This window comes from Pipra filicauda, unplaced genomic scaffold (genome assembly GCF_003945595.2).
Source record: "Pipra filicauda isolate LSUMZ 115617 unplaced genomic scaffold, ASM394559v2 scaffold313_size859762_pilon, whole genome shotgun sequence".
Taxonomy (NCBI): Eukaryota; Metazoa; Chordata; class Aves; order Passeriformes; family Pipridae; genus Pipra; species Pipra filicauda.
In genome coordinates, this window is record NW_024104436.1 from 35,761 (window position 1) to 324,118 (window position 288,358).

A 288,358-nucleotide genomic window follows, 5' to 3' on the forward strand; every position below is an offset into this window, starting at 1 on the left:
TTGGTTTATGTAGCTAATTCTGTGATGTCCTATGGAAACATCCTCTCCAGGTTTACCAGTTCTTTCCAGCTATAGCAACCCCTGCTCTGTGCCCCAGTTAGGAGCTGGAGGAAGCCTATTTTCAGGCAACTGCTGAGTAACTTTGCTGCCTGACAAAGGCAGCAGCGGAACAAACTTCTTTCGAGATTAAGGATAAATTTTAAGAAGCACCTTTTCTTCCTAACGAAAATGAGTTTACACTTGAGAAAGCAGAGTGTGCCAGTTGTTGGAGGAGAGACTTACTGACCTCACGCTAAGCTGCGTGGTCACTGTGAAGCATTTCCTCCTGTTTTGGGGTAATCACGATCTGTTTTGCAACCTGAGTTTGGCCAGATAATTCTTTATCTGTCACGTGCTATATCCCTGGGCAACATTTTATGAAAACATGGCTCTGAACCTACCTGAGACACCAGTCATACTTGCCAAGCCACAAATGCGTGACAGATGAACGATGAAATAAAAGCCTGAGCAACACCATCTGAGAGGCAGAACTGAAGGAATCAGGTGTGCACATATGGGAATGCTTTGTTATCTGGGGGCTGCTCTGCCAGGGCAGCAATAGCTGGTGAGGAAGGAGCAAAGATAGGTTATTTATTTCTGAGGAAAAGAGTGTTACATATCTGTCTTCTGTGCAGCACAAGCATGCCATCATTCAACATCATACTATGACATGATGTGGTAGATGATGTTGAAGGAGGCTTTCTTGCTTTGGGGAAAGTGGCATCCACGATCTGTTAACCACATTTTCCTGACACCCTCTGTGCAAGGCATTCAAAAGCTCAGCTGAAGAATAACTTCCTTCTTTTTTTTTTTTTTTTTTTTTTTTTAAAATCAACTAGCAATTACCATCTTCACAGATTGAAGTTTTTTATAACTGCCCTGATCTGTCATAAGATGACCCTCTCCCCCAAAACAAACAGTAAGAGTAAACAATTGGCCAGCGTGCCAGATGTGTTCCCTGATATGCCTGCACTGGGCAGAAAGCAGACTGCCTTGGGCTGTCTGTTACAAGGCAGAACGTAAATCATTTTTCTCAGATTAACAGTGTCTGAAATGCCGAAGCTCCAAATACATTCACTTGCTTTGAGAGCAGGTGAGAAAGAGTAATTGCAAAGGCACTGCAAATTCCCTGACTTGGTTAGTATGTCTTAAAATTTACTTTTTTTGGTAATGCTGCCTCTCAGGGACAATGTGCATCAATAGGGATGTGCAGGAAAAGTTACCAGGCACTTTGTTAGAAAGTACCTTCAGATAACTGCTGCAAATGGAGACTGTAGCCCTACAATATATACATAGTTTAGTAAGGCAAAGTAGTTTAGTTATAGAAAACCAACAAGACTTCTGCTTTTTCTAACTAACTGTTTCAGGAAATCTTGTTTTATGCCCCATCTTTCACCTCCAACAAGTAGTTTAGCCAAGGGAAAAGAAAAATCCCATTTTTCTTTTATTTGAACTATCTTGAGTTATTGACACTTAAGATTTTATTCATCCAGTATCAAACCACAGTAAAAAGCCAGAACAAAGTGACTTTGGTATTCCAGCCCTCATGTTGTAGCAAAAATATCAAAGTCAGAGGAAGGAGAGTATTCTAGTTATTCCTGTGATGTCCTCATATCCCCCAAACCTCTGTTGCAGCACTTCACAGCTGCAAAGAGCTGTGTTTGGAAAGTTTGGAAATTGACAATTTTTGCAGAGAAGTAACAATTCCCTCAAGTAAAAGTATGTTCAACCTCCTTTCTAAGTGATGTTTTCAAAATCATCATAATTCATCTAATTAACTAGCATATTCTTTTTGTGTCAGCAAGTGCAGTATCCAAATTGGCAGGCATGTGGGAATAAAGTCAATTTTAATATTTCACCCAGAGGATAAAGTCAGCCTCAAAGCCTCATTGGAAAAGGTTGCTGAGACTGACTCTATTTCATGGACCACACAGCAATTTATTTCCTTACACTTTTCCTTATGCCCCTCCCCAAATTAAAATCTCTACTGCAGAAACACAGCAAACCCAGTAAACAATAATGACTCTTGCTTCTTTTCACCCCAAAAGTAAGGTTAACAGAGCCTGGGAAATTGCTTGAATCAGATGGCAAAGGTTAAATTACAGAAGCATGTACAAAGTGATGAGAAAAATCTTTTCTGAGAAATTAAACCCTTTCTGTGTAATACCTTCCCTTTCCGTGAGCAGACAGTGGCTGTGTGTCCTGCAGTTGTATTTTCAACACACAGACATAGTCTGGTCTTAACCATTTCCCCAAAACTGGAGTATCCCTCACTTTAAAACCAAACAAAATGGGCAATAAATGTAGTTGAGTGTGCACATGTTAACATTTGTGTTATTCTTCCCATTTAGCACACCCTTGGTGCTGCTTTGGATCTTTGAGAAAAGAAACCCACACACCAAAGCAACCTAAAAAAGTGATTAGTCTGGCTTTACTTGGCATTTGATTACTTCTGTAATAAATATTTATATTCTTCTCTAATACACACATATCATCTTTACATTGTATTAAGTGGCAAGACAATCAATATTTCATTTTATGCAAGCCCTAAGCAAAACATGAAGTTAATGAAGTTTACATTCTTGCCGGATAGCCGTTAGGGATTAGTGCTTGTATTTTAGCCAGTGTAATGAACTGGCATCTTATAGAACTGATTAATTTCTAACAATTTGCTGGAGTTTAAGCAGCCCTTTAAGACAGAGGGACATGGTTTATGGTCCTTTAATTACATAAGCAAAAGAAATCTAATAGAAGTTTACATTTGTTATTATTTATCGTTGGAGGATATATAGTTTTTTGAAATTGCTGCAATGTGTGTTCTTCTGAAAATAGTGAAATTCCAGAGGATGTACACTGTCTCCCCTCCTCTTTCCCCCAGTGTGGAAAGGTTGATGGACATTTCAAACAGGTCTACCCAAATACATAATAGAAGCAGAACAGAGAGGCTAAACCTTGGTGGTCTTCAGGACAGGGTTTAATCTGTTAGTAGACTCCACCTAATCCACCTTGCCATAATTCCAGCAGGTAAGATGACCCTCAGTGTTTACCTTTCCCTCTTCTGATGCAAGCATCCTGCTGACCACCTATGGAGATCATGCCTGGTGCAGCAGACACCCTTTCCCAGCGAGGTTTGTCAGAGCCACCTGTTCTCTGCACTGACTGGCCAGAGGATGCAGGGGGGAGGAAAAGGGGTCCTATCATAGGTGTAGGTCCCCTGTAGGGTGAAAGGCCTCCAGATCTGGGATTTCTGCTTTTAGGCCAACAAACTCCCTGCATGTGCGAAGAGCGTTCCTGAAAACCAGGGGGCAATGCGGAGATGCTGAACCACACCATTTGGAGATGGTTTGGTGTTTGTACAGAAGCCCTTTGCCTCCCTTCCTTGTGTTATTCATGTTGGATGATGAAGAAGTCAGTGTTGGAAAGGTCAGAAGTATAAAAGAGCTTGATATAAGCATTGGAGGAAGATAAAAAGATGGAGAGAACTGAACTAATGTACCATCTATGGGAGCAGTAAAGGAAAGACAGTTAAGCTTCTGAGGTGTGCTGAGGGAGGGGATTGAAAACCTGGTTTTGCTCTTCTTTTCTTATGAAAAGTACATCAGAAATGGTCTGGACTTGGCATAATTCTGGGTGTGCCTAGATGGTATTTATTATTAAAAATCTGCATCTATAATTGTTGACAATTGAGGGAGAGAAAACAGGAGTTTTTACTGTAGTTCTACCATCGAGACTGGAAAAGCAAGCTCCATTTTAGTGAGAGTCCAAGCATGAAACTGTTTCCTTAATTACCATGTTATTTCTCAAAGGTAAAATATTGTAGTATTTTTTAATTTAGGTTTCTCTGAGCATGCTGGTCAGAGTTGGGCTGCAGCCCTGCCATGTGCCAGTGCCTGAAGGGGTATGAGCTATGCTGCGCAGCTGGGTTCTGGAAGGGTTCCTTTCATCTGCAAAGAAGAATCTGAAAAAGTTAATGTAACTGTAAATAAAGCTGACCTGGAGGCTGTAACTGATTTGGATTTTCAAAATTGAAGTCTCCTTTGAAAGAAGCTGTTTTGGAAAATAAATAGCCACAGAAGAAGGAGGCAGTTTAGCTGGGAACTAGGAATTAGTTTTGTGATAAGCAGAGTAGAGAGTCAATCTGAGCATAGAGTAAGTTGTCGAGTTGTTGAGTAACATTATTGGAGGTGAGTAATCCAGAACCAAAGCTAGCATAGTCTGATTTGAAAAAGAACTGGACAGATCTCTCAGCAAGAGACGTGAATATATGAACAAGAGCGTGTAGATACGTGAATATATGAGCAAGAGCGTGTAAGGAATTAGTGTGTGCAGGGTGTTTTTATCCTAGAAGTAGAAGAGAAGAGAGATCCTTATTAAAAAGAGGAAAAAAAAATCCATTCTTCAGTCTGACCAGGTGTAGTCTTCCTTCTATTAAAGTGAAATTAAAGTGTTGTATAAAAGAAATTGTTTGAATTCCAAAGTGTAGGAGAGATAGTCTGGTATTATTCCTCACAGTGAGTTCCCTGGTCAAATATGTAAGACTTAGGTTGATTGTGGTAATGATACCATCACCACTGATCGTATCATTGGTGGGTGTTAGGAGGTAATTTTTTCTTTTGTGTTCAGCTCAGCACCAGAAGTTTAATTGGATACTTTCACTTTCTGTAGAAACATAGATGGGGCCACAGCGAGCTGCAAGATACTCAGGTGGCTTAATTATCCTCTACAGCAAATTTTATATTCCTATTCAAAGTTTTACACTTGCATATTCTAGTGTAGGTGTCCTGCCCTGCTTATGGTATGGAGATGACGTGAGTCCACCATCTTCCACTTGATTTTTTAACTTCTCAGAAAGCTTTTTTTCCAAAGGTCATTTAGATCACTAAAGCTTTCTCCTTTATTTCTCCTCTTTAGCCTCTGCCCTTCTACGTGCTATCGGGTTTCCCAGACCACTTCTGTCTCTGTACTCTGGCAGCATCACTCTGCGTGTATCCACTGCCTGTCTTCTTTTCACTGGTGAATCCAGCCTGTGCTTCCTTCAGTGTTTTGTCCCAACACGTCTTGTCATTCCTCCTTAATCACAGCTGCTTTTTTTTATGTTTCTTTTAGCTTCTGGCTTCATTCAGCGCTTATGATCCAGCCAGTCTGAAAGCACTTGCCCTTTCTTTGATCCCTGTGTGTTCCCTGGAAGTGTCCTTGCCTACCTTTACTGCATGGGATCTCAACTCATGTCCTTCATTTTGCTACCTAAAAGGCTTGTTCACCAGTTACAAAAGTCCTGGCTCACAGCTCTAGCTGTAGCTCCATGCATTAGCTGGCTGGTTTTCCTCTCTCCTGTTTTCCCTGCCTGCCCTTGACTTTCCTTGGTTCTGGCAGTGTAAGTCAAGAAAGGGTTCTCTTGTCATGTCTCCTCTGTCTTTATCACAGGCTCCTGTGTAGTAGTTGAAGTTAAAAAGTCTGGATTTGCAAACTGCAGTATTTTAAGTGTTGTAATTGTTGGTTTTCTTAAATAAAGACCACTGTAGAGACTGTTTCTTTTGTTAGTGTTTCACATCTTTTGTGATCCAGTTCTTGGTGTTACTTTTGGTTCTTTAGTTCAGTTCACGTGTTAAAGGCAGAATGCTGTATCTTTCCATTTCACAGCTTGTGCTATTCCAGTGGCAGGTCTTAACAAGGCAAATTAAATTAGAAAAATCAAGTGTTTTAATCAGGGTGGTTTTTTTGGTTTAGGTTTAGAAGATTGGTAAATAATTTAAAAATCCCAGATTTACACTTAGCTTTTTGTGCTGTTATTTGTTTTATTGGTATTATGTAGATAAAGAAATGTCAGTAGTTTTCCAGTTATGCCCTGAATCAGGAGAGGAGAGAGAACTCCACCCATTGAACATGTTTTTAAATGTATCCTCATTTAAAGCTGCAGTCAGTTCCAGTTTAGACCTTGTGAGTGTCCCTAAGTGGGTTGCATAGGCTGCAGGAGAATGTGCTGCTAAAAAATGAAATTAATATTTCTCACCCCTTTTTTTGCATAGGTTTGGGAGGAATTAGTCCAAGACTCAGGTTTTCTGTATATGCTTTTGAATTTTAAGGATCTCTTTAATCATATCTACATAAATGTGATTGTTTGTGTGGCCTCTACTCAGCTTGTTTTTGACAGTATCTGTGGTTGATGTGGCCCATATTAAATACAGCCCCAGTGACCTTGCTCTCATTTTCTTTGAGTCTTGGATCAAGACTCCAGCTGGGAACAAGCCAAAACCCTTCCCTGCTGTGATAGAAGTGCAGCTACCTTGTGGCTCAGTCTCCAGTTGGATGGCAGGAGCGGGCTGTGATGTGGGGTGCTGACTCCAGGCTCGGATCTGCAGCCCAGATCCTTCTCTACTCTCTCCAAAAGCCCAAGTCAGGGTGTTTCTGCAGGGGTTTCTGTGCTGGCAGCTTCCCTGTGCTGTCCAAATAACATCCCACCACACTTTGCCTCCTTGCTCCATGGTTTTGCTCGCTCCAGTAATTGCCTTGAGCAGCTGTGAGGTCTGTCTCAGCACAGAGGGTTTTGCTCTAACGCGTTTAGCATTCACTTGTACATGTGCAGCCTTATCGATTTACACTTGCTCGTGATGCTCTGTCCTGTTAAAAATATGATTTATATCATCCATGTGTGGCTGAGTTATCTAGGGGAGCTGTAGCTAGACATTTTACAACACATCTCCGTGAGGCTTTCCTTCTGTCAGGTTTTTGGTGCTATTTTGGGGTCCTTGTGCTATTTTCGGTGGCTTTTCATTTACTATGGGAATCCTATTTTGCAAATAACTAGACATTTCAGCAGTTTGTGGGATTTTTTAAAAAAAATTGTAATATCTTTTTTTTGGTATCGTATGCCTTCCCTGCAATCGTGGTTTCATAGTCTTTCAAATTATATATGGACTTTATTTAAGGTATGTTTTTAGAGAAGTGACATATTTTGTCTGCTGTCTGTAGTACATTGTTATCCTATGTTAGTAGTAATGAGTCAGTAACAATTTGAGGGAGTCTGTGTGACTAATATTTAACTTAAAAAGCTTAATATTTTTTGTTTTGTTTTAAATATTTTGTTCTTATATGACCATTGTTTCTTTTTGTCTGTTATGGCTTTGTCCAGGAAACATGAGCACAATGACTGCTTGCTTCCAGTGATGGAAGGTAACTGTAGGAGTGGAGGCAGCAGCCAGTGGTTGCTGTTATTTTAAGCAGCATGTAGTTCTTTCTGTTAGATTTGAGAAAAAGCACATTTTTGTTTTTGCCTGGGCGAGTAGAAAGCTAAGTCAGTATTTTCAGTTTTATCAGGGGCAGTCAGTGGTTTTTTAAATAGGAACCAAAATTTAGGGTGTTACTGTTTTATTTGTAACTGGTAAGGCTTTGGGACCAAAGTCTCAGTTGCTTAAGATTCATGTAATGTTGTCAAAGTCAGTGGATTTGCTGAGATTTGTACCAGCTGTAGTTGTGGCTCTGTGTCTTTTGATAGCACTGGAAATCATTAAAAAGAACAAGGGAAAAGGCTTGTCCTTTTTTTTTCTTTTTCTCACAGACACCAGTACTTCTCTTTTCTCAACTGGAAAGAAAACTGTTTGCTCTGAGTGCTCTCATGTGTGCACATTGAGCCATCTCAGACGATTCCTCGCTCCCTTTTGCAAAGATTTTATTCATCCTGCCAGTGTGATACTTTGTTTCTCTGTTTAATGAGTTGGTCAGGAGAGACTTAGCAAAGCAGCTAGGGAGGAGCTGGACACATGCACAGGTTAGTCGGTTAAGCTCTGTTTGATAAGGAGCTGATTAAATAAACCTTTATTATTCATCAGCTTGCTGACCCCACACTGTCTTTTGCTCTTCAGCTCGTGGGGCAATGCATAACTTAGAATGAAATGCAGTGAGAAGGGCAAAGGAGTGAAAACTCACCAGGATTTACTACTTGTTCTAAGCTCTTGGGCTGGTTAGGGTTGGAGAAGGCTTGAGTTAGGGCAATTTTAGGTTTCCATGGAGGGCTTATGCAGTGTGGCTACTGCATAAGCTCTACACTACTATGGTAAATATGGCTCCTTGTGGTAAGGCTTTGATATCTGTGTTTTATCAATGTGACATCAATCTCTGCATCTGTATCCTTAATTTATGACTTGTAGGGTGGACAAGAGGATTAAAAATTAGTACATGTTTAAATGCAAGATTAAAACTCTTGAAAAAAGAGTTGTTTTACCCAGGCTTGTTGTCCTGCAACTGGTCCTCTGAGAGGTTCTATTGGTGTGGCTAAGGGTTTATCACCCTGCAAATGCAGTGGATGTTGTCTTAGTGGGCAGCAGGGAGTTGGGGGAGGGCATTTGGAGAATTCATGAGAACCCAGCAGGGAGAACTGCTAGGAAGTGTGTCTGTGGCATTAAGGAGAGAGGGATGGGGCAGGGTAATGTGTGCTCACTGCCTGTGTTTTGTGGATGCACAGGGAGGGCTGCATCTGGCTCATTCTCATGTGTTTCTCACCCAAACTGAAATGGTTCAGGAAGACCAAAATAGTGGGTCCCTCATGTTGAAAAGGAACCTGGTGTTGCTGTTCATGCTTCCTTGATGATGATGTGTCCCATAGCTCTGCTTGATTCTCGTCACACATTACTGATGTGTAGTGGGCATGGCCAGAGTACTTGCAGCATTTTGATATCTGAGATTTCAATGAAGTTTGGTTTTAAAAATACCCCAAACACAACTCTCTCTTTAGATCTCACAATGTAGTAGTTGTCATCCTGTGGCAGTGCTTTTCACCTTGCCCATCTCTTTTTACAGCAAGCCCACTGACCCATGGAGTCATTGTGTAGGTATTGCTGGCAGTAATTTTTCCTGTCACACATGCAGTGAGGAATTCATCATCAGAAATGCGGACTCTTACATATTTGTGAAGTGTCAGTTTGACAGAATTACTGACAGCTGGCATCCTTCCAACAGACCAGTAATTGCTTAACTGTGAAAAATGACAGAAGATGGACAAATGTATTGGAAAATCTCTACAACATAGAAGGGGTGCTAATGTGATATAATCCATAACTGGTTACTGTTACAAAGAGTCACCTTCAAGCATTCAAGTCTATTCTTTCTTCTCTGGCAGGTGATTTACTTTATGATGGGTAGCTCAGCAAACCTATCTGAATGAAATCAGATGGTTTCTTATCTTATCTGGTCTTTGTCCACCTTCTTTTGCCCATATTTTGAGAGCAGGAAGAAGCTGACCAGGCTAAATGCATTTTACAAATACTTCTGTCAGGTTACAGAAGAGCAGCTATTAAACATTAATTTCTAGTGAGGCTGAAGTGGGATTTTAAATATTTAAAGGAGTAATTTATGTAAAGGGAATTCCTACCGCTTCCTAAAACGATGATTTCTTATAATTAAGTTTAGATATCCATATTCCATTAATCTAAAATTTTTATTGCTTTCGTCTTGCTCCCTTCGCGTTAGCTCTTTATATTAAAATGTGTTCTCAATACATGCCAACAGGCCTGTATTTTAAGCTAATTATGATTGTCATCCTTATCATACTTGATTACTTTTTCCCAAGGACAGAAATTGTTGGGCAAGTGGCATGGGGGTGGAAATTGGAGCTCAGAGCCAGCAAATGTAACGATGACAGAACTGGGACACATTACCTGATCACTAAAATGACTCATACCACTTGCAGATGAATTGTTTCCCTTGTTAATTCATGCAAACGTGACCTCGAGGTTAAAGGACTTGATCTTGAGATCAGGAGGTCTCTGCTTTATTTCCAGCTCTGTCACCAGTTTGCTTTCTGACCTTCAGCAAGTCATGACTGCATCAAATACTTGCATTGATTTTGAACTCATATGCATGATGTGAGGTGAGTGCTTCAGTATACTGCTGAATTTGGGCTGAAGTGATACCCCCAAGGTTACAGAAGACTGTGAGGCAACCAAAAGTAGAGCCCAGAAGTAAGCTCCAGTGGGAGGTATCAGCTGTGGGACACCTTTGCATCCTGGGCAAGAATTTTGCCTCAAGATTTGAGTCTTACCCATGAACTTCGAGAAGTGCATATTCAGGTTTAAGAACAGGGCACAAGGCATATGATGATGATCTGGAGGAAAACTGTAATGGGATTAGGCACTTCTCAAGTTGGATTGGTTAGCTCTTGCTAAACAAATAAGAGCTGTGCTTTAGGAATGTTAAATGGAGACAAATAATAATCACAGAATCATAGAATATCCTGAGTTAGTATGCAGAGCCTTTGTTTTCCAGTAGAGAATCTAAAGTTTGAATATTTTTTGTTGAAGCTGTTCTCAAATGCTCTGTCTCAGACATGGTACGTTTTATCATCAGCTGTGTTCTTTTGTTTTTCAATACCTGCTATTTTGCTGTTTAGTAACTGAGAAATTCTTTGGACCAAGAGTAAGAGTTGTTGAAGTCACTCGCAGTGAAGGGAGGGAAGGTGAGAGGTAACCCGTGCTGAGTAATGTGAGTAGTTGTTCAGTGTATAAATTTGAGAAAGACAATAGATTTGCTGCTCTTGCTGCTTTTTTCTCTTTGCTTCAGAGTGGAATTTAGATTTTACACATTGAAAATTAATCCTGTCTACCAATGACTAGTTTACTTCTATCTTCCATATGGATCTAATCCTTAGTTGCATCTTTTGCCCCAGTGACATTGTTAACTCTGTTCTGGATCTTCTCCAATGTTTTTTTGGCCCAGCCCCAGACCTTGGCTGTAATGAGGGTATTTTTCTCTGCGGCTGAGAGCAGACTGGTTGAAGTTGGCTTGTGGCTGTGCTCACATTGCCTCAGACCCCTCCATCACTCTCTGCTTTCCCCTGCAAGGGCTCTGCAGTGTGCATGGTGGTGGTGGGAGCCAACTGGGTGTCTGTATGACCCATGTCTGTGCTCCTGCTGGCCCGGGGCTGAGGTTGGGACTCCTCTACCGAGCCACAGAGGTTCTCTGTGTGCCTCCCTTCAGCTGGGTGGTGCTTCTCACTGTGGAGCATGGCCATCAGGATGGGCAGGTGATTTGTGAAGTACTGTGCTTTTATTTTTACCCAGTGTAGTCAAGGCATTGGTTGTATAACTCAAAAGAACAACCTAATAATAAACCCCTGCTTGCATTCCAAATCCGGGCTGAGTGTCCCTGTTTGGCAGTCGCTTCTTGCTGCTGCTCTCTCTTTTGAAGCAGTTTGGATAGACATGAGTTGGTCATGCATTTGGCTGCAGTTGGCAGCATGGCACCAGCTCATATTTTAGGAAGCAGCTATAATTCAGGAAAGCTGTTGTGTTCAGCACTGGATTATGCAATTTGTATTTTTAATAACCTTCTGGGTGTGATTTTATGTAAATTCAGTACCACTGGTGCCTGTGTAGTGACAGCAGTGAAATTATAGAATTGGGCAAGAAAGTATACAAATCTTTCCTATAATGCTGTCATTGAGAAGAGAAAGGTAGTAGTAGAATTTGGTCAGGGCTTTTTAATAAACTTTTTTTTTTCAAAGCTTTTTTTATTTCTTTTTATTTGTGCCAGATAGACACAACTTTTTATAAGTCTTAATTTTGCTTTGTTGCTTTCTTCGTGTTTTTTCAGGAGAAAGGCCATGGGAAGATGAAAGGGGTGATTCAGGGAGGAAGAAGTGTTTGCTCTTGCTGTGTTGTACACTTCTCAAGTCAAACAGCAATGCTGGCTGCTGTGATGCCATATCTTTTAGAAAGAAATTGCATTATTAGTGACCATTGGGGGTGGCCTGTAGTTCATCCTGCTTGTCTCCTCTCAGTGTGATTTGGGGAGCAAGATGTCTGTAAGTGCTTCCTTGAGGTATTAGCCTGGAGACAGTGATTTCAGCAAGTGGCAAGTGGTGGGGCTGGCTGTCATCCTGTGTGTTGTTAGCTTGGCACCTGGCCTTCATGACTGCTTTTAATGGGTACTTTTTGCTGGGAAGCTGAAAGTCTTCCTTTGGCTTTTATCATTTCCTTCTCACATATTGTACTTGATGTGGCCAGTAAAAGACCTTTTGTATTTCAGACGTTCCCTCACCTCTTTAATCCTGACCCAAGGTTTGCTGTGAGGAGGAGAAATGGCATTGCTGGGAGGGAGCTTCTGGGAAGGAGATTGCAGAGCCCGTGTGGCTCGTGTGACCATGTTGTGTCTGGATGGTGGGGTAGAAAAATGCTGTTTGGGTTTGGAAGAACCATTTTGGTCACTTGTTTCTCAGTATTAAGGACTATCTGAGTTTCTTAATCTCTAGTTTAAAGGGAGGGAAGAAGCCTGTGTTTTGTTTTGTCTGTGGTGAGCAAAGAGATGCTGTTTGAGAAACATGGGAGAAAGGAAATGAAGTCTTGTGGTTTCTTCCTTCAGTGTTATCCTAGCAATAAAAATCCATGAGGGAGCTTGTTGACTTTTTGATTAGACAAATAGCATTGAGAAACCCCTGGTGCTGGAAGCCTTTAGTCATGTGCAGAGCTCTGTCTTTTGGCTGTACGAAGGGCTAGCAGATGAAGGAGAGAAACCCTTACATTTGATTGGAACTTGCTGTGCTTTTGTTTTATTTCCCCTTTTCTTTCCCTGCACTGTGTGTTTTATTTGGGATTGACTTAAGGATAGGGATGACTTTACGGCCAGCTATTTTTTTTGGCGAGTAAATTGTGATGAGCTTCAACCTGCTCCCAGCCCAGAGCACCATCCAAAGGATGTCCTGAAGATTCAGCTTCCACGTGGCAATAAGGAAGCTTCTCTGAGGCTTCTTTGTGTGGAAAACAGTGGGAATGTAACCAGAGCATTCCCACCCTTTGCTGCATAAAGAAGCATTGATGGGAAGCACTAGCTCAAACAGGGAGTTTCTGAAGCAAAACAGATGGCTGATGTTGCATTGTCCAGCTGGAGACTGGTGATTAGCTGTAGCTGTGGTGAGGGTGATATTTGGAGAATTGGATGCTGCCATCAGGTGTTTTGAAGAAAGCCACAAGTGGAAGCTTATGGAAGAGTTCACACCAAATCCCCAAGCACATAATATTTCTAAGAGCTTGAACTTCAGCCTAAGACAGTTCATTTGAATTTCAGTACTTACTAGCATTACTTTTTATAAGGGATTGGAGTGACACAACAAGAGGTAGTGGCTTCAAACTGAAAGTGGGTAGATTCAGGTTAGATATAAGGAAGAAATTGTTTACTGGGAGGGTAGTGAGGCACTGGAACAGATTGCCCAGAGTAGTGGTGGATGTCCCATCCCTGAAGTGTTCAGGGCCAGGTTGGATGGAGCTTTGAGAAACCTGGTCTAGTGGAAGGTGTCCCTGCCCATGGTAGCGGGATTGGAACTAGTTAATCTTTAAGTCCCTTGCAACCCAAACATTCTATGGTTACTAGTATGGCCAGATGACATAGTTAAGGAGAGCATCCTGCTTAAAAGGACATTCCTCAGTAAGGCAGGAATTAAATGAGATCCTCAGTGCTGGGCCTGTGGCGGGCTGATGGAGGGTATAGGCTTTAGGGCTGTTGTCCTCTGTTAGAAGTGAAGTAGCATAGCTGCAAGAGAAACAGTTAAAGTGTCTTACCATGGTAAGCAAAGTATACAGCAAACCACTTTGTATTTTAATTTCCCCATAGGATAAATAGGACACAAATGAACATCTGCAGAGCATGGAATTAATCCTGTTCGTGGGAGGATCTAGATGAAATCACTCATTACCTTCACCCTGCAGTCTTTACTTATATTGCAATTACCTCAGGGTGATCAGAAACTCTGATTTTTCAGGTTCACTTATATCCTCATCTACAGCCTTTGTATGCCTCGTTATTTTGTGGGCAATGTGAAACAGCAACACAAAAAGAATATAACTAAGTTCTTGAGCGCAAAATTAGTCAGTGCTAGTGGTTTGGATTTGATTTTTTAAATATGCATATTCAGCTCTCCTTTGAAATTAGCACACATTTGGTGGTAGCCACAAATGCAGCACTGCAAATGCAGTTTCCACAAGGTTAGTTGACAATGGGGTTATCAACTTGTGGTGTTCTCGTTTTCTTTTCTGTTCAGGGTTCCCATTACAAGAAAACATTCATAGCTGAGGTAGAGGTAAAAGGCAGTCTTAATTTACCTGAAATTTTTGTTTCTCCAATGCTGATTTTAGCTGGAGCATAGCCTTGGTGGGAAGAGTAAAATTCTTGTGCACCTTGTCATAAAGTAGTATGTAAATGTTGGACTATTTTCCATACTCACAGCCTTTGTTTGAGGGGATGACTGCTCTTTGTTTAAACATTTGGGGTAGAGAACTGAAAGCAAGTATGTAAAATGGAAAGGAAAAGCTACTGTTTACTGAGAAACAGGGAAGCACTCGGCAACATCGCTGCTGAATATCTTGTCTGATCATGCCTTTGTGTGCCTGTGACAATGCTCCCGACCTCGAACTCTGTCATCTTTCTTAACTGCTTTAACTACAGAAAAAACAAAGCCCCGAGTAAAAGCTATAAATAAGACCAGCCGTGCCTCCTGGCCTGCCTGCGCTGTGGCTCTTGGCCTTGTAATTTGCCTGCCTCTCAAACCTCTTGTTCATTATTTTGCACTTCAGCTGCTGCAGGGCCCCCGGGTAGATGGGGTCTCCTGGGAATGGAGAAGGGGAAGCATAGACAGTGCTGAACTGGGAGTGGGGCACTGAGGTAGTGTAAGAGGGCTGCCGTGCTCAGGGGTGGTATTAAAACCTAGGGGGACACATGGGGGATGGCTTTTTTCTACTTCCTCTTGAGTGACTGAGGCCAAGTCCCCAAGCCTTCAACACCTCTCTGCCACCCTTTGCCACCCCTTGCTCTGGGTTGAGTGGGACCCAGGTTCCTGGTGTGGTGGCCAGGTTAGGGAGCAAGCTGTGATTTTTCTTGGCTTGTTGGAAGACTAGAAGAGGTGAGGCAAGAGAAATGGTTAGCAGAGATTGAGCCTAAGGGATTGGTAGAGGTGTGTAGGGGCAGCAGCAGCAGAGTGCCCAAGAGAATAGCTTAGTGAAGGGGAAAAAAAAAGGGTCAGAGAGGAATAAAGAGAGGATAAAGGTTTCAGAAAAATAGAATAGGTTTTGACAGGAAAATATTATGTCAAAAGTAAATAGATTAAATAGAATAGTTGAAAAGCAGTGTGTTCTGGAAAAAAAAAGGTTATTAAATAAGAGACTACTATTAGATGAAAAATTCACATTGCCATTTTCTCTGACTATTACTTAAACTTTCAACCTGGGAGCCCCCTAACGAAATAGATAGAAGCAAAACATAAAAAATGGAAAGGAGAAACCAAAATAAACTGCTATTTAATTGTTGGATTTGGACAGGTGAACATGATGTAACATGTTACAACTCTTGAAAATTAAGTAATTACAAAATAAAAAAAATAGCATCTGGTGGTGGGTAAAACACTGGTGTGCTGTGTCAACATCAATAATGCAAGTATATATTCAGTCATGTATGGGTGTAATATAGTCACTCATATCATACCTGCATGAATAGCTCCATGTAAGCACGCAAATGGTGTCCTTCCCAGCTGAATAAAATGATTTCACTGCTTTGCCTGCTGAGGACTCAAGCAGTCAATCTCAGTAAATCTTCCTTTCACTGTACAAAGTTCAGGTGCAATTCCCAGCCGTGCAGAAGGACAGAGATCTGTTTGAGTCCATGGAGCTGAGATGATTTATCTCAGCTTGGAAAGGGGTAATATGTGACAACCCCTTATTGTAAATTTGAAATCAAATCAGGGTTTTTTTCATTTGTTGTGTTCTGTTATTTAACAACATTTTTAAATGTACTCCTTGGTAATGGCCGATCAATATTCAATGAAGACAAATGAAGTTTTCAGAATAAAATACAAGGATTGTCCCAAAAGCAGCAGCTGTCTGAGATCGTTCCCTCCAGATCACTCCTATCTGCCATTCAACTCTGTGGCTTGAGAAAGCATCACTTAAACTGCAATTTTTATTCTGCTCTATATTTTTAAGCTAAAAGTGTAAAATATTTTCAATTAAAATGCAGTTTTGATGTTTCAGCTTTCAAGCAGTTGTGATAAAATTAACCTATGCAGAATTGAGAGCAAAGCAAGACTGGAATACATCATTGAAGCCTTCTCTGAAACCTTGGAAGGTTAAAGACAGACAGCTAACCTAAACATTTTTCACAAATAAATGTTTTAAAATTAATTCTCCAAGCTGATGCCCCTCTTTGTTTTAATGATACAATATTTGAATGCCAGAATTACTTCTATACAGGTGCATATGGGATTGAACAATCCGAAAGTTAAATTGGCAAGTGAATGCATATCAACCTGGCACACATAATGCTGATTTAAAAAATGTTTGACAGTTTGTAGAAATAGCAGTAACTGGGAAATCATCACTAAGCAGATACATTTCCCATGGGATCCCTGAGGGACCAGATTTTGGGTTGATGCTTGTTAAATGTTCTAATTTATTATCCAGAACGAAACACAGTCATTTATTGATCAGGTTTATAGAGGATGCAAAAGTTAGGGCAATGGTAAATGGAGAGGAAGAGGACTGCAAGTCATTAATACAGAATTGTGAATACCCAGTGACTTGGGTGGCAGCCAAGTTTTAGTCATTCTATTAGGGCTGAATGCATAGAGGAATAAAATCTTGGTGATGCTTACTTAGTAGAGAGCTGCCTTTTGTTGAAAGAGAGGTCTGAAGAGGGTTTGAGGGTGATGGTTCACCAGCTGGCCTGCCTGGCCCACAGGAGAGCTAATGCCACCCGGGCATGGGAAAGGGTGGAGGACAGGACCGGAGAGGGGAGGTGGCACTTGCTCATCATAAGGGTCCTGCCACAGCCTTTGCTGTGGTGCTGTGTGATGCAGGACACCCTGGTTTCGGCAAGTTTAGTGTTAGCTTTGGGTGGGTTCAGAAGAAAGGAAAAAGAGTACCACAAGATTCTGGCTGGAAGGTATGCATAGGTCACATCAGCTTAGCAAAAAGCTATGTCTGGGGAGGAGAGTTTGACATGAAATCAGTTTTTCAAGGTGGATTTTCTGCTCCTGGCAAATTTAAAACCAAGATGAGTTGTCTTTCTGGCAGATGAACTATAACTTAATTGGGAATTATTTTAGGAAGTCTTCTGGAAAGGGTGCTTTCCTTTTTTTCCTCTCCTGTTTTTTCTATCCCTCTTTACATGAGACCTCACAAGTACAAGAGCAGCATTTGTTCCCTATGGAAGAACTTTTTAAGTTCATGACTCTGTCAACCAGTTTTGTTGCCCGTCTCCTCCAGAATGGTACTGTTAGAGATATCCTGGATTTTAGATACTTACTGGTCACCAGCTGCAACATTAATAGAAATTCCACCATGCAGTTGGCAGGCTATTAGTGACTCAAACTAAAGTCTATTATTTTGCATGCTAATTATGAAATACTGTTATTACCAGTAGAGGTCACATAGGTATCCAGTATTCTGGTGCCTGAGAAACTACATGTTGAAGTACTGTGTGGTTCCTTCATTCCCATTTGCTGCAGAAGAAAGCTACTTGCATAGTACCTCATGCTATATGTGCTTATTGCGTATATATGCATATAGCATATCCATACTAGTTGAAGGAAGAGTCCCAGTCAATTCAAAATTTTTAGTCTATCCAGCATTATATTTGTTAGTGATACCAGAATATGTGTCTTTTGCCACTCCTGCCTGTTTTGGTTCCCCTTTAAATGCTCTCATTGGAAGTAAAGTCACAGGAGGATCATTCCTCGGTCACTCCTTTTTCCTCTGGGGCATGACTTCAGGAGGTGGAAGTGGTGTGCTTGGCCCATCCACTCTGGTATGTGTGGGACATGGCTGCATTTCCTCACTGCAGACAAAGTGCATCAAAAGGTTTTAATTAAACTCATTGAGATGATGGAAGCAATGGAAGGAGACAGATGAGAGGAGCAGAACTGCTGAAAGATAAGCGGGCACTGAAAACTCATGCATTCACCATTCTGAATAGTTTTCTTGTGTTTTGAGAATTCCTCCTTAGAAAAAGACAGATCCAGAGTGCTCAGTGTCTCACCCGAGGTTGGCTGTAAAGCTGGGCTCTATAATGGAAATACAGATTATGCTAATTGAGATGAAGTTTTATAGTGCTAATGTGTATTTTACTCTTCTGTGTGGTGAAGTGCAGTCTGGGTCTGAGGGAGCTGACAATGTCCTATTCATATGTAAAATGTTGTGAAGGATCTGTGGTTTCGGATATTTCAAAACTGCCGCATGAGGGGATTCATCTGAAAGCAATATTAGTGTGCAACTCATTGCTAACGGAGAGAGCAGCGTGTGAAAGCAGCTTCCCAGCCTCTGTGTACGGATGTGTAGATCCTGCTGGAAGAAGGAGGGAGTGGTGGAGAACTCCTGAGGTCCGATGGGGCTGGAGATGGGGCCAGCAGCCCTCTACAGACCTGGACCTGTCCTGATCCTGGTCAGCTGAGGCAATAAAGAGCTGCTGGAAAAGTAAAAGATCTTGCAAAGAAACCGATTGTGTCTCTGTGCTTTGGGATTACTTGGAGTTTAGAAGTATTAAACAGAATAAACTCGTGGAATAAGACAGTAAGCCCAGCTGTGTATTAATTATTAGTCCGGAGAGCTTGCAAATCACAGAATCAGGCCTGTACTGTCTGTGATGCTGTTTTCCTTTCAATATCAGTATTTGGCCTTCACATTGCCAAGGAAGTAGCATCCTTAATTTGTAAGAGCTCATCTGCTTATCCAACAAGCTGCAGTCGTAATCCTCTTTGCCATAATGAATGACTGCTCTGGAAGCGATTACTGCAGGATTTCATACTTTCTTTTCCGCTTATCAAATTCTTGTAAAGAAAATTGTTGTTCATAAATCACAGTAAAGTATCAGGAGGATGTGATTGCACTAAAAATACCAGGGGCACTGCTTCGGAGGTGGTAAATCTTGGTCCATCTGGACATGTCACTAGAACAAAAATGACCCGAGTCCCTTGATTTCTGTTTGTGTCAGGTCAGGTGTGCATATGTGTGTGTGTGGACTGCTTCTGCCTCAAGTTCAGAGACCAAAAGTTTAAACCTTTCATTGCTCCAGGTTAAAATGACTGCTGCAGCTCTATTTTCTATTCTGCTTGGCCTGTGAGAAGACTTGCTGTGCGTTTCAGTAGATCCATTGCAAATATGATTTTGTGTTTCATCTTCAATGCACATCTGTTGAAGAACAGCAAAGAAACAGTAGCTTAAATAGACTGCAGCTGCAGCAGCCATCGTTTTCATTTTGACTGTGATTCAAGATAAATGCTTTTAAAATTACAGCTTTCTAAAGAAACCTTCCTCCTTTAAAGGTTTTTCTCTCACTCCCTCTTTTTTTTTTGTAAGCTCATAAATCATTTTTGTTAAGTAGACTGGTACGAACAGTGTGATGGAAGTAGTGGGAAATACTGAAAAAGAAATCCAGCTTCTTATACTTTTAGGACAATGCAAATGTAGCTTTTTTTCCCCTGGACCTACATTTACACAGTTTTCGTTTGAACTTACATCAGAGAGATGGGATATAGCCAACTATCTACAACCTTGAAAACTGGGCTGATAAGAAGAACAGAGTAGAGCATTCAGCTCTTTGCTGTAAAGACAACCCAGCAGCAGATGTGCCTGCTGATGTTGCTACACTGCGTGTCTAGAAATTGGAGGGAGGCGTGTTTAGAAGCCTGTAAGCTTCCCTAGAAATTTTCCAACCTTCCTAGATTATTGCAATCTCATTTTGCAAAACACATGGCTAACTTGTAGTGGAAAAGTAGGAAAAAGTAGAATGTCCACAAAGTTCTTCTTGCATTTGATATACTGGATCCACAATGTCCCTTCATGCAAAATCATAATGCATGTTTGTTTGTGAAATACATATAGTTAAAATCACAATTCCTAAATGTCTAACTTCCTTTGTAGAATGTTGCATTTGAGATGGGAAAAAAGAAAACAAAGAAGTTCTTAAGTTGATGCGAATGGTAAAAATTTTGTTTATTTATTTACGAAGACTTAGAAGTAGTTTGGCGGAAAAAAGAAATAGACCATTTTGATCAATATTTTGGGACATCTGGTTTTGCTAATGGATGGCATAAACCAAGACATCAACAGAGTGAGCAGACAGCTGAGGTGGTCAGTGATCCGTTCAGAATGGACCTGTGAAATATTGTGATGCCCCCAAATCTGCATTTCTTGCAGGAGAAAACAAGGTTCTATCAGAAAAGTTCTGACTAAGTCTAACATAGTTTATAGTTTGCACCCACAAAAATGTGCTGCATTAAAAGCAGCCTGTGTGTTCCAGAGATAAACAAAATAGAGCTCTCCTCGTGGGAGAAGTAAAGCCTGTGGAAAAGTCTCTTGACTTTGTGGATAATTTCTCGAGACTTCTAAAGAAATGCCGTATGGATTAACATTTTAAAAAAATTACTGGAAAAAAGTTTCTCATTGTTCATTAACAGGAAAGATGTTGTGCTAATTTATGCCACATGCAATGTGTGTAGGGTGGCCAAGGATCTAAGTCTCTGCATAATTTCACCCAAGGATATTAACTTCCCCACTGTGCCCAATTAAATCCATTCCCATGCTAATCTGAGAACAAACAGGATAAAATACAAATTTATTTCTGGAAATCTGTCTAAAGCAAAAAGGAATTAAATATCTCCCTATTCTTTGGAGGGCACTTACAACCTTTGTAATTAGTGATTAGAGCTACAAAACAAATGTTGAGATTCATTTCTTTACTGTGCCAGGGTTTATTTCATGTAACTTCAACCATCTAGGATTGCTGGTCAGTGGAAAGGAGAGGAACCACCTCTAGAGCTGCATGGGGTGACCCATCTTTGCAGCTGTGGCTCTCTGTTAATTGTAGCAGCTTAAATGAGTAGCTTATAATAGAAATCTCACTGCCTAGCATGAATTCAGTCTGTAGCAACTGAGTGATTTGTGGAAGTTTTTACGCTCTTTGCATCTGCTTTTCTGACCTGTGAACTGAGGACTCTGGTCCCTGGCCCTATAACTTGCAGCTTTCCTGCCCTTCTCAGCCATAATCGTTTCAGTGAGGTATGATCTCTTCTTTATTTTTCATCCTTCACTTTTGTTTTATCCATTTTTTTGTTTGTTTCTCAAGCTAAGGAAACCCTTGTTTTTGTACTTACTGTCTGGTGTAAGGTAAAATCTGGTTCTCCATTAATGTAGAGAATAAGAATTATCTCATTCTCTGCATTTAAGACTTTGACGTGCTTATATAAAATACCTAATCTGATTTTTACTTTCTAAAAATACATCTCTCAAGCTCCAGCGAAGAAAGCTGCACTTTTGCCTTATGAAATCGAAAGAGGCCAGACAACAGTTTAGTCATAAATCCTTGTACCTGTGGTCTCCAGATGAAAGACCAATAATTTAGTCTAAAATCCTTAGCTGAATGCAGCAAAGCACAAGGCCCCACATGTCACAAGATGTTGCTATCAATCCGTCGATCTTTGTGAACCCCTGCTGAAGGATTAGTGTTCATAAATCATTGCCTGGAGAGCTATCTCAAAGTCCCCTTACTCAGGCTCTGGAACCAGTGCTGGGTGACAGCATTTGCATTCACTCTTCCGTGCTCCTGGTTGCTGACTAAAAATTAACCCCTTCACACTATTTGGTGCCCTTGTCCCGATTACTCTGTAGAAGGGAGCATAGGAATTTTAATGACATTTGAAATTTTTTGTCACTGAGTTTCCAGCTTTGCCTGTGGTTTGGACTTGGCTGAAGTCTTGCAGAGCAAATAGTTGTAAATTTTCCTGAAGCAGAACGAGCTGGTTACTTATGACAGGCTTGTTCAGCATGATTTGAGCTAACTGTCTGAAAGATATGTAGACAGGGTGCTCAAAATTGCAAAAAAACCTCTGTCCAAAACCTCTGACAAACTCTGGGAAAGAGCTGCTTCCTCGGATCACTTACTTCAACTTTGCCCTGAGTGTTATGATGCTTAAAGAATGTTGCATGTGCAAAATATTGTTGGATTGAGCCTTGCTTGGTTTGTATTCAGATGTAACCTGTTTGCTCTAAGCATAATTCTTGCCAGAGCAGTAGTTTTATAATATCATTTATGGATGTATGCTTACGATTGAGCTATGGATGTCTCTGTGTTTAGTGTAGTATTTGAATGTGTATTTCAATGCTTCATCCTGTGTACCAAATAGAAGCAATTTTCTGTCCTGCTCTGGAGTCATAGCAGAAGTGTGTGCAAGAAAAACCATTTCAAAATCTTAAGCTGAAGAGAATCTCTGAACCTTCAGTATGGGTATAATTAATTATCCCTGCTTTTCTTTAAAAATTCAGGAAGTTTGAAGGCAGTAGCTTATGTAAATATGGCTAGAGATACCAAAGATTTAAGTAGCTGTTTTGATGCTGCTATGTTGCCTCAGCCCAGTGGCACTGGTTTTTCTGTCTAGCTTGGGCAGGGGATTTAGGTGAATGGTCAGCCTTAAGCTGGTTGTTTACATCTCAAGGAGAATGCTACCAGGTTATGTACCTGCTCTTTGCTATCAGGATGCTCCATGGAAAGCATTAACTCTGTCCTGAAATTAGGGGCAATTGGACAGCAGGAGAGCAGTGGATTAGCTGGAGAGCAATGTACTTCAGCTGAAAGAAGCAAGCAGAATGCTGTCTATTTTCAGCCTCTCATACAGAAATCGGACCAAAATGAAGAGCAAAGAGACCAAAACGAGGAATATATTTGACTTTTTTTTCTTTAAAACAAGAACAGGATCCTATCTTCAACCAGAGTCTTACCATACTGCTGCCAAAGCATACTTTTCCCTCCTCAGTGAGGTAACTTGTATTCCAATAGGTGGAGTGAATGATGTATATAAGCTTTAAGCGATGCTGTATTAGGGAATTTTGTCTTTGCACTTTAGACCAGTGCAATGAAAAGTTAAATATTAATATGTCCTCAGAACTTTTCTCAAATATTTGTAATCTGAGACTGTTAATTTAAGAGGCAACGAACAGAGGTAAAGTTTTTATATTCGGCTTTTGTTATCGTGCCAATAATTAGAATAGTCCAAGCAATGTAAATTAAATGTGACCAAGTAGGGAAGCAGTTGCTAGATAGCAATTGGGGAACTTTTATTATATGGAAGTGTTGGAAATTGGAGCCTCTGACATTTACAAGATTGTAGGATGGTAGTGATAGAGCTGGCTGTTGAATGCATGCACCCAACATTTGAAATGTCACTTGTTTGTCTCTGTAAGTCCAGTGGAAGAAGTGGCAATTATTTTGTGTGTTTCTTCCAGCAGTCTCCTCTGTGACTTGAACCCACACAGGTTTGTGAGAAGGTGACCTTTATGATTTTAAATCTCCAAAAATCTTGATTCCCATTCCTCACCCCCCCCACTTCCTTTTCACTGTCACCTAGGTAGTCCCAGTGTTTGACATACCTTTTTAGGCCAGTAGTCTCCCAACAGAAGTGCTACCATGTCCCCTCTCTCAGTTTCTCTGCAACTCCTCATAGGGAGAGGCAGAAATTGCATTGATGTGGCTTCTTATTTTCGGTATTTTCTCCAGAGGTCTCCTGTTCTGGGACAGGGTCTTTGTAGGTTACCGGATGCATTATAAATGCTTTCTGCCGAGTAGAGGTGACAACTTAAGCCTGGTTCACATGTTAATGATCGTCGGTTTCTGAAATGTCATGCTAGAAAATGAAGGCTTTGTACCACGCCTTCCTGCATGTGCCCCTTTCCCACCTGTGCCCATTATTCTAAGCTAGATGCAACCTGGAGGTGACATGTCCTATTGTAGGTGCCAAGATCTTGCAGGTGCTTTGTCATGTGCATTTGCTCTGTCACTTGTAACCCTACCCTTGCCATCATGGGCTTAGCACCTGAAGGACCTGGGGAGGAGATATTTGTAAACACATTCCATGGCAAGAAGTTCAAAGGATACCCTGTTTGGTGGCAAAACCTTTGGACTTCTTTTCTGCACAGACACTAGAAAAAGGTTTGACTGAGGAATGTTGTGTTCTTGTGTTCAGTGCACTGTAATTCACAGGTCAAATTCCTGCTCTTGGTACTAGTGGGTCTAAATGGAATTTTCTGGAAGTTGTGCATGGTGCTTCTGTTCTGAGACGATTTAAAGCCTACACATGTAGTTTCCTTCTCTCTGTGCATATATACACAGCTGATTACTGTGTTTATAAGCAAGGACATTTATCTTTCTCTTTTGAGAAATTGAAATTTGGTGCCTAGATAACATCCTCTCCAAACTTCCTATTAGATTAATAACTAGTGATTCCACAGATTTTAGCACGATGGCCCACGATTGCATTTTGGAGAAATCATTCCTAGGGATGGAAGAACAGTCATTTTCTTACAGCTCTTGTATTTCAGTAACAAACTAGCAGTTCATCCAGTTACTCACTGGCTAAGTTCAGGGGATTCATGTTTTTGCTGCACTTACAGTAGTAGTACTAGTCTTGAATCATTAAAGGCATCTAATGCTGCTAATCTTAAAGTCTTTTCCAACCCCAAGAATTCTAAGATTCTTTGTCAGCTGCTTCACACTATTAGTGTGCATGAACGTGATCTTTTGATCAGTTCTTGGAGCCGTGCATATGCAATACTTATCATTAGATTATAATTAACTGTAATTATGTATGCAGATCAGCCCTAGCCATAAAATGTAAATTTAGATATTTACTATGCTAATAAGAAGATTTGATGAGGATAAAGGGCTTGATTTTTTTAATTTTCACTACCACAATAGTGTGATGGATTCTTAGCGAAAGTGTTGTTAAAATTAGTATAGCTGCAGTTACCATCCAGGTTAGTTTTCTTACTGCAGATTGCTATGGATGAAATTCAGGCCCAAAATGTTGTGTCATTTGCATGACAAAGCACTGCCTCAGAGAAGCTAAGATGGTAGAAAACAGGTTGCAGGAGCTCTGACAGGTGAGTTTGTCCTCAGACATGCCAGCAAGGCTGAACTATATGAAAACATTCCATACAGTTATTCACCTAAGGACAATTCTACAGTGCAAGTAGGATTGCAAGTGCAAGTGGGATTTTTGCTGAGGAAAGGGGATTATGCACCTTTATTTTGATGCTGTTGTTAAATTCCAGGCACAAATATTTTCCAGGTGTGCACAGAGGTGCTGTGTACAGCTGCATCGAGGCATGATGTTCCTGACAGCAGTAAACAGGGAAACAAGTGCTGTGTTGCTATGCTAACCCTGCAGTCTGCTTCTAAAGGCTTAATGAAAAAAACCAAACCAATTATGTAATATTGGGTTTGATAAAATAGATTGAATCGCCTCCATGACTAAGGCTCTACACTAGCATTTAGCTTTTGCTGGGGGAATAGTTGCTTTTCTTATTGTTGTCTGTTTACATCTGGAAACAAATCTTGCATGTTGTGTAAATAATTTAATCTTTATTGCTGTTACTGCTGCATATAAAGTGTTTCTGTGTTCGTACCTGCTGGCTAAGTGAACCAGGAAGGGATACATTTACGCACATTACTGTTTACTATATTTAATGGAAAGGAAAAGTGAAATAATAAATTAAAGAATGCCACACTAGAATTATTATTCTTCTTCATTTTGAAACAAAGCATCAGTGTTGCAGGATCTTAGTTAATCACAGTCTGGATACACCGAAATGTTCCCCTTTCTCTTTCCCCCTACAGTGGTGTTTTAAATGGAAACTGGGTGGTCTGCTGTTGAGTGGAAGACTTCATTTTGGAAGGATTGCTTTAACGAGGAGGGGGCTACAAAATGATTTTGAAAGCACCTCTGGACACAATTCCTGGTAGAAGAGTATGGAGGGGGATGACATACAGGGATGAGATGGACAGGAGCTCTGTAGTTAAAATGGCTGCTGGGTGTCTCACATCCTCACTTCAATGTTTTCCTCCTAGAACCACTTCCAGGCTTTGAAAGCTGACATTAGTCTTGTGAAATATTTTTAAAGTTTTAACTTTTTAAAACACATTCTAAGTTATCTTTTAAAAGGGCACATTATCACAGAAATGGAGGAATTGCAATACTTGTCTGCAATGCTCAGAATTTAATCAGGTGTTTAAATGTGTCAATTAAAATTATAGCCTCTAGTAACATTGATATGTTACTTTTTTGAAAAATAGATATGAAGTGAGTGAAGGAATCAATTATGTTTCCAGATTGGACTGTATGCAGTTTTCTGTGGTTTATACTACCTGATATATCAATTATGATTACATATTAACCCTCAGTATTAAAACATGACTGGGTTGTATTCTCTGACTTGACTTGAAGCCCGCTACATCATGACTGCAAGTGGTGCAGCTCATTGCTCTGAGACACTTCAATAGTTTCTGTTTACAAAACATGGCAAGAGGTGGTAAAAGCATGCGTGACTCTGCTTGACGTGATGCTCCCAGCAGGAACACCTCTTTTTTCCCTTTTTTTTTTTTTTGTTATGTTGTAATTAAACCTTGATGAGACAAACCTCCCCTCGGTGCAATGCCTGATGTCTGACAGCTTGATGCTCCTTCTGTAGTTCTCAGGGCAAGCTGGGTGCTGAAGTGTTAGCAGAGCATCATGTGGGCCACAAGAGGTTAGAAGCACAGGCATGCTCTTGTTTTCCTCCGGCGTGTAGGAGGCGGTTGGAGCCAAATGGCTTCCTATGCAGAGTTTTATGGCCACAGAGGTCTAACTTGAAGCTGATGATCTCTGTGCCTGCTGGGGCTCAGGTCAACATCTCTCCTGAAAAATGTTTTGTCATCCGAAATGCTCCTTGATCAGACCTTTGTCAAAGCCTTTGGTTTGAAAACCTGCTGGTCTCCAGTGGGGATAACAGAGCGTATCTTGGCTCGCAGATCAGTCAAATTTCCAGTTGAAATTTATAGAGTAAAATAGTTTGGGGCAAGGAGTGCAGAATGATTGACTGTATGTGTGTTTTGTACTGATGAGTATCTGTTCTAGGGGAAACTGAAGAATTAGGCCAGAAGCTTTAAAATCAATGTCTTATTATTAGATTCCTGTGTATATCTGTATTGAGGCTGAGAGAGGCTCAAACGGTGCCTCTCAGAGATGCTGATTATAGGAATCCATCTGACTCCTCCTTGATGGTCAGAGAAGCAGGTACCTAGCACTGCTGAAAACTGTGTTGTTTTGGTCCCTATGCTTGAATTTTTGTGGACCTAAGCTGGGAGTTGTTGCATAACAGCTTTTATAAGAGAGCTTTTATATTTACTAACTTCCACAATAGATAAAGGATTTAGCTCTTGGACAATTTCTAGGGAAAGTAAAATTAGGAGTTAAGGGACAACACTGTCTGGAATCCCATGATCTGTCAGAAAATCTTTTCTTGCTGTAGGTATTGCAATTGATTAGAGCTAACCAGTGTTGCTAACCTGTATTAATTTCAATTTCCCCTTGCAGTAATGCGAAGAAATCCATTTGGGATGGACATTTGCTGTCGGAAAGGATCCAGAAGCCCACTCCAGGAACTATATAATCCAACCCAGGTGAGTGTCTCATGGCTATGATCAAGCTTCTCAGCCCAGCATACAAATACAGTCTCTTCTGAAGATATTTTGGTCTGCTTTTTTCTCATTTACATGCAATAGCTGCTTTCAGTATGGAGAGCTGATCCTGGGAACTGCAGAGATGAGCCATAAAGTTATACAATTTGAGCTAAGGGTCTGATTTTTAAAAGTTTTTAGTTGTCTAATGATGTGGATTCCTCCAAAATTTTTTCTCAGGTACCCAAAAGCCTTAAATGATCTAGCTAGAAGCTGAGGTGTCATATTGACACAGAGTGGCAGGGTGGAGTGAATGTGTCATGATCTACATGAAACAAGGAGTGTGGTGAGACTATAGATTGCATAATAATATGTGAATATCATTTAAATGACTTTCAGGTAGCCAACTGCCTTTCCTGTTCTAGTTCATTGTTTGTATGGAGTCTAGACAAACACTGTAGCTCATGCTCTTCCTTACACTGTGCTATTCAACACCTGACTGTCTCCATGGGAGCTTAGAGTAACCTCAGTTATTGCTCATCTTGTGACAAGCAGCATAGGAAAGCTACCTGAAATTCATGCTCCCATTTGCTCCTCTAGATCAATTTATTCCCTACATGTGGGCTGAATTGGCATATTCAGGAGCAGCATTTCCTGTTGGCAGCCAAGAGGAAGTGCTGCCATTGAGAGAAAATGCCAGCTGACTATTAAACATATTTATTAAAGTTTAACAACCGCCCATTATATATTTATTCATCAATGAATACATTGAGTTTTACTAAATTGGCTATTAAGGCAAGTGACTATCCTAGTAAATCTAACTTGTTAGATTTAACAAGGCAGTAAATGTTTTAAATACTATTTGATTATGAAGAGACTCACTATATAGTGTGAAAAATGAAGTCTAAGGGATTTAGAGTATTTACATAAAGAATTGACAGCAATCCAAAGATATGTGATATCTGTTATGTAGCACAGTAAAGCTCCATTTGCTCATTAGTGTTGTTTTTATGAACACAGGCTGACTTTCTAATTCAATTCAAATTCTGTGCATGACTGAGAACATAAGTTTGTCATACTAATATACTGGCCTTTGTTGACCATTATGGGAGTTAGCATTGCGTAAATGGAAAGTGCATGTAAAAGCCCTGAAGAGGAACAATCCAGTGCTACAAAGGAAAATTATTAGCATTTGCTCGTCAAATTTAAAGTCTTTGCAGATGCTCAAGAAGAGTGGGAAGGGGAAAAGAGACTGTCTGAGTAATTAGTCTCTCTGGGGTCTGCTGTGTGTCAGTCAAAACCTCCTTGCCCTTTAACATCATTAAAGGCCGAACCATAAGAAAGAAACATCCCCATCCACTGAAGGGCCGTAATCCCAGAGCCCTTGCAAGCTTTCTTGAAAAAAAAGATTTCTTGAGCTTCCTGAAGCAGGGAACACAGCTGGCAGCTCCTTCACTGGTTCTCCTTCCTTTCTATGTGCACTGACCAAGCAAACCATTAACATCCCTTTCCAGGCTTGCCTGCAAGCCAACCAGAAAGTCGATGTTCAAGGGAGCACAGCAGTTCTTGTAGCTGATGTTGAACTAAGGAGATGACTTTTTTTATGCAGAAGTGTTTCCATCATCTGCTGACATCTGTTTTTATCAAGCTTTTAATTTTTGTTTCTTTCTCTGTTCTTAATTGGTGTTGAGTTTTTTTGGAAGGGGCTTTGCATGCTGCACTCAGCACTCAGTACTAAAGAGACTGGCAGTGGCAGATGAATGAGTGCATGCAAGCAAGGAAAACAGCGACAAGAAAATGCAGTGAGTAGAGGCTGCCAGACAAGACAACAGACTGGAGATGACCCCTAGAATATTTCACCAAATACATGGTTCATCTTTCTTTTTCTATTTTGCCCAAAGAGATATCTGTCTCACCTTTTTTAGGGTGCAGATTAGAGACTGGTCTGTATTCTGCCAGTAGGGTGCTTGTTCCTCAAGAATTCACCAGGACTTGTAAGGGTGGGGAGATGGAAATCAAATCTCTAATCTTTCCTTGCTGAAACAGTCACAATCAGCCATTTGTAAAGTCAGCTCAATATATAATAAATATGCAAGATGGCAGGGCCAGGTTGAGACTTTGAGCAACCTGGTCTAGTGGAGGGTGTCCTTGCTCATGGCATTTGGAACTAGATGATCTTTAAGGTCCCTTCCAACCCAAATCATTCTTTGATTCTATGAAGACATTTTTGGCCAAAATATCTCTCTTGGTGATCTAGACAGTGAAAACACCAGTTAGATATTTAACCTTTGACTATCAGAACCTGTTGGACTCCTGGTGTTGTGAATCTGTGTTTCTCTCCTGGGTGCTAATGGCTGTGTGTGCCATCACAGAAACTCCCTGGCACTCAGTTTTGCTCCCTCAGAACAACAGCAGAGCTGATCGAGCAGATATTTGTAGTTCTCTTTATAGTGCAAAGTAATATGTGAAATTCAAACACCAGACATAGGCCACTGAAAGATGCCCTGCAGATATGGTTTTGTATTACTACAAGCTAGGTGTAGCTGTGATTTTTTAAGGGTAGGAAGCTTTAAATGTGAGATGATATTAAGGGCCCATACCCCCCAGCATACAGTGTGCTCCAGGCTGTTCCCTGTCCAGGGAGATGAGAGTTTGGCCATCGATTGAAATAGGTGTCAGATAGGGTCAATACTCCCTGAGATTTAAAATGCTGTAGTTTAACATGAATAAAATTTTTCTACTGTGTGTTTAACATCAAGTTGCACTGGCTTATAATACCAGATGGAGACAGGTTGATTTACACCAGCTGAGAATTTGACTGTGAATATTTATTGTGTTGATATATAACAGCCTCTCTGATCCTGGCCTGTTTTGTTTCCTTCTATGGAGTTGTTTGAGTTGTTTGCAGATGCCATCATTTGTCTCTTGAATCTCTTTTTGACCTGCTGAACGGTTCTGTAAAGGAAAGAGAAAGGAAGAAGGAAGAGAAGGAAAAGCAAAAAAAACCAAAACCAAACCAACCAACCAACCAAAAAAACCCTCAAACCAAAACAACAGCAAACCAAACAAAAAAACCCAGGAAGATTTGGCTTAAGGAAGTTCACATGTAGCAGTGATCTGAAGGTGACTGAAAGGGTGGTCTGGTGGCTTGTAGGAGCTGAATGTTAGAATTGCAGTCAGGTTTTCAGAGGACTCATCATAATTGTTTATATGTTTGATGGAGTAAGAGAGGACAAACAGGTGGAGATAGCACTTGAATTAGGGCTCGAGAAAGTGTCCATGACAAAGCCCATGAGGTATTTATGTCTGAGTTGGGTGTCTGGCCTTGTGATTATTGTAAAAGTAGGAACAACAGGTTTGCTCTTTTGCCTGTTGTAAAGGAGCGGAATGTGGGAAGTGCATTTGCTGTGGACAAAAGCTTTCTTCTCTAAGGCTTTCACTGCAAGATTTTTCACGAGCACTAATGTACCATGAGGGAAAGACAAGTCAATATAACCAAACTGGATTTACACTGAGTAAGTGGTTTTCCAGGCTGGGGTCTCCATATACATGGCAGGCAATGTGCAACATGTGAGACATTATCTTTCTTTTTCCTTTAATTTTCAGGTGGAGGTTTACTAATAAACTTCAGAGGTGCCAGTGGCAAATTTTGAGGGCCAAAATGGAGCATTTATTGAACGAGTTTATAAAAAAAACACATAATTATAAACAGAAGGAGAAAGAGGATTCAAACACACAAGTAGCAAAGGAGAGAATCTAGATGTAACTGAATACAGATGAAGAGCCCTGCAGGAATGTGACATAAGCTTGCATTTTATGTTGGGTGGATTTGGTGGTTTTTTTTGTATATGAAACCCCAAGCATTTAAGAATGTGGGTAAAAAAATACTTGCAAGACATATTCTTAGAAGACAACATACACAACTGTGTCTTGTAATTTGCATGGCTGTGTACAGCCCCACTGCTCCAAAAATAACTGATAATTGTGGATCAGCCCATGAGCTGGAGTCACCAGAAGTTCAGAATTGGGTAACAGTATGCACACTTTAGTGGTTAACATAGATCTATTTGCTGCAATGAATGTGCTACTGAATTACAAGAAGTTGCAAACCAAAATAGATCACATGTTAAAGGAATGGGAAATAATTTTATCTTTGAGGTTAGATTTTGTCTTACAGTTGTCAAGATTAGCATTTAATGCTCATTAAATACAACCAGCATAATTGTTTGGTCTAATAGTTTAGGCTTCTGAGAGGAACACAGAAGAGATACAGTCCTGTATCCATCAGGATCCAAATCCAGGGATGAGTTTACTTCAGTTTCTAATTTGACATTGCCTAACATTAATTCATGGATTCACGTGACTATTTTCCTAAAGGTCATGCTATTTACCATTTTTTACTTGCCTTTTCAAACACATTTCTCTTTGTTGAGAAGAGGTATTTCTAGGTGTCTGCTTTTGGTGTAGCTGGAGCCAGAATGTCTAGTGATTTGCTAAAACTGGTGAGTCAGAGCTGTTGACCTTGTGTTGCCTATGCGTTATGACATTGTATTGGACTGGTTTGAAGTAGTCATTCCAAAATGACCCACTTCTTTTATTACTTCTGCTTTTTCTTTTTCTCTCCTCCTTCCCACCAAGTAAAAGGAAGGAAGTGAACTGTTGCCTTGCAGGCAGTGTTTATACATCCTCAGTCACCTCAGGCCACAAATGCTGCTTTTGGGGAGCTGCCCTGTGATTATCTGTGGCTTAGATTGCCTGAATGGCATCAGCAAACATCAACCTAGTTCAGCCTGCATCACTCAACTTTCACCTGGGTCAGTAGTTTCCTATCTTCCTTTGATTTCCACTCGCTGGAGTGACTCTGTGGGCAGCTCTACTGGTTCCTGGACAGAGGTTTGTGGTGGGCTTTGTGGTCTGAGCTCTGTGTACACATCATCCACAGCACATTGGATCAAAGATTTCGATGCTTAAGACCTGATATTTCTGTCCTTGGTAAACCTGAGGTGCTGAGCTTTGTGCAGTTTGTTTCAGTGTGCTTCAGCTTCTCTTTCTCAGAAACACAAGAACCAAAGGTCATTGAGTAGGATTTAAGCTCCAGTTCATCTGTGTTTGCCTTCAGCAGCAGGTGACCAGACTACAAGAACTCACGATACTCATGAGCTTCCTGAGCCGTACTATCAGCCACATCATGCAAAAAAAAACGATGACTGCATCAGTCATAAAGGGGGGGGAAAAGTAGATTTCCAAGGTTACTTACCAATTCCAGTAAGACAAGAAGATTATACCGGCACTGCACACCAGTGCTATAAATTAAATTTTCTCTGGTTTTCACATATATACATTCTGGGTTCCAAATTTCCTCCTTGGGACAGCCATATAGCTATTCTATGAAATGAAATTTAGAGTACGAGACGATAGTGCAGTTTATCTAAAGAACAACATATTAGAATTTATTGATACTTTGCAACTGAGATGAATAGCTATGAATATGTATGTGTCCTTCTCGAGGGCAAGAAGTGGCCCAAAAGTTTTACAAGTACTGAAAACATATTGTGTGATTGATGCTGGTCTTTGTAGGCAAATCTGTGCAGATAATAACAGCATGGTAAGTGTGGCTCATAATCACAGTATTTGATTGATTAAAGATTGAAAACTCCTTAATGAAAAAAAAGCAGAATGGAGATGTAAGGAGAAGAGTCAACGTGCAATGCCAAACTTTGTGTACCTACTTGTGTTGCTAAACAACAACTTTATATGTAATTAGCCTCACTTGCTGCAGCAAAATGCCTGCTGATGAAAGAGGAGCTAATTGATTTACTCCATGGATGACTTCTTATGCAAAACATTACTTACTGTCGTGCTTGGAAGTCATAAAACAGCAGCTGGCCTGGGATGAATTATTACATTAACCTTAGCAGAAAAATTGCACTAGTGAGAATGCTTTGTTATTAATTACTGATTACAAATGATAAGAGCTGGGTTTAGATGCTGAGGAAATGGCTTGGGGAGGGGAGGGTTTCAGGTACTGGTGTGCTTCATAGATCATTAGTTGTGATATGATGGATACCTTTGTAAGTCTAGAGGAATTAATCAGACAAGTATGCACAGTAACTTCCAGCACTCAAAGGCCAGAATTATCCCCAGGACATGTTCATTCAAGTTACTGTAGTGCATTGGGATGAATTTTTGGGCACCTGTGTTTAATAAAAGACTTGTTACCTGCATGAAATGAAAAAAAATACAGTCTCACTCAGAGTAGCTCAGATTTCCCAGACAGAAAAAGAAGCAGCAGACACACATCTTTTTAATTTCTCTAGTCCTTGACTTATATTTTATCATTTTGAGAGCATATGAGTTTTAATATAAAAGATTTCTGAGGCATAAAAGTATGAGAGGAAAGATTTAATAATATAAGAGACATGATCAACAACAAAAAGTTTGTATGTGTTGGAGGTGAAGGAGGATGAAAGAGGATAAAGATATCCAGTTTTCAAAACTGGATATCTGTATGCAAAGTATGGGCTCCCTGTTAGACAAACACTTGGGCAGCTGGGTGGAGAGAAAATCTGGGCTCCAGCACTCTGACCTGGTGCTGTTCAGTGGCTTTTTGTGTTTAATTGTCAGACTTCTGGAGACCTGAACCATGTTGGTTCAGTCAAATACTTGCTCCAAAGTCAGTAATGTTCAAATGGAGCACCTCCCCTGCCTCTTTCTCTGCATGAAGTTCCTCATTTTTCCTCCCCATTTTCAAGTTATATACCAGAAAAGCTGGATAATCGTACTTCAAAATGCAGCATATGGCAGTTTGGAGGATTAGGAAGCAAAGGGCAGTAGAAGAATACTGGTGTTTGCAAATAGGTGTAATGAGCACAGATTTCCACCCCGAGCCCGTGCAGAGCAGAATGTGTCCTTTCTGTCTGTGCTCCCAGCATCAGCAGTGATGCACTCCAGCATCACTGGCTAAGTTGCTGTATCCCAGGATTTTCAAACCTCAGATGCTGTAAGTAGTTTTGGGGAAGCTCTTTTCATTGTGTGAAGGAAAAGCAGCTGTGTCAGTTCAAACATCTACCTTCTTTTTCCTGTATTCTTTTTTTTTTAATCAAAGAGGTTTCTTAACTGCAGCAGAGTTGTAGCCCACTTGTGACAGGGCCAGATGATCTCTTTAAATGCTGAGAGCCCAGCTGTAACTTCTCCCTCCCTGAGGGATTGTAATGTATCCCAATAGCTGTAACTGTGAAAATTAGAGAATACAGACATACAATCTATCTACTGGTACTTGTAATTCTTATTTACTGTCTGACTTTAATTTTAAGGAAGGGCAGAAGAAGTTGTTAAATTTGCAATTAGTTTCAAGAGATTAGATACTTCAAGTCCCATTTTTACAGCCCCAACTGTATATGATGCAGCACCTCAAGTCCTACAAAATGGCCTGTAATATCCATTGATGCTGTATGTAATGCCAGTATGTATTATTCAGTCATTTTTTAGCTTTGTACAATATAAATTAACCTCAATAATGTAATGAACTGCACCTTACTAAAACTTTCTTTGGTAAAAGTGCAATAATCTTCTTATCTCTTTTATGCAGAGAGATTCAGGAATGTTTCTCTGTGAATGCACAGACATAGTGAGATTAAAATACTTCCCTTTAAAAGAAGTGTCTGCAGAAGCCAATGTGCCTTTTGGGACTCCTGTACTAAGGAAATCATGGTACTATGAGGAGATGGGCTGTAGAATTTTTGTACAAGAGTGTAAATCATTAAATCAAGCACAGATTATTTAAGGATGCTTTCTAAGTAAGTTTTCTTTTTACTAAAGTCTGTGGGGAAGTGTAAGGTGGGTCAAGCTGGGTGCTGCAGTCTAATCCATACTGCTTGCTTAGAATGCTGGAAAGACAGGCTTTACCTCCAATGGGGCTGCTCTTCCTGGCTATGGACAGGGCTGAGCAAAGAGGTCAACTGGAAAATAGGCAGTTTGGGGATGGCTGAAAGCAGTTGTGAATTCAGGCTGAGTTATTCCAGTTGTAGTAGCTGGGAAACACTTGTGTTAACTTGAGGTTAATCTGACAAGTGTGTGTGTGTGGGTAATGATGAATTTGAGATGATTCAACTGTGCATCCCAGACTGGGCAGTGGGGTGCTCAGATCATGTACACAGGTGATACAGTGTCTTCAGTCTCTCCTGTTCATGCTGTCACGCATTCTGAAACTAATCAGAAGAAATTAGCAGGATTTCAGGTTGATAGGCTCTTTATTAAGCCTCTTGTCATGGTGATCTGAGGCTATAATAGATAAAGAGCCATGGTTGTTTTAAGACCTCATGTGCTTGTCTGTTGATCTAGTAAAACAAGGAGAAAATTCTGCCTTGCCTTGTCTATCTTGTTTGGTAACATCAAACCCTTGTGATGGCAGTAATTCAGTTCACTCAATCTGGATTGCAAACTACAGGGGCCCAAACTGTTCCTGCTGGTGGTCAGGGTGCTCTCCCAGAACCTGAGAACCAGGAGCTGAATCCCTGCAAACAGAGGATGGTTGCCTCATGCATGGGAAATACCCTAACTGCTGGTTGTTGCAGTTGTCCTTACATTTATTTAATTGTCAAAGTGAAAGATTGGTTGTTTCAGTAATCATCACCTGGTCCAGCCACATTTAAAACTGCTTTTATTCACTAGTTTTCAGACCTTGCTTCTTACTCATATGGAAGAGGTGTGGAAAGAAAAGGAAAAAAAAATTTACAAGGTAATACCTATACAGCATTTGAACACAGCAAAAACAGTGTTTATATTGTGTATGCCTTTTTTCCCTCTGTAAACAACATAGTACCTGTCACACTGGAGCCACTCAAGTAGATCTTTTTTGATCTGTCAGCCTGTTGCAGTTGTATATTCTGGTTTATGGATGGGGTCTTGTGTTTGAACCATCCCTAAATTCATGAGGCAACAGCAAAATGAGGAGGGTGGAAGGAAAACAAAGTTTTATTTCCTTCACAGTGATGCTTTTGTGTAGTTGCGTTGGAGGAGGAGACTGGCTTTGTATTCTAGGTTTTCCAGCATGCTGTCAGTGTAGATGTTTCTATTTATTCATAACCTTGGGAGAAAAGTGAAACTTGATCTATTGAAAATTGATGGCAAAACTCGTAAGCTCTAAAGAGGCCAAACTTCAAGTTAAAAAGTCTGATCCAGGGGACCAGAAGGGAGCTATATTTGTGACCGTTTTTTTATGTTTTCTCACCATTCCACACACTCTATTGCATTATAAAATGCTGAAGAGTGTAAGTCTAATGCTGAAAAGATTTCCCTTTTTCTTTTTCTCCTGGTAGTGACATAATAAATATAGCCAAACCAAAGAGAGTTGGCAAATTTACAGTGCACTGAACTTGATGTGTATTTCTGGTGGCTGGAAATCCAGGAAGGAGTGTTCCTTTCTTTTCAGTCTTAAATCACATCTGAGCAGTATTCTTACTGTGGTCCAGCATGGAGCTAAAAGCAAAACATTGCACCCCAAGTTTCAGAGGAACAGTAAAAAATCACAGCATTCCTGCAGTCAGCTTGCCTGGCTGCACAGCAAATTAGCAACCTTTGTAGCTATCAAATTGCTGCCCTAATATAAATCTTTTGTCCCTGTAAACGTGGGCTGTGTCTTAGATAATTTCAGGCAAGCATCTGGGGATTAGTAAGAGGAAGTGAATATTAATTCAATTAGAGGACAGAAGATGAACGTACAAGCTGGTGCGGGGGATTGACATCAGAAGCCGAAGTAACAAAGACATCTCTATACCTGGGAGAGGACAGTTTCATCTGTTCAAGTCAGACTTGGCTTTTACCTTGCATACATTTTACTTATGAAATAGTAGTTGAAGGAGTTGTATTTACATAGCAGTATAGTTAATGTTGTATTTTTGAACTAAGCCTTGATGTCAATAGATGGATGGAAAATCTGGATAGCAGATGCATAATGGTAGCTTTCAGTTCATTTTGATGCATTAAATATTCCTAATAAGCTCAGCTGAAGGAGAAAATAAATGTTTAGTTGAACCAGTAAGAAGAAGCTGAGATCACTGGTACTTCTCCAGAAGTGTAATGTCTTACTTAATGTAAACTGAATGAAGGTTCCTGGTTAAGGTGAGATATACAATATTAGGCACTTCCACAAATGCTGTTTTACTTCTGTAAAAGATTGTTGTGCCAGTGACATCACTCTATAAAGTAATAGCCAAAAATCAGTATTCTGAGCACAGGAGAAGCTTTTCCTTTTTTTTTTCCCTATAGCTTTGGATCTACAAAAGCATGTGTAGGCACTTTCTTACCCTTAAATGCCATATATTTACAGCCTGCAAATGGATCCTTCCATACTGCACTTCCCAGGCATGAGCACACTGTCACTGTGGGGGTAAATCCTGTATCTGTAGGCTTGTCTCACCCCCACTATGCACACTCCCATTTGTGCATGATTCTCTGCTAATCTGAGTCTTCAGCAGAACAACGTGGGCACTCTACTCAGTACTCAGCTCCCTGCCTGATGCACAGCTGTGAGTCTGCAGAGATGCTTTTGCCTCTGTTTCTGTGCAGTTTATAGCCCAGGTAGAGCTTGGACTCTGGCAAGAACTCGGGGGCTCTGGGGTAATGCTAAAAACTAATGCAGTGTGCTTATACAAATCTGTGGCTGTATATGTTTGGTAAGAAATTTTACACCATGGACAGCTTTGCATTAACAGTGTGATGGTCGAGCACGATGCACGCAGCTGAGTCAGTCCAGCTCCCAAACAGCCTCATGGGGCTCAGTTACACTGCACACAGGGTATCTCACTGTAGCAACCCCCTGCTGCTTTCTCTGCAGCTGTTTATTTCTTCTTTACTTCATGTAAACTTGGGTTAATAAACTGTTGCTGAATTTGCAGCTGTGTGCAGGGGGGATAGGGCTGTCTCCTTGCCAGGACCTACTTCTCTGTTCTTTCCACTCCTCTCCTCCATTTCCTCCAGCCCTGAATTCTCCTTCTCAGCCTCAGTCCTTCTCAGACTTCAGCTCTTCTCAGTCTCCCTCTCCCATTCCTACCTTTTATCTTACAAAAACAAGTATATTTTTACATGAGTTACTGTGCAGGTTTACGGTCCTGGCTTTATTGGAAAGTGGTGGAGCTAAATAGTGAAAGAACAAGTAGAAGACAGACTTCTCGCTCTGAAAATTACACTCTCGTTTATTCATTTATTTTTAGGCAACTAGTGCAAAACCAAACCAAATAAAAGAAAAAAAAATCTGTTTACTGGTAAAGCAAGTGTGCCAAGAAAGCAATGGCAGGCCAGGTCTTGTGTTTATTAAAAAGGGAGAGAGCTAGAAAACAGGCAGCGCAAGACCTGCAGTTTCACCTCCAAGAACCTCTGAAGAAGTCATGGGTTAATGTAAATTAACCCATGAGATGTAAATACATTGAAAAACTTTTCTTTTGAAAGGGACATAAGAGATTGCTCCCTGCATCCTGCTTGCGATCCCTGAATCACAAAGCCTCTGATATGTCACAGGAAGATTGGTTGAGTCTTCAAGCATCACCTTCATACCTTGCACAGAGTATCATGTTCTGGTCCTCTTTGAGAGACGCACTTCAGTTTTCACTTGGGCTGTTAAGTGAGTTACTGTATAAAATATTGACACCGAAGGAAGAAAACTGCCTTTTTACCCAAGTGTAAATGATCTTGAAACAAAATACATGGGATAAAAGAATGATTTCTTAGGCAGGCTTAATGAATAATTGATTTCTCCTTCTCATGACATTATCAGTGTAATTAAATCTGTGGCTGAAGAAGTAAGACAAGAAGGTATCATCTGCTAAGACACTGAATCTATTTATCCCACCCTTGGTGAAGTACTCTCGTCTGTTATTAAAGGCTCTCCTGCAGTCATGCCACCTTCAAGATCTGTCTTGTCACTAACAAGTCAGTCTTGTGTTTTGTCCAACAGGACAAAAATGTGTACATTCAATTCATTATCTGCATCCAAAAATAATGTAAATAAGCTTCCTTCCCCGCCAAACCTGCTCCTGTCTTTGGAAGCTGGAATGATTCTTGCTTTGTGCAGATTGGCTTTTTGCAGTGTATGTAGATGTTGGTGTGTGTGCACAGTTAATCCTTTACAGAACTCCTGGTGGTCACTAACTTGGGTCACTCACCCAGCCCTACCAAATGATTGCTGTTGTGACTCTTTTTGCACTGTTAAAAGTATGTTGAAAAATCAGAGAGGCCTGAGGAATAAGAACAGGAGATAAAAAAGCAGTCTGGATGCCACTGGGCTTGGCAATGTTTAGAAAACATTCAGGACTATGGTTTCTTCACATGGGTTCTGCCTTGGAGAAATAGGGCATTGAGGGTAATTGCAGAGACCAAGCAAGGATAAAACTAAAGGGGAGAGCTCAGCCTGCAGCTGCAGGCACTGTAAAGTAAACCACTGATTTAGAAATTAAGAGTTACAGATCTATTACAATTGTCAGCTACTGTTGCTTTATTTTGAAAATTAATTCTGAGAATCAGCTTTTGACTTAGTCTTCTAAGTAACATCTCCTGGACACCGCAGTGATCTCCTGGAATAACTTGCTCCTTTTGTGCATCCTCGCTGTCACGCACGTCAGCCTTGGATCCCTTAAACAGTGAAATATTAGAGTGCTTTTCACTGCAAAGCTACAAGTCTACATGGAATAGGAAATCTAAATACTGTACTGTGTGATAGGTCAGTGTGTAGGTGATGAAATGATCTGATGTATTTTGAAAGTCAACAGAGATCTTTTTGGTGGCTCTTGCAGATGTCAGAGCAGCCCCTTGTATCACACATAAGAGGAGTCTCACTCAGTGGCTACTGAAGGCAGCAGAAAGACTCCCCCGTTGCTGTCTTTGCCTTGGGGACAGTTCCTTAGCTGCAGAGACTTAAGGAAATTCTCCACTCACATTGTTAGCAGCTCTGATTGTGTTATAAATACTACATTGAACAACATTGGAGAGCTGCTGTCTGTTCAGTGATACTCAGTCGTGCTTACTGTAGTCTGCGTCTGCAAGTGTGGCAACACTAATGCTTTTCTTCAATCACCATATAAATGATAATACAGTGATCATCATCACGTCAAAGTTGCGAAGTGGTGGCCTGGGAAGGCGTAGTTCTTGCATCCTGCTGTGCTGCAGGATGTTCAGCCAGTGCCCTTGGCTGAGCTAGCTTCCACGTTGAGCACACCATGCATTTTAATGCTGGTTTTGGCATTAGTATTTTTTGTCATCAGATTGTTATGCCCCTGATTCCACACTTGCAATGCCTGTGGCAGTTATGCCTGTTTATCTGTTTCTCAGGGGCAGATTGGTGGTATAATTGTTGTCTGTATAGTGTTTTGATCATAAAAGATGACAAGTATAATTACTGGTTACAAGTTAAATTGTGCATCTACCGAAACTACACAGCTACCATGTGATGTATGTCTTAAATTCCTCACTTACTTGAAGGCAAGCCAAGTATTTGCTCCTGTCTATAATTATCTAAAGCAAAATGTACCCGTTTGATTTTTCTGACATACAACTTTGTCACTGCAGCATCCACCAATATATACTGAGTTGGAAGTGTTCATCTAAATGACTTCAGGGAGAACCAGTGTTGGTGTGGAGGCCTTTACAGACCAAGGGCAAACTGCTTTCTCGTGCAGAAGTATGAACATGCATGTGTGCATGCCCCAGCTGCTGCTGAAATCTATGAATTAGAGATGTGCTCAGTTCTGCCAACAGATTTTGTACCAGTCTTGAAAAGGGATGGGTTTGTATGCCCAGTGCTTCATTATGCATACAAAATACATATTAGTAAACCTGAATTTTGATTCCACAAGATGTACTTGCACGACTGATTATGGAGGGCTTTTCTGTACTCCAGCTGCCGAGCTTTGAGCTGAAACAAGTATTTCTCAATGGGAAGAGTAATTGTTTCAGCTCAGAATTAAGTGGCTAATCATTAGGAATTCAATTGGCATGAAATGCACAACATTAATCATGATGCACTAATGTGCCATCAATGTGGATGTAGGGTGTGTGCTCCAGTGAAATTCACTAATTAATATATCTGGGTTTTATTGGAAAGGTTTAATATGGGCTCTGTTGATAAGCAGGATATGGGAGTGTCAGACCTGGAGGGGTTTTAAAGAGACAGGGCACACATTAGTGAAGGCTGAAACCCTCGGAAAGGTACCTTTGCTTTTTTTCCCTGAAATCTGATGCTAAAATAAACACCAAAGATGTAGCTTCAATAAAGTACTCTACATGCCCTGAATGTCCCTTATGCCATGACAAGGGAGTCCCAGCTTGCACCATGAGTGCAGCTGGAATGTCTCAAGTAGGGGACAGAGGGGGTCATGCTTTTGTGGATCTGGTCCACTGTGGAGGGAGGGACATTGCCACCTGCCTGACAGCTGTAACCAGCAACCTCAGGCCCAAAAGACATGGACCAGCTGTGATCTGCATCCCAACAGGCTGCAGTGGACCTCTGCATCTAAGCCCCAGTGCTAGAGAGCCAGAGTCCTGCACCTGGGGCTGTTTCTGCACATTCTTGCTATCGCCTGTGTTATCCTGAAATGACTTTGATCTCTATTCTTAAGCTACTGAAAATATGATACTGTAACATAACAAATTATGATGAATACTAAAATGGATAGCATCTGCCCTATTCTAAATAACTTCAAATAAAGTGTTGCTATTTCCCAGTACTATGGAAAATTCCCTTCTTGCTAACCAACAGTTACTGCATGTCTCTGGAACAAAATTATTCATTGTGTTCATTTGCTTTGCAGGCATGTGAACTCCCGTGTTGAGAATTAAAAAAGTCTCCTATGTTTAACGCCTGAGGGCACAAATGTAACCTGTTCAAATATCATTCTTCAATTATCCTTTGAATCATCTGCCTTCCAGCTTTTCCCAGATTCTGCAAAATACCCTTCTGACTACCTGTCAAAAAAATAGTACATCTGTTCTTTCAGTTCATTTCCCTAAACTGTAATCAAGCACTGTCTGTGTAATAAAAATGAAAAGAAATGTCTTGCTGGAACAGCATTCTTCACTTTTATTATTGGAAAATGCATTAATGTTCCTTTATCAAATATATCTATTCAACAAATCATTCCATTTCCTTCCATCTTCGGGGTTTTTTAAAAAAAATAAAATGCATAGAGAGCCATTCTTTCCTGATCATAAAGGCCAAGCTTGATTTGTTTCTTACGCTGTACTTTCATGAAACCTAAAAATAGATTATGGTAAATAGTCTGTTGACTTCTCTTTTGTTTAAACATAGCTGAAAGATTATAGGTCCTTACTATATCTGGTCTAAGTTGCCATTTATATTAAGGCAATGTAGCGCAGACTGTTAGTGGGAATTATATTTAGGCATAGGGTAAAGGCTTGTGTGTCTTAGGTTGAACTCTATTTCCAGCCTGGCTTCTGCAATTAGAAAAAGGTGTGATTCATTCAGGTTTCTGGTATGTAAGTCTTGGGGACAGGCAGTCAAGCACTTTTGAAAGTGCTTCCTTTTCTCTCTCAATTCAGAGGAAAAGAAACAGAGGGAGCACTTCAACTGCTCAACTTGAGGGCTTTTTTTTTTTTTCTTTTCGTTTTATTTAGAGACTTTACGAAATTCCTTGAGTAGGGAAGGGCTGCAGACCAGGTGTCTTAGTCTACCAGATCCAACCAGCATCATTCTGCAACCACTCCGATCCCTTTCCACTGGCATAAAGGCAGCGGAGGGTTGGCCTGAAGCAACCACGGCCACGTACATTCTTGTAGGTCCTCGCAAGGCAGCAGCAATATCTAGATACATGTGACTGAAGTTTGTTTTGGGACAGATTCCAGCCACAACTTTTCAGGCAGGATCTGTCCAGCTGCATGAAGTACTGTATGAAGAGAAATGGTGACCACTGAAATTCCCCAGCAGCAAAACACAGGCTCCCCAGTGCACTGTCCCGACAGCTGGGTGAGCTGGCACTCGGGAACTGCTGGTGTGCTACACCAAAGGGAGCTGAACATCCCAGGAGACCAGAGGATCTCTTCAGTGATGGCCAATCACCATTAAGAAGCTATGTATCATGCCTGAGGTCTGTTTAGCTCAGGAAGAGGGGAAAAATATATTGGTTTTAAGATAATTAGATAGTTAGAGATAGTAGCTTGGTGGTGTTTTCCCAAAAGACTGAGATAACATGGGTTTTCTGAGATTCCCAAGTGCCTAGGGTGTAGGCACTTGAAAATCTCACTCAGGGACTCTAGAATTCATATAAATCATTCATTAACATCAGTTTTGGTGGGCCTCCAGCAATGTTAAAAGCTAGGACAGGGATTTAGGGCAATCAGCAGCTTCCAGGGTGGAAAAGGCCTGTAAGCAGCAGAGTTGTTGCATTAGCATCTGAGATTCTTCATCAGATCAGTGCAGAAGCAGAGAACTTGGCTCCTCCTCAGTGACACAGTATAAATACTTTCAATTAAGTGAAGACAACTGTATGTTCGTATTGAAGGCAGTATTAAATGTCATGCAGTATTTGGGCCTGTTAATTATCAGCATTTGAGTGTTCTTACAAGTGCTGAAATCCTGGGAAGGACATGAGGTTCATTAAGACTCACTGCTTCCCCAGGCATACAGATAGCACACAGTGTGCAAGCACTAGGATTCTCAAGCTGTTTTTTTAATCTTGAAACATCACATGTGTACTTATTTTAATATTTCTGTAAAAAAACCCACACAAAAATACAACAGTTGTAGGAAAAAGAGTACTATGGTGAAATTAATAGGTTTTTTGACCTTCTAATAAAATATAAAATCTCTGATTATTCAGTAGCTAAGGAAAATAGAGACGTGGCAGGAAAAAAAAGTTCTGCTGATATGCTCTTTTAGAACAGAGCTAACATCAATAATTCTTGCTCTGTGCATTAAGTTTTAATGTGTAGACAAGCACTCTGTGCATAGCAGGGTGTCTGTGGAGTCATCAGTGAGAGCTAATAAATGCCTGTCATATGAAGAATACATTACAGAGAGAGCCAAGTTAAGCGAATCATTTAGTTACCATTAGTCGCTTTTCATTAATATTTTTAACTGTAGTATTATCCACTGCGCATTAGGTAGGATAGAGAGGATAATGCCTGTGATGTGCTTTATCCTAAAAACAGAGATTTCTTCCAAAAGGTGGGGATTGGGATGGATGTTTCAGCTGTGATCTCACCAGTATCCTTTTTTATTTATTTAAGACTACAGAAACCCAGATGGGAGAGGAAATAATTTCATCACATGGCTTGGCATTAACCAGCACCCACCATTACATTAATGGCAATTGAAAAGCAATAACTGTGCTGGAAATGGAATATCCATAAGCATGTTTAATACTGGGTATTAAAAATAGCATCTAGAAAGGAATTTCCACAATAGCAAATGCGTTATTCCAATCCAGTGTGTTCCATTTTGGTATATGCATCTGCTCCTGCAATCCTGTTCAGCTGTAACCTTTGAAGAACAACCATATTGGGACCAGTGGGGACAGAGGTGGGAGAGCACCAAGGAACTGTCCTTGACCCTTCAGGTTCTGCTCTGGACTTGAGTCACTGCTGGGCAGGACTCCCTTTTCTGACACATCGCTCACTTGAGGGCTGGATGAGCCGGGGTTCCTGACTGTGTTAGCATGGAAGAGTTAGGAGAATAAATATATGTGATCTTACTTATGCTCATAAATTATTCTCTAGGATAATATGCTTCTGCCAGCTTACACTTTTTCCTTTTAATCTGTTATTTTTCATTAATTTCTGTTCTAAGCTCCCAGATTTTGAATTCTAAATGTATTACTGGTGTGGTTGGGCATATGTGTGAAAAGGTATCCTTCCCGAGATGCTGAGGAGTTAACAGATAGAGTAAGAGGTACACACATTGTGTGATATAAAGGCTTGTTAGCATAGATTTAGGATTACTCTCAACTTTGCATCATTCTTGACTTACATTCTTGACTGTTCCACTTGTAAAACCACTTTCCAGTAGTCACAGAGGCTCCAAGAAGACAGGAAAGAAATTTAAAAAAAAAAATTAGGAACTCCTACAAATTACTTTACACAGCTTTTTCTCAACTGTAAAAAAATTGAAAGTACAGTTTGATGATTCAGTATCTCTGGAAGTTAGAAAGCGACGTTGTAATTCTCTTTGGAAAAACAAGACATTACCTTTTAAAGCATCAAAAGCTTTAGTCTCTGCTTTTGATGAGTTGTAAAATATCAGCTCCAAACCATGTAATTGTCTTGGAACTGAAATTTGCACGTATTCCAAGTCAGGCTAATATTATCCAGTGGGAAATGAATTCACACTGTAGAAGGGAACACATACAATGTTTTTTTCTTTGTGGAGCAAATTACCCTTGCTACTATCACCTGTGTAAGCTTTCCCTAATTATTATATTATTCTATATGTTCAGAAAGTAATTTGCTTATATGTATGGACTCAATTTTTTTTATTTTCTGAAGGATGTAGAACTATCAGCTGTGGATTTAACCACAAATCAGATATGTTGCAGTGTATGTTGCTGTTCTCTGGGGACAGTCACACAGGCAAAAAGAACAGTATCCAGCCATCAGTTCCTTGCAGCATTTTCTGCGACTGCCAACTAATGCTGTGCCTGGGAGATCAGAATGTGTGTCCGTGGTGAGTGGGACTGCAACCATGATATTTGTTTCTATACACCACTGACTCTTGAATTTTAACAGTATATCTGGGGCAGAAATATCCTTTGATTGATTTTAGAGTAAGGTTCATGGGGTAGCCCCAGAGAGCCCCAGTCAGATACTGTCTATGAGCACTTTGGCTCTGTGGTACAGAGCAGTGATTAGGACATGGGCTATAAATCTGTGGGGGAATTAAATTTAAGGAATGCTATCAAGCTGTAGACAATTTGCATACCAGATGAATCTCAGGAAAAATGATTTGGTCATATAAATATTCCACCTTTCTGAGCTATGTCTGTATGCTGACTATCAGCACCAATAGCTTCTTTAATGAGTAGAAATATTTCACTGTTTCGTATTCTCCAGGGCTTAATTTTTGAAAGTGAACTGCTGATTCAGTTCTACCTCACAAAACAACTGTCTGGCAATAATTCAAGGCTAAAAATGTGAGCTGTAACTGCCTGCTTTTTGTCAAACAAGCAATAACACAGAACAGTGCATCATTCCATCGAACAATGTTTAAATTCTTCTAATTGTGTTTTATAAAGTAATGTCTTCTGATTTTGCTTTTCTTACTCAGTGGCTCCCAGTACCCTGGCTGTAGGCTCATCAGAAACTTCCCACTGCAACAGCTCTTTGTGGTAGTGTTTCCTCCTGGCCTCTGCAGGTTTTGAAGGGTCAGGGTTGGTGAGGAAATGCTGATATGTTTTTCTTGCTGCTGAGCTTATCGATCCTGTAACCAGACTGAATCATCCTACTGGGTCTTGATCTGCTTTCTGTGTCATCTCCCTCACTCAGCAGCCACTTGGCACCAAGGTTTTTACAGGAGTATTACTAGCACAAGGTCCTTTGTATATCATATTCGTACATCATCTGTGTATCACCCATACTTCTTCAGATCCTATCTAGAAAGCTGCAGGGGTTTACACCACATCTAGATATTTGACCTTAGGATTTGGATGGAGCACTTAATCATCAAAGACCCCTTTAAGATCTGTACACCTTAAATTCAAAAGGCAGCATATGTGTTGATTCAGCCCCATCTTTTGGTGGTGCTGATGTTGTTCACTGTATTCATATAGCCAAGCCAACCCTCTACTTGCCTCTGATAAGGGAAGTGGGCCATTGAGTTAAATGGTGTTTGGGTGGGATCATCATACTCTGGAGGTGGTGAGAGGAGCCTGTCCTTCCCTTGTGTGCTCATTTCTGAAGCTGTGCTGCCAGGGCAGAGGTGAAGGTGTGTTTTCTAGGATTGCTGTAAATAGTGGTTCAGGCAGCCAGCACCATGAAGAATTTGAAAGTAAAAGTCTGATATAAACTTCCAGATGTACAAAAACTTTAAATATGTGGGTCATGTGCTCTCAGCTGATGCTGGGAAGGGCTTCTTGAGTTTCTCCTTTTGAAACTCCATTTGGACTCTGAAAATTGGAAAAAAATTTCTGTCTTCTTTCCCCCCCCACACCCGCTCCCAGAGAGTGTAATCAGAAAAAAAAAGGTTCAGCAGCACAATTAACATCCACAGGGAGTCTCCTGCAAGCACTATTGTTTCCAGTTTGGTCTCTTTTTGCCCTTGTTGCCAGTGTCTCAGAGATGGAGTGCAGTAACTTGGCTCAACTCCTTGTCTTTGCTGCGTCCGTAATTTTCTGAGGCTGAAATACTCTCAACAGGATTGTTCAATGGTGAAAAAGGAGAAATAGGATGTAAGCTGGGTGGTTTTTATCAGGATTGATTCTGAAGGGTTGTGAACAGTAAAATCCTGCAGAAGTTCAGGTGCTGGGGCATAGACTTTGTTTTTAATCACTTGGCATTGTGTATAAATAAGCAAGTTTGTGGAGTATAGTGGCACTATATTTGCATTAATACTTTTCAGAATTAAGGCATGGTTTGAAGGAAAGAAAATTCTCCTAATTTTTAGCTTCTGTAAATGCCTCGTGTTGGTTTCATGATTTGGGTGGATATACAGTGATCACTATTAAAAAAATTGAACATTTACTACCAGTTTAAGGCTAAACCTGGAACAATACAGGATTTCCTTGATTTTGGAATATGTAATGCTTCTGCCAGTTGAAACACTGTGATCTGATAAGCAATGATCTCTGTAGATAGCCATATAAATTAATATCTAAGATGATATGGAAAACATGTCCTTCATAGATAATTCTGTATCATTTGATAAAGCCTTGAAGAACACTAGCAGAATACCATTTCTTGCTTGGTTGTTTTTCCTTGGCATTGCAGACTTTCTAGCGAACCCAAAATTGAAGTCCTAAAAATTGCATTATGCTGTCAAGCCTTGTCACAAGAGTACAATAGTTGTTTTATCATTGGCAGCTGCTACTGTAAGTAATGACTTCTAAGCTATACCCCTAAATTTGAGCACTGTGCAGTAAGTCATGTATTCTAAATCAGTTTAAAATGGAACAGAGATGAGATTCCTGCCTGTTAACATGGGACTAGAAAGGGATTAATAAAACCTAAAAAAAGAAGTCCATTATAGCCGCTGCAGTCATAAATGCGGTTTATAGTTCTGTCTCTCCACCAAATGGCAAGAAACCTCTGGTACTGCAGTGTAGTAATTTTTAGTCTTGTTCCATCGCTTTGTAGGATAGAATTGCATTTGCCAGGTGTTGTTCCGGCTGTCTGCTTCCTGAACTCTCTCTTTTGACCCTTTTTTCATGAGTTGACTGCTTGTGAGACACCTATCAATTACTGCTCTTTAAAAATCCTGGGCTCGTGTTACCAGGTTAGGAGCCTTGGTGGCATGTCATGAGCTGATTAGGTGCATGCACTAGATAAGTATTGTGATATAAGGAAGGCTCAAGCGAAAACCAACAGAGAAAGCCCCTCTACCTTCTAGCAACGCAGAGCACATTTGAATGTGTTCTTCAATACATGAAAGGGCTGAGCTTATCACCAGGGTGCTGTTCAGCTGCGAAACTCTTCAAGCTGTATTGTTTAAGGCTCTTGGTCAGGGCTTTAAGGATTTTTATTGCACCCCTCACCATAATTTCTGGGTGTTCTGCATTCCCGTGGCTTCATGCACTGCTGGATGCTGGGACCTTCATTCTTAGTCAAGTGCCGAGCTTCAAGAGTGAGACTGAACAAATTGCCAAATTGAGGCTTTTATGAGGAATGCTGTGTTAGTGAATCTCCATCCTTTTTACGTCAGACATTAGCTGCAGTTGCCGACTGCCAATATGATAGAGTGGGTGAATGCTGAAGAGGCAGTGATAATGGAAACTGAACTATGTGGTTGTTCTTCCTTTGCTTTCTTCATTATTCATAAATTCACAGTTAGTGTCCCTGTAGTTAATAATTCCCTATACTTATGCACAGCCTTCAATCAGAGGATCTCTAATACTGTATGAACATCAATGAATTAGCATCCTCTCACTTTTCTGTGGGCTCTTCTAATCCTGGTGCAGTGTCTTGCCCAGTGTGCAAATGTGCCCTGTGCTGGCCCTGGAGCACTCAGCTTTTATTTTTTAAGGTCATTACTCCAATGAACTAAAAGCAGCCATCTAACCTTCACAGAATCAAAGAATGGTTTGAGTTGGAAGGAACCTGAAGATCATCTAGTTCGAACCCTCCTGCCACAGACAGGGACAACTTCCACTAGACCAGTTTGCTCAAAGGCCCATCCAGTCTGGCCTTGAACACTTCAGGGATTAGGCATCCACAGTTTCTCTTGGCAACCTCTTACAGTGTCTCATCACTGTAGCAAAGTGATGAGCAAAGAATTTATTCCTTAAAGTCAAACCCATGAGTTAGAGTATAATTTATATTTTTTTTCTTGCTCCTTCCTGGGTCCATTTAGTAATCAAGTCCAAAGAAATATATATATTTATGTATTTGACAAATCTTTGGTTCAAGAGGGGAACAGCAGAAAAAGTGATTAACTCTCAAGTCTTCGGCAATGGCAAAAAAATTGAAAAAGGAAATTTGAGTTAAATATTTAATGTACACACTCTCTCTCTACTGCTCAGTGTCTAAATTACACCAATTTGAATCCTCTTTGGTCTGCATGGCCCAGCAGAGGTCATCAGAGATGATTTATTAGAAGAGATGCTCACTTTTTCTTGTGGGAAGCTGTTTGAGACTTGTACAGACTCTGCTTTTTGTTGTCCCTTGTTTTTCTCCAGTCCTGCTGGCAGAAGGGATTATGTGAGTATTTGCTCAGGCATCATTAGCTGGAGTATAGCTTAACATGGTGATGAAGGTAGGAGGGGAATACTGTCTTACCTTGCCTGAAATACCTTGGAGAGACCAACCCACCAGGGCTGCCAGAGCTTCTGGCTGCTGCAGATGGGAGTAAATGAAGGGTGCTGTTTGCTGTGTCTGTGCTTTGGAACTGAAACCCAGCAACTTTTTGTTCTGTATAACACATGGTACATTTACCAACAAAACTTATTTTTCAGTGTTAGATTCACAGCACTGGCAGAAGGAGAGTTACTGGTGGGTTCTCTTACCTATTAGTTTGGTGATTGTAGCTCATGTTTCTCAATATGAAGGACATAACATCAGCTCTATGACTTAGAATCATACAATGGTTTGGGTTAGAAGGGACATTTAAAGGTCACATAGTCAAGCCCCCCTCCCAAGGGCAGGGACATCTTCAACTAGATCAGATTGCTCAGAGCCCTGTCCAGCCTGGCCTTGAACACTTCCAGAGATGAGGCATCTACAGCCTCTCTGGGCAAACTGTTCCAGTGTTTCACTATCCTCATTGCAAAAAAATTCTTCCTTATATCTAGTCTAGATTTACCCTCATTCAGTTTAAGCCATTCTCCCCTTGCCCAATCACTACATGCCCTTGTCTAAAGTCCTTCTCCAGCATTAAGACACTAGTTTTTGGAGTTAAGGCATCTTAGATCTATATTCCACTTGAATAGGTGTTAATTAGTTGTACAAAATTATACCACAGAGACTAAAGAGGCTGCAACCACATTTCCTGATAGCTAAGCAGTGAGTGTGAGAGAGACAGTACCGTGGATCATCCCACATATTGCTCACTGCCCTTTGGAGTGAAATGGCAACATTCATTTTTCTCTGTTTTGATTTTCTTTGCACATGAAAAAAAAATTGTTCAAACTTAGTGCTTGGGGAAAAAAAAAATCTGCTGTGGTTGAAAATGTCACATTTTGCACTGGGTAATAATTTGCTTGTTTCTGTAGATGTGTTTCAACAGCTCTGGGTGTTTGCTATTAATGTAGTGTTATAAATAAAACAAAGGGTGTTTGTAACACATAGAGCGGAAAGGTTTTGATCTAGGAGACTGAAATAAATGAAGTCCTACTTAAGAGAGAATGAACAAATTAGGCCAACTGAGTGTCCTTAAATTCATGGGAACCTTCATCTGGATTTGCCTCCGGTCTCCTGATTTGATTAGTATGCTAGCAGCCTTCCTAATGAAGTTATGTCTTATCTAATAAGCTTTCTAGGCTTATTAAGCAATGCCTAAGTTTTAAGATAAGATTTGCAGCTAAGAAGAAGAAAACTCTAACCGTTAGAAATTGCTCCAACAAAGTGGGTTTCTGTAGCACAGAGCAAACTCCGTTGGCAGGATTTGAAGCAATCACAGTATTAAACACTGAAAAGTGTAGTTTGCAAATGAGGATCATTGCTTAGAGAGGAGTTACATTGACAGTTTTGGCAGTAAAAAGGTTTAATTTCCATCTTCATCTTTAGAGGACTTTCACTTCTCTCTTACATTTGATTTTCTTCATCAGCCTTTGCATGGTGCCCTTTAGTGGGATTGTTTCAATGCTGCTCTGACATGAACCTACGCATGCTTTCATCAAGTCAGGTGTTTCTGATGACACGCTCATTGAAATCTATCCCCATTTGCCTGATCTTGATTGCATTCAGTTCACAAGGTGATGTGTTGTGTGATTCATTAAATGCCTGATACACACTAGGCCTTTTCAAGATTGACAAAATAGGCATGGTGAAAATGTCAGTAATCTTCCCCAGAAATGCCAGTCATTTTCTTATCAGCACGCTTCCATACAGCTATTGTGTTTCATTTTTTTTCACTTTCTTCCTACTCAGCTTTCATAACATAAAAAAGTTGCAGTGGTAGCCAGAGGTAAGTCTGCTGTTTCCACTGTGGAAATTACAGCGTCACAGGATCTTTTATCTCTCCTCTGCTTCTCGCTCCCTCTTTCCTCTCCCTCTCCATGCAGCAGAGCTTGATGCTGCTGGGTCAACAGGGTTTTGTATACAACAAGATGGAAGGATGGGGCTGTTGAGGTCAAAATCTCTTTTTTACTAAAACATGGAAGTTTACCAAGGGCCTCAGCTGGTACCCTCTGCCTCAAGACCATATGTTTACCACTGAGAGTCAAATTTTGCAGGCAGTTTCAGTGCAGAAGCCACAAGTGCATAAACTGCACATCATACTTTGCTGTCTCCTAGGCAGTTCTTTGTATAAAAGGAAAACTGATTTATCAGCACAACAGCTGAACCAGAATGTATTTGTAACCTGTACAGGGTTCTGAAGAAAACAGCAATAACATTTAATGGCAAACCTTAATGTAAATTGTACTGTTCACCAGAGTCCTCCTTTCAAATCATCAGCTTAACATAAATCTGTTACTAAGAAAAACATGCAGGTGGAATAACACGACTATCAATAAAAGCTCCAAAGGTAGCATGTAGATTTTTACAGCAAAAGCAGATAGTGCCTGGAAGGATATAATTGGTCCTTTTGTACATACACATTGTTTCTCTTTAAGCACTTTCCATTCTAATGGAAACAGAGCTAGTCCTCCTTTGCATGGGCTCTATAGGTTTCTTAAAGTCAGTGGAAGCATTTCTGGGAAAGCAGAAATGGACCTCTTGTGCTTTGTGCTTCTGTAGCAACTAGACTAATGTGTATTTGTCCAGAGGTAAGTATTAAGGGCACCAATTTTTCCAGAAATGGAATAATAAATATAGAGCGTATTGGTGACACTTACAGACTTTAATGTTGTATTATCTGTCATCAGTACATGGCAACTTGGAAGTTTAAGGAGGTGGAAATGTTTGACTACAAAGTAAACTTCTTGCTACTGTATTTGTGTCCTGTTCACCCTGTTAATCCCTCCAGCAGTTCTGACAGCAACGAGGAGAGACAGGGCTGCCAGGGTGGGGAGGTACAGGCACTTCTTCCACACTCCCCTTTGGCATCTTTTACAACCTGCCATATTTTCCTGGTGTTTTTAGGTTGGTGAGGGAAAAAAAAAAAAGGCTGCTAGGAAAGGATCCAGAAATATGTTTTGAGACTGGATTTATTCAAAGGATGGTAATGTTTTCAGTTATTAGCCTAGGCATAGCTTTGGAGCAGGCATGTTGTGTGGAAGGGACGTTGGAGCTGAAGGCTCCTCACTCAGCTGAAAACAGTGAGGCTGCACTGGTTGAAGATAGGCAGAGTAAGTTGGTATTATTCAGGCTTGAAGTGTAGGGGGAAAAAAAGACAGCTCAAGGAAGAAAAAAATCCCATCTTATTAGGCAAGGTTCAGTGTAGCAGCTCATTATGGCTGGAGTGTTTTACCTGCCACAGATACAGTCTCGGGGTTGCTCCAGGGGACTCCTCGTTCCCCATTTGTCAGGATTATGGACATCCTGCTTGGAAACACCATTACTGAGCGTACTTCCCCTTTGGCTTATTAGGAGCTGCAAAAGCTCTTCCAAATGTGCTCTCCACATAGTCTGTAATTTGTTTGGTCTTTGTGCTGTCCAGATAGCATACTACATGGTTACATTTGCCAAATTGTTTTTAAAATGATAAAAATACCAGTATTGTGCTAGGGAAAGAATTTTTTTTCTTTTTCCTTTTGTATCTTTTTTTCCAGAAAAAAAACATCGTTTTAAAGTCAGGACCCCACTTTGTAGGGTTTCACTTAGTCTACCTCTTATTAAAGCTTAGAATAATATATAAATCTCTAGACAGCATTTTGCCTGTACAGTGTCACTGTTCTCTTTTGCCTCATCCTATTTCAATTTCTACTTTCTATCAGCAGTAATCTTCGTCTCTTCTATACCTGAAGAGAGAATAGAGAAATTAAGACCTCCCAGCCTAGCCTGTATGCTTTAATGCTTCTTTAGCATGATCAATCCCTGTAAAATAAAGAAAATTATATTAGGCAAATATTGCCAACCTATTCAAATGGATGATAAAAGTGTTAAGAACAAGAGGTCAAATACTTAGCTGACTAAATAGCCATAATAGTACTGAATGCTTCTACACATGATAGTTGATATAGAATTTGACCTCTGATTTTATGTTAATATTAACCTATCTCCTGCTGCTTCTGAGAAGATAAGTTACTTTCTTCTAGCTCTATAATTGAATAGCATTATCTTTCTAGCCAATTATAATAATAATTATTATTATTATTGTTAGCGTTGTGCACTTACAACAGGCTTAAAAGGTGCAAATTGGATAAAAATTGCGCTTATTCAAGAAAAACTGTGTTGCTCTAATGGATCAGAGATAAAATTCTACTCAACTGATGCAAGCAGTGTTGGCGGCAGCTTTGATATTTCAACTTTAACTGTTCCTCCAAACTTTATATTTGCGTGAAATATTTAATCCAAGTCTACATGAATTTTGGCTTCAAATGACAGCTGTTTCCTTTTAATTTGCACAAAGATACTGCAAAATCCAGAGCAATTTCTGTAATGTTAAGTCCCTCTTTCCCTCCCCCCTGCCCCTCCTCCCCGGGATCTCCCAGTGAGGATAACAGTTATAGCCCTTCAGTGTTACTGTGTTACGTGACAGCCATCGAAGTCCGCTTAGGGACTACAGTGGGACCAAAATGCAAAAGGCTTGGGTTTGTCCTATGTCTTTGTCAAACCACACATATATTACAGGAGCACTCAGGAGTCAGTTGAAACCACTGTCGGTTGTACAAGGATCTCATAAGTAGGTGACGCAGATGAGAGGTTCCCATCCCTGTTTTACAGGTGGGGAAATGAAGCATAGAGAGATTACATTGCTTGGTGGAGATCACAGAGGGAGCCAAGGGGAGAATAACAATTGGATCAAGGTCTCAGGAAGGCTGTTCTTCGCCTTTAATTAGTCTGTCAAAAACATGCCGTAGTTTCTTATACAGTGTATCAGTAATTACAAAAGCATACACAGCAGCCTGTGTTTGGAGAGATGCCCAGACAGGAAAACAAAACTGTTTGTTGAGCAAGTAATGGGATTTGTATAAAGGCATAATAAATGAAATTTATTTTAAGGTAGCTTAATAGATAGATGGTGCGGAGAGGCAAGGCCTGCTCCAGTGAGAAAATACACTAGTTATCTTTTTATTAAATTACCTTATGAACATCCCTACTAATTTATTAACAAGTCTTTTAGTGGTTTTCTATGCCTGGAAACATAATCAGAGTTGCTGGCAGCAAATGCCACATCTGGCAGTGGGGAAGAATGTAGCACCTCTTATTACTGTGTTCAAGCAGAACTGGAGCTCGGTGCCTGTGGCTTTGTTGCACAGTGCTGTGCAGAGTAGTAGGTGGTGTCTGTCCCCAGGAACTTGCTCATCTCACCCTTTTGAGGCAGAAAAAGTTAAAAAGCAAAGAACCTTTATAGAACCTGCAGCTTCTGGTAAGGAGAGTGATAAAAACTTGGACTGCTTCTCTTGGTGCCTTAGGTACCTGAGTAGAGTCTCTTTCTTCTAACCCTCTCAAGGGGATTGCCTAATTGCAGCTCTCTGATTTGGCAGCATTGTTTTGAACCCTGAATTTTATAAAGATGATCCCTTAAAAGACAAGAAACAAGTTGATGGCTTTTTGATGTGTCTGTATGGCAAACAGTAATGATTTCAGTAGATTCAGTAGCTTAGCATTTTCTTTACTAATGCTGACTGAAGCCATTATAGTAGTGACATACCTGTCCAGGTAATTTGAAGGCCACACTGGGGCATGAGTGAGTTGGAGCTAGTCCCTTTAATCTGTCCATTGCCATGTCCCTGATAAATCTGACCGCAAGGACCATACCACAGTAACAGTGCTGAGCTCAGTACCTGCCATGGCTGGCCTTGGCTCTTCCGTCTTTCAGCAGCGCTGTGTGGTAGCTCTGCTCAGTGAAATCTGAAAAAACAGTCTTGCCAGATCTCTACACAGAACTCAACCCTCTCTTAGCAGCAGGTAGAAGTTGGCTTTGGTGCAATCTGCTGAGGGTTTTCAATAGAAATTTCCCGAGAGTTCTCTGAAAGCCATTTTTCCATTGTGTCATTTCCCTACATGACAGCAGCCTTTTCTGAAGAAACACCCTAAATTACTAGGAATGTTGACTCATCTGTTGCCTTACTGAAGAATAATCTTTAATTCATGATCTGTTCGCTGTGGGCTGGGTGCTACTTAGCTGTGGATTCGAGAGGGAGTTTGGCTTGTTTAAAGGCTTCAGTATTAAGCCCACCGGGTTTAGTTGAATGTTTCTTGTAACATAAAAACTTGGGAGGCCGATAAGGCACACGAGTTCTGCTGTTAATGAATTATTTCCTTTAAGACGTACTTTAGTATGTGATGCAGTTGTTAAAGAATAAAAAGACATGCTATGAGCTGCAGTGCACCTCTCTGGAGATTGCTGGCATTTTGCAAAGTCAGGATTAAGCAGTTAATATACAGCTGATGATAAGAAGCAGGGCTTGATTTAAAACCCCATTAATGTCAATCGAAGTAATTCATGTTAACTTCAGGGGTGGACTTCAGATCCAGCTGTACTCTCCTAATGCAAGATAGTGTATGTGTTTGAAGTAACCAGGCTGGACAGTCCTACACATGGATTGTTTGCTGCTGACAGCGAAAGTGCTGAAGGTCCACTTGGAGAATATCTCGTTTGCTTGGGAGAATGATGGGTGCAAGCCGAAGGTCTGGAGGTGAAATGTTATTTTCTCTAATAAATACTCTCAAAGTGTTCAAAACTGTCTCTCTAGTTTGTACTGTCTAACTTCCTGGACTGTTTGTTTTTCAGAAAATAATGTTGGGGAACTTCTCGTATGTGTTGTTTGGAGGTGTTTTTTCCTTGCTAGACCTAGAGGAAGTTGTTATTGATAATGTGTTCCAGCAGCTAGGGAGACTGCACTGCAATAGGCTTATGAGAACTGTTCATGTCATTAAATCTCCATGAAAAATGACAAATTGGATTTAAAAAATCCAGTTTATTCAAGTGCTTACATTGTTGAAAAAATCTTTTTTTAAAAAAACTCTGTTGTAGTATGTCATAGTTAAGAATCTCCTAAGTGAATAAAAATGAACTTTACATGAATTGAAACAAAAATATTTTAATTATTTTCCTTCCTACTTCGGCATCTGATTAGAACTCTGCAAAGGATAAGGACAACTCTCATGATCTCATCCTCTGTGGGATGCCTCAGGAAGCAAAGGGAAAGGACAAGGGTGTCTGCAAATCAGCCTACGTTGGAGTCTGTGCCCTGTAACCATATCTCGTATGTCTGGCTTGTGTAACTTCAGGGTGAATACCTGCATACAAAGCATCTGGGAAGTTCAGCCTTCAGTCCTAAATCTAGATTCTCCTTCTACTGTATGTCAGGGAATTACCTAAAGTACACTGGGACCCACCAAAGCCAAAGTTAGGGTTTTTATGATCACTGCAAGACCACCCCATGCCACACGTGACAGCACTGAAATGCATGGCTGCTTGTTCATCCCACAGCCTAAAGAAGGAGAAAACAAAGTCTCCTGGATGAAACCCCAAATCCCTCTTCAGCCTGAACAGCCTAACAGAGGTGGAAAAATATCGTTTTTCATTACATCTGAGCTGAAATGTGCTGTTAAAACCAATTTCCCTGGAACCAACACAGTTTAATGGTGATTTATGCACTGAAGCAGGTCTGGCATTTAGATCCCTACTTGGTTCTTTATTATACTGTTATCACTCAGGCCACCTCTAAACTCAGGGAAAAATGGCTTTTTGACTAGAAGTAAATTTTTTGCAAAGGTGTTGCAGTTTCCATGAGTAATGTTTAGGGTTTTGTTAAGAATGAAGAGCCAACTAAAAATCCTCAGCCCAACACAGCAGTCAGACAACAAAAGACAGAGCTGCATGTTTGCAAGCCTTCATGTTTTCAGCCCTGGGAGGGAAAGTGTATACAGCAAATAAAGCATAGCACAGTGATCCGTGCAGCAACTTCACATTTGGGTGATGATTATAGTCTAATGATGGCAACATCAATCTCAGAGCCGCTCAATTTATTCTGGCCAGCAGCAGGGAATGTGTTGTAGATATACCCATGCCTGAAATGATTCAGAACAGCTGGAATGTATGTGAGAAAGAGAAAACTATGTACTGACAAAACAAATTTCAACAGGGTATGCCAGGCACCTTCTAAAATGGATTGCTGGGTGTCCAAATTGGTCATGCAAGGCCTTGAAAGTTGTCCCCTTGACATGTGAAAAAGGATCTGTTAAATGAAATGGAAAAGACTATGGAGACAGTGTGTAGTTAAGCAGCTGGATGCTGTGGAAATTAGTAGCATTAGTCCATTCAAGTCCTACTGTCCTTGGCAATTTTCAGTCACCCAGTGCAGGACAAAGTGAAACACTGGTATAAATGTGTTAACAGGGAGAGCTGAGCATAATAGCAGCCATTGTATTCTCATCATGCATTCAGCAACACACTGTAAAAATTATCGGAGGAATATGTCAGCAGGATGTAAGCATTTGTTAGTCATCTGTCTTTTGGGATTTCAGCCTGGCAAAGGCACTCTGTGACATATCTTCTTACCTCCCAGTATCAATACAACAAGTATTTGAATATTTCCGTATAATTTGTTCCAAGGGGAATATAAAGGATTTCAGAGAGCAAAAAGAGACTGAAATTTCTCTTTCACTCAGAACATGTTTCCCCCCCCTCTTCATTAGTAAATTCAAAAACACCGTCAGCTGGGGGGAATGTTTGATATGAAACAGTACTGGAGGTGTCATTACAGCATTTTTATTCTTCAGAGCTCTGCCCACCAGGGCCCAGAATCCCAGAACGGGGGGGACGCTGGTTTCTTTGCTTTGCTATCTTATGTCAACTACTTTTTTAGGGAATTTTTGGCAATGGTTTCAGCACCTGCTTCACAACACGCTGCAGAAGAATAGAGGTGAGATCCAGTTATATCCCAAAACACCACCTGAAAATGTGTCCCTGTCATCTTCTACTGAGAGGGATCTAATATCAGTGAACATGGGGCACAGCTGCTGGCACAGACAGTGTATTGTGCGCTCTCAGGGAATGAACTCCATAATCAGGAAGTCTGTCTCCATCTTGCGCTGCAATGAACAGTTTTAAAGGCCCCATTCAGTGATCCAGCACAACTTTGTTGCTGTAGCTCGCAGCACATGCCACGCTCCTTGGGACAGTAGTGGCCAGTGATAAACACAGAGCTGATAAGGAGGTATCTCATGAAGGTCCATAGAGATCACCAGATGGAGGAGAGCTGTCCCCGGCACTTTTAAATAAAGAGTAGTTTTTTGTTACACAGGACCTCTCAGGGAGACAAGGAATAGAAGTGTTTGGGATCAGATGTTCTCTTGACCTGGTATTGTTTACTCAAGTTTGGAAACTTGGCAGCCTCGAGCTTTCATTAAATTTTCATTTTTGTGTATTTAGAAAAGGCTACAGGAAGAGGTACAGCAGTTTTGGCATAGCTTTCATGCTGTTTATTGACTGTAAATTTTAATATGTACTTTATGTTTTTTGTAAGGTAGGAAAACTTAGTAGCTCTTCTTTGCCTTCAAGTCTTTTGCTTTCCATATCCTTTCCAGCTGCTGTCAAGGTTGTTCCCACTGAAGTGGTTTTTGCCTCGAAGGACACATGCCGCAGCACTGGAAATGGGCAGAGGGTTCAAACTCTCATTGCTATTTTGGGGAACAGATAAACGTTTTAGGTTAGACTCATAAAATCATACAATGGCTGGGTTGGAAGAGACTTTAAACATCTTCTGATTCCAACCCCCTGGTCTAGACAGGGACTGTCACAGTGATCCTTAACTGATTGGCCTTTGTGTCAGTCCTTGTGTGGAAAGGAAGCCTTTGCAACTTTGAGCTTTGTAAGCCATAAGCAATTTAGCAGCTGCTCTGCTCCAGTACTCTAATTTTAAATGCATACACCTTCATCTCTCTTCCTACCATTTGTCACCTTGCAAAGCATCTTTTAGACTTTTCCTGGTCTCAGAGTGCCAGATTGTTGATCACCTGTTGTATACCTTTGCATTTTCCCTGACTGCCAATGAATTCCCATCTTACTGTGAGTCATCTCCTGGAAAGCTGTCTGCCGTCTTCACCTTGCTAGGCAGGCTTCGCAAGCAAGAAACAGAGAGGAATTGAAGTGAGGTCACTGAGCTTTGCCTTCTCATTCATTCCTCTGGTTCCCTCACACTTTAATAGTCACAAGTGGTAACCTATTTTTGTTGAGCCCAATTATAATGAGATTTTTTTAGAAATCCCTGCAGCTGCATGTTTATATTGGCACCAAGGTATGCTTAATGCATATTTTACAGACCAAAGAGCTAATTTTGAGAATCTGCTAGCAGCATTTGAATGCCCCATTATAATGCCAGCATTTGTAAATTGAGGCTTTGAATAGGTTTGGTTTAAAAGCTGAGGGAATGAGGTGGTCTTTAGACCTGCCTGCAAATTTAGTCTCTAATACAAAGTCAGTGGAAAATCAATTCATCTTTCCATTTGCCTTAATGGACTTTTGGATCAAACCCATATTCTTAAAAGCATTTGAGTGCATGAATAGTGTCAGGTTTTTAGACAGGTTTTTAATTTGCAAGCCTGAGTGGTTGTTAGTGGAACCCTAGGTATGTAGACATCTGCAGATAGAGACTTCTGCTTCTGATTGACTGCACGAGAGCCTGTGTATGTTTGTATCTGAAAAAGGGGAAACCCTGTTCAGGCCAGTCTAAAAATCAGGTGCTTTTCTTTTATAAGCAGTTTATTAAAGAAATGATACTTCAGAAATATTAGTCTAAAAAGACAGTCCGCCCACCTCCTTCCTTAAGGAATGCTACAAGTTTGGGGAAAAAAGGTCTTGCTCTGAGCCAACCGCTGCAAACATACAGCAACTGCCTTCATCTAAATGCCACAGAGGCCTAAAGAATATGAGCAAAGCCCTATAAAAGACAACAGTAAGTTTCCCTGTGTTAAAAAAATATATAAAGAAATAAATCAACAGAAGCACTACTAATCTACATCATTGTGCTATAGATCCTTCAAATGCAAATGGTTTATTACTTTGCCCATACAATAAATTCACTGCAAAAACAACTCTTCACATTCCTTATGTTTTTAACCTTGGCCTTGACTGCTGAAAATGTTCTTTATTTAATGCTTCAGTGTTCCTACTGCTTGGCAAGCTTATGGTTCAGCACATAAGGGAAATTTGATTGAAAGGCTGTGCTACATTTAGGATCAAATCCTTAGTGGCCAATTCACTAAGGGTACAGCACAGCTCAGGGAAGGAACTGCTAAGGTTTATGGAAGCTGAGGTTCGCTCTACCAAAAAGAAGTTGCTTTTTTAGTTAATGCAAATTGGGAGAAGCCTTCTCCAGCAGGTGCCTTGTTGATATTGCCCTTCATTTGTGAAACCGTCTCCAACTGTGATGGTACCACCTGGATGTGCTGTGAAGCCTCTCGGAGCTGGGATCTGCCATAAGATGGGGAGACCAGCTTTGCACGCTGCATCTTGCACCTCTCATATATGAATCTGGGCAAATATGAGATAATACAGTTCTGCAGAAATGTCATAGAAATTTTAGTGTCCTCCATGGTGCATGTGTGCGTGCCCAGGACATAAGCATATCCCAATAAAATACTTTGTAAAGGTTCGTCTTAGTTGGGGTCTCAGATGAATTTGATTCTTTTAGGTCCAGTCTGACTACTCCTAGATACCTGATGGTGTTCTTTTTCTCCATTTCTCACCCTCATTCGACATTTCTTTATGTCAGAAATCAGAAGTGATAAAACAAAGAGAAAATAGAGATAGTTGCATGAAGAAAGCCAAGGCCAAGCTTCTTGTTGTTGCGTTTGATTGTTTGCCTTGAGACAGGAAAGGGAGGTAGGAAATTTGCATGAAGGTGGAATTACTTCTGCTCTTTCCTCTTTGAATTTTCATGGGCTACTCAATTTTTTACTGGGGCCTAAGGGATAATTTCGTCAAGGTCCGCAGCACATGAGATCAGCCTTCCTGATGCTGCATGTGGCTTTGATGCTGCACTAGGCAAGAAAAAAATACCCATGCTTCCTTGCATGAATGCAAGAGGAGTTGTTTGTCTGGGACTTGGATGAGATTCTGACAAACTGCACTAGCATTCTGGCTAATGAAGAGGGCCTACCCTATGTGTAGTCCTTTGATAGTCCAAAGGAAGCCTGAGGAGGTCTTGGGAGTCTTCTCAGTTCTGATATCATTGGCCCCCATCCTGGAGTGCTTATATGCTTTTCCAAATTTGAGCTATAAGCAAATAACGAACTTTATCACGAGCATAGTCCTCATCTTTAATCATTATTGTGTATAAAGATCTTTGGTATTATTTGGATGGAAAGTTCCAGCTGTATCTTATCAACAAAGTGTTTGCAAATCCTGTCAAACTTTTGGTTTAGGGTAGTTTAAAACTACCTCATTGTCCTTGTTTGCAATCCAAAGAAACAGCACTTTTGAAAACGCATTGCTGGACGCAGAAATACTTATGAACTTCCAGCTGGCTGCCCAAGTCCCTGCAAAACACTAACAGCAGAATAAGGAATTTCACCAGGTTTTCCCCCTTCCCATATTATGTCCACAGAGCTGCATTACTCCTTCTGTAACTGTACAGCCACAGGGGAGGAAAGCGGAGGCCTTGTGTAAACTGTTATTTTAAAAGCAGCTTGTAACCTTTCACAATTACTCAGTTACTTCTTTTCAAGTTAGTAAAAATCTAACTTTCAAGATAAACAAGGATAAACAAGGGCTCAAGGAGAGGTGCACAAGGGAGCTCCATGGCCAAATTACCTTGAAATTCTGTAGAAATTCGGTACTTGAACTCCTTCTGTTTCTTCTGAAAATCTCAGCATTAGTCCCTCCATTGCAGTGGGGTTTTCTGCAGTTTGGTGAAAAATTATTCCCTTTCAGAGCTAAGTAAATCGTAATGATTTAAATCCTATCTTTTACATGTGTTTGAGGGCAGGGAGGATATTTGTTTATTTATTATAGGATACACTAGCTGGCTGTCTGGCTTCCACTTCCACAGAGAAGTGCAGTGAGAGACCCTATTGAAAACCAGTACTAGCGGTGGATGGAGGCTGTGGGGAGCAGCCTGCAAAGGGAAGGTTGCCCAAATTACCCTGCCGTACTCTATTTTTTGCATATCTCTTCAATGAAATTTTGGACAATTACATAAATTTTTGGTTTGATTTTATTAGTTTTCTTTTTTTTCCTGCAAGGCACTGAGTTTGCTTCAGAGTGGAGATTATGAACTTTGCTGATGAGTGAACACTGAGACTAAATGCAGGTATTATGGAGCCACTTTGCCTTTCATTTTGTCTTGTCCCTGCGTCAAACTGTATCTGGATCATTCAGAAAAAAACCCTGAATGATCACCATCAGCATCAGTGTTAAGTTCACTTGATTTTTGCACATTTCACTTTGCAGCCCAGCTTACTTTCTCTAAAGGCTTTCTGTGAAGGGTTGTGTGGCCACCCTGTCATACAGTCTGTGATTAGCTTGCATACCTTCATACGGTTTCTTTGGAAAAGCCATGTTTTGGTTAGAGGTTTTCCCCCATTTTTTAGTTAACAGCTATTTAATCTTGCAGAAAGCTTTGGTTGTAGCTGCTGACAGTTAAGACAGTGAGTTAAAAATCACTTCTGGAGCGGGTTTTGGCTTACTGTGGGTATTATGTCTCCACGGGGAAAGTGGGAGCAGATCCTGCTGGGCACAGCACTTGATCCCTTGGGCAGTGTGGTGCCGGGCTGTGCCATCTCAGTGCCTTGGGGGCAGAGGGTGGCTCAGGTGGCAGAGTGATGTGCCGCTGAATCCGAGCCTTCAGAATGAGGCCCAGAATTCAGACGAGTGTTCCAAAAACCCGTCTCTTTGCCACCTGCATGGTCCTGCATGCAAGTACAATGTGCCCCTACAGTCTTAAGGCCATTTGACTTAGTGCGGGGGATTTCATTTGTTTGAGTTTCTTGGACTGGAAGTAAACTCTGCTTCACTGTTGCTAGAAATTTTTTTCCTTCCTGAAATTACAAGTAACTCATGACCACTTTTTTCTTACCTCCAGCAAAAATCAGGGGACATCCCCTTTGGTAGAGGAAGCAGCTCTGAGGTTGGAGAAGCCTGAGGCAGTGCTTCATGCCACCTCAAGCCTTTGAGGCTGGCTCACCTCCCTCCTGCCCTCTGGTCCCCAGAGAGGGAACCTTTCCTCTTTTGAAATTCCCACCAAAGTTTCTTTGCTTCTGCTTCCTTTTTAATCATTTATTTACAGAAATTTTCTTTTCAGAAAAATCTGCAGGATGTGCCCTGAGCGCATCTATGTATTTTTAAAGAGCTTTTAGCTGATTCCCCTGGTGTGAATGATGAGATTCATTAGGGGAATAAAGACCTGTTAAAACAGAGAAGTAAGAGATCATTCATTACCCTATACCACCGCATACTACTTGGTTTCCAGTTATTAAGAATACATGAGATACAGGGCTGTTGGAAGTGGACACACAATCCTTACTTTTATACCAATGTAGACTCTAGCCCGTGTAATTTAACAGTGTCCTAAAAGTCCGGCTTATATTTTACAGGCTCACGCTTTGAAGTGTGATACTGTTAGCACTCAAGATATGACAGGCATTAAGTTTCAGCACTTGTTAAATTACGAATAATTGTCTCCATACTGCTCAGTTTTGTATAAGGAAAGAACCAAGCAAGATTTCCACATTAACCATCTGAGCTCGGTTGTGCCATGCCTGTCAAGTAGTGGAACTCGCTCAAGTTCCCCATTACATTTCCACTGCCTTTTTGGATTTGTAGATATTTATTCCTGGCTAAGGAAGTTTGAGGACTTCAGGGTAACCTGTTGGAAATGTGTGGGAATGTCTCTCAATAAGCAATCTGTGACTGCTTTGGCTTAAGGTAAAATTTAGCATCCAAGTGAGCCTGTAGAGGAATAAAGACATGCTTTCTTTCCCCCTGTGGTGTACGGAGCTGGGGCTGGGAGGTGAACGTGGAACAACACCGACAGTGTTCCTGGACACCCAGCTGCCTCCCCTGCCGTAGTTTTCCACAGTGGCAGAGGGAGTCAAGCAATCTGCAAAGGCAAGGAAAATTATGTGCATAGAGAGAAAGAAAATAAGGCAGGGTAGTGACTCCCAAGCCAGCATCTTTGCTGTGTGCCTTCACTCAGTCTCCAAGCAACCAGCAACGTAAGGACACAATGAGTCAGACTCAAAACAGTGCCGTTTATGCACCTTCATGTAAAGTTTTGTACATATTCGGTTTCTGTGAGCCCAATCTTAGCTTCCTTATCCATGCTAATTTATTAAATGTGATGAGCTGGCATGCAGCTGGCCACCCTGCATGCTCGGTGTAGGCTCCTTAGCCAGATCTCCAGCTGGAGTGGCTGGGTGGCAGGTCATCATCCCCGCTTCTGCCAGGCCTCCTTGCAGCCATCTTTAAAGCCTACAGCTTATTTCCCAAATACTCCTTTAACTTTGCAGCTTTTCCAAAGCTTTGTGCTGAGTCTGTCAGTCTTCCTCCTGTAGATGTTCAGCTTGCCTGGGCTTTGAAAGACGAAGGTGCCTGGAGATGGGTAATGACTCACCTGGGAAAAGAGGTCCCTGAGCTTTTGAATGCCCATGGATAAGTGTAGTACAGTATAGATAAGAGATGTGCAGCATGGATTTATTGGCCCTGTCTTGGTGGCGACATTGGCAGTGCCTGTGCTTGGCACAGGTAAGAGCTTTGCTGAATGCCTGGTCTTGATGCCAGCGTGGCTGCTGCAGACAGCACAGCTCGCTGTTCGGCCACAGGAAAACACACTGGGGTAGTTTCATCTATTTTAGGTGCGTCATTGGAACAGGCTCAACACAGATATAATAAAAGCACACTTTATAGCAGAGAGGAAACTACTGAAAGAGAATACTGTTGCAAAAAAAAGCATGAAGGAAATTTCCACTGGTCGCAGAAGCCCAGCTGAGTACAGCCCCCAGACCAAACCTTCTTCAGTCCCCACTAATATTCTTTCAGACAAGATCAATATTTATGATTTTTTTTTCAATTAGCACACTTTGAAGGTCATTGATAAAAGTAAGAAACCATAAGCAGACTGCTTTGGGCCTGAAAAGTGTTTAACAGACGCATCTGGAAGTGTTCAGGGCCAGGTTGGATGGGGCTTTGAGCAACCTGGTCTACTGGAAGGTGTCCCTGCCCATGGCAGGGGGTTTTGAACTGGATAATCATTAAGGTTCCTTCCAACCCTAACCATTCTATGATTCCATGATCTGCATTCTGTGATTCCATCACAGCCCCAAGCTGAGGTCCATTAGGGAGACTACCAGATGGGGCTTTGGTCTGGCTGTTGGTGCAGCCACTGCTAGCTCTTTTAGCCCTAGTGTAGAGGCCTAGAAAAGAGGGGGCCCCCCTTAAGGCTGGGACATAACACCTGGTCCCATCCAAAAAGTTCCAGCAAAACAGAGCAGGGGAAAAGAAGAAAATTTAAAAGCATTTATTGTTTGGTTCAATGCATTAGCCCTTTTCTGTTGGCAGTAGTCGTGGTGGGCTAGTAATGAATGCCAACCCAAACCAACAGCACTGTGGGACTGGTAATTTTTAATAAAGATGTCAATCTGAGCACTTGGGTTCTCTGCAGTATTTTTACTATTAAAATAAGCTCTTCAAAATAAATGTTGGCCCTCAGCTAATGCACGGAACGCAGGAGTCCAGGGAGAGCCCTGCCCTGACAGCAATGCAAGCCAATTCATGGCACACTCCCAAGAGTTTCCTAGTGCAAAAAAAAGTGTATAGTTGCAGGCTCTCATCCCCTTGAGAGAGGAGGTGGGCATACCTTGACAAAACCTCAGAATTTTGGCATGAGTAAAACCCAAGCCTGGACTCTCTGTGGGACACACCAGTGCTGCTGTGTAGCTTTTAGTGGAAATTAATGGTCAGGCTCTCCCGGTAAGTGCAGTGCTAGACTGTCATGGCAGTTACAGCACCTCACCCCTTCTGAAGAGAAATGCCCCCTTCTCGTCAGGGGTTTGAGCATCCAAGACACCAATCCTTATTTAGGCAAACTCTAGGTCTGTTCATCTACATGATTGTGTTTTCACCGATCTGACCAAGATTTGTTATTTTCCTTTCTTGATTGATGCAAACCTTTTTTTCCTCATCTTGGGTGGCAGTGGAAAAAAAGGCTTTTCTGAAAAATAAAAAGTCCTTTTGAGGAAAACAACAAAAAGAAGTTTATGTATTAAAATAGAAAACTTTAAAAGACACAGCTGTGAGGTTGACTCAAAATAGATTTGTTAACCATACAGTCTTGATCCAAACCAAAAAGATTACGCTTCATGGACAAAGATTCACGTTTATTTTGTAAATTCTGGTACATGTTCTTTTAGTCTTCTGGAAGAAAAAAAATCACTAATTTCTTTTACCTTTTCATTACTTCTTTCCCCCATCCCCATTTTTTACATTTTAGTCTCTATGATCTATAAAAGTAAACCCTAATTCTCCTCTACTCTGAAAAAACCCATTGCTATTATAAACTAGAAGAAAAAGCCCCTTTCATATTGTTGATATTGGATGTTTGTTTAATTTCAGTGAGGCTTTCTAAAGGTGTAATGCAAGTAGAGTTTATTACTATTTGAGTCTTTAATTGCTGTAGTAATATTTTTTTACAGCTCCTTATTTTTACGTTTAAGGGTCCCCAGACCCTTTAATTTATTGGCATTGGTAAATGATTGATAAATGATTGAGGTTACACAGAAAAACTGAAGGCATTGTGTGAAATAGAAATGGTGCCAGAATGACCATGAAGGACCCGCCAGTATATTTAGTGTGATGCATACTACACAGCTGCCACAAGCTGCAGCCAAAGCTACCACAAATATCAACTGTTCCCTGGGAAGAGAGTAAAAAATGTAATAACAATAAGAGTGTGGTGTTTTCCTGCTAATCAGGAGAAGTGTGGTTTGTTCTGTTTCAATCTAGCTTTTCATTTCAGTGTCTCAGGATGTTTATTTCTGGAATATCATAACCACCAAAAAAAAAATAAAAAGGCTATGGGCAGGGTTTTCAGAGATGCCCAAAGCAGTTAGACACCTAATTTCTCTGATTTTTCGATGGGAGTTGGTTATTTTTCTCTCTTAAAAAATAATAATATTTCAAATCCTTTGTAATAGCAAACAAGGGTTTCTGTTTAAGGCTTGTTGAGCTTCCTCACAGCTTCCACTGCTGTTGGTTGTTATTCGACTTACAGACAGACTTTGGGGGCTCAGGTGCCTGGCAGAACCTGTATTTTTATATTATTCATATTTTGAACCTAAGTTCCAAACAGTTTACACTTAGCAGAGTAAGAAGTAATGTGTATTTATTCCTGGGTGAATGCAGAAGACACTTTAATAAAATGCTTCTGTTGGTAGCACTCTCTGTACACAAGATGGCACATGTTAAGTCACTTCAAGTTGCTTTTTTTTCTTGATGTCTTAAAATATTTTGAAAAGTTAATTCTTTAGGAGAAGAATAAGCACAGGATGCCTGTGTTGGAGATGGAATGGTCAAACACCACAAAAGCTGAACAATGAGCATTGATTGTTGACTTTTCACCTGCTCTTGGCTCGTTACTTAATTCCTAACGTTTAAAGCTCCTGATATTCTTCCCTCTGGAGCACATTTAGGTAGGCAATAGGTCATGGGGTGGGTGGTAGGTGCTCCTGCAGGGTCAAGTCCCCTGCACAGTGCAGAGTGAGCCCTGATAGCTTTGAGTTTGTGGCAGTGTTTCGTGGAGCCATGAGGGTAACTGGCCACAGGTTGTCCCCACCAGGGCTTGTGTCCCATCTATGAGCAGATCTGATTCAGGCAGTGCCAGACAGGGCAAGGAAACCAGGACTACCTGCCTCAGCAGGAGTCCCCCACTGAACTGAATGAAGCGTGACACAGAGCTGCACCCTGACAGGCGCCAGCTGACTTCAGCTGGGATCTGGAGCAAGCCCAGCTACGGCATATGTTCGCAATCAAAAAGTCATTAAAAATTCACATTGACAAGTTACTCGGTTTGGAGCCTGTCTGTGAAACTGTGCACTCCAGCCGATGCAGTAGCTCAGGCTCAATGTTCCTAGTAATCTTCCCTAATCCTATGAATCTGCAGGATATGGGAGAAAGATACTTGCTCTGGTTGGATTTTCATTTTCTTAATCTTTAGGGAATGATTTCCCTTCCATCGGGCTTGGCACAGATGTCCTCTGAAAGGCTTAGCTCTGAACATCATCTTTCTTGGCATGAATTCTGGTGAAACTTAGTGTGGGGGAAAAAAAAAAAGGAGTAATTAATTTTGTCCCTACATTAGTTGCATGGGCTAATGCAATCCTCTGGTTTGGACTCTGATTTTGGTTGATAAACATAAAAGTCATTAAAAGGGTTAGTGTGTGAGCCCCCCACATAAGGATACTGAGATAGGAAATTCATAGGAAACAGGTCATCCATAGGCACCTTAGAAATGGAGTGAGGTGCACAGGAACATGCAGTGAGTTAGATCAAAGCAAGTCTATTATGGGTTTATACAGCACTCTGGCAATGAAAAATAATTTGATCCCGAAAAAGCAACAAATTAGAAGCCGCGGTAATTTGCTGTTGGCAACCACACTGGTAGTTGGGTGCGGCGTGATTGACAGGTACTGTGGGCTTTCCGTGAGCGTCAGTGCCACTTGAAAGTGCGGTGGGCTTCACCCTGCTCTGTGGGGAGCTTGACATTTCCCATTAAATATTTCTCTTGGTCCTGTCCTTCTCTTACAGAGCCTGTCACAGGTGCCTGTCACAGGACTCTCTCTGGTGGTCTCCCCTAACAAATCAGTAGAGATTCCCTTCCAGTTTCCTACACGGCAGCTTTCACTGAGGGTGGAGATGTAACTCAAGTTTGTACCATCCTACTTACCGAAAGTTCATTGCCACCCTTCTTTCTGTTGCTGCTCTGTCAAAGGTGCAGACAACCCTTGAAGGAAGCAGAGGAGAGAAGTGGGAGAAGATGATCAAGAAGCCCACTTTTATTGTGTCTCAGGGAGAAATCCAGCCCTGGAGCCATTGCTTAAGAAACCAAATTCTCAGCAGCTTCATTGTGGTATGACAGTCTTTGGAAAAATGAAAATCATTAAGTAATCAATCCTTGCTCAGAGTTGAGCTTTGGATAAATTAGCAACTCTTCAAGGCACAATTTTGTTAATCGCCAACAATTACATATTTTGTTTTTACATTAGACCAGCTGTGCTGAAAGTTCCTGTGCTTCTAGTGCATTTTCCATTTTTAATGGGTTTGGTATTAAACCTCAACAATCAGGAGCTTGTTTTTATGTTGGAAAATGTTCTCTGTGTGATCTGTAAAATTAGCTGGGTAATTTTAGCTCTTTAGTATTATTTGTGGAGTCTTGTTTGTTTGTTTATGGATCCTTTCTTCCCTCATTTTGGTTATTTAAGTAGAGCTTTTTTGACTTTGAGGTTATTTTTACATGACAAACACTTACTTGATCCCAGAGAGAGATGCTTCTAGTTTGGACTAATGCAAGTCTGAAAAACTTGGCTGCATACTTTTGGAATATTAAACAGCTCGATAAGGTGTGAAAATATGTTTTTTATGTTTATTTGCAGATAGTTAAATGCAGTGTAAACCAATTCTGAGTTTATTTGCTTTTATGCATTCACTCTGGCGTGCAGACTAACCTCACTTTTGGGATGTGACAAGGACAAACAGGACTGTGTAGATGAATTGGGTGTGTTTGCCACAGCTGCAGTTCCCAAAGTTTAGGACATGTAAAAATATGGAGTAAAAACACTGATGGCTTGTGCCAGGCAGACAGTGCCTCTGAAGGGTGGGGCTCTGAAATGCCTGTATGGCATTTCCTTCCTTTCTTTTCGCTTTTTGGAAAAGGGAATTGGCACAAAAAGAAAACTTTCCTCTCCCCTGAATAAAAGAGAAGGCGTGCAGCAGCTGAGGGCACCGTGGCTGTAAGATGCAAGTTGCTTTTGGAGTATTGTGTAATACCAACTCAAAACATCAATACTGGCCTCTGCAGGGCTAAGATGGGCAGAGAGGTTCTCAGCACGAGCTAATGTCAAGTCCGTAAGGACCAAGCAATGACTTGTGGTGTCCACGTCAGAAGTGGGGGACTGAGGTCCGCATGTGCCAGACCCTGGATGGGAATGGGGTGAGCAGATGTCCCAGTACATCCCAGCTGTATTGGGCTGTTTCTTGGACCACAACAAACCTCGCTTGACTGTGGTCAGTGTGTCTGTGTTTCAGGACATGTGAAAAGTGTGGGTAATTCCTCAAAGTATCAGAGTAAGCAGGTCCAGCAAAGGGCATCCAGGGGCTCTCCCAGCAGAGCTTGGTGATGGGAAGTTGACCAAGGCCAGTGGTGGTTGGACTGACTCATTCTGTGGAGCTGTCACCAGCAGAGATGTGGTGACGTTCATGAAATGACTTTGGATGCTGGTTTTTATCACAACCACGTTAGGTGCTAGCTGGCACCTTTGCCAGCTTGGTGAGGACAGAGCTTGCTGGGGTTAGTATTTTCTGGAAGGGGTGGGAGAGAACATGGAGGCACATTGCCATGCTTTCTGTCCCTGCCTTCTTACCCTAGCAGCTCTCAGAAAAACCAAATACAAGCAGGAGTTAAGTTTCCTATTGAGTAGGAGACTGACTCTTGCAACAGTGGTGCTTTGCTCCTTTACCAGAATAACTCTTCTTTCTTTTTAATACCCATTGCAGGAAGTTGGTGCTCTTATATCTGAGTAATAAATTTATGGTTTTCTGAGACCTTCCATAAAATAAAACCTGCTGTGGATTTGGTCCAAAGCCCATTTGAGTGAATCACATGGACTCCCATGGATTTCTCAGAGTTTATGAATCAAGCCCTATAGCTTTCAGTATATTACAAACAGAAAACTCTGTGTTACTATTTTTGGTGAGTCACTTGCTCCTAGATAGCTTTTAATGGGGGAGCAGCGCCTTCAGTCAGTGCTTTTTGCCCCAGGGAATTACTTCTCTGCCTCTTCAGAAAAGCAACTTCTGTTCTTTGAGGCGGATTTTAATTTTTGTAATTTCCGTAGTTAACCATTTAGTGGCGACATACATTAACCTCGTTCTTCTTTCCTATTATAGGGTCAGCCCCTATTTATCCAAATAGTCAAGCAACTCCACCCTGGAGACCTGGACTGTGGCAACCCCTTCCCAAACCCATGCTACTGCAACCCCTTTGCTGCCAGCTGCTGCGCAGGGTTGTTTTGCCCATATGTGCTGGAGGGTCACCTCTCCTCTCCATTGAGGGAATCTGAATGTTGAGATCATCTCCTGTTTTTCCAGAGCAAACTGTTGGCAGATGTGGCTTCTGTCTCTACTGCCATCCAGAGGCAAGGAAACAGGGAAGGACCTTCCACCCCCAAATTCATCCTCAGTCTAGCCCCATCCTCAGGTGCCAACTGGTGGGATGAAGAGTGGGATGGATTCTCACTTTATCCAGTGTCGTGTCTTGTGTGCTGGGTACAGTCTTTCAATGAGCGGTAACAGGAAAGTGATTTTGCCATTGTTGAGGCTCTCTGATGTTATTATTGAAAATAGTTATTGAAAATACCTAGGTTGGCACTTGCTCTCTTAAACTCTTAGTACAGTCCCCAAGGGCCACATTTCCCAGCCATCACTGACTCCCAAATAATTAAAAAAAAATTATTGAGTTGCAGGATTTTAAAACAAAATACCTTAAGATGTGTTTGCTTTTATTTCCTCTTAAGTTTTTAAGTATGAGGGTGTGCTTTACATATCTATGTGACTGCAAGCATCAGGGAATTGTCCTGCTTTTCCCCACCTCATGGGTCTCTGGTAGGTATGTCATCTAGAAAGGTATGTCATCTAGGTAGCCTACTCCCTTCTCCCAGAACATACTGGTTTTATGAAGTTTACTATATAATTGAAGCAGTTGACAGCAAAGCATTCTCAGATCCTGGGTTTCCAAAATGCAATCTGTGTTAGAAAAAACCAAATTAATTCAAAACAAAATTTTCTTGAACTTCGAGAGCACTTGAATGAGCTCTTGACAGAACAATCAACCCTTTGTAAATTGAATTCTTGGAAGTTCATCTAGTTCTAGAGGCTTATTGATAACTAGTATATGTCTGACACACAATCTAACTTTGACAAACCAGTACATTCTTAAAGGCTAGGGCTAGGTTAGGCTTTGGGTTTTTTGCTTCTGCTCTTATTTTTGTCTGGATTTGCTGCAGGAAAGAGTGACCATTTTGAAATGGATGAATGGATCTACAAACATCGATTAAAGTAGCACAAGTTATGCCCAATGCACAGGAGAGTCTACAAGAGGTTTGTGCGTCCAGACTTCCATCATACAATTTTAGCAGTGCAAACAGAAACCTCCACAGACTTAGGATGGCACAGACTGGGTAGCTCTATCAGCCCCTTTGCAGGCTAGAAACTCTTTTGCAGCGAGACATTGGAGCGTGACTGTTCTGCAACAGGGCTTAGGGCCAAACTCCCCAGAGCAGCGTTTGGCTGGTCATTTGGATTGAAACAAATGACACATTGAGATTACCCCTTCCCACTCCTGCAAGATTTCGGGCAGTGCTGCTTTTATTTTTGTTTATTTGTTTATTGATGTATTTAAAAGAGGAAGGTATTTCAGTGCTCATGGAAAGCCAGCACCCAGCAGGACTGAGAACAGCCTGAAGCGTTGCTGGCAAGCGCCAAGGCGTTTCCCTCACCCTGCTAAAGTACCTTAGGCTTTCCTGACAATAGCCCTATTCCCTCCTGTGCCCCTTCAGAGCAAGGACTGAAAATTGCACCTCTGTGTTGATTTCTTGTTGGGGTTTTTTTAGATATATAGCATATATGTGTTTTAGTCTTTATTAGCCACCATTAAAAAGTAAATGAAACAAGCAACAACAAATGAAGCTTTTATTTCAAGCAGAGCTAGGTTAAACAAATGATCAGTCCTTCAACTGAAGGAGTGAATATAGTGGTTACAGAAAGCAGACCAGAAAACACACAGAACTGCTTTAGAAAAAAGAAAAAAAACCACCCCGAGACAGTGGGAAACAAAGAGTTATTCAACTGATCAAGTGATAGACGCCCATGAAGGGGTCAAGGGGTGGAAGACCTTGTGAAGAACAGCATTTCATTTTAAATACCGCAGCTTAAGCCTGTTCATTGGAAGGGAATTTATATTGGGAAAGGCAGGATATATTGCTGTGCCTATCAGCAGTGACAGGGCATAAAGAGCAGCAGTGTTTGATCAGACTTTCACAGGTAATGTAATGTTTCCACGAGGAATTAAGCATAAAACTTTTTTAGGTTTTATAATGCAGAAGCGGGTGGACTTGTAACAAACAATAGTTTAGTGGATGTTTGCAGCCCAAAACAGCACACTAAAAAGATACATAATAGTGCTATTGCTTTATAGAGGTAAGGCAAACCCACTATCTGCACGCAGATCTGTATGATCTGTGCCCATGTGGAGCAGCCCAGGACACAGAGCTGTAGAAATTGTTAAAGTTTAAAAGACAGCTTCAAATGTTTATATGAAAACCATGGCAATTATATTATTAATATGACTCTTTAGTTTGTATTAGTGTGCTCAGGTGAAGGTGAGGGCATACACTGTGCACGTTCAGGATGAGGAGCCATCTCTCCTCTGAATTGTATCTGCCAGAGGCTGCTCAGAGTCAGAGCACCCTGATGGAGGTGCAGGACTGAAAAAGGAGCAATTCTCAGGTCCCCAGCATGGCCCAGGGTGACACACTACTGTCTGACTCCTGCACTCTGTGCTGTAGCTGAACTAAGCAGTGGCTGTGGGAAGGCTGAAGATTTGCAGAACCCAGCCTTTCTGTCTTGATGTGCCCTCCTCTGTAAATGCAGGACAAAATCCAAGCACCTGGAAAGCATTTTTTTTCACATCTCTGAATGATTTAAGACTTGCAAAATGAAACTGCAGGCTTTCCAGGATGATGTGCAGCAAAAGTATGGTATGAATTTTCTTTAATTAAAATATTGTTTACATAGTCCATATCAAGTCAATGACAGGTTGGTTTCAATGTTTCACAGATTTTAGGGTTGGTAGATGCCCTTTAAACCAAAATAGGGTTGCAGTGGGGATTGCATGATAGCAAACTGAGCTGAGTGACAAGCAAGAAAGGAGGAACCCTGAGTCCATCCCTACCATTGATTCCTTCCTTTCCTGCAGATTAGCAAATATCCAAAGCACGTGGCTTAGCCTCTCTCAAGATTTTGCTAAGCAGCAGGGTGCAGGGATCTTGAGACACCCAGGAGAGCTCTGAAAAGTCTAAACGAAGTCTGGAAGTCGTGTTATGACATGCAACATAATTGGGATAAGCTTTTTGCACAGGTATCATTGTTTCTAGTGTGCAGGTTGCCAGCACAGGCATCTCTACCTGGTACTGCGTCATATTATGGAGATCCTGGAGACTGAGACATGCTATGGGATATGGCCTTTCTAAGACTGGGTTTGGATATCCACAATTGTCCCTCCCTGCACTGGGAATCTTAACCCTGCCTGGTTCCCGTGGAAGTTTCTGCTTGAGAACAGGAGGATGCACAGAGCATCTTCTCCTTCTGCCCTCATCACCACAACTCACACACTACATCCTGGTCTTAGATCTATACAGGAAGAGCAGAAGCCAAAAGCGTGGTAACAATGAAGTAGCCTCCCCCTCAAACATGGACGGTAACATCCAGCTGTAGTAGCTCAGAGAAGAGATGTGAGGGAGGACCAAGGAAGAAATGCCAGGAGAACGTCTGCTTTAGGATTTGTTTTTTCCACAGTTGCTAAGCTGGCTACTGGATCACCAGGAGTGTTTTCTGGCACTCGTGTTAAAATTTTTAAGCTTAATGATGAATTATTTGAACCAGCATTTGACTTCCCACTGGAGTGTTTTTAAATAAGTTCTTTAGCTAATCAAAATCATATGCTAAAAAAAAAGAAAAAAGAAAAACCTAAAATGCACAAGTGAGGGCTGGAGGATGGAACAGCAGACCAAAATAGAGTGAAATCCGGCAAACTGCATTTAACCTTGGGTTTAGGCCTGTAAAGAGTAATACTGACTTCAGCTGAGCTGTTGTCATGATGGCATCCAGGTTGCACTGGGGCTTAACAGGTTTGTCATCCAGATAGAGACAGAAGAGATCCCAAAGGTTGCCTGGTGCCAGTAAAGAAGTTTACAAAGTTCTCTGCTCCAAAATGGATTCAGAACTGTGCAATAGGCATATATAAAAATTAGGGCAAAATTCTGACCCCAAAAAAAGTCTTTAGCAACCCCTATAATTATGAGGTACAAGCTATGATTGTTTGGAAGTTTCAACTTACATTCCTCTTTGCCTTTTAAATAAGTCTAAAAAAGATCAGTGTATTTCCTTAGGTATGTCCCTACTTTCCTCTCTGAAGATTTACAGTTATAGTTTTTGAAATACTGGCAAGTATGCAGAAGATGTAGGCTGTGCTATTGCAAAACCCAGCACATGTCAGCACCAAGCAATTGCCATACAGGGACCTTAAATTAGAATTATAACAGGCTTGATAGTAGTTGAGCTGAATACTTGATTTCTTCAGCTGGTTGGTGAGTCCAACAAAATAACAGAAAATGTATCTGAGGTGAACAAAAGAAAGGGATTTCCCAATTAAAATGAAATCCAAAATGAAGGCAGTTCAATAATTTTTTTTTGGTCAGCCCAAACTGATTGATGTTTTTTTTCCAGAATAGAAAAATAATTTTTGCATATTAGTTTTCTTTCTCCCACCAGTGACTTTAAAAATTTTTTATTTATTAAACATTTCAAATTCTTACCCACCAAAAATATGCCCGTTTTGAATAGTTTGTGGAATTTGTGGCCAGATTTGTTTGGCCTGAGGTATATTTTGAAGGAAAAAGAATTGCTGAAGGAAATTTGCCTTACTAGCTAGCATTTCTATGGTCCTTTCTGCTTCCCTGGACACTAGTTACTTATTTCTGGTTTACTTTGTTTTCTTTAGGGAGAAGATGGAGTGATTCAAGTCTTTTTAAATACAATAGTTATAGTTTTACAGAATGAGCAAAATGATTTGGTGTGTCACTTTGTTCAGGTGCTTATACTCATGTGTATGGCTGGACTGGCTGGGTCCTGGCATTAGCTTTTGAACTCCCTGTCTATAAAATCAGACCAAGTTTTGCTCAAATTGTCTTAGGACTGTTAAGATTTCCAACCTGTGCCCTCATATGATGAACCTACAATATTTTAGGCACTCCTTTATTTAGATTAGAAATTTTAGCATGGAAGCACATACCCATCACCAACACAAACAGGTGATAAGCTGATGTTTCAAGGAGTTGTTCTCATCTCTGCAGGCTACAAATGAAGAAGGTGACAGTATGTGCAGGTACATAATAGCAACTCTCAGAAAAGGTAATTTCCAGAAATGATTATTTGTTACTGCTTCCACGAGTTGAGGGCAGAATGAGGGTATTCAATTTGATATGAAAATAAAACCTAACAGGAGGTGCTCTAAGTGTGAAAGTGTGGCAGGCGAGAGACCTGTTTGGGAACAGTGACATTATCCTAATTTCTTGCTTTACTGCAGTTTGCCTAGACATAATTAAGGTTGAAAAGTGCTTGCTTTTGTTCTTCTAGGGGATAAAATGTCTAACAGAAGTGTAAGGCAGAATTTTTGTGGCAAGTGTCCTGTTTTCATCTCTGTTCCTATGTAGATCTTTTGTTACATGTCAGACAGAGAAGGGTTATATTATGAGCTGTTTGGTCAATAAATACAGTTTTGGTGTGAAGAATGTGTGATATTATATAGCATACATTTCATAGAAACGTTTTAGCTGTGCAGGAAGCAGCAGATACTTTATTCCTTGACTTTTTAATAGTGCTCCATAATCTGTTTAAGTTCTTCTTACTGACTTGTGACTATAGTTATTTAAGAAAAAGAAGCTTTAAGCAGTTTCATATCAAACCTGTGCCAGAGTAATAGGTGGATAATTCACTGGTGTTTTAAATTAGAGAGAAAAACTAGTATTTTCTAAACTCTCATTTGCATGAGTTAGGTGTCTGGTATCTTGAGACCACAGCTCTGAGCAAAGGATGACGTGATTACAGAGGATTTGATGAGTGCTATGGGGCTGGGACAGGGTGAGAGGCTCAGGAGTGCTCCCAAATCCCGCTTTAGAATGGCTGGTGCAAAATGACATCGTTTATGCCAAGAGATTGCACTTACCACAGCTCAGAGGGATGGAACGTGAGAGAGAGTTAAGGAAACTATAGGACTCTGGAACTGTTTTCAGACCCTGAAAGCAGACCGTGGTTTCAGACAATAATATTATTCAGCAATGTGAATAGGAAATTGTTCCTGCCTTTTTACACAGATCCGTGCCCTCACTGCACGTGGTGTGCACAACTAATGTTTGGCCAGATACTTAACCTGTTTGCTGCTGGCTTCATTTCATGACAGCTCTGCAGTGCTGCAGAGATATTATGGTTCAGAGGCTGAAGCTTCGTTTGGATGTAAAAAACCTTGTTAAGAGCCCTCAGCATGCCACCAGCAGACTGCAAGCATGGGGCTTGCACTGTGCCTTCTCAGAGGTTCTAGCAGTGCTAAGCACACTGTCTGTGCCTGGCCTAGAGTCACACATTTGCCTCAGCAGCCCCGACTGCATGTGGGCAGGTGTGCCTTGTGTGCTGGGTATCTCTATTCACTTGTCTTATGGCATTGCTTTTGGGGCTGTCACCTTGGCTGTGTGATCACATGCTCAGAAACCTGAGAATTTGTGTAATGTAGAGATTTTATCTGCGTTTCATGTGGGAACATAGGATTACACTGAAATAGTTGTACTAATTTGACATCTTGTGTGATTGTGGTTACACACAGTAGGTGCAGGATCTGTTTAACTTTAGAACAGTAGGAGCAGAGGGCTCACTTGGATCTCATAACTGCATGTGCGTAACCAGCTCCTGCTCGTAGGCTACCTGATTAGGCAAGTTCTTGAGTCATTACTGTGTCCATTTAGTGCTTCTGAATTGAAGCTCTGTGGACATGTGCGGCAGTCTCAGTCCTGTCTATACACTATATAAATATATATTTAACCTCTCCAGATGTAGAATGTGGTGTGTTGGGGACACTCAGTGGCACTTGATCTAGAGATAGTCTTTCCAGGGTTTCTCTCCATCCACAGCAGCACAAAGTAGCTGCTGGGACAGGCTGGTTGTCATGTGGTTGCACTGATGGGACAACCTAAGCAGAAGCATCCTGATGAGGGGGATAATGCCACTGGGTGGCAGCTGCCCTACTGGCATGCTGTGATGGGAGGAAGGCTGAGATTAGGGAAGCTGCCAGGGATGGATGAGGCCCAGGCAAAGGAGACTGCTGCAACCATCAGCTCCAGTCTTAGAGAAGGCTGGGTCTTTGGGCTCCTTCCAGCTGTTCTCATTTCTCACCCTTTCCTATCCCCAACCCATTTTTTCACGTGCTGAAAATGTATTTGTTCTTCCTTTTGTCTTTAGCAATCGTTTTAGGGGGAGAGAAAGAGGCTGGTATTTTGTTTTTAATTCCTCCAGGAACTCAGTCCTCCCTGATACTTGCCAGGTCTGAACTGTTAAAGCAAAGACTGAGTGCAGAAATGTCTGCCGGGGAAAAACCAGAGCTGGGTGGTTTTGCTTTAAAAATAAAATTAAGGTCCCACTAAAATTCATCCGTGGGCCAAGGAACAAACATGATAAATTGCAGCCCAGAGGGTAATTCTTCTAGAAAGGTAAAATCATCTAAAAATAGCACCTTAGAATGAAAGTGCTTCATTGACAATAACTACAGTGTTGCTACGGTGATGCTGGAAAAAAATGATCGTTGATACTTAGACTGCCACAGAACTGCTCCCCCACCCTCCCATGGCATGAATCAACTGCTAGTATTAAAATTACAGACAAATTTTGTGTTATATTTCAATTTTTTTCCTTGTCTGAATGCCTCTCTGTTCTAGTGCACGTTCCGCAGACAAATGAAACACCATCAGGGGAAGGCATTGAAATAAAATTTATTGGTCAGCTCAGTGTGATCTATCTGTTTTATCTCAATTGCAACTCATGCTCCTTTTATCAGAACAACTTACTTCAAGAGCAGGGAGACAACAGTCAGAATAAGACCCAAAGGTAATAGCTTGATGGGGCTGCTCATAGGTTATTTTTTTTAGCCTGCAGCAAGTAAAAGACATAACACTGGTGAAATCCAGAGCCTTTTGTTTCAACAAGTTTCAAGTTAAACACCTCCCAGGGTACATGCTATCCTGCTTTGTGAGGATTATGAGAGATGAGAAAGTTGAAACTCCAAATTTCTTTTAAGAAAACATAGTTTGGCAATAACAAGTTTTGCTTTAAGCATTCATACCAACAACTGAAAAGCTGGGTAATACCCTTTTGATATACTCAGCCCATTCAGGCCCAATTTGGGGGATTTGAAATGCAACACGACTTCAAAACCTTTATGGCTCTGCAGAGACTATATTTGCAGGCAAGTAAAGCTTCACAATCTTTTGTGTGGCAGCTGAAACCTACTTAACCGTCTGCCTTAGGTGAAACTGGTAAATGGCTCTGTTTATACAGCAGCTGCATCTCAAATGCAATCCATACAGCTGGCGGCAGACCAGTTGCAATGTAGATGATATTTTAATTTCCCCATCAAATGCTGTCTGTAATTTGTGGGGCTTTCCTTAGACAAATGAAGCAATATTAAAACACACAGCGGGTACTGTATGATACTTCCTGCCTTCCTTGAAGAGCCTGGAGTATGCCAGTTACACTGTAGACAATGTTGTATAAATGTGAAAGAAAAATAGATCAATGTGTTCTTAAAATTACGTTTAATTTCTTGCTGCATATAGAGTCTCTGACTTTCTCCATGTTGATGTTGGGCTAGAGCCATTAGTATGCAGACAATCACTTCTATATAGCACCTACCCTTACCTAGAGAAGATACAGTGTCAAAGTCAGCCTCATGGGCTCAAGAAATTATATAATTAGACTTCTAGGGGATTTGTAGCCCTCTAAAGCTAGGAATTAAATTTTATAAAGGGTAATTTTAAGAGTGGTTGACTGGCAGTGTGGGAGGATGGAGCATTAGATGGCAAAGAAGGAGGGGTTTATTAACTGTATTTCTCTGGTTTTGCTTCAGGGTAATTATTGGGCCAAACTACATTGAGTTCAGAGGAAATGGAGGCATCTGAGGCTTTGTCATGTTACATAATCTTTTTAAACAGTGACTCAAGCTCTGGCTTTGCTAGCTGGAAGGTTTATCACTCTCCTTTGTAGCTGGTATTCCAGCAGTGAGAAAGAATAAGAAAGTACAGGAAAGTGAGGCTGGGTTTAGTTTTTCATGCTGCATGCGGGAAGGTAATAATGGGCTCTTATCACGATGAGGCACCGAGTGAAAGGATTCAATTCACCAGAGCATTACAGGAAACATAAAGAATTTCATAATGCTTTCCTCCACATGTTTATATATAGCATATTGCTTTTGTTCAGCTTTGCACAGTGTTCGGGTATGAAAGGCTGTGTTTAGAAGATGTGCTTCGGGTTTAAAGAGGTGCTGATCCACACTTGCTGAAAATAATGGAAGACTTCCTCTGACTTCAGCAAGCTTCAGATTGGGCTTACAAGGCAGGGAGTTCAGACACGAGGCCTCCTCCACACATGCTAGTGCTCCAATATAGATTGCTTCAGCTGATAGTGCTGATAATGGAGAGCAAAATTTGCACTTTTGAATGTCATTCAGTGCAGATCTGCCTCTGCTGCCTGCGAATACACACAGGGAAATAGGTATGCCAGGGGAAAGCAAAATTTGGCACAGCTGCCAAAATGGGATGCAGAAGCTCGGAGTCATGCTGTCCCATCCAAGGAAGTGGTCTCCTTTTGTGACAGGGTCTGAAATTCAGTGAGAGCCTTGCACAGAGGCAGCATACTGCCAGGCAGCTGCCAGTGCCTCTTAGAGAGGCAGCTTCTCCCAGGTTCTGCTGGTTGGTGCAGCCCCTGATTTGGGAAAGGGGAAAGCATGTTCATTGTTCTGCTGTGCTGCACCTGCTTGGATTACAGCCTTCTTTGTAGCTCTGAAATGGAATTGGATCAATAGCTTTGAGAACTGAAAAACAGCATTTCAAAGTGCTGTTAATTCTTGAAGAGCTGATCACTTGCACAAAGACATACAGTTGTCTGCCATGATGGACCAAATTATGTCCTCCATGTCGGAACTGGACAGATTATGAAATTGCAGGTTTGCTGACTCTATATCAAAAGAAAGGTGACAGTGGAAACTTTTTTCCTGACTGGAAGCTTAGTTACTATTAGAGGTCTTGCTGGTGGGAGGTAGCATTTACATGCTCGTAGAGTCAGATTCCTGAACCAGCTTTAGGTGGGGTTAAACCAATCCAGCTCATTGTTTGCAAGTCGTTTTACAGAGTCTGTCTTTTTAGGGTACAGGTAATATAAGATGGTCTGTCATTTTACACAGAGGCCACTGTTATTGTCTCCTGGAATCATCTTGATGTGGGTTACAGTTCCTGAATACTTTGTGTTAGTGTGAAAAAAGAAAGAGATTCTACAAATAAATCATCCAGCCTTTCTGTTCTGGAGAAAGCACAGGCTTAATGAAGAGTAGTTATCTAGGATGTGCTTTTTTTACCTCTGGCAGAGCAGTTGATCTGAATATACACTGTGTAGTGTTAGATCCCTTAGGGTTCCCTTCGAAGTATGTTAAACTATGTATTTCTCCTCCTTTCCATAAAGGCTTACTGACTTTTTTCAATGTATATTGTTCCTTTCTCTTCTCCTTTGATGATAAGTGAGTTTGCTTAGCAAATGACTGTCCTATGATGGCCTCTTAGGTCTTCTTTATAGGCTTTGAAATGAAACATTTGCTCAAAAATTTGTAAAAGGTACTGTGGTGTTAGCTTGAAGCTTGAAAAGCTTCACCTATCCTTGGATGAATGTGTGTGAAGAAAAAGTAACTCAGAGGGCACAGTCTGTCATTGCCTTCAGGAAATGGGCAACAAAGACCCTTTGTGAATACAAACCACCAAAGAGTTAACTCTGGGTTTCCACAAGAGTACAGGCAGAGTATTTTCCTAAATAGAGATGGAGACTAAAAACAGAATCAGATAGTTGAAGAGAAGATAGGAAATGGCATGTGAAATTTATTTCTCCGTGGAAGGCTAGCACATAATCCATGTCCTTTTTTAAGATCCAGAAAAGTCCTCTTTCCTAATAGGCTGCCTCTTCTGAGAGCTTTTCTGTCTTCTGTAGAGGGTGATTGAAGACTTTAGAAAAGTATCTGCATATACTTATAAAACATGTGCCTGACACAGAGCTGTGTGCTCACCCCGAAATCCCAGTGTGGAGTCATGTTTTTAGAACAGACGCCAAAGACCCCATTGCTGCAGTGAGCTGTGTCAGTACATGCTCCACCAAAACACCTCCACAGTCTGGCTTGAGAGGCACCCTGAGTTCTTCCATCCACTTCTAGGGAGCGCTTGTGTGTGGGACAGCCCTGGTGTGGACAGGGCAACAGAGGCAAAGCAAGTGGAAGTGGAGCACCTTAAACAATGAATCTCAGCCTTAGCAAACATGCCTACCTGCATTTACATCATCCTCCACCCTCTTTAGCTATTTCAAATAATAGGTTGAGGGCAAGTGAGAGGCAAAAAGGCATGACCTAGCCCCCCTTCACCCTGAGGTTGATGGATTTCTTCCCTTGAAAGACCCTCACAGGCCCCGTGTTTCTGATTCATTTCCTACAGTAATTACAATGGCTGATGTTAAGGGCCTGTAATACCCCGTGCATAAATTGCTGTGGTGGAATCATTGCATTTTATATCCACTGGGATTAAACTAATCTGTTGTGTTATGCTGAGAACTGAAAAAGTAAGAAGAACCCTTTCATACATTACAGCCTCATTTAGTAGAGGTTATCTAAAACTTGTTTCTGCATCTTGCTGTGTGCTCTTATAAAACAGTGACCATGAAGCGTTGATCAGTGATACATTCATGTGACGTGCGGTGCTTACACTGCGGTTAGTGGAGATTGAGGAATGTGTAAACAGATGTCCTTGAGGATGATCTCAGCCTTGGCCTGAAAAACAGTGACCTCTCATAGAGTGAGATGCAGATATGTTAATTGCTGATCTTTTAACAGCTCCAGCCGCTGCACTAGATAATTCCCAGGTGTGTGAAATATCATCCTTGTGTATTGTGTTTCAGCAAGTGAATTCGTGTAACAAGGAGCTTTGAGTAGGCTACAGACTGAGATTCGATCTTCTCTGCAGCATCAACTCAGCTGATTTTTGAGTCCTTGACCATACACAAAACCTGCCCTTCTGGATGTAGTGTAGGAGGTGGGGCAGCAGGCCCAACTTGAAATATATTCAGGTACTCCTTTGCTTCCAGACGCTTACTGACTCCCTCTGCAGCAAGGGTCCTGCAAGGACCGTCTGCTCCTCAAGCAACGATATTCTTCTTGTATTGCCTCAGGATCTTCTGCTATTCATAGAGTTCCAAGAAAGACAAACAGGACCTCACTCTGTTGACTGCTAAAGAGCTGCTTGGGGAAGCCTAAGAGATTAGGTCATTTTCCCCTACAAGTCTTTGCTGTGTCTGGTGCTCTGTATGATGTATCCATGAGGATGTACTATCTCTAGTAAAATTTCGCAGAATATCCACTCAAAACCAGCTTCAGCTGAGTGAGGAATCTGAGCCAGTCATCTGTGCTAACTCAGCAACAGAGGCTTATCTCTAGTGATCATAGCATAGACAGACTGTTTTGTTGGCCTGAATGTGTTTTTTGCTTAATAAGAACACTCAGTAGGAATACAGCTATTGCTCAGGCTTTCAGTTGTAGCTTTGTAATTCTGTGTATAGCTCTGTAAGTCTCATGCTATGGCTGAGATCCTGACAGTTCCATAAACCTACAAGCACTTACCTCATGGGCAAGAGAGAATAGTTTTGCTCTGATACTTCTTTGGTGTGTATATGTCCTTTTCTAGCTGATTGCCCCAACAGCAGAGGCCATCTGCCCTCGTGAGTTAGCCTTTAGCTCTGAGTTTGGTGTCATCCTAATGTCACTGCTTTTAGCCTTGTCTATTCCACTGGAGGCAGCTATTCTAAACATAATCATCTTAGCTACTTCCCAGAGTAAAAACAGCTTTTCACAGAGCCTTTTTTATTTTATTTTATTCTAGCATGGTTAAACTGACCTTGTTTGAGGTTTTGAAGACCACAGATCCACAATTTAGAGCCCCAGGGCAGAAGCAGTATAGTTAAATACCTGATTGTTGAGCAGAACTGACAGTGAATAAACCTTGATCACTCAAGACACTGGTTGGTCTTGAGTTGGCTTCATATACCTCCTTGAAGTTCCAGGAGATATAAAGGTCTCCTGGTGTTGGCCTGCCAGAGGTGAACTTCTTCTGAAAAGGGTCTCCATTGAGCAGTATCTTATTTCCTACAGCTAAACTATATCTGGGAACATGCTGGTCTTGATTCAACTGACAGGTCTGTGAGTCAGTTTTGTGAGTTCAGCTTTGGAAATAACTGTGTTTAGTTCCAAGAATAAGACCTCTATTGTTGCTCGTGACCTGCTGTTGCCATTCCAGTAATTGACTAAAATAGTCAGCATCCTGAAGATCATGCATTTTTGAACCTCCATTATTGGTGTTGCAGAGAGAAAACCTCTTTGTATTCTGTAAGAATTTAGTGTATTTGCATGTGTTCAAATTGTAGAGTGCTTATGGGGATTAGCAAAGGAGCTTTTATCATGGGTAGTTGGCTAAAGGAAATAGTTCTCCTTAATCTTTGTAATTTTCCCTATATTGACACTTCTTAATTTTTTTCACAAATAATTTAATTTATAACAATTTTCTTAGCATGTCTGAGGACGTCTGTTTTCTCTTTGGAGCCTCTCCTGTTGCCTTAACACAAATGCTCCCTTGACTCTCCTTTGTTCCATTGCTATTAAAAGTCACGGTCATCACTAACTTTAAGTTAAACAGGGCTGCATGCAAGAATGCATGAAAAAAAAGTCAGCCTCTCAGAACTTAGGAAAGAGTAGGATTAAAGATGCCTGGTAACCTTAACACAGTCCCTCTGGGTGTTATAAAACAGACTTTGATTGTGTAGTTATATGTGGCCCAGGGGCTTGTCTTACTTGAGCCAAACTAATGCGTAGCTCAGGACAGCAGCCAGTGTGGCATGTGCTTCAGCTTTCCTTCTCTGTTGCTCCCAACAACAAGAGGTTTACGCAAGAGGTGTGAGGTCTGTTTGGCTTCTGTTCTACACACAGGAGCATTTGCTGCCGTGCCCGAGGCGTTCCCAGTAGGTTATAAGGGGAGGTTTCCTCTCGGGGGGCACTTTCACAGACATTGGACAGCAAACTGATGACTGGACTTGGTGATCTTAGAGGTCTTTTCCAACCTAAATGATTCTGTGACTCTGTGAAGTACGGAACGCAAGCACATAGCATTATAATTCCTTTCCTGTCTACCATGGAGGCAATACAACTTTTAATTAAATCACAGTGCAAACCTAACATTTCAGGAGAGCTGTAGCTTACTGTTCCAGTAACTGAAGGACAACTCATCCCTAACATTATTTTTCAGGGCCTAGAAATAGGTTTTCCTTGAAGCAAAAGTTTAAGGAGGCGAACTGTCTAGCTTTAAATCCCTCTGAAATGTCGATTTGTTGGATTCTAGTGCTTATGTATTAAGGATGCAGATGCTTCGTCTGCACAAGTTACGAGAAGACATGATTTTGCTGTCACAACATGCTGATGTGGGGTGGACCTCGTGTGAGGAAGATGTGGGCAGTGAGACCGCTCCCAGTTGTGCCTTGCAGCAGAGCTGCTGCAGGAGACAGGCAGTGTTGGTGGCTAGCAGGACATTTGGCACAGGAAAATGACTGGTTAAATGGTGCTGAGTCTTCTTATTCTCATATCTGGCTGTCAAAAAACAGTTGGTAATATGTCTGGACTACTGCCCAAGTATGTGATTGCTGCAGTATCAGAGGATGCTGTTCTCTGCTTATGGGAGCGAATTCAGTTGTACGTATCAGTGTAGGAAAAGCTGGTCCCCTGCATCTGGAAGCTGGAGCTAAAGCTATGATAAACCTGACCAAACTAGAATATTTGTTGTTGTCCTGATCTTTGGTTGACTTAAGTGATCAATTCCACTGACTTTTATCACCTCAAGCAAGCTCTTCTCAAACACATCAGCAACCAGTTTCAAGAGAACTTCGTCACGGAAGGTGCATGCTTCGCAGATGTGTAATTCTCCATTCCCACTGACTAGTTTGGGAATATGGGAGCTGTGAATTTGTATCTAGTGCAGCACTATTTTTTGGTTTCCGTCTCCAGTTTGTGGTGACACTTTGGATCACAAAACTTTCCTTGATCACTTCTTAAGCTTTTAAAGGGAGCAGCGGTATAGGATGATGGTAGTCTGTGTGCTAATACTTTTTAGGAGATATCAAGTGGCACATACCACATGACAAGATTCTCTGGAATCACACATTTGCCCTCAAAATGTGAGGATAATTTCACTCTCATTTGATGAGAAACTACAGCAGTCATGGAAAGAGATAATGATGGTGATGATTTTGTAAGGGCCTCCAAGATTCTTAGCACATTATGGGGGATTAAGTAACTTTTTCTATTACTTTTTGTATCTATTTCGTAAAAAAGCAGAAGGCACAGTTTCTTCAAAGTGACAGAACAGCTGCTTGATTTTCACAACAACTAAGCATAGGCTTAATGTTAAATGCACACTTCAGTGCATAGCTGTGTCGAGATCATGAGCTAAGATGGAGTCTGATATTTTCTCAAAAATGTGTGTAAATAAGAAGATCTGTAATACATGATCTCTTCAGGCCACTAACTAAATCAGCTGAATGTCACTTCATGGATGTGTGCTCTGAAGTAGACAGTGCCTGTAATGTCCATCCATACAAACAGCTCCCTTCTCTCTCCTGAATGAAAGGCAAAGCTTATTCCAACTTACGGAGTGATGCCAGTTGAAGTGCTGAATGTTTGAAATGGGTCTGTGTTACTAGCTGTGTCTCTAATTTGCTTTTAAATCAGTTGTGATGAAAAGAATTTACCTTTATGAAAAAAACTAAATGAAAATATGCAGTTGTACTTTGTGAGAGAGATTGAAAACTAAGCCCAGAATAACCAAGGACTCCGTGTAATGCTCGGATAAAATGAGTGTTTAGTATTTAATTTGGGAGCATATGCTGGTACCAGTGAAAGAGCTGTATGTTTAGACTTGGTTTAATCTGCTAAATGGTAATTTCCCAGCAAAGAAAAACCATAACTAAGCAAAATTTGGCAGGATTTTTTTGTTGTTGTTTCTGTGATAGTTTTTGTTGCCAAAAGTCCAGTTTGATCAGGAACTTTACACACACACTAATGTACCAGACTTAGGGTATGGTTATATACATGTTTTTTTTTAAGCTTTACCCAGTGGATTTGTAATTCTCATGTTATCTAAAGTGAGAAGGATTTCTTTGAAGCTGCAGAGCTACTTTAGTGCAGAGGAAATTCTGCTTCTTCCTCTGTAGGAAGAGGAGGACCCCATGCAGGCGTAACATGGTGATGGGCCAGGGAAGCTCAGATGGTGGAGTAGGAGGCTTGCACCATCTGATACAGAGCTCGGCTCCTTGGGGCTCCTATCAGGAGGTTTTGAAGGGGTGGAGGAATGCTGGCCACATCCTGAGCTGCTCTGGAGCCTGGCAGAAGGGACTGCTTACACTCCACGTGTCTCCGCCAACCACCCATAGTGCTGACAGAGGCTGCTGGCATTGCAGCCGGCAGGATTGGCCGTGCCAGCCTGGCAATCTTGTGGCTGGAGGTGGAGGCTTCTTGGCAGGGCTCAGTAAGATGGCTCTTCACAGGATCCAGAGTTCCACCCTTCCCAAATCCCATGATGCTCTTCAGTGGAAGGATGAATGATCCATCCTCAGGGAACCCACCAAACCCACAAACTATGAACAAACCACTATAGTAAAGCACAGAGAAGCAGCAGGTAAGGTTCTTTTTAGCTTTCTGTAAGGAAATTAAAAGCTGTGCTCCAGCATTTAGCAGGTTCTGGTGATATTCACTGAATTTGCTGTGCTTTGGATGCTGTACACTTTAGCTTCTGAAACATATTGTGCCAGCACCCTGCATTTCCTTCTGCCCCATAATGGACTATGTGGTGTAGAGGGCAGTGATAACGCCCAGCTGTAAGGAGCATTCACAAAGCAGTCAGCAGATGCTGCATTGCGGTCATGAACTGCTGGAGAGGAGCCTGCGAGCCTTTGGACAGTTGTTAAAAAAAGGAGAGATGACAGAAAAGCACAAGTCAGATCGGTGGCTCCTGTGGAGCCGTAGTCTGTGCATTGGCTGTCTGACACTTCCTCCCCAGCAAAAGGGGTTGGGTGACAAGGAAGGTGCTGTTCACATCCCATCTGGATGGGTATGCGAGGGAGGTCATGCGGGTTGCATGAGATGTCTAGTTCAGACAAGGTATCAGAAGGCTGTGATAGCTTATCTGAAACAGGCTCTCGACCACCACGAAACAGGATTCTTTGTAAAGTTTAGTATCTAAAGCCCAGCATTGCAATGGCATCCACGTGAGTAAATGTAGGACTGTATCTAGAATGAAGGCTTACCTGCACTGAACTAACTATAGGATCAATATTAAAACGTGAATCACAGTTTTGTGTGATTTGTATCAAGAGTAACAGAAATAAATCAAGCACAGTGGTGTTTTTAATCTTCTAAATGCTGGGAAAATGCATACTATTCTCCATGTCAAGCAGCAGTAGGAATTGCCAACCTTTTGTAGGAGGGAAAAACTGTGACTAAGGGTTAATGCTCCTTACCCAGAGCTGGAAAAGGACTTGGTTAAAGAGGCATTATTCCCAAGTGCTTTTCTTAAAAAAATGGAAATCCTACTTTTCTTCTGAAATGTATGTACCATCTGTCCATTCTGAGCTTGGTAGGAGGCAGCCAGGATGGGAGACTTTCCCTTTCTGCCAACACTGTTGGGGTGCACTCCATCTTGGTGCATCTCTCTTATAAACAGAGAGTGTTCCTCTAGGTTGTCAGTTCTGCTCATTTGTTTTCTTCGTCTTTGTACTCGCGTGGCTTCCATTACTTTTCTTTCTTTTATTTACTTGCCTTTAACTGTCCATAGTATGGTGTCTTCTGCCACCTAGTCCTTGGCACCGTCCTATGTGGCAACTCCTGCTGGCAAACCCTATCCTGGGAGTTCTTCCTACATAGGTTTTCCAAAAACTGGTGGGAAGGTAAAAAACAATAGCTGATTTCACCTGTGTAACTTCTCACTGAGTCATGCACTCCAGGCACCTTCAGCCTGAAGGATAGACATGCCTTCCAGGCAGTGTTTCTTAAGGAACTCTTTCAAGAAGCTTCATGAGAATTTCTGAAGTTCACCATGTCAGACAATGCAGAGGGCTTAACACTGACTCTCAAAACTAACCCTGGTGTACTGGGCTCTTGCTGTCCTGCAGTGTCTGATCCCAACCTCATTCTCACAAAAAATCAGGATTACATTTACATTGTTGTTGGAAGCACCCCCAGAATGAGTATGCTTCCTTGTGAGACTAAAAGCTTTGTGCTCAGAGCATCTGAGGGGGATATTAGGTAACAGAGGATGGCAGTTAGAGAAATAGGATTATTGGATAATATTAATGATATTATTGGGGTCTCAGTTATCTGGTCTCCTTTGAGCACAGCTGCTTGTTGGAAGGGTTTTGCACATGTATTTTTGGATTTCTGTGCTTGTATCAAGTAGCTTTTAATTGCATAAACAAGAATTATGCCATGGCAGTTACTGGCACTACTGGCTAAATGAGAGTTAATTAAAAGGGATGTAAGGTACTAATTTTTCAGGCTGAAAAGGAAATATTGGGATGGAGAGATGTCCTTAAAGCAATGCTGTTTTATTTAATGCCAGCTATGTATCCCAAAAGCATTGATTTTTCCATTGGAGATTGTGCTTCATTCTCCTCATTTACCTAATTATTCTTAAAGATAAAGACTTGATAAATTGACTTTGAATAATAAACCCCTGGGATTTGCCATCTGTGGTATGCCAGTGTTTACTGGTTGGAACTGGGGAAGTATGTCTATCCTGTTTCTGTGATTCCTTTGTCATCATTCATAGTGTGATTGGCACTGACTTGGAACCTGGTTTGCTCACATGGGTCTGTAAATTGTGCTGTTCCTATCCTCAGTTCCTTACTAGTCTTCCAAGAATATCTCCCAAACTCCTCCTCCACCCACTTCCACAGCTGCTGAAATACCTGGGCACAGCAGTGGAAACCACTCATGCATTCCTGCCACTGGAAGTTCCTCTCAGGACTGCTGGGAAGACTTGCTAGGTGGAGAGAGGTTATTACAGCCTAAAGGCAGCCTACAGCTTGAGTTATTGTGGGACTAAATTAGTATTTTTTTGTATGTGAGGAAGGTTTATGTGTAGCCAGCTAAAGTTTTCAACCTCTTTCTCTGCAGGGTCCTTGGGCCTGCCACACTGCAAATTGTTTCATCACTAATCCTAATGACTTGCCAACATCACTGGCTGCATTATGTTTTGTGAGTGTTGCTTTGAGCAAGTAACTCCACCATACTGGAAAATCTAGTGCATTGGAATGCATTAGATTGATAAAGGTTTTGATGAAAAGATTAAAATGATGGGCAACATTAAGTATTTTTCTTAGTGAAAACCAGAAGAACAAAAAGGCCTTTAAACACAAAAGCATATCAGAGTATGAACCAAAGCATTTCGCTTTTTAGAGCAGAGAGAACAAAAAGCTTGGGATTTAACAGCAGGCAAAGAGAGTCAGTCTCTGCTCTCTGGCCCCGAGATGAGCTGCCATGGCACAGATTGCTTCCCTGCAGCTCACCCGCCTCACCTCCCAACCAAGACTGCTGTGCCCAAACCATCCAGATGGCCCAGCTTGGAGCAAAACCCTTGAACCATGCCCAGGGACTGTCTGGGAGAGGGCTACATGGCACTGGCCATGAGGTTGGACATTGCAGACCAGTGCTCAGGTGCAGGGATGAATTTGTTCAGCCTGATCAGCATATAGAGTGACTTTGGACTTGGAACACTTTCAGCTGGAAGAGGCTGCATATTAATGCACCGAATTAGGTAACTTCATCAAGTGGTCTCAGTATTTAACCCATTTTATTATGACTGTACTGTATATGACATATTAGTGGCAAGCTAACACTTCCACCTCTACCTTGGAAGAAAGATCAGGGCAGGACGAACCTTTTCAATTACTCCAAATCTTGCTATGCTGTTGGATCATTTTAATCTGAGAAACTCCATCCTGTCAGCTGGCTGAGAGCATAGGGGTAATGACAAGCAGTTCGTGAAGGGGTGTTTGACGTAGCTGCTAAATATATGAAACCTGTGGAGTCGCAATTACAAGAGGTAAAGCACGGTGAAGGTCTGTTTTAATTACAGCACTCAAATATGGTGGTAATGGACAACCTTATAAATCTCTGTTAGAGTTAGGGTTTTCATTATGTTTTTAATGAAATACTGATTAGCCTGTGCTAATTGACATGAACCCTGAGCAGACAGCAGCAAATGAAAACAATCTGGCAACTGACTGCTACCATGCATTGGTTATGTCCAGCCTTTCCTCACTGCTCACTGAATGCAGGCTGGTGGGGTGCCAGGGAGGAAGTGAGATGGTGGCAGTATTATAGGGTGTGTTCAATGGATTTCACTGTTTAAGGTGTCTGTTATCTTTTTCCTTTCTCTTCTATTTCCAAATTAATTGAGTTCATTTTTAATACCTGCTTCACTTACATTTTTGTTTGCTGACTTCTCTGGGCAAGCAATGGCTTTAGGCAGCCAAGTAAAACAGACTTGTCCTCAAGTCAACCATTGGTAAATAGATTTTGTATGTGGCTTGGTGGGTTTTCATGAGATCTTTTCAAGCTCAGTTCCTGTTTGCTCTCTGCTTGCTTCCAGGAACAGGATTTTGTACAAGCTTACATTTTTGTTTATAATCAGTATATTGTATTTATGGTATGTCTGTAGCTGAAATGCAAACTGTATGAAATATTTCTATCTGAGGGTAAGTGCCTGACAGCTTTAGCAAGATTGATCTTTCAAGTAGACTTCTAGTCCTTAGGATTGACTGGCAATTAAGTAGTTGCTTTGATTTTAAATGAAGATTTTCATCCTAGTAACATAAGCTCAAGTTTCATCTTGAATCATCCTAACCTGACTTTCAGAAAGTCAGGTTAAAAGCCTAGTGCTTGCTGGAAATTAAGCTACTTTAATTTATCTGAAGTTGATTTTTGATGGTTTGTTACCCACTTTAAAATATATAGACCATTATCTCTTGCAGTGTAAATACTGTGGAAAATGTCACATTTAATAAAAACTATGACCTCATTCTCAGCTTCATTTTAAATGAGTTTCATTATTTTACTCAATATATTATTTATTCATGTATTCAAATATATTTATTCAGTGAAGGCACAGATATTTTGATTAATTCAAAGACTAAATGCTCTGTAGTTCTCATGCAAATTGGCCATTAAAAAAAAAGAAAAAAAAGGGTAAAACTCTCTTTGTACTCTGAGGCCTAAATGCATCATCAGAATGTAATGAATGTTGCTTGTGTGCAGTCAAGTGAGCAGTCATGTTATCATGAATCTCTCTCCATGGCTTTTATTATTACAGCAAAAATAAAATTCAGCACATTGGTTATTTATCTGTTCAATGGTTATTTATAGACCCTATTTAAATGGTGAGTAAGAGGCTTGCTGGTTACTCAGGTATTGCAGGATCATGCCAGTATTTCTTTGCTATTATTTCTATAATTCTATCAGCTTTGCCTTTCTTAACTGAAATTTAATAATTAAAAAAAAAAAAACAAACCAAATAAACAACCTGCAGAGCAAGAGAAGTGGGATTTTCAAAAAGCACTTGCCATTATATTAATTAGTTTCCCACTGAAGTGGTGAGTTAATCTCAATGACATGACTTTGGTGGGAGCAGAGCTCAGGCCGATGCTCAGCACTATTAACATGCAGAGCAGTGATCTGTGGTAAAGTTTGCACAGTTTGACAGTATGTCCAGGCTCTGGGAATTTGAGCAGGCTAGGACCTTAAAGGGGCTTTGGACCAGGTCTGTTATTTTCAACTAAAATCACTCTGGGAATTTTCATAGATTTAATTTAACTTAGGAAAAAAGCCTGGTGAATTTTGTTTCTTTTGGTTTTAATACTTGTTTAGGGCAATATGTGAGCTTTCTAGAGCACGAGTCCTATGAGAAGCAGCTGAGGAAGTTGGATGCTCAGTGGTCAGGAAAGCTTATTTTGCAACACCCCGATCCTACTGCTTCCCCTGTCCACCCTGTGGTTCTCAACTGAAAGGGAAATGCTGGAATTGCATTGCAGAGTAATTTTGTTACATGATTCCCCATCTGGCGGGCCTGACAAACAAACATGTCACGTCTGTGAGATGTACATGGAATACTTCCATATGGCCTGCTGTAATCCAGGTTGCTGTTTATAGAATCACAGGATGGTTTGGGTTGGAAGAGACCTTACAGATCATCCAGTTCCAACATCCCTGCCATGGTTAGGGACACCTTTCACTAGACCAGGTTGCCCAAAGCTTCATCCAACCTCAGCTTGAACACTTAAGGGATGGGGCAGAATCATGTCTCCAGTGCAAGCCCCAGTTGTATACCAGGCTGCTTGCCTGAAAAGCTGGCAATTTTGATCTGATCCTCTTCACAGATATGGCTGGAAAAGGGTCCAAAGTAGTGGAAACCCGGTGCCTCTTTGGTATGCAGTGACAGACAGCGGCGTGGGCCAGGTGTTTTCCTCAGCGCCATCCAGAAAACAGCCTTTCCAAGTGCAGGGTGAGAATTTCACTCTCAGATCTCTGTACCCATTTTTCTCTCTCACATTGTATTTGGTCCCCAAGAGGGATTTTCATTGACATTAACTGATCCTCTGTGGGTTACGGATCTGAAAGCAGAAATTTTGTGCTCAGATTGCCAGTCTACGAGACAAAAAAATGACAGCCTGCTGCTGCCTTGTACAAATCACTGGTAGAAACAAGGAGGTTTTTGCTCTGATTACCCACAGATCGGCCCTTAAACACCAGGCTGAGGGTTCCTGCATCCTAGCATGCATCACCAGACAATATTCTATCTTGTAGAAATTGTGTACCATATGGAAATTGATTGATTATGTAATATGGAAATTTCCAGCAGAAGTGCCTGTTCCCCTTACCTATGATAAGGCCTCTCTACTCATTTTTTGCGTAAATAACTTCAGAAAGTGTTTTCTTGTGGTGCCAGTGAACTTTTTGACCAAGGTCTAAATTAGAATATTGAAATAAGAGCTTTTCTCATTCACTTAAAATATCGACATTTCTGTATTGCATTAGCAAGATCCTGCATTACTAAGTAGTTTTTAACATATGAAGTGCAACAAGGCAGTTGCTGTTTGTGTATCTAATAATAGATATGCTTTATCAATAAGTTGAAAGTATCCATCTGTCTACTGAGGCATGTTCTTCACATGGGATTTGCCCAAAGAACTTTCTGTTCCAAAAATCTGGTTTCAGAAATTGGATTGTTGCTGAAAGCATGAAATACTGACTTGGCATGAACCTCCTCTTGGCTCCTGGTGACTGGAGAGGCAGAAAAAAATGACCTGCAAGGTTGGGAAAATGTCTTCAGGTCAGAACTGACCAACCCTCAATGTCTCTGTTATGTTTGTCAAAGCGAGAGAGCTTAAAACAGACACCAGCAACACGCGAGGCACCTGCAGGGAACTGTCAGTCTGTTGATCTAGACATCAAATTCTTCTCATCTGTTTGCAGTCTGCAGTCACATCACAGTGTAAACTTTCAGGACTGGACTCATGCTTAGGATATCAAAATCATTGCCTTTGACATTTTTTTAATTTCTCCTGTGTGAAAACTTAATAATAAAAGCTGTGGGCAGCTCTCCTAATAATCTAAATCTCCCTCGTGTTAGCGGGTCATCTGCTGAGCCCTCAGCAGGGTGTGTTGCATCCTGCAAAAATTCCCATCATTTTCTCAGGTAGATATTTTCATGGCTACTAGACAAATTCCATCATTTGAGACTGATGAAACAGAGCGGCCTTGTGGAGGCATAGGGTTTGGAAAAATTTGTACATTTTTTGCTTTGTGAGGTTTCTTTACAAAAGACTTCTGTGCATTCCCTCATTCTAAAAAGTGGTTCTTTTCTCTGAAACTGCTGTTGATGCAGTAGTCGTAAGGCATTTGAAAGAAAACCTCTCATAACTGGCTTTGAAAAAGACAAAACATGTTCATTTTACTTGTCTATATTCTCACTGTTTCTCATTTTCTTCACCTTTTAATTTGAGTCTGCTTAGTTTCTCTGTTATTTTTATTAATTGTTGGAACAGCACTTACTGGTCTCAACTAGCATTCAGCCTTTCATGGTTCTGGACATTGCACAAACACAGTGGAGGTAATTCTGAATTCCTCAAAGTCACTGACAAGCTCGACATTAATTTTCATAAGGCCCATGATCCAAACCACAGCCTTCTTGCGGTGAAATGTGGACATGTTAAAAAATTGTGCTGTGCTTAATTCTGGCCTGGTCAATGGCAAGCACGTTTTTCATTGAGCACTGAACTCAGTAAGAAAATTGAAAAGTGTGATGCAAAAAGAGAAACGTTGGTGAGAAACTGGGAAACCTTTACTTGGATTGCCTGGGTACTTTGGTAGATTTACTGCTTGCAGAAGCTGACGTTAATGACAGGAGACCAGGACACCGTTGGATGCCAACCTTGGCTCTGCCACAGACTCACCATGTCAGCGTGACCAAGTTTCACGTTTATGGAGCAGTGATAACATTTGTGTGCTTCACAGCAGGACTGAGAATTTGCAATTCTGGGGACTGCCTATGCTCCTACACAGACATAAGCTGTCTGCCTCTTCACAAGTATCCCCAGTGAAATGCTGCTGCTTTATGATTGGGTGATAGATGGGTTTGGTGTAATCATGTTTTGTTGGTGTTCACCTATTCAGTGTACCGAAGTGAGAGCATTGCTGGGTGCTCTTCTTTAATCTCCAAGTAAGACATGTTTCCTTTATCTGCAGGTCTTGGTAGATTAAACATAAAAAATAGGTTAGTGTGAGTAATCGTAGTGTAAATTACCATTGTCTGTCTAGACTTATAACCGAGCCTGGGAATAGTCTGTGATTTCTCAACTTTGTTGAGCCGCAGAGGGAGCAATGCCTGATGACCACAACCAAAACTAGTTGAGTGGTTTCTTTGATATAATTAGAACTTGTTTTTAGTTTTAATCACTTGCCATTTAAAGGTCCTGGAGAGGAACTGATTTACAAGTCCTTTCAAACTTCATGCAAGGTTTAGGAAGGCCATGAATGCACAGAAGGCAGGGCCATAAGAAGAAGCAAAATGAGGGTATCAGCATGTGCATTTTAAAAACACACCTATAAATTTCCCATCCAAAATTGTATTTGTTGTTCTTCACCGTAGCTATATAGCTGTGAGCTGCCTATTGAATGACTCTAGCATCCTTGAACATAAATTTTTTTTGCATAAATAACTTCAGAAAGTGTTTTCTTGTGGTGCCAGTGAACCTTTTTAATTATCTCGCCTCTACCCACCCTGTCTGACATCAGATGCAGAGCTTTTTAAATCTCCATGATGTGATATGTTACATCCCTGACTGTATTCCCATGCTTTCACATATCCACACATTTTGTTAATTTTGTTAATTTGGCAGCAGACCTGTCAGACTGGCCAGTTCTGGGAAGCCAGATGGTTAGAAATGCTCAAGGGTCCATCAGTCACAAAGCACCAGGCCTGGTTTTCCACAGATACATTCATGAGTTTGGCTCTTCCAGTGTGGCTGAGCTCCAAGGATGGGTCACTGCCACTGCCTCCCCCAGCTTTGGTCACCTGCGGACTGTCCAGGTGGTTGAGGTGACCTTGGGCAGACGAAGAGACCCAACACTGCTCCTTTGCAATGGCACAACAGGGAGAATCAGGCTACTCTATGGGCTTCTTGTCTGCCTCGACTCCTGGTAAGGAGTAGTCCAGAACCCTTCTCCAGCTGTACATCCTGCTCCCACGGATAGCAGTGCTGGACAAGAGCATTCATAAGCCAACACTACAAAAAATTGTCAGGAGTTGAGCATAGTTTGTGGATTTTCTATAAAAAAGTAATTATAGACTTTATTGCTGAGTGCCAAATCCATTTTCTCTTCTTCTGGGAGCCATTCAATAAACTTTATGTTCTGAGGTAGAGCAAAACTGCTATAGTTTAATGCAGTGTTTTATGAGTCTTCCCTGCACTCTAACACCTGATTTTTGCTAATAGCCCGGTGTGGATTATCTTTTTCTTTCTAAATGATATTAATAAGTCTTAAATGCCCTGTGACTTGGCACTTCCCTCTAGATGATCACCCTTTCTTCCCCAGGAAGAAGCCAATATTTCTAGGAACCAGTACAGATTTGTCACACAGACAGACATGGGCTTGGGGTGGGATCAGCTCAGGTGGCATCCCTGCTGCACTGTCATGCCCACACAAACCAAAGAGGGGATGAAAGTGGGTTATCATCACTCGCTCCACTGCCCCTGTGGGACACTGTGTCACTTCCCCTGACCGCCCCAGGTGCAAAGAAGAACCCTGTGGGACCCCACATACTCTTGATCCAATGTTGCGTTCGCTCAGGGTAAGCATCCCTCTTGGGCTGCTCCCATGAAGAGAGTCTGAGCAAAGGGCCTACACAGTTCGTCTCTCTGTGCACCTTGAGTGCCCAGGGGTGAGGACATGCTCAATCCTTGGCAGAGCAAAGGATCTTTCAAACATGATTGCTTGTAACTGAGCCTGAGAACCTGCACTGCAGTTATACCATCTGAAGGCCTCTATCTGGGAAGCACTGTTTAAGAAAAGAAATAGTGCAGATGGTAGGACTTTTCAGATGATTAGCATCTATGTTTATACTCCTTTCACAGAACCCAACCATCGGACTTTGAGAGTTCTTGGGCATAAACCAGAACAAACCGTGCCTGGAAATGAAAAACAACACTACCAAAAATGAAAACCCCGTCCAAGAAACACACATACAGAGCAACAAACTCAGAACTGAAGTTGTCACAGTGGTTTTCATTCAGCCTTTTTTAACTGACCCATTTCCACATTCATGATCTTCTGGCCATGGGAATATTTAATGGGAAAAAAAAGAAGGAAACAAACTTTAGCAGAATATCGGAAGAAATGTTTCTGAACAGAGAAACAACAGGATTATAAAAAAACTTTCCTTCCCCAAAGCAATTGCTCTTCAAAACCAAGACTAGACAGGACATTGAATGTGACAACTGATATTCCACAGCAGGAAGTGAAAACATCTTTTCTAGCTGAAAACTGTCATGGGAGAAGATTTTCAAAGACTTTAAGAAACCACTGTGCAGTAACTCCCATATGCAGTTTCAAAAATAATCATCTCCCTAACACTGCAGGTAACACTCCCTAACACCCCACACCAGGATTTGGGATGAACTGTCATCCTCTACTGAGCAAAGAAGCTGGGCAACTTCTGGCAGTAACCCTTCAGTTCTATAGCAACTCTCTGTACCATTGTGTGAGCTATAGGATTTTTTTGGGGGGTGATAGTGGTGGTATGCATCTCTTAACAACATCAAAAATTCTCAGAGTCAAATTTTCAAAGCATTTGGAAGTGAAGAGAAAATTTTTATTGACTTCAATAACTTTTAAATCAGGCCTGTATGTGGGGTTTTTTGTTTTGACATTGTCTGAGACAGAGGGGAATTGTTTTTTTGATAGTACAGCACCAGACTGCAGGCTCTGCATCTTGTTTTTTTTAAAATTCAGAACAACTCTGCTTTTATTAGATTTGTGTTATCTCTTATTTTACTACAATCTTTTTTTGCATTTCATAAATATTAATTCCCCAGACAGTCTCTTTTGTTTAGTAGTTTTAATCTATCACAGGCTTTTCTGTTTTCCTTTCCTTTCTCATCCCAGAGAGATGTCATCCTCTGCCATCAAAAGCGAGAGCTTCTCAAAGGAAGCTCTTCAGCCCAGAGATGTAGGAGCAACATTTGTGCTACATATCATTTTTGTTTTCTTCTCTGTGTTCCTTCCCCTTCACTTTCTAGCACCAGAGCCAGACTCTGATTTCACTTGCTTCCTTGGAGGGGACTATAATGCTTTAGAAACTTGTTTACCAACGTTGTATTTTCTCTTGTCATCCATGGACAGACATTTTAGACAATTCATTCATCTTTGTACTGATGGCTGCTTTACCAGGTGCCATTCAAACTCAGTGAGTTGTTTCCAGGCAGCCTGTGGTTTTGTTACTGTTTGGTTTCTTTTACATGGAATTGCCCCAACTACTTCTTCTCCTTCTCTACTGTGTTTCTAGTTATTTTTAATGCAGATGAGTAAGATATGGTAAGCTGAAGCAGGTAGTCAGAGTTGTTGTACTTTGTTTAAGCTGTACCCACTAACCAGCTTCTTAATGCTACTTTTCCAAATTGGACTGCTTTGGCTTAATGTTGTCCAGCCTATTCCAGATAAAATGTTTGCTTCTCACCTTCCTTTTTTTTGCAGTAAACTGATACTTTTTCCAGAAAAACATCTAATGCTGCATTTTACTTTTTGCCATGAGCTTTATAGATCTGTGAACTTTATGGGGTTTTTTTCAGTAACATGCAGATTAATATTCAGGGCTGTGGCAAACTCACATTATCAAATTAAAAGCCAGACCAACACATGTAACCCTGCATTTTTGTACTTTACGTGGTTTCTTTAAATCCCAGTACATCTTGGAGTGGTCTAACTGTACATAACTGATGACTTTCCATTTGATCTCAGTGGCATTTAAGATAGTTGTTTTGATAAACAGAAAACTATATGTGTTGCTGCAGAACATGCTATACATTCTCACAACAGGCAGTGCCAAATGTCTGTTACTAATTTCTCAAAGACACCAACTTGATGTGGAAGTTACACCCAATGGTGAATCTCACAAGTATTGGTCAGGGAAGAAATAACAAAGGGGGAAAGGTGTAAGTCTAAAACAAATGCTCTGAATATCTATAATCTGATGATTCCAGCATTCTTTGCTGCCACAATTTCTCAACCTGAATCTTGAGACTCTTTATATAGCTGGGAAGACTAGAAACCTCAGGGAGGACAAATATTTGGAGAGATAATTTGTTATGAAATTCTCCCAGAGAAGTACCAGGAGCCAGGGCTGAAAAATAAAACCCATTTCCCCATCTTAAGAGATGAGCAGAATGACAGAAAATTGAAAAGTGATGGTAACATTGTGTTGCCTTGTCTTGAACCTGTCAGTTGTACTTGAACAGGGAAGAAAGGTTGGGAGAGGACAAGGTTCAGCTTGTGAAGATGGTAGAAGAATGCAGCAACACTGAGCTGGTTCTTTGTGGCTTGTTTCTCATATCTGGAAAGTGGGGATGATGCATTATGCTTCAAAGTTTAGAGACCAGATAAGTACTGAGTGTTATTTTTATCCCAGACCTCAGTCTGCAATAGCGGCTCCAGATGCAGCTTCAGGAGGAGTTATCCATCCTGCCAGCACCTGCAGATCCCTCTGCAGTTTATCTGAGGTTTATTTAGGAATAAGCATTTATTCCCTTTGAATTTGTACATCTGTTTCCTTCAGTCCCTAACAAGGTCGGTCATAGCTAAAATATACCCATATTTTAGTGGACTCAGGTCTGCTCCACTACCTCACTGTAGGGAGCTGAGAGATCTCATAGTATTTCTAACAAGCTGCAGTTTTAGGCTACAATTGAGCTCCTGAGATTTACTGATCTCAGTTGATCCACAAAAACTAAGTGGAGAGCGGAGGATGAGAGGGGCCTGATCCTGTCTGCAGTGGGTGAAGATGGAACAAAAAATATTGTTAGGCTGATGTGTAGGCTTTGCATAGCTTAGCTGGCTGTTCAGCAGTTCATGTTTTCTCAGTTAGTCTTGGCAAGTGTTTTCTTCTCCCGGGAACAGTATAAGTGAACCTGAGGTTTATCTCTGCTCAGGTGGTCCTTCTCTCTGCAGACAAGAGAACATGAATCATTAAAAGCCAAACAGGAGCAGATGTTCTGCATCAGGTTTAAAGTAGTAGTGTATGGTAGCTGCTTTATCTCAGTCTCCTAAGTATATGTGTGTTTTGGAGCAGCCTCTTACTCATCCTGTTTAACATTTGTGTCTTCCTTTGCAAATGTTTGCATTTCCCCCACTCTTCTCCCAGCCCTCCCATGGGTTTGAAAGTTCAACTTGGGTTCCAGTGGTATTGAGTGAAGATTGCAAAAGGGGTGCTGGGGGGCTTAAATGAAGAGCAGTCAAGGAGAGAGAGGAAAGAGCAGTGAGAGGCAAAAGTGGAAAAGAAGCTCAGGCAGAATGAAAAGTTCAGGCTAACCTTAAAATAACTGGGATTACCTTGGACCATGCATCGCATTAACCAGGGGTTGAGAGAACACAGTGGTGTTAATAAGGTGAGTTAAGGGGCCGTAACCACTTCTGAAGGGCACTGGGAAGGGGTACTGAAGTTGTGGGCTTGAACTTGGATGTGCATAAAGAGACATGATGGTAAGCTGGAGTAAAAGAGTGCCCAGAAGGACAGAAGAAATGGAATGAAATTACAGTTTGTTCCTGGCAGCAGTGAATCCCACATACTGATTTCCCCTGTGAACAAAGCTTATTTTTAAACAAACAAAGTCAGAGATAAAGTTAGGTCATAGAGCAGGAAGAGGAGGTCTCTAAAAACAGTAGGAGAAGTTGGGAAGAGGCTTTGTGAGACTTCCCTGCTCATGGTAGCTGGGATACACAGCAGTTGGAAGATACCCATGGGGATGTATTGCAGGAATGGATATTCGGTTGCAGATACCAGATCAAAAGTGTTTAAATATTGTCCTTACAAATGGCCCTTCATGTGGTGATCTGCTCCAGCTAATATTAACCACCAGAAGGGATTTAGAAACAACAAGATAAGCAGACTCTCATCAGTTTAATATTTGAAATGCAGAACTAAAAGGGTTGAGAGCAGTTGGATGCCATTGTTGATCTCAAGGTCAGCTGTGCTGATGCATCTCATAAAAGGCAGGATATGTTCAAAGAGCAAAATCCACTGTTAATTATCAGCATGTTTGTGGGAGGCATTTGTGCTATGGAAGCCCCCCCATGGGGTGAAGGGCATGGAGCACTTTGCAGCTCTCCCTGCTTTGAAAGGACAGGTACTGCAGGTTGGAGGAGGAGGAGGAACCTTTAACTCTTCATTCATGGATCCAGTGGGTGGAAGTTCCTGCACAGAGAATCTAAAATGACAGCTCTCTTAGCAAGAAATGGTAATTTAGTTTACTTCTCCTGTCAGGAATATCAGCTCTTCTTGCACTGTGTGAACTTGTCGTTTTTCCCTGCTCCTATGTCCATGTCACCTGGCAGCCCTGGAGGAAAAGGCCAGAACATCATCAGCTCCCAGCGTTTCTTAGGCATCACTGCTGTCTTGACTGAAATCATCAGAGAGGTGGCAGCAGTTCAGGTACTGACTGGCTGTGGGCACCATGGATGCTGCTCAGACCACCCTAGTAAGCAAGATCAGGAGCAGTGTGTGTTTTCCTTCCATTGTGCTACTAAATTTTTCTAGTCTCACCTACTTACACATCAGAATGTGTTTCAGTGCTTCAGTATTGCCTGGGAGCACCTGTGTGCCCTGGTCAGTGTGCCATCAGGGTACTTACTACTGGGGTGCGTGTAGGGATGTACATACATGTCTATGTGTATGTACAGAGGGTGATGTATGCATTCCTGCCCAGCTTACTAGCATCATTTGTTAATCAAAGAGAAAATAAGCAGCTTATAAAAATAAGAAGTCCTGGGAACAGAAACAGAGTAGTAAGGATGGGCAAGCAGAAGCCAGTGGTAGCTGAGATATTGCTAGCCAAGCAATCGGTTCTCCCATAAGTACATTTCCAAGGCTGCAATAACAAAAAGCAGCACATTGAGTGTAAACTGCCGGGCTCTACCTTTCACCTTATCTGAGGGGAAGTTGCCCATGTGAGCAGCTTAGGGCAAAGCGCACCCTCTGCCACCGAGGAGCCCTGTGGGAGGTGGAACAGCGCTGGCCCTGTGTGCGGGACAGAGCCTGCCTGTTCCCCGCGGCGCAGGAGAGGGCACGTTTCCATCCAGCACACGCTCTTGGCTCCCCTCGCCTGTGCAGCTGAATGCCTCGACTCACTCCTGGCTGTCAGACTATGTCCCCTCGGGCTGCGGGTTGGCACCTCTCTGATTGCTCCACTGCTGGGGAGGATGGGATATCTTCCCGATCTTTCCATGCCCTCCACACTCACGAATGCCATGAGTGCCTGCCCAGCGCTGCAGTCAGCTCAGGGACAGCAGGGACCCACTCCAGGGGGTATTGCATGCAGAGCGAGAGCTGGCTGAACACTTGGTCTTGGAAGTCTTTTTTCTTTGCTGGCATGCTCTAGCTGCAGGTGGGATAAGGCGGATGACAAGGGTACAAGAGCAATGCAGAGGGAGCCAGTCCTTTCAGCAGATAGAGAGGGAACTGATGAGAGGCTAGCGTGCATTCAGTGTCTGTGAAAGGAGCAGAGAGCAAGGAGACAGCTCTTGGCTGCAGCCAGAGAAGGATTCTGAAAGCATGAGCTCAGAGGAGCCTTTTCTGCTTATTTTCTTAGGGAAGTTTGAAAAAGAATGAGCATTAAAAAAAAAAGGGAAAAGAAGATGATGTGCAATTTCTTTCAGGGTGTAGTTAAGGGAACAGTTTGAAAAAAATAGCTGCCATTTAAAGAAATACTAAGAATTTGTTCTTCTATTGTGAAGTAACATTTAGTATGCAGTCCCTAAATGGATCTGTTATTAGATGAGACAGAGAACCCTTAGAAATCACAGTAAACACAGCTGTAGAGATGAGGAAAATGAACAAGACATCATGCTAATATTTTTACCTTCCACTTGTCTTGAATGGCTGATGAAAGTTACTTTTAACGTTGTCCTCATAAAGAAGGCTTAATGTAGCAAGTCAGGTGCTTTAAAATGCAACCAAGTCATGCTAGGTTTGCAAGAATTTAAAGAGGATTGCCTAGGAGTGTTTTCTATTCTTTTATTACTGTGCTGAGTCTCCCTGCTGCAATGTAGAGGGACCTTGGGGGATTGGAAGTTTCCAGCAAGGGCCTGGTGGTCTGATCCACAGAGTGTTGGATGTTGTCTGTGTGGAGCTGGCACAGTGGCTGGAGCACGCTGGAATTTGGGAAGAGATGTTGGTGGCCAACAGAGAGAGTAGCCTTATGCAGATGCTCTTTGCTTCCCAGAGAAGCCTGTGGTGGAGTCATTTGTGGTTGGCTACTGGCAGTGAATTTCTTTTGGTGCACAAAGAATGAAACATCTGAGTTTTTTAACTAAAACAGAAGATATCGGAAAAGCAAACAACTTCACCTCCTGTGTCATGGTTCATCTTCAGTCTTTTGCCTTGGTCCCTCTTTGGACTCAATCTTGACAGCATTACAATTGAGCTAAAGGATTACTGCTGGCTTGTTTGGGAGTGAGCATCCCTCAGGATTGGAGTCACTGGTATTTATCTCAAGGTAGAAGAAATCAGACCTAGGAAGGTATTGATGAAACAGGCTTTTGATTTTAACCCAGAGTCTTATTTTTGTACTACTTTATTCTGCAGCAGGAAGGTTTCCTGGGAAGCCTGTTGTAATTAAGATTATAAATGAATGCTAGCATTTTAATATAAGAGGCCTTTTGTCTTTTCAAGCAGGGGGTCATCTAATTCTTTTTGTACAGCAGCAGAAAGGTGAAAAGTTTCCGGTTAACTGTAATTAAGGCTGTGGAGAATGAGCAACCCTGGTTAGTCACCTTCTGTGAGCATTAGTGAGCAGCATGGCCAAATGTACCAGGAAAAGCTACCTTAGAATAGCAAGGTTTAGTCTGAGCAAAATATAACCTCACAAGGGGAAGTAAAATAAATTCAATGTTAATTTGTAATAGTTTAGTCAAGGATTTAGGTATTTTGCCAGTCTGTGTCAGGATGAATTCATTCAGATCATTACAAGAAAAAAGAGCCATATTAAGATAGGAGATGAAATCTGTTCTTGTTTCTGACACTGACCTGCTGGGAGGGCGAGATGAGCTCTCTGTTCCCCATCTCCTGCGGACCTTTGCACCATCCAGTTAGATGGAAGCGAGCCTCATGGGGGAGAGCTTACACCAGGGTTATACACTGCCAGGCATGATCACTCCTACTTTCAGCATCTTACCTCAAAAATAACAGCGTGGCATTTCTTGGTGTAGGCCTGAAGTTGTTTCCCTGGCTCACAGGATCAGTGTTCACCTGAACTGCTCAGAGATATTGGAAGAGGACATCCCACAGCGTCCCATGCAAAGTGCCTGCCCTGGTCATGGGGAACAGGAACTCAACATGCTCAACACGTAATTGTGGGGTTCCCCTCTCCTCAAACAGGTTGCTAAAACCCATGAATTACATGTAAAGAAACCAGCTATGCAGCAACTCTCTCCTGGTTTTCCTATTTGGGTTTCAAAAGCTCTGGAGTAATAATCGTGTGTTGCACACTGAGTTAAAAATTGGAAACATATTACCTTGATTTAGCATGGGACTGAGTAAATTGTATTCACTTAAAATAGCAGATATCCCGCTGAGAAGAAAATAAGTATTTCTGCCTGACTGTGTGACACCTAAGCTGCAAGCCGGAGGTACAGGAGGAGGATTTGTGTTACCGAGAAACCCATTAACATCGGCTGGCAGGTCAGAGCTGCTGGGGGGAGCAGGGCACACGTGTCCCAGGCAACTCCAGGCATTCAGGACTCCTTCGCCTCCTCCCCATATCCTGTGCAGGGTTTCACATGGCTTCTGTCCGGGTGGTGTCTGAGCTCCTGTCTGGTCTCTGCCCACCTCGTAGTTTGATGATGTTGCCTTTTCCTAAGGGAGGTTTCATTCACAGCACTAACTGCCCTTCCTGCCTGTGTGGCTCCACAACATTTGCCGAAAGCCTTGCTCCTGAAATGTGTAAAATACTGAGGTTTATGACAGCGAGCTTAGCTTACAGAACCCACTATCCCAGATTTGTGAAGTTTGAAGGACCCAGAAGACGACACCTGCCTGCATGGTAGGATCATTTGGGTGCCTCTGACACCTTCTTCGGCAGGTGGAGGTTCCCAATGCTGGGGACTCCTCACTCTGTTTCAGCACATGCATATATGCATATCCCTTCTATTGGGATTTATGCTGTATCTAAATGGAGTCTCTCATGTTTAGCTTCCTTACTACTTCTCCTAACCAGATTGAATCCAGACAGAAGATTATTCCCTTCCTCCTTGTGGAATTTCTTATGTATTTTTGTATTTATGTATCTACTCCATCCTGTTTCCCCACTCCACCCAGTTTATCTCACCCCTACTACCACAACTCCTTGCAACAGAGAAACAAATGTCAATTTTTCCATTGTCTCCTAGGTGCCAGCTATGTTAAAATGCAGTTTCTTATTCTGTTTTTTAAGGGCTACTCCCAGCTCCACCCTGGCTGACTCCATGCATCCCCAGCCCAGTGCTCCTCCTGGTGCATCATTTGCAGACATCCGTGGCATGCCTTTTCCTGACCAGTTCTCAAGCCTCTCCTTGAAATCATATCTACATGTCCCACAGTAAAGATGTAATAGCAGAGTACAGCAGCTACAGGTCCCTTGGCTTTAAGCTTCCCAAAGCCACGTTCTTGTTCTCAGACTTGCATTGTCCCAGTGTTTCATCTATGTCCTGATTGTAACCTGGCAGTTGAGAGATGAAAGGTGGAAGTCTCTTTTACCCCGTCTACAGTCCCTAGTGACTTGGAGACAGTTCTGCAAGCCTGGCCCTTTCCCAAGCAGCTGCGGGCAGCAGTAGTGTGTCCTTGGGAAGGGTCTTTCCCAGGTGAGGTCAAGTGCAGTTGTGTCCCTCTCAGCAGAGAAGATCGAGTGCAGCCTCTTGTCCTCTCCGATGCTGCAGCTCTTGCCCCACCATCAGTCTCCACTTCCTGTCCTCCACCCACATGAAAGCAAACTCACTCTTCTGCTGTGTGTCTGTCCATCACCCGTTAGTGCAATTAAGTCCATTGAAGGTGGTGATGGTAGGGGCACCTAAGGGCTACTTGAGGCAGCTTTGAGTGGCCAGTGGTCACAGTGTAGCAGTGAAACACCCATGCCTGAGACCAAGAAGTGTTAGGAAGGCAGTGGTTTGTCCCTGTGTGTTACAGGTTACATGCACAGGTCCGGAGAGCGTGAGCTCAGCTCCAGCCACCACATGTGCGCGCGGCTGTGTGCGTGTCTTGGAGGGAAAAGGACAGAAAGTTTTCATTTTAAAATTAAATTCATGAGATAGCCAGACCTTTCAGCTTTTTAATACAAACAGTGATTTATTGATGCATTTAGGAAATAAGCCAGGAGTGAACAAATTCATCACACGCTGTCCTTTTCCGAGCTGCTGTGGCAGCGGTGCAGGGAGCTCGGAGTCCCGGCAGCAGAGCCTCCACTGTGGGAAGGCAGCACAGCTCTGTCGCTCTCACCCCACCACAGCTGCTGAGGGTCCTCACCTGGGGTTTCATTAGCTTCTTTTTGCTGTGAGAAAAAAATAAAAGGATTGGCCATTTACCAAATTCCCCTTTTCCCCATTCCTTCCTTTGGCTGCTGGAAGGAGGATGCTAAGTGCACTTTGTACACGCAACAAGAAGCTCCAAGCTCATCTTCTATAAATTAAATCCCAATAAACCCTCCAACATGAAGCTTGTTTAAAGTGTTCCCAGGTCGAGGCTTCTCCGGCCTTCCTGATGATTTCTTACCTCTCTCGTGTTTGCACTTGAACTCGGTCACCTCAATTTTGCTTGCCCTGTGTTTGTAATATTCCCCCAGAGCTTCAGAACAGCAACATGCACAGCAGCACATCCTTCAGCCACCGTGTGGCCAGGCCATAGGTCTTTCTGCCTGGTTTTCCTGGGGACTTCCAACTTTTCCCTCTCCTTGTTCAGAGGAGATGTTTTACAAAATGTGTGCATTCATCTCATTAGCCCCAAACCCTATGTATGGTATGAGTCCTGACCTAATAGTTCCCAGCAGGGAGAATGAGAATGGACAGGCTTCTGAAAATGTTTGGATTTATATACAGGAGGAGGTAGCATTGGAAGTGAGCTGGTTCTTTTCTTCCTTAATCCATACCTTATTGTGTGACAGAGTTTTAGCCTGATTAAAAAGCTGGTTTTAATATACAGCTGGTGCCATTTGGTGTCAGTCTGTGATTTTTCAAGATTTTTGCATCATTTAGACTCCCTGTGGTACTTTACTTTCTCCCCAAGATGAAAAGGCCAATATTTAATGACCTAGTTGTGAAGTTTTCCCAGGAAAGTATCCGCATACGTGGCTGCATGTGTGACTGTTGCCAGATTTTGACTGGTTTAGTGTTTTCTTTTCTAGCACCCAACTAGTACTTGTCTAGTACCTGGACAAAGAAGAGTGAATGCCAAAGTTGATGTGGGTTTGGGGGGGTGCTGTTAATCAAATAACTGTAGTCTCTGGACTGAAAGAAATGCAATTGCTGAAATATCTCACCCTTCTCTGCTACGTACACGCACACAGGCAAAGATGGAGAGGTGCATAGGAAGAATTAGGAGGGAACATATGAAGAAATTCAGGATTTTAGACAATACAGTGCTAGCAGCTACTGTGTATTGACTGTTTTACTCTCAAGAGCTTTGATCCTCCTTTTCATAGCCCTGGTGCATTTTGTGCTGTGGGAACTGAAAGTGGTGTGGTTATCTTGGCTTGCAATACAGAGAATTGGAAAAAAATGTGTATTCAGCCTAATCTTCTCTGTGGGGCAATAAGTTCAATGCATGAAATGGAGAAAAAAAGCAGCTTTATAATGTTTCAAGAATTTCCTTCAGAGGATATAATTTGTCTCTAAAATGTTCTCACTTAGTAAAATCATTCCTAAGTTAATGTCAGTTTTGTTATCTTCTATTATCCAGCCACTCTGTTGAGACATTTTCATAGCAAATTCATATTCCAGTTTGTCTGTCCATAAGTTGTCAGGGAAGATGTTAAGCATTTCCATCTCCAATACACACAATGTGCTTTCTCTGAATGAATATTAATTGAGATTTTGGTGAGATTCTCATTTGAGTGCTGGAAGGTTTTGAAAAAATTCAGTCAAAAATAATATGCTATGAAATGTGAAGTAGATCAAAGTATGAAATATTGCAAAACCGTTACTTTAAAAAATTGTTGCAGTCCAGGTCAGTTTAATAAATTCTTTTTATCAAAAATGCAATTGTTCTCTTAGATACAGTGTTTTTATTCACATAGTTACAATTGCCTGACTGTCATCTGTAAAAATCAGCAAAGAGTAATAATTATTTGAGATGATTAGAGAAATGCTTATCCTTGGGCTGTTGAGTATGAAAAAATGCTAGTTCCCCATTATCATCTAATGCTGAACATTTTTAAGAATACAATCTAGAATTTGGTGTATAGCACATATATACGCTAAGTAGGGTAGTTATGGATACAAATTGTAAAAGCCAAGTATTAAAATAGTCTAAACTATGTTTGTAACTTGAAGACTGCCCATCAAGGTTTCAAGAGCCTTATTCACACTTTTTATGTGAGAACAGGATTGGAAATGTAACATCATGCTCAAAAAACCTCCACCCTTTTAGCATCTGGGAAAATATAAATAATATTGAGAAACATTTTGTATATTGAATAACAAACATTTCGTAGAACTCAAATGGTGTGGTTGATGGGCTACAGGAAGGAGAGCTGATAACACCTGAGAGATTTCAGACAACTGAAAGACTAATCTCTCTTGATGTCATATAACCAGGACCATTAGTGCCACCTATAGTTAGTCTGTCTGACACTTCTCACTTTAAGACCATTTTTTCAGTGGATTTTGAGCCTGTTGCAAACTCCTTCTGAACAAATACCATTAAGAAGAATTTGGTTGAGATGGGCTCTGGTTTACTAAGCTTAACAGTACTACTGGATAGACCCAGCTGGATGTCAGCTGGTTTTTAATTGGTGGCTGCTTGGACCACAGGTGAGGGGAACGCTGCAGCAGCTTGCGTAGTTCTAGCACGGGACAGAAACCAAACCTCAAAACATGAAGGTAACTGAAGAATTAAAGGCAGATACAAAGTCTTCATTAATGTAAAACTGAAGAGAAAAAGCAATTTAGCAAGGCATGGACTGCAAACCCCATTCATAATATTTATCTTCCTTATTCCACTCTAATTTGGTAATTTTGCCCTTCAGTCTGCCATGACCACATTTCATGTTGGCACTTCCAACATAGGTTGGTTGTGAGCCTGGTTAAATTAAGGTACAGAATTAGCTGCAGGCAATGCAGCAGAAATAAATAAAATCCTGCCTTGTAAATCTGGGGGTTACTTCTTTCCACACTATTTTTTTTTAATAGTGAGACAAAATTTAATTAATGGGCTTTTTGAGTGACACTTCAGTATTTCCATCCTTCTATTAAAAAACTGCTTTCAGTGCAGGTACCTCTGCACTGGATTGATCTCTGTGCCTGGTTTGCAGTACACTACTATATTCAGAAAAAAAGTTAGTTAAAAATTCCCTTTGTTTAAATCTGTACTTGCTGCTTGGCCATGAAGCTTGGAAAGCTCTTCAGAGATTATTTTATCCTGCTGTGCCTAAGTAACCAGAAGAAAATACCTCCCGTCTCATTACTCTGATTTACCTTGAATAACCTTTGCATGTCATGAGTTGATGACTGCCAGTTGGTCAGCATATGTATTTCTGATCAGTCTATTCTCTAGTGCTCTGCATAAAAAGCCCTCCTGTCCCCCATTCCCTATGCACCCCCCCCCTTCCTGCTGTACAGAAGACATCCACATGAGCAGAGCATGCTGGATTTAGCTTTCCTCCCCTGTTGTTAGTTTGGGACTGATGGAGATGAGAAGCTTCTGGGATCAGAGTGTCCCCAGGCTACATTTATCTTTTTCTTTTTTTAAATGCCACTGAGCTTGGGAGTCTCCCGCTGCTCATGTTGCTTCACTGTTCAACTTGGTTGCTGCATCAGAAAAGGAATGAAAACTTTGATCTTGACATGCCCTTCTCTGTCCCAGCTTACAACTTCTGCAGAAAAAAACCCCCATGATTCAAGTGCATCTGTGGTGACAGTCCTTTCAGGGAAGAACAGATGCTTTTATCAGATGTCTTCCCAAAATCTTTAATGTCCAGATAAGTCCAAGTGAACTGTCAGAGGACAGACCCAAGCACTGACTTTTATCACCATCCCCATGCTGCTCTCAGGTAACCTGCCCAAAGGCTTAAAAGTGTCCTTTCACAAAGTGGGGTGGATTTAGGTCATTACTTGCTGTGGCTTCCAGAACTGAGGGATCAGCAGGACCTCTGGCAATGACCACAGAGGCAGCAATCAGTGTCCAGGCGGCAGCTGTGCTCTCACAACTCCGCTGTAGGCACATCTATAACAGCTTTGGAGGAAGACAGTCCATGACCCTAATTGTTTGACTTGCCCTTCACCATCCATGTGTTTAAAGGTATCTGTCCCTTGGATCTTATCTCTCTGGCTGCTTGAATTTGTAGGGTATATTTTCTTCATTAGCTGTGAGCACCTTTGCACGTTTTCACTGACCAAGTGGACCTCCAGTCTCGTGTAATCTTACTGTTTTCCCAGTTCCCCTCACCAGCTTCAGGAGTGGAATTATTATGTGGTTAAAAGCCTTGCCTATAACTTAAAATGAAGAGGAACCATATTAGCATTAGATAACTCACTGTTAATATGTAATTTCAAAATACTAAATTGAAAAATGATGTTATGATTACCTCGCATGGTGCTGTAGACTCTACAGATCATGGAGGATGTCCTCAGTGCAAAGAAGAGTTTGGTGGCTCTTTCTATTTCGTACATGGCCCTTCATCCATCAGCCATACCAAATGGTACTGTCATTTATGAGAACAAGACAATACCCTTTTACTGTTGCATTGCTATTTGATATGCATTCTTTGTGCCATCAGACAGGACAGAGCACATGCAGAGCTGACCCTGGGGTGTTGGTGTATACTTAGTAAAGGTAGCTGACAAACCTATATGCCATTTCTTTGTATTTTTTTTGCAGGTTAAAAAGAGTGAGAGGCAAGTACCACTTGAAAATGCACAAGTGTAATCTTTTAAGTGAATTTAATGTAGTACAGTCTTATTTGCAATTGCAAATACTAAGGCTGCATTTTTCCCCTTACTCCAAATGCCTGAAAATCTCATTAATGTTAATGTATGGGAAAGAAGTGCTTAGCCTATTGATGGAGGAATGAAATCAGGAGCAAAGCACATCTCTACAAAGATTCATCTGCAGATTAGGGTCTGAAGCAACCATTAGATTATCAGATCTGACCTTCTATCTAATACAGGCCATAGAATCTCATCCACTTAATTCTGTATTTATCCCAAGAACAGCACCAGAAAATCAAATACAGTGCATTAACATATTATAATTTAGCGATATATTCAGGCATTTCTCCTTTTTTTAACTCTAAAACCAGAGGCAAACAGCACTACTGTGCTATATGATTATTGATGAAAATCTGCAGGAGGAGAGATTTTAGCTTTTTATCTGTCTGCAGAGGAGAATTTGTGTGTCTTTGTGCTTGCATAGGATTTTGTTTAGTTCTTTGAAAATTATTCATTGGTAACTCTAACCATTACAAAGCTGGTTGAGAACCATTACTTCTGTTTTTCTCTGAGGGCAGCACAAACTGAAATAGGGATTTTTGTATTTTTTTAAGAGAAAAAAGTCATTTTCTTGAAAAATCTGTGTGGTCCTTGACAACTGCTTTCTAACATCTTATTTGGAAACTCCCTGCCAGTCAGTTTTCCTAGGAAGCACGAAGCACATTTCACATCTGGTTTCTCATCCCTTTGACTATAACACAAAACTGCCCTTGAAGTGCACCTGGGAGGTATCCAGGGGGATACCACACACACACACACAAAAATGAGCCAAACTGTCTAAAAGACCTGCACTGGGCTATTGCATGTTTTAACCATTAGCCAGCATTTTACTGAACAAAGGGGCTAAAGAGATGAGACAAGATGAGGAAAGTATCAAGGAATTCAGAGAAGAAGTGGTGGGTGGCACTGCACAAAATACAGATGTCCCAGGATTGGCACATCAATATTCTCTGAAGGAAAAATCCTCCTGCCCAAGTTTGAGGTGCCCCAACCCCTTGGTGTTGCTCATCCCATGAAAACATTTCTTTGCAACCCACCACAGCCCAGATGGAGGGAGAGTCTCTGCTGCTCACGTGTCGCAAAAGCTTTTGCTGTCCCTTGGGCAGGTGAAACCTGGGCTCTTAGGGCTTGTCTGTAACAATGCAATTTCTATTTCCTTCCTCTCTAAAGCTCAGAAATCCTGCAACTAGCTTGGTCCCATCTTGAAATTTTGTCTGGGTTTTTGACTCAAAAGTGCATTTGGATCCTATTCTTTGTGGGTTTTTTTAAAAAATATGAATCATGGCTAACTACTGCTATTGAAAGCAGATATTTGACCTGTGACTGCAGGAACTGGAGGTTCACTATGAACCCCCAAGCTGGTGCAAAACCATTTTCCAAGGATGAGGAGTTTTGCCTGGCATAATGGTTTTGTCTGGTATACTGGCAAGGAGGAAGACCCCTATAACCAAAGGAGCCCCTACAGCAGATGCACAGTCTACATTGCCTCAAATACTTCTTTGCAGAGTCCTGTGATTCATGATAACCTATGTAGAAGATACTAGAGAAATACTTTCGAAAGACTGAGCATACAAGAAGGAATCTCAGAGCTCCTTGCCTATCAAAGAGGAAGGTCAATACTTGCCTTAATTCTTGGCTTTGAGGCTAAATTAGTTACTGAGCATAAAGCTCATTGAAATCCACAGGTAAATGGTGTTAAATAAATGTAAATAACATTACCCAAACCTTCCCCCTGTTGCTTTGATGCAATTTCTTCACAATATGTAAAAAGGCATTTATAGCACTGATGGTAGGGCTGCACAAAACAACACCATGCCATGCAGAGACACCTCAGGTGGCTCTGAATAACCAAACATAGGAGCCTGCACTAGCATGGCCCTTTGCTCGAGCTCATATTCCCTGTTTCCTGGAGGAGCTCATTGCCTGCCTTAGTAGAAGCTCTTGCTGTGGTTGCTGGACACAGTCTCTGGCTGGTGGTGAGAGAGTGGCCTTCTCTGCACAGCTGCTGTGTGGGTCCTCCCTAAAACAGATTAGAGACTCTCCAAAGTATCCAGTAGCACTAATAGTTGAAAGTTAGGGCACTGTTAACAAAGTAGTAAGGAACACAAAACTATGTGTGTTAGAAGACCACACACTCTTTCTTTCTCTGTCAATGTGGCTTCAGCAGAGAGGCAAATTTATCATGGATATTCTGTTCAGTGAAGAAATCATATCTGAGTGAATGGTTGTCTTGTAGAGTTGCAGGAATATCCATGGGCTTCATTTATTCTGCCAAGGTCATAGCCAGGTAACAAGCCACATTTATTCAATTCTCTAACATAAAAGACACCAGCAACAAGGGCACAAACTTTTTATTTTGAAAACTTTTCCAACTCTGGTGTCTCCCTACCCCATGTTAGCAGCAAATGGGGTCCAACACTGCTGTAGCCATGGGATGGACTGCAGAGTGGACTAAGCAGTGACCACATGTCAGATTGAGGGTTCTGTAAATACACTTGCCACCAGGCTGTGTGAGCACTTGTGCTCCTTCATGTTGGCTTCAAAGCAGAGCTCTGGAAGCTTTGCAAACAGCATTTAAGAAGTGTCAAGAAGTTTGTGTATCAAGAAGTTTGGAGACAAAAAGAGTTTATCTTCTAGAATGGGAACAATTTTACTCTGCCACACAGTGAACTGTTCTATGCAGGCAGAAATCTACTTTTCTATGAATTTATATAATAAGCAAAAAGGCAGTGAGAGTTTCCCAGCCGCTTGACTTACTGGTGCCTGTGCTTTCTTTGCAGTTGTCCAACACAGCAATTCTTCATCAGATTAGACGAGACCAAGTGACAGACACGTGCCGAGCAAACAGTGTGTCCAGCAGGAAGCGCCGCGTGCTGACACCCAATGATCTCAAACACCTGGTTGTGGATGAAGATCATGAAATGATCTATTGCTATGTTCCCAAAGTGGCCTGCACAAACTGGAAGAGAGTCATGATGGTTTTGACGGGAAGAGGCAAATACAGTGATCCGATGGAAATCCCAGCCAATGAAGCCCACGTGTCTTCAAACCTGAAGACCCTCAACCAGTACAGCATCCCAGAGATCAACCACCGCTTGAAAAACTACATGAAGTTCCTCTTTGTTCGCGAGCCTTTTGAGAGACTGGTGTCAGCCTACAGGAACAAGTTCACCCAGAAGTACAACACTTCCTTCCACAAGCGATACGGCACCAAAATCGTGAGGCGCCAGAGGAAAAACGCAACCCAGGAAGCTCTGCGTAAAGGTGATGACGTGAAATTTGAAGAGTTTGTGGCATATCTCATCGACCCACACACCCAAAGAGAAGAGCCCTTCAATGAGCACTGGCAGACTGTGTACTCCCTCTGCCACCCTTGCCACATCCACTACGACCTCATAGGAAAATACGAAACGCTCGAAGAGGATTCGAATTACATTCTCCAGCTGGCAGGAGTAGGCAACTACCTGAAATTCCCCACCTATGCAAAGTCTACGAGAACTACTGACGAAATGACCACAGAGTTCTTCCAGAACATCAGCTCCGAGCACCAAACGCAGCTGTATGAAGTCTACAAACTTGATTTTTTAATGTTCAATTACTCAGTGCCAAGCTACCTGAAATTGGAATGAGGGATGGGTTGGGGGGAGAGAGGGGAGAGAAAGCCTGTTTTATTTAAGATTTTTATTTGTCATAATAAATATGGAGAATGGGTTATTTTGTAAATTAATATTTTCTTTTTTTGAATGATGCTGCGAGCAGCACAGTCAAAATTATTTAAATCAACTGTAAGAAAGGACAGCTCTCTTTGCAGGGTAACAGGATTGTGACGATCTAGCTGTAGAAATGACTAATACTGCTACACTGTTTAAAAAAATGTTGTGTTCTGGTGAATTTCATTGATCTTGCATTCCTCCAATTCTAATTAATGTTATTTATACTTATTTAAAACATTGTCTCTTGGTAGGTGTCACTTCAGCAGCAGAGATAACATAACATTTGGACAAAAGGAGTCTGGGTTTGTGCTTTCCTCAGTTGAGCTTGTCTCTGGGTATTACTCTTCCATTAGCCATTGATTCAGGTAAATACAGAAATGGTTCTTGATACCACATGCTTTGAGAAGAGTGTTGGAAATAAGTTCTTCAGAAAGTGATATTGCGCTCTACACTAGTACAAAATCTATCTTTCTAGCCCAGAAAAGAAAAAGTAAAACAAACTTGGGTAGATTCGTGCTATTTAAAACCCATGACTGAAAGAAATGTGAATGTATTCCTCAGAAAGAGAAACCCTGAACCTTTTATAAATCCTATTGAGCTTATCAAGAATATGACCAGTCTCACTGTCTCTTAATTTGGGCCTACCAGCCCAAAAAAATGCAGATTTGCAGATGGTCCATCAGAAAAAAACCAGCATTTTGGAAGTGACTGTAAGAGATTTTTGAATGCTCAAAGCAATTGGCATTGACTTAATTCATATCCAGGATGGGGTTGGGGGAACTTCATCCTCTGCAAGTCGACCCTCCCTAACAAATCTTAAGATGGACAACCAAAACTGGCTTAAGAGACCCCATTGCTATAAATGATCTGGCTATGTCATTTGAAAAGTCAAAAAGTCATCTTCATGTTGATAGCATGCAAGACAATAAAAAAGGTCTCATCGTCCCACATGCTGGTTTCATGGCTTTTTCCTGGGGGAAGAGGGAGTCTTCTTTTTTCGGTTGATGCCTAAATACTATTGACAGGGATGTTTTTAAATTCCAGTGGATTAGAAATTCATCTCAAGTGAGTCCTAGTGTAAGGCCATGACCTTTTGCGTTAAGGTGAATGTCTCAGTACCGGTTGTTTTGTGTATAACAGCTTGTTGGGATGACAGATTGTACCAGTTGCAATTGTTTTGGGCAAGCAAATAGTAATCTATTCACACCAAATAAATGATGAAAAATGAGATTTCAGTGTGGATCTGTTAGCCAGCTAGTGAGAGCAGAAGATCAGGCTTCTCCAAATGTTTGCTTCAGTTTGATGCAGGTGAGGTGCATGGCCTGGGGAATGCTCTGTAGCCACCCCAAGGTGTCCTGTCTGGGGGTGGCAGTGCCATCAGAGAGCTGAAGGGCAAAAGGAGGCAGAGGCTTAAATTGAGGCACTTGTGGGAATCTAAAATCTGTTTTAAAGTTGATAGACGGTTTAAATGGGGTTTTTGAATTGCCTGTGTGTCAATCTTAAGATCGAAACAAACCCTTCCAGAAATTACTGATGATTTAAATAAACTCAATTGAAGGCAGAGCTGTTTTAACAATATCAGAGCCAGATCTTGAAAATGTATTGTACAGTAGCCAATAATATCCACTGAATTACATTAGTTTCCAGGACACAGATGTGATTAAAGAAGAAAAATAGTTTGCATCTTATTTGATAAAAATAAGTTGCTGAATAAATCTCATAGAAAAAAAATAACAAACAGCAGCTGAAGTCCTTTCACAATTGGATTTGGTCTTAGGCAGGACTTGGATCATTATTTTTTGTATCATACCATACAAATATATCTCTCATCCATTCTGGAACAGCCACAGTTTTCATAACCCAGGTCCTATTTATAACCCAGAGCACTGGCCCAGTGGCAAGCAAAGGGCTAGCTGGCTGTGCCTACCCACCCTGAATTCCTGCTGGTTGGTTGCTGGCTGGTGTTTTACTTGAAAGCAGTTTTGTCTCATTTAGAGTATGTGGAGCTGTTGCAAGTGCCTCTCACAGTGTGCCCTGGCTTTTTTATGTTCCTCGTTCAGTGGTTGTATGTTTGTTAAAAAACAACTGAGGGTAGATTCCCCTTTCTCCCCCCCCGCCTTGCAATACTTCCTACAAGCTATTTGTGTGCTTGTTTGGTCTTGCATCCAACAGTGCTCATATTTTGGTCCAATTTTCTTCTCAGTTAGCTGTTAATTTCTCCAGGAGGATGTGATGTGAATTTTTTCATTTAAGACAAAAGTGGCCTGAGAAAGAAAATATTTTAAAAACGGTGTGGGCTTCCCCCTTTGTTTTTGTACTTGAGCATCATCACCACGGTTTTATCTGTTCTGAAATACTCCCTTTAGTTTCACAGCCTTGTAGACACAAAAGCCCTAATTGACAGCTCTGATAGAAAAGCTTTAGGTGAAAAACACGTTCAGGAGATCTGAGGAGTGAGCATTACTCCAGCCAGGATTTTTAGCAGCAGCTTTGAGTTTGATTACCCAAATTCTGCCTCCCCACGGAGGGCTGCTCTATGGGTGGATGCTCACCACTGAGAGGAGTCTTATGTGGACTAAAAGTGGGCACTTTTAAGTCACTCGCTTTTTAAAAACCTCGATCCCAAACTAATACAACCTGGTTATCTAGTGTGTTATATCTGTTTTGGGTGCTGTGAATAGGCTGTAGACCGTGTTTAAAATGAACAGCTGACATGCTGGATTTGATCATGCAGTGAGCACAAAGCCCTCACCAGCTCAGAGGAGGATCACAGATGTTAAGGAATAGCCTTTTCTTTTGGTCTACTGAGTGCGTTGTTTCGACTGAGCCAAAAAATATCTCTTTCTACTGCAGCCACACAGGAGGGATGTTCAGGGTTGTTCATCCTTATCTCAGTGAGATAGCAGCCACCACCTGCAGTGGTGGGGGCAACCAGGGAATCAGGCTGGTTTTACCCTCACCTCTTCACTGAGTTTCCCAGCTGGAGGAGAAGAGAGGCTGGTCTGCTCCCGAGCTCTGCCTCCCTCACAGCTTCATTTCTGCTGTGGCCACATCTAGTCCTGGGAGACAAACAGGCAGCACTGAGCCACAGCAAAATACAAAATACAGATGTCCTCATGGGACAGCAAAGGCCACCTAGGGAGCTGCTGTTGTAAAAGGATGTGCATTAGTTATGATCGAGTCATGATGAGCACAGAGAGGACCCGATGGGGGAAGTCTTGCTCCCCACCTCTGTCCCCAGCCCCTCAAAGCTGCTGGAGCAGTGATTCCTTATCTCTGAGCAGCTGATGCCTCCCTGTCACTTGGCGTGGCCAGCACTGAGCCCAGCAGTGCTGGTGGCTCTGTACTCGGCACAATACCCACAGCCAGGGGTTCATTCTCCCCAGATGGCCCCAAGCACCTTAACCTGGAGGGCAGGCTGGATTTGGCCCATCGAACATGGTGGTGACTCCTGGGTGGTGGAAGGTCCCCCCAAACCTGACTTGGTCCATGCTTCAGCCTCTTTGTAAACCACATCCATTACCACAGAAATGTGCAAACTGCCTGAACCATGCGCTGTGTAAGACAAGTGAAATAAATAATCCACAAGCAGAAGTGCTTTTAGAAGTAAAATGTTTTAGGGTTTCACTGTAGTCTGCTGCACTTTTCAGGTACAAAAAGGGACTGTCCTTACTATTACTCTTGTTACAGAGAGTGTTATTTTCTTACATGCATGCACAATACAATGTGTACGAATAATTTAACATCAATGTGGGGTTGGATTTTTTTTTAACCTATTTGTATGCAGTAGAAGGCTTGTTGTAGAAAAGTATCTCCTCATACTTAAATATACTGTTAATAAAGAAAAAAGCTAAATTATACATTGCCAACAGAAGTGTGAACTGCTCATGAATCTTTCCTTAAAAAAGCCATTCAAGCCTGATTATTTTTCTAAGTAACTTCAATTAAATTGAAGAAAGAAAGTTCCTCTCTGTGTGCTTTATTTCTGGCTCATGCTTTCAGGGTGGATTTTTCAGGGTGGGATTTTTGTCTACATGGCTTTGCTTTCTCACCTGCGTTATTGTGGCAGGACACACAGAAGACTTAAAATGATCTACTACTGTGGAGCAGGAAAGCTAAAGTCATCTAACAGCATCCCTCTTGCTCCTCTTCTTTCTCGAGTTCCCAGCCAGCAAGGATGAGGGCTGTCAGTTTAAGACCTGTTGCATGCCCAGAAACATTGTCCTACCTCAAGCAAGGGTGATTTAGAGCCAGACAGATGACGTAAACTCCAGGTACCTGATGAGCTTCAGGCCACGTGCTTGCTCACCTTCATGTGAATCCACTAATAATGGCTTTGAGTTTAACATTTCCAGCAGTCCCCAAGCCTGTGTGGTATTGTCCATGGTTTTCACTGAGGCCACATCTAACCCCAAAGTGGAAACTTCCAACTGAGCTTTGAAGACAAGATCTCTTTGTAGGTGACATGCTTTACGTCACAGATCATCTTGGTATCCCATCACTGTAACCTCTTCAGCATCTTAACATGCCTCTTGAACTGGGGAGGGACCCAAAACTGAATGCCACATTCTGGGTGCAGCCCTGCCAGTGACAAACAGACCATTGAATCTGCCAGCCCCACTCCTCACAAGGCAAACATCATTCACAGTGAGAGCAGAGACAAACAGAAAATAGGCAGTCTGCTGAGCAAGTGTCATAGCACATGGTGGGGCACTGGCCAAGCCCATTCCCACCTCAAATGCCCCATCACCCTGCACTCCCTAATTAGTAGGCAGAACTGCAGCACCGTTTATTGAAATCACAGCTCGGCTGTGCAGTATTAAGATAACAACCTTCACCTTTCAAAACATTGGTGATTTGTGTCTTCTACAGTCTCAATCAGAGGGAGATAATTAAGAAGGTCTTGAGAAGGACTGGATCTAAGTGAGCACTTAGCCTGAGTCTGGCCACTCTGCTGATTGTTCTGTATCCCTTTGGCAGCTTGGCAGGGCAGGGAATACACACTCTTGGAAGTGATGCAATCCCGTTCTGGCAGTGCATGGGTCTCTCGCCACTGTACTGCCCTGAGAGAGCCCCTCAGCTGCATTCACAGAGGTGGAGTGCAGTGTCATGCAGAAACAAGGGCCAGGAGAAATCTCCAGGAAATCCCTTGGCTGTGTAGGGATCAGTGCACTAGAGCACGCCAGGGAACCGAGCACAGGCAAGGGGAACCAGCTGCTGCAGAGGTCAGCCATGGAGGGAGGGAGCTGGGGGCTTTACAAAATTGAAGTCACACGCACACAAAACTGGAAACTTCCATTTTTGAGGCAATGGGGTAAGAAATGGCCTCTCTGCACAGCTCTTGGGTGCACAACTATCAGTGATTTCCTTTGTTCCTTGTAAGAATAGCAGAGAGAGAAGCCCAGTCCTCGATACTGCCACAGACTCACAAAAGCACCAGTGGAAGGAAGCTCGAGGATTTGTCCTTTTGGCAAGCCTCAATTTTTCCATTAAATAATTACAAATTTACAAAACCCCTTCATTTTGGCACCCAGGAGCTGCCAGCAGCAAAGACCTCAGGCAGCCGCTGTACGACAGTAGAGCTGGCAGCAGCAGAGCTCCCCTGGGGCACTGGGGAGATGAATCTGCAGCACTGGGGAATGTGACAAACTGTAAAGATCCTGCATGACTGAGGTGTCCCCTTGCCCAAGTGAGTAATTCCAGTGGAGCTAATGCAAAGTTTGAAGAAAGCCTGTTCCTGTAGTCATAAATGCTCCCTGTGCAAGCACGAACTCTGACACTTCCCTACCTTTGTTTGCATGCAAGTGCATTTCATTTAATTCCATCATAATTGCAAAAACATTTAAAATACGGGAAACTGGAAGGAAAAGAGAAAAAAATTAAACAAGTGCAGAGAAGAAACCAGAGCATATGCTTCCCAACCAACAGCACAGTGCTTTTCTCACTAGTTGTGTTACACATCATCACGTACAAGACTCCTGATGCCACAAAAAAATATCTTGCTTTTCCAGGTGCACCTACAAGTTTGCCAAAGACTGAAAATTTTGAAAAATTAGAGTCTGGTTTTATTCTTCAATGTGCTAAAAGTCAACATATCCAAAAGCCACCTCCCCAACTTGTATGCAAATCAGTTTTTTAAAAAAAATGTATTAAAGAGGAAAATCAAATTTCTCTTTCCTGTTGGCATGACAAAAAGCCAACTGTTTCCACTGTTATTTGAAATGTCATTCTACTGGGGTGCTCAAGCCTCCTGACTATGAGATTCAACTCACTGCTGGCTAAGTCAGAGCCATTTAGGACCCAGAGTAGTGACCTATTCATGGAAGAAAAAAGAAAATATTATCATTCATTTATACGTTGTTTAAAATATATTTTGCCAATATTTAATAATGTTACTAATTTTGAATTGAAATTGATTCCTCTGTCCCCATTTTTTTTGAGTAAATGCAGCCTGAGCTAATATTTCTTTAGGTGCACATGTCCTATCACTAGGCAATTAATGGAAAGTTCATGTTGGAAAATAGCATTTAAAGTAAAATTATGTGGATTTGAAAATCTCATTTCAATCAGAGTTTTTAATTAAAAAGCAAGCAACTAGCAAAGCTGTTTTGAATCCAAATCAATCCAAAGTTTATGCCCTCATTTCTGTATTCTTCACTAATACATAAAGCTGTCAGAGTAACATACAGCTGAATAATAACACTTTAGTCACTAGGCTTTGGTTTATTCTAAAAACTAGAATTTTACTGTGACAATTCATGACTTTTTAGCAGCAAGAGGTCTCTGTGCTGTCAGTAGGTATTTGCAGCCCTATATCAAGTCAAAACCTGCAGCCCACAACAGCCCCAATTTCCCATAAAAGCTTGTGCAAAGATGGGGTTTAAGCCTTTCTTAGGCTCAATTTAGTCAGACTTACTTTAGCAGATAACCATTCTAGCTAAGGTTTAGTTTTATGTCTAAAGTAGAGGTGTTGGGTTTTTTTTAAAATTTGATTGCTCTATGAATGTGATCAATCACTGCATTTTTTTATCCTTTTTTTAAACTTGAAAGAAATTAATTTAGAAAGAGAGGTCAAATCAGAGCAAGCAGCCACAATAAGAAGAGGCAAGTGTTGGCTGCAGAGGTGTCCAGGTAAATGTTGAGGCATCCATTCAAGAAAAACAAAATATATTTCTTCCAGGAATTATAGCTATTCATGATTTATGACAAAATTTTCCTTCACTTATATGGAAGGACATAACAATTTAACTATTTTGAATTAATTTTACAATGTACTTTGAGAGTTTATCATAAAAATGTTACCGCTGTGTTCGTGCAATACAATTTTATGTGCTGTATGTATCATTCCGACAGCAGATGCTTTTAAAGCATCCCTTTTTCACTTAGGAAAATTTCAAAAATTAAATCCACCATTTTTAAATTAAAAAAACCCTTGAAGTGCAAGGATTAGAAGGAGGCATGGCTGAGTGCAATTCAGGTGACAAATTAAAGTCTGCATAACTACGGAAAAGGACTGCAAGATGGGAGGAAATGTAAGATGGAAAGTCTCAGTTTGGGGAGTCTCCTTGTGAAACACTGAGAATTAAATCAGAGGAAATGTTTGAGAACACAGTGGGGTGAACAATCCTGCTTTGCTTATTGTAGTGTGTTTCACGTTACCCAGCAAATCTTTAGCGGGGATTCTGGAAGCTGATTAAAACCTATAAATGCTCTCATATAAAAGAGTATTCCATGCTGGGGAAATGCAGCCAGAGCAGAGCACATAAGCTCCGTCCCAGTTCCTTAGCAAGGAGTTACACACTTGGTTTGCAGTGTCTGGATTTCAGTCTTACTTTTCATGATGTAAAGATGTCAGATGGAAAGCATTCAGGTGAATACTTCTGAAATAATTAACAGGTTTCAGGTTTAAGATGTTTTGTCCTTGATTTTGAACAGCAGAAGCTCCTTAGGAATCATGTGCCCTCCATATCCTAAACCAGGATAAGGCTGCAGTCAGCCTTTTTCTCATGGGTGTTGTCATAGTTCCTGTGATGGGTGTTACTGTTAACTCCTCCATTATTATCAAATTACCATGCAAAGTGAGCTTTTGAGGAGCACAGAGATTTCCAGCTGGAGACAGACACTTTAGCTTTCCCTCCAGCAGGACATTTCAGTAGATGTACTCAGCCAGGTGTGCTCCTGTTTCCGAGTGAAATAACATGTTCACATTTTTCCTTTGATCAAATAAAAAGCCTCAGGATAATTAGCTGAAGAGATGATGGTGATAACTAATGTTTTCCTTCTGCATCAGAGATCTTGCTGATGCAATTTGGGTATAAGTCTTGATAGACGTGAACTGAATGCAGCCCTGTGCTGCATTGCCAGATACTTTCCCTTCTTCTCAGAGGCTGTCAGACAGCAGAGAGGCTCCTAAACCTGGGCATCCTATCCCCCTGTCACTCACAGTCATTCATTTCTATCAAGTGACCATCAGTCTGCCATACAGAGCAAACATAACTTCTTGCATATTTTGGCCTGAATTGTCTTAATAAAAACATTTGAAGTTTAATTTGTTGTGGGTTGTTAGTGACTAAGGATTCCAGGCCAATTCTCCCATCTCACAAGAGGAGTTAAATTGGTATCAGTGTTATACAAAATTGCCTCTGCTGCATAGCCATGAGCATCCCCCTGTAGCCCTGAGAGGCAAGCACACAGATCTCCCCCGAGCTATGTGGCAACAGCCCTCCTATTCCTGATCCTGAGGGCTTGTATTGGAAAAGGGACTCCCAGTTATTCTGTAGCTTACAAGGACTTCCTGCATACTGGAGACAACTGTCCTCAGAGCATACAGAGGGTGCATGGGTCAGTCTTGCCTAGTCCATAGAGCTGTAAGCCATACCTTCCTAAAAGCAGAAGAAATGAAAAAAAAAAAAAAATCTCCTCTTATGTGTGGCAGGAGGTTTTTACAGAGGTATGAATGGGACAAAAATGGATTACAAGACTTAGTCCTTATCTAGCAAGAGATTGACCATGCACATATGTGAGGGATACACATGGCACGGTTGAGGTTCCTGCAGGTGTGCTGTGGTCCTGAAAAAAATCAGACAACTAAAAATGAGCTTTCACTGAACACCTCAATTCCATAATATGCCAGAAAAGTTGATGCAATGTTGTTAGAGTTGAATGAGAATCAACAACCAGAAAGGTAAAGAGTCATTAGTTTTGTCTCATGTTGTGAGAGGATTCCTATGCTTCTTGTAACCAGTGCTAAAAATGTTTGTTTCTCTTAGTGCCAGTCTAAAAGAGATAAAAATTCCAGAGGTATGTGTGCATTACGGAGTGCTTTAAGTGCAGCTTCTGTATCTATTAAATATTCATGTAATGCAATAATCTAAAGTCAGAAGGACTTTGAAATATTTACAGGTTTCAATAAATGTTTAAAATGCAATTTTTGTAGCAAACACAGAACTGGACTTCCTTTGAACTGATGGACATTGCTGCATCTTCCTGTGTTCTAATAAGACGTGAAAATAAGGAGAACATGGATGGCAGAGGTATCAGGAAGCTCCTATCCCACAGGAAGTCAGCGAAGTAAAGGAGAACCTAAGCAGTTGGTTGAGACATTTTGCATGGTACAGAGCAATGGCCTCATGGAGCAGAGAGGGGCAAGATCAGTAAATATCTTGGAAGGGGGAGAGGAACAGTTCCATGGATAGCTTTTCTTTATCAACTTTCAGCCAAGTCTTACTATTTGCCAGCAACACTGTGGGTGTCTCAGTGTCAGCTCTTCCAGGTACAGAGTCACAGGGGCGAAAACCCCACACAGCCAGCACTGTGCCAATGCCATAGGCTGTTTAATGCCAAGACTATATAGTCAGGCTCAAAACAAGGGATTTAGTCTCTATAAGGACGAATGTAGTCTTAGCTTATGTCAGTCTTACATGCAAGGCACGTAACCAGACATGGTGTCTAACAGAGACAGGTTTCTTGACCTTGATCTTTTAAAATTTTATTTTTTTTTAAAAAATGAAGCAGCTTTCTAGTTTGAGAATAGAGCAAAGGCCAGATGGAAATGAAACCTGAGAATGAGTACGTCGTTTTGTATCTGAATTCGCAGCATTTCAGATCTTACACATTTTGCACAAATGACACGCAGGTTTCTTAAGGTTTTGGGTTTTTTCAAAGTTCTTTCTGTCTTTTGTTACAGTGGGGGACCACAGTCCCATATGTATGTGATAGACTTGCACTACCATAGTGCTCAGTGGCCTTAATGGATGGGGCCTGAAGACAATGGCAATAGCAAAGCATTAAGATGAAATGAATGAAACAGAGAGAACTTCATGTATTAGACAAATACAGAGCTTGCTTATGTCTCCCAATCATCCACACTTTTGTCTACAAAATGGTACCTGAGCTGATCTCAGTTACCTAAATGTGATCAAGCTTAACAAGTTCACTCTCACTTTGGAAATGCTCCAAACTCCAGAGGTACTCATCTATTTTAAGTGAAAAAAGAGAGCTTTGGATGATCTAAAGCTAACCATAGTATGAGGATTCACAGGAACGTAGTGGATGCTTGCTTCTCAAGTATAAAACAAGTATTGTTGCTCATAATTTTTGAAATACTATTTAGAATGTCAGGTTTATTAAAATGTTCTTCTACTGTAGACAGAACATAGCAACAATTTCATTAATCTGAACCAGGAGATGACAGAAAAAAAGAAGTAAACAGACAAAATCTTCTTAAGATCCTGTTCACAGTAAAACTTAGGATGTAAACCTGAGAACTTAGAGATATTAATTCTTGAGGATCTGTTCAGAAGTTAGTAGTTATCTACTAATCTAATTCATTCAGGACCCTATTTTACTTGCAAAAAGTAGATTTAAAATTATTCAAGGAAAGCACTTCCTTGACCTCTCAAGACTTTTAGGAGCTCTTGAAGAGGAAACAACCTCCCAAAAGAGCAAGTTGAAGAATGCTAAGTAAAGGAAGAAGCAGATTACAAGTATAGTTTGGACCAAGAAATAAAAGCATAAACAGAGCGCATGATGAACTAGCTTGCATATTAAATAAACAAATAGCAGGATTTGAAATCAAATTAAGTTTCCAGCTGCAGGGAAGGTCAGCCCTGCCAATGCTGCATGACTCCAGCTCTTGGGTTCCCACCCACAATATGGCAATCTTGTACATTTACTAAGTATATCGGTTCTTAGCTTTAATCATGAATTATTCATGTCTGGCTAATACCAGATTCCCTGGAGTATTCATGCACAGCATGCATGATGATCAAATTTTCATTGCATTTAACAGAAAGACTTCTCTTTAGGACTATCAGAATGAGGCTTTAATGACAAAACACATCTCTTTCCTAGTTCTTCCCCCCAACTAAATATACAAAAAGCTGATTTTTTAACTTTGAATATCGTTTTTGGGAAAACGATAATCCAAAAGATTGCTGAGCAACAGGTTGACATGATTAGGAATGGATTAGAGAACACAATCAAAACAATGTGTGGTATCACAAAAAATTTAGCCAGAAATAAAAGAAAAATCCTACTAAGGGACTTCACAATGCTTTCAATTCCTTGGGTACAGTTTATGAACATTATCTTACTTTTTTTAAAGCAGGTTATAATTCAATTACCCTATTCTGTTGCCATTTTCTGCACCTCTAAAGAGACTATCTCATTTGCAATAGCAGTTTTACAATTACAATAATAATAAGGAATTTCAAACACTTCATTTCACTTGTGCTTATACTACTGTTTCCTGATGCATATTCTGGGCTATTCTTGGACTTAAGAGAGCTTTTTGTGATGCTCAGAACTGAAGTGAAATCGCAAATCCATTAAAAAGATGATAGGTCTTATTTTGAATCCTGATTCTGCAAAATATTCTGCATTTATAAAGACTTAATCCTTGTGCTGTTCTAATCTTTATATGAGAAAAGTCTAATTTTGTTTGCAAATTGTAAAAAGAAGTGAAATTAATTTACTGCCCACCAGTTTCTCATCAGCATTCTAAACATCCCAGTGAAATTAATATATTAAACATGGGAGTGGAAGGATATTGCCAATTTAAACATCACAGATTAAGACAAGGTGTATACTGATGTTATAAAAATCAAAGTATTGATCTACATATGTTAAAAGAAGAATCCTCCCCTATATCAAACAGCATAATAGAGCTGTGGAACTATCCCAGCTTTATAATCACTCTAAAAAGAAGCTGAAGTCATTCAGGCATTCATTCAGAATTCCAACATAATTTCAAAGCATTACACAGAAAAAGAAAACTCCTACAGTATGAAACACTACTGACTCCAAGTTTTAAAGCTGCATTTGGTTGTACTCTACAAATGAGATTATCCCCTTTCATTCATGCTCATGGAGCAATTGAGATGGTCACAAAGTCCTTCAGAATGGAAAATGATACACATTTCAAATAACCTGCCCGTCCTTCTACTTACCCTAGAGATATTTCTGAAGCAGAGAAAAAAAACCCAGCAGACAGTAAGAATGACCAAACAGGAGAACTCCAAGAGTTACTCAGCATCAGATTATAGACAGTAACTTGTAAGGCAAAGCAACTGGAGCTTTTGGCTGGTCCAGCTCATCAGCAGATTGAAAATCTGTACAAGAAGTTGCAGGAGGAGCTTTAAGGTGATCCACAGCTTAAATGAGGCGAATGAGCTGATATAAGCAAGAATCAAAGAAAGTGCTCCATGCTGACACAAAAGCAAATAGATGTGAATCAGCCATAGCCCTACTTAGGCAGGACATTATAAAGGAAGGTTTGAAAGAATCTTCTAGCAGGTGGAGGGGAGGAACACACAATGATTTTTAACACAAAGTCATCATTTTATCTGCCAGATTATACAATACGGCTGCTTTGATAACAAGACACAGAATAACATTTCAGGATGTCCCTTTCAATGTAAAAAAAGCACACAATTTGTCTCTGACAGAATTTCTAGTAACATTTCTTACCCACACACAAGTGAAGTAATTCACTCTTACTGGGCTGTGTTTAAAAAATCAAGTTGGTGGAGTACTGTGAAAAGGCTGACTTGGCTAGAGTTAAAGCTGGTTTAGGGAGTATGGTTTTTGAGTTATTGATAAAATTCTCTTTTATCCAAGTACTCTTTTGCGTCATCTCCCATATTATCCTCATGGCTGGAATACTGCTCCCTCTAGAAGTCAGTAGTAAGAGCTTTTTGCCTTCATAACACGAGGTAGCAGAGTTTGCAAACCCTGTAAGTTTATAAAATGCTTCTTCCACATAGGAATCAAACCCTTTTCCACATCATAGATTATTTATTAACATCTTGTTCTTCCAGATGTCAAGACTCTCCCTGTTTTATCAATGTCATACTTCTTTCCTCACTCAAGCTCCTCTTTAATCATATCTAAGAGCATTCCTTTTTTTCCCCACTCACTTCCACCATTCCCCAAAGTATCTCTTTTTACACCTCTTCCCCAAGTCCTTTCAACACGAGTTATATTTTTCTTCCCTTCCCGAGAAACAAGTTTGGCTGTGCCTTTTGATTCTTTTCTCCAAATAACTTCCTTCTGTTTGCTCCCGCCTCTCATAATGAATGCTGTGTGAAAGTTTGCACCTTTTTCTTTCCCACAATATGGGTTTTGCTCTCTCAACTATGCAATGAACTTTCCCCTTTACACTTTTCCATCACTTATGGTTTCCAAGCCCAGATTATTCCAGTTGGTCAACATATTTCCCTTTTTCAAATTTGACTGAATTTGACCCATGTAACATTTCTCTCCCAGACTGGGGATCTAAACACTCACACATTTGTCAGCAAACTGTACCAATAGTTGCCTATTTACTAGGAAAATATTTAACACACTAACAATACTGCCATGACTAAATACTACAACACCCTCACCCATCAGATAAGCACAGATTACAAGTATCTCAAGAAATTTTAATTTTTAAGAATCCTGCAATTCATTTAAAAATGACCGTAAAATCCAGTAACTCTAATAGGTGCTTGAAATGCCAGTTTAGTTGATTCAGATGGCAGTTCTAACAGAAGTAAAAAAATTTGCATCTACATTTGCATCAAAAATAAATATCCATTATTGAAAAAAAATTAAAAATGAGTTACATCTATTCCATTTAAACTATTTAATAGGAGTATTTCCCGCAATGCTACATACAAGAAACTATTTTAAATAACATTAATACAAACTAAGAAAAGTCAGAGAACCTGAAGTTAGAAAGATTTAATCTTTCTCTCACATAATAAAAGACATAATACATATGATTCATTCAAACAACTATATTATCATAACTGTAAGAAAAAGCTTAAATAAAAGTGTTTAAATGAGGGAGATAAAATCCAGGCATCTAAATTCACGTGTAGGCACTGAATAGCTGGTTTAATTTTCAAAGTTGCAAACTTTGAAAGCTGGAACTTTGAACTTCCAAAGAGTTTAAGGTGACCAACACCTATAGAAGTCCTATTAACACTTACCCACATAATCTACTCATCTGAGTAGGTCCATCAAATTAAAAAGGATTTGTACGTATAAAGCACATGACTATAGGATTAAAACATATGCTGATATATGGATTTAGTCATCTAATTTAAATATCAAAATTTAAAACTTTCAACCACAACATTTAAAATATGATTTATTTAATTATGCATTTAGGATTTATGCTATAGCCTTGAAAAATGTATGCTGTGAGGAACTCCCACTAGATTTTAAAACAGAGCAATTAGTACCTTTTTTTTTCAAAGTTGTCATAATCAATGTATTATTTGAAATATTGAGGTCTACAAATAGGAGAAATCATTCAGAAACCATATTTTCCTCATTGACCATATTACTTTCACAGTTTGAAAGCAAATCCCCTGTTAGCAGAGGTTTCTGCTTAGAAATGGATGACACAGCTCCAGAATTTGAGAAGTTTATGTAACTTCATAAGTGCCTAAAAAAGAAACTTCATCTTTTATACCTCAAGTTTTAAGCAGGGATCAGTATTTACAGTTAAATCAACACCTCTAAATACTTCATTAAAATCAGGATACTGGCCATCACAACACCATTAATATCAGTTAGTTAAACATCTTTTCAGTTGCTAAATGAACATACACTTTCCAACACAAGGAGTTTTAATCATTCATCCATTATTATTGGTCAAGTCAGTGTCACATTATTTGTCTTTACTACTTTCTTGTTCTAATAAATCACAACAGCGAAATAATTAGGTTGCTCTTTTTAGCACAAAAAGAAAGGGCTCAGCCCTGCAGACACTTTTCAAGTGCCTAATTTTATAAATGCTGATGGGCATGTTAGTATACAGAAAATAAAGCTTGTGGCAACATGTGTGGACATTCAGGGTTCTAATCACCATAACAGTCATTACTGAAATCAAGTCCACAATGGTCAGAGAGCTACAGCACAGAAACTGCAAGATAAGAATACATCAACTATTCAGGTAATGTCTATGAAAAGGAATTAATCTGAGGTCTACCCTGCCACTCTTGTGGCAAAATGAAAAAATATACCCACTTTGTCCCTGGGAGGGAAAGACAAGGTAAGACACTGATTAGGTCTTACTCTTCTTTGTCACCACTGAATGAGAAATTAGAGACTGTTCTGGTTCACAATACAGGTAAGGAACTGTTCTTTTAAAAGACCAGATCTTTTAAAAATTTAAAACTTGATAAAGGATTGATCCACCCCTTGTTGTGTCTACTCAGATATCTTCAATTACCAGCAATTCACCTTGGTTTTGGAATACAGGTCCGAAGTATCCTAGTTCCACCCAAGTTTTTAAATGCAAACCAAACTAAAATCATTAAGGCTGTTTTATGTCTGTGTCAACTGGATTTACTTAGACCAAATGGAACAGTCACTTTGAGGACCCTCAAGTGGAGTGATCAGTCTTGTCAATATTCTAGAAAAAGTCATTGCATCCACTGGAATAATTAGTCACCAACATCACCATCTCTGTCACCTATGAGCCACAGAAAATGAAAACCTATAGCTAGTAAGGCAGTTCCAAGCAGATCTCCCAGTGCAGTAAGATAAGGTATAGAAAAACTGTCAGGATCTTTTCCTTTTTTCCAGAAGTGGTGCACCATCCAGTCAGCAATCCATAACAGAGTAAACACCTACATAACATCAAACAAACAAAATCTGTATTATTATTACATAAGTTACAGCAAAAGGAAGTCAACAGCCAACATTATTGTCTCCTTACTACACAGAATTATTGTATACAATTGCTTTTGAAAAAATGTAAGTAATTAATATAAATGAATTTCAGACTCAAACTCCCCACAGCTAGAGAGAGGGACACTTAGCCAACTTCTCTCAGTCAATCACATGCACAGCTGAAAGGAACATATCAAATTATTGACAGCATTCTTCACCCAGTCTATGCTTGAGGACTTCTGAAAAATGGAAAGAAAAAGCAAAAAGTCCAACCACAAATGCAACTGCACTTCTCACATAACACATTGCTCTGCACAGAGAGAGCCTAAGTGAGGCTTTGAGTTGTCAGAACCAAATCATGCCGCTCCACATGAATACACTCAACCCAGGTTAACTCCTGTTTCCACAGATGTAGCACTGACCTGAAATCAGATGTGATATAAAGAATATCAGGTCAAATTAAGAAAAGTTTCCTCTGGGTTGTATGAACTGCAAAAATGGCCTAGAACCTACTTTTATGCCTGAAATACCATCTTCAGCACCTCTGTAATAAGGCGCACCTGCAATATATATTATGAAATTGTCACTCCAGGCTGAATTTGTCCCAAAGTAAAAGACTTCATTCCCAACTGTGAATGTCTGAACATTTGAGAAGCTTGATCTTAATACCAAAGGTATGCATAATCATTAATCCAATTTTAAAAAAGAATCCTTTAATGTTGCACAGCTGTATGATAAGAGATTCTGGTTCAGTGGAATCATGTGGTGTGGCATGGCACAAGATGAATGGAGAAAGGACCACTAACTGAGTTCCATTTCTTCTTGTATCTTCTAAGGAGCTGCTTAAGATGAAATAAACACTGTATTTTATGTATTTTTAGTTAAACAGACCTTTAAGAAGAGTAAACTTTAAACAGTTACTCCTATAATTCATTTTTTAAGAACTCCACTATGTACATTTAAAGGAATATGCAGCATCAGAAGTAATAAAAAGTATAATATTATATTTTATTTAGTAAATAATCAATCATTGGTATCAAAAGCATACTTATAAATGTATACACTCATTTATTGATAAGATGTTGCAAGATGCTTCTCCATAATAAATACAGCAAAATAAATGTCATACAAAAAATTGTGTTGAAAAAGTTTCTCAATTAATCTTTGCTTTGCAGAAGTGTATGTTAAAATACAAGCCTGAATTTCTAATTAAAAAAAAAAAAAAGGAGGAGTATTTGCTTAATGAAAAATGCATGGCTTATTTATATAAATGTATCTTCTGAAAAGGGAACTCTGTAGTCTAAGCTAATTATGCAAGTCCTAGGTGCACTGACTGGAATCCAAACAAATATATTTAAAACAGATGTTTTCTTTGGAAGACTATCAGATTCTCTAAGTCAGCTCCTTCTTCTTACAGAGACAAAAAGAGGCCTGTTTATAAAAGATCCTGTACATTAACATCTCCTACAGGATGTGCACAGAAGACCCTGTAGCGCCCCACATCAACAATAGTTATGCATGTTCCATTAGAAGATGAGAGCATTCATTCCAAGAAAAATATATACTGCATTTATATAACACAACCAATTAGACACAACATACACAGTAAAATTTAGATCGCAGGATACACTTTTGACTCTTAAAATGTGAATACCATTCATTTGTCTATATATTTTCCACCCTGAAATAATCGACTTATACTTCTGTGAAAAATGGGTAGTTTGGAAACTAAGTTTCTGTGAAACTTTCCAAACAATTCTTTGTGCTTGTATTAACCTACAGGTGTGCAACAAACAACGCAAATTATAACACGTCTGGCTTCTGTAAGTAACAGGAAAAGGTTATAGCACATTATATTAACTGATGCTTATAACAATATATGACAGAAATTAGGACATAGTGCTTACAGAGTATGTTATGAGGATGCAGCTCACCAGCCTTCATTTTTGTGAGGGAATAATGCTATCATCCACCCTGTATTTGCATGGCTAGAAACCCACTAACATTTAAGAATTATAGGGCTGTCTGTGGAAATGGTTACTTATTTGGCCACATTAGTTCGTTCTGCAAGACAGAGTTAATCATTGTGACTTAAATCTTCAGTACGATTTTGCTGTTAAGAACACTGTTAAGAGGGGGCAATCAAAGTAATCAACTATTATTTTGGGGGGGAAAAAAAAGAAGGACCCTATTATGAGTTTGCTGAATTTTTGAAAGACAGTCTTGAATTTAAAATGATAAGTCACTCACAAAGATCTGACAGATTAAAAAAGAAAGGAGAAAAATCATTAAAAACACATAACAAGACACAACACTTCACATTTTCTGAGATTTATTTATCAGTGATGGATACTTATGTCAGCAAAATAACGCAGATGGCACAGCAGTATGAATTCTGTGTACTTCTGCCCTGCACTCTTGCTCTGAAGAAGAAAGCCTTCCTACTTCCAACTGAAAACCAGCTGGTTTTCAGGGTAAAAATAAAGGGACCAATATCACAGAAAAGCCTACTAAGACAGTAAAGAATGTTCTGTTTAGCATGAAAGCTGGAGAAAAGTGATAAGAAAAGCCTGAAATAACATGAAGAACATGTTCAAGATGCAAGCTAAAATTACTTAATATACAGAGGAAAAGAACAATTAAGTGTTCATGCTATATTATTATTCCTCTGGGAAAAAAAATCACAATCAAAATTGAGGAAAATGAAACTAAAGACATGATCAGATTTAGACTGCATTTCTAAAATGACCCTTTAGTCACATTGTCAAAACAAGTCCTCAGAAGACAGAAGCAGCAGAATACAGCAATAAGAATAAGAGGGAGGAAAAGAGCTAGAGTGAACTCTTTATCAAATACTAATGATGAAGGATCTAAAAATAAGGAATACAAGTATCTGTATTATTTTTTACAACAAAGAACAGCAATAGAGAGTAATTCTCAATATTGAATTTTCTGATTCAAATTATGAATATCACATTGAAACTGAACATGAATGCTTAAATATGAGTGAGCTTCACCATTTAAAGTTCAAATCTTATGACTGCACGACTAGAAATGGGAACATTATACACTACAAAGCAGGGGTTTTTTTCTTCATTATTTTGCACAAAATTTACTTTCATTCTTTGCATGTCTTTAGATACAATAACAAGATTAGCTAAGGAAAGTTATTTTTGATCTTTTTCATATCTGCATTTTCTCATGGAATTAATTTCTTATGATTTCTGAAATGGGAAAAGAATAAAACTCTATTATTTAAAATAAAGATACACAACTTGTTCCAAACATTCTTACTACTGTCTAAGCTTCCTATAGCCTAATTAATAAGTTGCAGGATGCTATAATATTTTTATTGTTTCATTCATCTGGCATGTCCATATTTTATCAGTGAATGCATGTCAAATTCACAGTGATGAAAGTGTAACATTCAAATGCATAATATTTGTAAAGCAGATTAGAATAATTCACCTTTATACTGGTTTATATGTTAGTTGCTGTGATGAATGAATTCCAATACCAAACTGGAAAATTAAAATTTAGGTTATATAATTGCATATGCTTTTCTAGATGAGCATTATCAAGATTCAAGTCTAAGTTTAGTATGTAGAACAAAGACCCCTTAGCAGTTTATTTAGCATGTCTTAGACAGGATACCCTGCCTGTTGTTAGTACTGCTGATTTCACCTTAAATTGTTTCCATATGAAGGTACATTACAAAATAGCTGCATACTGTTACTTTAGACAGGAAACGTAGATGCAAATAAACTGAGGTAACCTCTTCAAATGTAGTTTAAGTCTCCTTTATTCTCAAAATTATATTGACTTAAAATTCATCTATAACATAATTACGAAAAGATCTTGTAATTACTGTATAAGAACTCTTGCCAATCTATGAAATTCAAAGGTGAGTTTATTTATTTGTTTTCTAATTATGAGTAAAAAATCCCAGTTAGGGATCTCTAAAGACTACTGTGTCTTCACTCTGTCACTCTTGCCAGATTTATGGTATAAGTCTTCTAGTGGTTTTGACCCTTCATTAAGTTAATTTTCAAATTCTATATTACACGTCTCCAATTTTAAATGGCTTTTGATGTCTTCATGTGAAACTAAGTAGTAACTGCAAAGTGCTTGTAACTGATCCACACTGAACTTGCTCAGTTTCCACTGCCTACAGACAGAGATCTGTAGTCAGTGAACTCTCAGAGTAGGGTGTACACACGTTTTTCAAAAGCCATTTTTCTCCAGTTTTCTCAGGTAGCATATCTGGTGTGTATCATGTCCAGGGGAAACAAATCACTATTTCCTCCAAACATATAGAGATTTCCTTCAATGTCTGGCTGCAAAGAAACCACTGAACAGTAAGTTTTTTCTTGCTGCTGTTTGTGTTGTAGCTAAGTGGTATTAGCTCCTCTAAAGGTATCCAAGTGCCCAGACAGCACAGCACACATTTATGTAAAACTAAAACCTCATTGAAGTAAAAACTGAAGTTGTTTCTAAGTCAATCTGACTATACCGATGTAACTTTGTGGGAAGAGACTTTCTTTTCTATTCCACAGTTTGATTCAAATTTTTCTGATTGCCATCTTGATTTCTTTGTAGCTTTGCCAGACCCCCTGGTTTGACCAAAATAACTTCCAAATAACCCAGACCAGTAAGTGTTCAGGTATGCTCAGCCTGCATTAGCTGTAGCACAACTCAGCGTGTCATGCAACGTACATAAGCACTTGGAGATCAGCCTTCTGAAGGCAATAATGATATATCCCTGCTAATGATTCAGTAGGAGCCAGGATTCTACCACAGACAGCAACATGACTGGAAGAGAAGGAGTAGTTGATACCCACATTCACATCTCAATGAATCTGGCAAGTCTGCTTGTCATACTGCAATGAGAAAGCACTGAATATACAGAGCTGTCCAGATCTGGACTTCAGTTTCCATAATTCATGGTCTCTTTAGCAGTTATATGCTCTATCTTTTGGAAGTAACCTTTCCTGTTACAAAAAGTAGTATTTAAAGTGTATCAATATTTTGTCTATAAACACAACCTTCCTTATTTCTCTATTATGTACAGAGTATCCCATGAGCTATGTTTCCACATTAAAGAGGCCCATACCATCATTAGAACCCTCACACTAGTGAGAAATCGAAAATATTTTTGATGTGAGCAGGGAGCTGTTATGAGCAGTGCTGAATTCTTGGTTTTCTATTGCCCCAAACAGCCCTGAAGAACTGCAAAAGTGAGTTCACAGCTGTACACATCTGACCTTCGTTGGGTAAGAAGAATTTTGGAATTACTTATTTGCCTGGTAATAGCTCTGGGAATCTCCTATTGTTTGTTTATTCCCTGAGTCTTAAACATAACTGTGTGTTCAGATTTGGTTAGTAGGTGTGAAAATTCCTTAGAGGGCGTTTTACTGGCTCAGTGAGAACATGCAGAACAGAGGCTGCCTTTGAATGCTCCGAGCCGTGTGCCAGGACTGACGGCTTGGCAACTCCAGAGCTGCTCTCACTTTCCTGCAGGCTGACAAGACAGAGGATGAAACTTTGCTCAGTGCACAGCCTCATACAGTTAAAAAATACTTGTGCCTTTGTGAGGTATAAGAGGAGGACTGTTCTCCAATTAATATAATCTTTATTGCTCAAATCCCATATTGTAACTGCGTGCAGTGTACTGGTACATGTTTGTCTGTGACTTGTTCTTGTAAAATTTTCAAGGAAAGAGTATTCCTCTTAAATAGAAGCCACTCACCAAATCCAAAACACATTTAAAATCATTATACTGGTTTTCATTAAGGCACATTGGCTTGCCCAGATACTGTATGCTGCATTATGTGAAGTACCCTACATGCTTAGAGGGTATACTTTCCTCATAACATTTTTTATTTGTATTTTCCCCTGGTGCTGCCATTCATAAACACAGAACAGGCTCTTCACTACAGAGTTAATTCAGACCTTTCGAACTCTAGCTTAAAAGTTTTAGCTGAATGCAGATTAATAGAAATATTTGTGCAGTTAAGGTAAAGGGAGTACAGCCTTGGCTTTCAACAGAATCAGTTTACAAATTTAATTTAAGAACATTTCAAGAATATGTATGAATTTAATGAAGAAAAACAACTGTACTATTAGAGTTAGGAACATTAAAATAAAATAAAAAAAAAATAAAATAAAATACTTTCTGGGTTTTCTTAAGTGTAGAAACCCAAAACTGTTTCATCCATAGAGAATCAGAAACAATGAAGATCATAACAGTATGGATACTTATACTACTTAAAATATCTTAATTTACTGATTTTTAGAAACAACTGCATATTCAGAGAAACTGTACTTTGTTTTACTACATAGCATATTTTCAGTCAATAATAACTAAATTACAGTACTGATAATGTTCATCATGTCATATTAGTTATGTTTTTTCCATAAATATTTCAATTAAATGGCATGCTGTGGAGAAAATATCTACAAATATCTCAGAACAGGTAGGGAGAAGAATTGAAAGGAGCTGGTAGGCGTGGGTAGTGAAAATACAAAAGTCAAACAATGAAAGTATCAGATTTGGATGAAAATGAAGTTAACTCTCTGATTGGAACTCCAGCAAAACTGCATAGAACTTTCAATGGAAATTAATTCCATTTTATTACCTTCGAATGCATATTGAAGTTTACAGACAATCTGAAAAAGTCATGTTAAAATGCCAAATAGAATTCATATGTATGTATAATTTTACTGTAGAGATAATGTGGAATAGCATAAACTGAGAGAAGAGAAAAATATATAAGTAATAATCAATATCTTTGCATTAACATTTTCTTGATTTTTTCCCATTTATTCTAACATTCCAATTCTACTTTTGCCATTTATCTAGCCCCTTTCTCTCCATTTTAAACAAACACAGAGCTGGACAGTTAGAGATTATAAACAGATCTTGAAGTCAATTAATGATCTATTTCAGTCCACAGTAAGGTATGTCATTAAATAATTTTGCATTTTACAGCAGTCACTTGAATTTTAAAAACAGAAAATCCATTTCATTGCTGCTGTTATTTTTTAATTTAGCATTATTTTTTTAACATAGTGAGAAAGATATAAATAGGAGGTATATTGCCATAATTATTATTCATCTCCCCTTTCTGCCCCCCAGCTCAATATAAGTAAGGAATTGCAAAGGTCAAAGTAGTCATATTAAACTTCCTCAAACACAAGAATGACAATAATTAACTCTTACCTTTGGGAATCACTGTATTCTATTAAATTATCATCTACCACCTCAAACATAAAAGATACAGCTTGCAAGCAGGATTGCAATTTTTGACATCCATTTTCATATGCCTTCCATGCAAAGTGAACATAAATACAAAGCCCAATATATTATAAAACAGGCCTAGAATGCAGCTCTCTCACCGATCAAAAGACTGACAATGGAGTTGGTTTGTTGTTAATTGAGACAATTAGCTGTGAGGTTTTTCAGTTTTACAGCAGAACTGGAAGAGCTCTCATTGGGAGGACAAAAATATAAAAGAATTCTGGAAAAATGAGATCAGTAGATGTTACATTATGCCAAAAGAAATGGCAGCTTGAAAACTGTTCTTTACTATATCCAGGTGCATAGATGAAGTCACTGAAAAACGGAAGAGGAATGAGTACAAATATTGAAGTGTTCTCCCTGAGAAACTTAAAAGCAACCAGTCTCAGTATGGAAGCACCTCAGACTGACAGGTAAATCAAATATGTTGAAGATTTAAGAATTAAAGCAAGAATTATCTGTCCAAAATTTTTGAATCTGCTCTAATTAGAGGTATGCAATACTACAATAATCACTACTAGAAAAACACCAGAAAAATTAAAATGGGGAAAGGAATCTATTAAATATTTTCAGGTCTTTAAAACCATGGGGTTTCAAACTGTAAATACGTCAAGACCCATGAGAAGTTATAGTGTGCAACACTGTTATTCAGTTTCTGAGTAAATACATCTAAAACACCTGTTATGGCTAAAAACTGAAGATAAAGAACAAAAAATCATCCATAAAAGTGAGCAGGGGAAAAAAAGAAAAAAGCTGTATGTCTGCTTTATAAGTGAAAAATCAATACAATCAAGTGTGGCCTTATGTACTGCAATGGATATGCTTGGCTGCAAAACTGAATATTCTAATCATATAATGAATTTATGAAAAAGCAGCTTTACATGTCTATACATCCTGATGCTTGGTCTGAATTACTGTGTGATCTGAAAGTCCTGTCATAATGTCTTAGACTGGTTTTCAGGTGAGCTTCTGCATTTCTCAAGTTTTACCGTACCCCTTGCTGCTGAAGGAAAGATTTGTGTCCCTAAATATGTTATGATTGCAGTTCTGTGAGCAGGAGGACTAGATTTATGAATTCAGTTTGATTCCCATGTGATATGTCTAAAGTTTAATAATGGTTGAAATCACACTGCATTCAGTACTGCTTACCTTCAGCAGAGGCATTAACAGGGACTCTTGCCTCAATCTGTTTTCAAGATTACAGGAACCTATTACCACTGAGAGAGCTTGATTTAGATAAACTTGACTGAAATGGAGCAGAGGATTCAAAAGTTCTCAGAAAGGACAGACAGACAGAACAGCTAGAGTGAAGGAATAGCATCATTTCCTCAGGAAAACACGTTATAAAAGGAGCAATAAGGCTGGAAACTAGGAATATTATGTAAGAGGAAAATGAAAAGTAATACATATCTTTTAGTATGACACTCTCATTTTCAAAGGTTGGAATGTTACCAGTGTTGTTCTACCAAAAAGGTATACAATTCTCATATGAAATGGTAACAGTTTTTGAAACCTGTCCTTATTGAAATAGCACTATGATAAACACAGAGAGAAATTCAGAACACTAAAAATCATAATTTTATTAAGGATTCACTGCTGATAATATTGTCTGTATTTTAAAACTAAAGTGGTCACGTTTTAGAAGCAGTAGGTATATTTAAATTATGGATATTTCAACTACACTTTAACTGTGTAATGTGAACAGTCTATTTTTGGGTTTAAAGTGCAATGAAATATTATAGTTAATTCAGCCATGTGGCGTTAATAAAAAGATTTAATTTTGTATTAAAGATTTCTCAAAGTGAAATTATTTCACCTTGAGACATTGCTATTTCAAAAGGCATCTTTCAAGAACTGCCCTTGCTGGGTATAAACATACCACCAGGTAAGACCAGCCAAAATAATGTAACAAAGTTTGACAATAAATGCAATTAAAATTTCTTGTATGGTGTTCACTGTCAGACTAATTTAAACTTTAATAAATATTAAGAACACACCAAGGAAGCTGTAACATTCTTATCTACTGGACTACGTTAACTAAAACAGTAACATGAACCACTTTAGGAGATTTCTTTGAGAGTTTTCCTCGATATATTCATTATTCATAAATGCTACCATTCCTTCTTTCTATTTCCCCTCTGGTTGATTAAAATGACAGAGAGTTTAGATGCAATGGTTCCAAGAACAATGTGAAAGATGCATGACTGGGAAAAAGTGCAGTCAAGTGTCTTCTGGAAAGCACTCACAATACAGATACACCTGTGCACGCTGCATATACGTGGAGATAATTAGTTACTTCAGAGCTGTGCTGAAAGCCTGTATAAACCCATATCTCCTTGTATCTCATTCACGAGATTTTAGATATCAAAAAAAGCATGGTTTTCTTCAAGCATTTGACTTTATACAAGCATTTGCAAGTTGTACTTGTTCTTACCTGTAGCAGGGCTGCAAACAAATATACTGCTATAAAGATAGGGGTCAAGGAAGTATGTCCACTCTTCATTAAGTGGATAGTGTACAAGAAAATCAGGTGTCCAGGAATCACCAAAAGAAGCAGAACTTGGGCTGATTTGTTATTTACCTCTACAATAAAAAAAAAATACAAAACTTGGTTAAGGTCTTCAATTACTATAGCAGATTTTTATTCTTTTAATATAAAAAGAAAATGGTTTTGGAATTCCACAGCATTGACTATGGAACCATGGGACAGCAGGCATTATTTTCCACTAAAAGACTCCTTGAGGAATTTCACAGTGGGGGAAAAAGACAACTCTAGGGTCTATCAGAAAAGGTAAGCAGAGCTCTTCCAGAAGAGGGTGCGAACTGTCTGCCTTCATTCTGTAATGAATGAATGCGTAATACCATCTACATTTTTGGAGCTGCAGAGACCTCCTAAATCTTTCTAGGAAAGACAATCTTTTGGACTCCATATTCAAGACAATCTTTAAAGTTTTTTTCTAAAAATACTTTTTAGAAAAGTTTTTTATTTTTTTTCTAAAAAGTAATCCCCCATTTACCACTTTCAGATCTGTTCCAATTAATTTAATAAATATGAAAGTGTAATACATGGTGTTGACACATCACATTTCACCACAGTTACTACATCATTAGGAAAGTGGGAAATACAGGGGAGGAATAAGCTGTGAAGCAAGAATCTAGAAAGAAAATGGGAAATTGGAAATGGAAATCAGGGATTTGGCTTAGTAATAATGTTAGTTATAAAGCTCAGTCCCAACAGGAAATTGGTTTGAACTTCTAGGGGTAAATGACAAAAGTTAGGAGCAGGTAGACAAGCTTAGGACAGATGAAGGTTGAAATCTTTCCGAGTGGCATCCTGCCTCATCAGCCCTTATCTTCAAACCTTGCCAGGGTTACACCCTGCTCTGTGTTCCTCTCTACTCTTTGCCTCCTCCAGGAATTCCTTGAGATTCTCACAGGCAAACAGCTGCAGAGAAAGGAAACTGCCAAGCCTCTGCTGCCTTTGAACTGCACACAGCCAGTTCAGTCCATTGCCATTCCTCACTGGTGGTACAGCCTGGCACACAGGGGTAAAGAGGAGACGAGAGACAGTAGTTTTAACTGACTAATCCATACCTGTACCATAATATGTTCTGCATGGGTAATAGCAACCCTTGGCTTCTTCTGGCAGCTCTCCAGGAATGCTGTGTAAATGGAGGTAGGTAGAAATTCTGCTAGCTTGAATAGCTACTAGATTACCACCAATACCTGAAACGCAGAAGGGAACAAATGAAAAGTTTTCGACTATTTTTTTCCTCTAGCAGGCAATATTTTTGCAAATTTACCAAATTCCTCTATGTTTACCACAGTACCCTATGTACAAAAGTCAAAATGAGAAATATCTTTAGAATGTATATTAGCTACAGACAGGCAAATATCAAGCATTAAAACAAGTCAGAAAACTTGGGCTACAGTTTGGTGTATCACTGGATATTTGGAGATCAGCTTTGAATCACTGCAAGTGCAAAAAATTCCAAATCTTCCAAAAGGTTCAATCTTATGTGAAATCTTAGGTGAAACTCCCTTTTATTGCTCCTTTTTGGAAATCCCCCTTGGAACAGCAGAAGTACTGCACAGTTGTGCCCCTGCTGGATTACCTGGTAGATATAAGTAACAAAAGCAGATGCACTCAGTACCACCAGCATAAAAGCAGATTTCACACACAGAATCACAGGACTGGAAATTACTTCAAGAGTTAATATATACATTCCCCTTTGACACAGAGCAGGACTAACTAGAGTCTTCTGTCACTCATAATTCAGGTTGAAAGAACAAGATATGTGTCTGAATAGATGATTTTTAAGACAATGGTAGTGATGGAGATTCTGCTTTCTTTTTTATAAGGGGCAACACGCTCAAGTTGCACAAGAAGACCTTTTGTTGCAATATAAGAAAGAAATTTCTTATAGTTAAAACAGTCATTCACTGGAACAACCACCCCAGGGACATGGTGGAGTCCCTTCATTGGGGGTTTTCAAGATGTGACTGGACGGGGAGCTAGATAATCTCTTCTAGGCTCCTTTCCCACAAAAGGTTGGACCAGATGACATTTCAAGGTTCCTTCCAATATGGGCTGGTTTATGCTCTATGAATTTTTACTTCAATGAATAGAAAACTAAACCAAGCTTTTATATCTACATTGTAGAATGCAGTGGCAAGAAGCAACAGCATAAAATCCTCTCAGTTATTATATTCGAGTTGTCTACTTGCATATCAAGTACATGCTGTTTCTTTCCCCCCCTTCAGATGCTCTACACAGCAATGGACTGTTCTGAGAAGAAGCAGAAGTAATGCAGATTTTGACTCTGCTTCAGAAGGAGAAAGCCCCTGTTTATCATAGTTGAATTAATTTGTTTATCTGATGTTTAGGGCTTTGGGTGCAGAACAAATACCTGTGGTGATCAGAAGACACTATTTCCCAAATTCTTTTGGTGACTATGGAGTGGTTAGCACAGGGATCTAATACTGAGAACTCAAAGAACTTCTGCCTCACCACTGCTTAAAGACAGTAAATGGCCGAACCTAACACGGAAGTAGATCTTTTAAGTAACAAGCTTCAGATACAAATCAGGATATGCATGTTCCCAGTCAGGAGATAGAGGGGCAAGATATGAACTACCAAAAGGCTGTGTCAGAGTTTGCAAAGAAAATTAAAATAACAGTAGCTTTTTTTTTCAGAAAAAGTAGTAAAATAAGGGATTTATCTAAACTACAAAAGAGGTTTAAACAGATTAAAACCAATCTAAGTAGGGCCCCAAATCTGTTCTTTCATCGAGAACAATTAGAGATTTCTGAGTAATGAGAATAAGACACAGAAGGAGAGACAAAAATAAAATTAAGTACCAATGCACCACATTTGGATGGGGATCAGATAATTTCTGTGACTGAATTATAAAAAAGCTGTTATATAAAACTGCTTCCTAATAGAGCTACAAAGCTGGGGATGGTGCCATATGACTGCAAAATATGAAACAATTTCTGCTGAAAAAGAGAACATAAAGGCAATCTGGGTTATTACAAGCAGGTTAACAACTGCAATAACTGATATATTCAAAACAATATTAAAGAAATAGTAAACTATTCTTCACTATATCTCTTATAACACTACAAAATCAAATAAAAGATGGAAGTAAATAGGCCTGTTTTGAGTTTTGTAGCAATGCAACTGCAAAACACGTTGGCACAAAGCCCCTAGATTTTAAGTATTTCCTAGGATGTATGTAACTTCCTCTTGTGACTGATAATTATTTCCTTCAACGAATTCAGACACTCAGAGATATGACAGACGATTTGGAGGTTTTTGCCCAGTCAATAACAAGGGAAACTGACTGAAATACAAGAATTAAGGAAAACGGAAATCTGACCACTTGAAATCGTGCTTAAAAAAACTGTCTGGACAACAGAGACATGGACAAGTCTGTAAAAGAAAGTGTAAGATTGGTTGTCAATCCTTTGATGGACATCTATTAATCACAAATCTTTTCACTTTTATAACCATCATTTAGAGAAAGGACGCCCCAAGCCCTATTGCTCACGTAGCTAACAGGAAATTACTGAAAAGCCTTAAATGCGATTCTAAAACAAACTGGCCAGCCATGGAACACCAGAAAAAGGCAGTGATATCTGCTCTGCAAAGGAAGCTGACATGCCAACCAAAACATCCAGTGTGGAGTGTGATTTCCAGAGTAACCAATTACAGCTAAGTTGAACATATACAATCTATTTTAGCTAAATGAAAATGCAATATTTGTATGTTAAGCAAAATTATTTTAAATTGCATTTGTCTGAGTCTCAATAATTTAGCATTAGTGGTATCATTTTAACTCATAGAAGACAGGTAGGTGTAGTGAAGTGTAAGCACTTCTAGAATCCATGCATCCATTCTCAACCAGCTGACAATGTACTGTGATGGGCAGCAGCAGTGACACTGTCTTTAGTTCTGCCTATTCACTACCATTTCTCCTAATTATTTTTAAACCTTTGGGCCAAATTCAGCCAGTCTGACACAAGGATAGAGATGCTAACTACCTCCAAGTATGGTTAAAGAAGCTACCAAAAAAGAAAACAGTGGCTAGGTACATAAAGGGAACGATTCAAACCCACGCCCTCAGTGAGACAAAGGCAGTAATGAGTTGTACAGTTAAGGGCATAAGTGTGCCAGCTGGCCAGTCAGCACCTAGCTTGGAGCTAGGCATGATGCCTCCTGCTCAGCCAGTAGCTCAGCGACACAGAAAAGGCATGATGATGCTGTGGAAAGCAGAGGGAAAATGGAGAGAATAAAGCTGTGCTTGCATTGAATGAATCACTTTGATATGTACAGAGACTCAGTTTGTTTGGTAACAGCAGCTACTGTGCATGTGAAGTTACCATTTCAGCTATACCAGATTAATCAGATCCCTGCAAGAAACAGAACACAGATAAAACTGTGTAGGTTGACAAGATGTCAATACACAAAACTGATAACTTCTCAACATCTTCTGAATGCATAAAATGGTCACGTGCTCAGTAGCTGCTCATATTATTAAAATCTCTGTAGACATATATGAGGACTGTTTCCACGAACACTAATTAATCCAGAAATTTGTTCTCCTATTGCAGTCATCATAATAAATACTAAATTTGCAAAGACTAACTTCATTAGCTTCTTTTCACTCTTGTAAGAACTATAACACTGGAAAACAATTTATTTCAGAAGTAAAATCCAGCAACTGTTACTTCATTCCTCTCAGAACAGCAAATGTGTTTAACTTCAATATGAAAGTGCTACTTTGTCAATAAGTAGAAGAGTCGCTGTCTGCTAAAGTGCGAAGAATGTCACGCTGACTTACAACCTTAAAAGAAAATTGAAAACCTCATCATTTTATCAAGGCAGTTAAGGGCTAAGCAGGAATGTTTCTTCTGAAAATTGTTATCACAGCTCTTTTGTCTAACAAGCACAAAAACCATACTCAAAGCAGAGCCAAAACCATGTCACATATTTGCAAACAGGCCTACGGGGGTGATTCTATTAATCATCATCTGGAAAAAGGACTTTTTTCTAATAATAGAAGTAACTATGCTATTTGGAAAACCACATTAAAAGTACTTTACATCAATGCATCTTAAAAAATACTTCAAAGCAAATCCATATCTCATAACCCTCAGTACAGGTAAAAACAACCCAGAAGTTAAGGGAAGCTGGAGGGGTGTTGATGACACAGATAAGTCTGAGATCATTCACTGCTCCCAGTAACACACTGGGCTGTTTTTTACCTCAGAAATTATACTGTATGTTTTGATAAACACTTTTCCAGGGAATACTTGGAGGAGTAATTGATAAACCAGAGGGTTGTACTGCCATTCAGAAAGAACTGGATAGGCTCGTGAGTTGGGTCAAGAAAAATCTCATTAAATTCAACAAAAGGAAATGCAAAGTCCTCCATCTGGGTAGGAATAACCCCATGCACCAGTACAGGCTGGAAAGCAGGTCTGCAGAGAAGTATGTGAGGGTACTGAAGAACAAGAAGTTGATCATGACACAGCAATCCACCTTCATGGCAAAGGTCAACAGCATCCTGGGCTGCATTAGGAAAAGCATCTCCAGCATGCCAAAAGAGGTAATGCTTGCCCTGTACTCTGCACTGGTGAGGCCACAACTGCAGTACCATGCCCATTTCTGAGCTGCCCAGTACAAGAAATGGACTGACTGGAGTGAGTCCAACACAGGCTCACAGGAACTGAAGCCTCATATATGAGGAGAGGTAGAGACCTGTGACTGTTCAGCTCGCAGAAGGCTCATCAGGAAGACCTTATGAATGTGTATAGATACTTGAGATGAGGGATGAAGGCAAGGGAGCCAGACTCTTCTTGCTCGTACCCACTGACAGGACAAAAGGCAATAAAAAAATCTGAAACACAGAATATTCCATCTGAACACAAAATCCCCTTTTTCATTTTTTTATGATGAAGGTGGTCAAACGCTGGAACAGGCTGCCCAGAGGGATTGTGGAGCCTCATCTACGGGGATATTCAAAACCCTACTGGACACAGTATTAGACAACCTGCTCTGTTGGACCCTGCTCAAGCAGAGCATTGGACTAGATCTCAAAAGTTCTCCAACATAAATACTTCTGTGATTTTAGAAAGAAGTAAATAAATCCACGTCTTCCTCCCAATTGTGTTTCAGCAAACATACTCAGCTTTAATGACCAGTGCCATAAATATTCACAAGACAGTTGCATGACAGAGCACACAAATAATTGTGTAAGAACAGACAAACCAAATCATTAAGACTAAAGATTTCTAGAACTCCAGTTCTGTGGAGAGAGATTAATCAGTAACAGAATACCACGTTGTTCCCAAGCACCTATAACGCAGCCTCTGCAATGGGACTAAAATCAATTAATATCTACATAAGGAGAGAATCAGGCCAACATAATCCCCAAATTAATTTTTCTTGTAAATCTATCAAGAGAAGGAAGGCAAGAAGATTTTCACTTTTGCACACTCCTGAACACAATCCATAGTTCAAGACAGTCAGTTTTGCCAATTAGTCTTTTTTGAAGTTCATCATTAGCATCATAAAAATGAAACAAAAAGGAAGCAAAAGAATCTCAGTTACAATGGTGACCACAACTCTAAATTTTTGAATAATCATATCAACTTTCAGGAAATACAAGATGAGTTTTTGCCCTGACTCTAGCATTAACTTCAAAAAATCATGTTTTATGCAAGTGAAATACTTAGATTAGAAATCTACCTTAAATAGCTACCTATTTATGTTTTTTTTATCCGTATTTCTTCTATCTTCCATTTTACTTTGTAGCATTTCTTTTAATACTTGAAAATGTTTGGGGGAACATAGATGGAAAATATTAACTTTTCCTTATATGGGTGTTTATTAAGATAAGTCTTTAAGACAACATTATATAGGCAAAGTATTACATTTTATGATTGATTGACTCATAAATCAGTTATTTCCTATCCCTAATAAAAAAATTGTTCTTTGACAGTCAGAAAATGAAAATATAACTGGATATAACTGTTGTGAAAACTAATGATTACTGAGATCTTCTAAAAAATTTACAAGTAAGACTTCCAAGAAAGAGTACACATCTATAATAGTATCGAATATGCAGGTTTATGCATGCAGGTTAGGAACTAAAAAGTAGTGAAACTATCACCCAATAATGTGTCAGAAGTAAATGCCAAAAATCAAAGCCCTCCTCCTCATTCACGCCAAAATAAAGACTGAATAGTTCTCCTAAAGCATAGGTGCCTTCTGAGACTAACACATTTTTTCTAATTCAGGATGCAGAAAAACTATGTTGCTGCTCAGCCAAATTGCTCTACTGCCATACAGGTACATTGATGTTTTCCCTTGTAATTTACAGAGACAAACTTTGGATGCTCAACTGTCTGAGACAATTATTATATTCTAATCAAAGCACTACTCTGTTGTGGGAAAACTCATAGTACAACTACCCAAAAAGAGATTAAAATGCATAGCTATTAAAAAATGCATTTTATTTCTTGAGGAGGAATGGTTTCTGGGTACATTCGTTCCCTATTCTCCAAAACAATTTACAGCAAAATCTCTCAAAAAAACCTGAAAGCCTGTCATTCAATTTACCCTTACATAAGCTTAATTTTCATCTCCTAGACAACTGATACTCATTAAGTTTTGTGTTAAATTTTCTCATATATTTTTCTCATATTCTTTGATCTACATTTCTTTCCTCCAGATAGCAAATAATTTTAAAATACATACACTCAAAGAGCAAGAAATACTAAAATTGGTTTGTGTTACCCTTAGAGTATTGCTCTGAACCACCTGCAAAGGCAAGTTTCTTGATATAAAGTATTTCCAATTTTCAAGTGACCATAATTTTTCAGAATTAATTTGCAGAACCTCCATTCTTCAAGATGCATAAAAATAGCGTGAAGTCTGTTGATATGTTGGTTATTACACAGTAACTCATGAAATGCAAATACTTAGAAGATATCTCACAATGTTTTGTCTAAGTACACAATGAAAATTGAGAGGAAAGTGGCTTTATCCGGTAACAGCACTTCGTTCATTTCTGTTGCATATTCAGAAGCATATAATTTTTTAAGGTATTATCTTTTTTCTGTGCCAAAGGAACTCAGTTTCTTGCAAATTGCAATTCCTGAGTCAAATTCAACACACTGTGATGCTGTAAGAGGATTTGCAAGTTTTAACCACCTCATCCATTAGAAAACATAATGATCAACTGGAGTATCCAGGCTGAAGCTCAGTCACTCTTGGGCTTAGCTATTTTATTCAGAACTTCAGTACGTCAAACAGACACCTAAGTATCAAGTAGTTTGTAAGTGCCACAGTGGCTAAAACAATAACGTGATTTATTTATTTTTAATAAGCAGAGATACAATTTAACCCAGCCAACCATAGAATAAAAAAATATTCATCTCAATAAACGTGTTTGAAAGTGGGAAAACGGAAAAGCGGTTGTGAAATACTTCAGGCCACCAGCAGTAAAATGGACTATAAATGCCTGCCTGCTTAAAAAGTATGTTAATATTTTGGGAAAATATTTGTAGTTATTGTTAATAGGGAACCTCTGAGGTTGCTCAAATTCCAGACCAATATTTCTTAAACTGAAAGATTTAATGGCTCCACACTGTAACACATAATGAAAGTAACTTGTCTCACATCTAAGAATACACAAACCATCTAGACAGGACCTGGCCAAAGGCTGCTTAATGGTGCACACAGCAAGCCTAACAACTGATAACTCTGTAGTACGTACTATTCAGGTTTTTGAGATATGGAAACTGGCACTGAAATAAATAGTGACACCTTGAAATCCTGGATAAATTTACACTGTCATCAAATTTTGGCTGGACACAATCTCAGTACGATACAATGTTTCTTTCAGGTTTCCCTGTTGGTTTTTTGGTTTTTTTTCAGGTTCTCTATGCCATAGGAGTAACAAACATTAAGAAAAAAGGAAAAAAACAGGCATCTTATAAGCATTTTGAGGGGAAAACCCTCAGCTCCTGTCACTACTCAGGCTTACAATGACAATTCTAAGGCCAGAAAAGCACCATTAAAGAAAACTTTCTGCAACAGTAATATTTAAAAAGCCATCTGTTAAGTGACTTAACACACCTATTATGTCAGTAAATGAGTGTCAATAGATGTGCTTTTTTGACTGAAAGACTTCCTAAACCCCAATTTACTACACTGTACTGACCAGCAATATCAAAAGGTGTCAGTAAAATTATGAAACCCAGGAGAGGCTAATCTAACAACAACCAAAAATATCACCTACCTACAATTTCCTTTTCCAGGAGATGTACCATAAACCAGACCCATTCTGCATCCTCTACACAGAACATATTTTCTCTATATTTTCCAATAGAAACGCCTCTATCCTTAGAATTCTGAGTCAAGCATGTCTCCTGGAAAGATTCTTTGTCTCCCTGTCTGCCCCAGCTTTCCCTCTCATCCATCTGCCTAATTCTTCAAAGATCTTTTGACCTATCAGCTCAACATCCAGGGCTATACAGTTTTGGCTAGTTCTTTTCCTATAAAGACAGTTCAAAAGAATGTATGTGCATTGCCTTAATTCTGTCGATAAATTTATGAAAGAAAAGATATGAAAGAAAAGAAGAAATAAAGTAGTATATTTACTCTTTCCTCTAGAAGCATGTTAATAGTAAGCTGTCATTCTTAGCAATTAAAATTATTTACTTAAGTCCAGTCATTAGCTAAAAATGACAAAAAGGTAAAATGTAAACAGACAGGCAATCCAATAGGATGCCTAATTCCACTGACAAGAGCAGTCCATAATTGTTGCAGGGTAAAAGACCATCATTACTGCAACATTTGGAAAGTACACGAGGTCTTGAGAAAGGCATGTGTCCACCAGACCTGTATCCATTGTAGGTAACAAGTCTAGAATAAGGGAACCTATAGAGAAAATCCAGAATTATTTTGGTACTGTACTGGAGTAGAAAAAGAAGCCCATGTGGAAAGAGTTGTTGGCTTTTGTTATCAAGTTATGTCATCAGGGAAAGCAGGACCATTGGTAAGAGTACTGGCTTGGGCAGACCTGCCTAAAAAGAAAAACCAATCATCTTAGGAGGTAAATGCAGGGCGTTACTGAAAAAGGACTACTGTAAGAAAAGTAACAGATGTAAAGCAGAAAAATGTCTGCCTTGCCTTTCAGGTTCCTGGAAATCACAATGGAAACATACAAAAGTTAGGTGCAAGCACTTGCAATTTTGATTTAATACAAAGGCAAGGCATAGGCAAGGAAATATAAAGGCTTAAGTGTAAGAATTAATTTACAGTTAGCAAGGAACAAGAGTGGCAACACAGAAATGTTTCATGTTAAAAGCAAGAAGAAAGAAAATAAAGGACCGTAATGAGAAAGAAGAGCAAGCAACGTGCTCTACTGAAGACTGAAATACTCAGTCCACAGCCTTCATAAAAATGATAATACCTGATCACAAACTGATATGTACTAGGGCCTGGGGGTAAGTTAAATTTAGTCCTTAGAGAGTTATATGAACAATTCATGAATTATTAGTGATCATTTTTGCAAATTCATTATCTCGGAGGTTAGAGAATACCTGAGGGCTGTAATGGAGAAAACAGAAAATATATCTTTAAAGGGGATCAAAAAGGATGATACAGAGACCCTGTATATCAGTAAAATTTATGTTCCTACATGAGAACTAGAACAAATTATTAAAAAGACAATTTAGAAGCATCTAGAAGATATGAAAGCTGTAAAACATGAGCTAACATGAATTTGCCAAGAACAGGCTTCTGTCAAAACAATACGATTTCTCCCACTAACTGAACAGCTTGCCTAATGGTTGCAGCAATAGATATATTAACTGTCAGCCACAGTAAAGCTTATCAAAATGTTTAGGTGCTATCTAACATTACATTTCCATTAACAATGTCTGGAAAATTAATTATATCAGGCCACTGTGGTTCAAAACTAAAATTCAGTGACCCTATTAGCATCTTGTTATCAAGGTGGAAAACAAGTGGCCATAATTCATTTAATTCATAGCTTAGAAAACAGAATAGAACACGCACTAATGGAATTTGCAAGAGCCAGCTTAAGTCAAAACAGTAGTATCTTGGTAACAGGCAAAATGGTTTTAAAATGAACACTACATAAAAGTGCAAACTAATGTAAGAAATCAAATGAAGAAATACAAAAAGGGGAAAGAACAGCTAGGCAGCAATAGAGTGGGAACACTAAATAGTATCAACCCTGTCCTACTGTAGTAGGAAAGAAAAGCATTTTCAAACTGCATCAGTATAAGATATCAACTGTTTCATAAAATTTGCCTTGTTCTTATTGTTAGAAGATAGAACACTTAATTCAAGGACCAAATTTTCACAAATGCACTCTTACACACCTGCAAAGTACCTGCCAGGCATTGGAAACAACACACATTTTTCTTGAAAAATTTATTTACTTGCCTGTAGCATCCTTGTTAGTTCTTATATCTATATACATTACATATCAACAGCAAATTACCCTTTTGAAAATTTGTCCTTGGATATTCAGAAGAAAATCCCTTGAGATAAAATTTTATATACATATTCCACAGCCATAACTGCTTCAATATAATATTTGATAATTTAATATTTGAATATGTTACTTTAATATTTCCACTTTCAGTTTCTTAAGGCCTATTTTAGATTTCTGCTTCGCACATTCTCTATCATGTTTTAATGGTTGTAGTAAAAATAGGAAGCACTTCTCAGGTGTTCAAATACACAGCTGTTGACATCAAAATCAAAACTTGAAATTAATATACCAGATATTAATTAGCACAAGAGAAATTTACTGTAACAGATGTTTCTCAAACCAAGGTATATCAATTGATGTATAGTAGCAAATAATGTTGTCAGAGTCTTACCATTAATTACTGGGGTATAAACAACAATTCCAACTAAGTTAGGATCAGATACAGTTGTGTCCAGAATAAGGCCACCAATACTGAAAAACAAAGTACAATATTTAGAATAAGGCAAGCAGGACCATTAATTAGTATTTAAAACCTTTTCAGAGCAATCTGTCTTAGAACATCTTCGAGACACAATTTTCATCTCAATTCACCCTTCCCCTGTGCCATTACCTCATTCTGAGCCACGGGGTACCATCGCTATAGTTAGTTATTTATTAAAATTGACTTCTCATATAACAAAGATCACAGAATATCAACCACTCTACTTTTCAGATTCATAACTGTCATTGGATTAAATAATCTGTCAGATCAGTGCAGAGTCTTGACTGGAAGCTGCAGGAGATGAGTAGCTCACCATTTCCCTCATTTGACAGGGCACACTTGTCAATCACGGATACAGCAACCCATCACTAGTCCCCGGCTACTGCTGGCTCCCCCAGTCATTCCCACCTGTGGCTTAACTTTGTAACTTCCTCATTTTGGGAAGATTAAAGTTTTATCATACTCTAAATTCTGGAGGCTCCTTAAATGTTTCTTCTAAGTACAAACAGGTGTTAAGTAAGATATACAGAGATGCAGGATGACTATTAAGATGCTTCTATGAAGCAAGACAAATAGACTTACCTGCTTATAATCATGGCAGTTATAACAGGCTCCCATCCTGAATGGAGGACAGTTCTGGTAGCTGGGTGTTTGGCAGCTATGACAATCCCCATCGGAGTCAGAACCAAAAAAAAGGCACCAACCAAAGGAGATACATAGGAATATGTCTCTAAAATAAACATAAAGGAAAAAAAGCAAACCTGTTTTACTTTCAAGACATTCCTATACATTTTTCCTAAATTAGAACTATAAAATAAATTATAATCCACATCATACAATTGAGGAATTTTAATAGTCTTCATCACTACTGCACCTAAAGTGTCAACTACTGCACTGAACAATGTGTTTAACATCTGCCATCTGTGATCGCTGCCTCCCACCTTCTCAAGGACAGAACTATCTGTACAAAGAAGAAATTCTGAAGAAAATTTTTGTATGTGCTTTATGATAGAAGTGTAATAAGTCTGTGGAATATAAAACATTGCCTTGTAACTCATATTAAAAAAAAAGAAACTGAATATACTGAAAATGCATTTTGTTTATACACAGATTCATAGCATATGGACACCCCCTTCTTTCCAATGCACAGATAACAGGTTTTATACACAAGTCCTTTAAATTGAGTTGGACATAAAATGGATTATAAAACCTACTCCATTGCCATAATACTGTTGTGTTTTCTTGAAAAGAACAAAAACCACCAGTGGCTCTCAATAGTGAGGGATCTCTTAAGGACAGGGCACAGACAGAGTTTAAAATATTTTTTAAAAAAACCTTCTGCTGTGATAACATACTACCACCTTATTGGGATTCTCTGTTATAACACACAAGAGGAACAATAAATAAATAAAGTGGCCACCAATCCTCCCCATGCTGCTGAACAAGGGTAAAAGACTATCATTATAATAAGGTATCTGTTTACAAGTTTTAAACTAGTCAACTGAAATTCACCCTGCCCAGGTTTTTTAAGGAAAAATGATGAAAAAAATTAAGGCAAGGCAGTTGGTCCCTACCAGGACTTCAAATTCTACTGTCTGTCCATCTAGCTGAATTAAAAACAGAACTATAAAAGTAATTAATAATTTAGAATTATCTTACAGAATCTGTCACAAGTGAGCTATGGGAGACTCCACTTGCAGAACACCTTACTATAGCAGTCTAAAAAGATTAACCTTGAGATGCATCTTTTTAAGGAAGGGTAGCTGTCTTTCTCTTCATATTTAATTCACAGAAGTAGCAAATATATTTTACAATACCTGGAGAATGGGAAGAGGAAATAAATGATCTCTCTTTTAGGGCTCCCTTTACTCCATTTTTGACAGATTTATAGCAGGTAGCTTACATGGTAAAAGGAATCTCACTCAACCTGTCTCTGCTATAGAATTTGTACTATCCCACAGGAGAAGATAAACACCTAAAAGCACCCAGCTCTTCAGTGAACTTCTGACTGTGACGTTAAACTAAAAAAGGAAGGAGGGAAGAGGAAAAATCAAGGTTCTGATCTTCGTTTACTTTAAGCCCTCATTCCTTTAGTAAACAGTGATATAAATTAATGTTCGAGTTCAGAGAACTCAGATGTTTAATGTTTTAATCCTTGTACAGGGTACATACTGTGACATATTGTTCAGTACAGTGCCACTGAAAATAACGCAGCCTCTGGTAGAAATTAGAGGTAAGCTGGAAATATACTACTTCAAACCAACTGATAGGAACCTGAAAATAATAATGTGAATCACACAACTTGTCTTCTCAACCCGGATCCAACATGTACGAGAAACAAATGCATATATTTAAACTACATTCTGGGAAAAAAAAAAGGAAAGCTTTAAACGAAGTCTTCAGGTCATTACTGACAAGTGACAGTCAACAGGGACCTCCAAATTTAATATACTGGGTGTTCCTATTCCAGTTCCTACTCCTCGTCTTCTGTTGCAGAAAAGGTGCCAGGACACAGTGACGGTCCTGGGGAGCCCTCTAGTGCTTTCCCCCAGCTATTTAACAACGATTCACAGACACGGCTCCGGTTCAGGGAGCTGCTAAGAACTGCTAACCTTCTACTATTTAGTCCCTGTGTTTGATAGCTTTGTCATTATTTTTAAAGCACTCCGATGAACCTTTAAGAAATTACATACATGATAGTGACCAAACAAGATGTTTCATTCAGGCCTAGCATAGGTAAAAATGCTACAGTCCTTTCCCCTGCCTCTCCTGGGTATGCCATAAAGCACTGCATCAAAACTAAGTCTGTACATGTCTGTGCATAAAACTTGTACACAAATCATTTCCCTCCTTCCAGTCTTGTCTGAAAACATCTAGTCCCATGCAGAGAGCAGCCATAAACTTAAACATTTGTTTCAGACCATTCGAGTAGTTAGGCTAACAAATCATAGGGGACAATAGTTAATTCTGAATACAGGTCAGAAGTGAATCCCACCAGCTTCGTTACTCGCCTATAAACTGTGGGTTTCCTTATAACATTCCCATTGGGTTTCTTATTCAAGCATTGAGAAAGCAGGGAAACTACAGAAAGAATATACACATATCTGCACTGGAGGAGACCAAAGTTCTCATCTAGTCTAGTATCCTTTGTCTGACTATGGTCAACAGTTCAGGTTATGGAGAGAAGAAAAGAAAGATGACAGGTTTTGAGTGCTGCTTCTTTCAGTGTGCCCTGCCAGCTTCTGCTGCTGTTTGTATCAGGGATTTCATCACTCAAGTTTCTGTCTGCATCTGTCCTCTCTGATTAATTTATCTAAAGAGTTTTCTAAAATCACTTTAGTCCCCTTAAGACAGCACAGCAGTAAGTTTCACATCCCACTCCTGTATTATGCAAAAAAAATTTCTTTCTTTAACCTGTTGCTTAATCATTTTCTGAATGCCTCTTCCCTGCTACTCACAACTTTATAAACTCTTTATAAACCTCTCCTGGGCAGAAGTTACTCCATACTTTTAGTCCTTGTAACTATTTCATAGTTCAAATACACACATCTTGGAAACAACATATTTCCAAGGGCTTTGTGGCATATTCTTACTTTAGAAAGACTCCCTGTTTCCTAAAAGAAAGAAATATAAAGAAATTGAAAAAAAAATACAAAGAGCAGAAGAGGTTCTTTCAGCAGTAACTAGATAATTTCATACATCACCAAAAGAGAATTATTTCCAGAAGACCTTATAGAAAGAAAATTAGGAATAACTGTTAGAAACACACTTGAATGCACTAATCCTTTCCCCTACATGTGTAGGATCTGCTCTTCAACTGCAGTGGCACAGTAAAATTCGAGTGGTCATGACAGCTGTAAAAGTAGCAAAGGATCAGTTCAAACTGGCCCCACTTCTTTTTTTATTCCTCTGAGACACATTAGGCCATCTGTAAGCAGAGGTGTAAATCTCTGGAAATATGTGAAAGGAAGAAAAAAGTCCAGGTTTCTTTCCTCATCTTCTTCTTGGGGTTGAGTGTTTTTTGTTTAGGTTTTAGAGATTAAAAAGAAAAGCATGTTATAGGAGAAATTGAGATATTATTAATAATTACCTACTTCTTGAAAAAAACCCATCATATAACTATGTAGTTACATATAATGTAACTACTATTAAAATACCAGTACATGCAACTAAGTTTTAAAGCCTTACACAGGACAGCTCAAATTTTTATGAGAAAAGGCTTGAATAATAAGCACAGCTGTAAAAAATATACATGATGATATCAGCATCTCTGGTAAACTACAGACAAAACAATATTTGACCTGTAGTATACTACACTGTAATTGTCTACTGTTATGTCTTTAAAAGCACAATAAACTTTAGTTTCTATGGAATGAGTTAGTTGCAGCAATGATTTAATTTTGAATAAGGTTCTGAACATTAAAAAAAAAATAAAAAAAATATGGCATAATGTTGCACTCTAAGATTTACCATTTCATGACATAAATGTTAACAAAAGAGTCAGTCAAACTAAAAGGTCTGTTGAACCTTCCCCTCCCTGCCTTTTCCCCACCCTCTTAACCCAAAAGAGGTTTCTGGAGAGCCATACACACTTAGAAACATACTTACCAAGGCAAGTATAAAGACCCTGACTTATCCATGCTAGTATAGCAAGAGTGATAAGATCTCCAAAACTTGCTGCTATAGGAGTGGCAACATTGTCAGGATTAATACCAGTCTTCTTGGATCCAACAATAACTCCAACCATTATTATCCCTAAATTCAGCAAAGAAGACAGTACAGTAACTATATACACTCTTTTAATTACACAGAAAATTCCAAGACCATGATAAAAAATAAATTAAAGGTGTTGGTTTCTATTTTGTCCTATAAACAGCAAAGCTAACTTTTAAGAGAATCCAAGTGGCTACTAAAAATAGAACTCACACTGTTATTAACAGTCTTTGGCACAACCTGAGTAACTTCCCTCTCATCATATATTATACATAAGATCTTCAACTGTGTATAGTATCCTTTATGTTATATTATGTATTGTAGGCTACACATCAGGAGTTCACTTTCAAGAAACTGCCTAAAGAATTATGCACCACGAAATTCTCAAAAGAAAGAACTGAAATGATCTTGCAGGATCACAATATTTCAAAAGCACCTATTTCACGTGTAGGAAAATGAAGCTTAGAAAGTAATTTCCTGCGCTGCCCCACCACCAGAAAACAACGAAAGTTTCTCTTCATGCCCAAATCATACATGAGTGGCAAAGTTCTCTTGCTGCCCTTAATTCTGCACATGATCAAACTCAATGGCTTTGTAGTCACTAAGAAAACCTGTGCTCTTAATTCCACACAAAACTTTAACAGTTTTTTAATTCTCTCATAAGTAAGCATATCAGATTAGTAAAACAAGGAAGTTACCCATTTTACTTGATCTACTATTCTTAAGACTACTGACTATGTATTTTCAGTAAGAACATGTCACAGGTAGAGGTACTTTCCTCCTCCCCTTTACGTCCACTAAGAACAGTCCTTTACGGTCAAATGTTTTCTGACAACAAGGAAGAGAAGATTAAATTCATCATGCCATATTGCTCCAAACAGACACTGGCACTGTTTGTATAGTGGGACTTGAGCTTGGCCCAAATCCTTCAAATAATGAGCCAATTTGTTTACTTCAGATACAAAGCAGAGCACAAACTAACACCTAAGCAGCACGGGCAACCTGGAACTTTGAATTCAGCTAAGCTAACATCCAGGTTCCCTTAAGCTTAATCATAAATAAGTTTTACCTGCTTAGAACTAAGAATATATTTTGTACATTAATAAATATAGAAAGCACTGGGAAAAGTTCTTCATCAGGTGAAATCTAAACCCCGTATTTTTTGGTTTAGATATGCTCAGGAGGTCATGAAAATCAAAAGTTTTTGAAAGAATATGATAGAAGAGAAATGCAATATGCCCAGCTATATGGAAATTGCAAAAGGGCATCCTAACCTCTGCTGGTTTTCAGATGTATTATCCCTGACTGCATTTAAATTTTTAAGGAATAGCAACATAATACACATTCAGCATCCATGGAAAACTAAATAACTACAAAAAGTAACACATATACTCCACTTACCTTGTAAAAGAGAAGCTATGAAGGCAGTTGCTACACTGCTAGAACACAAAAGGACTGAGTGATCAAAGCGGTATTTGCCCTCTGGAATCCAGCCCAATATAACTGCTGCCACCGCTGCCAGAAAACCAACTACTGTTGCCTGAACCTGGAAAAGACAGTGAACAATTCTTAAAATAATTGATAGACTCAGGAAGACTACACAATAATGTTCTGTTATTCTTTCCTTCTATCTACATTTACATTGCAAGGTATTAAAGGAGCATGCTCATCCCTTTTGTAGAGATGATGACAACCTTGGGTGATGAAGAACAAAAATCTTAAGCCAGCAGAGAAAGCTTTACCAGCATTTTAGAGACTCCAGAATAGCAAAAGTAAAATCAGGGAGAGGAGCTCAGGATTTAGGAGAGGCCAATGCCTAAAGAGGCTTCTAAACCCCTTAAAACAGTGAAGTCACAGAACAAATATTTCACCTATTTTTTGAGCACGTTATATTATAACATATGAACAAGAAACAGTTCTCAATCTTAAAAAACAGTTATTTTGAAGCACAACCACTCCTTTCCTCAAATGACCCAGCTATTTAAAATACTATTGATTATCCAAAAGCTCTATCACATACTTTCTTTAAACACTGAATACAATGCAAATAGAGTACTAGAAACATTTGAAAGGTCAAATTTAAAAGGTTTTGCCAAATCTGAAATTTTTCTCTAACCATCCTCAGATCCTCTCTTAAAAAAAATTAAAAAGGAAATACCCTTGGTACAGTCACAAATAATACTTTACCTCTTCTTCTAATAAATAGAAACTCATATTGTTTTAGAGAAGAGGAATACTGTACAAAAAAAAAATCAAGCAAATATTGTACAGTAAGTATAAGCCAGCATGGCAGAGCTAGTTTCCCATTAACACTATCCATCTCCATACTTACTGATGTTTGTGATTTGACTTTTTCAATAACTTGGCTCACTTACAAGATTTAATCAAATAAACCTATTATATTTACCTGTTTTAAGGCCAAATTGCCAATTATTAGGTTCCATTTCTCAATGGGAGAATCCATTTTTCCAATATTTACCTATCAAAATTACAAAAGAAAATCAGAATTTTGGGTTTAAAATTCTATTACTCGAAAATGCTCTAACAAGGCAGAAACCCATAAATAATTCAGCTAATACGATAAAACAGACATTTCTATTGAAAACAAGCCACATTTTTTCCAAGTCAAACATTGCTTTTGATTTTAAATTGTATTTGGAGTATCTTTTCAAAAGCAGCTAAACTTGATGCAATTTTACATAGTAACTCGTTTAACATTAAGTTACTGTGCAAGATATAGTGGACACCTCACATTCCAGGAATGTCCAAGTACCACCAGTGATTAGATCAGTGGTCAGAAGATCCCTTTAGACTGAACTTTTTTCTATGGTCCTTAAATTCTGAAAATAAAAAATGCTAAAATCTAATACTGTTTAGCATTCTAACTTTTCATTTATACAATATCACCAGAGACTTATGACGCTGTAAATGATATAAGTCCAGTACTAAGGTAGTAGCTGGAACGACAGCAAATAAATTATACTAAGAAAATAAAAAGTACATACATACTCTTCTATAATGTATCTCCTATTTTTACTCTTTTTTTTGGAGTTAGAGGACAAGATCTGACGAATAGTACAAACCACTGCAGTATGACTATGTTTAAAATAACTTCCCTTTTGAGATAACAGAATGATTTTTTACATTTTGAGCATAAATTTTAGTGGGTTTTTTCCCATGTAATATTAATTTATAAGATAACATACTTCTCAAAACACAGAAAGTCTTCACGCATATCTTTTTCATCTTTTGATAATTTCTTTTCAGTAGATTTCAATTCAATTTCTTTTCCACTTTCATTTTGTGATAGTAGGGACTTGTATGGAACAAAGTATTAAATGAAATGCTAATTTAAAAACTTAGAAATATACTAAGACACTTTATCTCAATCTACATTATAAATATCTTATAGTGTTCAAAGTAGAGTCAAAATTCCACAAACAGATCCATTAAGTTTAAACAGGACAACAATGTTTCAGGAAGTGCAGATAAGAATCTCCTTTGCATCCTTCTTAAATATATATGCTAAATGAATAAAAGGACAGGCTGTGGAGACCTTCACTCTTTCTCTCCTTTGAAAAAGTTTTAGAAAAGCATCCAAAAAATCCCCATTCAAACAGTAATCTTGCAAAATGCTTAATCCAGCCTAAAAGTGAGCTGCTGCCAAATGCCACAGTTCTGCTTTCCCCTACTATCAGCTACACGTTCACATTTTCTTTCTTGAAACAGACTGACAGCTCCCTGAGTGAATTCATGGCAACATGAATTTCCTTGCTGGTTTGATGGAAAACACTTTTTTTTCAGGGAGCAAAAAGGGGTTATCTTCTATAAAATTACCTGGTCCATCACATGCAACCATGTAACCATGCACAACAGCTTTAAGGGTTTGGAAGGGAGAAAGAGCAGGAGCGCTCCTTGCAGCTGCAGATTTCCACGAAGTAAGATGAAGTTTATTGTAATACTGTGAAATAGGCGGACCTAAACAAAACGTTTGTAAAGTCATACTGCTAATGCCTAACCCTGATAACACACAGTCAAAAAAAGAGCCTGCACAAGTTTACAGGACTGAAATGATTGAATAAGTGGTGTTTTGGTGTTGGTTGGTGGGTGAGGTTTTTTTTTCATTGGTTTGTTTTTTGGCTTGCGGGGTTTTTTTCTCTTAAAAAATGAAAAAGGAATAGGGAGAAAAGGCAACAGTGTAAATTGAGACAATGAGAATGACCCAAAGAAGAGAACAAAGCTTAAGAGCTGAAGAACACAAAACTATAAAACATAAAATATTAAATAAATATTGTGCTTGAATGGGCAGCTGACCTAAGTGTACCTCACACAGTTATGCCAGGACAACAGTGGACAGAGGTAGAACTCCAGAAACACTTTGTTTGCTCTTTGTTGTCTGTATTCTACACATGAAGCAACTCTTGTGGATTAAAAATTAATGTTTTGAAAACAGCAGGCTGTAAGATTGCCAGTGTATGAAGAGCTAACACTAACAACAAAGAGAAGTCCAAACTATGGCCTGAGGCAGATGAAAAATAGAGTCTTGAGACAGATTTAGTGAAATAACTGATTCTAAAGTAGATGGGAAAATGAGTGATCAGTAAGAAGCAGTTAAAGTAGGAATTTGGGCAACAAGATGAATTAAAGTGACCAGACAAGACTTGAAACCAGATGTACTACAGATAACAGAAATCTGCTAATAAGACACTAATTTTTGGCTGACCACATAATTACAATGAAGTAAAGATAATTAGTTAACAGCCCCAAAAGCACAGACATGTCTACAAATTCAGATGCAATTCTAAGCTAAGTGAACCAGCAGGGTATGAATTAACTCCAATGCAGAACTCAAGTTAGAAATTTCCTCCTGTAGCCCCCCCGCTATCAAAACCCAGTCCCAGAAACCCACTATAAAAAGTTAAGCTAGTCACAGGTGCACAGTCCTGTATTTACTTAAAGAAAAGTGTCTGGTGGGGAGCCAGTTAGTGCAAATTTAGGTGCAAATTAGAGTAGGAAATATTAATCATACAACTGGCCTCCAAATATCTGTTTAGATATACGCAGAATTAATATTCTCCTTCCGTTCTCACCTAGGTTGAGGATGACGGGATCAAAAGCTGGGTGGATAAAAAGAGTAGGGGGGTCAATGAAATCAATGTGAATAATGCAAAGGTCAGAATAACCTCTTTCTGAGAGAAATGGCATGTAAATTGCAGGTCTAGTAGTCTACAGAGTTTTTGAAACTCTCCAGTAAGTAATGATACAATATGACACAGCACCTGTTTTTAAAACCTGGGGGAAGCAGAGCAATGAAAGCAACTGCCCTGGAGTTCAAATTAACATCTGGGAACTAAGCCCAAGCCACCAACCTAGAAGTAGTTACCTGTAACAGTTCTCCACAGCTTGGTGGTTTTTTTTTGTTTGTAGTTTGGGGATTTTGTTTGGAATTTTTTTGTTTGGTTTTGTGGTATTGTTTATTTTTTTAACTATTAGAAATATTAGAGTTCTTGTGTATTTGCTTGCGTTTGCAGCAGCACTCAGGTGGAATGGGGCCGGCAATCCACCAGGTCACAGACCTGTGCACATTGCAGCTGGTGCTGAATCTGAAAAAAGACACAGGAGACAAAACTGGAAGGTTCTTTACAAGACAAAAACCTTCTCCCTTTCATTTTTGTTTTTTGTTTTCTTTTTGACATAAAACCCCTAAATATAATCTTCTTAGCATTACCTGGATAATGAATGATCTATACTGTTCTCATTTTGTACAGTATTGTTCTCTTAAACCCCCACTGTGTTGTGCACATACACATACAACCACACACTCCATAATATTTACTGATGAGCTCTTCACTAGCAAGAACAAATTAGAGCCACCACTGGCAAAAGAGAGAACATTCACCAAACTCTAACAAGCTTCTACCTCCTCCCTGTGAAGGATGTCCAATAAACTTATGACTAAAGAAGTCCTGGAAAGTATTTCAATCACATTTGTAACTTAGTCCATGGTCTGTCATGATTCCTGAAGAAAACAGGTCATACAAGGAAACTCAAGGCATTAGAAAACAAACAATCCAATAATAAAAAAAAAACCACAAGTCTGTTGATGCAATGCTGGGAAGTAGCTTGGTGCCAGTGGTGCTGTGATTGGGCAACACAAAAGAAATTGGAACTCCCACACACCACAGAGCAGTGTTGGAAGACACATACACTTCACTGATCTCTTCTTAGCCAGTTAATTAACCCTCATGGTAGAAGGACGTGAACAGAACTGGCTAACCTGATTTGGCTAAAACAGATATATGACAATTTCTGGTACTGAGATGACAGGAAACCTTCATGGCATGCTTGAATAAAAACTTCTGAAGCATCAACTGATTTATGTCTTGATGAGACTTAATGACAGTGGTAAGTGGCACTTGTAAAACTCCTCAAACTAAGTCTTCTCGGTATTGAATTGATTCTTGGTAGGAGCTTGGGGTTCAAATGGCCAAATTGGCTCTGAAAAACCACATTCAAGACATGTACATATTGAGGAAAACATTTAGTGCACCCTTAAGGTACACATCATGTTATCGCAGTTACTGGGATACTCTTAGGAATGTCATTTTGGGCTGAGGGGAGTGGCCTGAAACTCATGATGCCAACTTTAGTTTACCACTGGACATGCAGCCTGTGTTGTGGAAACGCCAGTATCTTTTATCTGTGTTTATCTGCAAGAGGGGGATCAGCTCCTGCTTTGGTAACAGTTGGTGGATAATAAGAACTGAGGTCAGGAGTCCCAGTGCAAAAAAAGGGTCTGCATGACCCTTTTTCCAAATGTCCCCTGAGAACAGTGATGTTCACAAATGAGATGGGGATGGTAAGGATGGGGAATCCAGCCACTGATTGACCCAGAGAAGTTCTAGATTGTGACTTGGCCAAGGTCATAAGCAGAACTGAGACAAAGAATTAAAGATCACATTAACTGAAACAGAAGTGGTGAAGCTGATTCTGACCCTCTTTTTTTAAAGCCTTCACTAAGGCACTGGTAGACCTTGGACTTGGTGTATTTTTCACTATGTAATACAAGCACTTTCAATCCTCAGGTCACGAACTGTACCAGTCAGAAACAAATTAAGCAACAGGTCAACAAAATAAAAAAGGTCAGGTAGAAGGTAAAAGCATTCATGCCTGACAGTAAAGGCAGTAAGGTTTAAACACAAAATATTGTTAAGAAACAGTAAGAATACTCAGAAGAGTAATAAAATCAAACAGAAAACAAGACTGAATAGCTAAGGCTGACATTGATAAAGATACAACAAAACACATCAATTCTTACGAAGGAAAGTAATCAAGTGCTATAATGGGCATGACACAAGCAAACCTTCACAGGACTGCCAAGGCTATGTCCATCACAGTGTGCATTTGGGCAACAACTCAATATAACGTGGCAATGACATTTATTAATGATAGGACACTCAGAGACCTTGTCAGTACAAAGTATTGTAATATCATACAAAAACTGAATGTCCTTGAGGATTACAGCAACAAAACCAGATGAAATTCAACAGCAGAAATGCAAGGTCACGCACTTATGGACTAATCATATTTCTGCCAGAAGATGGGAGTGACAGCTGGAAACAAACAAAAGCATAAATACGAGGACACAGTCATGGATCACAAAGTGACTGTGACGTCCAAACCCGGCACTTCTAGGCAAGTAAATCTAGAAAGTTTCAAGAGCAATATTGTACAAGACATAGTAAAATCTCATCCAGAGTTACATACACCTTTGACCAGATACGTTCTAGAAAAATTTATTCAGGAGCAGGCAGAGAGTGGGGGTCCTGCTGGAGAACAGAAACACTGCATTACACAGTGTCTTAGAGAGAGATGCAGTTCACCTATCAAAAATAGTTTAGCCACATTATTAGACTAATCTATTCACTGCAGTTATTCACACACATACAAAAGATAAGGTAATATGGCTTGCTTAGGCTAAAAAATGGAGAGGCGGAACATCCCCTGAAATGTAAAAAAGAACTACAACAAATACATAAGAAAGCACATAGAAAAAAACCTGGTTATGCTATGTTACAGTGTTGACACACACAAAAAATGTGACACAAAAAACCAACCTGACCACAACAAAAAATAAATAAATTTATTTAGCCAGAATGCTAAAAAAAACCAAACATTTCTTGCAGTTTGATCAACAAAGGTTTTGAATAGCAATGTTACCAATACTTTATTTTGGTGCCACTCAAGGGGTCATTAGAAAAATGTGTTTAAAACATAAACATTTTATTAGCCTATTCAAACTCCCTCAAAGCCAAAGATATCTCTCAGCCTTACAGAATACACATGTAAATCTTAAAAATCTACTTCATCTGTTTTAAATGGTGAACCAGAAGAGGCTTTACAGAAGTAAAGTTCTGATATGTGGAGAAGAGGGTTGCCTTTTTAACTTTGCCAACTTAATAACAGATTTAAACAGCCCTGTAACAGCCAGATGAAATCATAAACATAAAACACTTGTGACCCAAAGATTTGTTTCCATTTTGAAATATTTTAAACACGTATCTAAAAGTGAAGGGGAAGAGAAAGCTACTTACAGCAGTTGACAGCCTGGATGCCAAGGTCATTTCCAAATTTCCTTTGAGACCAAGAAGTGCAGGAACCAAGATAAAGACTTCAGTAACATTCTTGAACACATCCCAATGCTATATAAAGGATACAGTGGGAAATATTTAATTGAAAAATTCCCTTTAGACCATCCACAAAGTATTCAAAAAAATATGTAAATCATAACCTAATCCTCTTTAAAAAAATATTTAACCTTTTTATCTTAGACCTAAAAGTCTAAAGTCAGAACTGTTATCTGTTTAGATAAAACAGATTTATGATTGTATATTACTGTTTCAAAGATGAGAAGACTATAGCAAGAGATACAAAATCTGGCCTTAAAACTAATCTAGTTAAAAAAAGATGTCATCAATTTGAAGGGGTTTTTTTTCATGACTTTAAAATAGTACCAGATACTATGACTGCTCTTGAATTCTGGTCTTAATTTTCAATAATAATTTTATCTTTTCCCTTCCAGCTGTGTAGAAACCTCACATAAAACTATGTGAGCTTTTTTTACTTACAGGCTCTGTTCGTATGACAACTAATTCCCTCTTGGAAAGCTTGTCTTTATTCTTCTACCTCTAAGTGTGAAACTTACAGGAGTAGAGTTTTCCAAAACCTAGATTTTTAAAGCAAATTCTCTTAGTCTTTTGTGCAGTAAGTTTTCAGCACTGAAATGCTGTGCTACTTTGTATGTCTTGTCAACCCATGTATTTAATTTGTAATCATTTACCAACTTCAACTAAACTAACAAAACTGTAAATTGTGTTTGTATTCATGGATTTGCAACCATTTAAATTATTATTTTAATTAAAATAAAAGGATTCAATTCTCAAATGTAAACAAGATCTGAGAATTACCTGTGTGAAATTACATAGGTATTTACTAGTGGGAAAGAATAATATGAAAGGGCTTGTAAAAAACAAGCTTAATATGCTTCGTGGTATTCAAATTTTCATTTTTAAAATATGTTCTGTCACATTTCAAAATTCTGCTTTACTGACATCAAAGTTTACTGCTTAGTTTAAGGTGAAAAAAGATAGTACTGACACTAGCTATTAATTTTTACATTTGTGTCACATCTCTCATTCATAGGGAGCTGGACTGGGAAACCAATAAAGATTAAAAATCATATAGATGGAAAAATCAAGATATATCTCAGTCCAGCTCAAAAACTAGGTATAAAAACACATTTCCTTAAGGGAAGGACGACAAGGTAAAACATTTGGTTAGAAGCCAGTAGTGACAGTAGGCACAACTGTCTCTTCTGTCTGATCATCATGCTGTATCATGCAGAAAACCATATATTAATGAAGTACAAACAAAGTATCTGTACAAAGAATAAATTTGTAAAATGTACATGAACAAAGCAAAGATTGGTGTAAAACAGCCCAAGGAATAAGCCATGAGGCTTATTTATAAGAAATTTCTGCTTCTTAAAAAACAAATTCGGTAGGAAATAAAAGTCAATATAGTCTTCAAAATGCAAAGAGAAGGCAAGAAAATTAGTTAGTCCAATAAACTTTTCTAAACTGTTACTCTCTTCAGAATTTTCTTCAAATATCACTGCATAAAGTGTTCTTTCACAGGCAACTGTTACTTTTAACTCCACTAAAATGCTGCTGACATCTACAACTGTTATGCCAGAAACTAGTCCTAGAAACATTCTGTATCAGGAGGGTCTTATTGATACAATACTCCAAAACAGGTTTTAAAAATATTATTAAACTTTATCTTAATATTGAGAGAAATTTCTATTTTATCTTAGCCCTGAATAGCTACTGTCAATTAAATCTGCTACCACAAACCAAGATAATCTGGCCTCTCTGGTCCTATCACAATGATATTTCGAGGTGGATGTGACATTGCACCCTGTTCACACCACTGATGTTCATAATTCCAAGTGTTCAGTAGACCTTCTGTTACATGAAAAAGCCACTTACACACACCTGAATACTCAAAAAACCCTCTAAATCACTTCATATGAATTTCATATAACATATTCAAGTAATGCACATTTTCACATGCCATATGCATTTTCATGGACCAAATCTACACAGTATTTCAGAAATTGTACAGACTTCAATCACACAAGGAGATGAGGCAATGCAATACATTCTTCTAGTCTTTTTAAACACCTATGTATTTCAGCATTATGGTTAATTACAACTCCCACTTGAACTATGTACACATTTATTAGTGTCAGCAGAATTTTGAACCATTATTATATTTCTATCAGAACTATAGACCTCACAGACTGCCTGGTAAAAAAAAAACAACTTCCAAAGCAAATACCAACCTGTACAATATCCAAAACCATGCCAGCAGAAACAGTTCCAAATCCTGCTAGCAAAAAAGGTACAAGTATCTGTAATGCCATAATACTACTAGATTCTTTGGGTTGTTTTCTACTTCCTTCCACAATGATATCTTCATTACTGTCACTAGACAAATTGTCTTCCTGCAACATGGCATCTGTTTCTGAAGTATCCAATCCATCACAATAATTATAACTGGTAAAATCATCATATTTAGGGCTACAGCTAGATGGGCTGTGTCCATTGCTACCATGAAAACTTGGTTCTGAGAAGTGATGGTACTCTGTGTGTTGTTCGGACCGAGCATTAAAATCGTTTCCTGCTGGTTGTAATCCATCTTGCCAGACACCATTCACTTTTTTGTGTCTTTCATCCTGGTTTATTTGGTAAACAACAGGAACCATACTTAAAAGTAGTCTCAAAAATTTATCAGACTGAATTGTATTAAGATTTATGGTCCAGTTTACAAAGCCTTCTCTGTCATGGACTTTGCTATTTGTTTTGAAGATGGTAGATCTGCCTTTACAGTTAGTCATAGTGCTACAGAAGTACAGGTTGAAAAGCACTTCGTTCTTCAGATGTCAGCAAAGAAACCTTGTAGGTGAGTCATCAAGTGCCACACTTACACATGGACCCAAATGTTCTTTTTTTGCATGCAAAAGTGTTTTTTCACTGCTCTCAGATCTTCAACAATTCCATAAGCAAGGTTGGATCTGCAAAAGAAGTAAAAAGTACATATTCAACCTTTAAAATATTGTAACTCTGCAGAAAACACGAGATACTGGTTTAAATTTTCAGATCACCTGGTATCCTTCCAAAGCAAGTATTTATAGAAATGTTAACCTCCTCCAACATTTAACTGCCTAAGTTGAAGGAAATTAGAAGGTAGAAAGCCAAAGCTGGTGGGTGATGAAGTTTCACAACCCTGTGTACTTTCCAGTGAAAGAAAGAGACAGCAGGGTGGACTGTAAGTGAACCAGTGAAGGCCCAGCTTTTGTCTTCTTAAAGCCCAGGAAGCCAAAATCTTCAGGCAGACACTGTGTGTAGCCCCCGACTTCAGTGGCCTTGGAGGTGGTATTTCTGCAAGGTGCAAGGGTAAGGACAAATGGAACCCACATGATGCACAGCAGAGGCCACTGTTGCTCCTCACACTCTATGCTAATGGGAAAAAAACCAAAAAAACTTTCAAAACACATCAGACGTGGCAAGCCCAAAGCAATATTCTGGGTAACAAAGTCCTTATGTGTTGAGAGTCCCAGCCCTCTATCTCTATAAAAAGATGACAAACCAATATTAGCAGGTAAAATTCAAAATCATCCTAATTTAAAATCATAACAACTGATTTTTCTCTGAAGCAAACATAATAATCAGGTTAAATATAAAATACTACAGTATCAAGGAAAGACGATAGTAATGATATTCAGAACAACAGACTCCATGAATACAATAAATAAATGATAAACAAAGAAACAAAGGTCAGGCAGACCTACACCAGCATGATGTGGGATAACACAACTCCATAAGCTCATGATACTGTGTCTATGCAAAGCTGCGAAAACATATTTTTACAGACTGTAGGAAATAAAAATATTTTAGAGTTGGAGGACTTCTAGTCTGCATTTCCTGAGAAAATCAAGCTCCTGAGATCATACTGTTTATATTATGATCCCTACACTTTCAATCCCTCTGTTTTAACGCTTTTAAGTAATCCAATATTTCTGGAGCAATTTCAGATAGACTTTACAGTGAGTGGAGATGTCAAAGCTTTTAGCAACCAACAGCCTTGCAAGAGATCCAAACGTGTGTCTTTGCCCTAAGACATCTTCAAACATTAAAGATAATTCACTCCTATATGGTCAGAGCAAACCAACTTCAAATTCCTGCTGCTCATAGAATTACTTGGTTTGGGTTTTTTGAGTGAAGAGATGGCTCAGAAGCAACATGATGATTTTCCCTCTATCACTTGCTTTATCCAAGGGAGTTCTGACCAAGAAATGAGTATTTTAAAATGACAACAAAGTTTATGGCCTGATTTAGAAAGAAGTTTTGCAAGAAAGAGCAATCTTTTTTTTCCACAAGACCAACAGAGGAGTTTAAGTAACAAAGATCTTTTGTTGCTCTGTAGCAGACTGTGCTACGTTGAACCTTTAAGTGCATAAAAACTCCAAGCCCTCAATTCTGGTTTCCACACACTTTAATTATGAATAACAAAGCAACTTTTGCTGCTGTCCCAGAGGAGTTCTAACCACAGGTCAAAATGGTGCTCTGTTAAGTGCTATAGAGAGACAAAACAAGAAGAGGCAATTCTGTTTCTTCCTGGCCCAAGGGTGGCACTATCTACGTAAAACAAAACAAAACAAAAACCAAAAAACAACAACAACAAAACGAACAAAACGAACAAAAAAAAGCATAAAAAAAAGACTATTAGAGCACACATAATAGTAAACCATCAACCTAACCATTATCAACTTCTATGACAAGCAATCCTTCACTTTACAGAAGGATTAAGATGAATACAAGAGAAGAGAAGTTCATGGAAACTGAGGAATATCAAAATTTCAGGAAGGGTATGGCCAAAGGTGCTGAAGGTTTCCAACTGATTTATGATGATGGGAAGTGGCACAGTACTTAGGAAGCTTGCTAGGGGAAAAGTTTTGAATCACTTTAGTCAGCTGAGTTTCAGTTGGTCACAAGAAACATCCAGATTAGAGAGACTTTATGATAGAATTGAAGAATGGGATGTAGAATTAAGATGTAAAAGTGTTCATGATGAAAGACACATACCGAAACCCACAGAAGCCTCACTGGGTTTTTTTGGAGGGGGGTATCTTTTTTTAAGAGAGGGAAGGAATAACAAGTGAATTTTATTTCACCCACAGTAAAATACATTGAGAAAATTTTCTGATAGCTTTAACAAGGCAGAGTAGTCTGGCTCTCATTGTGGTTTCTCCCATATGTCCTCCAGTCACATCACCAGAGTGCTAGACCATGACTCATGGAACTGCAACTCTAGCCAAAAATATTTGTGTTAATTATCCATATATTTCTAACATATGGATTTTTCTTCTTTTAAGTTTGTATTTTTAATTTTTTTTAAGAAACAAATCTTTCGAGAAGATTGTGGTTTCATTTAATATGAGAAAGTGTTAACAAACAGAAATAGCACTTAAAAGGAGAAAAAGAAAGGAGAACAGAAAAATTATTTGGTCAAGTTCCAAAGGCAGGAAGAGGCTAGCAGTTGAAATTTTATAAAGCAGTTTAGATGACAGTCATTTATGTTTTTTCTACCAAAAAGATTTAGCATGACAAAAAGTGAACTAATGATAAATGCTGGAAAATGAGAATTTTAAGAAGATAAACTGAAAAATAAAGGATCACAAAATTGTTTAGGTTGCAAAAGTATAGTATAGTATACGGTGAAGAGTAATTACTTCTTCAGAGCATACAGACAGAAGATAACTACGAAGACTTCTGAATGTAACTATTAATTTCTAAAAACCTGTTCCAACAAACATAATTTTCCAAATGTCAATATTTTCATCCTAAGTTATAGGATGTTAATACTGCTGTACTTTTAGGGGGTTTTTGCACCTACAAGATGCAGCAAATCATCTAAGGAACTATAAGAACTTCCTGAGAAGCTTTATCATTGACAAGAAAAATGCCTATGTTGTGTGTTGTCTAGAAGAGATATGGGAGCTAAAGAAGCAAACTCTACTCGAGTAACTCATATGAAGAAAAGGCAGTTAAAATCTCAAAAATCCCATCCCCAATCTCTGTAGGAACAGGAGATAAGTGAATCTGGTTTCTTGATATATAATCAGGAGGTTACAGTAAAAGGTGAAATACTAAAATAAAAAAAAACAGAGAGAGACAAAGATCCTTTGAGAAACCAGGAAGCAGCCTCAAATTTATCATATCTGGCATGTTGTATGTGAAATGAAAGGACACCTTGTCTTTGTCACTACAAGCAAAATAATGAGCTGTGCCCAAACTATGAAAATAATCATTCCCTCTTTATTGTTTCCTAAGTACCTATTTTTAATAGTTTCTTATTTCCCTTCACATATTTTATACCAAAATTACTGTGTATTTACCTCTCTCTATGTCCTGCAAACATACACAAACATAAACAAACAGTCCTGCAAACATAAACAAATAAGAAATAGAGTCATACCCTGCCATTCACTGAAGATGTGTTCCCGAAAAATGAGGCACTAACAGAGAACAAACCAATTTTACCCATAAGAATTAATACAACCGATGCATACAGCAATTTAAAAATTACACATGGAGACAGTATATACAATGTGGAAAATGGACAGGCAGAAGTAAATGCTGTGGAAACAGGACTATGAGCTGGAAGAGATGCTGACTTTTGGAAATGCACAGCTGCTCTAGAAAAATATCAGATACTTCAGCTATGAAACTTAACACCTGATCATTATCACATTTTCCCATCCTTTGCCTTTGATTGGCTTGATAAATCTGAGAAAGATGAAGATAACAAAGAAAATGTAACTGTTCAGGAAGAGGCTCAAAGAACTCTCTTTATTATTGCCCAAAGAATTGTTAACATTGCTTTAGACACACCTATAATGCAGTTCTCAAAAGCATGGGAAAGAAAATGCTTCTTTTATACTTTCCCTTGCTTTAAAGAACATCTAGCATCAACAGGATTAAGGGAATAGATTCTACAGCTAAATTTGTTCATATAGGGAGTAGACTGCCAATAATTTATTTAAAGCATGAACACAATAAATCACAGTGATCTTTTAATACCCTTCAAAAAAAGGGGAAGGGAGAAGAATCGAGCATGAAACTTCTGTAGAGTCAACATTATGAAAGGCTAAAACAAATATTTATCAAAGTTTAGGTCTAGGGAAATTTCTGATTTCTTTCAGAGTGTGGCTAACAAAACCAAAAGATAACCCCTGTCAAAGTAATACTGAGGGCTTTCACAGAATCCAAAGCTAATAACACCAGAGTCAAACCCCATTTTTCCTAAAAGCTCCAACGTTTTTTTACAGGTGCTCTTTTAAAGCAATAATCATCTCTACATTGCACTTCTTGGTAGTACAGAATAAAATACAATTGAATAAATGTGCCTATCTGAGAAACACCTCTCAGTAGAAGAACAAATCTTGGAAAGGGCTTAAGGAAAGTAATACAAACTGTACACAAAACATTGAACTTTAATATTTTGCCATTATAAGCAAAGACGAAGCTGGATTATTGTCTGGCTTGAAAGACTCTTTTTATGTCTTCAGAGATGAAGTCAAATTCTTCTCATTGAAAGGATAAGAGGTAGCAGGCACAAACTGAAACACTGGAAATGTAATTTGAACTCAGAAAAAGCTGGATTTTTCTACCATGAGAGCAGTTGAGCACTGGTTCAAACAAATTATGGGGATTCCATCCCTGGTGATATTCGAAACCAAACCAGACACGGCCCCAAGTAACCTGTTCTACGTGACCTTACACTGAACAGAGGTGGCTGAATAGAAAATTTCTTGAGATCCCTTCTGACCTCAACAATTGTGAGATTCTGTAAAGTTTGAAATATGAGGGTTTGGGGGCCTTCTTTAAGTTCAGAATACAATTTGCAGAAGCGATACAGGGATCCGCATGGCCTCTTCTCCACTACTGTGACATGTATACGAACAAGTGTCAGGACCACTGATACCCTTCTCACAGCGTGGCTAATCATTTACACTGCTGTAGGGGACATATCAGTCGAAAGGGACTATATCACTATATCACTATATCACCTCAGCATTACAGAGAGTAAACAAACAGACTGTATTATCATTAATCATTTTGTAGAATCCGGAAACCAATGTGGTATGCTGGGCTAAGACTATTTACAGCAGATACTTAGTGTTGAGTATTAAAGATAGGGGGAAAGGCTGAAAATTAACAAATGTTGCATGCAAGGCAGATATAAGGGCATTACGTACCATTTCTTAAATATTATGCAGTAAACTGGTTAACGCTGTCTTTATTTTATGGCAGTTGTTGGTTAAATTAACAGCAAGAGAAACAAAAAGAAAAAATAATAAGGGGAAATAAATAGATTAAAGAACCTCCAGATGCCTTCTTGAGAGTAAGACACTGAAAGACTTGCCAGCCTCAGGCTCAGTTTTCAGACAAGTTTGAGACTGCTGCATTCCACTTCCTGAACACGGCAGCTTTCGATTTTGGACCCAAGGAAGAGAAAAGCAGTTGTGAGAAAAGGATTTGGTTTGCCTCTGCACTTCTAAGGAAACTCGTTTAGAAGAGATCAAAACAGAGCCAGAAAAGAGGTAGCAAGGCTGTGAAATGTGGACAGGTTGTAAAGTCACCCAAATGGAATACCAACGTGAAAAATACCAGGCAAATCACATCCTGCAGCCCATCAAAAGCAGGTAGGAAAAGTATGAAATATAAGAGATAATGCAGTCCTCTAGATTAAGTAACCAGTAAGTACTTACCAGGATGAGTCAAAACTGTACTATTTGGGATCCTGATTACAGTTTTCTACTGTCAGCACCAAGGAAAGATTAATTACTTATTAACTCAGGCACTAGGATACAGACTTCGCATTGTTTTTTGTGGATAATATCCCAGAAGTATTTGAAAAGAAAATTATACACTGCTATTTTTCCTTCTGAAGTGTCTACCAGTCATACTGCAGTATTTATGGATCCAGTTTCACAATCTCTTAGGGCAGTAATGTAGGGAATGCTGCCAAAACAGGTCATTCTACCTGCTTTCATCTTTTTACTCGCATTACTGAACTGGTAAAGTGAGGATAACTAGGGACATCTACTAAACACTGCTAGGACTCTTCCTAAGGACTAAACAATTCTTTAATTTTATATGATCCACTTATTACAATGTGGTCTATAACCTAGGATCAAATGTAAGTGAAGAAGACACACAACTGTATCCTGGCCAGTGGGATCAGGGAAGAGGAAACTGTAATATTCCCTGAAAATAAAGAAACAGACAGCTACAACCTGAACTTAGTTGAGAAATAATGAGAGAGTAGAAAGTAGACTAAATCACAAAAAGCTTCTATGTTTTGGCAGAAAAGTATGGAAAGAGAATAAATGCACCATCACATGTTAAACGCTTGTAAACAAAAAAAGAGATGATCGTTGAAGTCTGTCCGTGTGCTGTTCGGGTAGAGGTTCCATGCTTCTCTAGCAACTGCAACCGCGGTGACAAGAGTGGCATATTTTTATGGGTGCAAAGGTGGGACCAGAACTGCCTGCACATACGGATGTACAGAGTGCCAGGGAATAAGGGCCACTGGCAATGTTGGGCAGGTCTTGTGCACGTACAGAGAAACCAAAGAAAAGGCTCATTGTCCGGGCTACCTGGAGCAGTGCATAATTACGCGCACATGATGAAACGCGCTCCGGGCTCTGAGGAGCGCAGGGTACCGGGGCCAAACGCCCGCAGCATCCGCGGTCCAGCACAGGACCCCGGGCAGGCCGGCGAGCGGCTGCGGGGCGCGGGGTGCGGGGGAGAGGAGTGCGCGGAGGGAGGCTGCGGGGGCAGGCAGGCGGTCGGGCGGCTCGGGGCCCGCTGCACGGGGAGGGGGACGAGCCCCACCGCACCCGGGGAACGCCGGCCGGGGCCGGCATCGCGCGGGGGAGGAGGGCGGGAGGGAGGCGGGCGGCCCCGAGTGCCCCACAGCCCCTGGGCAGCCCGGCACCGCGGCGGGCCGGCGCGGAGCTCCGGGGGCGCGGGGCTGCTCCGCCACTCGCGAGGAAACTTTCCCGCCCGCGGCCCCCGCCGCCGCCTTCGCCCCCGGGGCGGCAGGTCGCCGGCCCGCCCGGCCCCTCTGCCCTCGCTGGCGCTCGCCCCGCCGCCCCCTCGAGCCGCGCCCTCCCCTCACCTGGGCGGGAGCGGTGCCGGCGGCGCGCCGGGGCCGCGCTCCATCGCTGCGGCGGGAGGGACCAGCCCGGCGGCGGTGACAGCTCCGGCTGAGGTGAGCGCCGCCGCCACTGAGCAAGCGCGGAAGCGGCCGGAGGGCGGGCGGCCCCCGCGATGATGTGGCCCGTGATGCGCAGCAGCCGCCGCCGCCACCGGACCCGGCGGGGCTGGGGAGGAGTCGGGCGCGGCCGAGGGGACGGGATGGGGCGCGGTGCCCGCGGTCGCTCACAGCCCGGCCCCGCAGGGCGAGCCCCGGCCCGTGTCACCCCGCCCTGGGGGACCCGCCGCCGCCCCCTCCCCTCTGCTCCCTCCCCGCTGCTCCCTCCCGGTCCCCTCGGTGGCAGCTGAGTCCTTCTGCTCCCTCCTCGGTCCTCTCCCTCGGCGAGGGCCCGGCCGGCGCCCCGCAGCCGCGGGGACCAAAGGGCTGGGGAGAGGGGCTCAGGGACGCTCCCCGGGCGGTGCCTCTGCTTCCACTCGCAGTAGCTTTCTTGGCGATGTAGCACAAGAGCCGCTGTTTCCAGATTGTCAGCTACCGGGACATTGTCGCTCTTTCCTGCCAATTGGCTAAAAGCAGCTTCCTCAAGAATCCAGTTTTTTAAGTGTGTGGGTCGGTTGGAATCCTTTTTCTTGCCCAGCTAGACTGTATACCCTGCACACAACATGTAAGTCTGCAAGGAACTCCCTTGCTAAGTACAAAGCCAAGGCCTTGCTGGGCTCCTGTTTTGAGACACACTTTATATTAATACATTGAAACAGTCAAGCCAGCTAAATTTATGCATTTATTATCATTATTTATACTATTCCTCCATTGTTCCTCAACAACTTGAAGTAGTGAACATGCCTTAAGTGGGAGGTGAAAGGGAAGAAAGAGGAAGAAAAGAGAACTGGGATTTAATGATGGTGACAGCAGCCAAGCCTACAGCATCCCTTTTCCTTTCTACAGACAGAACAAAAGACAGCATGGGCAAATCACCAAGTGTCTGACATAAACTGGCGCTAGCTGTGGTGGGGATGTGTGGCAAAGCAGAAACTTAAGCACAGGAAAATGTATTTCCAGGACTGGGGCCAAAACAATCTGTGCTACAAGAGTGAAATATATGGCATCACCTTGAACTCTTGAGTCAATACTGCATTAAATGAATGAAGCAGCCCAAACCTCAGAGCTATTAATTCAGCTGTCTCAACCCTGAATGTATTGGAAATTTGGGCTACAGATCTGTTTGTTTCCCTGCCCTAGTAGTAACCATATATATCCATGCCCTGTGTGTGCTCACGTGTTACACAGTGTGGATACGTAGTTGGGCCACCTTGCAAATCAGATAATGATCACATCTGCCTCTGTTGCCAACAGGTTAGAGTATAAACCTCAGGTTTGGGAATAACACCTGAGGCTGCTATTTCTGGCTTTTCTAATTGCATGTCTGGTGATCTTGGGCAATTATTTCATCATTCCCTACTACAGGTTCCTTGACAGCATTATGCCCCTCCCTCCACTGAAATCACATAATACCCATGGATGAAATATAGTATCTGAAGTTCCCACACTATTATTTTGCATTGTGTGCAAATTCAGACAGACTCGCTTGAGGCCCAAGGTCTCTTGCAGAGGCCTTGCAGAAGGTTTGCCTCCTACTGCTTTGGATTTGTTAATGCCAAGACACTGGGATCTGGGTGGTTTGTTGGGTTTTCGTTGTTTTGCTTTTTGTTTTTTTTTCCCCCCCGTGTTCTTTGCATTGAGGGCCTATAAACACCACTTACCTGATTGCTACTTTTTCTCACTTTTGGCTTGTACTTCCATTCTTGTTTCTTATGAACCATTCAGTTCTCTTTTTACAGTTTTCACATCGTCTAGAGTATAAACAGATAAAGGCCAGAAGCTGCAGAACAAATCCTGAATAACAGGTTGGCCAGTGTCAACTGAACTTGGTGGTTGTGTAAGTTTCTTTTCCAAAAGATGATTAAAACTCCCTCAGGCTCTGAAATTTAATTTTAGGTGCATTTGTCAAATTCTGACAAGGAAAATGGGAGAGTTTTCAGAGACAAGCAGTTACTGGCAGGCATTCAAGTGACTTTACCTGCTGGCAGCTTGGTTCCACATGCTCATGGTTCTTCTAGGTGATGGGATGGACTTTTTTGTGCCAAATCACGGAATCAGTCATCTGGTCCAACCTCCCTGCTTAAGCAGGGTTGTCCTAGAGCACATGGCACAGGATTGTGTCTAGATGGTTCTTGAATATCTCCAGTGAGGGAGACCCCACAACCTCCCTGGGCAACCTGTTCCAGTGCACAGTAAAGAAGTTCTTACTTACATTCAGGTGGAACTTCCTGTGTTTCTGCCCATTGCCTCTTGTCCTATTGCTTGGCACCACCGAGAAGAGCCTGGCTGCATCCTCTTGGCACCCCACCTTTACATATTTATATACAATGATAGGGTACCCTCTCAGCTATCTCTTCTCAAGGCTTAACGGGCCCAGTTCCTGCAGTCTCTTCTCATAAAAAAGTTGCTCCAGTCCCTTAATCATCTTTGTAGCCCTCCACTGGACCCGCTCCAGGAGCTCCATGTCTCTCTTGACCTGAGAAGCCCAAAACTGGACACAGCACTCCAGATGTGCCTCAGCAGGGCTGAGTAGAAGGGCAGGATCACCTCCCTCGGCCTGCTGGCAATGCTCTTCCTAATGCGCCCCAGGACACCACTGGCCTTCCTCGCCAGGAGGACACACTACTGGCTCATGGACAGCCTGTTGTCTGCCAGGGCTCTCACGTCCTTCTCCTCAGAGCAGCTTTCCAGCAGGTCAGCTCCCAGCCTGTGCTGGTGCTTGGGGTCATTCCTCCCCAGGTGCAGGGCCCTCGTTGCATTTCGGAAGGTTCAAATCATAGAATCATAGAATCAGCCGGGTTGGAAAAGACCTCTGAGACCATCAAGTCCACCCCTTGATCGTTTCACAACGATTTCAAAATAGTTGTTTGTTGGGTTTTTTTCCTTTTGTTTGGGTGTTCGTGGTTTTGTTGTTGGTTTTTTTTTTTGTTTTGTTATTGTTTGTTCGTTTGTTTGTTTTTCTTTGCAGCGTGATTTATTTTCCTTCCCGCGCGGTTCCCCGCCGCCGCTGCCGTGCCCCTCCCGCCCTGCGGGGGCGCTGCCGGCGCCGCGGCGGAGCGGCCGGAGCCATTCCCGTGGCGGCGGGCGCATGGCGGGGCCCGGCGGCGCGGGGGCACCGGGAGCGTCCCGGGAGCTGCTGGACGTGGGACGGCGGGCAGGTGAGGGCGGGGAGCGGGGCCTCCGATCGTGGGCAGCCCGAGGCAGGGGGCTCACCAGGCCACCCGGCCGCCGGTGCGCCCCTGGTCCCTCGTGTACTGAGGAGCTGCTTTCCCGGGCACGGCTGCGGTAATGCGGAGTAAATAATGGGGAGGTGTGTGGGTGGGGGAAATCCATGGTTAAATAATATCGACATTCGTAACGACGTTTTCATGAGAACCGAGAAAACAACGTTAAAAAGGCAGAAAGCTTCGCTTTAGTTACTGATACCGGGCGGATGGCTCTGTTGGCGGTCATGGGGGTTAACGTGTGTAATTAATGCTGAATTTCCCTGCGTCGCTTGGATTTCACGGCGCTGCTCCTGCCCACGGTTAGCGTAGGTCCTTGGCACCGCTGTTGGTGGCTTGTTCTCATCACACGGGGATTTAAATCAGCGTGACTAGCACGCCTTAGCTCTTATCTCGCTGTGCTTTGCTGTGGGATATTACAGGTAGTTTTTCAATGCATTGTAATTCTCAATAAATCTTGGGTAAATACTTCAAATACAGCGTGAGTCTGTAAGAAGTGGCCTGCAGGGCCAGGCCAGCGGCCCATGTTGCCCTGTATTCTTTCTTTCAAGAGCAGCATTAGCAGATGACAATTACAGAGAACTTGTCAGCTTAAGCACTGTAATACTTGTTTGTTTGCAGGGCTGGAAGACATTTTGCTGATTAATTCAAAATGTAGCAGCAAGAAGGCCACGACTTTACAGACAGTCAGGATGCCAAGGAGCAGTGGTAAGTAGGAGCTTGTTGCTGGAACAGTGTCAAGGAGTAGGTAACATCTGTGACATAACCTTTTCTTCAGTGCTTTCCTTGCACAGGTAAAGGGAGAAACTCTTGTGTTCAGTTTCTGCTGGTGCTAGGTCCTCCACTGCAGTTCCATGTCCTGCAGGTTATTCATGTAACTTAGATGTAAATTATATTTTGCAATGCTAGGCATTACAGCTGTAAGTTTTAGGGACAGATTATTCTTTTTCAGTTGTTGCCTTTTTTTTTTTTTTTCTGATCTGGGTTTTTTACTTCTTTTTAGAAGTAATTTCTCAGTATGAGATATCTATTGTATAAAAGCATTTAGTTTAAAATGGACTCCTGGCAAATTATTGTATTTTTGTGTTGTGATTGAGCTGAACTTTAAAAGTAATAGCAAAAAAAAAATTGTTAGATCAAATTCTTTCTTGGATAAAAGTCTCTACAAAGATGACAGTGTTTCAAAGGTACATTATACTTGTTAGACTTTTGTGAGGCTCACCTGGAATATTACCTCTTCTCAAAGAAAGAGAACTAGTGATTGGCTCACCTGCATGTGTGCAGCAAAGTTTATTTGAAAAGACTCTGAGGCAGGTTGAACATATTCTTTTCCTCCATGGAAGGGAAATGAGTGTGATTCTCCTAATGACACTGATTACCTTAAAATTCTTGGGAAGTCCCACTGAGCTTAGAGGGATAATTCTGTAGAAAGTGCTTCATACTTCGACCTAGAGCATGTCTCTCTCTCACCATCTTAATTTCAGAGTTCTTTTTGTTAATTATGTTGATTTTCATTAGTCTAGCATGGCATCTGTGCTACAGCTGATTTTTCCATCTTCTTTGAGACCTTCAGACTATAAAAGGGAAGAAAAGAGGATGCAATTATATTTCCACTGGAGATAATGCTGATATGGAAGTTCTTCAGGATGACATTTAATATGTGTTTTAAACCATGGAATTTGAAAGCAAGTTTTCTGTAAAGCATTCACATTTTGTTTTAAGAATCCAAGTGGAATTGTTGAAGTGACTTCTTCCTGCACCAAATGCTGACCAATAGATCCAATATATTTTTGCTGTTTATGTCTTGGAAAATTGAAAACTTTAATAAATGCTTCTGTTAAAACATCTTAAATTCTGTAGACTGCTGGAAATTACAGTTGAAATGGAATCTGTTTAACGGCTCAGGTTTCTGAGGTATAAATGTGAAAACTGACGTGCATCTCTTTGAATAATTGTTTCTTTTCAGTTTTGGACCGAGTACAGAGCTTTTTACCACAGATGGCCCAGGCAAATGATGAGCTCAAAAGAAAAATGATGACAGCACCAGCTCATCAATTTGATATTGAAAATCTAGACAGTGCAACAGAAAAAGTTATAGAAATGGTAAGTAGTTACTATGTTTTTAATTTTATAAAGTAAATTTAGATGTGATTAAAATAACTCTCTGATCTTAGAATGAACTAATATGATAGATAAGGTGAGGTCTTTACCATTTTAGTCTGTGATCTGCTAATGCAAAACATAGATATAATAAAAATGCTTATTTGGTTGATACTTACAACTTGGTTTTCAGACTTGCAGAATTGAATGACTGAAGGTGGAGTAGTTTAGGACCAGAGTAAGACATACTTTTGAATCAGCAACTCTGAATCAAAAGTCACAAATTCTATTTTAAATATCTCATAGGAAAATTTGGGTTAGAAACTGGACAATTATATTGTATGCCTAGTAAGGCATAACAAGACTTTAGTGTAAGAGTAGTAACTGGCTTTAAGCTGTGCTCTGTCAGTATTTTTAGGACTGACTATAGATCTTGAGTTTAGAAAAGTTGTTATGTTGTTGTGATCCTTTGTTGCTGGTATTTGTTTATTTATTCACAGTCACATCAGCATTTTCTTTCTGGTTTTAACTAAAGTGTTGCAACCACATGCTTAGTTAAGAAAATTTTAATATGAAGGTGGTATGTGCATGACCCAGCCAAGTGCCTTCTGGCCTGCAGACCCACAAGGTAAAAGGCAGAGATAAGGCAGCCTGGGCTTTGGTGTGTGAGCTGTCAGAAAAATTCACTGGCCACTGGTTGGATTCAGGCCTTATATTTGCTATAGGGCAAGATAAATTACAATTTAAATATTTAGGCATCTCTTCATGATATTTGTCATAATCCTAGGAAAACCCAAAAGTCTTTCATATTGTGGTTGTGGTTTTCTTATGGTAGTAGGATGGTTCATGTGTTTGCTTTATGTTTTACTCCAATGATAGAAGTGATACAGAAATGTATAATATGTTAACCAAGATCTTTTTTTTTTTCCCCAGAATGTGGCTGTAGTTGAACTGAGTGATTCTGATACAGATGAGGAGATGCTAAGTTCAGAAGATGACTCGGAATCTGAAGATGACTCTGTCAGCGATGAAGTGACAATAGACAACATTAAGTTTCCTAAGCAAAAGGGAGAAAAGGGCAAAATAGAAATTTTGGACAGCAAAGTGAATGAGTAAATCCATTTTATTTTACTTTAAAAAAACCCAACCAAACCAACTCATGTCTTCTCACTTTGAAGACTTGGCCCTTAAAACTATTTTGTTTCCCAGTGTAGCATCTCTCGTGCGAAATGCTATAGTTTACGTGGTGGAGAATTCAGGATCAACTCATGACTGAAGGAGGCTGGGTTTCTGAAGATTTAAGTATGATTTGATTTATCCAAAAACATGGACATGGACTTTGTAGTAGATTAGACTGAGAAAGCAGCTTGAATAAGGATCACTTGAACAAATTAAGTTAAAATTCTTGTTCCGTTGCTTTGTTGAAAAGGGCTTTTTTTATAGTATGATAGACATTTTTACTTCAAGGGCAAGAAAGAGTTAACTAGGAAAAAAGCTTTGTTTTTATATTGTTATGTACAATGTCTTCCATATTAAACATTATCTTAAAGTACCTCAGAGGTATGTCTACATTGCATTCATGACAATGACTGCTGAACACCAGAGCAGTGGCTGAGGTCCTTTCCAGCTGGGCTAGCGTGGGTAAGGACAGTCATGGCAGAGGATTACTTACTCTCTTCCTGCATTGAGCTCTGCACCTTTACGGGAATGTTACAAGCTCACATGTGAAACATTCGTGGCTGTGCCAATAACCTCCATATTCAAATGGTCCACGGTGCCTCTGGGGTGTTACAATTGCTTTAAGTTACACTTTTCATCCCCCACTTGCCCTGCTACATTTCCATTCTCTCCATTTGGTTAACAACTGTCACTGTCAGAAGGATAAAAAGGTGAATTTTCCGCTGGTCTGTACTTAGGTTAGCTTGAAACAATTGTGAAACTAGGATCAGTGAGTCTCATTCATACTTACCTGAGATGGATCAAATACAATGATTTGGGCTGTTGTATTTACTTCATAGATTGGTTTGCATTTCAGAAGTGTCTGTCATGCTGGCTGTCATTGTTTCTTAAAGAAACTTTGTATTTTTTACACCATTAAAGTAAAATTTTCTATATTGTATTTGCTCAAATATTAAACTTAATGTCATGAATTGAAGCCTGCAGTTATTTACAAAATTTATTTTGAATCCCATACTTAAAGCTCCAGTTTTAGTATCTGTTTCTGTAATTTTTGTGATAAGAAACAACAAGGATTCTGATCTTCCTTTCACAATGTGACTTAAACATAGAATGAAGACACGATTTACTGGGATTAAATGATTAAACCACTGAATATTTTAGCAAAGGGGAAGGATGGGAATCAAAGAATCAGACTGCTACCTTTAATGGCAGCACACAGATCAGATGAAGCTTTGGGTGGTGTTGCATTCTAAGAGCACGTAGTCTTAGTAGGCATAGTTTGTTAGATGAGGTTTCAATCTATAGAACGTTTTCTTCCAACGGAAAAAAAGTTTTAAAGCCAACATCTTACCTTGGTCATTTTACAGGAGATTTTCCCACAGATTAAAAAAACCCCCCAAAAATATGAAATACAAAATAATAATCATGCTGTATGAAAGAGTGATAACAGTCCACATGCACAACACAAGAAGTGATTTTAATCTGTTAATGTAATCACCTTTCAAATTGCAGGCAGATCACACATTCTGTATCAACAAAAAAAAAAAAAGGTAGAAAATATTTTCAGTAACTTTAGCTTGATATGCATAGTTTAACACCAATGTTGAACTCTGTATGTACTATACAAAGATCATAGTAAGTGCACTTTCTTGCATTGATTTATGTATGGCACAAAGGTTTTTGTACTGCTGAAGAATCACCAGAGCAGAGTGTTTAATTGCTACTGTAAAACTTGAACTGATTTATAGCAAAAATGGCATAATCAGTATATTTTAGTTCAAGCCTAATGACTAATGATTTAAAATGGTCATGTAAGTATTATGTCACAGAAATACAAAGTAGGCATGTGAGAACTCATTCTTCAGTTCTATTAAAAAAAATAAACTGAATCATGTTCTAGGGGTTTTTTTTGGGGGGGGAGGCAGGAATTGTGCTACCAACTGTTGCTGCTGCATAATTTAAATAATTTCAGGGTAATTTCAAAAAGCCTTTATCTGTCAGTGAGACTAAAGTTTGGATTTGATTTATAGAAATTTATCCATGGAATGAGTGTTTTGTTTTGTTTGCTTAGTTGTAGCACTGCAGACAGCATATCCTAGGCATGGTGTTGAGTGCTTCATGTAGTCATCAAGATTCAAACTCTGCTGAAAGTTTACTTCCCAAGTGAAGCTGTTACTTTAATATTCCACAGTGATAGCCTTGGTTCTGAGATATTCATGAAGAGCTTCTTCACCTGTACAAGCAAAATATTCCCCTGTTAGAATAGCAGCTAAATGAGAGAATGTTGTCAGGCTGTAACTATTAAGAAAAAAATTTAAAATGCTGTAGCCAATATTTGAGTCCATAAAAACAATGGGAACTAATTACTTTACCTTCCCACTGAGATTTACAGAACTGTTTTGACAAGAAGAGGTCAAACCCAACAGATGTGGAAAGAAAAAAGAGCTGGAAAGAAAAAAGAGCTGGAATTTAACAAGCAGCCCCCCGGGTGGGACTGGAGCAGCAGCAGTCTTTAGATGGCCACTGAGAGCTCATAGATGAATTTATGAACTTTGCTTTGTAGGTGTAGAGAAGCTGTGTAAAAATCAGTAATCTTTTTTTTCCCCTGTTACCATCACTCAGTTTCAGGAAATGGCTTTGGAGATTCCAAAGGCAAAAATCTGTTGTGTTAGTGAAATTTGGTTTTCCTTTTTTTCCTTGTCCTGAGGATTGATCTGTCCAGACTTGTAAAGTTTCTTTGACAGGGTAGACTTCAATTTTTTTAAAAACTCGTTTTGTAAAGAAAATATTTTTAATGCATCTTTCTCCGTGGCTGTTGCCAAATTTTGGTGACATTTTAAGGCATGAAAAAGTTTCCCATGCTCTTTAAAGTTTACAGGAGAAACCTAAATTAGTGTTCTTTCTGAGGGGAAAAAAGATTTTGGCCAGTATCTTTGTTACTTGACAGCATTTTGTAGCCTGTAGGCAGCTCTGGACAAGTTGCAATTTGACTGCTCTGAGAGCAGTTGAAGGGAGAATATTCTGTGTGCTATAGCATTATTTAGTAAATGTACAGGAAGAGCTGAATGGGAGGTATTGAGGTGTGAATATTGAAGGAAGGGAGAGAAACTAGATTACTGTAATTGGAGGAATTGCAGGAAGTGCATCCATAGCTCACGTTTTACTGGATACCCTGTACACAGGCAAAATGTTTTGTTCGTTGATTAGGACTCTCAGATGAGAAACAAGAGAGGGAGAGAACAACTTACCTAAATCTTTCCCAAAGCCAGACAGCTTAAATCCACCAAATGGTGCTGCCACATCAGTTTTGTTATATGTGTTAATAAAAACTGTTCCAGCTTCTAGCTTTTCACTGACGTAGAGAGCTTTGCTTATGTCTTTTGTGAAAACTCCTGAAGCTAAGCCATATTCTGTGGCATTTGCCCGTCGCAATACTCCATCGACATCCCTGTGGGGGAAAGAAATTATCTAATGGCATCCAGGTAAAGTAAACAAGTGTTAGCCATCTTCCACCCTCAGCGTGACTGAAGCACCTTTTCTCATGGCCTGCCTTCTCCAAGGAGCCTTTTTAAAGACAACTTGTTAAGGACGGATCGGTGTGTCAATCTGACAGATCCATGGAAATTCACACCCTTGCTTCAAACTTGTGAAGCTTTTGGCCTTACGTTTCTATGGTTAATATCTACACTGAGAAATGCCACAGGAAATGTTGCTGTATGCATACCAACTTTGCTCAGCTACTGTACAACTTGGGGATTAAAGCAATACAAAAATACTTGTAAAACAGAGCTTGGCAGCAGATGATGAATCAGTTTGCTAAATTTTTGGCCAGCTTTACAAGTTAATGGAGAATAAATGCTGAAAGTCAGCATTTATTATTATGTCTTCTATCAAGACACAACTTTTCAGACCATTTCCACAGTACTTCTTTTCTATTTGCATGTCATCTCCATATAGCTTCAAAAATCCATAACAGTTTAAAACTTTAAAAAATTCAATACAGTTCCTTAGCACTGTACATAATTTATGGATGTGAAGGGTTATCTATGTGGCTCATTCTTAACTGCGTTATCAAAGTGCAGAAAATGAAACCTGGTGGAAATACTTATATGAAGTTTCTATGTAGGGTTTCAATCTCATCTGTGTGTAAAATAATTCTTATGATCTGAAATGAAAGATATTAAAACTGGCAGTTTACAAAACATACAGAGGAATTTTCATTTGCAACAGTAACATGCCAGTGCTACACAATGCACAACAACACCACGTGGTCTTTTGTGACAGAAAAAATCAGCAATTCCACTGGGAAAAATACACATTTTGTAATTCAATCAAGCTGTTGCAATTACCACATCAACTTCAATAAAACATTTCCCTGAAAACTAAGTCTTGTTTAAGAACTGGCACTTAGGGTTGCATTCTATCCTGTCACACACTGCCAACAGCATTAGGTCTATATTGATATGGAGCAGGATACCCCCTATTAAAAAAATGTATTTTCTCAGAATTTAGCTGGAAGAGGATCTAGGTATTCAGATTGGTCTAACAAGATTTAACAAAATACTGAATATGCTATCAGTTCTTCACTTAGGGGGGAAATAGGAAAATGAAGTTTCTAACAGTGACAAGAGGAGAACATACCCATTTTTAAATTTAGAAATCACCATCACAGGACCAAAGGACTCTTCCTGGGCAATATACATATGGTCTTCAACATCTGTGAATACAGTGGGTTCCATGAAGAAACCTAAAGAGAGGATAGAACATTGTTTGAGCATGGTAAAAGTGCTTAATGGTATCCTATTGTCCAGGCCATCTCTTTGCCATACTTTGAGGTCAAAAATAAGTTACAACTTGAAACAGAAAATAGATATGAATGAAGTAGGAATGGAAATGCATGTGTATGAGCACCAGAGAAACGTCAGTAAAAAGGGTAAAAGACTGGCCTGTACTGATCAGTGACAACACATGCTGTTCCCTGCCAGGCCAGAGGGTCTGCATGTCACAGGCCAGGTGACTCCTCAGGAGAAGCCCCTGTACTCTGACAGCAGGAAGACAAGGTTACAGCACGTTGCAGAGGCCACTGTAGCCATAAGGATCTGTATATTCCAAAAAGAGAAATACATGCCTGAGGCAAAGGATTGCCTCATAATGACTGTTCATTTCTGAAGGGTGTGAAGACTTGTCCAAAAGCTAGCTCATCATTGTCAATCAAGAACTGTCCTGGTGTTATACACGAGCAATCCTATGTCTTGATGAGTGATTGTATTCTTCTCTGAGTGTGTAAAATCAGTTTCAGAGATTTTATATAAATTCCCTTCCCTTCCCTAAGATTTCCCATTTAGTTTTGTTACACAGATTTCCTATAGTTATGAGTCTCTACTTTCATTTTATTTAGGGATGCAATCATTATGTTTTGAAACTCTGATGTAAATGTTTTTTCTTCATTATTAATGAAGGACAGATGTCCATGAGAAAACGTTGGTTTTCTCAGTGTCTGCCCACTGAGCTTGGTGTGCATGTTGTTCATATAGCAAAAAAAGATTTTGATAATAATACCTCTGCTAGTAGTTTCCTCAGTCAGCTTTAGTGTTAGTGTGATCTAAAGGAATATGATTATACTTATGGCTCTTGACAGTTCAAGGGTGTTGCAAGAAAAGCCTTAACAGGAATAAATAAGCAAAACATTCCCATACAGACTAGACTCTGATTCAATAACTTACACTTCAGTTGCACAGCTTCTCATAATGTGAGACTTTAAAGCCCTGTGGTATCATAAGCTCACCTGGTACTATTCCCATGATATTACAACTTCACATAATGCAGCTGAGGCAATTGTGATGGCTTTTGCACAAAGTGTAGAAGTTCCAAATACCTCTGAAAAGTATTTTACCTGGTCTACATACTTGTCTTCCTCCATACACAAGAGTGGCTCCTTCTTTAACTCCAGTTTCACAATATTGCAGCAGCTTTTCCAAATGTGCCTTGTGATTTTGTGGACCATGATCTGTAGATCTGTCAAGTGGGTCACCAATTTTCATCTTTTTTATTTCTTCAACCTATGAGTTACCCAATTAAAATGAAGTTACATAACATAGCAAATACTTGTTACAGTGACCAGAGATTTGTGATGCTGCCTTTTTTTGTGCTATGAAGATAAGCTCTAAGAAAGGACTGGATTCTTTGAAGATGTAATGTTCCTCCCTTTTTAAAATGAGGCTTTGTCTTTTGTTTCTAATCTCTAGTTAATTCTGAAAGTTTTTCATGCAGTGCTCACGTATATATTCTCTTCTGCTATCAAGACAGGCATGTAAAATGTTAGCTTTTACCAGTGCTAAATGAGTTATGACAGTGGTTTCCTGTTCTTGAGCAAAATAAATGAATTCTCCAATGGTACAGTGTGGTGACTATTGGATTTTTAGTAGTGACCTTTGTATTATTCTATCTATACTTCCAATATGCTTTGTTTTAAACTTCACAGCAGCCTTCTTCAATCCCATTGACCTAAATTCAGTAATTATTTTTAATCTTACTTTCCTAGTTAAATACGAACTATCACTAAAGGTACACTATCTATTTAAATGTCACTTATTTGTGCATTACTGATGAAAATATCTCCCTTCAATGCTTCCTCTTAACCCTGTAAGAAGTTCCTGAGAAGCAGCATTGCCTATCATAAGCAATAACAAGAAATTAAGCAACTGAAAATAAGAAATATAAGTGTCTATAAAACTAGTGGATCTTTCTGTCACAGTAAAACATTACTTAAACTTTAGTCCTTGAATATCTTACCACTTTACTAACAAACTCATCATGGATTGATTCTTCCACGAACAACCTGCCAGCAGCAATGCAGTTTTCTCCTTTGTTGAAATATACTGCTCCCATACCCTGTTCAGAAAAAAACATTAATATTTATATGCATCCTTTTGTTCAGTCTTCCTTTCATTCTGTTCCCTTGGGTTCCATTCAGTGTTTGTTACCCTCAGACTGATCTCATAACTGGGAAACGCTTCTGTGGAGACACATAGCTCAGGATGAACCCCTGAGCAGTGCTCTGTCCATTTCCATCAGCCTTCCACAGAAACATTGGCTGCAGCATCACACAGAAGAGGGCTGGCAGCATGACCACTAAATATAAAACTGTGCTAATCCACTGAGCAATACTGCTTGTGTCAAAAGTCACATGGAACTGGGTGAACATGACCTAACCCTAATCTGCAGAGAATCTCCTATTTCAAGAGTGTAGATTCAGATCCCATGTAGTTTGTTCCTTTTTATTTACCAAGAACTGATACCTGCCATTGAATTTCCAGGGGCTTAGGGAGGTGGGGGAAGTAAGAGCAGGAAAAATAAAATCCCTAAAAAGTTGTTTTCTGGCAGTTGGAAAGGCCTAGGGTCCTGGCATTGAATCACACGTTAGTGTTGAGTGTATGTGCAGTACTGTGAGGATGCATCACAAAAGCTTTGAATATATTTTACTTTGAAGCAACATTACCATTTTTACAGCTCTGTCAAGTTCACAGTCGCTGAATATGATCAATGGTGATTTACCACCAAGTTCAAGAGAAACTTTCTTCAGATTAGCAGCTGCACTGTAAAAAAACAAAAATAATCATAGAACCCAAATTTTAATATCTTATTTCATTATTTCCTTTGAATCATAACTAGTGAAAATGTATAAACCTCTATTTTCCAATAGTGACTTAGTAGAATTCTACATAGCAGTAAACAACCATATGCAGTTATGCTTTTTCATTACTGCTGCATGCACAATATAGCTAATAAGATACTTCACAACTAGATTAAGCAGTGTTTATTTATTAATCTTTTGCTGAAAGTACCTCTTCATGATCTGTTTACCAGTTGGTGTTGAACCAGTGAATCCAACTTTGCGAACATCTGGATGTTCAGACAGGTGCTGTCCCACCAAGCCACCTATCAGGGTGAGGAAAACAGTGTAACAGGACAGTATACAGGCAATTTTTACTACTCCACCAGCAGCATTGTAATGCAAAAGGAGCTAACGATATGTCAATCAAGTACAAAAAGACATCCTTATTTATATTTACAGCTTTTTTCATATCACTATGAAATATTTCATATTAGTTAACTTGGATCACATCAGTGCCTTCAAATTCCCCTGTCTGTTTAGACTAAAGAATTTCCCAGTATTCCACTGTATGTGGAATTATCTGATTTGTAACCAAGCCTGACCCATACAGTTGCTCTGTCGCTTTTCTTCCTTGGGGGAAAGAGGAAAATGGTGACATCAGGTAACACAGTATGGACTGTGACTTACCTATAGTGATCAATATGCATCTTATCAACTTGCTCTAAGTCTCACAGTCACATTTAAATCCAAGTGATGATAAGATTAGGAGAAAAATTAAGTTTTACAATCAAGTGAAACGTGTCTCTGTAACATATTCTTTTCCAGACTGTTCATGCTATTTGTGTGAATTTGCAAAGGGCATAGGCTGACAGCTCTTACCAACAACTAGAGCCAGTTGACATGTAAATTTTTCCTATTCTCTTCTGAAAATATGTGAAATCACTGTATGACATAGGTGCAAGTCTATCATCTGTGGAGATACACGCACTTATGTAATAGGTAAAGTCCTAGTTTACCAGTTTTAGCATGACCTTCTCTCCCCAGAAAAAAGATTAGCTGAAGTTTTACCTGAACCAGGCAGAATATTTATAACGCCCTTAGGAAATCCAGCTTTAGCTGAGAGTTCTGCAAACTTCAAGGAAGTCAGAGGTGTGACCTAAGTAGAAACATTTGGATTAGGTCTCCTATTTTAATTAAATGCATGATGATAGCTTTTACATTCAATACATCTTAGTTTTGATACAATATTCCCCTTCTTACAGTATTGACAAATTAAAAGTGATGGCTTCTTGTGGAAAATAATTCATTCTTGAAAATGGGAGTAGCGCCAGAGCAGAATTGGAGACAATCAGTACCTTGTATCATCGTGGTAATTTGTATTATTATACAGGCACTTTAAAACATATGACACAGTGAACCCATGGGTACATATGATGGATCAATCTATGGGTGAAATCTGCTAGATTGCCTGAATTATTTTTCCTGAACAGGGGCACCTGGGCTATCTGTATATTCCCTTTTGCTTTTACCTGAGCTGGCTTGAGTACGAGTGTGTTGCCTGCAGCCAAGCATGCTGCACTCTTCCATGCAAGCATCATCAGTGGGTAATTCCAGGGGATAATAATTGCACAGACACTTAAAATAGGGAAAAAACAGGAGAGATTACATACTTGATGGCAGCTTTTCAATGGCTTTTCTGTATATCAAGGCTGTCACCATGAAGAAAAAAGTGATTCTTACCCTATTGGCTCTTTCTTGGTGAATGTTAGATTATGGTTTGGCCTGGCCTGATTAATTGGAATTGTAGCACCCTAAAAGACAGAGGAGGAACAAATCTTCATACTCTTTAATAAGTTTTATTCAAGTAGATCTGCCATGAAAGCTACAGAGTAGGCTGCAAAACCACAAGCATTTTTGCACCAGGGAAAGGGGTGGGGATTCTTCTACTGTATGATTACCTGCTGTGGATATTGTAATCAGCTCCTGAATGAAATAAAAGCACAGATAACAATAGTATTGAAGAACATTAAATGAGGGTCTGATGGACAAAAAAGAGCTGAATTAAGTTCTTGATTGTGGATCTTAAAGACACTTAGCGAAATGCTCTTGAACCTGAGCCACAAATTGTGCCATCAAGCTTTGGTCAGACTGTAGCATAGCACATGAGTCTCTGCACTTACCTGCATGATAAGCACAATGATACTCTGTTCCACGAATAATCAAGTGCTAACTAAGCATGCATATGTACTGTGACACCTTAGCTGATTTCTTAGATATTTAGGGTCACATTCTAAATCCATATTCTCCAACTGGAGGTGGATTACCTTTTTGTATTGACAGGGAGACCCATTCTAGGTAAAATTCTAATTATGGTTTAGTTTTTGATTCCTCGATTACTTTTTCCTTTTACTGTTTTTTGCACTGTTTCAGAAGAACAACAACAAAAAAGAAGTGTAGAGAAGTACTGCCATTGACTACTTCCTTCACACATTAACTTGCCTGAATTTTGTCACACCATCCAGCGAAGTATCTGAATGTTTGCACAGACATTCCAATATGAGTCTTCAAAGCTAAAGTGTAGACAGCTCCTGAGTCAAGAGACTCTATTGTTGCTAACTCTTCTTGATGTTCTTCCATCAGGTCTGCAAGTCTAATAAAAATGTTAAAAATCCACATCAAAGAGAAATGGCATCCAACAACTGACAACCTAAAATTCTATTGGATATGGCAAAGAAGCATAATTAAAATACCATTCCCACTGAATTTGGAGGTGGAGTACTGGAGCAACTGCTTCTTAACATCAGTAAGGGACTGAATAAGTGCCCATTAGTGTGCAAATGTCTTCACATTGGCTGTAGTGGACACTGAATGAAAATATGAACAGTGTAAACTTACCTGATTGTTCAATTATGGTTTTGTAAATAAAATCATAATTAGATTTTTTTTCTGTTGTACTATAAGGAACCAGTTATAGAAAGTAAGACCAGTAAGTCAGAAAGCAAATACACAATAAAAAGGAATGTTGAGTAATCAAAAGTACCAAGGAGGAGTAGTCAGGATTCTTGCTTAAGATTTGAGAAACCTAGCTTCATTATGCTGGTTTGTATTGTTTGAACTTGGACTAAAATATTTAAATGTTAGAAGCTTCAAAGGCATCCATGTGTCCAAAGACAAAGCTCCTAAGCTGTAATACAAATTGAATTTTCCGTGCCTTGGTACATTTGAAAATCTCTCAATGGTTTCCTTGGGCCTCAAGTTCTCCATCTGTTAGATTTATGAAATAACACAGTGAGGTGCAAGTAGGACTGTGGTAAATACTACTGAGTTGATAATAACTATCAGATTGTCTCAAAAATGCATCTGCACAGACTGATACCTATACTTATGAGGCATTACTGTTATTTTAGTGATCTCTTGTTCAGGTCTGTGTGCATCGATGAATTTTCACGTTCATTCCTTCACATTCACATTCTTTCACGTGCATCAATGTTTTTCTTAAGCTTCCTTCTGTGGTTTGGTATGCAGACATATAATCAATGCTCCCATGTGATTTTAAGAGCTAAAAAAGTGCATTTGAGATCCCATAAAGAGAATTCAAAACTGGGAGTGAAACATATTTTTCCATTATGCAAATTCTGCCCATGTAAAGCATTTGCAGAGATGTGGAAAAATGCTCTTTAATACCTGTTTTAACTGTGTCTTGCAGACCCAGCTACAGGTCAGGGCATTGGCAGCATTGTGTAAAAGAATGGATATGGCATGGCAGGGACAAAGGAGAAGGTTCAATTTCAATTGGATATCTTCTATTAATGATTTCTTAAGATGACGTAGCAGAGCTACAAGCTTTAATGGCACAAACCTTCTCTTTGGTTCAGCACTCAAAATCTCTAGTTTGAACAGAGGCCAGAGAAAAAGACCCTTATTTGAATTAAGGTGGTCCAGAGAGAGCCTTTATTTGTCTGGGGAATGGTTTGCAACATAAATACTCTGCTATAGCTATCCTAGAGAGCCAGTCACCTAAGTGAAGAGTTTAATCCAGGGATAACCTATGCTGTGTAGGGGAGCTGCATTTTCCATATACCCAACGTAGTTACGTTTGCAAATCTTGCAAGCGTAAAACACTGAGTGGTAGCTCTGAGACCTTAAAAGTTACTCTTCAGGGCAGAGTTAACTTGGGCTCTCAAGCACTCTACATTCCTAATAGAAATTAAACACAAGTTTGTGCATGCTTTGAATATGTGCACACTTGTGAAAAATGTAAGTGACCAGGTGTATTTAATGTTCAGTTCTGACTTGCCCATTTTCTGTTGTGATTACTACTCAACTCTTTTTGAAAGAGTCCTGCAAGCCTTTTTCCACAACCTGGTCACACACTTTATAAGCCAAGTAGAATTTTTGGCTTTGCTTTCATTCTCTTTTGCTAAGATGCCTGCAACGTCTTGTAAAATGTGGCATTTTTTGATACTTTTTTATTTTTGATTATATCTACTTGGTTCACAAGGACATGGTAAAAGAGGGGAGGGGAATTTGCATCCAAAGCATTCAACAAAGTCCTACAGCTCTATTAATGTGATAACAAATGATCTGCTGCATACACTAAGCAAAACATATTCACTTGCCTGAATATGTTTTCTCAAGTGCAGCGTCACGTTTCCCTGTGCTCCTCTTCCTTAGCTGCTAGAGGTCAGAAGACATGGAATGCATTCCCTACTCCTTCCTGTCTTGCTAGGCTGAACCCTTATGGGAACAGGATCGTCTTCTAGTTGCCTATTCCAAACCTCTGAATCAGATGGATCTTTAATTTCCAAATCCTCACAGACGTCATGCAGAGAGCAGTGACCCATCCCTGCACCCAGTCAAACTGCCAGACCGTTGTTTTGCCTTGCTATCTGAATGCACAGACTGCCACCATCTTGCAGCTGCCAACTGTGTCACTGACCCTTCCTCTCCTGTGTATTCTGATGCCCAGGGCAAGCCTCCTGGCACAGCACAATAAAGGCTTGGCATAGCAGTGTGTATGGGCACGCTACTGGAGATTGTATTTTTTTGAAGGCAAAAAAAATTCCTTCTTTTCTCTACAGAAAAACATGCAGTCTCCTCAGCACAGTTTACTTGACCAGGAGGTCCAACAGTAATGTTGATGAATCTGCAAACTACACCCTGCAAAAGGAATTTGTTTGATACACAGGATCTACTCCTTCATGAGCTCCTTGGGGCAGACAGTAGCAATCTGCTTCTTTACTCGTGTCTACTCATTCATTTACATGTTCTAGAACTGAAAAAGCAAGGAAAGCTCTTCATATAGCTCCACAAAAGAGGTTTTCTTTATAGGGTAGCTATAAAGTTTCTAGTCATCTGAAGTCTGCAAGACAGTGTTCTCCCTGTGCTTGCTGTCAGGCACCAGAGGCATCATGCTGCGTATGGAGGATCTATAATAACTGGGCTTTTATTAGCTGCCTCCAGTATCACTCTCACAATATACAGACAGCATGACCATCTTTCCACCAAAACCCACCATTAAAATACCATTCATTCAGCTTATCTTCTGAACCAATAATAATACAGTCAAAATGAGAACCAGGCATCCTCTAGACACAGTGAAATAAATACAAAAGAGAGAGGTGTCTCAGATAAATGTTGGATTCAGCTTAGAGAATTTCTGCACAGGACAATTCTTCCACTACAGATCTTAACACTTTTTCTAGAGTGGGTCTTTAGCCAGATGAGAAGTATACTGGAATATGATCCTACAAAAATCTAGCATCAGTTATAGTCTATTTCAAAATTAATGGCAATGTAGTTGTTCGTTTACAACGATGGAGTACAGATGCAGGCAAGCTTAGCAAGGTAAAATCTCTGCCTACCTAACCCAGGTAGGCTCTGTCTTTTAAAACTTAGCCTTATTTCTACAGAAGGGTGTGGACTTTACAAGGGAATTTTCAATCCTTGCAACAAAACCCATATAGATAAAATTATGGGTATTAGGGGTATCAAGTATTTAAAATATATTTTCCTCAAATTCATTTCCACTCATAAATAACTATGAAAGAATGGTGGCAGTGAGACAACACAAAATTCTTCTCTGCCACAAGGAATACTGGCCAGCTAAGACCTGAGGGTGGAGTAAATCAGGGGATGAAAAGATGGCCAGTCTGGATCCTCTGACAGTGGGATTATGAATATCCATCATATTCAGAAAATGTACACAACAATTCTTCAGAGAAACCAACCAACAAGAGTTGAGGAAATGAAACAAACACAAGCTGTCCTTTACATACCTGTACATGAGTTGCCCTCTTTCCCTTGCATTCATTCTTCCCCATTCACCATTTTCAAATGCCTCCTTTGCTGCTGCCACTGCCTTGTCAACATCAGCCAGTGAAGCAGAAGATACACTGGCTATTATCTGTCCAAAGGCAGCATTGTGTTAGCTCAAAATGAAACGTTGGGATTAAGATTGTAACTCCTTCCTCCTAAACTTCTTGACTGGGTATAAGCAAATACTTAATACCCTCAGCCATGCAGCTGTCATGGGTAAGTCAGGCTGCAAAAAGTTCAGACACAAGTAAGGTGGGAGAATTTGGAGGACACTGCAGGGACTCAGATTCCTAGATTTTTCTTCTTCGTCAAAGCAAGATTCATTGTCCCATTAGATTTCACACTCTCTTTCCATATGTAAAACTAATGTGATACTACAAAAGCTGAAAATCTTTATATGTGGTGTTACGATCTAATATCTAAACATCCTAAAACAACTCCCACATTTTCCGTTTCTAAGGAATGGAGCTTCTGTTACCATAAACCACCATAAACACACAGTATTTTATGATGACTGTGTTCCATAAATACACACATTGTAAATTCTAACACAGAATTGTTGCGACTTTTATTCCATTCTATAATGAGTTTCAGGAAAAGTATCAGAGTCTGAATCCTGATGATAGAGAAATTTGTGTCATTGATTTTAGCAGAATTTATTTACTCTAGAGTTAAATGACAATTACATAGACATCAGAATCTCTTCTCTTATTTATATTTCATAGTTATGAGTTGCTCATCCCAGATTCGGTAGTTCAGGACTGAAGTGCAACTGTATCTATTTTCCTATTGAAAAGTTATTTTTCTTACTGGGAATTTAATGGGACATTTTAATGTCACACTGACATCAGATTTGTAAAAAAAGTAAAAAAAAAATGAAGTTGATTACTGACAGGATATATATATTCAATATCCTAAAAGAAACACTTCCTTAGCAACTAAACTTCAGCAAAGTTTAAACAAGAATGAAAGCAAGGTAAAACATATAGCTAGGTATGGAAATTGATGTAATAATTGAAGTGGAAGTAGGTAATTTTTGCTTCACAGCTTGTCTGAAATGGAAAAAGTGTAGAATACACAAGCTGTGAAATAAATTGAAACTTAAAATTATTTCTAGAGTTTGTTTAATATGTACTGTATAGTTTTAAAATGAGCAATAGTCAGGTAATGGTTTAGATTTTTTAATAGGCAAAAAAGTTGAAATAAACTGGTAATGGTCATATTTAGAAATTACTTACTGATCCATCTGCTGGATTTATAGTGTCATATGTTTTTCCATCATCAGCATTTATAAATTGTCCATTTATGAAACACTGGTATGGCATATTCACAGTCATGTTGTTAATATTTTTTGAAACCTGAGTGAAATAAACAACAAATTAATTTTATTTTTTTCATAACTAATATTCTAATGTAGCTTAACAAGCTTTTGATATCTGCAGCCAATATCGAGATGCATTTGAGCATTTATATGTGGCTGTTAGAAGTAAAATGTAATGGAAACCATATTCTCCCTCAATGCTAATGACCATACTCTGAGCCAGTTAAGCAGATTTCTGCATTTTTTTACCGCTGGATCTCTATGTTCAAACCAATACTAAACCCTGGTTAAGACCAGTCTTAGTGTAGTTGAATCAAATGCATAATTCTCAGATTCGAGAAAACCTGATTTGCTTAATGACTTAAAAAAACATGGAATCCTCCTTTCACGTACATTTTTCAAACAGATTCTTAGGAGAAAAATCTGGCACTGTACCCCTGAAAAGCAGAGGGTCAAGAACCATTCTGACTGACAGGACAGTGCAGGGGAGGAAGGAATATATGCCCAGGTGTGAGCTACTCTACTGTGTGTTCTTGATCTCCTGGATTCTGGAATGTTGTAAGTGACATTACATATTCACTTCCATTCCAAAATGCAAACATACAAAAGTTTATATAACCAAATATTCGTTTGCTTCCCTACAGCATCAAGCAGTCTAATAAAATGCATTGCCTACCCTTCCCTAAGACCCAAGAAAGACTAAGCAATAAATGGAAAATAAAAGGTCTTACATAATCAATTACTAACTCTTCCTCTTTGTCTTCTCCTCTGAATTTTCTGACAGCCATTTGAATAAAATCTGCAAATTTAGTGGCCATATACACATCTTCATTCTGTAGTTGAAGTCCACTATATTTCTGTTTGATCTCTTCTAGCATTCTAAAGATTTTGAAGAAAGAATAAATTTACAAATTACAAATCAAACAATTTTTCAGATAATCAAATCATTAGAAGGTTGAAAGGGATCAAAACTGGGCACCAGTTTTTATACATGTGAGTATGTGTGTATGTTTCTCTGACAATAAAGGCAAAGAAGTCGTTGCATTTTAATGAAACCTGTTAGTTTAACTGGGGGTGCTATGGAAAATGTCAGTTCTGGAATGCTCTTAGGTAAACTTCTGGAAATAAATGACAGATAGAAGATATTGATATACTGTTGGAAAACAGTATTTGAGACTACTCTACCAATATATGGAGGACATTGAGATTGGTAAGTAATAAGCATGGTAACCAGTTTGTTTAAAAAAACCTGAAATGCTGGGTTTATATTATGGCCTGGAATATCCGAGCTGCAAACAGAAGGGAAATGAGGTGACCCAAACCATGAAGGACTCAATGCACTTGTAAGCAGGGGCTCAAGTCTCTCTATGAAAGGCTCCTCTTTCCCTCTGGGGAGATCTTTCTTTGGATCTCCTATCAGTCCCCTGGTCCTGAGATACCTGTCTCTGCATGCAGATAAGTTTGAGCATCACCGTGCCCCACCATGTGGCTGATGTGAAGTCAACAGAAATTTTCCTTCAGTAGAAAGAGTAGGATTACATCAATATCTCCTAATTTTGGGAGAGGAACTGTACCATGTTTTCAAAGGTAGGAAAGGGAACAGTTAAGAGTATTGGAAAACATAGTGGGATTATTTTTCTAAACACTACTTGATCAACCCTGATTTAAAAGCACAGTGACAACTTCATTTTCATCAACTTTGGCTTCAACATTTTGTTATTTCGAATATTTTTTACCTGACAACATGCATAGAGGATGCTCCAGATTTGAAGAAGTCTGTCGAATTCTCAATTGCAGCAACATTGGTTAAAATTCCCTTCCAAATAGCCTAATAATACATAAAAATAACAGAGGCAATAATCAATAATCCTCTAATTGCAAGAAGTATTTATCAAACTGTATTTTCCATGGTATCTGTGCCTACAACATGTATTATTTCAAAGGTTTCTAAAACACAAAATTATTTTACAAGGGTCTAGAACAGTCTAGAGACCTGGTGTTAGACAAAAAATTTTTCAGCATAATTAGCTGATCAAAATTTATTATTTTGTCCATGAAAATTTTACCTTATCAGGCAAGAAACCTGAATGGTACAATGCCACAATTTTCAGGCCCATTTTTAAAAGACTTTTATTCTCCAAATAACAACTTCCCATTGCATTATGGAATACGTTGTCCATAGAGGCAAGGACAGCCTGGAGCACCTTGTGACTGGATTGATGGCATTTCAGGCCTCTGGGCAGAGCTTATAATTGGTTTAAGCTGCATGTGTGAGACAGCAAAATGAATAGTTAAATAACTGTCAATGTAGTTTTTCAATTAATTATAATTGGGTTTCAGAGTTAGCAGGTAGTGTCATGAACTGATGAGTGTATATTTCTTTTTGCTATTTTTTCAGTCAGTCAATAGCTCCAGGCAGCATTTAGGTTGCTGGCAAGCAGGTTCAGGGTAATCTTGAAGCAGCAGTTTAAAATACTAGTGCATCAAGCTGCCTGACCTGTGCCAAAAGTTAATAAACCTGCAGCAGAGTTAGCAAAAGGGAGGACATCTATGACTCATCTGCTCTGGCACAAAACTTTAGTGACAAATGTGGCTTTCAGCTAAGCTCCTACATTTACTACAGAGGGATGGATTTCAAGAGAGAGCAGAAAAGTGCCTCTCTGGCTATGAGAGCTTTTGGCTCCAGCTGTCCCAACCCTCTGCCAGATAGCCTCTTGAGTGTGGTTGTGGTAAAAGAGACACAGCACACAGGTACAGTGAGAAAACTTGTGCTTTTTGCTTTCAGATTGCTGTTCTAAGACCCCCTGGAGCTTGTCAAACAGGACCACTCTGAGCACATCCTAGTGATTAACACCACAGTGAAGAAAGGATTCCAGAACTATCCAAGTCTATCAGTGTTGAAAAACTCACTGCTGTGAGGCAAAGGTCCATTTGTTTTTCCTCACTCCCACCTTCATCATTCATAGATATTTACCATAACTGATGCCCCAATCACTGTCTTTGTATCACTTGTATCTGAAAGGAAACCTTGTAAAGTGACGTACAAGTACTCTAGTGAAATCCCAGTTTCACTTGAATTAATGTCAACAGCTGAACATTAACCCCCATATGAGTACATTTTATCCAAAAACAATTTGCACGACTAAATAAAAGATATGCCTTGCCAATAATAAGTATGCAACAGTTTCGTCTGAAGTAATACCCTACAAAAGCAGTTTATCGAATTACCCTAATATCTTCTGCCATCTTTTTCTCCTCCTCTGTAAGTTCCAGGGCAGTTGTTTCATCAGCAGAGAAGTATTTAGATGCAGGGATCATTTTTCCATCTTCAAACTGCAGATTTCTCACTAGTACCTGAGAAATGAGAGGATATGATTTTAAATTGCCTGGGTAAATCCTTATGTGAAGAGGTTTTAGGCATTAATATGGTTATTGGAACGGTAAAATAAATAGCTTGAAGGAAAGTTGATATGATGCAGGCAATTTAGCACAAGCCAATCCTACTTGATTTTCAGATTCTCTCCTGGTATTAGTACATTTTACTCCATATTGGAAATGAATGTGGATTGAGTGTGAAGCAAAACATGAATGTTTTCTCTATAGGTAAGGGACTGATAAAGTCCAAGCGATAAACTCCAAACTCCAGTCTGTCATTAGCAGCTGGATTTGTGTAGCCTGACAAGTCCACACTACTTGCACTTCCTGCTAAAGTTATGCCATCCATGCTTATGTTTGCCAGACTGAGCACTTACCATCTTCCCATCATTTCCAAAAACGACTAGACCATTCTTGGTTACAAGTCCAGGTCTTGAAGCACCTTTTATTGCCAGCTCTTGTCCAGCAGGCACTGAAGCATCAAATAATGATGACCCGTAAAATGTAACCACCTAAAAATAAATGTAATGTATGTAATTAAAAAGGCACAGATTCTAAACATGCTCTAAAATTTTAACAATTATATAACACTGTTTTGAACCTTTAATATAATGCAAATAAAAGTACCTGCACATGGAAAACATGTTACAACAATATTTCTAGATCTTTACAAACCAGGACATGTAGCATTTCTCAAGCTGCCCAAACCTGCAAAGCTGCTTAGCTGTAACAAAGTGCATGCTGGAACCAGAGCAGGAGGGGAAGCAGCTTTTATCAGTGCATGCCCAGACTGAGAGACTAGCAGAAGCCTGTGATTGGTGGAGTCCAGCTCTGCTCCCAGGCTGGCAGTGCTGAACACTGCCTCTCTCTTGGGCTCTTCTGTTCCTTCTGGTCTCTTAAATCAGCAACAGTTCCTGGACATTAAAGCAGAACCAGGATTTTGGAGCAGCCTACTAGCAGATGGCTAATAGTTAAGTAACAAAATCTGGACATCACAGCCAGGAAAGATAATGTGATTTTTTTAAAATACTTTATGTAAGTACAATGTGGATCAAATATACAGTATCCTTAATACACTGAAAGTAGTTGGTTTTGGATAAAATGAAACAGATTTATTTCTGCAAATGACCTAGGCCCAAATGTCCTTAAAATAAAATCCCCTGTTACATCAGCAGTTCACAGTGTTTCACTGTATTGTCAATACTGTGATGTTACCCCCTGTACAGCATAGGTTGCATTATACTGTAATGCATGTCTGCTTCCCAGGATGACTGGCACAGTCTGGTTTTACTCTTCTTACCTTTGTATCATGCCCCATTTTTTTTTCAGATATTGTTCTTATCTTTCTTCAAATTAAATGAATCTATGATTAAAAAACTCTTAACTGTGTTCTGTACATTTTATTTAGAACATTCTGTTCTAGGTATATACAAAACATATGGTCATCAAATTCAAGCTACTTCAATGTAACTCTCATTTGTATTCAGTTGTATGAAGACACTTTTAATTTTGTAATATAAAAGGGTCAAAAAGAGGTTGCAGAAAAGAATAATATTCTTCTGGTTTTCAGAGCATACCTGGCCATCTATTGTTGTCCACGCTCCAGGCACTTTATCATGTCCTCGAATCCAATTGTGCAAAGCCGCTGCAGGTTGGTCCCAGGAGATCTAGGAAATCAAGACATGCCAGCTATTTCTTCTCTGTTTAGGTATAAATCAAGTTAGTAATGCTTTCTTATATAAGAATTACAAATTTTCCCTCCTTCTCTTTCAACCATTCATATAGTTAAGAACGCAGAAAGGGTCTGGTCTAATAAAGGAAGATCAGTGATCTCCAGATGGCTAATCATCAAAGGCCTACCAAATGGGATGCTCTTAGCACTTCTGTGCTCCCTGTGGTCTATATCTTTTCATAGATTCTCCTTCTCACACAAATATAATGAAAATATAACTCTTACTACTAAGTATTCATTCTTAAATAATTAATACTATGATTAACAAATTTAATAAGCACACTATGAATATAAATAAGAGTATGTCTGGGGTATCACCTTCTACTCAAAATGATCTATTTATTTCTTGGATCCTAAGTTCTTTCATAAATCTACAAACTTCTATTAAAATACTTTCTATTCATGTATTGTCCCTTTATAAATTGTTCCATAAATGGAATCGCTACTACAACCTGCAATTCCTTTAAAACTCTGAGGAAAAAGGAATGCCATGTACATTTAATATGAAACACTAGTGAAAATGTATTGATTTATCTTTGCAGAATTGTGACCAAATCTGCCAAAATGAATTAAAGTATCAGAATAGCTATTAGATAACAAAACTCAAGTATTCAGCATCCTTCTTAGACTAAACACAAAGAACATGTAGAATCAAGTTTTAAGCCAATGCAAATAGTTTTACACCAAAGAGATTAGGTCAGTTCTCTCCAAGAAAGTTCCTTAAATATTATGTTATACTATTTTATGTTATATTATATTTTATGGATTAATAAAAATATCCTTATGCAAAGCTATTTGTTCATAAGGTAAGTCAGAAATTGAAATGTGATTAAAAGCATAATCTACAATAATTCAGGTCAAAATTGTTGGAATAATTTTTACTTTTAAAAAAAAAAAACAACTTTTGCACTGGTCTAGAAAAGGAAAAGAAGGTATTACAGGCAGCATTCACTATCATTTTGTGCTTGCCTTCCCAACCACAAAGAAGATCAGCTAATGCAGAGGGGTGCTTAGATAAAATAATTCTCATATGGGTATTTAAATATTTTTTTAACTGTTGTTCGTTTATATGACCTCTGTTGGTTTTTTTCCTTGGTGCTAGCAGGAAAGGTGCCAACATTTGCTTTTCCTAACATCAAATCTACTTCTGGTAGAGACTTTCATATGGTCTGTTGGTAACAACAAGAGGTATCTTGATTCAATGTTTTATTTACAAGTATGATAACTCATTAAGAATCCACTGTGCTTCTAGACACCTTTATGATCCCAAATAGGACACCAAGTTTCTAAATACATGTAACTGCTGAAAGGGAATAGCAACTTAGCCTAGGGCTCCATTACATGCATTCTTGGAGTCATCCCAGGAAAAAGAGGTGGGGAAACAACTGACTTAAAATTCATATTAACTTCATATTGCTACTTTTGTAATCTGAGTTTATAACTTTTCTAATGCTGTGCACAAAACCCAATGTTATTTAGCAGTACCTCTGCATTTTCCTTTTTCTGGATCCCTTCGTATGTGGCCCCTTCTTTAGGCTGAGGTATACGAGGTGCTTTACCATCAGCAATTAGATGTACAGCTTCCACCTAAGTGAGAAAGTAATAGATTTAATGTTAGCTTGGTTCATCTTTTTTTCCTCAGTCATACTTGTGAATGACAGGAAAAGACTTTCTGACACAAGGTGAATTGGTTTGGGGTTTTTTAAACCTAGGATTTCCAAAATCTAAGGGACCAATGCTGCCCTGATTAACATACATACATGGTTAAACTTCTTTGACAAAAGAAATAGCCTCCAAAATTTTATGGCAGTATCTAGTCACAAAACTTACAGCAGATGCCTAAAATTCTGGAGGACAAAAATGTGGCTCAGTATGATTGCCTTCAAATTCTTCCTCTTTCGTTATGCAAAAAGTTATTTATCTGCATTTAAATGGAAAGAGAAAAAAATCTCTAATGAACAATGCTGAGTATTTTTTATTCATTTTCTTTTATTCACTTTAAAAAAAATACAAAAAAGGACATGCATACAAAATCCAAAGCCAATCCACCAGGGCTCTGAGTTTAAAACACCAACTCCTTTCCTTCTCTTTTTTTAAAAAACATCACTCCTAACTTTTTGTTCTCTCTGAGACTCGAAAAGATTTCATCTTGTAAAAACATTTAAGAAATCTATGGAAAGAGCCACATTCCAAACAAATTCAACTTGTCGCCATCTGTGGAAACAGAATATGTTCTGCCTCCTGTCAGCAACAAATATTCCGAGGTCACATCCTCAGCTGTTGCACAGCTGCACGGCTCCCATGAAGTCTAGGATTTGGCTGAGCACCACAACCTCTTTCCAAATGTATCCATCTTGTCTATATTTCCTTTACTTTCAAACTCTTTTCTTCTTAAAAAACTGGTATTTAGTACAGCTAAACCTACCATAGCCTTTATGCCTTCTGGGAAGAGAAACCGGTTGTATAGGTCATCCACAGTATCATTTTGGCCAACATCACATTCTCGCTGCAGAAGTATTGGTCCAGTGTCCAAACCATCATCAGCCCAAAAAATAGTAAATCCTGCTTTCTTATCTCCTTGAATTAAAGTCCTGGACATAAAAAAAAAAAAAAAAAAAAAAAGACTTACAGTAAACACAGACAGTACGAAAGTAGTCAGGGGATATCCTCATGTGTTACACATTCATTTTCTCAAGAAAGACAGAAAAGAAAATCCTTAACTGTCTTTAATATATTTCCATTGCTCACTTCACAGTGGTACCATCATTTTGGTACTGTTGATGTGTGGTTTCCACAAAATGACATAAGAAATGCTGCAACTGAACCCTGTCTGTCTTTCACACAGACCATTGTGATAATTATTTCAAAAGTATTATTAGTGGTAAGACACAGAGAGCAAAAGGTGTACAATAGTTATGACAGAATTTGAAAGATGGAAGCACCTAACAGTATATTATCTTAATAATTCATGGCATTAGCCAAGCCTCACAGCTCATCTGTAGGTCAGCAAGGCAAGTACAGTTGTCACCCAGCTGAAAAAGAGCTAAGCTCAGAGTATAAAATTACGAATATGCAACAGTTTAAAAAAAGTTATTAAGGGAATTAAGAATATCCAGCCAAATTCTCAGCTGCTGGGCATGAACATAGCAACACTTACAACAGACCTATGCTGATTTACCTCTGCTCAGGATCTTCCTCTGCAGCTGAAGGGAACTTCAGCTACTTAAAATATTTCAGTTCTCCTTCGGCATGTGCCTCAGAATAATGAAAAATCAGACCAAGGTGTGTTTAAGGGAGCAGCCAGAATATTTCCTGCATGATTTTAACCATTTGTCTGCATGTAAATACCAATGCTGTTTTAAGTAATGCATGTCTCATGTAAGTATTCCCTTGGCAGTCCATATTGTAACAGGATTGTTCAACATCTGGCTTATACACAGGAAAATTCATTATAAATTGTAAGCACTGAAAACTACATGATTGAAAGGAATAAAACACACATACGTGCAGAACAAGGGAAAAACTCCAAAGACAACTGGGGAAGTTGGCAGGTATAACAGAAGTGGGAGCTTAAATAAGTTTGGCTAGCCAATATCAGATCTTTCACATATTTAGGCAGCACTTCTTGTGTTTTCTATTATGTAAAAATTCCAAAAGATCACTGGTGAGAAGTGGATACCGTCAGCATGGCACTGGAGAAGAAGAAGGTTTCATGGGCAAATGTCCCTGATGCTGAATAGGTGACAGGATGAGAACTACTGTGTGTCCCCTCCCCTGTCCACCAGCTCCCTCCGCACAGGGCTGCTGAGAACAGAGTGGCAGCAGCTGGAAAAAGACGTAAAGGAAGTGAGTGAGGAACCCTCAGAACCTCAGGGGCATGTTTGTGCCTGGTGCCCCTATAACCATGCCTAATTTCCAAAGGTTTTCTTGGTCATACTGTGGAGATAAAGGGCCTGATCAGCACCAGGGCTGTAAACATAACACATGAAAGAAGTAGTGGTGAGAGCAAAGGTTGAGAGGGTGAAACACAAGAACAGTCAGCCAAGGTCAAATCCTACTTTAGCTTAAAGGCCTCAAGACAGTGGCCTTTACCTGGGAAGGGCAGGAGCAGATGTTTATAGAAGGAATATGCAAAACAGAGCAAGACATGGTGATACAACACTGCAGTACATTCCTGTTTCTGGACTGTCTGACTCTCATTTTTCACCTGATTTGCCAGAATTTATGCCCTTTTGTTATTCTACTCACTTGGACACAACTGACACTTTTTGAAGGATTTCCTTACATCTGTAATAGTCTCCTTTACACTTCTGTTTAAGTACTTCAGCTTACCGTTTTTGTCCAGTAAGGATAAAAATTAACAAAACAAAATAAAATATGTTTTTGTTTTGAAACTACAACACCCTGTCTTCAGATAATCATCATGCTGCCTCTAAGATTCTTTTAAAATTGTTTCTTTATATTTAGACAATTTCTTATTGAATTTAAACACTGTGGTAATGGCATTTTTGTTGTCACAAGAATGCTAGATATGGGTCTACTGTGGTCATTATTGCAGTGTACTTCTTTCAGGGCAATAATTTGAACCTAGCCTTGTGCGTTGCTCAGAAGAACAGCGAGATAAGGTTTTATTCTTGTGGATTCTCTTCTATTCTCCCATTCTGCGAAATCTTAGGCTCTGCATCAAACCCTGTTGTAATAGTTATGTAGTGTTTGTGGGGGATGAGCCACAAGGGCAGCATCCTGTTTAGAGAAACCCCGGATTGTCAATTTGCATTTTTGAGTAAAATATATGAATGTACAGATCACATCAGAATAACGGCTGCACTTGCATGGGAAATAATAATGAATCTTAGGTACGAAGTGCAGTTCATGAACCAAATAGTCAGCTGCTTCAGAGAAGTTCCTTCAGAGCAGTTGCAAGTCAACAGAACTGTGCCAGCATTTACGTGAGCAATGGGTGCAGACCAACATCCTAAAATGACAAACACGTAGTTTTGAGCACAAAACTCACCAGTTGATTGCAGAAGCTCCTCGGTGGCGTGGTAGGATGGATGGATGGTAAATAATAGACCCATGTTTTGGGCAGTCAATAACATCCATGGGGATGAACTGTGTACAGAACGGAAGGACATTTAGCTCTGCTCCAACTGATTTGTAGGCTGCAACTACTTCCCGGATAGGCTTGCCTTTAGCTCTCCATCTGGGGAACTTAAAAACAGGAGTGCCATCCTTCTCCGCTGCCAGTGCTGAGGGGCAAGAACAAATTTTTTTTAATTCATATTTTGTGTTAAAAATTCACACTGAAATCAGAGATACATAGCATGACAACTCAAGCAGATCAAGTGCGTGATTACAGACTGGCCTTTGTACTGTTCTGTATGCTGTTTAAAAACCTTTGTGCTTGGATAGATTTTATTCATCCTGTCTTTGATTCTCATCCCTATAGCTTATGTCATTTTCAACTTCAAGTTCACTCTTATGACTCGGCTAATAAGGACCAATGAAAGCAGAAAAGAATAATGAATGTTATTGTTGACTACTTAAGTGTGGTACTTCATTTCTTGTCCAGTCATTACATTTGCCTGCAACTGGTTTGGTTTAGCAGAACTTAATTTTCCACCTTCAGCAATTTTTATGTGAATATGACTATGTAAAACTCAGATTCACACGTCAGCAGCATTTTGCCATGTGATGCAAATAATTACAGATGCTAGTGGGCTTCAGTAATTTCTTCAAAATTCTGTTTACTGATGGTTTCTGGATACGCTTTCATTTATCTGTGAGACACATAAGCTACACCCAAAACTAGACTCAAAGGTGAGGAAAAACAATTGCACTAATTGCAGAGAGAATCTTCAGATGTTTGATAAATTCCATTGCACAGCCACTTAACAGCTTACCACTGAATAGGATAGTAAAGTCAAATTTTACATCTGTTGAGTTTTATATTAATAGGAAGAAAAGGGGAAAAGAGAAGAGTCATGGAAAATTCACCTAATCTAATCAAATTTCTAAAAACATATTAATGCTTTACTTTATCTTTTCACTTCTGAAATTGGATCTTGAGATTAACCTTAAACATCTTTAGCATGTTTACTTAGGTCTTAAGTAAACACTTACTTAAATACCATTCCATGGAAGTTAGTGTGTACTGCAGTGGTTTCTAGAAACAAGAACTGTAGTTGTCTGAGGATACAGAAACTTCAGAAAATTCTACTTAAGCTCTCTGCATCATCTGGACATAAAAAGTGACGACGTATGTAGTAATTCCTTTTTTTTTTCAATCTGGAGAGCAATAAACTAATCCAATGGTTTAGTTAAAATAAATATACAATTGAAATATTGGAAGATTTACTTAGTTGCATTTGTTAGTGTAATAACTGCACAAGAATAATTTATACATTGTAACCAAGTTATGGTACATTATAACTAATATAATATATATAGTATTTATATATAGTGTAATCCAACCAGAGCTGGATAGTCAAATTTTCTTTTTCTAAACTAACAGTTGCCTTACAGAGTGTGATTAAATCTTTTAATGAAGTAGAGTTGAGAATTATATGCCAGTCTGTGAGCGCCATAGCCCAGGTAAGCAAAATTTGTGTTTGATTCTTCCCTCGTAAGGGTTCTCTAAAAACGTGTCATGACCAGACCAAAACCAGAAAAAAAAAAAACCACAACAACAAAAGAGACTTGAGACAGCTCATGGAATGTAGTTTTAACTTTGGATTATCCATAAATACACATTCCATTCTGGCACTTCTATTTGCTGATCATTTTAACTTATCTTCGTGCCACTGAAAAAAAGAAGGCAAAGAAAAGTTACAATTCAGATGTTCCAAATAAGCTTCTTTGTCATGCTGAGTTCTCTTCTATGACTATAATGAGTACAATTCTGAAACAACTCTTTCTTTAGGAAGTCTAGAAAATCCTTATGCACCTTGACAACGGAAAAAGGGAGAGCAAAGCCTCCTGTAACCTTTTTAATGTGTTTTCCATGGTCCGGCTTGAAGAAAAATAGGCTCTGCAGGTACACTGCCACATGCAAACTTGTCAGAAAGGGCAGAAAGCCAGGGACAAACAGTCTTGGCTCCATGCCTTGAGTGTCCTAGGCAGCACAATGAAGCAAGTGACAGACATTTGTGCTTGAGTACAGGCTCAGCAGCTCTTTGCTTTAAGATTCAGATCTCATTTAGAACAATTACCTCTAGGAGGTACATTCAAATAAGGTATCCAGATTAATTTTATTTTTCCAATATCTTAATGTATTTGTTAGAATACATTAACCCTGCATGGTTAGAAACAACTTTTAAATACTGATAAACTGACAAGTTTAAAACCGTTTCTGGGACTTGTGCTTGTTAAAGCACAGTTCTTGTGCTGAATTCAGTATAATAAAGGCAATATATGCAAGTCATTTCCATATAGATGTTGCCTTCTCACGAAAAGGCAAGTTTGTTAAGGATGTCTGCAATTTTAACATTTGGATTAAAGTTACACTTACCCAAAGGATCAGCTTGTCCATTCTTGTCAGGCACTGTGAATACGCCCACAACTTTATGCCCCTCTTTTCTCAGCTTGCTATAAACTTCTTGTCCAAAAATACTTTGACCTATAAGGGCTAGTTTTAGTTTATGTTGATAAGCCTGGTAAAAAGAATTAAAATGAAACACGTTTTAGGATACAAAGAAAATATGTCGTTGCTTACATTTCTCTCTTGCTCTTTCTTTATCAATGTTCATTTTTATTTAAAATGGAATGGTCTTTTTACTCTAATCACCTTTGAAGGAATAGTAATAATTTTTTTGAGATTAATGACAGGCAACATACAATTCAGAGAGACCATACTTCACAAGAAAGTGTCATCTGATACTGTCATTTTTGTTTATATGGCTTTTCTAGAATCTTCATTAGACAGATCCACTGCTTCTTACAAGAAGCTCCATTATCTTATTCATAGTCAGAATAAGATAAGAAATGAAAATATATTTTTGAAATGGGTACATAAAACACTTTTCCTAGGCATTATGTATGTGCCTGTAACATGCTCTCTAAATCGCTATAATTACAGTGGTGTATTATTTGTGGTTAACATGTATAGGCTAAAGAAGACAAGCTTGCATGGTTCCTGCCAAGTTAAAGGTAATGATCATCCATTTGATCCTCCTACAAGGAAATACTGCTAAATGTGAGCTCTCTTGCTGGACTTCCACTGCCTGCTGTGTTTGGATCCCAGTACACCGGACATGTGATTTTAAGCTTCTTCAAGCTGAGTAGGTCCAAGTAACCACCTCCACTTCTTCTTTTTTTTTTTTTTAATTTAAGATAGTTAGAACCACAACACTATGATGGTGTCACGATATCAGGTACTGCTACGTTTTTCAAGTGATTGCATCCTGAGAAAACTACTAATTAACCTTCGGAGTCCCTTTAGATTTAGGTGGCAGTTCTGCTCCTATCCCACCCTACCTCCAGTCCCTCACCTCTAATACCTCCTTTATCCCAGAACTGGTATTTCTGTATTTCTTTATCCCAAGAACTGGGATACTGAAGTAGGGAGGCATTGACCTGACAAAGCGTGGCTTATTCTTAACTGGATCTATTCAAAGATTTAGTTCATTGCACTGCCACGAGTCCTAACATAGATCCAGTGGGGGAGCAGAAATGTAATGGAACATGCAAGCATGGCAGAAGGGTGGAACTGTCTCTTTGCATTTATAGTCAGCTTTTGGAAAATGAAAACTGGAAACCACCTTTGAAAAACAAATGGACTAGTGGAGCTGGTTAAAAAAGAAAGGTCCACAGAGAATAAACAAAAAACTTGCCCTCCTCAAGGCTAAATCTGGTACAAACTATTCCTTGATTCAAACCATAGAGATCCTCCTTTTAGGAGTCCTGAATGAAAGGTAGAAAATAAATCCACACTCTCCCTACCTTTATTATTAACTTCATCTTTCCCAACTGAACTTCCATTTTTTCCTTACAAATGGTCAGAGGAATCAAAGCCCTGTATGAATGTCTTAACCACTGACATTTGTTTTGTTTGTATGTTGGCACTTGTACTTTTTCTCCTCCTTCCTCTTTTCCCTTTCTTATGGTGCTGGGATATGAGGACACTTTGACTAAGCAGGTTATTGATTGGATAACAAATGTTCTGCACTGCCCATCAGATCATATGACAAAGAGAAAAGTCCTGAAAAACAGGTTACTCAAAACCACAATCCATTCATTGCAATTCATTTCACAGCTGACATATTATGGATGTATCTTACTATTTTCAAGTTACCTTTCAGTTGTGCAGCTGGCCTTAGAAAAGGGAATTACGAATTGGTAGGTTCCATTACAGGAATATTGGAGCGTGCTCTTTATTTTTTGTATAAAGCAATAGGAAATATCTATTTGTTTCAGAGAAATATTTTCCCTCAGAATGAAACTACACAGTAAAACTGTCCCTGTATTGCAGCATTACTCAGCACTAGTGCCACTGCAGTAGAAACAAGCAGTAAGATGCAAAGATGGACATAACTCAGGCTCTTGCAAAACCAGATTGTTATAATTGGCTGGTAAAAAACATCTGTGAGACTGGTAGCAACACTGCACTGCTAGCAGTTATACCTAAAATAGTCCACTATTTTGTTCTTAATAAAGACGAGACCTTGTTCTGAATTACCATGAGCACAACTTCTCCCTGCAATCCTTATCCAGCAAGGCGCAACAGAAGCAGGGAATGCTTATTATCAATGCTTTATGACAGATATCTTCACTTTTACAGCAGAAATGTTGCTGCATTATTAAAACAAACTATCAGATTTTCCCAAGTATTTTAATTAGTAGGCAAGTTGGAGAAAGATTAGCCTGCTGTATCACTGAACATGTCTGGCATGGTGTGAAATCCTCTGATTTCTGTTCTGTGCTAATTTACAGTGGTAGACCAACCAGTATATTGAAGAAACATGAAAGATAGTCCAGATGAGAGTTACCTATTCTACTTTTGTCCTTTTCTCAACATCTCTCAGTAAGAACACAAGTATGAAAGGGATCTTCTTAGCTAACAAATCCAGTCCTCTGCCATCAAATCAATCATGTCACAGGATTGTTTTTATAAATTTACCTGACCTCCTTTTCAAAGTATTTTCAAAGTCCTCACTGCTGTACTCTGCTGCTTTTCTGATATTTGGCCAATCTTCTTCTAATTTTAAGTCCAAATTTATCATTACTTTAGGAGTTACTTTTCCTCCATTTACTCACACAGTCTTAATAACATATGCATCCTCTACTCCTAAACTTTCAGTTCACATTTCCCTGTGAATAAATCTGATTCTCATATTACATGGAATGTCATACCAATTCCAGTTCCAAATCATGAAATGCTACACATGCTTAATTTGTCTTAGTTGTGGAATTGAGTCAACAAATTGTGAGAAGAAAACAGAGAACGCAATCCCCAAATGAATTAAAAACCAAACCAACAAACATAAAAAAACTCAAAAGCAAAACCAACAAAAAACCCAAGCCAAAACTGGCAAGTTTGAGAAGATTACAGAGTGGTTAAGTCCCATTTCTTCACTTTAGTGCACAAAAACATTAGCCTGGCAGTGAATCCGCTCTGCCGTCTCACACTTGCAGAAAGTAACTCAAATAGGGGCTGGTTTCAATTGTAAGATGGATCTGGTAACTGTGCTATGACCAGTGATTCCTGAGTTACCTCTCCAATGAATGAGTATTGTGTGACATCTGGCTTAGACTGGTAGTGCATTAACACATAGTCTGCCATCAGTAGAAAGCAGGAGACAACCCACAAGCCAGTCATGCACAGGATTTCTACCGAGTAAAAAACAAAGAAAAGAAATCTGTGTGGAAGGACTTGTGATCAGACAATAAGTTCAGATCTGCATTTTTTGTTTTATTTGAAAAATTAATTGAGCAACTGCATGAGATCTTATAGCTGCTCTGTATCCTCTTTTGGAAACTCTCCTCAAGTATTTTTACCTAAAATGAGTTAGATCTGCAAAAGTGGGAAATTATTTTAGAAGAATTTACTGTGGACATAACACTCAATTAAAACAGAAAGCTTTATAAGATTATACAGAAAAGGAAAGAGTTTGGTGTTTTCTTTCTTTCAAAAATGGCTCATTTTGGCCAGCATTCATCAAGAAACTGTAGAAAAGAAGTTTGTTAAAGAACACCAAAAAATCTTGATTTTGAATAATGTAGTAGATGGATGCTCCGTCATTATCACTAACATACACAAAGATTAAACTTCTTATTGCTTCTGACAGTGATGTTGAGAGATGATATTATATTTCTTCTGCAGTAGCCTGACCGACTACAAATGCGTAGCATGCATGAACAGATGCATGTGAAGGTTAATGGTCATTGTAGTATCAGAATGGATCTTTTGCTGCACTTTTGTAAGATTACCTGATTTCTAGTTATACAAAACAATGCAATTCAGGTGGCTTAGGAAGATCTGGCCTTTCTTTTATGACTAATCATAGAATAATGTAGTTATTATGATAGTGCTGCCAAAATAAAAGAATTTACAAAGTTGGTGTTCACTCTAATGTAATTCTGTTGTTTTCATTGTCTGAACTTTCAATTCCTTCTTTAACCTTCTATTTTGTTTATACCGTAACGCAGATTAACAGTAATTATGTTTCCCTGACTCAAGTACTCCTGACTTGAATGAAGAAAATAAGATAGGGGTAGAAGCATAAAACCTGAGAACTGTTTGTACAAGCAGTCTTATCTTAAACGCTCAATGTGTTTGAAAGTTGTCCACATCTATTTCACCCCCTCGATATGAAACCACAGACTTAAGTTTAACTCCCATATTTAAAAATTCTGTCCATACCATCTGTTCCATACTGGAATTTATTTTACAATGGCTCATTAAAAGATATGCAATATTTTAATGCTTGATTCCATTCTGGTTCCTTTTTTCCTCCAAAACACTTAATCAATAATAAAACTAACAAATAGAATTAAGCACTGCATAGATAAGCAGCCTGACAAATGTTGGTAACTATCTTGTCAAGTTTTAGTTCCTAAAAAGGGAAGACAAGTCCAACAGCTTCATTTTCTTCTCTAAGAAGAATCTAAAGTTACAAAACTTCTCCATAGGAGAATATTTATTTCACAGATAAAAATAATTTTTTGTTACTGCCTCTTTTTTATGTGTGTCTAACATTCAATTGGTTACCAGTTTCTAATCAAATTACTCGAAAACTAAGATTTAGTAACTGCTACCCTGGTTACAAAGATTACAATGTTTTACTTAGTTTGTGTAAGAATTTAGTGAAGGTAATAAATATTTTAATGCTACATCTTTTTTAAAAGTAACATAGAATTATACTCCCTTTGAAAACCAGTACTGCAGCTTTATTTCTACTGAGATCCCCCTACATGTGCTAAAATTCCAGTGCCTCCAAATAGAAACCTATAGTAGAGCCCCGCCTCCATCTACATACACATCCACGGGCAATGTGTTCCCACCATTCACTCATTCATTCTCATTTTTTTGGCACTGCTGACTGCATTTCCAAAAAGCCTGAGTTAAAATCTCCTTATTCTAACACCTTCCATGTAGATACCTTAGGAGGATTGCTGTCCTCACGCTAAACTGAGCAGTGAAACATGAAACAACAGCCTCTAGGAAGGAAAAAAAATCTTCTCCCAGCCTCATTCAACTCACAAAACCTATACATCTGGACAATTTGGATTGGGCAAGGCTTTCAGGGAGCGGTTACTTGCAGGAGTTCTGCAGTCTATATATTTAACAGGACATAAAGAATGACTTGAAACAAAAGTGCAGAGCTGTAAAAAACTAAACCGTGGGGTGCAGAGGAATTTAGGCCACCAACTTCAACCCTGAGCACACCACCATCCCAGAGCAAGGAACCAGTGGTGAGAAGGTCACAAACGAGACACTCTTCCTAGGCCAAAGCAGGGGGCTTCCCTCTGGCACCAAGAACGTGCATGGTCCTTCCTAACTGCGAAGGCAGCCTTCAGCTTCTCATAGGGCAAATCTCAGCATGGGGAGGCAGCGAACAGCTACACTCACATGGTTCTTGACACACGATTACCAGGCACTGTCACAGCACCGCAGGTGCCTGTTCCCTGCAGCTTCCAGGTTTTGCTGGAGGTCTCAGGTGAGGCCAATCAGCTGACTAGGGGGCAGCACCCAGCCCTGCCATGAGGGATTTAAACAGCTGCTGGGAGCGCTGTGAACAGGGGCAGGCAAATAGGGAGTGAGACAGCTGGCTTCTGGAGCTTGTAGAAAGAGATAAGAATCTGAATAGCCCCCCTGTAATCCAGAAGGAAACAGTTAGTGGCCTGCTGAGCCACTTGGATCCCCACAAGTCTATGGGATCAGATGGGATCCACCCTAGGGTGATGAGGGAGCTGGCGGAAGAGCTCACCAAGCAGCTCTCCATCATCTACCAACAGTCCTGGCTCACTGGGGAGGTCCCAGATGATTGGAAGTTGGTGAATGTCACGCCGATCCACAAAAAGGGCCGGAAGGAGGACCCGGAAAACTACAGACCCGTCAGCCTGACTTCAGTGTCTGGCAAGGTTATGGAGCAGATCATCCTAAGTGCAATCACACAGCACCTACAGGATGGACAAGGGATCAGACCCAGCCAGCATGGGTTTAGGTCCTGTCTGACCAACCTGATCTCCTTTTACGATCAGGTGACCCGCCTGCTGGATGAGGGGAAGGCTGTGGATGTGTCTACCTGGACTTCAGCAAAGCCTTTGACACCGTCTCCCACAGCACACTCCTGGAAAAGCTGGCAGCCCATGGCTTGGACAGGAGCACTCTCTGCTGGGTTAGGAACTGGCTGGAGGGCCGGGCCCAGAGAGTGGTGGTGAACGGTGCTGCATCCAGTTGGTGGCCGGTCACTAGTGGTGTCCCCCAGGGATCAGTGTTGGGTCCAGTTCTATTTAATATCTTTATTGATGATTTAGATGAGGGGATTGAGTCCACCATCGGCAAATTTGCAGATGACACCAAGTTGGAAGGGAGTGTCGATCAGGTGGAAGGCAGGAGGGCTCTGCAGAGGGACCTGGATAGGCTGGAGAGCTGGGCTGATTCCAACGGGATGAGGTTCGACAAGGCCAGGTGCTGAGTCCTGCACTTTGGCCACAACAACCCCATGCAGCGCTACAGGCTGGGCACAGAGTGGCTGGAGAGCAGCCAGGCAGAGAGGGACCTGGGAGTTTGGATTGACAGGAAGCTGAACATGAGCCAGTAGTGTGCCCAGGTGGCCAAGGCGGCCAATGGCATCCTGGCCTGGATCAGGAACAACGTGGCCAACCGGGAAGTGATTCTTCCCCTGTACTTGGCGCTGGTGAGGCCACACCTGGAGTACTGTGTCCAGTTCTTTGCCCTTGAGTTCAGGAAGGATATCGAGGTGCTGGAGCAGGTCCAGAGAAGAGCAACAAGGCTGGTGAAGGGACTCGAGCACAAGTCCTATGAGGAGAGGCTGAGGGAGCTGGGGCTGTTCAGCCTGGAGAAGAGGAGGCTCAGGGTAGACCTCCTCACTCTCTACAACTACCTGAAAGGAGGTTGTAGCCAGGTGGGGGTTGGTCTCTTCTCTCAGGCAACTATCAGCAAGACAAGAGGGCATGGTCTTAAGCTGTGCCAGGGGAGGTTTATGTTGGACATTAGGAAGAAGTTCTTTACAGAGGGGCTGCCCAGGGAGGTGGTGGATTCATTGGAATGGGCTGCCCAGGGAGATGGTGGATTCTCTGTCCCTGGAGGTTTTTAGGTAAGACTGGATATGGCACTTAGTGCAATGGTCTAGGAACCACAGCGGTAGTGGATCAAGGGTTGGACTTGATAATCTCAGAGGTCCCTTCCAACCCAGCCGATTCTATGATTCTATGATTCAATGATCTCTGCAAAATGCAGTGCCCAGATGATGGCTGCGATCCCGCCTGCAGAACAGCCGGGCAAGAGGCAGCTTCTGCACCCACACCAAGCCTTTTCCCGATCCCTCTCGACCTTCTCGCGCCTGTACGCGCTTTACTAAAACCTCGGCACAGACAATACGCATCACATCCTGGAAAATGCCCCCTCCCGCCACTTCCCCCTCCTCTCTCGCCCCCTGGTTGCCCCCGGACCGGCGCGGCACGCCGAGCCCGGGAGCGAACGGGCTCGGCACGGCACAGCCCGGCGGGACCCTCGTGCCCCGCCGCCCGCCCCGCGCTGCTCACCGCGGCCGTGGTGCAGATGGTCCGCAGCAGCCGGGGGGCTGTCCGCAGCATCCTTCGGAGCGTCGCCGGGCCCCCGGCTCCCTCGGCCGCCCGGCGAGCACAGAGCCGGCTCCGCTCGTCTGATGCAACCCGCGCCGGTGCCGCTGGCGCCCCGCCAGCCCCTGCATCCGCGGCCGCGGCGGCGCAACCCCGCCCGGGCCCGTGGCCGCCCCGCGGCGGGGGGAGCGGGTCAGCCCCGCACCTGCCGGGCCCGCCGCCCCCTCGGCGCCCCGCGGGGCACGGCGCGGGGGCTGTGCGGCCTCGGGGGGGAAGGGGCGGGATCCAGGCGAGCGCCGCTGGCCCCCCGCTCCCCGCCGCGGGGCGCGGCCCCCGGGGGCGGGCTGAGCCCTCCCCGCCGCTGCCGCGGGGCCCGAGGGCAGGGACGAGCCGGGGGTGTGTGTGTGAGGGGTTCCCGGCTCGCGAGATCGGGAATCACAGAATCGTTAGGGCTGGAAGGGACCTCGAGATCATCCAGTCCAACCCCCCTTGCCAAGGCAGGGTCACCTGGAGCAGGTGACACAGGAACGCTTCCAGGTGGGGTTTGAATGTCTCCAGACTCCGTGACCTCCCTGGGCAGCTTGTTCCAGTGCTCTGCCACCCTCAATGTAAAGAAGTTCTTCCTCATGTTGAGGTGAAACTTCTTGTGTTATAGTTTATGGCCATTATTGCTCGTCCTGTCACTTGGCACCACTGAAAAGAGTCGGACATCATCCTCTTAGCACCCACCTTTGAGATATTTATATACATTAATGAGATCCCCTCTTGGTCTTCTCTACACTAAACAGGCCCAGCTCCCACAGTCTCTCCTTATATGAGAGATGCTCTAGACCCCTCATCATCTTTGTAGCCTCCACTGGACCCTCTTCAATAGTTTCTTGTCTTTCAGCTTTGTTCCCTCTACTGAGGAGGCTGGTGAAACATTCTGTTGAACCTGCTGTGGCAGTCAAAGATTATGTAGATTATTGACATTAATTTTCAGCTTATTTCATGCCAAAATTGCCGGTAATGTGGTTAAAAAACATTAATGACTTTCTGGAAATCCATTTCACCAACATTGCCAAGTATTTTTAAAGCAGCTCACTCTACTTAATAATTTTTTTAAAAAATTTTCTAGGATCTGAGTTCCATTAATACAAATGTTTCAACTTCAATATAATTTGCAAACTACAACAAAGTCTTCTTGTCAGAGGTATGGAGATAGTGTGGCAGTAGTATAAGCATCATTGCAAACTAGGTCAGGTTTAATCCCTGTCTAATAAACTACAATACATGCTGTTCTTGTCAAGAAAACAAGGACAGCAAAAATGGAAAAGTTTTTCTTACGGCCAAGTTGTGAACCATGTCAGAGAGGTCAGTGGCATGCTTAAGCCAAAGTTAAAACCTGCAGAGATCTTGCTACAGTAGAAAATAAAGTAGACAAAGTCTTGCCTAACACATGCAAACATTCATTTCTCACTGAGACTTTTTTGATGCTTTCCTGCAAAGAACTGTAATAATAACTCCCAGGGATTAATTCCAAGGCCCCTACCTTCTTCCTCAGGGTACTTCGAATGCTGTACCTTAAAGACATAGTACAGCTGCAGTACAGCTGTTATCTCCTTGTTCAGGGGACACAGGAAGGAGAGCTGCTGTAAGAGATAAATTGTGCCAGTCCCAAATTAAGTCAGGTTGGCACAACACAATTTCCCCCCAGAGTAAAGTTATACAAGGGTTTGCATTGTGACTCTCATAATTCACATTCATTTCCTTCTTTACTCCTGTCATAGCAAAACTATATCCTGCCCTTTATTCAAGGCTCTTGACAGCCCCATAAGTGTAGATGGTCCTGCATGGAATCAACAATCAGCAATACAGGGACTAAATAGGCTCATGCACAAGACAGTTGTGCAACTGATCAAACCCACTATCTGCTCAAATAGGATGCACAGACAGTCCTTAGTAAAGAAATGATATCACTCCCTCTGACAGCAGAAGGAATGAAAGTCTGTATAGTCTTCCTATGACTTGATGGAAGTTGCACAAATTCCCTACAAAAGAGCGCAGTTGATTTCTGCTATAACAGCTGGCATCAGAATGGTCCTAAAATGGAAGGTTTGGAACTGGATTCAAGCATTGCTGACGTTCATGAAACTTCAAATCCTGGTTCATGATGCAAAATCCTCTCCAACTAGAACATGACACACTTGGCATTTAACCACTGACAGACAGGCTTACAGCAAAATACCTGGTTTTCCCAGGTAAGAAATTTGTAATAACTTATGGCACTATTCCCTATACACACAAAGTACATAATACAACAATGCACATGTAAAGCACCAAGGTTAGTTCATCACCAAGCACAATTCCAAACTGATTGAGTCAACTATATATCTCCATTTACTTTACAAATTGCTAACATGTCAGGTGACAAAAGGGGAAAATCATGTGTCTGTTGTCACCAGAATCATGGCATAAAGAAGAGCTGGGAGGTAAGATGTGGGCTTTACTTTAGATTTCATAGAAATGAGAGGGGTAGGTAGACAAATGGGGATAAGGGTGTGCTAAATCACAGGCAAGGATGGTATCTGCATACCATCAGCTTCTTATCATCACAGTGATGAATTCATAGACATGGGTTTTAACAACCACTTAACAAATTGGCTATTTAGAATTTCAAGGATCTATGTAAAAAGTTACAGTCAATTCAAATTCCAAGTTTTTTGGCATTAAGAAAATTATTAGGTTGACCTGTCCGAGAATGAGCAATAGGTCTCTTGTGACACAGTAAACTCCAACATCAGAGTTAAATATTGTAACAGTTACAATGTATTCCTCTGGATTTTATGTTGTTTGGAAAAAGTGACACAAAGCCTTCCCTGTTGATTTTTTTATCCCAGTCAGAAAAGTACCTTACGAATTATCAGTTTCTTGTTAACCTGGGGAAAAAAAATCCTAGCTCTAGTGCTATGTGTGTAAATTTATGCAACTTTCTTTGGAGCCCATTTAATATATTACGTTTTCTACTTTGATTTTTTTTCCCCCTTCCTGTTCTGGTGCTTGTTCTTAAAGCTAAAGTTTAGCTTTGGGCAAAACCCTGCAATTATTCATAGTAAGCTTTGCAGCATGGGCTTTTTCCCTTTCTCTTACCAAATTTTGCAGATATGTATGTCAGCAAGTGGCAAAAACTATTCAGGAGCTAAACCTGCCTGTTCATTAGTGTGCTCACAAAGCAAAATGTGTTTGTATGTGCAGAAACATAGAGAACAAATGTAAGACCTAATGCAGCTGAACATTATAAATCCTTGTTGACTTCTGTGAAGCAGAAGCTACTCTATGTCTTTGAATACATCGTCAGGACTTGGCAGGAGCATTAGGAAAAACTCTGTTCCACAAGACACCGAGTAGGTGCACATACTGAAGTGCTTGGGAAACTGCTAGGAATTTTCCAGGATTTGCTTTCCTTTGAAAATCATGCCCTGGGATTCAGTAATCAAATAAACTAGCCCTGCATAGGCTTTTTATTGTTGGAAATCAGCCTTGATGGAGCTTTTCATGACGATTAAAGATTTGGTCATAGTTCAGACTCAAATTCCTCAGGAATACTTTAGAGTTCACCCAGTTTTAAAGACTGAGTAATTAAAAAAAATAAAGTAAGGCTTTGTATGGTTGTTCCCTAAGTATGTTAATTGCATGACAAGTTTCGACTAAAATTTTAAAACAATAGAAACATTTCATGTTTTTCCACTTGCTGAAGCAAGATTTCATGGGAAAGTTACTTGGTGTTTTATCTTTGCAACATTTGTATTTAAAACTTGTTTGGTGTTTTGTTTTGGGTTTTTTTTCCAGAGATCTGAACTAGACAACCATTTAAAACCTTATGTTTGACATTTCATTTTTCCAGAGTAACCAAAAGGAGGCATATATTTGATGAGGAAAGGGAATTATTTTACCAATTTAAACCAGTAGAAAGAATTATCATGTGCAGATGCCTTGCTCATATGCATAAATGGAAGTCTCTCAAACTTTACACAATAGAATAGAAACTATGTCTGCAAAAGCTATTGTTATCTTTGTGGAGTAGAGTTGCAAAGAGCAGCTCTCAGATGGTAAATCCTTTCTGGGAATTCTGCCACAAAAACTTTGAGCAAGAACTTTATTTTATTTAAAATATTCAGAGTTGAGCATCAAATGTTCCACAGACATGGAACATATAGAATAGTTGGTTTCCTGGAGAACCAGCAAGCCAAATTCTTTCTCCTGCAAGTAATTACAATTCTAGTAATTACTAATTCTATGAATCTTGGTGGAGCTTTGACTGTTTACAAGAGGAGCAATTTCTGCTCTGGGTGCTTTTCATTTCTTTTTATTTTTTTTTTTTAATAAAATGCTTCCTGTTTGGATGCTCTGTTAAAGTTTTCAATAGCTTTCAAGTATCAGAAGAATACTGTTTAAAAATATACCAGGCAACTCTCTTCTCCAATGTAGAGTAATATTTCCAATTGAGATAATTTAAAAGAAAAGAAGGATTTTTAATACCTCATGAAATCAAGCCCCTGTTGATTTATGAATCCATAGACACCTGGCCACTTCACTCCATAAATAAAACAGTCAAAATACCATATTAATTCTTCTACATTTTGGAGTTTATTCTCTCACCTATCCTTTCTAGTTCTGATGTGTAACAAGTAATTTCAGCTGGAACATATTTATGTTCACATTTCACTCAGTTCCTGTGAAAGTCCATTATGAAATTTCATTTCATGGTCATTTTGACCTGACTGAAAGAAATGATTGTTTTATCAACTATACCTGTGTTCAGTAATAGTCAGCTTACCAAAAATCCCTGTATTAAACAAAGTCTAAAGACTCATTCTAACACATATTTGAGCAATCTTAGCAATTCCTATGAGCTTGTACCCCATAAAAGTTTCCTGGTACAAATGGAAGCTGTGTCACCCAACTTTCAGAAATTATGCTTATAAAATGTCAATGATTTCATGTTACTGAACAGCATAAAGCCATTCACTAATGAGACAGCATGGCAAACTTACAAATCAAACCTGAGTCAGTCTTACTGTCAGTAAAAGTCTTCAAGATAAAATCTAAATCAGATTTTCAGAGAAAATAGAAATTCTAGCAGCATCTAGAATTGACCTAAATAATTTCAGTGTAAGCAACAAAACACTGCCACCTAGGGAGCCAAAGGAAAACCCAATTATCAGTCATTTAAATAAATGGATCGTGAATGGCAGTATAAAATTTAACTGGTGTACTTACTTGAGTACAATTGTGGGTTTTTTTTCAATTATAGAGCCTCCTGCTCCTTTTTAAAAAAATGTAGTATTTCAATACATTTTCTTTTAAAACAATTTTCTTTTTCTCTATTTAAAATAAGTGTCACATCATTTACATTGTGGGGGTCACAGTGCTCTCTTTGGTGTGGCCATTGCATAGACTAACCAGTTGGATTACCCTGGATGCAGTTTTGGTGATCTCACAGCCTTGCAGTAACCAACCCCACAGTATTTTACTCTTAACAAATTCCATTTCAGATGTGAGGAAGGCAGGGCCCTACCAATTGCCAGTTCTACAAGTTTTGCTCTTGTACCATCCTGCAGAATTCAAGGACACCCTTTTCTGAGAGAACAAAAGGCCTGATGATACTTTTTAAGCAGTCTGAAAGCCTGTTTATGTGCAGTCGTCCACAGCTGAAAGAAACAGTATTTGTTTCAAAGAAAGCATATATTGTTTGTAGAGAAAACTCTTCTGTTTTGTTTTTTAAAATTGGCTTTGAATAAATGTATAGCAGCTACAGAGAGTTCAATTAAAGCTGCATCTCCATGGTTGTAGATAGAACCCAATCCTTAAAGTCCAGTATAAATTGTGTTTTCATTTTCTGTGATACTTATCATGTCCTTAGAGACACTCGTGTTCACTGCCAGCTGTCAACATTCTGCACAATTAAACTTCAAGTTCTGTTAAACCCCTGTGTGAACATCCGAAGTTTGCACAGAAGCCAGTGGGTGGAGGAGACATATTGACATATTTACATTATGATTATTTGGCAACATTTCCCAAGACACAGTTCTCTTCTTGAAAAAAATAAAGGTTTTAAAAAAAACCTATTCCAAACGTTGTTTATATCAACATTCTTTATGTCATTTCACACAAAGTTAAATTTGATCTCTTCTTTCCCAGACCCAGGTTGGTCTCATAGAATGCACTTTAAAAAGGAAAAAACTCATCAACAATAAACCTGCCAACCAGATCTTTCATCCCTAGAAACTTTTAAAATCAATAGACTCCAAAGGATGGATTCCTTTTAATCAGAGGTGCTATTTTCAGACCTGCTATATTACCGAGGTAGCTTTTATGGATGATCATGCACTTACTGATACATCTCTCATCACTTACTGATACATCTCTCATTGGAGTTGCTATTTTTGTTGCTCTTTCCCCACTGACATTGCTGATGCTCCTGGTGATACTGCTTTTGAAGCCATTTCCTTTTCTGCTGATGCTACAGATTCTGCTGAGCTAATGAAATTGCTGTGGTCACTGTTAATGGCCCTCAACGGCTACTTCTCTTACTATCCAAAGTACTTCCATTTTTATTCTCTGATATTACACCCACCGGTGCCCTGGGAAAAAAAAAAAAAAAAAAGAAAATCAAAAGGAAAAAGAGAGTGCTTGACCTCCTGGCTCCGTGTGACCACAAATGAAAGCGGGATGCTTAGAGGGTACATGGCGCCCTCACCCCGCACAGCTGTCTCTGAGGTCCAGACCCTCCCCCAGAGCTGGGACAGTTCCTCCCATCGCTTCCTTCCTCCGGCATCAGAAGGGGAAGCGGGGGTCGTGTGTGTGTGTCACGCAATCGCCGCTATCCGGCAGAGCTTTCCCTCCTGCCAGCGGCGTGGCGGAGTGGGGAGCCGCTGTGAGAGAGGCTGGGCTGGGGTCTCGAACCTCAGGGGAAAAAGCGGGAAATCTCCCAAAGTCCCGGTACCTCAGAGGCCGGCCCTGCCTCCCCAGAACGACCAGCTCACAGCTGCAGGGGGCTCGGAGGAAGGAGGGGAGGGAGCGGACTCTCCTGCCCCGCCGCAGGGGCCAGGGCACAGCGCTGCCTGTCCCGCGCTCTCCCTCAGCCCTGAGACCGCCGATCAGCGCCGCGGGACAGCTCCCGGCGGCACCGACCCTCGGGCGGAGGGAGGGGCGGCGGAGCGGCGCCACCGCTGTCCCGCCCCCTCCCTCCCCGGAGCCCAGGCTCCCCCTCCGCCTCCATTTCCCGGCGTGCGGCGCGGGCGCGGGGCAGGAAGTCCCGTGCGCCTGAGTCAGGGGCGGCCGGGCGGCCGCTGCCGGGGGTGGGCGATGGCGCTGGAGACCCTCTCCCCGGACTGGGAGTTCGACCGCCTCGACGACGGCTCGCAGAGTGAGCGCCCGCAGGGCGGGCCGGGCGGGGCCGGGCTGGCGGGGCTGCGGCGGGAACCGCCTCGGGGCGGGGGGAGGCGCGGGCTGAGCAGACCCTGCTCCCCTCCCGGACCCCCCCGCTGCACCCCGCGAAGAACGGGAGGGAGGAGGAAGGGAGGGAATAAGAAGGCGTCACGGGAGCTGAGCGAGGTCGCCCTGCACGGCTTCCCCCGCGGACCCTGCCCTGTGCCCCTGCCCCCGGCTCATCCCGGCGCTGATCTGCACCCGGCCAGGCCTGCGGGGGTGGGCGGGCGCCGTGACCTTTTCCTCCCACCAGCCTCTCCGTAGTTTTCGGGTTTTTTTGGGGTGGGGGGTCGTGGCTTTTCCAGACCTTCATCCTTTACTCCCTCTGAGGAGTCGCCTCCGGTGCCCCGCGTACGGCCGGGAGGGCCAGGCTGCTTGTGTGACTCTTGTCTTGCGCGAACCGGGCGGGACGAACAGATGCTTGTCGTGAGGATGGTGTTTCTTTCCTTCCCGATCATTTCTCGTAGCTCACAAATATGTGCAGTTGCTTCCTTGGTTATGTAGAGAACTCACATCAAGAGATGTTGCACGCAGTTAGTTGTGTGCAGCTTTCGTTGGTAAAGGCTTTCTGGCAGGGCGTCAGGTGGTCACTTGCAGTTTAACCTTTAAAATGTAGTTAAATAAGAAGACCTTATGATCGTGAAGTCTTTGACAGTGAGTTCGTGTGCCCGTCAAAATCCACATTTTACTCAGCCTGTAGAGGTGACCTACTTTCTAAACAGGGAACGTATATGGTTGTCACACTGTAATACACACTGTAAAGTGAACTGTGCCAAATTAATTATACCAGGTGTTGCTGTGAAAATATGCCACTCATGGCCAAACTGTTTCACTTACAATGTCATCCCAAGGGATGATACTGTTTATGCCATGTTCATTTAGTCTGGATTTCAGTGGAAACTGAAGCCGCCTTGAGCAGAGCTTTTTACCAGTTCTCTAGTTGTGAAAAGGAAAATGCAGTTTTTACTCAAAATGCCAGATCTCCACTAGTTTGACCATGACATTATGTGCAGCTACAAGAAATTTACATGACATAATATGCTCCATTACCACCATCTTGAGGGTGAACAGACTGATCTTCTATCAAGAGCAGCATACAGCGTTCTCCTAGAGAAAAGCCAAAGAAAAATCCTGTGACTTGAGAAGTATTTTTTTGTACTTATTGTCTACTTTCACATTGTATCACTAACCTTTAGCGATTACAGCGTTCTCAACTGAGGACACAAGATACTAAGTAAGTCTGGTTTGTTGCATCTTTATCCTAGATATGTATGGATGTGGCACTTGCAAATCCTGCTGTGAAAATAAGTTCATTGAACATTGACATTGCTGATTGTATGGAAGAAGTTATGCTTAAGTTGGAGGATCTGTGCTGCTGAGTTGATATCTTGCGTTGTCCCAACTATAATGATTTTGTTTTGTCACATGAGGAGAAACTAAATCAAACTTTTTTGTAAGCAGATTATACCTTATGAAGTATGTATGCTGCTCTGAAGAAAAATATGATATCTGCTTTCTATGATTTCTTTTTGTTCATCCATGTGAGCCAGTTTATTTAGGAAAATCCTTCTGCATCTTAAAAAGCTTCCTTCATCTCCAAGTAATTTTTTATCAGTTCAACTCTGCCTATCTCTAACTAGCTAAGAGCTTTCACTCTCTTATCTTTCTAAGGTAGTGAGAAATTATTCACACCTGTCTCTTATTTTATGAGATGATCAGTACAAAGTGGCAAATTGATGGCTATCAATAATTAAGTATTTGTAAATATTTAATATTATTTGAGCTGTAGTGTTGTACAAGTCCATCAGTTGGCTACTGGAAAGGTGACAATCTGTGGGTCTCTAGCAAAGCACTATTGTGAGGTTTTGTTTGAGAAATGCATGTTTTGTAGGGAATTGATTTGAACAGCACTGCCAGTTTCCAGTTTATGACTTGGAAGCTTGTTCTGTTCTTCCTATAAAGCCCCAATGACTGTCAGTTTGTCTGCTCTTCGTTTGTCTTTTGTGTGAAGGGAGGAGTTGTGATTGTGGGAATATCACAGCATATCTCTATAATAATGTCTCCATGATCCAGATTTTCTAGCAGTAAAAGACTGAAGCTGGCATGGTGCTGGTTAAATGCCATTCAGCAGGGCTGTGCATCTGTCAGTGTTTTACTGGTTTTCTGCAGCAGAGCTTCCAGAAGATGCACTGGAAGGAACCTGAAAGATGAGATGAATTGGATGGAATAGAATAATTGCTGATACAACTCAAGGGCTCTGCATCAGTGCCTGGAATGCATACTGCTGATGGAGAGCATTTTGCTCACTTGTTTCTTATCTGTTTACATGAGATTTTGTCTCCTGTTTTGACAATGCCTAGGCTGTCTAGGCTGGATAGGCTTTGCAGTCTTCGTATCTTTACAATTGGCATTGCTGCTGCTTTCAAAGTAGTATCTTAGAATTAGTGCAGTCCTCCTCTTCTGCCTGGTGCAGTGTCTCAGGCAGATGTTTTCGTGTTTAAGTGAAAATTGATTCAGCAGTGCTTTCCCAGCAAAAAACCTACTATTTGGCTCAGTTATTTGCAATGAAGATGAGCAAGAGGTTGAATGTGCAGAATAAAAGAATATATTGTTTTTAACTTTCTAGACCAGTGTACTTGCTGAAATGTGAAAAGGGCACATATTAAAGCTGCATGAAAGTTATATGCTTGTTTAAGAAAAGTTCGGTTGTTCAGCTGACCTGCATTCTCTAACTTTTTTAGATAATCCTATTTCCAACGAATAGCAGAAGATCACAAGCTGTTAGATTTGGTATCTAATTATGGGGAAGACACTTTAGTCTTCACGAAAGGATTGTACTTCCTTACTGAGTTTAGAAGCCTTGAACTGTAATCATTCACTCTGCACTTCAGGTTATGCAGCTAAATCAGTACTTGGATATAATTTGGGGAGAAGTGGGGAACGTCTTAATGTGGGAAGAAAAAAAGATCAGGATAGAGAGAATTAAACTTTTTTTGGACCAATTGCCTTTAGATTTACTTTGGTAATTAATACCACCATTCCTGGTGTTTGACTAGCTGAATGTTAGCCTTTGAAGCTCCCGGGCCCTGACACTAACAGGACAGCTGTGCGTTTCAATGTCCGGCAGAAGAAAAATTCTGCTTGGGGAAAGTGAATTTGCAAGTGGAGGGAACGATTAAAAGCCATAAGCTTCCCATGTAATGCCCAAATAACTTACTGAGAGGTAGCAGGGAGAGAGTGGAAAGAGGATTGCTAGTAATTCAACTGCTACTCAGGCCGAAATGATTAGACCAATTGCCTCAAAGTACTGATATAATGACCTGCGTACTGGTTCAGCTGATGGTTAAACTCACCCGCTGTGTTACAATTTCTACAGTCATGTCTTTGCTCAGAATCTTGTGTGATTGTTAAGGTCTTAGTTTGGCAATATATGTCCCTTAATAATTTTCTGCAAACTGCTTAGATGTTTGATATTCTCTAAGTAGTATCTGAATTTCTTTTAAACTGACACTAAGTTATAGGATTGTTTTTAAACATGAACTTTGTATTAAAGATGCAGTCCTATTAAGGAAAACTGCTGTGGCAAAATGGGGAATACAGGACTAAAGCTAAATAGCAACAGATTGAATACTTTTAAATAATTTTTTTGATATTGCAGTTTATTGAGTTGTTCATAAAACTGTGTAATTATTATCAATTTTCAGAAATTCATGCTGAAGTGCAGTTGAAGAATTATGGAAAATTTCTTGAGGAATATACATCTCAGCTGAAGAGAATTGAAGATGCTTTGGATGACTCTGTTGGAGATGTTTGGGACTTCAGTCTTGATCCCATTGCTTTAAAGGTCTTCATATATTTACTATACATTGCAACTATTACTTTCCTAGTTTGTCCTTCCCTTCAAAACCTGAGAAGTAAAAGCTTGATGCATTTATGCTCTTAAAACTTGACTTTAGTATTTGAGAAACCTATCCAGTACTATTTTAATTATCAAATAATTGATAAATTGTTTCATATCACAAGAGAAGATGCTTTCCTATTATTATTTTTTAGTCTTTTGGATACTGGTTGAAGTTAAATGAATTTCTAATTCTTCATGTATTGGGAAGGCTAGTTCCAGAAAACTTCTTCCCTGGGGGTGTTGGTGTTTTTATGTGGGATTTGGGGTTCCAGACAAGCTCACTAATAGTTGTAAAACCGCAGGATGTATATTTATAGCTCGTGTTTTGATTTAAAGGCCTTGGTACAGTGTTTGCCTCCTTCCAGAGGAGGCTGTTTTCTTGATCATAAGTTCACTGTCCTCTGCGGAGCGTTATTTTTTCTCTTCACTGAATTTGCAGACAAAATTTAAAAGCGCTACTGTTGCCATATGGAACTTGTCTGTGCTGAAGATGCACTCTCAAGCAATTGTCTGTCTGAATAATTTGAGTAAATTATGTATAGAGCCACCACAGTGCTGGATGTATTTGAACCGGTCAACACATGGCTGACTTCAGTAGAAAATGTCAGTGCCTGCATAGAGATATATTTTCTGCTTCCTGTTTCCGGCGTTTAGGATTCCTAATTCAAGTTTTACATTTTCTGAGCTGGTTTTTTTCCTACTTCATAGTCACCAGGCTTTTGCTTTTCAAGTTTTGTAAGTAAATTGTTGTAAATGCTATATAGTGTACCCAGTTATTTACCTTTCTGCCTGGAGTGAATGAAAGATATTTCCATGTAAATGTGAAGAGCAAAGGCTTCCTGCAGTGCAGGTTGCCAGTAATGTGCAATTATTGCTCTCTTATTGCATACCCTATTTGAGATTAAACTGGGGAGAATACATGGCTAGTAGGATAAGTGTATTTTAACCAATGTTATTTGAAGTTGTTAATTTGTTATTTTTGTTTGCTTGTTTTGTTTGTGATTTTTTTAATTTATTTTTTTTATATTTTAATTTTAGCTTTTGCCATATGAACAGTCCTCCCTACTGGAGCTCATAAAGACAGAAAACAAGGTAAGTGCTTTATGCTTAGAAGATAAAAAAGTTATTCTACCTAAAATCAAGCCCTCTAAATGTGAATATGTTTGTAATCTGTATGGTTTTTTTCCCCCTTTGAGTCTAGGTTCTAAACAAAGTAATAACTGTGTATGCTGCTCTTTGTTGTGAAATCAAGAAGTTAAAATATGAGGTAAATTCAGCTAACTTTTATTACTATGTGTGAAAATGTTTGCAGATTGGCAAGCTGATGTATAGATTTATTCTTTAGCAGTAAAGAAACAAGATTGATGACTAAATAAGTTTTATAGCATGATTACATATATCCTATTTATTAAAAAACAAATTTCTGCTTTTGTTGTTAGGCAGAAACTAAATTTTATAATGGCCTCTTGTTTTATGGAGAAGGAGGTGAGTAGCTCCCTTTACTGTAAAAGTTTGTAGTTTTGAATTATTGCTTCTGGTTATATTAAATGCTACAATAACTGTAATTTTATAATATGGATACATGATTTCTGTGTCTTTAACTGATGCACACCAAATAACAAACTTTGAGGTTATAGGGATGTATGTTAGTGTCTTGTGACTGTCTTGAGTGAGTTTACGATAATAATCAGGTTTATCCTAAAGCCCTCTTACCTGCAGTAAGTATTGTTACATTAACAGGAAGTTTTGTTACAGCCTTGTTTAAATGAGAAGTAGAGAGTGTGGGCTGTTGATGGTGTATTAAATATCTAACCTACAGCTTAACTACAGCAGCAGTTATTTTTCCAAGTATGACATTGAAAACACATATTTCACATGTAAACGCGTTGTAAACTGACTTATTTCCTACTGTGACTAGATTTTACATTGTTTATAGCAAAACAATAAATCTGTAATTTGACCATAATAAAACAGTGAAACCATTAATAAATAACTTGGCCAAAGTCCTGCCTCCTTTAGTATGCAATCAGTTATTCCAAGAGAAGTTGGAGCGTGTTAATGTCACCTGCCCTTTGAAGTGCAGGTAATAGTACTCACACTACTGTTTAGACCACGATGTAGCACAGGCACAAGTGATTGTGAGTCACTTCAATTGACAAATCACGAGACCCTGCTTTAGGTGAAAGCTGCTTTTTGTCTTGGACTTAAACTGGTAACTCCTGTGAGTGACTGGTCTTAAGCTTCCACCTTAAAAGATGCTAGTGCGGGAATAAGCACAGATCTGGATCCTGAGGACTGAATATATCAATGAGTTGATTTAGAGACCTATCGCCCAACTTTATTTTCTATTTCAGTAATTTGAGAGAAAAGTAATACAGTAGTGTTGTAGAAGGGCATTTCCAAAGCTTTTCAAGAGCCTTGACTGTAACAGAAGTACCAGGCAATGTGAAATCTTTGAGCTAGGGACTGTTTATCATTCCTTTAAGTGCTATATAAGATGACTGTTGCAGTTAAGGAACGTGAAGAAATGTGGGTGTTTGTTATGGGTAGTTTTTTTGGTGGTTTTGTTGTTTTTTTTTCTTTGCAGATTCTCATGTCTTATTAGACATGGGTTTAAATACTTTAAAGTCATTTCTGCCAAAATGATACTAGGAGTTCCCTTAAAACTTCTCCATGTTTGTAGCATGAAAAAGTCAGACTGTAGCAGATTAGTATGTTACAGTAGCAGTTTGTTCCTGGTGGGTGTTGAGCAGAGAGTACTTGGGAATGGCAGGAATGGAGAGGTGAGCCTTCTGTGGGTTAGGCAGGAATGCAGAAATTTATGTTCTGCACTTCCATATGCCTACTTGTAGCATTTGCTTTGATAACAGCAAGCTTGCTTACTTTAAACAAGTGGCAAAGTTACTGGCTCAAGGGTAGTTGAAATTTAAACAAATACTGTGCTGGCTTTTTCCAGCTGTGTAAAGAAACATTTTATCCCCCCATCTTATCTTTGCAGTGGCTAGGGGTAGTCCAGGAACTTTATTAAATAGTTAGTTGGATAGGTTTTTTTGGGACATACACTATACAGAGTGAAGATGACATTAAATGTGTAAAGGGGAAACAATATTTAATATCTTGTCCCAGAGCTCCATCTTAGAGAAGTTCGGAGACTGCTTTAATCTCTGAGGGCTCTGAAAGAACATATTTTACGATGCAATAAGACCTGCATTTCTTAGGCAATAAACTTGCAATTGTAAGCCTTTTTTGCTCAGAGTGGCCCAATAGAAAAATTGAGTCTGTACAAAAATTGAGTCTGAGATTACAGAGCATCAATCTGTAATCCCAGTAAAAAAACCAGTATTTTGTCAGTTGGTGTTAAAACTGCTCCAGATGACTGAAACAGTTTGGTATTGGTGATATAATTATTGTATTTCATAGTATTCTGTTAGTGTTCTGTGTCATACAGATAATGCTGTGAAGCTGTGGTGATGAGCCAGTTCTTTTGTGCAAGACGATATGTAGGAAAAAGAAAATCAATTTCTTGAGGAAAGATTTTCCTTCTGGTTAGTCGTGTAGTATATTCTTTCAGTAAATAATATCTGGATGTTCCTTGCAGTATAAATACCTAATGCCGTCGTACAAACTTTTTGAAAATGGAAACTTTTATATGAAGTTACATAATACATATGCCTTTAAAGAATTATGTTTCGTATTCTTTATTTTATTTCTGGTGACGGAGACACTTTTTCCTGCTTTGTATCTAATTTATAAGTAATGCAATTTTTATTGAGAAAGAAACTTCAAAAATAAGTCCAGCTTAGAGAAGCAAAATTAAGAGTTTTTGAGGCTCCATCAATAAGCTTACAATAGTGCACTCCACTTGTATGACAAACAAATGGCTTGGAGGGCAAGCTTCAATGTTAATTTAACAGGTGTAACACAGGCTTGTGGAAGTGTTGACAAATGTTTCTCTTTTTAGCCACAGATTCCAGCATGGTGGAGGGAGATTGCCAAATACAGATGGGAAGATTTGTTTCTTTCTTGCAGGTAGCATATATTTTGATTTTTTGACAGCAATTATAATGTTAATTTTACTTGCAAAGTGGATTTAACAGTATGCCTTATCCTGTCTGCATCTTGCTGAAAGGCATTGCAGTCATTTGATGTATTACTATGTTTTGCCTGCAGACCTGTCACAACTGGCTGATATATCACACATTGTTTTGAGGTTTTTTTATAGTTGTCTTTGGAAGTCTCATGGCTAGGCTTCGCGAACGAAGATTTGGGTCTTTGGAAGTCTAATGAGAGAAGAAATTGCACTTTGTGTAATTGCTCAAAGAAATTAGAATTTACTTAAGAAAATTTCAGTATGAGAAGATAAATTGAGGTTGTTTTCATTTAACAGTAAAGTTAAAGCTTTTATGGTTTTGATTATAAGTTTTACTTTTCATTGAACATTGGAAATGGGTTAATTTTTCTATGCATGTTTTTTTTAGCTGATAGAAGAAAGCAAAATTAAAACATGTACCTGGGAAAAAATTGCTTGTGAGTCATTCAAACTTTTGTGGAATAACACTCATTTCTTATACAGTTGGGTAGTTCAGAGTCCTTTGCATGAAAACAGGATCTGTTTTTCTTCTGAGGATTTCCTGTGCTCTTGGGTTTCAGTCTACTGTGGAGTTTTTTGTCCTTGATATAGCTTAAATGACTGTCCTGTTCCCAAAAATGTTTCTATTTTTATGCAATATTGCTTGTAATGAGATATCTGTGTTCAAGTAGAGAATATACAAGAAACTTCTAGAATGTTTAAACAAATTCTAGTTTAACAAAGGTTAAAATTCCTCTTCTTGCTGTATGGTTGCATAGCAGTAGTTATTAACTGAGTCATAACAGGTTGAATGCTATAGGAAGTTGTTTCTCAACCTCTTTTACCATGCCCAAGTGCATTAGGATCTCTTAGATTTTTTTTCCTGTTTTCCAAACTTTGTCCTATCAAATGTATAGGTTTCATCCTTCATCCTCTATTTCCTCCTGTCAAATGTTTGAGACCTTTTAGTGATTCTGAGATGGTGCTACTGTGCATTTGTACTTTTCCTGAGTCCATGTGGAAGTTGAGAGCAGGATCTGGATATCTGTGCATATTGCAAGCCCACTCTGTAGAACAAGTTTGTTAATTTATGGGGTATATGCTGATGTGTACTATTTAAAGGGTAAACACTTCACAGAAATACAGGAGTATTGCTTGTAAGCCCGCTTTGTATATATGCTACGATGGGTTAGGAACCTTGAGAAACTTTGGAAGAAAGGGAAATGCAAGATGTTACCCCCAAGGGAGGGTTTACTGTGCTAACAGATATGTCATCATCATCATCATCATGGCCAGGCTTCACAAACGAAGGTTTGGGAAAGGCTCTATCCACATTTGTTACAAGCACGCTGGTGGCTGATAAGGCCAATATGAGGTAGACATAGACATTGCAATCAGACATGCAACAGATGTGTATTGCTTAGGGTAAAGCTATGAGGGAAATGTTTTCCTTGTGGACTTTGTTCTTTTTCACCTATTGTGTTCTCCTAAATCCACTTGGAGTAGTCCATATCCATAGACTAGGAAATGCTGTTCTGGTCAATGTTGTAAGCATATCCCCAAGGATGATGTGAAAATATGAAGTTTACAAAAGAGGCGAAAAGTTGCTTTCATAGAGCTAATGTCCACCTATTGGTTTATTGGCTCTTCTGAGTTTGGGATTCCTTGATTAGCTATATGCAATAGCCTCAAATTTGCTATGTCAAAACATTTTTTTTTTAAATATTGTCAAAATAATGCTCTGAAAACACTGGTTAGGTACTCTTGATTGTGCAGAAGACAGTATATTTGAAGAACTCTAAAATTATAATCTTGTCTGTGTTATGTAGTTGCTAATATGCATGTGCTGTTAAATTGGACCATTTCCTGGAAATTTTAAAATGGCAGGTGGTGCTTCCCCCCCCCAGGAAACATGATCTCTGTTGTCTATTAATCCATTCCTCTGGAATCTGTTGGCTTATTTCAGCTGCATTTGTTAGAGCAATACAAGTATAAGAAGTAATGTTTTGTGAAAACTGGTGACTAATAGAAGGCAGAAACCCAAATAAGATCTATTTTTGACGGAGAGGAAGACAGAATTCAGCTGTTAGCCAGTTTTCTGGCAGGAGTGGATGGCTGTCTGCTTAGCCAGTGTGGGCTGTCTGCTATGGAGCCATCCATTGGCTGACTGGCCAGGCTCATCACACATGGACTTCTCCCCAATGGGATTATAAGGTGCATTAATGAGCAAGTATTATTGCAGTTAAGGGAAACTCAGATTAGTTCCTCCTGTTGCTCAAGGAATGCCTTGTTAAAATCTATTATAGAAATTAAGATAGTCCTTTATGTGGTCAGAGTTGACATGTTCTTACTCACTGTGTGTTACGTAACTGAGCTCAAGTTCTGCTTTAGCCAAGCAAATCTCTCAAAGGCATTGGCTTTGTTTGTGTGCTTGTTTTAAAGCAATATTATGTGTCTTACCACTCTTATGGTAGGTACAGGCTTCTGTGGTAATTTCTAATTCGAATTTGACTATCACCAGCATCCAGAGTGTGACTCTTGAATCTAGTGGGGAAAAAGCGCAACCTCTGCTCCCAGGGATATTGTTGCTGCAAGTACTTGGGCACTGTTGTCAAGTCACTTCTTACTGTCTTTGGTATACATAGTCAAAGTTGTACTGGAAGCTTGTGTTTGGTAGCTTCTTAGCTTAGTCCCAGATTCCTTTTCAGAGCCTTTAGTAGGATGTTTGCCATCGTGCTGTAGGTCTGTCCACTGACTCGGATTAGGGATGTAGCTGGAGCTTGGGTTGCAAGTCCAGTAGTTTATGTTTGTTGTTTTTGGTGTAGAAACAACTTGTGTATGAGGAAGCTCTATACATATATATGCATTTTATTTTCTGTATTGCAGGAGCTGTCTTGCTTTGTTACCCGATGTTACGAAGTGGTGGTGAATGTAGTGCATCAGTTGGCTGTTCTGTATACCAGCAACAAGTAATTATTCCCTAAAATTCTGTATTGTTGTAATGCAGTTAAATGTATAAAATATGAATGTTCTATTTAAGGCATGGTAATTTTTGGAATGTTGTTGTCTAGAGATATGGATAGTGCTTTTCTGTGAAAATTTGGGCTTCGTAAACTATTATGGAAGTGGTTTTGTTTGATTTTCAGAAAAAACAGTGCTTATATATAATGAGATGCAAGAATTTTATTTTTTGTCATTTTTTGATGGGGCAATTAGTCTTTATGTTTAAGAGATATTGTTTTACTTTTTTCATCCTTGCTCTGTTTGAGAGATTCCTCCTGTTGGCTGATGCACTATCCCCCAGTAGGATAGCAGCATTCTTCTCAGTTTTGTTTGTTGCTTTTATTTTTACCTTACACCACAGCACAAAGTAGACTTTCTGTGTGGTGCTGGATGTGTAACTTGGACATGGCTTGATTAAATATGTGAAGTGATTTTGATTTTTGGGCCCTGAGGCTGTGTGTATCGAGGCGACTTGTCGTTAGCATAACTGAATTGGGAATTGCTGAGATGTGTGCACTGAGTACAGTAGGTGCTTTGAAGCAGTCACATGCTGTACATTTAAAAATACAGTATTAAATCTGATCATAGCACACAGATATCACATAGCATATACTTTCAATTGGGTTTTTAGATTCTTTTTTTCCTGAAGTTACTGTTAATGAATAAAAAAATGTACCCCAAGAAAAAAAGAACACATCATGATACAGAATCGATACATATGATCTGTTCTGAGGATTAAAAAGGCATTAAAATATTTATTTTATTTATAGGAATGCACCTAAAATTATAGAGACGTCTGGAGTTCATTTTCAGGTGGGAGTAATTTGGAACTCTTTTGCTTATGTTTATATATATATATTTTGTTAATCAGCTTTTTCTGGCCTTTATGTGGGAAGGCTGGTATCTCCATGTCTGTCATATTGTAGCTTTCTTAGCTGTAAAGTGTTTGCATGCTCCCTTATTGCAATATGTGCTTCTGCACATAGACAGTTTTAAAAATCATGTCTCCAGTGTCAAAATAGATCAGTGAATTTAGTTTGCATGCAGACACCACTTTTATGTTCCTCGTGTCACTACAAGACATACAAAATCTTTGAGCTACTAAACCGTGAGATCTCCTATTTAACTCTCTAGCTGATGTCTTGTTGGCTGAAAATATATTGAAAGAAACTGAAATTTTGTATGCCACGTATGACTGCAATAAACTTTTTGATAACTACAGTCCTTTTCCTTCCCTTTTTTTTTCTTCACAAACAGGCAATGTATGAGCATCTAGGAGAGTTGCTCACAGTCTTGATCACTCTGGATGAAATAATTGACAATCATGCCACGCTGAAAGATCACTGGACCATGTATAAGAGGTGTGTCTCTCATGTGAAAAACACTCCCACAACATACAAGATGAAAGCATGTGCGTCTGTGTGGGATTGTCAGTGTGGGAACATGGATTTTGGTAGTCTCAAGAGTTTTCCAGAAGTTTCAGTGCAGAGCAGGGCTCCCACAGTGTCCTTCTAACAGCATGAGTAAGTTTTTAAAGTGCTGAGTGTTACATTTTCAATACAAGGTAAACATCTTGGCAAACAGGGTAATGGTTGGTGGGGTTTAAAGTATATTCAGTAAGAAATTTAGTTGTGTACAGGACTGATCTAAGACTACCCCTGTCTATCCTGATCATGGGGATGGGCATGGAGATTTAAGAAAGGATACTATCTTAAATAAAAACTGAAGAGTGAACAATTATAAAAGTAGCTAAATTAGTGGAATAATAACTATTTCCTTAAAAATCTAAATTAAACGTGAGTTACTCAATTGCAAATTGATTCTACAGACCTAGTGTTTTTTGTGGGGTTTTTGATTTTTGGTTGTTTTTTTTTAAATTTTGGAGTTGCTGCTAAGAGCAGGTGTGGGCAATCAAAATCTATTATCAAAATAGTGCAGGATATGATAAAACTGTGAGCGTGTTTTAATTGTCTTGTATGTATGTGTTCCACACCTGTTCCTTACAGGCTGCTAAAATCTGTCCATCACAACCCTTCCAAGTTTGGAATTCAAGAAGATAAACTGAAGCCATTTGAAAAACTACTGTTAAAACTGGAATGCCAGTTACTTGAAGGAATGATATTTCAGGTAATGAAATTAATGTTCCCCAGTATGATAGGGAAAACAAACGTGAAAGCAACAGTCTTTTTAGAATGGTTTGCTTGTCTGTATTTTGGTTTTATTCCGGTTACAGTGATATGTGAATTTGGCTCTTGCATCTGTGCATGGGAGGAAAAAAAAAGGCTCTATTGTAACATCCTTCCTTGCTGTTCTCATGTGCTTGAACTGTGCCAAGCTTTGAATGGTAGCAGTAAATGCAGACTGTTTTTGCCGAATTAGGGAAACACAGACAACTTGGCGTTAGGGCTGTGTGTTATCAGGAAGTCTGGTTTTGTCCACGTAATAGTGAGCAGGCTTACATAGCCTAGGTCCGCTTCATTTTAGCTGCAAATTAATTAGTCTCCTCAGTAACATTTAAAATTTATTAAGTGTGACATCTCATTCCTAGCTTATGAGACAGGTCATTGGGAACCACTTCAATGGTGCACCCCTGAAACATGCAAGTGCACAGGTGGGTGAGAAGGATTAGTGCATTTTCAGTACAGTTAACTTAAATGTGTTCATACAAGAAGCCATCATTTTTTAGAAAGGCGTGTATTTGAGACATTGAAATTTGATGTTGTGGCAGAGTGGGCAGAGGATAATGTTGCTGAATTTGGTCAAAGCAGAGTCAGTTGTTCAGTTCTTGCAGGTTACAATGGTATAGGGAAGAAGGGTTCTGTAAAAGCCTTTAAAAGGGAAATTGCAGGTAAATAATTAAGCACAGTTAACTTATTCTTTCAAAGGACATTGCTACCAGATATCCATTTTTCATCTTAGATTTCCCTAATGTTGCATTAGTGCAAAGACTTCATTATGTGTTTGAGACATCAGTAGGATTGGACTGGTATTCACTCAGGAAATTTCCCCTACTGAGCTGCAAATGCTTCTTCTCAACAAAAATACATTAAAATTATGTTTAAATGCAGTTCCACTAAAGAATTCTCTAATATCCTTAGAAAGTATGAAATGTGTTTCTATTTTTTGACTTCTGTGTGGGTTTTGGTACTTTTTTAAACCACCAGCAGTAGTGTGTGATTTTATTCTGCAGGGTCATAAACCATATCCTACAAGTGACTTGCATGATAATCTTGTTTAGGTGAAGGGTAGTTATAGTGTAATAATACAAATATGCATCTAGTTTCTTAGCACTAGCACATCAAACGGTTTCTTTAAAAATACTCCTTAAAGGAGACGAGAAATAAATAAAATGGGGTTTTGAATGTCAGTTATAAGAGGTTTTTTAATATTTTCTGTTATGCTAAAAAATGTAAACATAGTTAAAAATCTGTATGCTGTAGAAGTTTGACTTAGTTCAGTTTAGTCTTAAATCAGTGAGCTCTTCTCTTGAAAACCAGTACTCTTGAGGTCCAGAATTCATGGCCTTATCATTATGCTTTTTTTTTCCCCTTTTTGCTCAGGCCTGTATAGAGCAACAGTTTGATTCCTTAAATGGTGGAGTGTCAGTGTCGAAGAACAGCACATTCGCCGAAGAATTTGCTCATACTCTTCGCACAGCTTTTGCAAATGTTGAAGCCAAACTTGGTAATGCGAGCTCGTACTTTTCCTGCCAGCTTAGTTGTTTCTAAAACTGTTTATATTGTTTGTCTGGGAGTAAACTTAACCAAAGCTGTGTTCCTGCAGGTGAACCTTCAGAAATCGACCAGAGAGATAAATATGTGGGCATCTGTGGCCTCTTTGTACTGCATTTTCAGATTTTTCGGACTGTAGACAAGAAATTTTACAAGTCATTGTTGGATGTCTGTAAAAAGGTGAATGCTTTATTGTTTTGTCAATAATTGAGAGGGGAAATAAATCTTCAGTCATGAAGGAGATACTTTTCTTAGATGCATAGCATAGCACAGACTTGGGAAAAGAAAGAACACGCAATTTACAAAAAATATGTCAGAAAGCAGAATTGAGAATTTCCTACTTTTTATAACTCGGCCATTTTCTTCTAAAGATGGTCTAAAACTTGGGTACTCACATAGCAGCAAGGTAAAATAACTTGAAATTACCATTAAAATATTTCTTCTCAAGATTAATGTGGCACTGAGGACAAAAAACTGTTTGAGTTATGAGTACTCTGGTGCTGAATAAATGCTGTGGGTTTTAACCTTGGCTATGAACATGTCTTTTGGAAGACCTCTAAGTCCAAAGGTGATTGGGGCTTTTTCATATTGGATGGTATTACAAAATTATTAAATTCTCTGATAGTGTTTAGAATCTCTAATACTGTTTAGAGTGGTAATAACTTTGCCTGTAGGGTCCTTAGTGGACTTCTAGGAAAGAAACTTTTTATTAACATGAATGTAATACTTTGTAAAAAACAGTTATGCAGAAAAAAACCTGTGTTTTGACTTAAAAGAGGCATAAGAAACATGCATGGTGGCATAGTATTTGTTGTAGTTAATTATGTTTATTGCTACTTGGTAGTATTCCCCCCTTTTTTTTTCTTTACAGGTGCCAGCCATTACATTAACAGCTAACATTATCTGGTTTGCTGACAACTTTCTGATTCAGAAGATACCAGCTGCTGCCAAACTTGTGGACAAGAAAAGTATTCATTCAGTAAAAACACAAAGGGAGAACTTTCTGCAGCAGAGGGCACAGTCACTTACCAAGTATGCTTTCTAAATACTGCTGCATGATGCTGTTTGACAAAGAGGTTATAAACCATGGGTTTCTGAGTTTCTTCATTCAGTGTACTAGCCTGTTGTGTATTGTTGCTCAGTGGTGTTAATCACCTGTTCCACTTCACTGCAGCAGTGTGTGCATGTGTTAATGTTGCTGCAAAAAGTTTTAGTCAAAACTAAGCTGCTTTTCATGTCATGTTTTCAGAAAAATGTGTATTATGACACCAAAATAACAATGTTCCTGCAAGTTCTAAATATTTCTTTCAGTTACTTCTATTTCCATACTTTCAGGTTCCTTCTTATTTTAAACTAGTGTCTAGTAACCCAAGCTGCTCTGTTTTCTATTAGGGCTCTCTGCTTTCTATGTGTTTATGGAGGTAAGTTGCTAGTAGGCTTATAATCAAGTTTTTCTCTGCTTGGTGAGGATACTTTCTTTGCAAGCATTTCTTTCTTTGTGACTGTTTTTATTGCTTTTTTTAATGGTCTTTGAAATTATCTGTATTTGAAAAAAGCTTCTCTTGTTTCGTACTCTGCATGTAGTTTGCAGCTCACTTCCTTCTCTTCTAAAATATGCTTAAAGATAAGATGAATTTTTTTTAGTTGTTAAGAACAAGTGTGCTGCATAGGAAGATAACAGGGCTAAGATTTCTGTTTCAGACCAAAACAAGGTGGAAACTGGGTTCTATGGAATAGGAGTAAAAACTTAAATTTTTCATGTTGTCTTCCAACCCTATAAGCAAGCTGGCAGAACTGAGTTGGAGGGGAGGAGGGAAGGGGGAAAAGCAACTCCTTGCCTACATGATCCTCTGACAGATTATTTTCTCTACTTCCCTGTTTCTGACAGATTATTTTCTCTACTTCTCTGTTTTTTTTCAATCCACTTCTTCCTAGTTTACGTCCTGCAACCACAGAAAGATTCAAGAGCTGTGACTGAGTCTTTCTTGGGCTTTAATTCCTAGATGGGGCATAATTGCACTGCTGCTTTGCTTCTGGTCTTGGGCAGTGGTACTTAAGATTAAAAAAAGATTGGAAAAAAAAAATCTGTGTATTCACAGACATTTCGTAGAATCATAGAATCATTTAGCTTGGAAAAGATCTCTAAGATAATCAAGTCCAACTGTTAACCCAATTACTGCTGAGCCATTACCACTAAACCATGTCCCCAGGCACCACATCTGTGTGGCTTTTAAACACCTACAGAGATGGTGACTCAACCCTTTCCCTAGACAGCCTGTTCCAGTGCTTGTCAACCCTTCAGGTGAAGAAATTTTCCTAATATCCAATCTAAACCTCACCTGGCACAACTTGAGGCCATTTCCTCTTGTCTTGTCACTTGGGAGAAGAGGCTGACTGTCACCTTGCTAAAATCTCCTTTCAGGCAGTTGTAGAGAGCAGTAATATCTTCCCTGAGCCTCTTTTTCTGTAGGCTGAACAACCCCAGCTTCCTCATAGGACTTGTGCTCTAGACCCTTCACAGGCTTTGTTGCCTTACTTTGTACACACAGTTTTGAGGATATTGTAATAAAATCCAGATTTTCCTTCTGCTGATTTGAACAGTGCAAGTAATGTTTTCTTGCTTTTTTACAAATCCTTGCACTGCTTTTGATAATTGCACTATTGCCTTAAGTATGAGTCCTCTTTAAAGTGTAACTTTTGGTAACAGAATCAGTGATCTGAATATATTCCTGCTACAAGTGCTGCAATAAGCTGTATTGCAGTGTTGCAATTTAATAGCATGGAATAAAGAGTTTTATAAAAGTGAGCTCTATTTGAACATTTAATTACTACTAGTGTAATTCAAGCAGATAAATTTCTGTAGAATTTTGTTACTTAAGAGCAGTCCAGTCTGACATGGATGTAATGACAGGTTATACTTTTGTATGTGTGTGTATATAATACAACAGAAATTCAAACTTGGATGAAAAAACTTATACCCAATGTTGGACTTTTTGTGTAGTCTTTAAAAGCATTTTCTAACAGTTTTATTTCCTGTTTTAATTTAAGGAAGTGTAGTATATGTACTACTAAGAGGGCCATTTGTTCTCTTGAAAGACAGATGATTTTTGACTCATTGTACAGATATAATTGGCAGACTAATCCTTACCTATAGAGAATTAAAAAGTAAATGAGTATGTGGTTCTGATACTTTTGGGAACAGTGAGTTGTTATTTTGGGGACTGAAGAGTTAAGATGTTTCCCTTGCAAGAATTTTAAGTTTTGGAAAGAGAAAAGAAAGTCTTCACACTGTTCTTATTTGAGGCGAGCAACATTCTTTGTTTCCTTCCCCAGAGATATGCAGTCATATTATGTTTTTGTGAGCTCGTGGATGACAAAAATGGAATCTATCTTGTCAAAGGAGCAACGCATGACAAAGTTTTCTGAAGATCTTTCGAACCGCTGCAATGTCTTCATCCAGGTGTGCAGTCTTTTAACATGGTGATGCAGCAAACTGATGTTTTGATGCAAGTTGTTGAACATGAAAAGAAATCACAGGAGTTCTGTGATCATCAGTGTATAATTTACAGTGTGGGAATTCTTATAAAACTTTCAATGCCCAGTAGATACTCTTTAAGGAATTCTGTATAAAAGACCTTTCCATAAAGGATGTAGAGAAAGGGAATCTGACTAAATACTCGATGGCTAAAATTTTGGATTTTTCTCTTGACTTAGGAAATCAAGAAAGCTTCATTTGCTCTGTAGTAAAGGTTTTGGGTTTCTTTCCTTTTGAGTCATGAGGTACTTAAGTTAGACTGAACCAGTGTCTAATTTAGTTTTATTTAGGACAATACATACTCCCAGTAAAGGTTTTGTGTTTCATTGTGCTTTGCCTACTGATGGTTCTTTGCAAGAGACAGCTGGTTTTCTTTTGACCAGACTACTAACAGCATGTAGTCTTAATGTAAGAGGCATCTTATTTCTGATTTTACTTTTTGTCAGCTTTATATGTATCTGTCTGCCTGACAGAAAATCGATGAGGTGTGTGAAAGAAGCATGATCTTGAATCTTCCATAACTGAAGACACACATGTGCTAGGATCTGTGGTTTTTACCTTGAAATTACTTGCAGTGGACTTAGAATTTTGCTCCGTACTGAATTGAATTTCCTGCAGTGCTTGCAGATTTTTCCTGATCTTTTTTTATTGTTACTGTTTTTTCTTTGGAATAAGTTTAATAATGTTTTTGTCACGGTTTATGTAACTGACATTGTATATAAAAGCTTAGCATATATTGATGTGGAAATAGTTGGTTTCTTTATTGTGGGATGGACATTTCTATTTCAAAAGTGTAAAACTGTGTAAATACTGTTTGTGTATTTATTCCACAAAATCTGGAAGGTTTAGATTGTTTTAGTGATAGGATGTTTTTTGGGGGGATGGGAATTGTTTGGTGGGTTGGTTTACAGTAGGTCTGAAATTATTGCACCTTTGAGGCTCTGTGATTAATTCACTAACCTATGTTTAGTTTGAATGACTTTAGAATCAGATGATCTACTGAGTCATAGGCAGGTCATATGTCTGCTATTGAAAGGGTTTTATTCAGCTTTGGGATCTCAGGCTTGCTTAATACAGTGGAGTGGTAGATTCTCTGATGTGCAGAGGCAAAAATTGTCCGTTATGCTGACTGTCAGAGAGGACTTATTTGATTGACAATGTTGTGGAAATACTATTTTTCTCTTTTCTCCCCTTGTATTCATTTTATTTTTAGGGTTTTCTTTATGCATACAGTCTTAGCACCATCGTTAAAACTACAATGAATCTTTACATGTCAATGCAAAAACCTATGACAAAAACCTCAGTGAAAGCCCTGTGCAGACTTGTGGAACTTCTGAAGGTACGTCACTGGGTGAAAACTATTTCATGTAGGAGATTACAATGAACATTGATCACACATCCCATATTAAAAAAAAATTGGGAGGGGCACAGAACTGGACCCAGCATTCCAGACATGTTGAATAGAGGCGAAGGGTCACCTCCCTCGACCTGTCAGCAAAGTGTTGTCTAATGCAGTCAAAACTACCATTAGCCTTCTTTGTGGCAAGGGCATGTTGCTGCCTCACATTCAACTTGGTGTCCACCAGGACACTCAGGTTCTTTTCTGCCCAGCTGCTCACCAGTTGAGCGACTCTTTAGATCAGTCCTGAAACTTTTTTATGCTCCTGAGCAGTTTGATTTTTCTCAGTTTCTAAGGGTTAATTGCAACGGCTACTAACTGTACATTGCAAAGTGGAAAGAGTCTGTATTTGCTGTATGGATTAGTCACCCAGCATAAAGCCAGATTCTAAAGGCAACAATTTCAGTAACTACGTGAACTGTTGTGTTTTGGGATTGACTTCAGGCAATAGAACACATGTTTTACCGAAGAAGTATGGTTGTGGCAGACTCTGTGACACATATCACTCAGCATCTGCAGTATCAGGCTCTTCACTCTATTTCTGTAGCCAAGGTATGTAATCCAAGTTCTAATAATTAGTGTTCCTAGCTAAGTACTTTAAAAAATATTAATTTTAAATTAAAGTATTTTTCTTATTTTTTCAAGATCTCTAGTGTAATTCTCTATCATAATCCACAGATATATAAGCTTTCCAGAAGTTCAGAGCTGTATCCCAGAAAACTGTACAGCATAGGTGGTTATCTATTTTTTGACCAAGAATGGTTCCCCTCTTACTCTAAACTGCTGCATCTCTTGTCATCTTCCTCTTGTGTTCTTTTTGTTTTTTATTTCTAGTGATTTTCACAAACTGACCTTTGCTTACTTCTTTTCTGATGCACACTCATAAAACAATCTGTTGCAGGTCTAAGCAAACAGGCTGTTATTTAAATCTTTGCTTGGCAAAGTAGCAGTACACGATGGCTTACAGGAGTCTAGTGTGGACATACATTCACTGTTTCACTGTGGATAAAATGGCTTCCTTTGCTTATCGTCTTGAATTTCAGAATTCAGGGCAAATAGGAAAATGAGATTTTTAGTATTCCTGTTCTGATATATTACTGATTGTTTTTATTCTTTCATCACAATCAGTAGCAGAATTACAAAGGATGTATACTATTGTTATCATTGCAGCTATAGAATTTCCCATTTCTTTGGCTGTAATCTCAATTTATGTATCTGGCTTCTCTGTATTTTTTTAGGGTAACAAAAAAAATAGTTGTACTTCTAAAAAAATATGTATATACTTAGCAGGAGTAGCATGAACTGAAGAAATTCTAGGCTTCAAAGCTACTAAGAAAAACTATATCTTCAAACAGTTCACATATGTTTGGATAACTTTCATAACCTTTTCAAATTATATCTGTAATTACATGACAATTATTTCTAAATGCATAGAAATATGCTAAGGCTGGTGTATTGAAGGATATTAAAGAGAACCCATAGGTGACCAATTCTTGATGTTTTGACTACTTATCAGAAAATATGTAAAAGGTAGTTGTTGGTAAATAAAAGAATCCATCAGTACTACCCTTTATCTGCTCCACTTTGTTTCTAAGTGGTGTAAGGTATAAGGAATATAGCAGGTAAGGTTGGGAGCTTCATGTTGAATACACTTAGAATTGAAAGATGTTTTCTTTAACTCTTTCATGAAAGTGTACCTCTTCTGAGTTACACTGCTACTCACAAATACATCTGTGACTTCAACTTCTTGGCCAGAAGACTTGGTTCCCTTCATTTGTTCATGCAAATATGGTCACCTAATCTTTCTGGTAAATTAAAATTTGTAGAAAATTGCAGGCTGTAGTTATTACCATGTTTGTACACCTTGTGGCTTTTCGGCTGCAAGCTGGATTTTGTTACCAACAACAGAGAGTTGCTGATTAAAAATTTAAACTACATGTTCCTTAGAACTAAAATTGGCATGCAGTTGCATGCAGCTTGCACAGTGTTTGTGTACTGTAGGACCTATGTTCACGTTGAACTGCACGTATTCCAACGGTATAGGTAGGCAATATTGCTGAACTGATGGAGTGAGTGAATCTGGATTCAGTGAGCTCTGTTCACAAAACATAATTTGTTTGCAGAAATAATTTATGACAAGTCCACAAGCTTTGGAAATAAGTAGTAAGCTGTTACTTTTGGGCTTAGGTAACTTTTCTCTGAATTTCTTTGTCTTTCTGTCATCAAGAAAAGAGTAATTTCTGATAAAAAGTACAGTGAGCAGCGCCTGGATGTCCTCTCTGCTTTGGTGTTGGCTGAGAATACCCTCAATGGGCCAAGTACAAAACAGAGGCGACTGATTGTTTCCCTTGCACTAAGTGTGGGAACACAGATGGTAAGTGCCATGATTGTTCCAGCCCTTTGCTTGTTTGTTGTAGTGTCTTATAAATAAATGTAATCTTGTGATCTTGTGTTTATTTTTTATTTTGCCTTTTTTTTTTCTTCATTTCCACAGAAAACCTTTAAAGATGAAGAACTCATTCCCCTCCAGTTAGTTCTGAAAAAACTAGACTTGATCAGTGAACTTACAGAGCGGTAAGCAGTGGCATGTAGTATATAGAAGGCAGTGTAGTGTCTCTGGGGGAGCTGTATCTTCACTGTGTGAATGGCAAAATCTGTGTGTTTACAGCATGCTGGTGGTGATTTTTGCATGTTTTGTAGACCCAGGGATGGACAAAAAAAAATTTCAGAGTTAACACTGAAGCTCTGGTCTTTGGGCAAGTCATATTTTACCTGACTGTTGCCCATTAGGTAATTCGCTTCTGTCATTGTTCAGAAATTCTGTCACTTCCTTGGATGACTCGGCTTTATGATAAGCTGACGTCTTCCTCCTACCTCAAACCCAAAATTTATGAGTTAGTACCAGTCTGTTTGGGAGATGTCACACCATGTTTTACTGCTGCTGTAGTTTCAGTGGACACTCAAGTTAGATAATGTTGGCCATTTGACAGCCAGGTGGATATCTGGGTTCCATGCATATTTTATGGAGAGAGACAGACATCTTCAGTGGATGACTCATCAGTTAAATTCCTGGCATAAGTGTTCACAGGTTGTATCAGGAGAGGCCTGTTACTCCTTTGACTTACAGGAGAAACCAACAAGATACATTTGACCTCTAGGCTACTAATTGCATGTAATAACAAAATAGTTACTTAGGATTTTGCTGAGTGAGGCCCAGTGAACCTTTTTTCTAAAGCAGGTAGCTTTTATTTATAAATAGGCTAGTGGGAAACAAGAAATAAAAAGTTCTTGTTATTAAAGAACTTTCTTTTGGAGGACAACTCATCTGGAACATTAACTGTGTAAAACTTCAACATGAAAAGCAGTCATCTTTAGTTTAAACACACTAAAATAAGTATCGCTGTGTTAGAAGAATGGTTTCTTCCAATTCTGTGTCTAATAAGTAATCTTATATTCTAGGGTTCGAGCACAATGCGACTGTTGTTTCTTATACTGGCATCGAGCAGTCTTTCCAATCTATTTGGATGATGTGTATGAGAATGCAGTTGATTCTGCTAGACTACATGTAAGTAATAATGTTAGTTTAACAAGCCGCTGTTGTGGGAGAGATTCACATGAAGAGACGGTAAAGCTTAGTCTAAAGCTCTTAAAGGAAAAGCTCAAAAAAAAAAAAAGTAAAAACCAGGCTGCTCCCAAAGCAAACATTTCTTCTTAATCTGGAGGTTATAAAAGCAATCTTTGTTCTAAGTATATCCGTTAGATTGCTCTAAAAATCGTGGGTTGCTATTATTAACTCTGGGTCCCTGTGTGTCTGTCTGTCTTTGTTCCTCTCTTCATTCATTCTAATTTGAAATGAACACTCTTTGCCAGACTTGAACACTAAAAGCCTTTGTTCCTCATTGTGGTTACATATTTCTGAAGCACATATCACTATGTGCAGTGATTCTGTGTGGGATAGTTGTCCTGTAACTTTTTCCACCCCTCATCTCTCTTCCCCTCATTGAAATATTATCCGTTTGCTGCAGAAATGAATTATGCTTTAGCTTGATAATCCTGATAAAAATCAATCATCTGTTCCAGAGTTGTACACGCCATGGTCAGTTACAGTACTTAAATGAATATAGTGCAAATAATTTCTGGTGAAATAGCTAAAAAATATGATCTTCCAGTCAGCAAATCAATGGCAACTAAATACTTCAGATGTACAATTAAGGACAGGAAACTTTAGTAGGGTTTATGAAGTCCATTTTTAATAAAAATGGGAAGACTAGTGGTTTTGATTTTTGTTAGCTTTGAATATTATTTGAGATGCTGGTGACGTGTCTGTTAAGCGTAATATTTTTTTTCAGTATATGTTTAGTGCACTACGGGACTGTGTGCCTGCTATGATGCATGCAAGACACCTGGAATCTTATGAGGTGCTTCTGGAATGCTATGACAAAGAAATCATGGAAGTGCTCAATGAGGTAATTTGCTGTGATTGGAAACTAAAGACACCACTAAGCTTGGAATATCTTTACAGGCTAGCATCTACTATACCAAACTTGATATGATCAATAAAAATAGCACAGAGAACTTTGAGATTGGTGTGAAGTATTTTAATAAATAAGAAAGTGTTCAGTTTGACTGATGATTTCAGTTATTTAAGACCTGTTGTTAATGGTATCTGTTGGCTGGGAACATGAAAATAATGCTCCCTAAATTACATAAGTTAGCAAAACCTCAGTTACAGATTTGACTGTGCAGACAGAGGAGTGCTTTCTGTCAGATTAGCTTCTGCTTGAATGAATGCCTGAGATAAGTGCTACTGTTTTTAGTATGCATGGCTTTTAGTAGTGAACGGTCTGCAAATGTAGATGGCCTCTTGAGTGAATTATTATCTAGAATTATGAAGAAGGTTTGACAGAAAGAAAATGCAAATTTGCATTTCCTTAATCCTGATTTTTAACTTTTGAACCACTGTTTTTATTTGATTAGTTCAAAACCAAACATTACATATTCTTCAGACATTCAGGCCAAATTTCTTATTGCAAGACTCTTCCTCACTGAATTAGGTCTTACTATTTAGATAGACAGCCCTCAGCCTAGTTCCCCTTAAGATGAGAAGTGAGAATACTTAAGTTTAAATTTCATTAAACTCCTACATGGAAATTTTAGTCATGCAAAATATGGCACTAGGTAGTTAAACCTTTGCCTTTTCTGAGCTGTATAGCTTTTTCTTGCTATAGTGTACTAGAACAAGAACACAGGAAATAAATATCCTTGTGGCTCCCAAGTGTTGATTTGCTTGGACTTGTGTGGCTCTGCCAAGGCAAAGCTGTCATCAGTAGTTCAGTCAGTCCACGTATCTGTGGAGAGAAATTTTGATTCTGCTAACAGAGCATTGTAAGTGGATACTGAACATGACTTTTTTTGGTTTTGTTTTGTGGTTTGTGTTCGTTTTCTTTTTTCCTAACTTTCCTTAATAGCACTTGCTGGACAAATTGTGTAAAGAGATAGAGAAGGACCTACGCTTATCAGTTCATACACACCTAAAGCTGGATGACAGAAACCCCTTCAGAGTTGGTATGAAGGATCTAGCTCACTTCTTCTTTCTGAACCCCATACGTTTTTTCAATCGATTCATTGACATAAAAGGTGAGGAGTTACATGTTTTCTTCTATTATTTTCATCTCTGTTATACTTTGGCTTGGTATATCTCTTCACTTTTTTCCCCACTTCCCTAAGTAGATAGGTGGTATTATTTTAGTTCATCCTTCTGTGTGTTTACAGCATATGTAACCCACTATTTGGACAAGACCTTCTACAACTTAACGACCGTAGCTCTTCATGACTGGGCCACCTACAGTGAAATGAGAAACCTGGCAACACAGCGCTATGGTTTAAGTATGACTGAGGCACATCTTCCCAGCCAGACTCTGGAACAGGTACAGTGCCCACAGGGTATAATTTGTTCCATTCCACTGTCACACTAGCTAGCTGTTCGAAGGACTGATTGAAATTAAAGTACCCCAGAATAGAGAACTGTTTGGAAAAAGTGACCTTTAGTTTTGGTTGACTTGTGAGACAGGATCTTTACTTACTTTAGGAGATCACACCAATATCAGTTAATTTCATGTTGGACTTGTATGATTCATTTTTTTAACATAAGATTTGATGAAATGAGTCAAGTATGCAAAGTCAGAGAATGTTTTCTTGAAGATTCAGTGTCAGCAATTTGACAAACAATGCATCTGAAATAAAACTGTCACAAGTCTGGAATGACCTTTGCATGGTGTGTCTTTTCCTTGGTTTACTGCTTGCTTCTCAGCAGATTTGCCTTAGTGATCATCAAGAGAAACTGTTTCACAGGCTGGACATTGAGGACTTTGGGACACTTGTGCTTAGACTAATAGGAGAGTGACTTACAGCCCCCTCAAAACTGCTAAACATGGTTACATGCAGAATAAAGTTACAGTGTCATCAAGTTAATGGTGAATGTATTCACTTTTATAGGGTCTACAAATTGCATATTTCTGAAGACTTTCTTTTAAGAGTTTTAGTATCTTGGACACGTTTGGCAGTTAGCTTCATTCCCTCATTTGGATTAGCACATTGGTGAAAGCTCGTAGAAATATCACCTTTTTTTTTCTAATGTTCATGATGACTGTGTCTTCCTAAGTTGAAGGAGGGCACAGAACTAACAATTCTAGCTGCTTTTTGGTACAAAAGTGCTGTAGATCAGTTTCTGTTTCTGGGTTTGGCTTTCTATTGACAATATTTGGCCAACACATTGTTATAAAAAATTAAATAATTTCACAACATTGGTTTCATAACATTCATTCTGATATAAGCTTTACTTCAAAACAAAGACAGCTCACACTCCATAACCCTCCAGCCCCAGGAAAATCCTGATAACATCCATGGCACAACTGGAAATAGGGTGTAAAAATTAAATAGCATCCTCTCCATGCACATTGATAATGAATGGACTCCCTCAAGCAAAACAACTGCAAAATTTGTATTGTAAATAGAAAACTTCAGTCTCCTAGACAGGTTGGGCAAAACAATATAAAAAAGTACATAGTTGCTTATGTCTCTGTAGACATCTATATGTCTGTAGAAATCTCTAAGGCAAGATTCCATTTGGAATCTGAGAACAGCCAAATTTTTTTTTATAATTGGGCCTTGTGGAATAAACTTGAGGGATTCCTTACTTTCAGGAGAAGCTGGAAAAAAACCAGGCAGAAGTGTAAATGTTAAAATGTGGGCTGAGTTGCTTTATCTCCTCTAAGCATTATCTTGCAGACACTGAACAAAAATTAAGAGATTCTTCATTTTGCAAAGGAAAACATTGCTTCCTGAAACATCTTCAAGTAACAATAAAAAAGTAGTATTTTTGCACCTTAGTGGTTAGACATGTTCTTGAGGAGTTTTATCATAGTAATTCTCAATAAATAATGTTGTTTCAGGGTCTGGATGTTTTGGAAATCATGAGAAATATTCATGTTTTTGTGTCCCGCTACCTCTACAATCTGAATAATCAGGTAAGGTATATCCCATCCTTTTCCTGGCATTTGGCTCCAGTTTGAAGGGGTTGAGAAATGTAGAGCAGTCTATATGTAAGGAAAACCTAGGCTGAATATGCATAGTGACAAGCTGTAAAATGGCTACTACTGCTCTAGAAAAATGTCTTTGGGGATACTGTAGCTTGGTCTTGGAGAATGTTGTGTAAGCATATTTTGGATATGGTGTGCCAGTGGATCATTCCATGTCAATTTTCCAGTGAATCTACAAGGCAGCAAGGATAGTTGACTGCTCTATGAGGACATACATACTAAATATGTGATTTTTGAACTTGTAAAATGGGTATCTGAAAACGTGTTATTGGAGAGATGAAGCAGTGAATGACATGGAGAACATCTACAGGGAACAAAACTGTGGGGTTTCTCACAGTGTGAGAATGAGGGGCCCACCACAAAAATGAGCAGTTTTCTTAAAGAAAAGGAAGTACTTTTCCTCACAGCACAAAGTTCAGTAGTGGAACTTGTTGCCATGGTAAATAGTGGGGCCAAAAGTACAAACAGGTGTCAAAAGAGTTTAGACCACTTAATGTCAGATATAGTCTCAATAAATATGGGAGTCTCAGTGGAACATCTGCCTTGGAATTGTTGAGTCACAGCTCTGTAAAAATTGGAAGAACCTACCAGATAAAGTTTGTGCATGCTGCATTTCTTTGGTTCTTTCCCTAATCACCAGTTATCAGCAGCTTTCAGAAACAGAATATGTGCTACTTAGATTGATAATATATCACAGAACCAGTTTCGAGTAATTAACTTTCTTTTTCCCTTTGTGCCTCCCAGATCTTCATTGAAAGAACAAGTAATAACAAACACTTGAACACCATCAATATCCGGCACATTGCTAATTCAATTCGAACTCATGGAACAGGAATCATGAACACAACAGTGAGTATCTTTTGCACTGTTGTTGGATTATTTTTTTTAATTGTGCATGAAAGCCTCCAAAATCCTGCATCTCCTAATAGTTTGTCATTGTTCAGTTTTAATAATGTGATAGTCTCCATACAGTGCCAAAGATATTTTCAGGTTGATGCTTTCCAGTCTGCTGCTTAACTTTTACCTCTTTGCTGTTTTCTTTTTTTCTATTCTTCTGGCCCTATCAAAAAAAAAAAAAAAAAGAACCTTGCTGAAAGAGTGAACCCACTCTCAAGTCATTACTTTCAAAGTGGAAATTATTAGAAAAATAAGGTTTTAATGGTTTTTTGCACTATTCTTTTGAGAGTGGGGGCTTCAGTTTCTCAAGTGCTTTTACATTTCCTGGTAATGTAGAATTATTCACTTCTGATTGTGAGTAAGCTTATTTATGCAGATAGAGAAGCATTAAATATGTAGGGTTGAAATGTACTTCTGCCTTAGGGGAAAGTGTTTTAGAAAACTTTGAGGAAGTGAAAAAGGTGTGTCAGGAGGTTATGCAGATTCTGTGACTTGACTGAATAAGTTGAGCATGTCTGCCCATTTCAACTTGAAATGTTTGTGTTACTTCAAAAGGACAGCTACAGGATATTCCAGACAAACTAATGGTTATGTCATCGACTGAAATAGTGAACTTGTCCCTTGATCTCTCTGCCTTTCCTGAAAGAGAGTAGGCCTTCTAGGAGAATGGTTTTCTTTATTCTTTTAAACCAGTGAAATTAAAAAAATATGCTGAGAACTTATAGTACAAGGTACACAGGCATCTTCTGAAAAAAGGCTGTTAGATGTGTTTGTTACTTTGCTAACTTTTTTGATATGACTGGTTTTTTTCTTTTTGTCCTCTAGGTAAACTTCACTTACCAATTTTTGAGGAAAAAGTTTTATATTTTTAGCCAGTTCATGTATGATGAACATATCAAATCCAGACTTATCAAAGACATCAGATTCTTCAGGGAAGTCAAGGATCAAAATGATCACAAGGTATTGTAGTTTTTGATGGCTTGAGAGTAACTTGGCTATAAGAACTGCTACTTTTATGTGACTGAAGGTGCACCAAACCGTAACACTCCTATTATTTGTGTATCTCCATACAAAGTGACATCTTTTGTCCTAGCAAAATGCAGTGTTACAAATGTCTGTATTCAGGGTGGCTTTTTTTCATTCTGTCTGCTCTGTAAACATGAGACTGGCTAAAATCATTCTCCCAGTGACCTGAAAAGGATGATTTGATGGGGTAGTTGGTTATTGGAGGTTCTAAATTTCTGGTCCAAAACATGCTTAACAGTTGTCAGTTTTGAATAATAAGCCTATTCAAATTGAATCTAAAATGATGTGAACGTGTAGTACTCATTCCAGCATGTCAGGATTTGGGGATGAGGGTCTGATTTTTTCCTGCTAGAAAATTGATTTCTGAAAAATTTGAAGACTGTGTACTTAGTAAAATGCACTGCTGGCTTCTTTGTATGTCATGTGCTTATTTCTCTTAGGAATACTTTCTTGTTCTCAGTAACACTTCTGTTTTACTTCTCAACTTGCAGAAATGACTTAGCCAAATGACTTTTGTCATGTAATACAGACAAACAGGTGTATAATTTATAAAAAAAATGAAGCTGTAGATGTGAAGTAAGACTACATTGCAAATAGAATTGTATTGATATGATGACTACTTTTTTTCCTAATGATAAGTAATTATTCTTACAAATTATTCTAAAATATTTTTCTAGTATCCCTTTGAAAGAGCAGATAAATTCAACCGTGGCATCAGAAAACTTGGAATAACCCCGGATGGCCAGAGCTATCTTGACCAGTTCAGGCAACTCATAAGTCAAATTGGTATGAAATGCTATCTAAGATGTTATAAATGTTATTAAGTGAAAGAGATCTTCGTGGCCTAGTAGCTGAACTTTTAGCTCAGGCTAAACCTAGATTTAATTTCAGTCAGACGGAAAGTAGTTCACTTGTAGCCCATGCTAAATAAATGCTCTGATCTAATTACACAGTAATGTCATTTGCATGTCTCAATCCAAAATATACTTACAGCTTGCAAACATTCCTGTTCCCTTTTCAGCTCTTTTCTTTTTGTTAATGGAACTGACTTTTATCCATATTGAGTGCATTTGCTAGTAAAAACATAAAACTGCTAAGTTCATGTACTTAAAAAAATGGCCATATACCCAGCTAAAGTATTATATTAATTTACATTTCCGAGCTTAATGGAGCTATGAAAAGTGTGTGTGTGGATTTAAGTAATTTCAAATTGCTTTTTTTATTTTTTCTTGTTTTTAAAGGCAACGCTATGGGTTATGTACGAATGATAAGATCTGGTGGACTTCACTGCTGTAGTAGTGCAATTAGGTACTTCCACAAATATTTCATTTTTCTGTTTACTCCTCCTCATTCCTTTGCTCCCTGTTCTTGTTGGTATTCCCTAGATTCTTATCCATCCCCAATAAATTTTGAAAAGTTCTATTTATATGCCTTCATTCAAGGGGAATTATCAGACAGTGCTGGAATTCAGAAGTGTACAGTCATTGCCATAAACCACTAAAAGAAATTCTATGGAAAAACCCTGGAAAAAAGTTAATAGAATGTACACATAAGACATTAGTCTTTAAGTCAGTAATTTCTGATGTTAATCACCTCAAGGGCATATTAAGGAAAAATAATACAAGCCTTGAGGAACTTGGAAAAACTGTCTTTTTTCTGTATAGATATTGTCTGTGCTTATAGAAGGTTATCAAAACATAGTGACTTTTACATAGTAAGAAATAGTTTTTTTGCAAATTAATATTAAACTTAGTTACTAAGGGCATCAAAAGATACAGAGGAGATGGTAGTCCAGTAAAAGCAGAAGTACAAATAATGGTGTGTATGTGTTTAGAAGTGAGGCTAATAGTGCCTGGATGAAAATGGTATGGCAGATATGATATAACTTGAAGTAAGTAGTTCAAGCCAAGAAGATTAAATTAATTGAATTATAAATTAGGGGTAGATACTTCAGTGAGCATAGACAGTTGAGCATAATCCTAACAAACAGTAAGTTTTCAGGTTTGTTCCTGATCTGGAGGATATTGTTAACTTCGAAGAGCTGGTGAAAGAAGAAGGACTCTCAGAAGAAACACGAAAAGCAGCAAGGTACACTGACATCGTGCCTTTGAGGTCTGGGGCAGGGATGGGATGAGAGAATTTTAATTTTATGTTTATAAATGCAGGTATTATGTATGTGTGTTAAAAGTTCAGCTGCCTTTATGCAAAAATATTTGCTTCAAAGCAGAGAAAACAGAAAGAGTTGTTTTGAAAATGCGAAGTGACACTGGAACTAACAGACTGTTAGAGCCTGGTGTCCTGATGAAATCCTTGCTGTTAAAGACTAATAAGCTTTAGTCACCATGTGTCTGAGTTCTGCTTTTAGAATGTGCAGGGCCTCAGGTAGAAAAAATGCAAATATTCCATTCGTAGAGCTTTCTTGAGGAAATTAAATCAAGAAACATGATTCAAATTGGCTGTGGAGGAAGGGTACTCTTTTCCAAATACTGGATTGTGGGTGTACCAAAGGGTGAAGAGAGGGTTGTTATCCCAAGAAGTGAGTAAGCAGTGGAACTTCTAGCAGAAACCAGGTAACACATTGCTTACCCTCTGCAGGCAGTTGGACTCTGTGCTCAGTGACCTCACACGTAACTTTGCAGAAGGAACAGAGTACTTCAAAATGCTTGTGGATGTATTTGCTCCGGAATTCCGCAGTCCAAAGAACATGCATTTGCGGAACTTCTACATAATTGTTCCCCCACTGGTGAGTATTTGCATTGTACCAGGACTTATTTTAAAGAAATGTATCAGAGCAGGTTTGTGTTTAAATATTTTGTGTTAGACTGTTGACTATCATATTCTGTTTTCTTCCCTGATTAGTTATTGTTTTGAGTGTGGTTTCGTTGATAGTTGTCCAAAGCCATGTTTTTCTTTATTTATCTCAATTCACATACTAGCACTAAAAAGGTGCTTGTAGAAAAGCTACTTCTTCTTGAATGAAATTTGGAGAAGCCAAGTGAGTTTAAAACCATATTCTTCACGTGTCTGCTCTTTCTGCATCCCGTTGGGTATCTTTAGGCTCTTTTAGTGTCACGTTCTAATGCAGTAAAATTGGGGCCCTCTCCATTGCAGTTGGACCCGCTCTTACTAATAAGCTTTGCTTAGAAAGAGATCAACTAAATGGAAGTGATGCACACTTGAGTCCAGCATTCTGAGCATTTGGAAGCAGTTCAGTTTAGAGGCCAAAATGATCCAGATGGATTGATATGTAACATCCCATTTTAGAAACTAATTCAATAGTGTTGATGAGCCATAAACTTAAGACTGTGAGAGGACAGGTATGTCATGGTCATAGAAGTGAGGAAAAATAAAGGCTCATGACAAATACTTTTGTTATTTTTCCTTTTCTTCTGAGGAATTTTTTGTGATAAATACAGTTTCAGGCATATACCATCCATTTTAGTTTTGAAAAGGCATTTCAGTGTAGTTAAACTTGAAACTGTCATAGGTTTTCTGGAAGTTAATTTACTCACATTTCCGTCTCAAGAGTAGTTATTGCATATTCAAACACATACCAATCACTGGATCTATTGTACAACATCATTGTAAATTTAAGACTATTGGAATATTTCTACAGTTTTCTAAACAAAGTGAAATTAGCAGCAGTAGCTTTAAAAGACTTTTATTTTAAGCTTTCCAGGAACCTGGGCTATTTTAATTATCCTTTACTTGTTCATATGTTTACCTCTAGTAATCACCAAGAGAATATGAAGTAACAGAATCTGAAAAGAACAGTGAACATTAAGATCTACCTTTTTTTTTTTACTTACACATATGCAAATGTTTTCCAAAGCTTTACTTACTTTTCTTCCAAAAAAAAAAAAATTTAGAAAAAGGACAAGTTTTAGTACAAAAATGCATAGGGATGGGCCACACAGTTAGCACAGCTTTGGGCATGCAATTATATTCATAGGTAGCAGCCTGTGTGTGAACGTCTTGTGAAATTTGTGAGTCTCTCTTTGTGATTCCAAGACAACTTTTCACTTTTTCAGACCGTCAATTTTGTAGAGCATTCAATCAGTTGCAAGGAGAAATTGAATAAGAAGAACAAAAGTGGAGCAGCTTTCACTGATGATGGGTTTGCCATGGGTAAGTTGCAGCACACTCAGTAGCCTTTAGTAAGCCAACGTAATGAATATTTGCAAGAAGTGATTTGTTTATACTTTGTCTATTCCCATAATTAAAAATTACGTCATTTAAATTTTATTTGTCTTGGCTTCAGCACAGTGAATTTGAGGGTTATGGTTGTGTTCAGAATCTCCTGAGCATGGAATAGCTGTGTATGGAAGCAGACAGTTTTATCATATATTGGTGTTTCCAAATTTCTGTCAAAGCTTGTGGATCTCAGCCAGATGAGAAGGAATGCAAGTATTTGGAGTTGTGAGGTGTTAGAAAACTGAAGCATGTTCCTTAGTGTGATTATTTTTTTCCCCTGATCTAATAAATTTAATTGTAAATTAACTGCAATTTAAATTATATTTGTGGGGGAATTATCAGCTTGGGCTGATCCATAAAAGACATTCACAAAATGTTTTGCAAATTGCATGTTGACTTTGGTACATGGTTTGTTAATGACTAGGTGTGGCTTACATTCTGAAGCTTTTGGATCAATACCAGGAGTTTGATTCTCTGCACTGGTTCCAGTCTGTTAGAGAGAAGTATGTGAAGGAAATAAGAGCAGTAGCTAAGCAACAGAACGTGCAGTCCACTAATCAAGATGAAAAACTACTACAAACTATGAACCTTACCCACAAGCGACTGGAAGTTTGTTTACAGGTACAGCATTGGCCTAGTTCTCTATTCTGTTCTTTACTGACTTCAGAACTTACTCATCACAAATCAGGTATCTGTTTCCTGATGGATCTCATAGAGAACAAAAACCAAAGCATTGTCTACAGCAACAGTGCAAAACAAATATAAACACTTGAGGTGTGTGATCCAAATAAGAAGTCATCAGTGTTTGTGATATTTGAGTGGAGTGGGAAGACCTAGTTGAATGGAATTCTTTGTCCCATGGAGTTTGAAATCTAATGCAGCTAAATTCTAAATGCTTAAATAGGAGAGAATAACCTTTTGGTTAAATTTTGTGTAAAAAGATTTTACATAACACTGTGAACCCTCAGAGTTGCCTGTGTGTTAACTTTGAGCTGCTAAGTTGAATGATGCATTAGCTGTCAACTGGAGGAAAGATCCATTTGAATTTTGAAGCACTGCAGCTCTGTGGTGTGGTGCTTTCTCTATCTTGATTTGAGAAGGCTATGGGACAAATCTGTAGTTGACTATTTATACAGCCCATGGTTACATTCTGTTGTTGAAATAGATGAAGCCCTGTATGTTCTCATGATTCCCAGGAGTGTGCACTGTGTTTGGGCCTCTGTGTTAAGAAAACTCATCACTGAACCTTGTTCAAAAACTGATCAAGGTCGCAGTGATGCTGCTTTGCCTAAGTTGCCCTTTCAAGTAAAGGCTGACATTTGCTTTGTAAAATGCATGTGAATAAGGTATGAATGGAGAAAGATTTTTTTTTTTTTTTTTTAGGAGCATTTAAGAGATTTAAGATACTGAAATCTAGTTGCCTAAAATGCTCCTGAAAAATCCCATTGGTATCTGTCTGCAAATTCATTCTTCTGATACACTGATGCTTCTCTTCTTTATCTTTTCCCTTAGGAATTTGAACTCCTTTATTTTTCACTAAGTAGTGCAAGAATTTTTTTCAGAGCAGATAAAACTGCAGCAGAAGAAAGCCAGGAAAAGAAAGAAAAAGAAGGTGGGCAAATGCTACACATAGAACATTTTGGCTCATGAGAGTGTGGGACTTAGTAGGGAGGGTGCTTTTTTTTTCTTTTTTCCATAGCTGCTTTCTTGCTGGTGGGTTGATTCAGTATTTCAGAAGGGGATTTGTGAGGCCAAGGGTGATAGAGAAGTCAAGAACCACTCATGAAGGCCCTCTTTGGAACAGGTGAATTTCAAGCTGGGCTTCTGGGGTGTAGAAAAAAAGCAACACCACAAAAAACCCAACAAACCCCAAAAAGTCTGGGACAGGGAGAATATACTTGCAGTAATATGAAGTTCAGGAACTTCAGCATCATACTTACCCCCTCAATTACCAATGTTGACAATGACAGCTTTTACTGTACAACCTTAGCTGGTATGACATAAAGTGGTGTTTTTCACCTGCTGTTTACCAGCTGTTTTTCAACTTACAGAGGCAGATGATGCAGTTACTATATGTATTCGAATGTTTATGATATGTTTTGTCTCCCATTCAATTATATATTCCAAGGGTAAGATCCTACTTTGTGTTATGGTCTCTTGACTAGGTACCTTGGGTCTCTTGCATTTATTATTCTTGCTTATATATTCTCCCTCATGAATTCTGAAAGATTCTTTTGGGTATGGGAAAATTCTTTCCAAAGAAATCAGTGCTTCTAAGGATGAAGATACAGAAATGCAGTTCAGTCACAAGTTACTTAGAAACTCAGATAGCAGTGTATTAAAAATTGAAGTGGTAGATAATTTCCCACTGTAGTATTATCAAAAGTATAAGTGACCTGTGTGATTACAGTCACTGGAGGAAAAGACCAGTTTTCTTCTGCACTAGGAAAACAGTTTGTAAAGAAAGAAATCTTTTAGCAAGAATTTATATTTGATCATATTCAGTGAAGTTGCTCAAATAATCATTCAACTCAAAAAAAAAAAAAAGCCAAAGAACTCCAAGCATTGTGGTAAGAATAGACATGCTACTCTGGTGTCTGTAGGAAAGCATTCTGTAGAACATCAGTTAGTTAATTATATTTTAGGATGAATAGTCACTGTTGTGATACCTGTTCAGTTCCCCAAGAAATGTGTTTTGTGGTGAGAAAAGCTTGAAACGCATACCAGGGTGGAAAGTTTTGAACGCTGTAATATCTTTGCCTTCTACTGTGACATTGGGACTTGGACTCTGCAAAATGTGTGAGGAAGTATGTGTAACTTCTAGACAAGTACTGCTGACTGAAGAACCTTTCACCCCAAATATAGATTTCTTCTTAGGGCCAGGACCCTTTGTGCTGTAAGGTCACTTTACACATACTGACCATGAAATACTGCATCAAGGGTTGTTATGACATCAGCATAACATATATATGCTAAAGTTTTTTATTGCTTTGATTAAAATGTTAAACATGATCCATGTCTTTTTTATTTTTATAGAAGAATCTGGTAAAGCAAGCAATGGAGATCTTTCCAACTCTACGCCTGCAGAGCCTGTTGTGAAATGACATGGCTGGTACGAGCGGTGATTACTTACTCAAATAACTCCTGTTCTTGTCATCATCAGTAACACTCTGTAGGGGTAAAAGCTCTAGAGTTGATTTACTTGCTTTGTTAAACCCAAGAGAAAATGTACAGTAGTATGCTAGCATCCAGTGAGGCTAGGTCTGTGTTTGTCTATATTCCTTGTAGGAACTCCTATTTTTCAGGAGTTTGCATTATTTACAGCACTTTCTTTAGATTGAAAATAATTATATAAAATGTTGCCCTTGGAGGTAGTTATTTTAAAATGTGCAGATAAAAAAACCCCCTTATTAATTTCTAGATGCATTCTTGCATCTCTAACACAGCATTAAAAAAAAAAAAACACAAACCAACTCACAGGCTGTTTTGTCCAAGATTTGACCTGGTGCATCTCTTCAACCAGAAAACAAATTGAATCAAGATATTGTGTGTATCTGTTGTCCAAAAAAATAATTCAGATGTTATTGTGCAGTCCTGCTGCATTTAATACAGTCACAGATTACACTGTAGATTTAACAGTGTATCTTGTGAATGTATGTTAAATCTATTACACAAAATGGAAGTCCTTACTGCTGTTTTATTCCAAACCCCCTTATTATTACTATAGCTAGTATTTGTACTGTGGAACTAAAGATCCTGTCAGGCATTTATTTTCCCCTGCTGTTTTTACCTCCTTATCAAAAAATGGGAAAACCAGAAAAGTTAACATGACAAATCACTTCTCATTTCATACCGAAGGTCTGATTTGCATCCACAGAAGTAAGGAAATCCAGAGCCAAGACAGAACCACAATCAGCTCTTCCTTTTATGACCAGACACTGTGATGGGTGTCTGTAACTATTAAGTGATCTTACAGTTCATGAATATGTTGTGCCTAATTGCAAGTTTCAGCCTCAATTCTGTATTTCCAGCCTTTGTAGGTCTGTTGTACTGTCTGTGTTGTTCATACAGTCTTACATGCCTCTTTATTAACAATACTTGCACTGCAGGCTCAGAAGCTGCTGAACACTGTGAGAACTCTATATAACATCTGTTCATGCCTGCAAGTAGAGGTTCTAGATTGTGCAAGAGTTACTCAGATTCCTAACTTAAGTAGCTAGACTTAGCTTAAAAGAAAACACAACTTTCATTAAAAGATACAGATGTGTTTTAATCTCCCAGAACATAAAACAATTCTAGGTCTTACTAACTAGAATAACCTACTCTAGGCAGTTTAGTTGAGAATTACCCTTGGGTTTTTTTTTTTTTTGGCACTATTAACTGTGTTTTTAGACCATACTTGCTTTAATACTTGTTTTAATGGCTCAAATTGTTCCACCCACTCTCGGGAACCACACTGGTTAAGACAATTCCTGATGTACTTCTGATTCACCCTTTCCCGCCAGTCACTTCAACATTCAGACAGCAAGGATGAATGTTTTGTCACAACTGGAAAGACCAGACTGATATGAAAGTTCCATTTGTTGGTTCTGAAAACATGACAGAGAAGCTTCCTGGACTGTTAAAATCAGCTGGGCTCATTAAAGTTTGTTTTTTTTTTAATTCATTATAACTGCCCTAAAGAATGCTGCATTACTTGATTTATATTTTTGCTTTTTTTTTTACTTTGATACAGTTTTGTTCTTTTTTAATTTGTGTACATTTTCTTTTTTGACCAAACTGTGCCCGCACTGAACACTCAGTAGCACTGCCGAGATCAGCATTCTCGCTGCTCATTTCCGTACTGCTGCAGTAGCTGTGCACTTACTTCCATATTCCTCTCTCATCTCAAGTCTTGGAGTGGAATGGCCAAACACTACCTTTCCTTCTTCCACAGCAGTGGCAGAATCACATGCAAGTGGTGTTCATTTCCCCCAGGATGGCCTCACTAGGTAGCTGTGTGCAGTCCAGACAAGACCCACACTCTAATCTGCGCTTGTATTCTCCCTTCTCCATTTTTTTTTTTTTTTGGAAACACACTATCTTGGAAAGGTCAGACTGTTGAACATAAGGTGAACTGAGTATTGTGTTAGTATAGTGGTCAACAAATTAATATGGTTCTAGTGATGGAAATTCTAGAGGAAAGACAGCCTATTTTTATAGAAGCTTGTTCAATCTGGGAGACCTGAATGTATACTCTATGTGGCAAAAACATATACATACACAAATATGTACAGTGATATTAGAGCTATTCTTGCTAATACAGGACTGTAGTTTGTATTTCCTTCTTTCTCTTTGTCATGTAGCAGCATATACATGCAGACTGACTTTCCTCGTGTGAAATACAAGGTGGGTCCCGGGTTTGGATGTCACACATGACACTGAATCGCATTACATCCTTTATTCCCCCCACAAGGATATGGAAGAGGTGCAAAATTCATGCTGTGGTGCTACTACTCTTCTCATTGCTTTTGCCCTCCTGCTCCAGTTACAGGAACAAAATGGACCCTTAACCAGTCATGTGGAGATGAGACGATGGAGCTAAAACAAAATATCCCCCAAACTAAACCAGACATGCTCACTTGAAATTGCCAGGGCTGATGTAAGTGAGGATGATGAGGTGTTGCAGGTACATAAAACACCTCTAGGTCTTTTCCCCTTCAGGATGGGTGGAACAGGCTGAAGGCCAGGCTCCAGCAGGCAGCTGCCACCACTGCCCTCGTGTGTTCAGTCTTGTGACCAGGCTGCTGCATGTGGAAGTGGCAGCAGCTGCTCTGCCAGAGGTCTTGCACCCTCCTTCCCACACGGTGCTGTGCCATTTGTGCCAGGAGCCCCGGGCTGCCTTACCCGTCCCCCTCGCAGGATGATGGCTGGGGGAGCAGAGCACGGACACCCAACTCCCTTCCAGCCCCAAGATCAAGGCCTTTGCAGTGACTGGTGACCAGTAATGGCCCTGGCAGCACCCAGCTGGTCAAACTGCTGGTGCTGAAGGGTAGATTCTGGAGGTCCTAATGCAGTCTGTAACCAGAAGTAAATTTGAGTTTCATCAGAGATCCATCAACAGCTGTTTTCAGCTTCTCAGGTACAAAGGACCAAATGTAATACTTACTCAGTGTTTCCTAACTCATTGTACAAAAGGGTATTTTGTTACTTAAGTCTCTTTGGTTTGTGAGTAGAGAACATGTACATAAAACTGTGTTAATAAATGCAATTTTGAGAACCTTATTCTTAGTGTCTTGAGTAACACCAGGTTAACAGGTGTTAATGTTTTTAATAAGACAGCTTCAACTTTTATTTATAAAGAAGTTTTTGTGTCAGTTACTAACATGTTTCTTCCAGGGTTCTTTTAAACATTCAGTAACCAGTTAAATTAAATTTATTCCACATCAAACACTTTCAAACTGGGATCTTTCAGATACTGTTTCACAGATTCTGCTTATAGAAAATGTACTCTCCTAGTAAGTGACTGAGAAGAGTTAAATTAAGTTTGAGGAGTTTCAGCCATTTTTTCTAGATACCTCATCTTGATTAACACAAACTATGCTACAGATTACACCCATCCCCCCATAACAGCTGTTTGTTTATTTTTGTTTGTTCTTGCAAAGTACACTTGCTCATGTTTTCAGGAAGGAAAAAAATGTAAACTTATTAGCCACAGGTCTCTAGTATCTAATTTCAGGAAGGTACTATGAGACTTGTCAATGCATTGTAGACTTATCTAACATTTTATTGCTCAGTTTCTTAAAACCAAAGATTGCTGGTAGACTCAGCTGTTGCACATCACCACAATGTTAAAAATACAAAGAATTCTTACTATAAAAGTACTTATTTGCCCTACTATTACCATCTCTGGCAACTTAATGTTTAAGAAACCTAACCATAGAAGAACTGTACACAACTAACTTGCCACATTTGTTGACTACTTCTGAGGTTTGCATGTCAGTGGTATTTAGAATAATAAATCAAAGAGGTACATTATGTCCATTACTTAATTACAGAATGTGAGTGTGGTCCCCATGAAGATAGGAGCAGGCACTTAGATTTGTTTTGTAAGCTTATTCTAGATGCAATATAAAAATAGATTATATTAATAGGAAAAATTTAGTGTTTAACAAATTGTTTTGTAAATAGGCTAACACAAAATCTTGTTACACTTCAACTAGACTAAAAATAACTTCATCTGAAATAAAGTAGATAGTGCATTTTTAACCTTCATTCAGATGCACATAATCATGCAAACTATGAAAATTGACTACGGTAGGAAAGTTGAGGCCTGATATTTGTTAAAGGAGCTGACAGCTCACACGAATTTCAGTGGAATTGGGGGCTGCTGTGTGTGTGTGAAGAAATGCCATTACCCCTCGGTGGCTGACAGCTGCGCTCTCCTGCCAGCAGCAAGGGGCTTGGGCTGAAACGTTTCCTGAAGATTGTCAGCTTCCCAGACACAGCTACACCCTACACATTCACAAATGCAAAATGCCTGGAAGGCCAGGTCGTGCTGTCGTTCCACTGGAAATCCAGAGGGAACTCTGCTGCAGAGACGCCGTGTGCTCTCCCGCAGGAAAAGAGAAGCTGGCCTTGGGTGTGCGCAGGTGACTGAAAACCAGAGATTCTTGCAAAATGACTCCCTGCTTTTGCTGCTCCCACACAGGCTGCAGGAAGTGACAGGAGCTTTTTATGCCTCTGATTCTTCCCCTCCTTCATGCACAGTGCCATCCTCTTCTGACAGATCATTCAGAAGCATGAACTTTCCATCATTTGTTAATGGCACAGACTTCATTAGCTGAGCTAATGCTTCTGGGTCCTGAAGAAAAAGAAGAGAGGTCAGCAGGCTGCAGCAGCATTTGAGAATACAGGTTTCCCAGTATTTCCAGTACTTCTTCCTAAGGTTTTGCAATTTTTTCTTTTTTTTCTTTTTTTGGACAACCTTTATTCTAAAGATTTGAAACATAAATAATACCTTTTCCTTAGGTAAAGACACCTCTTGGGTACATAAGAAAAAAAATAATTTTGCTCTTTAGTTACTGAAAAGCAAGGAGAAAAATAACTGTCTCAATAATTTATTTGTTATACCCATGGTTATTGCCTGTGACTACAAGCTCATTCCCCCATCCTGTTCTCAAATTTTAGCAGCAAAAATATACAGCAAATATTAATGTATTATTGTCACTTCTATATAGATAAAATGTATCTACAAGGGACAGGATAACTTTGCCATTTGTTGTAAGTGGAAAAACACTTCAATTTTTCATCCCTAAGGGAGGAAAGAATATGAGTTTCTAAAAGTGAAACAGCAATGTGTGTGATTTTACACTTCATCCCAAAGAGTTGGTCTGTTTTCTTGAAGACTTTGCTCACATCTCCCTTTCAAACATGAACAAGTGGATTTGTTCTGAATTTGATTTGGGGCGGCACATTTTATCTCAAGTCGTGCTACTGAGAAATCAAACTGGAGTTTATTTTTGCTGTGTCAAATAATGTCTGCAAATAATGTCTGTGCAAATGTCACATTAGGAGAAGTAGTAGTTCTTTTTTCTTAGTCACACCAGAGGTACCCACAAAGCACACCATGATGTATCAGCACACAGACATGGGGAATGAAACAAACTTACCTTCTGTGCCTCAATAATTTCTTTTCCCAAGCTAATGGCATAGCAAATCTAAAAAGAAGAAATATATGTAACAGTCAGTTTAATTTTGGTTTGGTTTTTTTGCTCCTTAATTAGCACTTAGTCTTAAATCCAGGCCTAAAATAGCAGAGGTGAATACCAATTTGCCATGCTAACTATAGAAAAATAAAACTGTCTTGGATTCAGCTTCAGAGCTCACTGAGGCTGGTAAATCTTTGTACTCTACTCAATTAGTTTTATTCACCAAACTTCATTTCCAAACCTGGGCGAGTGCATGTAAGGCTGGTTCTGTTAAGACAAAAATTCTCCACCCCCTTCCTTATTTCTGTTGTTATGGCATGCAGCAAACACCCCGTGGTGTTAGCACAGCACGGCTGCCTTGTCTTTGAAAGTTTCACAGAGGTACGTGTCTCAACATAGCTGACATTCCTTTTTGTTAGTGCTGCTGCTAGACAATTTCCCCTCTCTCTTAATTCTGGTATTAGCAATCCCATCCTTGCTTCCTTGTTGTACATGCTGCTGCATTATCAGTAAATCTGGTCCGTTTTAGACAAAAGCCATCAAGGGCTTGCATGTTAACGTGTTTTCTTGGCAAGAAATTGAGCTGCTCTTGTTTCTGTAGCACTGTTTCCCAGATGTGTAAGCCAAGAAGCCAAAGACCTGTTTTCTAAATAAAGTATTTTATTAAATGTTATGCAAACCTTTTCCCCTTCTGTGTTGCTCTCAAAAACATACGCGCTCATGGATTCTTCTCCCAGAGTCTCAGTGAGGTGGACCACAAAGCCAATCAGTCGCCTGTTTTCCTGGTGGGCAGCAAACTGTGTCACAGTGGTGAGTTCAAACTGGAAAAGTAAAATTATTTGTTTTAACCAGCATACAGTCTGCTTGGTCAAGGGCATGTGACTGAGTAGTCAGTGGAAAACTGGATTCAGAAAGAAAATCTACTTACACTTGTTCGTGTAACTTGGGTTTGAGGATCTATTAACCTACAATTACATGCAGGGGAAAAAAAAAAAAGAAAATTATTTTAGAGTGATTCTTGGTAATTTCAAGGGGCTTTATGATAGAAGGGGAATCACTATTGCACTTTTACAGGTGAGGAAACACATACAGAATCATATGCTTTATCTGTGATTGGCAAAGTTCAACTCTAGACCCTGACTCTCAGCTGCCTGACATGCACAAGTCAGAGCAGCTTTCTGAATCACTCACTCAGAAAGGATCCTGAGTGCATGGGCTAACACATAATGCAGAGGGACACAAACACAGCCCAGCTAAAGGGAGTCTATCTTTGTGGGGCCTTAGAGCCCCATGGTATCCCCTAGAATTTGGTAGGATGTTCTTACAACTTAGTCAGGAGGATGATTTCTAGATCTTACAGCATAAGAAAAGATACATTTTTTTATAAATAAAGTGACTCTGGGGATCTTGCTTCCTCAAAGAGTGTATGTCTTGGAAAAACAAAACCAAAAATACTCTATTAATCACAAGTTGTATGAAGAGAACAGAATGTTGACACGTACCTCAAGTTCTTGCTGGTGACCATGAGATGGGATTCAGTCATACGGAATATGTTGTGGATGGCACGAGCAGCCAACACTTGTCTCATAGCTTCATAAATCACCTCACACGTGCCATCTGACTGAACAGCCATAGATCCTAAAAACCGAACTACAAACATCTGCTGCAGGAGCGAATCTGGAAGACAAAAGGCATGACTTCCTTCACTGTGCTACTTCAGTTTTCCAGTAACTCAAGTTATGGAATTATTTTATTGACTCTGGAAATTCAGCAGTAAGCCTGTGGTTGGTGACCGTTGCAAGCGATGGCTTCCTGCCATGAGCCACACAGTGCCCTGACCCAGTTTTAAACAGTGCGTGAACAGGCAGCAGTGTGGAGGTGGGGAAGGAAATGATTGCAGTTGCTTGGGAGCTTAAAAGTGTAACTGGTCTTTTTTTATTTATTTGATTAGCTAGTAAAACTCCCTTGCCCATTGTGCTATCAGGTGCACATAAACTGCAAATAAACTGTGATAAATTTATGACTGTGCACAAGCCTTGGCTTCCGTCAAATTAACTCTTAAACTTTAAGCCTTGTACATTCTTCACTTTCATCTGTCCTTCTGACCTTCCATGCAGCTGGGTCCAACGAGGTTTTCATTAAATCCTTCCTTGCTCCTTGACTGTCACTGTAAGACTGACTTACAAGTAAGCAGCCATTATGCAGCAAAGCCATCGTTTGCTCAGGCTCCCTGTACGGCTGGTGGTGAGCAAGGGAAAGTAGGTCCTGCTGAATGTGACTGTTCAAAGGCCACAACAGCTCTGTCTGCACCTTGCAACCCACCTAACTCACAGTGGGACAGCTCATGCAGGGGGAGGGCTCACATCAGTAGGTTCTGCTTTGGTTCTTCTTATGAGTAGTTTTCTCACTGGGCTGTGGGTTCCAGACAGTGCTTGTGACTGGCACAAAGATGAGAACAGCCAGGGCCAAGCCCCACAAGCGCTCAGGGAAGGTCAGAACTGTTGTCTTTCACTGGCATGTCACTGGGAGGAGCTTTATGCTGGGCCTCTGGGAGATTTACACTGTGGATCTCAAAGTGCACATGGGTAAGGAATGGCTACAAAGCAGCCTCGAACTTGAACAGAATTATAACAGAGTACCATCAACCACTTTTCTAAAGAAGTCAAAAGCTACTTTAAAAAAACAAACAAAAAAAGAATGGAAGACAAAAGAAAAGCAAACAAAATCTTTCTGCCTTTAAATAAACCTGATCTGGAATACAGCTTGGACTGAAAAAAGGTGTTTGTTTTCACAGGTAGCACTGTTTAAGAGACTGGCTTCTGAAAGGTAACTACCTTAGCGGTACTCTGGATCTGTTACCACTGCTCTATGGTGTTAGTTGTTTTCCTTATAAGACACTGGGTAGCTGACAGTCTAAAATCCTGACTAATTTTATCTGGGGAAAAAACAGTACTGACCTTCCTCCTCATCTTTGCTGCTGTCTTCAGATTCCCCAAATGGGTTTGCACGCCTATGAAACAAGAATTAAAACTTTAATTACAGATTCTGGTCACCATAAACACATGCTGCAATACCTCATCTTCTCCCCTAAAATCACACTGTTAAAGTGATTGATCACTGTCTCGGCCATACCTGCCGCCTCTATTCTGGTCCAGGAATTCCATGGCAGGCAATACGATATCAAATTGAATTGGTGTTCCAGGAGCAATGAGTTGTGTGGAGTCCTGAATATCACCTGATTCACTGGGAATTATTTTATCATTTTCCATATTCTTTATAGTCTGGCTAAAGTGAAAATGGAAAAGAAAATATGTTTCAATCAGTGACACCCTGCCTTTGCTCTGGAAGGCAGACAAGATTATTCAAAAATCCAAAGCAGGACAGAACCACTATATAATCACAAAAATAAGATATTTTCCTACTGATTTGTTACTGAGACCTCTAATAAGTAATTAATCTCTGGTTGGTTGGTTCGGGTTTTTAGACATAATATTATTTAGGAAAAAAATTAAGTGCTGGTATATTAAACCTGAATGCAGATCAGCTCTGAGTGTGGGCTCACTTTCAGCAATAGGTTACCATTTGTCTCCCTGCCCTACAGTGTCCATATTCACAGCTGTGTTACTCGCAGAGACCTGGACTCGTGTCTACAGGTGTCAGTGACAATCCTGATGTCTTAAGACCAGTGAGGCCCAGACTTGTTAAAATCGCAGACGTGCAAGGGAGAACGTTACCTGGGGTGGTGAACTTCATGTTTTTTCCCCAGGCTGGTAATGGGAGTCACTGCTTGCAGGGCTGTCTGATTCAGCTTGATTGCAGCTGCCTATGAAAACAAGACAGAACAGCTTTTACACACGTACTTTACATTACCATGGAAAGAATAATGGGAAGGCAAGTTGGAAGGAATGGACTGAAAGACAGAAACAAGCTCTTACCTCTGGATTGTCAGTGAGATAGATCTGTCTGGAGATGTTGTTTATAGCACATATCCACTGGAAGGGAAAAATGAAACTGAACTCTTCAAGCTCACTTGTATACAACAGTAACAACATTAAGAAAATATTTTTACCTCCTCATATTCTTTCTTGCTTTCTGCTTGAAGGGTTATACCCCTGGAATATAAGCATAGTGTATAAGCTAAGAGTGGACTCCAAGGCTTATAATAACATCACCAAGCTTTATATCTATTTCCATCAAAGGAACACAAATCATGAATAAGCTGCAACTAAAAGATAACACATGCGCTGTTCAGGCAGTTGTGGGCGAGGATTGGAAGGAACATGCTTTTAATTTGGAAATACCCTTCTGGAAACCCAGAAAAGCTTACTACTACACCAAGCATGTTTTACATAAAAGAGCATCTGAAGGGGTAGGTGTGACTGGCTGTCCTCAAATAAAACCTGTCTCATACGCTTTTCCTGTAGGAGTAGTGATCTGAAAGCAGTATCTTCTGTCTTCGCAGTCTACAGCCATAACAGAGCAGTTGTCCAAGTCCTGAATCAATCCTCCAGCTACTGCTCCCCTGGGCTGACACATCAAGTTGCCACCTTGAGTGAAGAAATACAATCTTTCCCAAGTTGTAGTCACCAGACCTGTTTTACTGAAGAGAAGATGCAGTGATAAAAACTCATTACTATTTAGAAATAACTCCAAACATGTATGAAACTGCAAACATATCTTGACGCTAATCAGAACTTTATGTTCACCCTGGCATTTTTTTAATGATGGATCTCTGTTAAGAAGAAAAAGCAGCACCTGTTCCTAGCAAAGACTAATCCTTAATGAAAGCTGAAGAATTAAATTAATTACAAACATCCAAGTTAAAAACAGTATCTTCTTGTTAAGGAATAAAAGAATATTGAGTAACTGACATAAAATACTATTAAGCTATTTAGTTGATACAGTGGTGATTGGCCAAAGGTTGGACTCAATCTCAGAGATCTTTTCCAACCTAAATGATTCTGTGATTCTGTGAAGCTGGATTAAAAAAGGAAAGATATTTTCAAGCTGAAGAGCAGTATGAGCAATTTCAGCACAGAGAATCATAATTTAAAAAAGGATCTTCTCCAAATAGTATCTCATGACCTCCCTAGCTACAGAGTCCTATTATACTGTAATCCAACTCTTAGAATACTATGAGAAATTAATAAATGTCCACTCACAAAGAAAAAATTATTAGTCAAACAGAAATAAATTGATATTTAATCAATCACATAAACAGGGTTACTATATGCCACCAATATACATAACTCCTACAGAAGCTGATAGAAGATTTCATTTAGAAAATCTGCAGAAGTAACTCCACGTGTGGTAACATTCCAAGTTATGCACTTGCATTGTTCATAAAGCTTTTGTTTATGTAAAAGAGGTCATTTATGAAAACATGTGTTAATTACATAAAATAGCTGTTTATTTTTGTACACACTATGTTTTCTTTAGCCCTAAGATCTGGGAACAATCTGAATCCAGCCCCATCAGTTTCCAATTTTTAGCCACTTTAATGCAGAAAATTATTCCTGTAGGCAAATTCAACCAGAAGTAAACTTCTGTTTTAAGGAAAATAGTCTCAAATGCCTTTAATTTGCTTTAAAATTCTAAAACGCATTTCCAAAGATGACAGAGATACTCAGGGGCTAAAGAGTAGAGCTGCCACAGTGATTCAGGAGCCTCAAAAATCATTGCCTGAGAAGTCTTTATGACCTTAAAAAAAAATAAAAATGTAGCAACTGCTCAGCAACTAAACAAATCAGCAGATAGCAACAATGTTCTTACTTTCTAAGATTAAGGTAGCCAGCCTTCTGGATGAGATTTCTATTGATAGCAGGTGAAGTTACATCAGAATCTGGGGTGTAAACAGATTCATTAAGTGCAATTAAGTCCTGCTGGGATACCCTCATTTTTTCAGCTTCTGCATCCAGCTCTCCCTGTATGCTGAAAAAAAACCAACACAAGAAGAAACCCAAAGCCATCATTAGTCATTTTATACCAGGATAGAGCTAACACCTGGAAGACAAAATGAACAAAAATACCAATTGAGATTATCTTGGAGAGTAGTGCAAAGATAAAGTATAGGCAATGGGTCAGAGGAAATAATTACTCCCATCTGTTCAGCACTTGTGAGACTCTTAACAGGAGTATTGTGTTTAGTTCTGGTGCCCCAGCACGGGAAAGACAGAAACAAAGTCAAGTAAAGAGCCACCAAGATGGCTAAGGGACCAAAACATGTGACATGAGAAGCAGCTGTGAGAATTGCTTTTCAGCCTCATGACATGAAGACTAACAAGGAGGTCTTACAGCCAGCTTAACTACTTGATGGGATGGTATGCAGCAGATGGAGCTAGACCCTTCTTGAAGGTGTGCAGTGACAGGATGAGAGGCAACGGACACAAGCTATCACCAGATACTGTGTGTGCCACGTGTGAGAGAGAGTCAGAGATGGATACTCAAAACCTGACTGGACACAGTACTGATCGCTCTGCCCTAACTGACTCTGCTCTCAGCAGGAGAATGGACTAGATGACCTCTCAAGGTTCATACTGCAGCAGCTGTTCTTTGACTGTCATAAAAACAATACTAGCAAATATTTTATTTCTTTCTTAACTTTTCCAAACTTGAGGAGTTATTAACTGTATCCAGGCTAGGATACCTATTAGGAAAACTCATGGGTGAGAACATAAGGATACTTGCCATTCCATACCTTAGAAAGTCATTTACACCTGCAGCTATGCCATAAGTAATTTTCTCCCTATTTCCTGCCCAAGTGTTTAAACCTTTTGAAGAACATGAGCACAAAACATAAGGTGTACACAGCAAGACCAGAGATCCACATAAGTCCACTATCCTGTCTCTGACAGTGACAAGAAGACTGGAAAAGGGCGAGCCAAGGAGGTATGATTCTTCCCCTGCTCTCCTCCTCTATACTCTTCTGTAGAAGTTGATGATATCCTGTAACTGTTGAAGGAATCTAGAGACACAGTACTGCATTTAGGTCAGCACTAAGCAGTGTCTGACTGGCCAGATGAAGAGCTAACTTGTATCATGGTGTTAGTCTGTTTCATGTTAGCTTATTTGAGGCTTTTCCATATTTTGAGAAAGCTGAGACTTCCTAAGCTCCCACATCACTTCCAAAATGAGACCGAGTGCTTCTTGCCAACTAGCCAAGTCACATGAGAGGGTGAGTTATAAAGGCTGAGTAATAACATCAGATCTGAAATATTTTAGACCATATTTTGCAAGCCAGTGCCTTTGAACTCTATCACTGTATGTCAGAATAAGAATTATTTAAATTCCATTTTTAAATAAAATGGAACTGTGCTGTCAGTTTTTACCTAAGTGCTACTTCAATGAATCTTTTGATCAGTTATTTTTGTTGCACCAGAAAATGCTTTTGACAGAACTTCCCCGGCATCTTCATGGTTCCCGAGACCAGCTTCCTCTTCCTAAGATGTGTTAATCCAATCTCCAAGGCAGAAAGGAGAGAAAAGCTGACAATTATGAAGTTATATCCATCTGTGGCAATTAGGCCAACTGGTTACTGAAAATATGTTAGTGATCTCTCTCCTGTGTTTTCACACTGTTAGCAATATTCACTGAATAAATGAAAATGCTTTTAAATATGAAGACTCTTTCACAATGAGCTTAAACAGATGCAAGACCACACTACCACTGAAATTCTGTAGCTGCACAAAGGGTTGCATCTGCTTCTTGTTCCAAGAGAACAAATCTGACAAATGGAAAGCTTTTAGCTTGATTAGCAAGCAGATCTGACTCACTGAGGCCTTGTGATCCCCAGCACTAAAAGAGGAGAGGAGTGGGCAGCACAGTTTTCAGTGGCTGTGTAATCTGCAGTCGTGGAACCACATCCTGTGTCAGTGATTGCTACGCTGCACACTGACACTCAGAATTTTACAAGATTCTCTTTCAATTTTTCCAAAGATGTCACACTCCTGCACTAGTTACATTTGAGTTGTACTTTCAAGCTTTACTGTGTGACAGACTTAAAACACAAAAAAACAGACTCAGCAAAATAACTGAGTAGACTATTTTTGCTGTACTGCATTTACTACCGTACATTATCCAGAAATCAAATCCATCAGGCTTTGGAAAACAAGGGCTTATTCTATGGTGAGGATCCAATGGCAGGATCCTCACTATGCCTGTGAGACACGAGGAAGATGCTCTAGATTTACTAAACAAAGGGCACTATTTCAATGGAGTTTAAAATCTGTCTTCCAGTCTCCAAAAATGCTGCACAGGCTGTAGAGGGATTTATTTCAGAAATGAGCATGCAAAGATATATAAACAAGATACATAAAAGAACAGAAAGTAAAGAATCTTTTAGTAAAGAATCTACTATACAGAGCAATTATTTATAACACAATTCTCAAATTAACAAGCATGCATTATTTAAAATGCCATCAGAGTCAGAATAACTGATGATTTGGCTGCAGTTTGATATGAAAGGTATGAAGCAATAAAGTCAAGGTCTCAGTTGGGACTAGGTGCTCTTTTAAGGTCCACTCCAAACCCTTAACATTCTATGATTCTATGATTAATGTTCTCTCTATTATGATTACATTTTAAATGTAAAGTTTACATTTACAGAGACTTAGTTCTAAAGAAAATGTCAATCTTCACTGCAAGTAGAAGTGTAGGGGAAGTGTAAGAAAAAAACATCACAAAATTAGGAGTACAAAAGCAGGGCAGTTTATTGAAATTAGGACTTGGCCAAACCAGGTTGGATCCAGTGGACTAATACAGCTTACACTGGATGCAATGAATATGTTCCCTAGAGTGAGGAGTTTTGTTTCCCTTGTGTAGCTACAAAACACACTCTAGGCCCTAAATCCTTCTTTGAGAGGTTAATGGATTATTGTTACAGTACTATTATAGAGGATCCAATAAGTATAAATACCTCTAATTCAGAAAGCACTTTAGGTCTATTATATTAACTCTGTTAACCCATTTGTAGCTCAAATTCCATACTTTTGTACTTATGAAGAGACACAGGGATGTAAGAAAGCGTGTGAACACTTACATAGTTCCTGGCTATACTGTAACAGTTCTCTCTGTAGTGTACTGACAGCATTTTCCTTTCCAGGTACAAATGTATCTCCTTTCTACCCACTGCTGTAACAAAATATACCCAACAGTGCAATGCAAGCATGGAAGGAATCTCATAAGAAAGAAACAGAGACACCCTCAGTTAGTGTGCTGAAGGTTAGAGAACTACTGCTCAGAATCCAGTGGAAGACGAAAGGAAACAAAAGTACCAGATTACCTTTGAACCATGTCTGAAACAGATGACAAAAAGCTGTCCATTCTTTTGGAAAACATCTCTGCTCCTTTCTTAAAGAAGTTGATCTGAAAAATACCAAAAAAAAAAAAAAAAAGACACTTGAAGATCTCTTGGCTTTGGCAGACAAGTAACAGATTGTGGGGAGTGTTCACAGCAATCCCACGATGACGGATACTTTTGGCAGGCAATCAAACACATGGTCAAACAGCTGCGTTGCCTTTCTTTGTGCTTCCCACTTTTGCAGCTTTCCACCCTTTCACACACAGATAAGCTGTTGGCTGCTGACAGGTATGTTTCCAATGAACTTTCTAAATGACTGAAATAAGGGAATGGGTAGCTTCTCCCATATTATCACTGTGCAGAATTGGGTCTTGTGGTGTTATGAGCTGCTGTGTGCAATGCCACCATATTAAAGGAAATGGGACACAAAGCATCCATCAAGTTTCACTAGTCCAATCTGGACTACCAACTCCAACATGAAAATCTTTTAAGTGCTACAGCAAAGTCAGTCAGGAAAGTGATGAAGTAGTAGTAGCTGCGCTAGCAGAAGCCTCCAAGGCAATTGGTTATATCGGCTACAGATTTACCATGGGTTTTGTTCTACTGAAGGAGCTAAAAAAAGCTACTATGGTCAAAGTGCACATTTTGTGACAGAAGATTAATTCTCTTAGCTGGTATGGCTCAGCAAGTATGCAACAGCAGCAAAGTACTCAGTGTAGACTTGACCTTGGATTACCTGCTGTGGGGCACACAGTCATCATTAGGGCCTACTGGCAACCGAGTGAAACATGAACACAGCTGGCATATGTGTGCGATGAATTAGGTTTAAAAAATATTAAAAAAAAAAATCAGTGAACTACCCTGAAAAGAGATGGAAAAGCAAATTCTTGGATGTTAAGCAATTTATTTGCTATTTCATCCACTTTTACTTGTGATTTACTCCCTTTCCCTAACCTTCCTCTTACCTGTAACTCCGACTTCTGCAACTGTGTTATTGACCACAGGCTCCCTTTACAGGCAAAGGAGAGAAGTCATGCCCTCCTGAAGAACAATTCACCTATTTTATTTCTGAAGCCTAGTTCAGGAGGAAGAGTTCTAAATCCCACTGATGATAGACCGACATGCCTAGCTCACACATTGATGTCAGTTTTCAGTCAAATGAACCCTGTATTAGCCACTTCTTCCACAAATTCCTTACAGACTACTCATTTGTTGGAAATGTGAAATAGGAGACATGTTTTGAGTAATTAATGAAAAAAATATATGCTTGGGATGAAGGGCAGTTCACAATATTTAAGCACCAATATGAACTGGCTTCTGGTTACTGAGTCATTCCCATGACAACCTGAGACTTTCCTGTATAAAGCACTGAGATACAGCAGTTCTGTCAGACAAAGTACAGGGAAAGTAAGTTCTGTTTGACTTCCAGTAAAGGAAACCAATGCAGTTCTTTCACTTAGGATGATTGCAGCAGAGAAGCAGTGTGAACTCCCATGGTGGGGAAAGTGACTGAATCCTCATTTTCCACCTGTTTCAAATGGGGCACATGATCTGCAAAGGACAGGACAATGGAGATGATGATGATCCACATTACAGTCCCAAACAGAGCACTGCATCCATTTTTCCTGTTTCATAGCCTGTTTCTCATTTTCCCAATGCTTTCTTTCATCAGTGTCAAAGCACAAAAGACCCTTAAAATGGGTGATAATGAGAATCAAATGCTGTGAAAATACTGGTCCTCCTGACATCCCAGAGAGTCAGTTTACCAGTATTACTACATTTTACAGACTTGAGAAATGCTCCATCAAATTACTGGTAGGATAAAAATTAGAAAAATGTTTTGCCAGCCTTCTGCTCAATCCCCTCTACTGTTCTGTCCTTCAAGTTCTCCAGAGCATGCTCTGTTCCCTATCGTGTACACTCCTCATCAGTATGCCGAACATTATGTGCCAGGAAGGGAACTGCTACATAGGAGAATTTGTGCAGAGTAAACAGTGGAAGTAAATGCTACTGCACTGATAGCTTAGCTGTGAAAAAACTAACCCCAGGATGATTTTGCATATAAGCGTACTGGATGTTTTTCATTGGTGTCTTTCCTGAATATTTAAGCATTCATCTATCTGCCACAAATAAAATCAGTTGTTAAAATCTAGGCAAGCTGAAGACAAGTTGTTTTCCTCCTCTCCCCCCAACATACACCTTGTTATAATTTGTCAGTTCTCACAATAAATCCTGAGTTACAATATTCTACTTTTCCCAGGAACATGTCTAAGTGATATGGATGCTTTACTGTCCATACCTGTCCTCGTGTATATCCTAGCATAGGTTCCATCATTGCCACTCTCTTCCTGTACTGCAGAGCATTCAGGGCACAGTAATATTGCAGGGATGAAAGGTGCTGCTTTCTTCTTGCATTTGCCACTTCTTTTGCCACTTCTGCCTTAAGCTGAATAAAAATTAAGAGGTTGACAAAGTGTTACTGTGTATATGGATATATTTAGTGATTATTTTCAATTTATCTTTAAGTAATTCTTATTACGGAACTTTTCCAGGTTAAAAGGAAGGATGAGAAACAAAAAAAGCAAATCCAAACCCCAAAGTAAGTACTTCAAACCCTTCTCTGTCAAGATACTTAAGCTTTTGGGGAGCCCCAGTGACTACAAACTATGTAACAACGACAAGTAAAAATATGGATCTGATCTCTCTGCAAGAAATTTATTTGCAGCTGAGATCACAACACAAATCTGCAAGTGCAGAAATCAGAGATGAATAATTCACCATATGCTATGTCACATTTTGTTCTGTAATGCATTACCTTACAAGGACCATCCTGTAGAACTGATTCACTCTTGGGATAGGGCCAGTCACATGCTTTTTGGCATAAAGGGATGTATTTTGCAATAGTGGTCCAGTGGGCAAAGAAGAAGAAATGTAGAACAATCCCACCAACAGAGTTAAGAGGAATGACAGTCCACAACAGGGAAATTTAAGGAAGGTGGACGTGAAGAAATGGAACACTTTAGAAACAGCAGACACAAGGCTACATGACAGTTCACAATGAATTGTATTCAGTGATGCTGCATCATCACCTCAGCTGTACAACAGTAGGCCTACACAAATCTATTTATAGCCATTTGGATGGCCTCTGCCTGAAGAGCTCCCATGGACCTGAAGGGCACTAGTTCAGCACAATATTTGATCACTTGCCTAACTTGGGAGAAAACAGGTATGACTTTGCTGAGTTGATGTTGAAAAGCTTTGTGTCTGCTTGGAAACAAAATCACAAGTACTCTCAAGCTGCTGTGAATTTAAGCGATGAACTCTCCAAAGTTCCTAAGTGAACAGTGATGCAGACAGAATGGCTGAGGAAAACATTTGCTTTTAATGTTTGTTACCTTTTCATTTTCTTTCCTTTTCGGTAACCTGCTATACTTTGCCATGGACACGTCATGTTCTGTAGACAAAGAATATTATTGTTTTTAGAAATGTGATGTGTGCATGCATAGATTAAAAATGTCTTCTGTGATACAACAAGTGCACACAAACAGAAACAAACAAAACAGGGACACATACCATTGCTAGCAAGGCCAAAAAGGTCCTTCAATGTGCTTACTTCTGGAAAAGAGAAATCAAATATTCAAAGTAAAAACTGCTGTAAACACTTTGTTCAACTGAGACCATTTCTGGCATGTTCATTGCCCAAGTCACTTCCAGCCCTTTCACAGCAGAGATGTATACATTGTGCCTGCCTTGAAAAGGCTAAACCATATCAGCTGCTAGAGAAATGAATAGGCAGGTAGCAAATTAAGGGTGAAGTGAGTTTACTTATTGAGCAAGTTGACACTGAAAAAGATGCCTTACCTGCCAGTGTCATTTACCCAAAGAAGCATCATTTTTGTTATGGCAAAAGGCTGACCAGTATCATAAAAGATCAGCAGTTCTGAACAACTTCCTGACAATGCTTATGTGATACTGAGAAATCTAAGACCCATACATCTAAGAGATCATAGAATCAGCTGGGTTGGAAGGGACCTCCGAGATCATGAAGTCCAACCCTTGATCCTCTACTGCTGTGGTTACTAGGCCATGGCACTAAGTGCCATATCCAGTCTCCTTTTAAAAATCTCCAGCGACGGAGAATCCACCACTTCCCTGGGCAGTCCATTCCAATGTCTGACCACCCTCTCTGGAAAGAAATTCTTTCTAATATCTAACCTAAACCTCCCCTGGCACAACTTGAGACCATGCCCTCTTGTCTTGCTGATAGTTGCCTGGGAAAAGAGACCAAGCCCCACCTGGCTACAACCTCCTTTCAGGTAGTTGTAGAGAGTGAGGAGGTCTCCCCTGAGCCTCCTCTTCTCCAGGCTGAACAGCCCCAACTCCTTCAGCCTTTCCTCATAGGACTTGTGCTTGAACTAAAGCCCCTTTCCTGTACATAAATCTTCCTCAAGGTGAAACATTTTTTGCTAAGTTTCTCCATTAAAAGAAATATGCATCTAACACATCTGACAGCTCGCTGTGGTACTTCTGTAACAAGCACTGGCCACGAGTTTCTGATACAGGTAGGAAGAAGACAAACTAAACAACTTTACAAGTGCTGGGCACAAGCTACTACATTCATTAGTGTCCACACCAATGAATGCTTTAACTGACAAAACTCTCTCAAAAAGCTACAAAGAAAGCACATTCACAAGAACAGACATTATGCAGCTGTGAAAATACTAAAGGGAAATTGTAGGAGGTCATCATGGTGTCTGATTATTTTTAAGTCCCTACTCATTAATCAGCTTCACACCATTTTTTTCTCCCCAGGACACTTCATCATGACTCTGATGCAGAAAGACAGAAATTCTTGGCACGTGTGACTAACTTGTACCTAGAGGTTTTTACAGTATTCAATACAAGGATGTAACAAGGTTAAAAGTAAAAACAATAACGCAGTTAATCTTCCTTGCTTCCTAGTTTGATGCCTCAAGGAAATTTCAATAGGGCCAGGCCTCTACTAAAAATGCTCTTGTGCAAACTGTGTCAGAAAAAAACTGAGGTTGCGATGGATAGAACAAAAAAAATTTTGACTTCCAGGGAAGCTGAAGAAACTTTCATTTTTTGTCATGAAGCAGTGAGGCTTTGGTTGCAGGCTTTATATGCATTTTCATGTATTTTTTTATCAACAAGAGGGAAGAATCCACAAACATGGAAATAGAATTACTCTATCAGTGAAGCCTCATTAAAGAGGTGAAAAAGTGTTTATAGAACCAACATCATACCATCCAAATCCTGCTTTATATTTGACATTATATGATAAACAAGATAGTCATTAACAAAGACACCTGGATGTCTTCACAATTTCAAATGAGATACTATAAAGAACTTGTTTTGCTATAGTTGTTTTGTCTCCCATCAAAATGATGTCTATAAAAAGTACATAAATGGGACTGAGATTAGTGGAATGAGCAGTGGACTTTAATAAAAACAAAAGAAAGAAAGAAAGAAAGAAAGAAAGAAAGAAAATGCTGCAATAAACATTCATGTTTCTGTTGCATGAGTAGGTAAGAGTGTCCTTGACCTTCAGTATGAGCTTGTTTCTTTTGAAATTACACCAGATGTTTGCATTACTGCCTTGCTGTTTAAGTAATGAATTTCCAAATTTGTGTAATCAGGTTACTTGGAACCACCCTTGCATAGCAAGGATTTAAAGAGGACTGTTTCCTCAAAAGAGAGGGAATATACTAGTCTCTGAAGTTAAAAAAAATTCTTGCTTGTGTTTGTCTAACAGCCCCAAATTTCTGAAGTGGGATAAATTCTGTTTGCAAGCCAGATCCACTGCTAAGCTGCCCTTCTTTAGACAATTATAACATCAATGACTTCAGGAGAATTGACTAGTGTAAAAGCAGAGCGATCCAGCAAAGAACAAAGCTGTGTATTTTCAAACTTCCACCATATGGTGCACAAAATGTTATGTGGTGAACTTGAACTGGTTTTTGCCTGAGTAAAAGCATCCACCTGTCAATGAAATTCTGTAGCAGGAAAAAAAAGTGACACAAAAACTTTTCTGTTAATCATCAAAGAACAAATTATTACATGGCATTATGTATCAGTTTATGATGAAATAAGCAAGAAGGAACACGTGAGGAAAATGAAAACTTAGAATAAAATTTACCTGTGAGATCTTTTTCCCGAAATTGTATTATTGGGAGAACCATTGTATCCGCAAGCTGTTTTGCCAGTTCAGAATGAAGGATATTGAGCTGAAACAAAGAACAGAGGAATGTTCTAAGACACAGTGTAAATAAATAAAAAAACACTTCCCAGCCTGCCATTTATTCCCGGCAGACAAAAAAAAAAAAAAAGGAAAAAAAAAGATATAACGTACTTCAATGCTTAAAATACATTTCTCAAGATATCCAATACAGGTGGGGATTTTTTCCTAAATGCTTAATTCCTGCCTGGTATTTTTCATGGATCCAAAAACTTTTCAGTTCCCACATAATGTATTAGGGCAGTTCACTTGACTGCCCTAATTTTCATGCTTAACACAGCAGGATTTAAACTGTAATTAGCCTTTATTAACCTGTTTTTGTTAGTCTCTACACCATGGAGTTACATTCCCACCATGATGACTAGACTCATTCCATTCATGAGGGTTACCTCGAACACAATCACAACAGGGGACAACAAATGCTCCTTTGAAGTATCCCCTGAGAGCACACAGTGCAATGAGAGAAGCCTAAAGAAAAAGTAAACCTTTGGGATTCCTCTCACTGTATCATTGAGTTATCCACGGGCTCTAAAATTTTTAACTTACTTTTTGCCCCACAACCCTATTTCCTGTCCCAAACAGCAGACCTCAATACAGACTTTTGCTTTCTTAATGAAAATTGAAAGTAGACTAACAAGAACAACACATCTCTGATGGCACAGCCCTGCTCACAGCAGAAAGAGTGATGTGACAAATGATACTTAAGCAAGAAGGAGCTCAATATTAAGATTATCTTGAAATGTTTTATGGGCAGGTCAACAGAAGCATTTAGAAAGACTCCCAATACTTAGCAGAAACCTACAGGGAATAGAAGTGTTCAGTGCACACAGCTGCAGTACCCAACCTGTTTTCACCACACAGCACTGCAGCCTTCCCCAGACACCTTTGGATTCTACAGGATCTCACAGCAACTAAACTGCAACTTCACTAATTCACAGCTGCCCTGCATCTATATCTGGCAAATTTTGGCTCAAACTACAGTGTTTAAAGCTTAGAAATGTAAATATCATTTTAAAATGGAATTAAATAAAAAATTGCCCCAGCCTACATGACACATCCTATTTCAGCCTTTTTTTAGGTTCCCTTAAGAAGTTCAGCTTTGCTCTCAGGACAGCATGTGGAATGAAGCCACAGAAACAGCTCTTAACATTACAGAAGGATGATATTATACTTCCTTATCCTGAATTGAATGACTCTCTAAAACCCAGGCACAATCTAGCCTTCAGTGGAAAGGCTCAGAATCAAAAGGACAGACTCAAAGAAAAACTCCTTATATTCTATATTGTAAGAATAGAATATTAGCAACTCAAATTACCTCATCCACAACTTTTGAAAAATAATGAAGGGTAGATATCACTTCTTCATCTCCTTTGCCTAAGGCAAAATGCTGGAAATAGAAACACATATTTGGTCTGTAAATCAATAAAGGTGAGTATAAAATACAACATGTATTTTACTACAAAGCTAATGAATAATCCTACAAAATGCAATAAATGATAAAACTAAATTAAAAAACAGAAACTCATTAATACACATCCTTTTACCCTGCTCTTCTTGTTTTAAATTAAATGGATTTTGGACAACACTTAATTCTTATTATAATCATTTTAAAGTCACAGTCATGTAACAGGAGCAAACTGGTTTGTATCTTGATAAGATTATTAACTCAAATTTTGCACCTTTTTGGGGGGTTTTCTTTGGTTGGTTGGTTTTTTTTAAGATTCTCAAGAATGACCTAACTCCCTTCAACATCCTGGGGAATTTCACAACAGCCTTCACATGAAACTAAGTAAAGCGAATGCCCTGAGCAGTTCTGGAACACACATTATTTACACAGACTTCTTCACAAGTGCTGAGGCAGAAAAGAAATCAAAGTCATATGCTGGACATACCTGCTTTTCATAGGCAAGGAGCTGCTTTGAAAGCTGTTGTGTGGCAAGACACATTTCATTCTACAAAAAAAAAATGACATGTTAATAGAAATAATGAAAAGTCCTTAGCTCTGCTGTTACTACTACT

At 39.6% G+C, this 288,358-nt stretch overlaps 6 protein-coding genes across 7 annotated transcripts in view; 3 read left to right on the top strand and 3 right to left on the bottom strand.

The window, feature by feature from the left end:
• Window positions 1–24,927: 24,927 nt before the first annotated feature.
• On the top strand, window positions 24,928–121,449 carry CHST11 (carbohydrate sulfotransferase 11). Its single transcript, XM_039383522.1, has 3 exons — window positions 24,928–24,938; window positions 27,410–27,495; window positions 116,555–121,449. Exons 2-3 carry the CDS (start codon window positions 27,412–27,414, stop codon window positions 117,401–117,403), a joined length of 933 nt encoding a protein of 310 aa, XP_039239456.1. The 5' UTR covers window positions 24,928–24,938; window positions 27,410–27,411; the 3' UTR covers window positions 117,404–121,449.
• Window positions 121,450–131,391: 9,942 nt separating this feature from the next.
• Window positions 131,392–179,105, bottom strand: SLC41A2 (solute carrier family 41 member 2). Its single transcript, XM_027715246.2, has 11 exons — window positions 179,007–179,105; window positions 171,100–171,831; window positions 168,788–168,895; window positions 162,601–162,672; window positions 161,595–161,739; window positions 160,089–160,235; window positions 156,063–156,210; window positions 155,391–155,470; window positions 144,552–144,683; window positions 143,392–143,540; window positions 131,392–133,614 (listed from the first exon to the last, which is right to left on the bottom strand). Exons 2-11 carry the CDS (start codon window positions 171,652–171,654, stop codon window positions 133,429–133,431), a joined length of 1,722 nt encoding a protein of 573 aa, XP_027571047.1. The 5' UTR covers window positions 171,655–171,831; window positions 179,007–179,105; the 3' UTR covers window positions 131,392–133,428.
• A 3,108-nt stretch (window positions 179,106–182,213) lies between these two features.
• Window positions 182,214–186,017, top strand: NOPCHAP1 (NOP protein chaperone 1). Its single transcript, XM_027715204.2, has 4 exons — window positions 182,214–182,299; window positions 182,987–183,073; window positions 184,332–184,468; window positions 185,399–186,017. Exons 1-4 carry the CDS (start codon window positions 182,230–182,232, stop codon window positions 185,579–185,581), a joined length of 477 nt encoding a protein of 158 aa, XP_027571005.1. The 5' UTR covers window positions 182,214–182,229; the 3' UTR covers window positions 185,582–186,017.
• A 1,638-nt stretch (window positions 186,018–187,655) lies between these two features.
• ALDH1L2 (aldehyde dehydrogenase 1 family member L2) lies at window positions 187,656–221,578 on the bottom strand. Its single transcript, XM_027715203.2, is given in 24 exon segments — window positions 187,656–187,877; window positions 188,893–189,092; window positions 190,286–190,391; window positions 191,538–191,703; window positions 192,437–192,535; window positions 193,143–193,239; window positions 193,489–193,582; window positions 194,328–194,415; window positions 194,789–194,894; window positions 195,000–195,070; window positions 195,759–195,909; window positions 199,538–199,665; window positions 200,816–200,935; window positions 201,630–201,777; window positions 202,635–202,726; window positions 204,127–204,252; window positions 204,651–204,785; window positions 205,851–205,940; window positions 207,491–207,592; window positions 208,431–208,596; window positions 211,020–211,254; window positions 213,516–213,657; window positions 221,234–221,349; window positions 221,352–221,578. Coding segments are annotated over 24 exon segments (2,883 nt in total). The 5' UTR covers window positions 221,401–221,578; the 3' UTR covers window positions 187,656–187,821.
• A 6,960-nt stretch (window positions 221,579–228,538) lies between these two features.
• Window positions 228,539–268,356, top strand: WASHC4 (WASH complex subunit 4). The gene is made up of 33 exons (XM_027715094.2): window positions 228,539–228,677; window positions 232,444–232,583; window positions 233,679–233,732; window positions 233,842–233,907; window positions 234,080–234,125; window positions 236,602–236,669; window positions 239,596–239,678; window positions 240,483–240,525; window positions 240,970–241,073; window positions 241,719–241,839; window positions 243,273–243,396; window positions 243,496–243,623; window positions 244,315–244,475; window positions 246,777–246,903; window positions 248,192–248,317; window positions 248,822–248,929; window positions 250,605–250,751; window positions 250,872–250,951; window positions 251,837–251,942; window positions 252,727–252,843; window positions 253,846–254,014; window positions 254,150–254,304; window positions 255,829–255,903; window positions 256,720–256,824; window positions 257,698–257,832; window positions 258,576–258,684; window positions 259,140–259,206; window positions 259,900–259,986; window positions 260,494–260,641; window positions 261,930–262,026; window positions 262,517–262,713; window positions 263,605–263,704; window positions 265,129–268,356. The coding sequence occupies exons 1-33, from the start codon at window positions 228,617–228,619 to the stop codon at window positions 265,194–265,196; spliced, it is 3,522 nt and encodes a 1,173-aa protein (XP_027570895.1). The 5' UTR covers window positions 228,539–228,616; the 3' UTR covers window positions 265,197–268,356.
• A 36-nt stretch (window positions 268,357–268,392) lies between these two features.
• APPL2 (adaptor protein, phosphotyrosine interacting with PH domain and leucine zipper 2) overlaps window positions 268,393–288,358 on the bottom strand; it is a 34,169-nt gene continuing 14,203 nt past the window's right edge. Inside the window, exons 3-21 of one of the 2 annotated variants that reach the window (XM_027715100.2) lie at window positions 288,232–288,291; window positions 287,655–287,726; window positions 286,241–286,328; window positions 283,654–283,695; window positions 283,476–283,534; window positions 282,380–282,526; window positions 280,063–280,145; window positions 276,555–276,713; window positions 275,194–275,382; window positions 274,852–274,894; window positions 274,718–274,774; window positions 274,517–274,605; window positions 273,915–274,067; window positions 273,740–273,792; window positions 272,285–272,459; window positions 271,711–271,747; window positions 271,463–271,603; window positions 270,744–270,791; window positions 268,393–269,935 (exon numbers count right to left, since the gene is read on the bottom strand). In XM_027715100.2, coding sequence (XP_027570901.1) covers window positions 269,807–269,935; window positions 270,744–270,791; window positions 271,463–271,603; window positions 271,711–271,747; window positions 272,285–272,459; window positions 273,740–273,792; window positions 273,915–274,067; window positions 274,517–274,605; window positions 274,718–274,774; window positions 274,852–274,894; window positions 275,194–275,382; window positions 276,555–276,713; window positions 280,063–280,145; window positions 282,380–282,526; window positions 283,476–283,534; window positions 283,654–283,695; window positions 286,241–286,328; window positions 287,655–287,726; window positions 288,232–288,291 — 1,824 coding nt within the window. In that variant the 3' untranslated portion in view covers window positions 268,393–269,806. The remainder of the gene's footprint in view (window positions 269,936–270,743; window positions 270,792–271,462; window positions 271,604–271,710; window positions 271,748–272,284; window positions 272,460–273,739; window positions 273,793–273,914; window positions 274,068–274,516; window positions 274,606–274,717; window positions 274,775–274,851; window positions 274,895–275,193; window positions 275,383–276,554; window positions 276,714–280,062; window positions 280,146–282,379; window positions 282,527–283,475; window positions 283,535–283,653; window positions 283,696–286,240; window positions 286,329–287,654; window positions 287,727–288,231; window positions 288,292–288,358) is intronic. The other variant, XM_039383519.1, reaches the window with a different exon arrangement.

What these genes read in the sequence shown, in the direction of transcription:
- CHST11 (XM_039383522.1), top strand. Translation starts at nt 27,412, where the DNA reads ATGCGAAGAAATCCATTTGGGATGGACATTTGCTGTCGGAAAGGATCC. An exon ending in AACTATATAATCCAACCCAG is followed by an intron (nt 27,496 to 116,554) that starts GTGAGTGTCTCA and finishes CTTTCTTTGCAG; the next exon opens with TTGTCCAACACAGCAATTCT.
- SLC41A2 (XM_027715246.2), bottom strand. Translation starts at nt 171,654, where the DNA reads ATGACTAACTGTAAAGGCAGATCTACCATCTTCAAAACAAATAGCAAA. An exon ending in ACTGCCATGATTATAAGCAG is followed by an intron (nt 155,471 to 156,062) that starts GTAAGTCTATTT and finishes TTTGTTTTTCAG; the next exon opens with TATTGGTGGCCTTATTCTGG. An exon ending in CAGAACATATTATGGTACAG is followed by an intron (nt 143,541 to 144,551) that starts GTATGGATTAGT and finishes TTTTTATTGTAG; the next exon opens with AGGTAAATAACAAATCAGCC.
- NOPCHAP1 (XM_027715204.2), top strand. Translation starts at nt 182,230, where the DNA reads ATGGCGGGGCCCGGCGGCGCGGGGGCACCGGGAGCGTCCCGGGAGCTG. An exon ending in GGACGTGGGACGGCGGGCAG is followed by an intron (nt 182,300 to 182,986) that starts GTGAGGGCGGGG and finishes GTTTGTTTGCAG; the next exon opens with GGCTGGAAGACATTTTGCTG. An exon ending in CAGGATGCCAAGGAGCAGTG is followed by an intron (nt 183,074 to 184,331) that starts GTAAGTAGGAGC and finishes GTTTCTTTTCAG; the next exon opens with TTTTGGACCGAGTACAGAGC.
- WASHC4 (XM_027715094.2), top strand. Translation starts at nt 228,617, where the DNA reads ATGGCGCTGGAGACCCTCTCCCCGGACTGGGAGTTCGACCGCCTCGAC. An exon ending in GACTTGTGGAACTTCTGAAG is followed by an intron (nt 248,318 to 248,821) that starts GTACGTCACTGG and finishes GATTGACTTCAG; the next exon opens with GCAATAGAACACATGTTTTA. An exon ending in TCGATTCATTGACATAAAAG is followed by an intron (nt 254,015 to 254,149) that starts GTGAGGAGTTAC and finishes GTGTGTTTACAG; the next exon opens with CATATGTAACCCACTATTTG.